The sequence below is a fragment of the Leucopleurus acutus genome (assembly GCF_964270905.1).
Source record: "Leucopleurus acutus genome assembly, chromosome: 11".
NCBI classification, from domain to species: domain Eukaryota; kingdom Metazoa; phylum Chordata; class Mammalia; order Artiodactyla; family Delphinidae; genus Leucopleurus; species Leucopleurus acutus.
In genome coordinates this window covers 77,490,317-77,733,194 of record NC_139152.1, presented here as the reverse complement: position 1 = coordinate 77,733,194, position 242,878 = coordinate 77,490,317, and the positions used below count along the sequence as shown (strand labels likewise).

The following is a 242,878-nucleotide window of genomic DNA, read 5'->3' as shown; positions in this document are numbered from 1 at the left end:
GGCAAAGCTCAAGTCTGCCGGACTAAGTGGAATGTTCATTATCCAGTAGTCCTCACATTCAAAAGTCAAAGTTAATTGATAGTGGAGGCCAGGAGTGAAATTGCACAGCCTTAACATCATTTAGAAGAAACTAGATTTACTTACTATATATATAGCTGCTAATTTACAGAGCGTATCCAGTGACACCTTGTTTTTGAAAAATAATTAATTTCCATGGAGCCACTCAGAATTTAAAAATCTATTATAACTAGACATTTTGAAGGAGGAAAAAGACAAAAACAGTCCACATTTACATCAAAATGTTTATTTTTGGATATAGACATTTAAAACATTCATCTCCAAGAACGGCTTCAATCAGGTATACAATAAGAAATAGACTTTAAATCCCTAATACAGAAAAAGGTAACAGAATTAATTTTTAAATGCTGCTGTAGACACTAGTGTTAGAAAAAGAAAGTTGTTTATAAATGGTTTTGCACCAAAAAAATACGCAAAGAAACTTGAAAATAGACAATGTTTGCCATTTGTTTCTCTGGTTGCTGTTTAATATAGACCCAGTGACTGATTGTCTTCAGCACACATCTAATTTGGCCATTTACTGCATTTGGCTAATGTGATCCAGATAGTGCTTTCACTGGAGGATTGACAAACACGCTACATACATTAGTGAATCTTCACACCACCTCAGTGAGGTAGGTTAGAAATATTATACAGAAATTGAGGCACAAAGAGGTAAGTGACTTGCCCAAAGTTCCCAGCAGCACAGTCCCTGGAAAAGAAGGTAAGTCTCCACACAGGACTCATGTGCCAGAGAGCTGGACAGGGACACCCTCATGTAGCATTTACTGAATACTTAGATAGATAAAGCTGTAACTGATCCTTTGAGATTTCTTAGCATTTCTGTACCCTAAAGAAGGGAAGTCTTCTGGGCAACTCTCCTACCCTTGGCTCTCAACTCTCCTACTATTGTGAACCCCTTCACATCAAGACTATAGCAGCCTTAGATGGGGACCAGACCTCTCACCTTTATAAGTAACCTATTTGGTAGTATTTTTGAGGTGTGTCCATTGGACAGATAATAGTCGAAAGCGACAGGATTGGGAAGGTGCCTATCAATCAGGGCAATAAATGCTTATTTTCTCTGATCAGTTTGTGAGGTGTCACCTCTCACTCTTTACCGGAGAGTGAGGAGCAAAAAGAACTGCATTCATTTAAGACAAACTCACATTTAAATCCTGATATCCCATACAGTGTTGGTAAATGATTTTAAGGAATGTGTGATCAATGTTTTATTTGCTACTTGAAAAAATTTCTTTCCTCAATCTGGGATTTCGAGCACCAAGGGTAAAGGTGCCACAAGGAAAGTTTGAGAGTTGCCAATTACACTTTTTACTTCTGGTTTAATAGAAGGAAAACACAGTGGTATTAAAGTTGGTCATGAGCAGCAAAAATTCAGGAATAAAAAATCAGCAATAAAAAGACTACAGTATAACTAGATAGGGAATTCTTTTAAAAAAAGGCATGAATAAAACAGGTTTTTTTAAACTCTCTCTTGTGAGGAATACTCTCAAAAAGTACATCGTAAGACTAAGATACCAAGTTGTATACTAATATTTTTCAGGCCATGGGCCTCAAATATATATATTCATATATAATACTCCAGTGTGAACAGCAGTTTCATGAAATGTAAAATGTATTTTTTTTTTAATCACACACAAGTATTTATAACCACAGGGTTCACCAGAAATCTAAAGCAAGGAGATAGTAATATAGAGATGTAGGATTAGGGGAGTGAGTTACTCTTCCACAGACAGTTCTGATCGAAGCGTTTAGACAGAAAGAAGCTACTGATTTTTTTTTTTTTTTTTTACAATAGCCAACATGTCCACTATCAAATACATTTAATATGAAAAAAATAAAATGAAGAAAACGTACATACTTTAAAGTGTCTGGGTAAAATGCTGTCGCATTTAAAGAAGCCTACTCCCTCTCCTTGCTTTAGAGTTCCGTAGTGAAATGGAGGTGAGTTTGATGGAGTACAGTCGGTGACCACTGAAAAAACACGAGCCCTTTCAAAATGTTGCAACACTGTTTGTTAGTTTTTGGTTTAAAAACACACACACACTCACAAATGCTAAGTGTACACACTACCAAATTCTGCGGTCAGCTTTTCCAAGAACTACCGGGGAAAGTTTCAATGCTGCAAGTCCTCAAGGTTGCCCTAACACCCCTACCTTGTTTCCAGATGACTCATTTCACATTTTGTTTTGATCACTGGCAATGTCCCTTGTCTGCAGAGGTGCAGTGTAGTCACAAGTGCTACACAGCTGTAGTTTTCAAACAAAACCACGTATATCATTGTGCTTAAGTGGAGACTGTAGTTACAATACTGACCCTTGCTTACTGGCCCTGTATTCTCTGTGAACAAGGAGGCTGTTTGTGACAACCACTCCAACTCTATGTACAGAAGCACTTCCACAGTACACACACAGGCACAGTGCTTGGTATGCTTTCTAAAAGCTGTGCATGTGCCTTGCTCTCTTAAAAAAGACAGTGCTCAAAGTGGAACCTATGTGCAAACTTAAAAAATTAACGACACAGCGTAGCTTAAGCAGCCATTTTGCTCCCAAGTCGTCTGAAGAACTTTACCAGATTAAGCCAGGCCCCAGAGTGCTTACATCCACTTGCATTTCTTCTTTTCATCAAATAAGACTTTTACATGCAAGAGTTGTTTCTGAGCTTCTTCCAGCCCTCGTTCTCTTTCTAGTTTATTTAGAATCTGTTGACAATTAGAACAGTTATTTTAGATATTGTGGTTTTAGCATTACAATTCTGTTTTTTTTTTTTTTTTTGCATTCCTGATGCTGTGAGTGGTAAAATCTGTATGAAACAGATGCCAACATTTTCTTCAATCATTTAATACTCACTTTGCAAGTTGTTTTGCTAAGTCATTATCACAGGATCAACAACGCTTAGGTTTAAAATAGCAGCTCACAAGAAATACCAAACTATTTGCTTATAAATATAGGGCCAGAATTTCAAGGCCCTGTTTTATGCATTATGTTACAGCCATTCCAAGCACAGCAAGCATTCCTGGGCAGCCAACATGCAGGCAAGTATTTCTTCTTAAATGCAGCAGGCAGGGGCATCCTGGTCAGAGACGTCTACTTCCCTTCCCTTCCCTTCCCTTCCCTCCCCTCCCCTCCCCAGCAGTGTAGTCCCTCCTCTCCCCTCCCTTCCCCAGTGCTTCCCTTCTAACCCCTGACCCCTGGAAAGAGGGATGCTTATCATGTTCAAGGAACTCATTGCCTCTACCCTACCTTAGTGCTTCACTTGATCTTCAAGTAGCAAATGGAATTGGTGAGCTATTCTCACCATTGACATGGATAGCCTGTCCCAGCATGACTGAGTGGGGGGAATCAGGGAAGGGGGAATTAACATATTTGGAAACAGCGCATCTGATGACTGTGTCTGTGTGAATTCCCAAAGAAAAAAATCCAGATTAAGGAGGATTAATCATAAAGGAGAATGGTTTATTGAAATAGTTGCTTAAGTTAGAAAATATGTCATACTTTAACTACTGAATACAGAATCTAGGCGATTTAACAAGCTTAGCTTTCATTTTAGCAGATTACAACCAAGCATAAGCAGGCCCCTTTTATTAGGACCACTACTTACTCATCAAAGTTAAGTATGCCAGTATGGCTATAGGCCCCATTAACTCAAATGTAAATGGTTGGTCCAAAGGCGAGCAGCATAATAAAACTATGAGGGGCAGCAGCCACGCGCAGGGTCTGGCTTGGTGCCAGGATCCCCCATCTCACACAGGCTTCCTGGCCTCCCTTTCTGGCCATTTGGGATGCCAGAGCTGTCCTGAGACCTACAGAATGCTTTATAACCAAATTCTGGTGACTGATTCATATCTGTTTTTTTAAATGTTATTTAAAATCTTACCTCATCAAAATATTTTACGATGTATTTGTAGATTTCTGTCAAGGCCACTTCTTCATTAAATTCATTTTCATGTTTCTTAAAGAAATAAAGCCTTGTTGAGAGATTCTGCAGTGGCTTTTTTTTTTTTTTTTTTTAAGAAATATCCAAATACAGTCTTTTTACTTTGTAACAATACCTTAGATTCCTGAGTTAAGAATTCTTCCATCTCTGAAGATGACAATGGAGGCAAATCCCTGATTGCTTTGTAATAAGACTTGACTTCCTCTTTGTAGGTTGGGATATCCTTGGCATAGAGAAGTTTATTAGTTGGTGCTTCCTGAAAAACAACCACCGCCAAAAGAGTTTTTAAAAAACCATAGGGGATTTATAAGAGTACCAGTGTAGCTGAACCTCCACCACGATTATCTCATGGTAACAAGGACTCTTCACACAGCAGGCCTTCATAAACGTTGTTGACTGCCTGACTGACTGCTATCCAGATAGTTCTGGTGAGTCACCGTTATTTTCAGGCAGATTAAATGCTAATATATTCTGCCTTCCTCTTATAAAAGAACTGAAATTATTATTTTTGCATGATTTTGAGTTACTGTAACAATGGAACTTACTGCAATCATAGTTCATTACTAATAGTTGTAAAAAGCCTGAATTAAAACGTTTGCTCTCATCCTCACCCACCAGTGAATTCTGGCATTTATAAAAGGTTTGAGTGTGGGTCTGATTGAGCCCTTTATATAACCATGAACGTGGTAGGTAACTGGCAGTGGCAGATTTTCCTGCTTGTCCCTTCTATTTTATTAGATTATAAAGCTCTTCCAGTGTCCTCAGGAAAGAGCATGGTCATTAGTATTGGTGGCTCTGATGTCTCATTTTGTAAAAATTCCCTGGCAGTTTGAATGTTTTTAATTAATTTTAACAGTGATATTAAAATTTAAATGAAGATTTGTTTTTAAAAGTTATAATTTTGACAAAATTAACATCTACTGTCAAAGAAAAATTAATAAATAGTCAATCTAAGAAAGAAATGGAAAAATGTATTCAGGCCAACCTGAGGATTATGACCCAGGAGATAGCCTCTCAGAAAGCTGTGAGCACTGTTTGGAAGAGGTAAGGGGGGGAGGCCTGTATATGTGATCTGAGGGAAGGGGGATGTGCAGTCAAATGTGCACATCTTGGTTGAAGTTTACTGCTATTTGTGAGGAACAGATATCTTAGAAATGCACTAAAACCATTAACTAAGTATGGGAAGATTCAAGAAACTGAGTTCATAAAATTTTCTCTTGAAAATATCTAACTGAGGGCCAGTTCTGCCAGTTTCCCCAGAGCACAGAATGCCTCATCCTGATCTTTGCCTTGAATTCCTTTCAGGGTGTTATTACTTATTACAATATTGATTTGATTGTAAACTGACAAACTAGAGGTATTAGAAATCTCAGGCAAGATTTTCTTCCCCATCAGAAATTTGTTGTTTTCAAATAGACGCTTTTAGGTGTATTCAGATGGAATTAATTTAGGCAAATTTCAGTAGTTTCATACTTCGGGTTCATAGTTTATTAGTGCCTGTAGATGATTTTTCTAGGAAACAAAAACAAAAGGTTTTCACAGGCGGAGTCTGCAGTAGGGTGGAGATGATCTATTTTGGTTTTCACTTAAACTAGGTTAAAAATAGAAATAAATGAGATTTTTTGAAGAAAAGCAAATTTTCAGTGACTATCACTGACTTTCTTTTTAGCTGGTATGGTTTATTATTTGAATGTTTACGAGAAAGACAGAAATACATACAGGAAATCCTAAAGCTGGGCCTTACCTTTCCAAGTTGCTGCTCTGTGAGGGAGAACGCATCCATGAACGCCTGGGCGATCACTGACAAACAGCCATCTATGTGTGGTGTCTTCTTAATGTCAAAGACAAACTGAGGGTTCTTCAGGATATTTACCCAGAAGCGAAGAGGGAGGCTGTTCCAAAAGAGAGAAATCTCTCTTCAAATACAGCCATTCATATGAGGCAGATGCTCTGTTTATCACAGTTTGTAAACGGGTGTTTTTGTCCTTGTCATTGAAGTATGCAAGTCTGCTTTGCCAAATATACCAAGCAACAGATGGCAGCGTCACTCAGCACAAGAAAGGGTTAAACTGTCAGAGCTACTGAAAGGGAGGACTGGAGAAGTCTGAAAGTGGCCCTTGACAAGACAGGAGTTTTCTCCACAAAAAGTTCCAGATTATATTAGCTAATGGTTACCAATGATGGTTACCAATGAGAACGTCTCATCAGATCTCTAGAACCTGACCTCTTCTCACCCCCTCTAAGTGCTACACCCTGGCCTTAGCCACTGTCATCTCTCACCTAGATTATTACCCCCCCAGTTCCCAAAAGTTAATTCTCCCACAGGTACTAGCAGAATCAGGTCCTGTGTCTCCTCTGTTCCAAACCCTCTGTGGCTCTCCACCCCTCTCTGGAGAAAACCCCTGCATGATCTAGGCCTGGGCCCTCATCTACCACTCTTCACCTTACTCGCCCCAACTCCACTGGCCTCCTCACTCCTCTTCTTCATGCATACCAGGCAGGCTTGTGCCTCAGGACTTCACTTTTGTCCGTCGTTCTGAAACGGTCTTGCCCCAGACGGCCTTATGGTTTGTGCCCTCTTTGAAGACCTGATCCAGATGTCATCTCCTGAGGCCTCTGACCACCTATCCTGTCTCTGTCCTTTTTTCCCCACTCTGTGCACTGCACTAATCGACTTCTAACATACCACAATTTACCTGTTAAAATGCAGGCACTGTAAGAACACGGATTTCTGTCTGTTTATTACTTTATCTCCAACACCTAACAAACAGTACTTGGTATACAGTCGGTACTCAGATATTTGCATATGAACTTGGAAGTCATTCAGGGTCCTGTGGCCTAGCTAATTCCCTCCATCATATGGGCTGCTGGGCCTCTCAGTAGCTCTCCTGTCCTGACTAGTGCCCCTGCTCGTGTGCTGCTGTCTTCACAGTGAAATTGTCGCCTGCAGCACCGGAGCCTGGTGTGGGAGAAGCAGGGCCTGGGAAGGAGGGGCTAGAACAAAGGGAGGGAGGGAGCCAGAGTAGAGACTTAGGATAGACCTGGAGCTTTTAACACTTATTTAAAATGGTCTGGCTTCACCCCAATGCTTAGAAGGGCTTGAGGCTGCACTGAGAAGTTCTGTTACATCATAACTAACTCTCATTCACCTCATGCACAGAGTACTTCAATTAGAGGTAATGAGCCATGTTTCTTTACTGAGGAGAAATTTTAACTTGGATGCCTTGCCTCAGCTTAAAGTATTAAAAAACAAAACAAAATACACCCCTTTGACTAATTCTCATGGCATTTGATCAGATAAAAGGAGAAATTTCTATACAAAATAGACAGCTTGGAAACCGCAAAGAGTAATTCTCTGAGGGACAAATTTAAGAGTCTTCTCTAATGGAAAATTGTATGATAAAACCACAAAATATTAATTTCTCATCTTTTACTGGTCAAGCTAAACTTGTTTAAAGATAATTATTTTCTTTGTCCTAAAGACTAGGAGTCTCAGCACAGGAATGGTTTTGTTTATTGTTTAAAAATAGTAACAACAAGAAACTGCTTTGACATGATAGCTTACCAAGCCAAAAAACTCTAAGATAGGGATAAATGAATCCCTCTGTAACCATCCATGCCCTTCTTTTAGTTAAGATTCTGACCCAGGTTCTTGAAAACAGTAATCACCTACTGTTTGTTCCCACCTGTTTGTTTTCCAAATATGTACAACATCAGGATCTGTGATTTTTTTGCTTTCAGCCTGGGCATCCAAAAAGTCAAAAAAGTATTTTATAGCAAACGGGGCTCTGCTGTTGGGTAAACTCCAAATGCTTCTAAAAAGTTTTTCGAGCACAGAGTGAATTGCCACCTGAAAGACAGAGCACATCAGACTTGGAAGATTTAAAAAAATAGGGTGGTGGTTTTGAAAACACGATGAAAAATGAAATCTAAGTTACAAAACAGAGAAAAACAAGCTGAAGAGAAAGTATGTAAAATCGTCAAATGAGGCCAACACTCACAGTATTAGACAAAGGTCCTGAAAATCCATGCCCAGGTTTAGATCTGCTTCATAAGCTGCTTGCTGATAACACTGTTTAGTCAACAGGGAGGCTATCTTAGACATCTCTAGCAGTTGAAATGTAAGTTGGAGGTCTGTATACATAAACCAAGAAGCCCCAGACTTTTGGCTTTTATTATGTTCAGCCTAGAAAAACTCAAGTGGTATTGCTCGGTTCCCAGAACTTTTCCTGTTGCATGTATTTCCATCATAGGGTTTTACTGTGTACTTTCCAAAGCATTTGAGTGTTTTACTAAAACAAAATAGGCAGAGCTCTGTGGGACAGATGAGAAACTCAAGAGGCTCTGGCTGTCCTCTACCCACTAGATAATAGCATTTACATTGCGAGTCATTTCAGAAAAAAAAAAAAAAAAAGGATCACCACAGACTTCCATTAATCCCACTAAAAGCCAGATAAAGTAAAATTTGCTCCCAATTTGGTATTCCATGGGCTTTCATATCTGACACTTCTATATGTGAACAGAATTCTTAGTTTTAAAATGACCTCCCCCCTCTTCATTTTATTTGCAACTCAAAGAGGGAGTTTTATTGCTCACCTATAATAACAAGTAAACAAAAAGGAATAATTATGCTGTCCACCTAAAAATATAACAATAGTGCAATGGTGGGTAAAGGGACTGGGAACAATATTAAATCCCTGACTGAAGATGTTATGGTGGAAATTTGTAAAGTGCTTTATCTTTGCAGTTTGTAAAAACAGAAGAAGAAGGGGGTAGGAAGTGTTTACAATTCAAACTTTCATTTTGCTTTGCTAGAAGGCACAAGGGATTTGTAGCATTTTCACGCTTCAGTGGAAATTAAGTCAAACACATCATACACCCCCAAGGTAGCCGTAAAAGCGCTCCCAGAACAGTAAGTTTACCTTGGTCGACAGCAGCTTCGTCAGATACATTTCTTTAACTTTGAACTTGTGCTTCCCTCGATGTCTCTTTCCCTGCACATCTTGGAATGCTTCCGAATCTGGTAAAATCTAAAGGGAAGACAGAGTAGAAGAAGCATTACCCAAGGAGACCATTCGTGCTGCAGAAGGCATCCGCTTCAGCAGGAGCACAAGAAAGCCTGAACTCACCAAATGGCAGTGGTCTTCTGAGTATTCCACATCTGAACGCCACAGAAAGAGGGAGAGAAACAGTCCATTAAAACAACAGCCACGGTAACTGGCCTTCTCATAAGATGCCCCATTTGTGCTATAAACAGAAGAGGTTACTTGAGCCCTCCTACTTGAGCTCTTCATAGCTACACTCTCCCCCCCCCCCCACCTCCTTGCTGTGTCTTAAGACCTTAAGAACATTACTGAAGACAGGATGGGCCAGGGACTGGAGTGGGAAGCAGGTTCCCTGTCCCTGGAACAGGCTGACCGATCACTTGAGGGTGGGGTAGGAGAGGTTCAGGTCAGCTCGAGCTGGGGCACCTACTGTGTGCCAGGGGCCACTAGGCAAAGAGCAATGAATAAGACAGACCTAGCTCTCACCTAATGGAACTCACATCCTAGCCAATGAGAGAGACTTACTAATTACACAATTAATTATTTAATTCATATCCTTGTGATAAGAACTGTGGAGAAGAATTATATGCTAGGAAAGTATGTAACAAGAGACGAACCTAGCCTGGGAGGTTCTCTGAGGAAGGGATGTCGGGACTGAACCTAAATGAATGGATAATGAGCCAGGCCAATGGGGGAGGAGAACGGGTACAAAGGCCCTGTGGTGGGAGGGAAGGCGACCCCTTCTCGGATCTGAGAGAAGGGCAGCAAGGCGGAGGTCATAGAGCAGGTGGGAGAGCAGCGCAGAGTGAGGACAGTCTGGGAAGAAACGAGGTTGTGAAGGGAGTGTGGCAAATGCAGGGAAGGGAAGGATTAAAGCACTTGGCTTTTTGTTTTGAAGATTAGAGACTAGAATACCTCGAAATGCTTGTGGAAAAATACAGTAGCGGGCGAGGGAAAGCAAGTGCAGGTGAGAGGAGAGATCACCGGTGGTGGCTGGTGGCGTACGAATGCTCAGAAGGTCGGAAAGGAGGGTGGGATCCAAAGCCCAGGTGAGAGACAGGCCTTGCTGGGAGGAAGGGCAGCCCTGGAATGTCAGGGGAGCAAGGAGGAGGGAATGGCAGAGGCAGGGAGGCAGGATTAGTGCACATTGTTGAGGGAATTCTGATTTCTGTTTTCTCTGTGAAGCACTGGGTGAAGTCATCTGCTGATAGTCAGGGGAGCAGTGGGGGTCAGAGCTTCGAGGAGAGAAGGTGGGATTATGGAGAACACAGTCGGTTGCCTCGAGAAGCAGAAGCACGGGGGGGAACAGGCTATGTGGAGGGTCCTGGTCAAGACGGGAATTTACTGTGACTCCAACTGTGCTGTCGTGGGCCTTTCCCCTGTGGCTGCCCAGCTGTAGGGTCAGGAAAGGTGAGAAGTTGGGTTCATCCAGGGCTGGGTTGGGACTGTCACGCAGTGGGTGATGAAAGGACAGAGGGGCAAGGGTTTGGAGGGTGATCCAGTGTCCACTGGATTGGACAGGGAGGAAGCAGAGGTGTTTTTGACTGCCTTGAAGTCCCATTAAGTGATCCAAATGCAAGATCTCCAAATAACAAGCTCTCAAACAACCAGTCATTAAAGCCTAAAATACACAGCTCTTGCACTTATTAACAGCACAAGGACACCAATCCCCCTAGACCAGAAAGATAGCCGCCTTCTGCAAGGTGGTTTCTCACTATATAGCCTGACGTAATGATGGATGGGGGAATGTGGGGTGGGCAGGGTTCCCCACAGGGTGTCCTACAACCTACCAAGTTATCCTATTTAATTGGGAGCCCTGCATTCTTCATTTGCACTCACCAGATGTTGGGACCTACCAGGCTGCTCCTAGCACTGAATCCGGGAATCAGAAAGTCCCACCTCCAGCTGTGTGCGCGAACAGGTCCTGCTGGTGAGACCCAGAACCTTTCTGGGGGCTGAGGACTGACTGTCTTGCGTGGATATAATTTCTCTGGAGACAAACCTGGAACCTGGACCTAGGGATTTCCTCAAGGCACTGTCACAGTGTTTTCCTGCCCCAAGGCTGGCGGGGAGGTAGAAGAGAGTTCAGAGACTGGCCTAGTAATTTTTCCACAAAGCTCCCTCTGTAGTTGGTCTGTCACTAGGAGATTTGGGCTAAGTGAATTATCCTGTGTGTTCAGAGCTTCCAGGGCTGTGTGATAATCTGCGGGCTTCGCTCAGCTTGCCAGGGGGGTCCCCTCGGTTAGCCCCCATCCTACTGAGGAGTTGGAAGAGAGTTAACAATGGCTAAGATTCTGCCCTGAGCTTAGGGTGGTTAATGACAGCAACTTCCTCAGTGTCGGGCAGCCGGGGCAACCACTGTTTACAGTTTCCTGTCCCCCTCTTTGCAGGTTTCACATTCTTAGGACCAGAAACAGATCTAAACGCTTTCCTCCACTCTCTCAGAGAATTACCTGGCAACCACTCAATCTCATCTTTGTGACAGTACATCCGAGAGAGGCAAAAAGTGATGCTTTATAAAGTGGGGTGAGAACAAAAGGTTAACAGCATTATGTCTGTTACCTGAAGTAAAATTTGCTATCTTCTTAAAAACTTTTATAGAGGATCCATTTGATATCTGAAAGCAAAGATAAAAAATAGATGAGTTTTCAAAATTTGATGTATTTCTCAACTTTACCCAGGAATTAGATGGCTGGGTGGATCTTATATTCTCTCACTTATTCTATCAAATATTTATTAAGAATTCCTATGTTTTGGGCACTGGGGGCTGGGGCTATAATGATAAGCAAGACACTGTCTCTGCCCTCAAAGAGCCTGCGGTCCTGTGAAGGTGGCAGACCGAGGCCATGAGATGCAGGGGAGGCAAGTGCTCAAAGGATGCTGTGGGGCCAATAGGAGGTGGGCCAGCCCTGGACCAGGGGAGGACCCAGCTGTGCTGGGAGGCACCTCAGCTTCTAGGGGACAGGAGATGTTTGGGCCGTTTTCATTTTGGGGGTTACTACTATATTAAGAAATGCTGAAACAAGTTTTCAAAAACCTATAAACTGGTAACAGAGCAGTCTCACATCTAGGTCTACACCTGTACATATCCTGAGATAAACTCTGTAAACACCCCGTACTGGAAATAACCATCAACAGTAGAATGAATAAATAATTTGGGGTATATTCATAAAACAGGCTATGATAAAACAATGAAAGTGAGCAAATTACTGCTACATGCCACATGCATGAACCTCACAGTGATTAACGGTGAGCCAAAGAAGCCTGACAAAATGGAACGCATACCGTGGGATTCCATTCTCATTTAGCTAAAACAGTCGAAACTATGATTTAACTGTTTGGAGAAGAGAAGGGGGGTGGTGATTAGGAACGTCCAGGAGGGAGCTTCTGTGGTGCCCACAGTGCTCTGTTTCTTGATCTGAGTGGAAGTTATAAATAAGATAGGCTCACTTTATGATAATTCATCCAGTAGTACACTGACAATTTGTTTTCTTTTCTGCAGGTATTTCTTATTTTTTAAAAGAATCTTGTAAAAATCATAAAAATGCATGTACTTTTAAATAAAAACTTTAAAATTGAAACACGACTTACAGGAAAGTGCTAATATTAAGTGTACAGCTCAAGAACGTTCACTTAAGTACATACTGTGTAACCACCGCCCACATCAAGATATAAAATTATATTTCAAGGTCCCAAGAAGTACCCCTATTATGCTTCTCAATCAGTAAGCACCCCATCTTCATCCAGGGGTCATCACTTTTCTGCCTTCCATTGCCATTGATTAGTTTTATCTGTTCTTGAACTGCATGTAAATGGAATCATTCAGCATGGGGTCCATATAAGGTCTACAGTGTTCATCTGTGGTGTTGCAGCGACCAGTAGTTCATCCTTTTTAAATTACTATTATTCTGCTGAATGAATACACTACAAAAAAACTGCTATGCAATAAAAGGAAAGAAGTATTGACACATGCTACATGAATGGACCTCAAAAACATTGCTAAGGGAAAGAAACCAGGCACAAAAGATCCAATTCTGTACAGAACAGGCAAATGTATACAAACAGAAGCTAGGTTACTAGTTGCCTAAAACAGGAGTTGGAAGAATGAGGAATGACGCTTAATGAGTTCAGGGTTTCTATTTGAGTTGATGAAAATGTTCTAAAATTAGACTGTGGTGATGATTGCACAACTCCACAAATGTTCCAAGAACCACTGAATTGTACACTTTGAAGAGGTGACCTTTGTGGTATATAAATTATATCTCAACACAGCTGTTAAAAAACTGTCACAGATTTTAAATGTACGCATTTGACAAATAAATGCTTTTACCACACTGACACACAATTTCAACACCAATGTGTAGCCTCTTTTGGAGATAAGGTCAAGAGTTCTCATCCGAGGCCTTTTGGGACCGTGGAAGCCGGGGCCCAATGGCCTTTTGTGCACCCCTTCCCCACACCCAACCAGGGGAAGAAGGCCTCTTCAGGCCAAGGGGGACTAGATGCTGAGAGACAAGAGAGCAGGCCTTGCTTCCTGGGAGGAGTAAACTCTTTTGAGGGGCTGGTCCACAAAAATGTAAGACAAATGGGCCATAAGAAGAGGCAGGTCAGGGATACACAAATCTTCACCTTCATTCTGGGATGTGGCTGAAAGATTAACCCTGTCATTTCTGAACATCGCACTTGAAAGTGCGAAGGCTGCTCTGAATTCTAATATTAATTTGGACCTGGCCTCCCTCCGCTTGGAAAAAAGTAGAACCTTAGAATTTCTCTTCTGGCCTGCAGCACACCGGTTATCAGAACGTACAAACCTGTTCAGCAAACACCAAAGGATTAAAGCCTAATCTCTTGCAGGTTGTCCCCACAGAGGAAGGAACACGCACGAGAGCCAGCCCTAGAGGGGGCCCCTGAGCACAGGGTCCAGCCAGCCGTGTCCAGCCAGCCACTAAGTATAGGCCAGAGGCCTCCAGCTCCTGGTGTTCAGGACATCTTGTAGGGAGGGGGCTCTGGGCAGGGGCTGGCAGGGGCCCTCTGGCCTCTGCAAAGTGTCTCGAGCACGGATTCTAAACTCTTATTGAGCTCCTGGACTCTGCCATTATTACCAAACGTCCTCTCTTCTCCCCTTGAGCTATTCACTGAGCGACCCTGTTGGCTGATTTGTCAGCTCTCCTCCATATTTGATGCAATTAAAGTAAACGCTCTGTGCAGGCACCCCCCCTGGCAATACTCAGACGCCGAGTTTATGAGAATGTTTGAACATAGTTACAGAACTCCTCCCCATGAAGAGCGGGATATGCTCTGTTTCTAAGCCAATAAATACCTTTTTAAAAAAGGAAGCTGGTGATTCATTCTGGGTAATTGTCAAAGAATGAATCCCAAATGGACCCTGATGAGCGTTACGCCAATACTCTGCTACTGTCAGATGCTTTGTTTCTCCAAAAGCAAGCACCCTTGCTTTATAGTCCCAGACACCACGGACGGACCTTCCAAGGAGGAGCACAGCCAAGAGTTCAAACGTCTTTTCAAGAGCTGGCAACGACTCGCTGCTGACACAGCGCTCGGGCATGAAGACCGCGCACACGCAGCCTGTACCGGGGAAATTTTACTCTGAAATCATCTCCTGAGAGCAAGTGTAAAAGCATTTTATTAGCGGCTGAGTTGTGTGTGTGTTTGAGCATGTGTGTGTGCAAGTGTATTGCTGACTTTCACAGCTGCTCTAGGGCTGGAACATTTTTCCCCCGCGTGACACTTTAACATTGTTGTAAAGACAGAAAACTAGTTTGTTTACAGATGTTTGTGGGGGGGAGAGGTTTCCATTTTCTATTTGGCACAAAAGTCAGCGGCTGCTCAGTTAAGGACAGAAGTGCCTTTTTGAAAAGTGCCACAGAATCCGAAGTGTTAAAACTATGATGCTGTTTGTTCCATTTGAGGAGCTCCAAATGCTTTCCTAAGAGTGGACCATTAATCCTCCTGTACTCCCGTGAGGCAGGGAGCATCCTCTTGGCCCCTACTTTAAGAATGAAAACCAAATTAAATCAACGAAAGATTAATGTCACTAGATGGATCTGTGGCAGGAATGTTTCTCCAGCCCAGAGCAGAACTGGTACACAGGCAATTTCAAATTAAATTCCTTCCAGTCTCGTGATGGTCCAAGATTCAAAACGACGACGAGGCCATACCCCTCCAGTGATGGCTGGCCCGTGTTGGAAAGAGGTGGAGAGGACTGCAGACTTTTCCACCATCGGAATTATGAGTTGTGACCACAAAGGGAGAGATGGACCCATGTCATCAATTTAAAGTTGCTCCTGAAATAAACAGAAGCTATGGACTTCCCTGGGGGCACAGTGGTTAAGAATCCGCCTGCCAATGCAGGGGACACGGGTTTGATCCCTGGTCCAGGAAGATCCCACATGCCGCAAAGCGACTAAGCCCGTGCGCCACAGCTACTGAGCCTGCGCTCTAGAGCCCGTGAGCCACAACAACTGAGCCTGCGTGTCACAACTACTGAAGCCCGCGCACCTAGAGCCTGTGCTCCGCAACCAGAGAAGCCACCGCAGTGAGAAGCCTGCGCACTGCAACGAAGAGTAGCCCCCGCTCGCCGCAGCTAGAGAAAGCCCGCGTGCGGCAACAAAGTCCCAACGCAGCCAAAAATAAAAACAAATTTATTAAAAACAAACAAACAGAAGCTACATATCCTCCAAACCATTTGCAAGTAAAGGCGGGATTTCTTTGTGGTAAAATACTATCTTTATGCCACAAGTTGAAGATTATGCCATAAAAACAGATTTTCTAGAAATGCAAGGTTGAACTTATACTTAACCTGATGAAACTGCCATTTTTGTAAGTAAAAAATGGTCAGATATTGGCCATTTCAAATGACTGAGCCCAAGAGGAAAGCTGGAACTTTAGCCTAAGAGTTTTATGGAAAATTATGAATAGGGTCTGAAATACCATGATACTTTTTCCTTAAGTCTAAAAACACAATAGTCAATACAAAGCACCATGTGGAAACCCTTACTGCTATCTCTCATTCCTAAAATGGTATTTTGTGAAAACAGAATCCTATTCAACTCGTGTTGTCCCAGCAACCACTCATCAATACTGCTCTCCCCGCCTTCCCCTTAGCTCTTCTCACTGCCACCCCAAGGCTGGAGGCAGCTGAAAAAGGAATCTATTTTCTTCTTCAGGGCCAGAGGGATAACCTTGCTCAGTTCTTCAGAAAAGGAGGCTCGGTGCTCATCGGACTGTTTGGAAGGGGCCCATCAGAACATTCTCAACAGACACATCAAATCACCCAGGATGTTCCTGACACCCAGGACAGAGCTCTGAAGGATTCTTGAAACTAGTGAAAATGACAGTACAGCTCCTGCTTCTCTCTTGTGTGCCTGGAATTAGCCTTGGGCCAGAAGCAAACACCCCTTTGAGGACTGCTGGAACCCTGAGCTAGTCTCAGGGAGGGAGCTCGGCCTCCACCAGTGTGCGGGCGATTGGGAACCTGAGCTCCCCAGGCGTTTTTTGGGCTGGAGCTGTCAGCTCTTGGATGCCTGAAAGAGGCCTCCCTTCTGAAAGAAGGTAACTACTGTCGCCTTCAAGGAATATTGGCCTTAAAGGATGTCAGAGTAGGATTAGAAGGAAGCATTTTGATAAACTCACAGACGTGAGATTCATCATAAGATTTGAAGAGAGGTTGCCCTTTTAATTTTGACATCACAGAAGGTAACTACCAGAATTTCTCATAAGCTCTCCAGCCAGGCTGCTTCAGAGGCTAGGAGCACAAGCTGCAAGGCTGGCTCTGAGCAAGGTTACCCCTGTGGCCCTGAGCAGAGCCATGGTCTCTGTGCAACTCCTTTTTCATCTGCTTCCAGCCTCGGGCCGTCACTGAGGAGAGCATGGGAGCATGGCCAAGTTTCTCAGCCTCCCTGGGCCTCAGAATGGGAATAATGACAGTGTCTACCTCACTGGGCTATACAGAGGACTAAAGGACTTACTCTTTGTAAAAGCTACTAGAACAGTGCCCAGTGTACAGGAAGCACTCCACGTGTCTAGTAAATACGAATCTGAAGTCAGTCATGCTGTAAGAGACCTTTAGAGACAGTCCAAGCCCCTTAGAGTCACAGATGAGACACCTGACCTGAAGAACCACTGACTTTACCCAAGCAGACCCTTTGGAACATTCCTATGAGCTTTAAATGTCATGTGAATGACAACTTTGGCGTTAGAAGTGACCACTTGGGCACCGGCGCGCTCCCGTTAGGAGGAACATGCTTCAGTGACACGGTGGTTAAACGTATTTTCTGCCCTCAAAACCTCACAGCTCAGAACGAGAAGTGTGATCTGTAGAGAACATTTCCTGCCGGACACAACACCTGTCCTGCACACTTGATGCTACCCCACAGCTGCGTGTGGGTGCAATAACATGGTCCAGCAAGAGGGCACACGGCGGGGCAGGTGCAGAAAGCCTGGACTGGGAGAAGCCACCCTGCTTCAGTCCCACCGGGCAAGCATCCCCACACCCTCTATACACGCACACAGACACACACAACTGATCCCGTCAGCTCCAGAGCACAGCACAGTCCCCTTCACAGGGAACACACACACACAGAGGTGGCCAGTTAAGGAAGCACCAGGGCGGAGTTCCTTATGGTGGAGAAAACGCCTCTGGCTTCACGTGTTTGTAAAGGCATCGGCTTTACCCCTTGTCTGCACGGGACAGAACGAGACTGGAGCAGAAATCTGTCCTCTTCCATGCTCATCTGATGGAGAATGAGGCTAAGAAAAGCACCTTCATCACAGGTTGTGTCAACGTGAATCACGCTTATGCACACGACAAGTGCTGGGTACCAGCTGCCACTGTCATCAGTGTGGAGAGCAACTGTGCCGACGCCCAGGGTTGGCAAGGATGCCATCCTGCTGGTGACAGGGCATTGCTGGCAATCTGGTCCATGAGATGCTATGTTTCTGCTGTGCCTTCAGATCCCCTCTAGAAACCTGTTCTTCAAATATACAGACAGTAAATCATTCAGAGGAGACCAGCTACACTCTATTTGCCCTAAGGACAGAACAAGGCAAGGAGAGAGGCTCGCACTCCAGCAGAGGGGACTTTGTTTAGATAGCAGGAGGAACTGGCCGTCACTAAAGATTAACTTTAAAACCTAACTAATTTGGGCTAATTGGAGGGAGGTGAGTCTTAATCACTTAAAACTCTGAGTTAGACCCTATTTTTAACCGAAATATAGTTTTTCACTTTCAAGCACCTACAGTGACTCAAACTAGAGCGCTTTAGTAAATGAATAAGAGTGATAATTAGCATCCTGTCTCTTTGGAGGGAAATGTGTTTGAGGAGAAGATTTTTCTTTAATGAAAAAAGGGCAAAAGCGAGCTTCGGCTCAGCCCCGTCAAATTACTCCAAATTTTGATTGTGCAGGGGTGCTGCCAAATGGAGCACAGATTTAGGCGGCCGAGGGTGGTGCTGGACGCTTTTGTTCAAGCAGTCTTTGAAAACCAGGGCATTTGAGATGGTCCAGGCACAGAGAGCACGGCGCCGATGACCTCCCCAGTTTCCTTCAAGCTCTCTGCGTTTATTTGCCTTACGGCTTAGCTTTTTCAACATAAGGAGAATCCTTTAAGCCCTTGTGTGCTAGTCTTGTCATTTATTACCACCATGTGGCAATGCCAAGGGTATGAGGCCAATAAATCATTTGGACGGGAAGTGACTACAGGCCGGATTAATTTCATTATCATCCTTAAGCAGATAGGTGTCTAGTGCAGCCGATGTCTCCAGTGAAGACTGATGTCCTACCTCCCCTGACAGTCTTCCCCTTGCCTTGCAGGCGGCGGTGGTGGTTCTTCGTTCTCCCTGCTGGAGTGTCTTGGCCTGCCTTTTCCTATTAATGCCAGTGAGTGGCCACACCCCCTTCCTTTGGGGCCCACCCCATGCCACACAGTTGCCAGGGGACGCTGAGAAGCCTGACCAGGGTGGTCCAGCCCTCCCTGCACAGCTGAGCAACGCCAGCACATTAGTCAAGACGCGAAAGGAGGGCATTTGTGGCTGTGTTTCTGCCAGGCTTGCCAAGACAAGCTCGCTCCCCAGATACAGGGAGAGGAGGAGACTGCGGCCGGGCTGCAACTCTGAACTTCAGACTGATGCCATAACAAGCCCCCTCTCCTAGGCACTTCCACCTCTGACTCCTTCCATCCATTATATTTCCTCTGGGGCACTGCTTCTCCGAATGTGGCCCGCCGACAGGAATACATACTTGCAGAAAGTTCCCTGGGGATTTTTATAAACTCCAAAGGCTAAGCTCGACAGCTCTCGGCAAGATGATCCCAAGGTTGGAAAGTCTAAGCTGCAGAAGGGGGAGCACAGGAGCAAGTTGTTAACCTGCCACGTTCTCTGCTTGGTGCCCTCCAGCAAAGGCTGCAGCGGTAATACCCACCCACGGGTCACCCAAAGCAACGATTTCCAAAGCGGCTCTGAGACCCGTTCAGCCAAGGAGCCCAAGGCTGCGGTGCCCTCTGTTCCCGGCTGCCGTCCAGGAAGCTCTGCTCAAGGAGAAGCCGCAGCTTCTTTCTGGGTGAGGGGAAAGCCGGGCAGGCCCCAAACACCTTCTTGGTGCAGACACATCTCCCTGGGACTTAGAGCCATGAAAGGCGGGGCGCCTACTCTCCGAGGGGCCTGGGAAGCCACTCCCCTGTCTTCTCCGTCTCCGCAAGAGCACCTGTGCATCTGCCCAGCCAGCCCCATGCCTTCCTGACCCCTCCCCTGCCGCAGTCTCTCTCCCAGCCACACAGCTCATGGTGTCCACCTTCTGCCCATCTGCTTGGCTCCATCTCCAGGGCCACTGTGTCATTCCTGGTCGACCTCATTTCTCACCTGAGGTTCTTCTAACGAGTCTCCCTGTTTCCAGGTTTGCACCTCTTATATCCATGTTCCACGCACAGCCACAGTCATTTTCTGAGACGCAAGTCTCCCCTGTTTAAGATCTCCCAATGGCTTTCCACTGTGCTGGGGATAAAATCCAGACTCCTGAAGAAGCTGCTGGGCCTGCACGGTCCCCTTCTCCCCTCCCTCCCCACTTCTCTGGCCTTCTTCCGTGAGAAACCACGGCAGGTACTGGTTAAACCGTGGACCCTAGAGCCCAACAATCTGGATCCCAATCTTGCCTCTGCCACGGACTAGCTATTAGTAAGCCTCCCCGAGCCTCAGTGTACCCATCTATAAAGCAGGTTAGTAATAGTCCCTGTCTCGTAGGACCGCTGTGGATAGAATGAGCTGAAATAAAGGGAAAGGCAGAGGCCAGCACCTGACACAGCGGAGGGGCTCTGTAAACATTGGCTGTTATTGGTTCTCACTGCTACCCCTGTCCCTCTCAAGTTCTAGCCAGTCTAAAAGTCTTACTGCAGAAGAAGCAGCATGCACTCCCTTCCCTGCTGGGTATGCTGGCCTGGTTAAGTTCTCCTCACTCTTCAGGTCTCAGCTGAGTCACTGCTTCCTGCAGGAAGCCTTCTCGGATGCTGCGAGTCACAGCACTATCACACCGTGTTGCAGTAACAGTGCTAGTATTAGCAGTAGTAAGGTGTTGCCTTACTCCTCGTCTCCTCTTCCCTTTCCACCCCTTCTCTCCAGGGCCATAGGCTCCGTGAGGTCAGAGACTTGGCCTTTGTTCCTCTTGCGTGCAGCCCCAGCTCTTAGTGCAGAGGAGATACTCAACAAAGATTTGATAATGTTGCTGAATGACTCCCAGTCTGCCGGAGTGTTCCGAAACCTGCCCTGCGTCCCCCCTCTGGTTCTGGGCAGGCTTCTCGGGCACTCAGCTCTCTGACAGCTCACGTACTCCCCTCACCCACCTCAACACTCACCCAGCATGTGGGTCAGAGGCCAAGGAGGCATCGCTGAATGTTTCAAACAAACAGGAAATAGAGATCCTCTTCAGAAACCAAGGACCCTACACAAAGTTCACTGGGTCAATGATGAACAGCAGTGCAACTCAGAACTTTTAGAGGCTCTGTTCAGTGTCAAGCTGAACAGCACCTCTTCCACTGAACAGGCCAGAGAATCTGGTAAGGGTGAAGTTTCCGACCTAAACCGCAGGATGGAGAGTGACTGGGTTACATGAAAATCGCAGCTCTGGGAGAGGGGGTACCGGGAAATGAGCAGACCACGAGCAACTAAGGAAAACTTCTGACCCAGAAATAAGCAACCTGCAAATGATTCCAGAAAATGGGTGAGAGTCTTGTAATAAGAACTTATGTGGTCCTGGAGATGATCTAATCCGGTTAGGGTTGGGGATGAGGAAGGAGCTGGTGGGGCGCTAAATCTTTTCCTACCTCGTAGTGGCCAATGGTATTTAGCTTGGTTATTCCATCTTCAAGAATCACAGAGGAGCTGTCGATATCCAGAAGCTCTTTGTGTCGTGTGCCCACTTGAAGCTCTGGGAATAAAAAAACAAAGAAAGAGCATGTTGTTCTCTTTTAACATGACAATGAGGAACGTAAAATGCTACCCTGTCACTTTTGCAATTATTATTTATGTTGCTAACTAGCTAAAACAAATAAAGTGCTTTGGAAGACACATCAGCCAGACTGGTCGCCTGACTTCGGTTTTGTTTTGTGTTTAGGGCTCTGACGTGTTAAGACCACTTTTCCCTGAAGCTTTTACTCTGAGGCCAAGCCTGGAAATAAAGCCAAAGGAAGACAAAATAAGGCATCCTCAGAGAGACTCAGCTCTTCAGGAAATTCCAAAAGCAAGCTTGCATGCCCACACCTGTGTGTTCACAAGCAGGTGCTCTGGGAACTATCTTCCGTCGGTCCCCGTGTGCGGTGCGCTGGTGGGCTCGTATGCCAACGCCATGGGCTTCAACTCCTTTACAGAGGTTGCCAACTTGTGCCCTAGGGTCAGAATGTGGCCCATGGATGTGGGTTTTTTTCTTGTTGTGAACCTGCACCATGTTTCATTTATTATTATTCTAATGTCAATTCAGCACAAACATTTAAAGACTGGAAGATTGCGCATAAAAATTAGGACCTGTGATTTCTCTTTTAAAAAACTGGATCATCTGGTAACACTGACCACATCGACCCCCGTGGCAATCATGGGCTGAAGCTAAGTAGCTCTACCCCCTTACGTGGCAGGTGTCTTTCCCCAGTTAAGTCGGGTCCCACCATTTCCCATTATCCCAGGTGAGCAGACACCCCTTATTTATAATACTTCCTGCCCCTCTGGGCACTGGAGTTTGTGAGCCTCTGCTATAAGAGGTCTCAAGCACAGCTGCTTCTCGTATTGGATTTTAACACAGTTTATGGCTGGTTTCTAAGGCTTTGCCTTAGTTTTCTGGGGCTAGCCGCGGAGGTAGTTTGGAAGATGAGCAGACATGCAGAAGCCATTTGCCATCAGACTAACGGGAAGCTTCTAGTGGGCTTGTCCTGCTCCCTGCCTCTGCTACATTGGAGGCCAGGAACACCTGATGGGCACAAATCCTGGATGGTGTGAGGATGATACTACGGACCAGGCAGTGGCAGGACTGAGGCCACCGGGCCGTTTTCCCATAGTCCTCGGCTCCAAGCGGCCACCTCCTTGGTAGTCAGAGCAATACTTCGAGACGCAGGCTCAGGGCAAGGAAGTTGATGGCCCTGGGTCACGTCATGGTTTCCTGGCCGGGGCTGCCCTTTGCCCCTGCGTCTACCCAAATGAGCTCACATGGTCTTGAAGTGCCCGACAGTCCAGCCAACCGAAGGAAGCAGAAGAGAGGTGGCTGAGAGGTGCTTTAGTGGCCTTGCTTTCCTTGAAGCCAGGTCTTGGGGTTGCTACACATTTGCATGGTTTCACTCAAATGTGCCGGACCCCGCCCCCAGGCTTCTCGCAATGGCCTTTCAGCAGAGAGTCTGACTTAGAGGGCCCGGTGGGATGATTTTAATTGCCTGCTTAGTGGAGGCTACAACTGTACGTGGAAGAGAGATGAACCTTGTTATGCTGTCTGTCACTGTTGGCGATTTTACTCTTTTTTCCTGTCCCATTATCGGCTATAAAATCCCACGACAGTCTCCTGGGAGGGCTGCGTGGAGCTCAACTTTAAAATGTTGATGAACATTTGAGTGAAGTGGAGCCCTGTTAGCTCGCTCACGCATATGCTCGCCTTTGCAGTATACCAATAGAGCCCGAAAAGGAATTCAGAGCAGATGCTGTTTCATGTTGGGGGAGGATGGGGACTATACTTAATGCAGGATGTGATTAGCAGAGAGGAAGATGACCTTCCTAGCCTTCACACCCAGAGTCTGAGCCACCCGCTAATGACACACTCAGTGTCACAACAAACAAATCAAATGCCAATGTGAAACACAACACATACAGAGGGCCTGAGGTTGACACCTTTCTGTACTTCTTGGTGCAAGGTGAATTCATTTGGTCTCAGGGTTAGCAATCTCATGAATCTGATTTACAAACACAATATTGAAGAAAAAACAAAAAACAAAACAGCATCTTTGAAGGATCCTGCTTCCTAGGAAAAGGAGTCATGATACCTGTGGGAGAATCACGCAGTCTCCTGGCCTCTAGACATGCCTTTTGGGAACAACCCAGGCTAGGAAGCTTCACCAAACAGAGCTTACAGGCGGGGGGCCAGGAAGGAGGGAAGGTGGAAAGGATGCTCATCAGGGGATTGGGACAAAACAGCTCCCGTATCACCTTACCAAGACCAATTTCATTCAGCTGAAGTCCGTAAGGAGAGCCGTTTTTGCTTAGGAATGCTTGGAAAATCTTCTCCTTGGCTTGACCTATGGTATCACAATCAAGAACATTGACTGAAATATTCCGACAGACATCTGCACTCTCATTTTCTGGGATTTTTTCAAAGGTGACGGTTAATGCCTGCAAGAACACAAACAGGTTTCCAAGTCTATTAGATAACTGCAATCTGAAAGGCATTCATAAAAGACACAAACCTTGGCAAGTCCTACTAATACCTCTGACAGCACATTAGCAAACACCATATCGCATTATACCACTTTAATCTTTTTCCCATAATCCATTCTTTTCAGGGATAATGGAAAGGAAAACAGAAAGGTAAAACTCTCATTACAGAACAAGCATTGAATAAATATATCTGAGAGTAAAATATATATATATATATATATGCATATATATATATACACACACACACACACATATAAATACTCTAAAAACGGTGATTTCTAATTTCATCCTCAAAAAAAGAAAAAAATTGGAAAGCTTCCACAGTAGATGAGGGCAGACTGGTGACTATCTTCTAAATTACAGGACCACAGAGTCCTAGTAGGTTATGAGGTCTCCGTATTGATCATGCCAAAGAGGTCACTTCATAATATGCAGCATTAACTACAGTAACGTGCCTCTCCCCCTCCACTTTCAACTGCTTCAGACAGGCAGTTTCTTGAGCTCTCATTAAAACACTGAGATCCCCACCCTGTACTATAATTCTTGCATTAATTACATTTCAGTGCCATTACTTATGGTTTTGTCAGTTAACATTCTCCCAGTGCAGCAAAACCTCAGAATCAGTCTAATGGGAGAAGTAAGGCCTTGGTGAATGTGTGAAAACACAGAACTAGGGAATATTTCAGAAGGAATTTAAGAGCAATTTCAGGTTTACATTGCCTAAGAATAAAGCGATCTAAAACAACAAAGTTACATACTCAGGATCCTTGGGGGAACTGATTCAGGGAAGTGCTGAGAGTATTTTGTAATTAGCACAACATACAGTTTAGATTCTAAGCCACCCTGGTAATCATGGAGCCAGAGGGACCTGGGTGTGGTGTGAAATGCACGATTATTTCGTGTGTTTGAGCCTGGCTACAGTGAGGGAATGTAAAATGATTAACTAATGGAAATGTTTAAAAAATGAAAACACAAATAATGTGGAAAATGGGGACCCTTAGGGTTAACTCAACTTTAAAATGGGTATAAGAATAGTACCTGGGGCTTCCCTGGTGGCGCGGTGGTTGGGAGTCCGCCTGCCGATGCAGGGGACACGGGTTCGTGCCCCGGTGCGGGAAGATCCCACATGCCGTGGAGCGGCTGGGCCCGTGAGCCATGGCCACTGAGCCTGTGCGTCCGGAGCCTGTGCTCCACAGCGGGAGAGGCCGCAACAGTGAGAGGCCCGCGTACCGCAAAAACAAACAAAAAAAAGAACAGTACCTGGCCTCTAGTGTTTCTATCGAGATTAAATAAGATCACGCCCGCCAAAGGCTTGGCACGGGGCAGGCTGCTGGGGAAGGCTCGATGGTGATGACGATGATAACAGTAATAATAAAAGGGATGTTATTATTTCACATAACTTATCACTATGATTATTGTTAGTATTAGTATGCCTTCATGTGGAAACACACTCAGGCGGCCTTGAGCAGCTGGGACCCTGACTCCATGGTCAGTATGTCTATCAGAGTAAAGAGCAAGCTGCCCGCAGGAGAACGGGGCAGGGCACCTGCTCCAGGGTCAGACTCCTGGGTTCAAGCCCAGCCCACCGCTAACTAGCTGGGTAATCTCTCTGTATCTCAGATTTCTCACCTGTAAAGTCAGAACAACAACAGTAACTGCCTCCCGGGGTTCCCGTGATGATGAACTGAATTAATCACGTCGCACCTAGAACAGTGTCTGACTCAGGAGATAGGGCTTAAGGACCCCAGACACGGAGAAGGGGCTTCTGAAGCTCTGGGGAGGTGCTCAGAGGCACGACTTCTTTTTACTGCCTTTACATCTTGCCCCTCCAATCCAGTCTATAATTATGCGAGCGTAAACCTTGGTGCAGTCCTCACCGAGTTTCAGATGAAACTCCGAATCAGTGGAGGCTGCAGTCTGAGGTTAAGTGGTGGTCTCGGTCTGGCCTGTGAGAGTTTCTTTTTTCTGGGACAGAGAGTGGCTCCCTTGCCTGTTCTCAGAGCACATTGGTGTTCTGGGCCAGTGGCTCACTGGGCAGGGATGCGGGACTCCTGACGGCTTAGCAAACACTGACATACTGGGTGGGCGAGAAGCAGGGTGGAGGTTGAGAACCACGGCAGAGAAGCCTCAGGCCAGAGCCCTCTCCTCACCTCCTTTTTTAGTGACATTTATTGGCACCCTGCCGAACACATTTCAAGACACGATTCTCTTAATCTGCCCAATATCCTGGGGCAGGAGGGTGTATTATTATTATACCCACTTTTTGAGTGAGGAAACAGAGGCCTGTGCCTCTAGGGACCCGGCTTGTAAATGGAGAGCCAGGGGTGGCAACTTGAACCACTCAGCTTCGGTCCCTCTCACCCCCTGGGCCCTCCCTCCTCCTCTCTGTCCCACCTACAGCCCAGGAACCCTCTGGACCGCCAGGAACCTTAGATCAGACTGTAACCAAAGTCCTAAGCTGCATTCCCAGCACAAACGGGGTTCCTGGAGGGGCAAACGTCAGTCCTGCCCTGTACGGTCTGAGTATACTTGCCCGTGTCTCCCTGTATTTCTCTAAGAGTTGGTCTCGCCAGTAGCAGTAGTGGCGGTTAAGCTATTTCACGGGGCTTCCAAAGATAAAGACAAATGAAAAGGCCCTTTGAATCAGGGCTACAGCAGCGACCCCAGCCTGTTTAATAGTTTTATAGGTATTTGCGAAATAACAGTCTGTGACTACCTAAAGGGCACTATTGTCTTCAACAAAAACACCTCTTTACAGGCAATAAATGTTCTCCTTTAAAACATAACCAAAAGGGGAAAAAACCCTTAACTGGATGTAAAATAATGTAAATCTGCCACTGCCTTCACAGCTAGCTGGGTGGGAAAAAGGTAAAATGGCCTTTTATAGAGTCCACAGGGAATTCTGAGAGTAAATTCAGACACAAATTGATTTGTGTTCATTTTTTATGCCGCTAACGCTTAGCGCCCCAACAGCAATTTCTGAATGTGTAAGAGTAGCGGGGGGGGGGGGGGTCTCAGAGCAGGCCCTGCCTCTTAACCCGACCCCCAGGCTTTTCAAGCTGGGCCTCTGTTCCCCATCAAGGAAGATCCCCCCAGAAGTGCTACCTCCCCTTCAAAACCCACTTAACCAGAGTCCTTCCTGTGCGCTACTCAGTGTTAGGGGCCGGGGTTAGGAGAGACCGTGAGACATGGTCCTCGTTCTCAGATGATTCACAATATACTTGGGAACCAAAGCACCGCCTCTGAAGCAATATTCAGCCACCAGACGCAACTCTTTCACTCTCAGTAAGTGTCCAGAGAATTTGAGCAGAGAGGACAGGAGGGTTGAGGGTCCTCAGCACTGGCACCAGGCCACCTGGATCATCCCCTTCTCCTGCTAGCTAGCTGTGGGAGCGCGGGCAAGTCCTCTAAACTCTTCTGAGCCTCAAAATTCTCATTGTTCTTATCTCGAAGGAGTGACAGGATCACTAAATCATGACATGTAATAACAGAAAATTAAGGAGTGCTTCCTGTGTGCCAAGCACCAGGACAAATGATGTGTATTAATATACATAAATTCATCTCAGGAACAACCCTATGACATAATAGATTCTATTATTATTCCCATTTTACAGATGAGAAACTGAGGTACAGAGAGATTAAGTACATTGTACAAGATCACCCAGCAAGAAAAAGGTAGAAGCAGGAACTCAAGCTCCATGTTTTTAAATATTTGCTGAGCCTGGCTTTCAAAGCCTGAAAATGTTTTGTAAACTAAGCACGGTTCAAATCTATGGAATGGTGATTAATTGTCAAGACCCACAAAAGGCTAAAGCATCCTAAAAGGCACCCTGGTCTCTTCCCCCCAATTCTGCCCCTCTGTTAAGAGGAACTGCTCTGGCTACGAAAGTGTCAGCAAAGCTGGGGCGACAGATACGGTTGATTGTACAATCAGCAGCCATCTGTCTTCCTTCTTCTGGCGGCAGCTCCCTTCTCCTCATTCACCAGGGACTGGTCATGAAACCCAGTCCTGGCCAATGAAACATAAAGGGAAAGCGTTTCTACAAAAGGGGAGAGCAGTGCCTAGAGCTGTGGCGGCTATTTTGTGACTAAGAGGAAGGGCCAAGAGGAGCAAGGAGATGGTGACCCAGAGCCCTGACACTGCTGAGTACATGGACCTACCTTCGGGCTGCCTACCTCCAGACTTCCCGCTCTAAGTGCAATTCCATGCTCTTAGGATTTCACACACCAATAGTCATATTTTCTCTTACTTACATCTGCCTGCAACCAATCTGACAGAGCTCATTTTGTTGACACTGAGGTAGATAAAGTCATTCATTGATACCCACCTACTTTCATTGATACCCACCTACTTGGCACGTACTGTGTGCAGAGCATCGCAGGTGATATACAATAGAAGCTGGCACTGATCCTGCCTGGGAAGTATTTGAAGAGTGATACAACAACTGTGGGATATACACGACAAATTCTAATACCAGGAAGAAAACAGTAGGTATAGACGGAGTGCTTTAGAGGTTCAGAGAGATATTACCTCTGTCTTGGAGGAGGGTTTTCAAAGGGAGAGAAATCAAGGAAGGCTGCATGGAGGAAGGGCCACGTGAACTGGGTCTGCAAAGGAGCAACATGTACAACAGTACAGGAGGAGGCCTCTGGACCATGGAGATACTTGGCTTCAACTCTTATTAGACTGATGTGCAGCAAGCTTCAATCTCTTACTCAGGCTATGAGGTTAGGAAGTCTAGATAAAGAATCCCATTTCCTTTGGGGAGAATAGAGGGTAGAGGACTTGAAGAACCATGCTTGCCTTTCCAAAACCACCACCTTCCATGTCAGGGAGAAGCCCTGTACTATTTACAGAAACAAAAGCTGAGGAAGATAATACAATTTGAGGTTTCTAATAATAATAGCCAACACTTACTGAACACTCACCATGTGCTGGGTGTGCTTTGCTAATTCATTTAATCCTCACAACTGCTGTCTGAAGAGGGCGCTATTATTAGTGTCATTTAACAGATGAAGAAGCTGAGACACAGAGGTTCAGAAACGTGTCCAAGATCGCAGAGCTGCTGAGGGTCATAACTAGGATACGTCCATACTCTTAACTGCAGAGCCAAAGGCCAGTCGAGGTGATAAACTTCTGAAGGGCAGTCCCAATCTGCCTGAGGTTCTCAATAAACGCCATCCAAGCAGACCGGTTGGACACAGCAGAGGAGGCTCCACCTCCTTACCTTGGCTGGCATGGGACCCCATGGAACCCACTCAATCTGGAGCACCCTGTGGTTTGGGCCCCACTGACAGGAATTTTTATGGGGCTCACGTTCACCTAGAATAAAGACGACCTTTCCCAGCCTCTGCTGCAGCTCGGTATGGCCATGTGATTAAGTTTAGGTCAATGAAATTAAGCAGATGTGTTATGTGGCAGCCCCTGGGAAACTTCCTTAAAAGACAGCTGGTGACCGTCGGTCAACTTTTCTATAGCTCAGCATATGTCCTGCTGGCTGGAATGTGGAAGGAGGCTGGCAGGGAGCAAACACCTTAGATCATGAGGTGACCTCAGGACAGCAAGAGAGGAGCTGGGGTCTGCGAGGACATCCCAGCAGAGGCGCCCACCAGTGCTGGGCTGCCCACCTCAGAACTTCATGTGGGAGAGAGAGAAACTCCGCTGTTGCTTCAGCCACAGGTATCTTGGGTCTCAAGGAACAATGGATTCAGGAACAATGCCTTCTCTATTATCAAGAAGATAATAGAAGGGCAAGGCTGTCTTGAAGGCACAGGGACCAAAGCCAGAGAAAGGACCAGACTGGAAGGACCCGGTCCTTTGCAGCAGGTCACAGTCCAGCCCTTTTAGATGTGCAGGATTGCAGTCCAAGTTAGCTGGGCAGGTGTGTCATTGTGGTCTCCTGTTCACATCTGTCCGGTGGGATACTGTCTGCTATAGGTTGTAAAAGCCCACACGTAGGGGTTATGAGTAACATTTTCAATAGTAACATAAGCTTTTAATGACACTGGATGCAGCTAATCAACTGCCCTGCATCACCCATCATCAATAACCAACCAATCAAATAAGCAACCAATGCTGAGGGGACAGTTTCTGCTTCAACCATACTGTGGATAAGAAAAACAGCTCAGACGAGAAAAGCTATTATAAATAAATAATGAGTACCTACTCCGTGGCATGATGGCTAGACATCTTACAGATATTATTTCCTGACCTCATAAAAAATGTACAAGGTTAGGGTTTAATTAAAAGAATCCACCTGTTCAAAGATGAGGAAACAGGTTTAGAGAGGTTGAGTGACTTGCCCAAGGTCACACAGCCAGTTTGTAACGCGGCTGAGCCTGGATTCACACCCAAGACGGTCAGACTCCAAACCCCACCTCTTCTGAGCTGAACAACACAGCACCCCGACATACAACCACATTCCAGCTTCACTAGCAGCTTTTCCCATGGGCCCTTCACACAACTTGGCAGTTTCAGGCATTGGGGAGGTAGAAAAAACAAGCTGCAGAGGGCTAAGAGGACACATCAAAAGCGGGGGAAGAGGCATGGCCCCACATTTTCCCCAGTTTAGTGCAGCTCCCTCACTAACTCATCAGCCACATTCTTAGCTAATAAGGGCAGGGATGTTGCTGCATCCTTTCTGTAATACCTCCTAAAACCTACAAATCCATTTTAAAAGAATTTATTACAAGCCAGCGACTTTATCGTAGACGGTCTTAGGCCAATAATTGCTTTCGTTAAATAAAACCTATAAAATACATTTCGAATTTCACTGCAGAGCCAATGAAGGTCAAGAGAAAAGTCTGGTTCTTATACGAAACTGAATTAGAGAGAAGAAAACCACTTCCAGAAGTTCAGTAGAAGCAGCAAGAGCCCAGAGTTAGAAGTCGAAGGCTCAGAAAAGCTTCCGACCTGAGCTTTTTCTCAAGCTGAGTCAGCCCTGGGACATTCTAGCAGCCGCCCCTCTAACGCTGCTCTTGCCGGCCCGACCTCCCCTCCCCCACCCGCCTTTTCCTTTCCCCACCAAAGACCGAGAGCCCCACGCTTCCTGGGTCAGGGTATTTAACCCTCTGACAGAATACTGAGGGAGAAAGGCCTTTTCCATTTTGAAGAAAAAAATTAAGTTAATGGAGAGAATTTCCTCAAATTTAAGTTTCTCTCACCAGTCTTATACACTTGCTAGCATTTACTAACACTTATTCATGCAAAAATCAAGTGAGAATCCGTCCAATTTAGCCCAAAATGATTGATTCCAGTATTTTAGGTTTAATGTATTTCACAGTTTTCTGGGTTTTTTTGGCAGAGTGCCCATAAGTTTCAGCTTTGTGGATAGTGGTGAGGCATTTCCACTGCTGTGTCCCTAGAAGGAGAGGAAACAGGCCAAGATTTTGGGGGGTGAGCAGGAGAGTGGATTCTAGGGTTTTTTTTCTCTATTATGTCAAGCTCTAGATTAAGGGATAGCAAAATTTCTGTAAAAGGCCAGATACTAAACATTTAGGACTTTGAGGTCTGTTATCATCTCTATTGCAACTCCTCAACTCTGCCACTGCAGCAGGAAAACAGCCATAGACAATAGTGAATGAATGGGTATGGCTGTGTACCAATAAAACTTTATTTATAACAACAGGCAGCAGGGCCACATTTGACCCACAGGTTGTTGTTTGCTGATTCCTGCTCTAGATAACAGTAACTTCAAATGGAATGCTGACTTTGACAATGCCATAAAAGACAAACCTAGAACAATGCCTTGGGCTTCCCTGGTGGCGCAGTGGTTAAGAATCCGCCTGCCAACGCAGGGGACATGGGTTCGAGCCCTGGTCTGGGAAGATACCACATGCCACGGAGCAACTAAGCCCGTGCGCCACAACTACTGAGCCTGTGCTCTAGAGCCCGCGAGCCACAACCACTGAGCCTGCACTCTAAAAGGCTGCAAGCCACAACTACTGAGACTGCGTGCCTAGAGACTGTGCTGTGCAACAAGAGAAGCCACCGCAATGAGAAGCCCGCGCACCACAACAAAGAGCAGCCCCCGCTCGCTGCAACTAGAGAAAAGCCCAGGCACCGCAACGAAGACCCAGTGCAGCCAAAAATAAATGAATAAAACAAATTTTATAATAAATAAATAAATTAAAAATGCCTTTATCTCCACCATGGTTTGCTATAAAAGTTACCATTCTCTGAGGGGAACAAGTATAAATAAGAATCCTTAACGATGAAGTAACAGAGTCATACTTGAGCCATAAAGAGGAAAATTAAGTACGTGTGTATTTAGGTAATGAAATTATTTTCGAATCCCAAGACTATGGGTGTGAGAAGAAAGAATATGAGGAGGAGAATCATTTAAAGCACTCATTTAAGGTTAATTTTTCATTTTCCACTGCCTGCCGTCAAGTAGGATGACTTACCTCAAATGATTATAAAAAATGGTTTCGCTTCTCTGATCAGAAGCTCAGAACAGTAACTATGGAGTTAGTAATGGTTTCAGTATTATTGCAAGTCATAATGGAAATGATCTGCACTATGGTAGAGAGAAAAAGAAAAACAAAGCTCCAGAATTGTTAATTAACTTTACTGTTTCTCCACAAATGCTAGGAGTATTAAAAACAAGATTGCTGAAGTGCAAACATCAGGGTTTAATGGACAATGGGATGTAATTGAAGTAACAGAGAATGACTTAATCGGGACAGTGGGTTGTTTAATTATGGGGATAATGGATCTTCTGAAAGGACAAACTAAGTGGAACAGAAGGAGCTGGGGAGTGGAGGGCCCAGCGGCCGCGTTGAAGGAAGCTTGCAGATGAGGAACTCTTGCTAGGGATAGCTAGGGCTGTGTCAGAGGTGAAATATTTTACAAACCAGGATTGTCCGCAACGTGGTAACTATTGGGGGAAAAGCCTAGTGTGGGCTGGTGGAAACGTTCAATAAATCATAGCTGAGGCATCAAGATTTCTTAAGCGAGTATCTGTGCTTTTCCAAGACTTTCTAATAATCTTAAAGACTTTCTCATAGATACGAGAATGAGGGCAATATTATGTTTGTCAGAACACTGTTTCCCAGGGCGCCAAGATGCTAGCTCTGATACAGCCGATTGGCAGGCTCATTTCCTGGGTTTAAGAGTTCAAAAAACCATTTCTCGCTTAACTTTGATTATAAGTCAACCTTCTCTTGCTAATTCAGCACACTTGCCATGAGTTATTGGGTTTTCTCATCGCCTCCTGAAAGTGAAGCAAATGTCCTTTCTCCCATGTGGTACACTTTCCCGGAACTGAAATCCTCAACCTTCACTCGATTCTCCGAAGTTTCAGGCGATCCGCTCCAGAACGACTCTCTAGACACAGCCCACCCTAAGGGAGAGCCCGAGATCCTTCAGCCACAAAATCGAACGTGCCTGAAAGTTTGCAAAGGAGGAAAAACCTTAGAGCAATAGGGCTTATCTCTCTTCTAGCTGTCAACTCGGAATCCCTGGATGTTAGAGGAGTCGTGTGCGCGCGCGCGCGTGCGTGCGTGCGTGCGTGCGTGCGTGCGTGCGTGTACAAACCCTCCCCTGATGCTCCTAGCCCGGAGCAGGAGAATGTAATGGCAGTTTGCCTCACTGAACACCAGCCCGCAGTGCCTTGCTGGCGGAGGATGGTTTCTTCTGGCCCTAGAGGAAGTGACTTTATGGGGCTTTGCTTACATTTAAGAAATGGCAGAGGAATTTTCCTCCCAGGGTACAGCAAACAAAGAACTACTTCTTGGAGCCCATGTGTTAGCATAATGATTTCATGTATAAGCAATTGGCATGTTGCCTTTATGTTCTAGAAAACACCCTACACCTCAGGGAGAACGCATCCTAATTTTAAAGGAGTGAAACCTGACTTTTAGGCTGTTAGATGAGGCGCTGTGGTTTTCACCATTTGGCCAAACAGGAGTTTGGGGGCCTCTTTTTAAATGTGTCCCAGCCACGGTACCAGGCTCTGTCATTTCAAGTTGTTTGGGTGGCTGTTCTTGATTTTTTTTCCCCTGGCTTTTTTTTCCTTGAAAATATTTACACACACACACACACACACACACACACACACACACACACTCGAATTTGTTCACCACACCTTGGTTTTCAAATACATAAACCATCTCAGCAAATTTAGAAAGTCAAGACTTCAGATCACTGGGTGTACGTGCGTGGGGAAGGCGGGTAAAGTGAGAAAGGGCAGGGGGAGGTGGGAGAGAGAGGAAGGAAGAAAATTTAAAAGATGATGGTTAAGGCTGAGGGGACTTGCCTGAAAGGAAATGAAAAACCTTAAATTTTTTATATCGACCTTCTGCTAACATTTTGTCACACAAGCACAGACCGGATCAAGCTTCTCTGGAGCGTCCAGTATAACCATCCACCATGAAAGAGGTTTGGGGCGGGTCCAATGAAAGGCATTAAAACTCAATTTCAAAGTCAAGGGCCCTAGAAACAAGTGGCCCACCCCTCTCCCAGTCTCAACGCTATCTACCGGCAAATCCGTGTTCGGAAAGGAAGATTTATGTGGATTTCTTAAAACATAATTTTCCGTCAACCTTTTCCCCAGGGGCTACAAAGGAAAAAAAGAATCCAAGTCGACACAAATGTCTTCAGCATCAAGAAACATTTTGATGATGAGTTGAGTGTTAACACATCAGAAACACATGGTCTTAATTGACTGTGAAATAAATAACGTTTCAAAATGAAAGGGGGAAAAGTGTTCGGACGTAAAGCATTAGAAAGGACTCAAACCTCAAAAGTTGCTCCAGGCATTTGAGTCCTCCCCACTCCCAGTTCCGTCTTCTACTCTCCTCTCCTTCCTGTGCGGGTCCGTGTTTTCATGAAAGTGAAACACTGCTGGATTCCCCTGACCTATATTCACTTGCAAATATTTCTCTTTGGGAACCTGTGGGGCTCCTAAAATGTCTCAAAGTAAAAGCATGAACACCTGCATTAGGACCAAGGCCCTGGGTTTGAAGACAAGACCCTGGATCAGTAAAAGGAGAGTCAATAGGCCCTGATGCAAGTTCATCATTTGTCCTCCAGGGTACCAGTGGGGTTCCTCCTGCAGGGTGCACATTAGAATTACCTGGAGCATTTAAAACATCTATCCATGCCTGGGCTCCACCCCCAGAGATTCTGATGTAGTCAGTCCAGACGGAAGGCCCAGGCATGGGTCTATCTGGATCTGCATTTCTAACAAGCACCCGAGGAGATTTGAATTAAATTTAATAACTCTTTACACTCATGTGCCCGGCAATGGTCTAAGTACTTTACAGAATATCAACTCTTAATTCTCACAACATCCATGAGACAGGCAGGTACCATGATCATCATCCCCATTTTACAAGTGAAGAGACAGAAGCACAGAGAGGTTTCCAAACTTGCCCAAAGTCACACAGCTAGCCAGTGGCAGAGGCTTGATTCAAACCTGCCTGGCTCCAGAGTCCACACTCAGTAACAACTATATCAGTAGTTCTCCCGGTGTGGCCCTGGACCAGCGGCAGCTGCAGAAAGCTCTTCAGAAATGCAAATTCTTGGGCCACACCCCAGACCTACGCAATTAGAAACCCTGGGGTGCTGCCTCACAACTGGCATTTAATAAGCTCTCTCGGGGACTCTGATGCATGCTAACATCGGAGAACCACCGCACTCCACTCCCCCTCAGACACAGATGGGAGTAACAGACAGGAGTCAGACCTGGTGACCTTCTGCTCCGCCTCCCACCTTGTGGATGGCGGCCAAGCATGTGCCATGTTCAGTGGAGGGTCAGCTCCATCCAGCGGTGACCGAGGACTCGAAAGAGCTGATGTAGGGACTCTTCTCCCACCAGAGGACACAACCATAACATAGCCTACAGCACCATAGTGCCTTCTCCAATTAGGGGATGAATTCTTCCAGGATGACACCGCAGTGCTTGCCATCCAGAGCAAAGCCGCAGGAACCTCGGCCCCTTTACTGAGCAACACAAAAACCCCACTGTAATTTTTTCCTCCTTCCCCACTAATGAGATTGTGAAGCAGCCCGGAATCTCTGCAAAAGCTAAAGATCAAACCAAAAAACAGCAATCCCTTTTCCAAGTCTCTGTTAACAGAAAAGCACAAAAAAATCCTAAGTAATTTTGGAGATACTTGCCATGCTTGGCTCTCTCTCTCTCTCAAATTCCTGAATGTGCAAAAAATTGGTCTCTTTTCCTTTAGGAAAGGAAGAGAGTGGGCGGGTGGAGTGGGGACGGGTGAAAAGGAAGATCTTAAATGGGTGAAACCCTCCAGCAGCCAAGCAATCATCTTCCTGTCGTGATTTACAGCATTCCTCTAAAAATATCTGTGAGATCACAGAACGATAAGTGCATGACACCAAACATTTGTAACTAATCCATGAAAATAAAGTAAGGGCGTCATGTTGCAGGGGGAACACAGTGGAATTTGTCTTGTGTTATCGTTCTAAAATAAGACGGCCTCAATTTGGTTGAAATATATCTTCACACATTGTCTTCCAGAGCAGAGCCGTTTGAGAAATTCTGATTGCAATTATAAGCGCTGAGTAGGGAGTGCTTTGCAGTTCCTTTGCCGATACTGAAAGCTATAAGCCATCCTGATATTAAAATCGTTGGAAATGGAGGAGTACCCCAGGCATCATGACAATACTTTCTCCCCCAATCCGAGTAATTAAAATCTATTATGTGAACACGTGTTAATATTTTATCAACTACGGTTTTAATAAACTGAACGTATGAGGCCTCCTGTGGTAGGAATGATCATTTCAAGCGACGCTTCCCAACTCACTCTCTACCCCACCAGCTTCATCGTAAACTCACCACAGTGCTGAATTCCGGAACCTGCCACAGCAGCCAGTCCTCATTAAGCGTGTACAGGGCTTTGCAAGTGATTACATCGACGGGGCCCTTGTTTATCTTCTGGTTCAGAGTCGTCACCAGCAAATAGAACGGTTCTCCAACAGTCTCCTTGGAAAAGACGCAAAAGTGACAGTTAGCTTTCGGCAGAATCCACTGTACTTTCCAGAGAATCAAAGTTTCAGTTTATGGCCCTACGACAGGAGACAGGAGGCAGTGTTTTCTAACAGTCAACATGCACCTCCCAAGAAAATACACTTTGCTCCACTTAGGACTAGGAGCAAAACTCAGGAAACTGCCTCTTCTCCCCCAACACACACGCGTGTTCGCACACGCACATGCACTCTCTCATGGCATTTACAGAGGTGATCATTCTTTTATGCTTAGGCTTCTCTATGGTAGCCCAGTGCTCATCAGTTGGCCTAAGAACAGTTGGTAGAGATTTAACCTTTCTTTACGTTCCTATTTAACTGCCCTTTTTTCTTTCAGCGTGCTAAAAATAAACGGCATGTAAAAAAATGCAGAACGATTAGCCTTGGTAACCAGAATAAACATAAAAACATTTTATACATTTACCTAGGAGGAAGCTTTTGGGTGTCAACAGCTTCTCACGAAGGAGGTGGCCTTCAGTTGCAGTCTGCAGCCTCCTCTCCTGACCGTGAGGCGGCCAGCCCCGGCTCCTTCCCGGACCCAGCCTGCACAGTCCCACCCGGGCACCTTTGCTGGTACAGGCCACAGTGTACCCCACCTCCTTCCCCTGGGCCAGAGCCGATTCCAGATCCTTACTCTAAGGATCTTCCCAAGCATCTGGCCCATCCTGATGACTTCCTTCTGCACCTTTTTCTGGACCGGGGTGGCCACCCCTGCTGTTATTGAAACGCCGGAAATCTGTAGCCACTTCGCGCTTGAATGGACCCTGAGGAGCCCAAGCGGGAGGCTTGTGTGTTCCTGCTTTCATGCAGCCTCTCAAAGCATGTCGCCCTGGCTTGACGATCTATCATGTAGTATTTGCTAAGTAAATAAACCCTCTTATAATCAAAAGGACATTAAACTGAATTTAAGGGGGAAGAAGAGCCAGGCCCAGAACCAGGAAGTCCAACTGCCTCAGTGATGACGAGAAGCCAGCCACGTGACAAGGGCTTGAAGCACCAGTTTACAAAGTCAAGCTTCACAGCCAATGCATCTGGCTTGGGAAGGAGGGTTCCACTGGCTCTCACCTGTTTTCCCTCGAAGAGGTAAGCTAAGACGTCTTTGAGGTCTCTTGGATCCCACCCCTACCCGCCCCGTACCATCCTCTATACTGACTGCAAAAGCACAGCCCTCCCTGGTCCCGGGCTTCCTGTCACTCCTCTGCTGCCCTCCCTGCCACTGGGGCCCTGTATCACTTTCCTCTCCCCTCCTGACATATCCTGGAGTCGCTTCCTTACCGTAGGACAGGGTTGGAATGTTCAAAAATTTCCCAGGTGGGGAGAGCGCTGGGACTAGAACATGACATTTCAATTCTTATGAGAAACTTCCTTTATTTAGAGGCTCACAACCGCACTGCTCTCGTCTCTCTCCCTCCACCCCCTTAGGTAATATCCCGACCGTAAACCTAGAACCTCACTTCTCTCTTTGCTTCCAGCCCACATCAGAGATGGGGGTAAGTGCCCTTGGGAGGGGGCTGGAGGCACCTGCAGAGGTCGGCGTTAGGGGGCCGGTGGGCTCTTCTGGGCTGTGTGGAGTGACGGCTCCAGACTCGATGGCTCTGCGGTAAGAACTCTCCACAAGCGCGCAGCGAGACTCAGATTAGTAACATCTCATCTGGCACCGTTACCCACACCCGTGGTTCTAAACCCGGATAATCATCACCAGAATCCCTTGGGACTCTTATAAAGAATTCAGATGTCTGGGCCCTACTCTAGACACGGAATCTCTGGAGATGAGGCCCGGGCATCTGTAGTTTTAACACCTGCCGGGGGATCCTGATGCGTGGCCAGCTTAGGAAACGACGGTGCCACGACGTTTCTTTGTCACCACCGAACACAAGTTCTAAGTTAGTCATACCTGCTGGCGGCTTGGGCGTCTCATCAGACCAGGGTGCACACAGCTTCCCAGGGAGCCGGCCTGGGGCAGAGCCCCGTGTATGGAACTAACCCTGCCCTTCCCATCCTGTGATGGGAATTAAGCTTGGCCCCTTCACCATCCTTTCCTTCGTGAGACCAGACTCTCCGACCACGGCGGAGCTGTAGGCTTCCGCACCTGTGACCTCATTCCAGCCCCAAATCCCTCCCCCTAAGCCTGGAAGAAGTTAGCTGCCTTCCTGGGGAGGCATTAAGCCAGGTGGCTAAGAGCTCCCTGGTGCTGTCACACGAGCTATGGGATCCTCCTCTATGGGAGGAAGTCTTGTCTATCCTGTGTGCCCCAATTCCCCAGTATGCAAAACGGTCCTAAAGGTTCTCACCTCACGGGATTCAGTGAGAAAAAAGGAAGCAAAGCTCTTAGCATGGTGGCTGGCACATTCAATAAATGGTAGTTATTATTATTACTTGACCCACAGGGCCTTGGAGGCACAGAGGAGGAAGTTACCTGGAGGTCACAGCGCTCGTGGCACCCAGGCCGATGTTTGGGAGGATGGGTAGAGCAGGAGGGCCAGGCCGTCAGAGTCCCACACCCCTTGGGCACCTGGTTGGGGAGGTCCGGCCCTGCACGCCAGAGGGAATTATTCCACTGAAAACGAAAGTATCGCCCACGGGCCGAATGCCACTTCCTCCCAGGGAGCACGCTGGCCCCTCACCACCCCAAGTGCCCAAGACACTCCTGAGTCAGCACTGCAAAACCTTGACGAGGAATCCTCTGCTCAAGGGGGCCATTTGGACTCAGAGCGCAGATTCTGGGGACGCCTCGCCTTTTTAACGCCCAAGAGCGGCAAGGGCAAGGCTCTGACTAGCCTTCGAGGGCTCAGAAAAAGAATCACAAGGTCCCAGAGAAAGAACTGGAAAGGAAGTTAAAACCAATGGCCACGCGCCTCATTTGGTGGGTAGAAAACGGATGCCCAGATGGAAAGGGCCGTACCTGGAGCCACGCAGCAAGCTGGGGCCCGAGATGAACTTACAGCCCGAACCTGCTGCTTCTAACCAAGACTCCTAGGCCAGCGCTCCTCCTACTGCCCCCAGGTTCTCAAAGGCTGGGCGGTGCAATCACCTGCAGGAATTTGGAAACCTCGACTACTGCGCCCCACCCTGAGCTTCTGACTCAGTGGCACGGTAGGTGGTGAGGCAGGAGCTGCCTTTTGAGACTGAGACCCAGGAACTGGGTGAGGGTCCTGCTGCCTCTGTTTCGGAGCAGCTGCAGCTGAAGCTAGGATGGGAGAAGCCAAAAATATTCACCCCAGAAATAAGCGCCCCACATCTCCCCGAAGTGTGTGATGATTTATACCGAGTAAACAGCAAAGAAGGCAGATTTCATTAATCTTAATAAATAGGCATTGCCTTGGGGGAGAAAAGGGTTGGTTAAAAAAACAAAGGTTGTGCATCTACTTGTAAGATTACATTAAACATTAAACGAAGCACAGTCTATTTAAGGCGCTGCTTTCTGGATCTAAACTTAAGTAGCACTGTTAAAACCTGTGGCATAGCAGTGTATCTTATTCAAACTTTAATTAGATTTCAGAACTAGCTACAAACACACAATTACGTAGTTTTGCTGGAATCTGGATGGCTGGTGAAATTGAAGAAGGATAAGAACGTCCTGCACCAGGGGCCTCGGAGGGCTGAATGAAGCCTGGGTTCAACAGAACACACTTCCTTTCCTACTAATATTTCATAATAATAGTGGGCATCATTTACGGAGTGCTTACTCAGTGCCAAGCAATTGTATACATTTTCTCATCAGTGCTTCAGAACAGCCCTAAAATATTCTTCCTCCAGTTGTACAGGTTATAAACCCAAGGCTCAGGCAGGTCAAGAAACCTGCTTGGGGCCTCTGGTAAGCGGGTGGAGTCTAGATTCAAACCGGGCAGCGGGCTCCAGGGCCTATCCTCTTAACCAATGGAATCTGTGCCAAGTTCACATTTGAAAAGATTTTAAGATTCAATTAGATTATAACCATGTTCACTTAACTGTAACGAAGTGAACTCAAGGGGCGGGCGGCTTTTTGGAGACTCGCTTTCATACGGGATAACTGGTTGGAATTGAACGTAATTAGCTTACAGAGAGCGTAGCGGTAGGTAAATGGCTATTTCCAAGATGCTTCAGAGGCCCTGAAAACAGCGTGTTTCCATCAGCATTTGAAATATGCCCTCCACTCAGCACACGTTCATTAACCACGTGAAGGTGGATGCAAAAGTCAAGGGGTATAAAGTTTCAGTTACGTAAGGTAAGTTCTAGAAATCTATCATACGACATTGTGCCAATAGATGACGCTGTTTTGTACACTGAAGAATCTGTTAAGAGGGTAGGTCTCACGTTAATTGTCCTCACTACAATAAAATTTTTAAAAAGTCTTACTCGAGGAAATTCTAAATGAATTGTACTTGCCTAGGCCAGTTACAGCAAAAACAAATTTTATTTTCCCCTCCATGTGCTCCTAGTAAGGACCAAGACTAAAAGTGGTTAAATGCTGACACCACGGAGTGCTCAGGATTTATCCTGGCAAAGACATCAGCATCTGCTAAAAACAGCTGCCTATACAGTCTTAGCTCTGACGCCACCAAGGGATGCGACACTTACCCGCAGAAAACCAGAAAGGCAGACGGACATCCAGTTTGTGAGGAGCTTTTCCACCACGGACTCTGTGCGTCTCAGCATGAGTTTAGGCTGCATGTTACTGCACTGCTCCATCAAGTCCCTGGTCAGCACCTCGAGGATGCTGGTTAGGTAGACCAGCTTAGTTTGCAGTGCAATGGTTAAGAAGGAAGCAAACAGACACCTATTTAAAAATAGAGCCTTGGTTACAACAGCCAAGACACGGAAGCAACCTAAGTGTCCATCAACAGACGGATGGATCAGAAGATGTGGTACATATATACAATGGAATACTATTCAGCCCTGAAAAGAAGGAAATCCTGCCGTTGGCAGCAACATGGATGTACCTTGAGGGCATCATGCGAAATGAAATAGAGAAAGACAAATACTGTATGATCTCACTTATATGTGGGATCTGAAAAAAAAAACAAACCTCAAACTCAGAAAAAGAGATGTTTGTGGTTATCATGCTGTACACCTTAAACCTATACAGTGCTGTATGTCAATTATATCTCAATAAAACTGAAAGAGAAAAAAAAGAAGATATACAGATGATGGAAAAAAAGCATATTGAAAAAAAACCAGAGTCTTGATTAAGCAGGTTAATCATCAGCTGTGGCCTGCCTGGTGCTGATAGCAGTTTCCAAGGAAACTTGAGGGGTCAGGCAATGGGATGCTAACGGGGTGCTGCCCTGTGGGTGCTTTTTTTTAACATCTAAGTTTCAACTACCTTTGTCCTCGATCCATAAAAACCACACAGCAATGTTAACTTCCGGTCATTTTATATGGTTTTCAGCATTTTCTAGTTGACTTTGAACTAGAGCGGTAACAAGAAGTGAATGTCTTCCCTGAATTTTCAGGGTGTTTTTAAAAATAGAAAACAGCACACTTCTGCTTTTTGACTCAGGACTCATGTGTTTTCTTGGTATTGGGTTTTTTTAGGGTGCTTTTTGAGGGGGGGTGTCACATGTGTGTGTGTCTTCAAAATAGAATTTGTGTTAGAGCGTTGTGATCTGAAATGGAAAGAAACATCAGGACTGCGTGGTGACCCAAATCAACCAGCCTCTGGAGAGATGCATGTTCTCAGATACCAAGCTCAGGTTGTAGTTCCGAAACAAAATGAGAGGCTCAGGTTTTATTCTTTCTACTTAATGGCTTTCAAAATATAAACAAATGGGCTGATACCTGTCCTTCACTGAAAAGTTCTTCTGCTTTTCAAGAGTGTGGATGACAGTAACAAGGAAACTTTTATTACAAATGAGGGCATCCAAAGCTGTGAGACTTTCATTCTTGTTGTTGGCATCTCTGTTCTGAAAAAAATATAACATAATATAGATAATATATAAACTTAAAGTTAGAAAGTAGATCCACAATGGGTTTTCCAAGACAATGAATTATTTAATATCAAATTCGTGATCCCAAGATACCCACAATAACAATTCAACGTAATAATGGAGATGATGATAACACTATGAAAGTCAGGCAGTCATGAGCGAAAAATGAAAACTTATAGACTTACATGCATATCTTCAGTGAAGATGTGTGTGAAGCCACCTGACTGAGAGGAAGGAGACACTTTTATTATTCATAACAACCAAAGGAAATGAAGAGTGTATTTTTGTCACAATACCCGAGTCCATTTCAATAGAGACACTATTTGCTAATCTGAAGAGCCCCTGGGCTTATGTTCACAGCATATCTTCTACATAATAAATAATTGTTCAGCTCTCAAGAAACACCAGTGACTTCTGAAAGCCTCTAAGAATATTTATCATTGCATCAGTTCTGGTTTTGGTAGGTGAAGGCATCTCACACGTTAAAAGAACTGACTCAAAAGTTAAAGAAGTGGTGGTGGAAGATTATGCAAATGTACAGACCACTCCTCAAGCAATTTACCTTCTAAGGATAAATACTGAGTTGTGTTGGTAAGTTTATACAAGTCTTAGCTTAGAAGCATTTACTGTCTGGATACACACTGTCATTCAAGAAGGGGTGGAGGGGGTGGGTGAAAGCTAGAAGCTGGAGTCAAACAACTTGGGTTCCAATCCTGGTTTTATCACCTACTGGTCACGTGACTTTGGACAAGTCATTTAACCTCTCTGTGCCTGACTTTCCTCATCTGCAAAATGGGAACAATAATGATTCTCACCTCACGGGTTAGGTGTGAAAATAAAATGAATGAATACACGGTAAGTTCTTCATGTCAGCTGTCATTATCGGTTTTTGCTTTCTTTTTTTAATCACTAATTTACAGCAAACTAGACCACAATGCTGTTGCCCTGCTGGTTTCTAAAAATACTTTAAAGTGTTATGCTCTGTAGCTCTTGAATATAAACTTTGGGGTTTCCTTTAATGTACAATATCATAAATCATATTGGAATTAAATGACTAAATTTTAAAAAGCATGCTAACACTTTAAATGAGTCAACAGGATGAAAATATAAATTCAAACATTCATTTATTTAAAATTTTTTTGGTAATACTTGAAACTTTGGGCTGTTTTTATATCGTATTTAAGTAAATTTCTTCTGCAGAGAATTTTTGCCTTATAGTTTCAAATTTGTTAGCCCAAGTAGAAGACCTCAAACTATTACCTCATACCCTCCCCTGGTAATAAGCAGAAAAATCAGACCCTGGGTTTGCAGTTTCTAGTTCCTCATATTTTTCTGCTGAACCAACCTTATGCCAATAGGCAATTTAAACAGATTGAGGACTTCCCTGGTGGCGCAGTGGTTAAGAATCCGCCTGCCAATGCAGGGGACACGGGTTCGAGCCTGGTCCGGGAAGATCCCACATGCCGCAGAGCAACTAAGCCTGTGCGCCACGACTACTAAGCCTGCGCTCTAGAGCCCATGAGCCACAACTACTGAAGCCCGTGCGCCTAGAGCCCGTGCTCCACAACAAGAGAAGCCACCGCAATGAGAAGCACGTGCCCTGCAATGAAGACGCAACGCAGCCAAAAATTAATTAATTAAAGAAAAAACTTAAAAAAAAACCAGACTGATTCTTGACCTTAAATAGGGAAATACCGCTCTGGCTCCCTGGGTTTCAATGTTCCTTCCTCCTTTCATTCAAATTCTTCTCCTCTAGGTGGTTAGGTGCTCTGCTTACCCTTATTTCTTCTATTTTCAGCACAACAAAGCTGCCAATATAATGAAAAGCAAGGCTTTAAAAGCCAAAAACCAACTAGCAGGGCAAAGAACTACCGGTAATGCCTTGGTCTCTGAGAAGCTACCATCTCCTCTGGGCTTTGCCTATCGTTAACCGAGTAGGTGCTGATCACCCAAGGTCTCCCTCCGAGTAGGTGTTGATCACCCAAGGTCTCCCTCCGCCACCCAACCTCCAGGCCTAGAGGATGTGGCTCCTGATCTATCAGTAAAGGGCCGCTCAACAGCAGGACCTACCTTCAGCCTAGAATGCATTTCAACTGGTGTTGTTCTAATGCAGTATCTTCCCCTGTTCTCTAGATCTTTTCTTAATTGTGACAAATTCAGTTTTAACTTAGGTCTTCTCAATAGGGTTCTGAAAAATGTATGCTTGTTTTTCCTGTGTCTTCTTCTGACATCAGGTTCTACAGCGTTCCCAGTTGTCTTTCAAGATTCTACATAACCCTGAGTTAAATCAGTTTGCCTTCTTGCACCTCTCTCTTCTGAGATAACACAGCATTGCTCCTAGGAATTCTTTTTTTTTTTTTAAACACTCGCAACAGCATTCCTTTGCATTCATCACTCTATCTTGCTCTTGATGACCGAATTTAGAAGATAGGAAAACTTTTTCTTTCAGGCCACAGATTACTCTCTTCAGCACTCAAGGGCAATCATTAACTATAAAAGCCCACAGAGTACTCCTGTAGATGGTAGAAATCTCTCCTTTTATTGCTATTAAATTCTTAATGGGGATCTCAGAGAGCTGGGAAATAGGACTCTTGGTGCAACCTTTGCGGAGGCCCTGCACAGTCATCATGATTCAGGGAATTAAACTCCCCTCCCTAGGCAGTATTCTGCCATAGAAATGAAGGAGGTGGCAAACGGCAAGTCGTGGTGCCTGCTATTATTGGAGGATAACTTAAAAAAAAATACAAGTACTAAAAGCTAAAGTCTTATTTCTAGCCTTCTTGATTTACAACACTAAGGCTTGGACAAAAAAAAGAAAATATGGTGGGTGTTTTATGGAGGTATCCCACCCTCCAGACACAGCATCACATATCATGGTGTCTGCTTCTAGAATTATAGCGAAACTGGAAATTGCTTACTGCATGTGTCTGGGTTTCTGAACTCTAGGCTTCTGGCCAAATGTAGCTGAGAAGCTGATGGTAAGGTGATACAAGCTCTCTTTTGGCCTGGAGAGATTTTCTGGCTTTGCTTAGAAGTCTAGATTTAAATGTCATATGTAATTGGTGTTGATGTGTTCCAGAGGTTGGGCCTTGCTGTGGTCACCCGTTTTGGACAAAAAAAAAAAAAGGGCAATATGGAGGAACTGGGGTACCGGGACTTGGAGGTGATGGTAGGAGGATGAGTGTACCTCGCCAAAGACTTGGGAGGGTAAATGAGGAAGGCTATGCGAGTGGGTGAGAAAATGGAGGCGTTAGAACGGGAGACCGAAAACCCAAAGGGTTAAGCAGACGACTCCTCGGATCCTAGAACAAATTAATTAATCATTTCATGCAGCTATTTCCACTAAATGAGGATGACACAAACTGATCAGCTGAAGAATAACTGCTGGAGAGAACCATAAAAACTCTACATTGCTAAAAATGGCTGTTATTAACTCAGATTCTACACGTGTCTACTTTTCTCCCTCTTGGCCAACAGTACTTTTCATTTCCAATTGAGAAGTAATAGTGAATAATCTAGTAGCTGCAATGTAAGTCATGCAGATAAACACAACAAACTGGCCAGCCCACGATTTATTGATTTTTAAATACACTAGCTCACTTCCCAGCTACAAATTCAGTTCTAAACCGGTAGTAAAATAAAGCAAAAACATCATCACTTTGAACTTGTGTCCCTCCTAGGTTTTTGTTAGTGGACAACGAGTAATTGCCAGCGACCCATCACTGCTTTATACCCTAATCAATCCAATTAATAGTTATCCTCCTCCCTGCTCTGCTGAGATTTAAGCCATTATTCTGTACCAAGCGCATTATCTACCGCTGCCTTGGAAGGAAACACGGTTTTTGACAGTAGCAACAAGCACCTTCATTATTATTCAAGACTCAACCTTAGGAATATGATCGATGCTCTTTTACCTCAGGGAAGAAAGTTCTCAGAGCAAAATGTTTGTAGTCAAGGAAGGGAACAGTTCCAAAACTATCAACCACATCCAATTTATCCATCTGCAGCTCAGCAAAGCCTGCAAAACAGAATCCCAAGAGCAATATTTTAACTCAGAAAACAATGGATAAGATCTTCTGCTGTTTTGTCTAACACGGAGTATGACCTTGGTTTTCATTAAAGAAGAAACAGTAGATAATTACTTGGTTGGCTGCAGAGAAGAGCTGAAATAAAACACAAAGCCAGGCCTAGACCCTGCTGTTCAGTTGTCTTCTATACAAACAGCTCTCATTACTGTGGCTGGTTCCGTTTAAGGGTTAAAAAAAAAAAGGGGGGGGGGGCTTGTTTTTCTACAAATAAAATTTTGGAGCCTACCGTCACGTATCTCTTTCCGGAGCTCGCTCTCCAGGAGCTCCAGCTGTTGGCTCTGTTTGCGACTCAGTTCCTTCGATTTGTGCCTGGTCACTCCCACAGCCGCTGTGGAGACAGAGATCCAGCATGAGACTGACAAAAAGGAAAACAGAACCAACCTGTACAGTCCTTTACAGAGGAGGCGGCGGAGGGAGAGCGAGAAAGCCTAGCCTGGAAGAGGTGGAATTTCTAAGAAGAAAGATTCCCAGTGAGGGGTCACTCTGCAGATGAAGATGCTCAAATGCAACAGAAAAACCCCCCAAAACCCCTACTCATCTTCAAAGTGAAAAACTAAATCCAATAACCTTCACTTGGAACCAAAGATCCCAGCTGGCTGAAAAGGAATGAAACAAGCCAAGTTTCCCTACAGCCACAGGCCACTTAATATTGTTCTGTTCTTTTTTAATGTTTCTAAACATCCCTAGAGAAATAAAGTTGAGCCTTAAATGCAGAAAAAAAACCCCACACATCCACAGTGAGTTACATGAGCCAAACTTGCATAGATCAAATGGGGTGACAGGATGAGTGGTCCCCAGTGAACCCTTGTATCTGGATATTGCTTCTTGCTCCACTTCATTTTGCTTCTAACCATGCTGCAGATGCAGTAAACCGAACAAGTGCGGCACTCGGGTTCATGTCCCCGCTCTGCCATTAACTAGCTGTGCGACCTCAGGGAAGTTCCTTGGCATCTCTGTGCCTGGCTGCCTTATCTATTCAAGTGCCTGCCTCCTCGTGACACTGACAGGATTCTAGGAGGCAACTCACAGAAAACATTTAGATCTTATTTTTAAAAAAGAATATGTAGCAATTGTCAACTCTCATTATTATTCTCGGAAGTTTTTCCTCTTCTAATAGAAATTTCATGATAAAAGGATCCTGCTAGATGTGAATGATGCTGGAGGAAACAAAATTCAATACAGCTGTGTGCTGGACCGCTTCAACAGTCAACAGTCTTAATCATAACGTGCATCATGTATCTTCAAGAGAGGGTGGAGCAGGCAGGGATTCTCACATTTGCTTGACTGTGGAGCCCTCTTTCCAGGAGCATCACTTGGGACCGCTGGCACTCAGACCACCCTTTAGGCAGCACCAGCTCACTGCCTGAAAATGGAGCTAGCAGGCCACGTCCACAAAGCAGTGAGTTTTTCCTGGCTGAAATCTCCAGGGGAAGCTACAGGGGGTGTTTTGTAGGTGGCAGCCTTAGGCCAGGTGTGTATAGTGTTTTCACTAATGATGTGATCGATGGTCTGAAGAGTACACTTACTCAAGCCGCTAAGGACACATGCCTCCATGGAATCATGGTAAGAAGGGGAGGAGAATTTTAAACAGCTTTGCAGATACCAATGAAACCAAAAGTGATGTGTCAGATGGAGCCCACTTCACCTGAAAGAGCATAAACCATCTCTACCAACAAAGTGAAGGGAGAGGAATGAAGATTCGCAGAGAGCCCAGGAAGAGATCAGAGGTTTCTGGGAAGTCAAAAGTAGATGTGACTCCAAGATGAGACTGCTCTACCTAGAGCCGCCTGACAGCAGCGGATTCTCAAAATCGAGCTCAGCGTTTAGAATTTACAAGTAATCTTATTTGAAGCCAGCACCGGCCAGGACTTTATTAAAATATCAGGCCCAATTCTGGATTCTAGATGCATTAAGAGTGGTGGATAACTTGGAGAGAGCTTTAAAAATACCTGAAATGATCATCAACAGTACAAAACAGGGTCTCTGCAAAATGAATTCATTCCATTAGGCTAGTTAACAATACACACAAATCCTTCCTTCACTGGACTGGGAACTAGCCAAGAGAAAGGACCCGGACTGAACTCATCTTCCCTAAGTCCAAAGCCTTGCACAGCTATCAGCAACATAACAGGTGCTCAATAAACGTCAGGTAAGTGCGTGCAGGGATAGATGAATGAGTGAGTGAGTGAGTGAGTGAGTATACGGAAGGAGACCTTAGCAACTATTAACCGAAAACCATTAGAGAGGCGACGCCTGCATTAAAATCAAGGAATATGATGGGCTCCACAGCTTTGGAGGAGAGTTCTCTTTTTTAAGGAGGACAAGAGGAAACAGACTTAAAATGAAAAGCAGCTCAGAAACAGAGGTCAAAAACTGAATGGCTACAGGAAGCAGGTCCTCAGATGAGGTAAGTGGCCTGGGTGGAGACAGTAGGGAGTGGTGGAGACTATGGCAAAAGCTCAGTGAACACCTGCCCTCTCTCTAGGGGTAGCTGCTCCTCAGCTCCAGCAAACTGATATTAGGGAAAAATTAGGATCCAGTGATCCAGATCTTTCAAATTTTCAAGAATCGCCTCATCTTAAAATGTTGTCAATTACTTCAAATTTTTAAAAATGCTACGTGGGCCAAACAAAACACATCGGTTGGCCAGATTTCACCCAGTGAGCGAGCACCACGGGATCACTGTGCTTGGATGAGCCTTGGAACAGTTTAATAGATGGCACAGATCACACTTCCAAAACACAGTTCTGCCGGGAAAGACAGGGCTGGGGCAGGGGTGAGGGGCGGGGTTTGCTGGGATGGGAAGGCAGGATGAGATGACCAAGTCTTGGAGCCCCACATCCCAGAGGAATGCTGAGGAAATAATGTAAACGGGACATTTGTCATCACAATTCACAGGTTCAGGGAAGCAAAGTGGATTATATTTCTCAAACACCGAGATACCAACCATCTTTGTAATCCAGCCTTTTATTAATGAAGCATCCTAAAAAATGTTTAGAAAGCCCTCAACGTGTACCTATTAGTCCTTTCCCAGAGTTTTGATCTGGGTTTTCATCCATTGATACTTAACTGAAGCGAACAGCCCCTGAAGGCTGAAAGCCTTCCTGCCTGCCGAGGCCCCAGGGAATAATTTCTCTGACAAAATTAAACAGGGCACTTACCAAAAATGACAATCACTAGCAAGACGGGCAGCCCAATCAGAAAATACCAAGTGGAAATAACCGATTCCCGCTCGACGTAGAGTTCCAGGTTTCCCAGTTTGACCTAAGGGGACAAAGAGGTGGGGTCGAGGTGGGGACCACATCTAGGTACACGATTTTTCCCCCCAAATGGTTTTCTCCAAGATACAAAAAGAGGTGGCAAGCTAGGAAGGATATCCGAGTTCAAGTCCCGTCTCTGCGCAGATTAGCTATGTGAATGTCAGCCAATCAAGAACATCCCCCGTGCCTTGGTTTCTGGATCCAGCTCCAATCAGTTGCAGGGCTAGACCCACAGATTTTACACTTGGGTCCTCTTTGCCCTGGGGGTTTGAAACCGCGGGAATGGGGGCGATAAAGAGATGGTAACCTGTGGGTAAGACACCCTCTTACCCCTGGACTAAGGAAGTAATCCAACTTTTTAACCTCTTCTACATCTTGTGTTTTCTTGATGGGCCTATTTTGAAGGAAGCATTCTGTGGGAAAAACCAGTTTGGCAATGCTGCCGGGATGATCCCTGAGGGGCTTTTCCAATTTTAGGTTTTGATTATAAAAGTTTGTAAAACTTGTAAAGGGAAAAACTCTATATTCAAGCCTTATTTTTGCATTGACATACGTATAAGTATTGAGGAACATTACCATCCTGGGAGCCACGGCTGCCCCTGTGGAAGTAGCTGTGCAAAGTGGCTAGAGTGCAGACTCCAGGCCCAGACAGCCCAGGTTCTAAGTCCCAGTCCAGAGAATGAACCTGGGCCCTCGGCAGTGAGAACACGAGTCCTAACCACTGGACCGCCAGGGAGCTCCCCCTTGCTGTCTTTCCCAGCTGTAGGAGCTTGCGTGAGTCACCTATCCGTGCAGCTCTCACTTTCCCCATCTCTAAAATGGGATGCTGTTACGCCTCTTCGGAGGGTTGTCGTGAAGATGAAACGTGCCGGCATTTGTTTGCAAGCAAGGTCCTGGCACTCCCGCTCAGAGCTCTCCAGCGGACTCCTGGAGCTCAGAGCCAAGTCCCCACAATGACCCCCAATGGGCTCTCCACGCTCCCCCTGTTAATGCTCTCACCTCCTTGGAATACTCCCCGCCTTGTTCCTTCCACTCCGCCACACTGGTCTCCTCGTTGCCCTTTAACAGCACCAGGGAGGCTCCTGACCCAGGAACTTTGCAACCTGTGGTTCCCTTTGCCTAGAACACTCTACCCCAGATGGCCCACAGCTCGTGCCCCTCGTATCCCTGAGGTCCTGATTCAAACGTCGTCTTGGCAAAAGCCCTTTTCTGGCCACCATCGTAAACCTTGCAGCACTGCCCCTCACCTCCTGCTTCATTTTTCTTCGTAACAGTTACCACCATCTAACACATCTTCAAGTTATTTTCTATACTACCTGCCTTTTTAGGTAAGATCCATAAAGGCAGATATTTTGGGGGGTGGGGGGGTAGACGGGTCTGTTTTCTTCTCTGCTATGTCCCTATGTCCCAGTGCAGGCACTCGGGAACTAGTCCTGGATAATGAAGGGTGCTACCATTTGCTCTTCTCAACTAACCAGACACGTGGGATCCCTTGTGAGTTTAGTTGCTGTTATTCATTTTATAATTATTATGACCCTCTTTACCGTACAACAGACGGACCAAGGGAGGTTCAGCTAAAGCCAACTTATCTAAGGCCACACAGCTATTAACTGGTGCAGCTGAGACACAAACACATTTTTCGTTTTGCCTTCCAGTTGATGTCCTTTTTTCTTATCCTTTACCCAATTACTTATGACTCTAGATCATAAAGCGTTTTGGAGGGGGGGATATAGACCGTGCAGAGTCTCATATGGCATGAATACTATAAACGGAGGTTTCTAATATGTTTCCCTTCACCACGGTCTCCTGTCTTTATTGTGGGACATAAATATACCAGAGATGGGACGGACCCTCAAACATGTCTGGGAAAAGATTAAATGCAGTGAGTCTGACTTCATGGTGGAGGAAGCAGCCCATGACCCCTACCTAGATTATCTGGTCCCCATTCGACTCCACTGCCACTTTCAGTGTGCCAGGGAAGCCCCCATTCTGGGTGTGTGCCAAGACATGCCACCTCTGCGTTTGGGCAAAGAATGACAGCTCACTCGTCAATGGGTCTAGCGATTCTGCTGCAGATGCTGCGGTCTAAACGTATGGCTAGAACAAAAGCTATCAAGACTCATTAGTATCGTAAACAATGGTGTGCTCAGTGCTTTGACATTCCAATGGCACAGGGATGGGTTCTGCAAGCTATTCTGGAGGAATAGCGTTTGGGCCTACAATACCAGCTTTGTTTATCTTCACTGAAAGTGAAGATCTAACGATCCATAAAAGATTCTATTCTGGCTTCTGGTTTAGCCAAGGAATCCCCCCTCCCCCCGCCCCACACCAAATAAGGTAAAACTGACGGGTAGGACTGTCAGGCAACCTACGCGAACTTTCTTGGAAGAGGTGGCGATGCTGTTTGCCGCAGTGATGCCTTTAATTTTGCAGAAGATGGTGGTGAGATCTTGATTTCTAGTAATATTTTCAAAACTGCAATTTAATTGCTCATTTTCTCCATGAAAGAGAGTAATTTCAATGTCTTTCTTGGAAATGTTGAAGTTATCATTTTCTTTCTGTGAAGAACAAGGTGAAGATGAAGAAGTCAAGGCGTGTGTGGAAACTCACAAACATAAGACACCTTCCCTGTGGAGGGGAGCACATCCTCCCACCCGAAATGAGAGAGACGTACTTGAATTTTGACTTCCAATTCTGTGTCCACCTCAGGCTCAGCCCGGTACCCTGTAAATCTGGGGTCGTCAAGGTACTGCAAACTTCCACAATCCAAGTAGGTCTCCTGGACCCTGAGCTTCACAGTGACGTTCGTACGCCCTTTTGAACTCTTTAAACTGGGGGCTAAAAATCTGCAGTGAGTCGCCATACAATATTCAGAGACCTGAGGGAGAAGGAAAGAGCATTTTGACAGCTTCATTAATGAATTTCAGCTCTGGGATTGAAGAGCTAAGTGACCTGGGCAACTGAACCTCTCTGTGCCTCTGTTTTCTCCTCTGTAAAATGGGGATAACAGCATACCCACCTCATGGGGTTGAATTAACTCTAAATTAAATGAGATGAGGTCTCACTAAATTAAATGAAACTATCCATGCAAAAATGCTTACAAATCCATGCAAAAAAGCACTCAACAAATGCTAATATGATTATTAATATTATTAGTAATAAGGAAAGAAGAAGGTGATACAATAGGAAAAAAGGGTACTCGGAAGAGAAGTCAGCTAGAGAAAGGGGAAGACTGCACCAACGGGCCTGTGTGTCCTTCAAGACGTCAAGGCTGAGTCCTGGGAAACTACAGGAAGGGAGGAGCCAGTTCTTTAGCAAGGCTGGCTGCTGGCTCAATCACTCTGTGTTGGCGAGCCCCTGTGCTTTAGCAGAAATCGCTAACCACAAGAGGAAAAGGCTTTGCAGGCCTAACAAAAAGTAGAGGAAAACAAAAGTAAAAGGGACAACACAGCTCCCGTGAAAGAAAGAGCATGAAGATGGGAAACCACGCAGAAAGGGTGGCCCACTTTACAGGCTTATTTAAAACAACCAAGCGAACGTAAATACTGTCATTTTCAGGTGTGCAGAGAGTTGGGCAGAGAAAGCTGCTGGGAGAGGGGAGGTTGACAAACGTTCTCAAGAAGAGCAGCTAAGGCTCCTAAAAGGAAATTTGCCAGATGGGGATTTTTCCTCTTTGTTATTTGCTGTCTAACTAATGTTGGAATTTTAAAAAGAGGGTAGGAAGAAGCAACAGGTGGGAAAATCCGATGCAAGGCACTGAGATGTGGACAAGCAAAACCTCCCTTCACCTTTAACGCCTTTCCAAACGACGGCCCTGAATCTCTCTTTCACATCTCTGGCGACATGAAGAAAACCACAAAACCCACTGCCCCAGCCCTCTCGAGAGCCGGAACCCCAGCAGGCTGGCTTTTTGCTGAAGACGCCTTCTAGAAAGATTCCTGGTGACAGGGTCACCCTAACCTCATTATTCTCTACTCTCTAAATTTCCGTACCAGTGTCATCCGAAATGCTCTTTTTCTCTAGTTTCTGAGCAACTTCTCGGCCACCTTCACTGGCCATCTTGTCTTCTTTCACTCCTTAAAATTAAGCTGTTCTGCAAGATTCCATCTCAGACGCTCTTTTCTTCTTCCTTTGTGCCCCCACTCCCAGGATGTCGTTCACATTCTCCTTCTAACGACCATGCTACAAAGATGACCCGTCATCTCCCCACCATCCCTAGATACCTGCAAGAGCAGCCTTCTGGGTCTCCCAGGCTTTTTTTCAGTTACTGCCTCTCCATATGATCCTGTGCACCATCGCCAAAATCATCATCATCGAGGGTACCTATCCTCACGTCACTCCCTGTTCAAAGATCTTCAATCCCTCCCCACTGCCTACAGAGTCAAGGGCAGACTTTTCAGTCTGATCCTCTCTTCCGGCCCAGCGTGGCTTTGCAGCCGTCCCTCTGGCTCATTCCCGACCCATCCTCTCGGCTCCAGCAGAGCAGGACTCACCAATATTCCCATCAGGGGCCTGTGAGTGGGTGTCTCCTCCGCCCCCCTGCTTCTACCTGCTCATACCGCTCCACTCCACAGACATGCTGAAATCTGCTCTAGTTTAATTTCTCTTTCATGTGAAAACACACAGTGGGGTGTCTGAGCTGGAAGGGAATCGGAGGACCTAGAACTTCAACACGGCCTGTGCGCTCAGCTTTCCATCCCAGTGGAGATTACCCGTCTCCCTCGGTGAAGGCAGCGTGACTCTCTTTTTTACCTTAGGTGCTCAGTGAATTCTACTTGATATAGGGACAGCACTGGGGAGGGAGAGCAAGTTCACTGACAAATGCAGGCAATGCCTCTGGTAAGAGGGTCAATCTCTACGAACCACTCAACAGGATGTGTTGACATCATGGAGATGGGGCCTGGAATCAGATACAACATGAGGCTTGGAACTGGCTCTGAAGGGTGTCAGGACTCGGACATGTGTATGACAAGGATCTAGGAGGACTTAGGAAGGCCTCCTGGACCTAGACCTGAAGCCACACTGGTTCCAAGCGGAGGCCGGGTCTGTGGCCACTAACATGCCTGCCAGCTTTGGCAGGTAGTGGTCCGGCTGGGCCTCAGAGAGGCTGTTATCTTCACATCTCTCAGGAAGGAGGGACAGAAAGGGGAAGAGAGAATGGGGAGAGCCTTCGAGAAGAGCCTGGAAGTGCACTCAGAGGCCCCGACTTGTCTCTGAAGTTCATCATTTCCCATAACGAGGCCCGTGTGTGAATCGTGTTGGGCTAAGAACTAAGTGGGGCTGAGGGCCAGACCCCTGTGCGGGGACAGGAAAGGCAAGAGGAGGTGAGGTCAGAAGGAAGGCACCAAACCAGGTCAAAGAGACAAGGACAAGAGAAGGAGAAGCACATGACAGCATCTCTGGGACTTCCACAGGTCACCTCACCTCTGAACCACAGTGTGCTCTGTGCGGTGGGACCACTACCACCTACTCTCCACAGGAATGCTCTTCCTTCCATCACACCTCAGCCACTCACAAGGCATTCTCACACGTATTCACAAACACTGTCTCATCAAGGTGACTTATTACACAGGGAGGAGATGGCAGGTCTTGTCGTATCACCTCTCTTCCCTCTGTGCCACACCTCGAAACTCTCAACTCCAAGTCTGAGGTCTTATTATTTCCATTATAGTACAGATGGTATTTATTATAGATCATGCAACAGGTAAAAGCTTATGACAGCACAAAGGCACAGGAACAAAAAATATACCCCCACATATCCGAGTGTGATGAAAACAAAATCATTCTTGAAAATAACTATTATTACAAAGCAGCTGAAGACTTACATTTATGTTTCCTTTTAGCTCGTGTGAAATGATTAAGTTGTCAATTACATCAAAATTTCGACCCATGATGGTTATATTTTGACCACCACTGCAAGGCAAAAAGCAATGAGAGGAGTTTCATAGATAAACACACAGGCATTTTGCATTTATGAATAAAACCATCAATTTATTCGTACTCAATATTAAACTCAGTTATGTTTGAGAGCAAATTAATAAATTCTAATTTCAAACGCACGACAGCTTAAAAAGTCTTTTCATGATACTGACAGTTTTTAAGATACATAAATATAAAAATTCAGGTTGGATCCTGTTTTAATTCTAAGAAAATGTCCAAATTCTTGTATAGAATTTTGAGTTTTGCTGTGTCATGTTTCCACATATAATTAGATCATCAGCTGTACCTTGAAAAGATTTCACTAAATAGAATTTTGTTTGATTACTGTTTAATCTATATGAAGACTTCAATCTAACAGCTTTCAAAATCGAACTCCCAACCTACCGATTATATTTTATGTAGGGAGACAGGGAATACTTTGGACAAGGTAAAATTATAAATGACATTATAAGTCTAAATTCCTATTTGGTAAACCACATAAGTAACATTTGTGTCCTATCTCTCTGAAACTAAGCCAAATAATTTCACATATTCTTAGCACATAATTGCATTTAAGCAAAGTGGTCATTAGATGTGAAATAAACAGCTGTCCACAGCTCTGGCCACCCTTTCCCGTTCACATAGGTCACTAAGACACTCATTCCAGGGGACAGGAGCCTGGATAGGTCAGCTCCATCGGCCAGCCGAGCCCATGATGACAAGACCAGGAGGTGGGCACGAGCAGGCCAATTTGTGTAGGGCAGAGGGACGACATTAAGCCCTGAACCTTCCAGCCACAAGGGGGAAGAGCCGAGCTGGCCTCGCGCCAGCCTGTCACCATTACTAGAAAACCAGGCCAAGTGTGCTCCACCACCGGTCAGACTGCAGAGCCATGTTCTGCCAAGAGACACGGGCTCAGAATGTCACAGGTGACTGGACATTAAGAATCCTCATATTGGGCTTCCCTGGTGGCGCAGTGGTTGAGAGTCCGCCTGCCGATGCAGGGGACGCGGGTTCGTGCCCCGGTCCGGGAGGATCCCACGTGCCGCGGAGCGGCTGGGCCCGTGAGCCATGGCCGCTGGGCCTGCGCGGCCGGAGCCTGTGCTCCGCAACGGGAGAGGCCACAACAAAGAATCCTCTTATTTTACAACAAAGGAGAACACTGGTGGCTCAGAGCACAGCACCCTGGGCCAGACTGCCCCGAGCCTGCAAGTTGTCTGAACGCTCCCCACCTCAGTTTCCTCACTGGCAAAAAGGGCTACTCATAGCGGACCCCTTAGGCTTGTGAGGATTTCTGAGTCAACAGATCCAACACACCAGGCATGTGGGGAGTGCCGCATCGATGTTTGCTTTTATTTATAGGAAGGATTGAGACCCACGGCAGAGAGTGCCATGCTGGAGCATTGGTTTGGACATTTCAGCTTTCCTCATGCCACTATTACAGGCAGAATTGAAGTCCCAACACCCAGTACCTCAGCATGTGACTATATTTGGAGATAGGACCCTGAAAGAGGTAATTAAGGTTAAATGAGGTCATTAGGGTGTGCCCTAATGCAATACGACAGGTGTCCTTATAAAAAAAGATTAGGACACAGGCAAGCACAGAGGGAGGACCATTGTGAAGGCATAGACAGAGGATGGCCCTCCACCAGCCTAGGAGAGGGGCCTCAGAATAAATCGACCCTGAAAGCGCCTTGATCTTGGACTTCTAGCTTCCAGAAATGTGATGCAATACATTTATGTGATTTAGCCATCCAGTCTGTGGCTCTGTTATGGCAGCCCTAGCAGCCTAATACGTCCACCTCTCACTTCATCTTAAATAGGAATATCAGAAGTGATTTTCTTCTTCTTTTTTTTTTTTTTTAAAACAAAGCTGCATCTGTAGTTTCACCTAGACAGTACTTTGAAAGTTAGCTTCATGCTGTGTTAGGTGGAGAAACTATCTTTAGGGTTATATTCTAAAATCTGAATGTGAATTTAAATTCAGCTAAGGGGGAGTTTTTTTTTTTTCTTAATGTAAGAGTCACCTGAAAAGAGTTTCTTTGGAATGTCCATCTCTCACTTAGGGTATATCTTTGAAATGTAGATACTGCTTTGCATTTAGATAGCTCCCAATATTACCTCAAATTATTCAAAACAGCTTGCTCTAAAGGTTATAAATTGAAAGATGTAAGAAAGAAGAAGCTTTGTGTCATGGGCAGGAATGAAATGTAATGAAGAGGGTTATGTATTTGTAACAGAAACCTAGGTTTAGTTACTACAATTGAACAAAAATTTTCAAATGCCTAAGGTTTAATACGATCTGAACATAAACCAGAGTCTGAGCAAACATTTTAGCTGTGAGTTTCCCAGCAGCCACAGCTAAGAGTAAAACAAGATGTACTCATAGTGTTTACTGTGACAACGGAAAGCAAGCTGCTTATCAGGTATACCTTTGTTTTCTAAGAATAAATCCTACAGAGGAAATTCTGTGAGGAGAATTTAGATATGACAATTATTTCTATATTTACTTGCGTGAAATCCATGATCTTTATGCATATGACCTTGTTAACCACAACAAGAGAAAAATATGCTCTAGAAAGTACCTGATCCAGGTGGTAGCAGGATATATGAGGGAACAGAGGGGCAGAGCGATATAAGACAAGTATCCCGCCGAAGAACAGCTCCCGCCGTCGAACTGGATACACACATCCTTCATTTCTTTTCGGCTTGATGGAAGAGAGAATTTCATATGGGTGTCATTTAGCACGTGGCTAACCTGTATCCTAGAAAGGGGTAGAAAAGAACTCTTCAATGACACGGACCTTAGCACAACTGATTACCCAAGGGGACAGGATATGAATTTCACTTGAACTACAACAGCTCCCAAACTATCGGAACAGCCGCAGGCAACTGCCGATTAATCAGGGTCAACTTACTCAGTATGGGTATTATCTGGGGGCTGGGTTCCTTTCTTTTGTGCATTTTTATGTTTTTATTTGCATTTCCCTTAGAAGTGGGGAAAGAAGGAAACGTAACCCTTGCCTTTAAGAAGCCCTAATAGGAAGCGGAACGTGGACTAGGTATTAAAGTATACTAAGGAACTGTCGTTAATTTTGTTGAGTATGCTAAGGCTATATGTTAGACATATATACTGAAGTATTGTACTTATGAGCGAAAGGATATGGTGAGATATCCTGGGATATGCTTTTACTTTTTTTTTTTTTAATTTTTAAAAATTTATTTATTTATTTTTGGCTGCATTGGGTCTTCATCGCTACGCATGGGGCTTTCTCTAGCTGCGGCGAGCGGGGGCTACTCTTCATTGTGGTGCGCGGACTTCTCATTGCGGTGGCTTCTCTTGTTGCGGAGCATGGGCTCTAGGCGTGCAGGCTTTAATAGCTGTGGCACACGGGCTCAGTAGTTGTGGCTCGTGGGCTGTAGAGCGTAGGCTCAGTAGTTGTGGCGCACGGGCTTAGTTGCTCCGCGGCATGTGGGATCTTCCCGGACCAGGGCTCAAACCGGTGTCCCCTGCATTGGCAGGTGGATTCTTAACCACTGCGCCACCAGGGAAGTCCTGGGACATGCTTTTAAAAACTCCAGCCGCCATCCTTCCTTCACTTCCAAAAATGCGGAGGAGACAGATGAAACAAAATTGGCAGAATGTTAAGTTTTGAAGCTGGAGGAAGGGTACAGAGAGGTTCGTTACACTCTTTTCTCTTGTGTATGATTGGAAATTTCCATGATGAAAAGCTTGAGAAAAGAGAAGTCCCAGTCAAGCACCGGGGCAGGGGTGTGGTAGAACCCAACCCCAGGCAGAGATGGGGATTCTGCTGTTCAAAGAGCAGAGGGCGCAAAACTCAAGTCCTAAAGTCCATGCCAAGAGCCCAGGGGTCTCAGAATCAATCAGCATCAGAACCAAGCTGCCTCCGGAGGAGCTCCAGACTGGAATTTAGCTGGGACTGTCCTAGGTGCTCCTGAAATCTGCAGCGTGTGCCCTCAACACCTTTCAGCAGTCAAAACAAAGCCTTCTACAACATTCCCTCTGTAACCTGCAGCTTCCTCTGTACATCCCGTCTACAATGAGCCTCTAAAGCGCAAGTCATGAAGATGGGGTTCTGTCTGAATAATGCTCAGTGTAATTACGCCACGTGAGAATCTATTATTATTACTTAAAGGCTACGTGCACGATTATCTACTTTAATGCACGTAGCCTTTAAGTAGTAATAATAGCTTCTAACAATAAGGCAAATTCAAAACAATTTGAGTCGGTTTGTACTTACACCACCTCAAATTTACATTCTAAGAGTTTATATTCAGAGCCAAGCTCTAGGAAGTCATTGTGAAATGGCTGATCATTAATATTCATACTTATTTATCAATGTTTGAAGGAGGCAGAAATATGGGTCCTTCCACTACTATCCTTATATTTTTCTCATCAGAGTAATTAGGCATTAAAAAATACCATAATAAAAGAGTTTTAGGATTATGGCATGAACTCAGATATAGGATTTAACTGGGTATTCTGTTTACTGCTCATGAACTTGGGTTCACCACACAGATGCGGTTACTGAAATGCTACATGCAGAAAGGTCTCTCTTAGTCATTTAATTTAATAGCTGCAGTATCTCAAGACACATTCGGAATTGGAATGAGAGCATAAACAGTCAGAAACACGGTAATGCTAGGAAAAACGACTTATTTTCCAGTGAATTTGATTGCCTTTCAGTGAACACACAGGTGTCTAACTTCACAGATTTTGCTACACAAAATGAAAGATTTTTGCAGGGGGGTATTTAGCCAGGATAAATGGTACAAAAATACCTGGGTCGCATAGATACAGCCACTAATGTGTGCTTGATAACTCTGGTAAATAGCAGAACAGAGCAGAGCCCCCAGTGAGCCGCTTTTTCCATCAAAATGACAGACATCCCAAATTTACTGCTAGGAGGGGAAGGGGGTGGCAGTTAAATGCAGCAAATGAATTAAAACAGAAAACTCAGTAAATAAGTGTGGCAGATTCAAACACTGTACAAATCTGTTTCAGTAGTTAAGAACCAGAACACCACGCTTCCGTGGACTGTCTTCAGCGCGTTCCCACGATGAGAACAAAGTCAGTATTACACTTCACGTAGACTGCAACATCTTTTACTTCAACTTAGCTCACAATTATAAACACTAACAAGCAGAAAACTCAAATTATCTATTATGTTATTATTCTTATTTTTTTTTTTGCGGTACGCGGGCCTCTCACTGTTGTGGCGTGTCCCGTTGCGGAGCACAGGCTCCGGACGTGCAGGCTCAGCGGCCATGGCTCACGGGCCCAGACACTCTGCGGCATGTGGGATCTGCCCGGACCGGGGCACGAACCCGTGTCCCCTGCATCGGCAGGTGGACTCTCAACCACTGCGCCACCAGGGAAGCCCTATTATGTTATTATTATTTTCTCTCTCTTTGTGGGGTAGCATTTGCACAAGAGTGTTAGTGAAATACTGAGATTTTCTTCTCTCAAAGCTTCATTGAAAGGATGTGTCAGGGGAAACAGATCATAGAAATAATGATGTTCAAATGGTACATTGACCAGATATTTGTGTTGGGGTGTTTTGTTTTCCTTCTTCTTTTTTAAATTAACGTATGTTCCACTGAGTTATTATTCGAGCCTGAAACCAATCCAATAAAGAGAAGCCCAAAAAGAATACAATGGGGGCTTCCCTGGTGGCACAGTGGTTGAGAGTCCGCCTGCCGATGCAGGAGACGCGGGTTCGTGCCCCGGTCCAGGAAGATCCCACGTGCCGCGGAGCGGCTGGGCCCGTGAGCCATGGCTGCTGAGCCTGCGTGTCCGGAGCCTGTGCTCCACAACGGGAGAGGCCACAACAGTTGTTGAGAGGCCCGCGTACCGCAAAAGAATTAAAAAGAAATAAATAAAAAGAAATAAAAAGAATACAATGGATCAGAAAATTTCCTTTTTTCAACTGTAATACATTGAAAGTGTGGTCCTATTTTCCTGTAAAATTCCAAAGTGCTCAACTATTTTTCTAAGTGGATCATCTTCAAAATGATGTTTGCTACTCAAATCACTTGATTTTGTTCATGAAAACAAAACAAGACCCCAAGAGGCAACATCCTGGAATTATTGTATACTGAGATTTTGGGGGTAACATGGGACAGATTCTCCCACAATTAACTTTAAATGTGGTGCTTAAATTATTTCACTTATTGAAATTATGTTATATCAAATATGCAGACTAATTGGCTCAAATTGGCACATGGAAATAAATTAACTATATAAAGATTCTAATCACAGTGCTATTCCTTTGATGTAAGTTTTGGCTTTTCACTACTTTACGAAGAATAAATTACTCATATTTCAACTCACACATCCTTATCACAAGTACTGGTTCCTTTCAGGATCATTGTGATATTCGATGCCTGGGTAAAGTTTGCTCCCGTGACGATCACATTACTTTTCCCTAAGGTTGATATTTTCTGTGGCTCAATGGACTTAATGTAGAAGACCTATTGGAAGGAAAAGATTCAAACACAAGATCAAAGCTAAGAAATGGCACTGTTTGAAAAAATCTGTTTATGTGCTGCAGTTCGAAGAAATCACTGGGAAATTACAACATTTTGCATACACAAGCAGACAGTGTTTAATGAAATCAGTGAATTCAAGGGAGAGGGCTGAAGACTCATGTCTCTCAACATGCGACAGCATGAGGTCAAACCAATTAGTCTTTGTCTCACGAGACAGTTGAAAATACAGTTGAAGAGTCTGACATTCTGTCTGAAGAGTGAGCTATCACTAGAGTCTCAAAAATGCTCACTGCCTTCCAGCCTCTGCAGGCTCACCACATAGCAAAATGAAGGAAAAGACGAGCAGTCCACTGACTGTAAGTCAGCACCAGACTCATCACTAAGTTGGAATAAATGTCATTCTGGATAAATTTAATTCCCAAGAAAGCAGTTCCTAGTTTTTGTTTGTTTCAGTAGGCTATTTGAATCAAGGAGTATACTGCAGCGAAAAAAAAAATCTCAAGAAATCAACTAAGTCACCTAATATCAAGTAGTTGCGTGCCTAAACCACTGGGGCCAACCATTTCCATTCTCTGGTTTGCAGATACCATCTTCTCTTTGGTACCCATTACAAGCTTTATCAGGCCTTTCTTTATCAAGAAAGTCTCCCTTGGAATCCCTCGTACCTGGGGCCCCATCTCATGTAGATTTATGCACCTTACTTCTCTATGTGCAACGTTTAATCAAATTCTCCTTTTTAAAAAAGCCCTCTATTTGATGGCAAGAATCATTTTCCCTTTCAAAGACAAAACAATCCTGATTTCTTTCACTTTTCTCTACAGATGCCACTGTCTTTCTGATCATTTAGTAGTTGTTTTGTAGACCATTTCCAGAAAGCCTATGTTCTTCTACAATATGGACCAAACAGGACAAGATTCTAAGATTCTAGCCAATAGAAAGCTCAGCAGATCTTTAGCATGAGTGAATTTTCATGCTCGCACTCTTGATATTTGAAAACGACCCCCAGGTCCAGAGATGCTTAATCATGTGAGATTTGGCTTAAATCATAAACACAGAGTGTATCCACTTAGAGGATAAAGTCTAGGAGGAAGCTACTTAAGGCACTGGGGGAGCCTTAGTCACATCCAGCACCTGCCTACCACCTGCTTCTTCAAGCAGCCCAGGGTCCTTTGCTCCTTTGTATGTATAATGCTCATCACGACGGACTTGCTGCACTGCTGGGGCTGCCCATCCTGCTGAAAGGATGTTTTATCATTCTGTTCCTTGAGAAACCCAGGTGCTAGATGGTAAAGCAGTCACCATCACTCATTATCACGATGGATCGGTTTTGCAGATTGAGGTAAATTCATTGTTTATGTCATCACAGTAATGATGTAATACGACAGAGAATTGATTTCGGTGGCAGAATTTATTTTAATCACTTTAGTAAAGGACTTGAGCCCTGTATTTATAGAATCACGAAGGGCCCGAAAGGGTCACTTTAATTATGCTGTTAGAGTTGACTGCATTTTATGGGGGAAATTATCTGCAAGAGTGGTACTTGGAATGGGGGGGATTAGCGAAGACTTCAAGATAAATCCCTTGCAAATGCCAAGTGTGTGTTGGATAGCAAAAGGCTTACTCTTTGCTCTGACATGATGACAGCTAAGTGAACAGGTATTTGTTAAACACCTACAGGATCCCTAGGACAGCGCTAGGTGTTGTGGAGGACACATAACCTCTGCGTGCACTAGATCAGGGGTGGGCAGACTCCTGGATTTGCCTGGAGCAGATCAAATTCAGTCCGTTGCTCGTTCTTGTACAGCCTATGAAAAAACTGTCAAAAGAAGAATAATATTCCATGACATGTGTAAACACATGAAATTCAAATTTCAGTGTCCATAAATAAAGTTTTTTTGGAACAGAGCCACGCCCGTCATTTATGCACTGTCTGTCACTGCTTTTGTACTACAACGGCAGAGCTGAGTCTCTGCGACAGAGATCATGTGGTTTGCAAAGCCTAAAATATTAACTGTCTGGCTCTTTGAAGAAAAAAATCTTGCCAACCCCTGTACTAGAGGATCCACTGTCTTCTTAGGGAGGCAAGAGGCTTTATGTTAAACCTCAATGCAGACTCACATTTATATCCAAGTCAGCTATGATTCTCAGGTTTCTTTGAAGATAGCCCTTCTCACTTCTTAGACTGTTGATGTCTGCTCACGCAAAATTTCAAACATGCCCAGTAAATGCTACTTCTTCGCTCTCATGAGAGGCTAAAGCGAGCCTTATAACTAACCTAAAACAGATTTTCTAAAGGGGATTATATTTTGCTCCTTAAACGGCTCTACAAATACCATCAGAGGACTCGCCACGTCATCTCATTAACTTTTTAAAAATAAATTTATGTATTTAATTTATTTATTTTTGGCTGTGTTGGGTCTTTGTTGCTGCACGTGGGCTTTCTCTAGTTGCAGCGAGCGGGGGCTACTCTTTGTTGAGGTGCGCGGGCTCCTAACTGCAGTGGCTTCTCGTTGCGGAGCACGGGCTCTAGGCTCATGGGCTTCAGTAGTTGTGGCACGTGGGCTCAGTAGTTGTGGCTCGCAGGCTCTAGAGCGCAGGCTCAGTAGTTGTGGCGCACGGGCTTAGTTGCTCTGCGGCATGTGGGATCTTCCCGGACCAGGGCTCTAACCTGTGTCCCCTGCATTGGCAGGCGGATTCCTAACCACTGCACCACCAGGGAAGCCCCACGCCTCATTAACTTTTTATTTCCTCTTGGGTAGAGACAGCTACTTCAAAAGGATTTGGTTTTAAAACCTTATTGTTTCGAGAAGTTTCCACTGGCTGTCTAGGAAGGGATCCAGCCCTGGCCTATCTCGTGAAAGCAGATGCTTCTTGTCTGCTTGCAAAGAGGGTCAGATTAGTTGTCCTTTGCTTGCTTGGAGAACCCCTTTTCATCTTAATAAGTGCAGTAAAGAGCTACCAAGGGCAACTCATTAAATAAACAGCACAGGTATACAAGAAGAAAAAAAAAAAAACAGGGTTCTTATATGGCTGTACTACCTGGCTACAACAAGTCTTAGAAATAAAACATTTTCTATTTTTACTGATAAATATCCTTTAAAAATCTATTACAGACAAAAGGCCAAGAATGATCTCTCCACACGCTCAACATTTTAGATCTATTTCTGTATTTTAATCAAAAATTAATTCACAACCCGAAATGAAGTAGCAGGTCCCATAAACTGACACAGACAAGGGGTTAATTTAAAAACATAATCCAGCTTGATGCAAAGAGATAATTCCTTACAGCCCTACAGTGAAATTCCTCCCTCATCCTATGTCCAAGGATTTCCATTTATTTATCAAATCAAAATACCATTGGCTGTAACCCTTATCGCCCTGGGTTGCCCAGCAATTAACCTCAGAATAGTCCACTTCCTGTCAGTTACATTTTAAAGACTTAAGAGTTATTTTTAAACGGCTGCACAATTTAAAATTATTTCATAAAATACTATGAGCTCTGGTTGCTCACAAGTTTAAATCACTCCCTGTTTGGTATAAAAAAGCACCTTAGAAACTGGCTAACTAGGTAATTACAGAATAGCCAGTTATTTTTATTTATTTTTAAAAAACAAAGTCATTATAAGACACTGGAAATAGCACAACCACTAAGAACTAGTTATCTTTGGAAAGGTCTAAGAGGATTACTCCTGACAGTAAGAGCACTTTTTGTTAAGTCTGACGTCAACACAATTCAAATTACCATGACATTAATGGAGAAACTACCACGATGATTGAAAAGAATGTCTCTCGGAAAGAGGTACATTAGGAAGGCTCAGTTTATTAAGACCAAACTGTACTCTCTTATTCTGTTTCTTAAAAAAAAAAATCTGAATATAGCAAAGCTCTCTATAGCCCTGGACCTGAATCAACACTCAGTAAAACATCCCTCAGATTTTCACTTGCGAAATTAGTTCAAACGGGGACCGGATAAAAAGTCACATGAATTCAAAACCAGCTGGAAATCTGAAACCAAAGGACATTAGAGAGATGAAAGGTAGCACAACTAATTAAAGGAAAGTGTCCTGTAGGGCCCTACAGGGGTATTCGGTTCAGAATTATTTAACATCTTTATTAATGACCGAAAAGGATGGAAGTAATATATTAATGAAATGTATAAATTGAGAAGAGTGGTAACCAGCAGTGGAGACGGTAAAGCGTAAAAGGAGGTGAGACGTGGAAAGAAAACAGCAAAATACAATCCCGCCGAGGAAAAATGAAAGCGGTAAATAGAACGAAAAGGTTGTGTCCATCCGCGGCTCGGCCCCCAGGTGAATGCCCCTTGGTGGGGGCTCCGGGGACAGGTCCTTGGGAGACGGGAATGTAACTTGGTCCCAGGAATTGTCAAGAGTTAGAATGCCAACTGAGATGGACCTGGAGATAAGAAGGTGACAGACCAAGGCCCTGTGCAGAGAGATTAAGGCTTGCTTCTGTGACCTGGGGGACTTGAAGGCGAGGCTGCCGAGGCCAGTTTATAAAGTAGTTACTCTTCGTCACTGAACTTCCCGAATGGGACTCCTGAGACCCGGACGGGGTGCCCAGGACTCTGTGACCAGGGAGGGTAGCGTCTCCCCTCTAGCAGAGACCCCACCACTCAAACCCCACCCCCTTGCTGAGTTGCAACTTCACCGTGAGACACTTGCCACTCCCCTCTCCTGAAGGCCTCAGTTTCCCATCTGAAGGCTCTTCTGCTCTCCCCGTCTTGGAAAAGATGCCAGCCTTGCCTGGGTCCAACTCCTTCACTCTGACTGTGCCCCAGCCCACCCACCTCGTCCCAAGGGCTTCAATGCTAATGCACCGCCCTGACAGCCTGCCCAGGCCATGGATGGGGCAGGCCGTGCCAGCCTAATGCCAAGAGAAGAAGTCCCTTCCAGACTGACTTCTATCATCAATACTACACCGAGGTCACACAGTATAGAGCAGTGATTAAAGCTGTGGGCCCTGGAGTCAGATGGCCTGGGTTCAAATCGCATGTCTGTCATTTACTACCTACTGACCCTGTGCAAGTCAACACTTGTCTATCAAATGGGGAAAACAGGTCCATTGTGAGGTTCAAATAAAGAGGCACTTTGAGCTCAGGATATAGCACAGGCTGCACAAATACGGGTCACCTACTCAGTTTAGCACATTCTGGCCTTCCTGTGCGTAACTTTTTCCGTTGTGCACACTCAGATGCTTCATGAAAATGAATCTTACTTCCTTTAAAATATTATAAGTTCTACAACGTAAACTCCAAAGGGCACACACTTTGCCTACCCGCCCAGCACACAGTAGGTGTTTAATAAACACTTTTTGAATGAATGAATGAACGAATGGGTGAATAAAGGAGCAATTGGCAGTGAACCCCACGGCACCCAGCACAGTGCTAGGCCCACAGAAGCTACTCAACAAGGTATATAATAAAAGTTGATTTCATTTTCAAGGCAAGGACCCTGAAAGAGGTGATTTGGATTGCCTGTGAGAAGTTAAAATGCAATCAAAAGTGATGGAGGAAGAAGAGAAGAGAAGTCACAAGAAGAGAAAGAATATATATTCTCCGAGAGCAGGAGAACATGATTTTGTATGGTGTATTTCTACCCGGCGGCGATAAGCGTGACAAATATTAGAACAACATCATATCACAGATCTCCACAACCTTTCCTTGACAACAGGAAAGAAGAGCAGCCACCTCTTCTCTCAGCAGGTGGAGGCACCAGATATAAGATTGTTCCGAAAAGGAAGGAAAAGAGGTTAGGGCAGGGCGACAGGGCCAACCGTCTCTGACAGAGACTGGCCCTTACAGCTGAAAATACTTCCCATCCAAAGGACAAATGTAGATTTTTGAGTTATTTTCCCTGTTCTGGTGATGCTTTTCCTAACGCAGCCCCCTGGTACATGACAATATGTGCTTTTAGGTCACGGTCAAGGGATGGGACATAGGGTCATGAAACAGTGTGAGGGCAACAGGGCATAACAGGGGTTGAGCCAGGAACCCTCTCTCATAAATGCCACATCCATGGATGAGCAAATTCATGCATTAAAAAAAAATGTCTTGAAGAGCCCTGTACTTGGTGTAGGCTCCAGGGTCATTTCAATCTTGTTTTTCTTTTTTTTTTTTTTTTTTTTTTTTTGCGGTACGCGGGCCTCTCACTGTTGTGGCCTCTCCCATTGCGAAGCACAGGCTCCGGACGCACAGGCTCAGCGGCCATGGCTCACGGGCCCAGCCACTCCGCTGCATGTGGGATCTTCCTGGACCGGGGCACGAACCCGTGTCCCCTGCATCGGCAGGCGGACTCTCAACCACTGCGCCACCAGGGAAGCCCTCAATCTTGTTTTGTCCCATAATTTCCTGCATCCTTCTGCTCCAGCCAAATCGAATCACTTAGGGTCTCCCGTAATGGGTGCCCTGGAATTTTCTGGTGACCCACTATGCTTCTGCAGTGCTAGCCCCTCTGCTTAGAAGACCCACTCCTCTGTCTCCACGTGTCCCTTCCCTCAACTACTGGCTGAAATGCCATCTTGTGTCAATCCATCCATCCATCCATCAAAGACTTATCCAACCACACTGATTAAGCGCTTGTACCCGCCAGGCACTGGGTTTAAATAATCAGGAATGACTAAGCCAAGGCCCCAGGCACAAGAGAGGTTCTCTGGGTTTGTATACGGCCTGGTACCTTCCCTAGGTTAATATTTTTTTATCTTGTATTCTTATCTATGTGCTCATGTACATATAAGATTCTTGAGACTGAGGACAAGACATGTGCCCCACCCCCCGTGGTATCCACGGAGCTCAGTGTAATGGTATCTACTAGGTGCTTGATAAACAAACCTGCAGAAAGAATCAACCCTAGCTCAGCATCAGGAAGCCCAAGACTATGTCTGTACCATTCACATTTCGCGTCCCCATGCCCGGCACAGAGGAAGCACTCGGTATGTATGTGATGTGGACGATGCACTGAATGAAAGCCCTCGAAGCTTCTCTGCTAGGAATAGAGTGTTCAGTGCTTCATTCAAGGCCAGCATGAGAATCAAACTGGAAACCTGGATTTACACATTCCGCATGACGATGAGAAGACAGCAGTGCCTCACAAAGCATGAGAAATCCCTCCGGAGACAAATACTACTCCACTCCCTATTAACCAAAACTGAGTTTCTCAACTGAGTCACGTATTTAAAGAAAACATTTCAGCATCAACACGATGTCTTTCTCCAATATGATATTGCTTATATGTGGAATCTTAAAAAATGGTACAAATGAACCTATTTCCGAAACAGAAATAGAGTCACGGATGTAGAAAACAAGCCTATGGTTACCAATGGGGAAAGCGGGGGGGGGGGGGGGGGCGTGAATTGGGAGATTGGGATTGACATGTACACACCGCTATACATTGAATTGGCCAAAAAGTTCGTTCAGGTTTTGTTCTCCGTAAGATGTTAAAGAAAAACCCGAACAAACCTTTTGGCCAACCCAATATAAAATAAGGACCTTCTGTACAGCACAGGGAACTCTACTCAATACTCTGTAATGACCTATATGGGAAAAGAATTTTAAAAAGAGTGGATATAAGTATATGTATAACTGATTCATTTGTTGTACAGCAGAAACTAACACATCATTGTAAATCAACTCTACTCCAATGAAAATTAATTAAAAATAAAAGATGTCTTTCTACAAAGGTCATTCACAGAGAAGCACTGAAGACAGGTCTGGGCTTTGTTCATTACCGTCGCCTCCTGCTCCCTTGGTGGCCCCAGTTCTTTTAACCACATAGTGTCAAAAGGTTCCGTAAGACACAATACAGGAAACCAGGATGCTGTGACCTTACTTTTTCCTTTAAAATAAAAATGTAAAAAGTCATTGTCTGAACCACGACTCAGCGATAGAAAGGAAGACACTATTGATGCATAAAAGAACTGGATGGGGCTTCCCTGGTGGCGCAGTGGTTAAGAATCTGCCTGCCAATGCAGGGGACACGGGTTCGAGCCCTGGTCTGGGAAGATCCCACATACCACGGAGCAACTAAGCCCATGTACCACAGCTACTGAGCCTGCGCTCTAGAGCCCACGAGCCATAACTACTGAGCCCGCGAACCACAACTACCGAAGCCTGCGTGCCTAGAGCCCGTGCTCCGCAACAAGAGAAGCCACCGCAATGAGAAGCCGCGCACCGCAACGAAGAGTAGCCCCCGCTCGCCACAACCAGAGAAAGTCCGTGCACAGCAACGAAGACCCAACACAGCCAAAAGTAAAATAAATTTTAAAAATTAAAAAAAAAAAGAACTGGATGAATTTCCAGAGAATTATGTTGAGTTAAAAAGGCCAATCCCCAAAGGGTACCTCTGGGTGATACCATTTGTTTAAAGTCTTTGACATGATAAAATTATAGAAATGGAGAATAGATTAGTGGTAGCCAGGGGTCAGAAATAGAGAGTGGGAGGGAGGAAGTGGGTGTGACTATAGACAGGCAACGTGGGGGAGACTTGAGGTGACAGGGCTGTTCTGGATCTTGACTGTTGTCACTGTCAATATCCTGGTTGTGATACTGTGCTATTGTTTCGCAAGATGTTACTAATGGGGGAAACTGGGTAAAAGATACATGAGATCTCTCTGTATTATTTTCTCACAACTACATGTGAAGCTACAGTTACCTCAAAATAAATTACTTTTCTTCCAAAACAATCATGAAAAAGAAGAACAGAGTTGAAGGACTCACACTTTCTGATTTCAAAACTTATTACAAAACAGTGTCCTATTACAAAATAGAACAGACATACAGACCAACGGAATAGGATATATAGCATAGAAGTAAACTGTTGCATATATAGTCAAATGATTTTTGATAAGGGTGCCAAGAATATTTAATGGGGAAAAGGACAGTTTTTTTCAACAAACAGTCTTGGGAAAACTGGATACCCACACAGACATGAGGTTGGATCTTTACCTTACACCATATATGAAAATTAACTCAGAATGGATCAAAGACCTAAATATAAGGCTTAAAACTATAGAACTCTTAGAATAAGAGCTTTATGACGTCGGATTTGGCAATGATTTCTTGGATATGACACCCAAAGCACAGGCAAGAAAATAAAAAAATAAACTGCACTTCAATAAAATTAAAAACCTCTCTGCATCAAAGGATACAGTCAACAGAGTGAAAAGGCAGCTTATGGAATAAGAGAAAATATTTGCAAATCATATATCTGATATGAGGTTGATATCCAAAATATATAAAGACCTCCTACCATTCAACAGCAACAAAAAAACCTGATTATAAAATGGACAAAACACTTGAATAGACACTTCTCCATAGAAGGCACACAAATGGCCAATAAGCACATGAAAAGAGTCTCAATATCACTAATCAGTAGGGAAATGCAAATCAAAACCACAAGAGAATACCACCTTATACCCACTGAAGACGGATACTATAAAAAAACGAAAACAGCCAAGTGCTGGAAAGAACGTGGAACGCTCATACGCTGTTGGTGGTGGGAATGTAAAACGTCAGAGCGATAAGGAGAACAGAATGGTGTTCCTCAAAAAATTAAAAATAGTATTACCATATGATCCAGCAACTCCACTTCTGGGTACCTACCCAAAAGAACTGAAACAGGGTCTTGAAGAGGTGTTTGTACACACCTGTTTATAGCAGTATGAGTTACAACAGCCAAAAGCTGGATGCGACTCAAGTGTCCATCAATGGATGACTGGATAAACAAATGTAATATATACAAACAATGGAACATTATTCAGCCTTAAAGGACATCCTGACCCATGCTACAATATGGATGAACCTTGAAGACATTATGTTAAGTGAAATAAGCCAGTCACAAAAAAGACAAATCCTGTTTGATTCCACTTAACTGAGGTACCTAGAGCAGTCAAATTCATAGAGGCAGAAAGTAGAATGGTAGCTGCCAGGGCTGGGAGAAGAGAAGATGAGGAGTTATTGTTTAATGGGTACGAGGTTTCAGTTTTGCAAGATGAAACATGTTCTGAAGATGGATGGTGGTGATGGTTGCTCAACAACGTGAATGTACTTAACTCTACTGAACTTGTACACTTAAATATGGTAAATTTTATGTTATGTGTATTTTACCGAAATTTTAAAAAAACAACTGAAACAACAACAAAAGAGAAGTTTAATTTTTTTCTTTTAAAAGCCACTGCCTTTCTGATTCAAACACCTGTCACTATGCCTTAGTTTCATAAACCAATGGGAAGAGAAATGCGGCTCATCACTTAATAAAACCTCAAAGACTTTAATAAAAGTCTGAAGATACTGGCACACCAAGCTTTTCTAATGCCTTTAATTAACTTCATAATCCATTTTGATTCACATTCCCTTTGCTTGTTACTAAATTCACCTAGAGTTACTCTCAACATTTTGGTAGTGATTACAAATGTGCTACTTATTTATATTGGCACCTGACCTTAAGTAGCAGCAAATGGATACATCAAAGCCACAGATTAGCCAAGAAACAGAAAACTGAGCCTTTAAGAACAAAACATGTTACTGTTTTTAATTTGTCTGCTCCCACTAGACCCAAGGTTAATAAGAACAAGAACTTGTCCTTTTTTGTTTTTCACCACATAGTAGATGCTCAATTAACTTCCATCAAATGAATGAAGTCAGCATTTGTGTACTAAATGCATCTACCCAGAAATGTTTACATGGTCATGTTCTCTCTTTTCAAACACGTCTGTCAGTTGAGCTTGGTGATTTACTGTGAAGAAAATAAGAGGAATTTCCAAAGAAATTTCATGGAAAGTATTTTTCCATGAAAAACAGTTTTGAGAAGTGAAGAGAAATGTATATTTATTACATAGACACAACTCTTTGTTTTGACACTATTGACTACTGGTTAGATCATCTCTGCAAAGAAAAATAATCCAAAGAGATTCGTTTATATATTTTGCATAGACACGCCTAGGCCTCACATACCCCGCCCCCCCCAAATGCAATCATAACATGTGGTTAAACATTGAAATCCCCTCAGTGCTGTGTGCTCTATACTTCCTTCTAACTCTCCCTGAGAGCCACGAAGTCAGATTTAAAATTTTACTTTTACCGGGACTTCATTTTTCATAATTACAGATTTTTAATTTATTTTATGCGAGTGTGCAGCTTCTGATGTATTGAGCCAATTAAATGCAACTTGGTTAAAAACCAAAGGTAAAAAAGGGAATTTGGGTAGAAAGTAAAATAGGGAATTTTTAAAAGGAACCCAAAGTAGCAGGAGATGTTATTGCCATTCAAAGGGGGATTTTCCCATTATCGATATGAAAACAGGGTCTGACCTGCAAGCCCTGGGTGGTTCTGTTACTTGTCTTCTCCTTGGATTCTCCTCCTCCTGCTGTCTTGGGTGGGGCCCCTTTCTCAGAAGCCACTGGACAGAGGTCCTGAAATGAAGAATATCCCTTCAACACCCGAACTGGTGGAAATTCGAAGTTTGAAATAAAGGCAAAAGACAGGCTGGGGCTAGGTGGTCACAAGTATTTATTTTTGGTTAAACCCTGTAATAGTGAAAATGTCACCTTACCTGGTTCCTCTTGTAATCAGAAGGGTCGCAAGCTGCGAAGGGATGGATACATTTTCTCTCACTTTGACACCAAGCACAGCCTGTTCCAATACATACTGGGCATCTGGCAACACAGAAAACCAACTTAATTCCCGCATTTTTAGGAAAACGTTCATATCCTAGAATTTCCCTCTGTGATGCTGCATGCGAGCATTTAAAAGAAGAAAAAAAATCCCTGGATAGACTGTGATGCACCCAGGGGAGAGAGGACAGTCCTTTGGGGCTAGGGATATAGTACTGACTTTATGCCCTGCTCTGGGCAGCCCTCGGGGCTGACGGACCATCATTACACTTGCTGGGGGGTTGCCATGGAAACCTGAAGCTGGGGTCACCGGGTATGTCAGTAGATAACAGGAACCCACTGAATCTGTTTCTGAATCCAGTTCTGCTATTTGTCTACCTTCAGGTAAGTTTCCCTCTGGAGACTGATCTCCCCCAGCCCCCCCATAAACCCACCCTTACTCACTGGAGCAGAAACACTGCCAAATGCCTGGAAGACGGGAAACTAAAAGTGCTACCTGGCGAGCAGAGAAAACAGGGTGCCAGTGTTTGCTTTTTAATCAAATTAAGGAAGAACTGTGTCTACTAATCAAACAACCATGCATGGATAACAGCGGAAGACTTGAAAAGCACTTAATAGGATAATCAGTGTTAAAGCAAGAACAATAAAAATGGAAATCGAGGTGGGTTTGGAAAGGTAGCCAAAGGAGGCAAAAGGAAGGCTCAGTCCGGGGACAGTGAGAGGACTAGATCAGGGAGAGGGGACACATGTGCATTTCATGTATTGTTCCAGAAATGCCAAGGCATCCTGAGACTCTGACCTACAGAAATGGCAGTCTCGGTGGGAGAAGAAAGCACAGACTCGCCTAAGGGTTCACCCGCCACCGAAGTGCGCTAGAAGCAGGTTTGTGACGTGCGCTCTTATCGCTACCCCTCAAGTGTGATGACTTTACTAAGTGCTTTTCGAAGGGGAAGTAGGTACCCAAGGAAAGGGTGCTCCCCCTCTGGGGAGCTGTGGGTCTGAGGTCTGGTTCTTAATTACCTAGCTGCGGACCTGGGGCAGGGCGCTTCCTCTCACCAGGCCTTACAGGCGTGGGTGCAGGAGCTGTGTTCTGTTTAAACTCTCCTTGAGCTACACAGATCTATGTAACTCTCCCCCTTTTTCTTTTTTTTCCCCATTTTCATGGACTCTCTGTATCAAGTTTGGTGTTTTTCCTCCCTGAATTCGTTCTGCTTGTTAGAAATCACTGAATTCAATCCCTCTTTCAAAGTGCCGCGGTGGTAAAGGTGAAGTCCAGCGGCTCCTGTTCATATAGCTGTAGGGTGACCTCCCAACTCAGCATCGAGTTCAAATGCCTTTACCCTGAAGAAACAATGGTTCCCAGACCAGACCCAAAGAAACCCACGTTTGGTACTCACACAGTTGGTCAAGCAAACCACTGAAAGAGCTATAGAATCACTAATAATACAGCTTCCCACTGTTTCCATGGGAACATCCATCCCATCTTGCAGCTGGAAAACCAGGAATCTGGGAGACATATTTCCTCTGTCTTCCGTCTGCTTTAGAAGCAAGGAGTGAAGTGTGGTCCTAACTCAGGGGGGTACGTAGCTCAACAGGGCCAAACGCAGTACAAAAACGTGGGTCACAATTAACATGTTCTTTTGATGACAGAGACTTCCTCTTGTGCTTCTCCTTGACCGTGACTTCCCCTTATCTCATGCTCAGACTCTCTTCCTTGACTCAAATTCCCAAAGCCAGTCTGATCAGGTGAGAACCTAGCGGCACCCCTTCGCCTGTTACTTCAAGGCCACCGCTTGGCTGGAGGGATGCATTTCCCTGTGGGTAAAATACACCCAAGCACAGCTGTCGGCCTCTTCTCTGCTCCACCTCGCTTGGCAGGGCTTGAACAAGTCAGCTTATTAGCTCAGGGGCTCTCCTGTCTCCCGTTAGGCCGTGCTCCAAAAGGCACCTTGGAAAGTTCTCCTCCACAAAAGAGGTCTTTAGGAAATCGAAGAGTAAAGCAAATAAATACATTAAAACCAACGAGAGAATATTCACATGTTAAATAAAATCTTACTCTCTTAATGATGAGCAGTTGGTAAAGTTGAATCTTTTTGACACACTCCAGGAGCTGAAGGAGAACGTCACGTTGACAACTAAAACATCTGGAGCAAAGGGGAAAAAGAAGTCATTGACGGTGGAGCCCTGCTATCGTCAAGCAAAGCTGTAAATGCAAAAATTAAATATTTTTTGCCTCCTCCACAAAGAGGGTGGGGTGTGCCAGCTGTTCGCTAACATTTCAATCAGTACGTGGCTCCTTCCCGGGGGCCATTCACGTCAGGCAGCCGAAGTGCACAGCACACGCCTCCAAACAGACCCGGGCCCACCTAGCGTTCCAGGCCTCCCACGGATAATCGCTAAGAAAAAGCCATTTCACAGCCCATTTACAGCTCATACTCTCCCTGGGATCACTATCTCAGCTTGTAATTGGCCACAGCATAAGAATAAAACAAGTCACCGAGCAAGAACTGCCTAGAACATGATAACCGGAATGTTAGAGAAGAAATCCTGCACCTTCAGAAAAATCCATGCTACGGATATTTACCTAACAAACTCCAAAGTGTGGTTCCCATGGGCTGAGAGCCATGATCTTCTTGGAGTCAACCGTTGCCAAATCTATGATGAAGGTTTTCTTATTTGCTTTCGAAAACCTACCCATGGGTTCGAAAACCCCCGAAGAATAAAGTAATAAGATAAAAACTCTGCTAAATCAGCATGAGAGAAATGGCATATTTCCTGTACCTCTTTAACTTACATACTCTACCCCAGGTGATCCCTATATCTGGTTGTGTATCAGAATCACTTGAGAAATTGATGAAAACATAGATTCCAGAGCCACACTCCTAGATATGCTGACTCAGCAGGGCTGGGGGATGTCCGGAATCTGTCTGTAATCTCCCCATGTACTGACTGTGTATAGCCAGGTTTCGGTGTGGCAGCCTGGAGCGGTGCCTTTCAAATCCTATTGTGGCCAGGGACCAGTGCTACTCTGTGATATCTTCATTGTCACCCATTTTGGCATTAATATCGTCTTCCTTTTATGAATTAACGGGGAGAGCAGATGATGCTTTTAAAATGAAAAGTCTTTCCTTGACAAATTAAGAAGTTGGCCTAACTTTGTTGGCACCCCTCATTGTTCAACTGAACTATTATTAGTATATGAGTCCAAAAGTCTGAGAACCCTTACTTTAAGGGGTTCTCTTCAGCAGGAATATTCATTCTGAAAGCCAGGATGCCACACAAAATTCTGCTCACATAAAGTGGGTATATGTGAAATGATAATCCTCTGTTCCAAAGACAAGAAGGTTTGGAGGGCTGGCGTGACCTCTCAGCAAGAGCATTTGAACAGACACTTGATAACTGTTAGTAGCATGAACATATGGACAGTAAGTACTGAGGGCCTCCCAGTGAAAATACATGTCAATGGAATCAACAAGTGTCCAGTGATGGAGACTAGCAAGAGTTGTACTTTCCTGAGTATCAACTGTGCACAAAACACTACTGGGAAATATCACAAGGAAACGAATATATATGCTCTCTGCTCTGGAAGCATTCGCAGTTATTCTAGAAGAGATAAAATAACTTAGGTGAAAAAGCACAGTGACAGTATAGTCAAGGAAACACCCTCTGAGTGGTTCAAGTTCCATGCAGCACCTGGGTACCAAGATTGGGGTGCAGGTGGGGAACCCAGAGGGTACTGGAACGATCGGGATGATTAGAGCAGAATCTGTCAAGCCTATACGGAAGAGGTGACTTTTCAAAGCAGAAGGGAGACAGGATTTGGTGAAAGAGGCAAAGCCACTACAGGCCACAGACAAAGGTTTGGCAATGGCCACTGGCTGGCTGAATGCAAGAGGTGGGAAGTGGTTTTGTTTGCCTGCTCAGAATATGGAAGGCATCCAGAGAAAAGGGCAGACAAAGGGTTGGGTTCAGTTGACGGAGGCTGTAAAAACAATCAACTACACTGTAAATCAACTATATTTCAAGTTTTTTTAAAAAGATTTAAAAAAATTTTAAAAAGCAATCAACTAGCTTTCCAAGGTGATCTCAAATACTTCCGGGGCTTCCCTGGTGGCGCAGTGGTTGAGAGTCCGCCTGCCGATGCAGGGGACGCGAGTTCGTGCCCCGGTCCGGGAAGATCCCACGTGCCGCGGAGCGGCTGGGCCCGTGAGCCATGGCCGCTGAGCCTGCGCGTCCGGAGCCTGCGCTCCGCAACGGCAGAGGCCACAGCAGTGAGAGGCCCGCGTACCGCAAAAAAAAGAAGAAGAAAAAAAATCAAATACTTCCGAAGCTTACGTTACAGGTGAGCAAGACCTGTGAATCGCATATTCATATTCATGAGCCCCAGAGGGACCCATGAATCCTCAGCCTGTCCATTGTATTAACTCCTAACCATCCTTTGAATCCACCCACTTCGCTCCACCCTTACCTGTCTTCAACAGTTTCAGCTCTCAGTCCCATCACCCGGTCACTGCCACAGCTTCCCTTCCCTCCGACCTTTCAGAACTCAGCCCTTCCCTCCTCCTGTCCCATTCTCCACCTGCAGCCATTCATTCAACAGAAATTTATTGATCATCAATGGCTACTTTGTGCCAGACACTTTGTACCTTCTTTGGTATCCATTTTCTATCATTCTGCTTTCTACCTTATTTGCCTTGGCCATATAGAACCTCTTCTGGCTCCTCAGACAAAGCTTCTTCTCTCCTTTTGGCCATCACACTAGTTGTTCTCTGACTGCACTACTCTTCCCCTTCTTCTTTGTCCAGCTCAACCCTATTCATCCTCCAGAAAGTTTTCCTTGCACCCTCACCTGCCCCCCCAAGTCCAGTTAGGTGCCCTTTTCATGTGCTTCCCACGGTGTGCTATGTTCCCTGCATGCTACCCACTGCACTGTAAGGTGCTGTTTACTCATCTCTACCCCAAGAGGCTCTAAATACTGTGAACAAGGACCAGGTGAGTGTTTTTGGTCACTGACTCCCTACCATTTGGCACAGTGTCTGGCACGTAGATGCTCAATAAATACTTCCTGTATGAATGCAATGAACTTAAGATGATAAAATATTGGCCGTTCTGTTTCCTCATCTCATCAAGGGCATTCCCAGATGTTCAGATCTCTGAATTATCTGAACCATCCACGTAAGGTCAGCCCAAAGGTCTCTGGCTTGACTCCACTCACCTAACCAACTTACCATCCTCTGTCATTCTCCAGCCACATGTGACTGTGGGATCCTGCACTCCTGTGATGAGTGGAGCAGAGGTGAGCGGGACTGAGGAGAAAAGTGCGAAGCAAGGGGTAGGGGGAGAGAGAGTCTACAGCGTGGGACTATTCAGATTCTGTCATTTAACTTGTTTCCTGGGCAATCTGGACTCAGAAGTTTCTCCTGCCTGCTTCATTTTCTAACAACAACAACAACAACAAAAAACAGCAAGAGTCCACTTGCCTTTGTAGGTTGCTCTGGTCGGGATGCTGCAGGTGCAGGTCTCATTGGATACACTTTTACCCTTGCAGAGCATCCTGCCGGTGTCCACGTTCTGCACCATGCACTCCGAGTGTCTTGGAGAGAAGCTTCCCACCACAGTCACAGTCGTCTGTGTGGGGAAGAAATTTCAGGAACCAAATTATGGTCTTTTTCCATCATTTCCATCCATCCTAGAGCCTTAAATGAACTCACCTCTGACTTGCCATAGAAGGAGAATTTCTTAGATTGCCAATATAAAGAAAGAGATGTTTTGTTGGCTATTTAATTTGCTCTTTTGTGAATCGCATTTTCATATCCTTGGACCATTTTTTCTGCTTTGTGTGTATTTTTCTTATCAATTTTAAGAGCTCTCTGTATAGTACAGATATTAATCTTTATCTGTCATATTTCTGACATATTTTCTCCTGATCTGTTTGTCTTGCAATTTGTATGTGTGTTATCTTTTACCCTACACAATGTGTTTTTATGTAATCAAATGCAGGGTTTCTTGTCTTGGTTATAAAGTTCTTCCCAAAGTCTTGCTTGTGGACAAATATAATATTGTTCCACCATCTTTGTTGCTTCATTTTTTAAACTATGTCTTTAATCCATCTGGAATTTATTTTTATGTATAGTGTAAGATAAGGGTCGAACTTTATTTTTATCCAGATGGTTAATCAGCTATGTCACAACCATTTACTAAAAAAAAAATTCCTTTTCCCACTGAACTACCCCTTTTGTCATATATTAAATCACCATATACCTGCAAGCTATTTCTGAACTTCGCACTGTTCCAATTATCTATTGATCTAATTCTATTCCAATGCCATCAAATTTTTACTACTGTGGATTTAAATATATTTATGGCAACTCTGTCTTTTTTTTTTTTTTTGCGGTACGTGGGCCTCTCACTGCCGTGGCCTCTTCCACTGTGGAGCACAGGCTCCGGACGCACAGGCTCAGTGGCCATGGCTCACGGGCCCAGCTGCTCCACGGCATGTGGGATCTTCCTGGACCGGGGCACGAACCCGCGTCCCCTGCATCGGCAGGCGGACTCTCAACCACTGCACCACCAGGGAAGCCCAACTCTCTCTATTTTTATTTTCATAATTTTCTTAGCATTTCCTAAACATTATTCTTCCATATGAACTTTAAGATCATTTTAGGCAAATGGGGTGTGGGGACTGTGAGTTTAACTGGAATTGTACTAATATATGCATTCATTTTAGGGGATTTTATATCTTTATGATATTAAGTATTCTCATCCAAATACACAATTTTTTTTCATTTGTTTATGTTTAGGAGGGAGGAGGAGAAGAAGAAAGAAAGAAAGAAAGAAAGAGAGAGAGAAAGGAAGGAGGGAGGGAGGGAGGGAGGGAGGGAGGAAGGAAAGAAGGAAAAAGAAGGAAAAAGAGGAAGAAGAAGAAGAAAAGAAAAGGAAAGTTAAAAATAATACGCCAGTGGGAGACCACTTCTGCATCACGTGCATGCAGGGGATCTGGTGAGGAGGTGGGCTAAATTTTAGGAAGCTGGGACCATAGGAAGTGGTAACCTTATCACCCACGATGGAGAGTGATAGGTGTCCATCTTCTGTTATACTTCAGACCTCTGCCCAGACTCTGCACAGCCAGCTAAGACCACTGTCTCTCATCTTCTGATATGCTTGCTAAATCTCTTCTAGCCCTGGGATCTCACCCCCATCTTTCCATTTTCAAAAAATCCTGTTTCTGAGCCATAGGATCATGCTGGAACGCAAGTTCTTAGAGTCCAACTTCCACTGGACTGAAGTCTAACCCTCTCCAGGGGACCTGAACATATTACTGAACCCCAGACCATCCCCAGCAGCTCATCTTCAACACCTGGCTGAACTCTCACGCATGCTTCACCCCTGCATTCCTCCCTGTACCGCACATCTCAGCGCATGACCGTTATCACCTGTTATCCTGTACACATGTATGTCTTAAATTGAATTCATTGCTCAAACATCATAACAAAAGCACCGGAAGGCTTGTTAAAGTCCTATTTTCACTAGCTGTTTTAAAGTTTCCACATTGCCTTCCGGTTCTCATATACATAGCATTTACATAACTGTAATCATTGCATTAATTTATTCCATAAACATTTATCAAGCTGTTAGGAGGTGCCATGTGCTGCACAAGGCACTGATTACTTCAGTGAAGCAAGCAGCTACCGTCCTTGCCCTCAAGGAGCTTATAGTCTAGCAGAAGTGTGGGAAAGTCTGCTAGATGAAAACCGGAGGGTCACACGGGATGGAGATCATTAAGAGATGCTAGAAGCCTGGGCTAGGATGGTACAGTAGAAATGGAAAGAATTGACAGCTTCAATATACCCATTAGAGGTAGCATGGGGCAGGACTGGAAGTGGGGCATGTGGATGTGGTAAGCAAATGGTTGGACACAGAGGTACTGTATATTGCAGTGGGACACACGAGCAGGAGGCAGACCCTGGGTGGGAAAATCAAGACTTCAATTTTTGGATGTGTGTAGTTCAAGATGCTCGTGTGATAATTAAGAAGATATAATAAGCCTGGAGCCCAGAAGCAATCTGGGTGGCAGCTAAAGGAGACATCGACATATAGATGGTATATCAAGCCATGGGAGTGGATAAGATTGTCTGTGGACAAAGTACAGAGTCAGAAGAGAGGAAGAGCCAAACCTGGGGCTGAAATAACTCCAACATTTAGAGTCAGGGAGAGAAGGAGCCAGCAAAGGAGGTCGAGGCATAGTCAAGAAGGAAGGAAGACAGCATGGAGAAGGTGCGCCATGGAAGGTGATGGAAGACAGAGTTTCAAGAATGCAGCCAAGAGGCCAAGTAAGATGAGGGCTTATAGTGTCTGCTGGAATGGCTCCATGGAGTTCAGTTTCAGGGGAACAATGGGGCAGAAGTTGGCGTTGATCTGAAAATAGGAGACAGTAAGTGTCTTCAAGCTGTGGAAGAAGTTTTCAAGCTGTGGAAGAAGCCAGGGAGTTGAAGGTATTTTTGTGCGACTTTGGCTTCCAGGCAAGCATGGTTAAAAAGCTGATACCTTGGCTTGATGAACCCAGCGTGGGAATCCTTGCCAAGTTAATAACTCTTTCTTGAGTTAAGTTGGATAAAGAGGGAATGAAGACCCAAAGAATCAGATGAGATATGAAGTTTGAGTGTCAATTAGCTAGTAATGTCCATGGGGCCAAAGAACTTCTTGCCGCATAACATTCTATCATTCTATCGACAGACCTTACTTTACGTAAGCTTTCCTCTTATTGCCAGTTTGGTTATTTCCAAGTTTCTAAGTCTATAAATGCCGCTGCAATAACATCTGTAAGCTTATGGGTTTTCTTTCAAATTACTTCTTCAGAAGCCTAAGCCTGGAATTAGTGCTTCAAGCAGAATGAATATATTTATGACTTCTGAAACATATCGCCAAATTGCTTTCCAAAAAGGTTGTGTTAATTGGCATCGCCATCACTAGGTGTCAGCAAACCTTATTTTCACTTTAATTTGTACTTATTTGATAACTGGTGAAGCTGAACATACTTCCATATCTATATCCAACCCTCTAAACCTCCTCTTGTGAGAATATACACTTCTGCCCACTTACTTTTTGGTGTCTCTAGATTTTTCTTTTTACTTTCTCCTAGCTTTCATATCTAGCGATTAATATTTTGCCTGTCATAAATGTTTTTCCCGAAGTATGTGCTTTAGTCATCTCTTATTTTTCCTTGTATAGATTTTTTTAAAAAGTCAAGTATATGAATATTTTTCTCTTGCTATTACAGAATATATTCCTTCAGAGCCAGAAAATTATACTTCCAAATTATCTGATGCTCAGTTACTTTGTTAGGTTTTTAGATGAATTTCTTAATTAGCCTAAAATTTATTTTATATTTAAAGTAAAAAAGGTGAATTAAACTATGTTTCCACATTGTAAGCCAGTTACTTCATCAACTTTCATGAAATAATTCTTCTGTTTCCTCTTACGATAATGCTCTTTAAAATTTTTACATCTTTTCTTTTTTTTTTTTTTTTTTTTTTTTTTTTGCGGTACGCGGGCCTCTCACTGTTGTGGCCTCTCCAATTGCGGAGCACAGGCTCCAGACGCACAGGCTCAGCGGCCATGGCTCACAGGCCCAGCCGCTCCGCGGCATGTGGGATCCTCCCGGACCGGGGCACGAACCCGTGTCCCCTGCATCGGCAGGCGGACTCTCAACCACTGTGCCACCAGGGAAGCCCCAAAATTTTTACATCTATTTCTGCGCTTTCTACTCTATTCCATGGATCTATATTCCTATTTTTAAACCAGAGTCATGGGCCAAATTATTGCCACTATATATGTGTTTACAATCATATGGAAATGGTCTTGCTTAAATAATTTTATTTTTCCAAGATATATCTTGGATATTCTTGACCAGTTCATATTATTATTCCAGATGAACTTTATATTAATTTTAAGACAGTCTATTCAAATTTTCACTGGGATGGCATGAAATCTAGAAAATAGATTGAGGAAGTAGTGACATTTTTATGATCTCTTCCCACCAAGAAACATAGTATATGTCTGGATACATTTAAGATGTTTTTCATATCTTCCAAGAAAATACCTTATGTGTCTTTGTTTTTATATTTGCTTATGCTTTTAATTGATAAGGTTTTCCTATTATGAATTATAAATAGCATCAATAGACCACTGCCTCACTATCTAATTACTATTACTATTGCTTAAGACAAGCTGTCGCATAGCCAAAATCACTATTTTCGTAGCTGGCTTCAACATGTATCTCCTAGTAAAAATTATTTTAAAATACAGGGTATATACCTCATTCTTCAAGTTTGTGCCTGAGCACTTCTGTTGTTTTTAATGAATGGGATCTTTTATTAATGGATGTTAACAGTTTGTCTTACATGTAGTAAGGTTATTGTTACTTGAATGTTTACTGAACAATTAAAGTTTTAAAAGCTAATATATTTAGATTTTACAGATATACAACCACTTAAGATTAGCAAATAATGATATTTTTGTCTATTCCATTCTAATAATTATTTCTATTACTTGTTTCTTGTATTACTACACGGGACACAACTTTAGAAACAATGTTGGTTGCATCAGTGATGGAATTGATGTTTCTGTTCTGATGTGTAAAAGAACATTTCTAGTCTCTCCTTTAGGAACCATGCTGTTTGTGGGAAATACTTTTATTCCTACATTTTTTCTGTTTTTATCAGTATAAGCCATTTTTACTGACTGTTAAAAATCTCTTTATAGGTATACAAACATATAATTTTACATAATGCAAAATGAGATGTCACGCATCCCTTTTTGTGTTTGTCTGTGTGTATGAGGATTTCAGTTGTTTGTGTTTTTGTTTGTTTTTTTTTTACTTGTCTCTGACCTTTCCTCCACCACATGAATCATTCCATCAGGGGAGCCTATGTTTACAACCTAGCACGAATTCTTCCATGTTTTTCTCCATGCTCAAATGACCATATAGAGCCATACATACATGAACATACACAGGGACATTTTTTGGATCAATACAAGATCATGCTATACGTACTTTTCTGCATCTTGATGTTTTTACTCAACAAAATCTCATGAAGTCCCTCCAAGACAATTGGAATTGCTCTAATTCTTTCTTTTTAATGCCAATTTCATAACGAGGATGAGGATACACTGTCTTCTCATTGTCTTGTGTAAAGAGACAAAGCTTCTTGGAAACAGAGTCTCTGTACTATATGGGTCTTTTTTTTCCCATACCACGGAAGTTACTAGAATGTTATTAGGTATATGATGGGCAGTGAGCAAACACTCTTTGAACCAAGCTAATAGATAGAATCGGGGAAAACCATAGACTTCCATCTCTATGGGTCTGGGATAAGGAATTATTTAAATAACCAAAGATCTAAGACTTTCAGACAAGTCACAGCTAACAATCAAGATAGGAAATATTTTGAAATAATATGACCAAGAAATGGAGACTGACATCTTATCGAAATTACTAAAATAATCAGCCCAAAGTTGGGTTCAAAGAATAGCTTTACTCAAATTACTAAACTCGTATCTCCTTTACCTTGAGAGTGGTGGTTAGCTGGAGAGAGTGAGGTAATGGCTTTGTGGGAAGACTCTAGAGGGATTAGGGCAAACCACAGTGGGACTCAGGGTGGGGAAGAAAGCACCCATAGTTCTCTGGGTGGTAAACATTTTTTGTAATGTTCCAGACTAGATGTGAATGGTGATTAACTTATACTAGTGAACCCAAAGATAGGTCAGCAAATTGTGTAAGCAGCACTTTTCAGTCAATGAACAAGTTACTTTCCCTCACCTCACTGAGCCGAAGTACTACCCTTAACATTTTCAAAATGATAAAAGAAAAAAAGCTTTGTGTAATCTTAACTCATCGGAGTCCTGGGTGTATTCAATGATCATGGTATTTTCTACCAGTCTCTATCAGCACTAAAGTCGGCTATTCCGCAGACTGATAAGAGAAAGAAAAGTTTGGCCATACCTATACTTAGATGCGTAAGCATCCTTTTCACAGAATCTATTCATTCTGGTGCAGGGCTGATGGAGGCTTGGATGAAGGCTTCGACAGGTTTTTTTTGCCCCCCCCCCCCCACCCATCCTCCACACTGCCACCCACACGAGGACAACAGAAAGTGACAACAGTCAGATAACTTGAAATCCATGAGTTCTGATCAGTTATGACCTGAAAGCTTGATTCTTTTTATTATTTATCTCTCATTAAGTGCTCTGGCTCTCCTTTATTAAATGTTAAATCATCTTAAGTGGTACGGTTCTTGCTATTTGAAACGGCAAAGTGTAAGGGGAAAGAGAAAGTGACCCATCTCCTTGTTAATGTGGCATTCAAATAAAACAGAGTGAGCTCGACAGACAGGTCAAGGCTGCTGATGGTGATTCTGTACAGTTATCCATAATACAAGAGCTGTAATTAGGGAGAAAATGTCTCCTTCCAGCCACCGAGACTGCAAGGCAGGAATTCCATTCTCCCATGGGGCGCAGTTGGTATGTGAATCAGAAAATGCCTGAATATGCTCACGTTGCTACCTTTCTCTCATCCAATGACAGGGCTGCTGTGCTGCCCATGGCGGTACTGCCATAGCAAGAGCCCATGGACTTTCCAGGGAACCCCCCCCCCCTTGCGATATTCACCGCCCACATTGCTTTCTCTCCCTCTCTATCAACATCACCTGAAGCCATGCACATAAGACAGTTGTCAAGAGAAGTCTGAACACATCAGGAAAAGAAACCATAAAACAACAAAATTCGACACTTAAGACACATTTAAGGAATCTTGACCATGAATCTGAACTTATTTTTTTTCTCTTTTTTAATCAATGTGGGGTTTTTTTTTAAAGATTTTTTTTTTTTTGATGTGGACCATTTTTAAAAGTCTTTATTGAATTTGTTACAATACTGCTTCTGTTCTACATTTTGGTTTTTTGGCCACGAGGCATGTGGGATCTTAGCTCCCCAACCAGGGATTGCAACCCGCACCTCCTGCATTGGAAGGCAAAGTCTTAACCACTGGACCGCCAGGGAAGTCCCTATCAATGTATTTTTCTGCGACATTAGTAGCCCATCTTTTCCTTAATTTCAACAAATAAAGGTCATCTTTAGCTGCGTAAGATGACAAACTCCATGAGGGCAGGCCCATGATGTGTCTTATTCTCTGCTACCTCCCCATCACCTTGCAGAGTGTATGGCATCTGGTGGGCATTAAGTATCAGTTAACTAAATGAGTTTGAAAATTTGATAATGAGGATCTCATAACTAAGCTTATTTGATCACTAATGGATATTTTACACACAGAAGGAAGCTGGCGTCAGTTGTGTAAAATGAGACAGTAGAGACCAATTAAAAATCTTTCCTCTTACCTTATCTTTACTGCTTCGAAATAGGTAAATTTCAGGGCACTTTTTAGCTCCAGATGAAATATCCAGCCAGTTTTCTGAGTTCTTTAAATGCACACAATCTTCTTTAAAAGTACACCTATCAAAAAAGAAAAAAAAGGGGGGTAGCAGCACACATGCATCAGTTAAAACTTTCTCATACTTGGCTTCGGTTCAAAATGCCAGGCTTTATATAGTGGATTACTGATTTCAAGAAAGAATAAGAACACGATGCAAAAACCATGAAAAGCAACAGGAAACCAGCAGAGCATTTTTTCCATCATGTCTCAGAGCAGAGAACAAATGTGGACATGTTGAACTTAGACTCCTGAGCCATCTCTCAAGATAACACTGCCAAATACATCCAAAACACAGCTTCTCCTGCATCCTACAATTAAAGAGCCCCCTTCAGAAAAACCTGGTACAGAACAGCTCAAGAAAGGGTTTACACATTGTATACATTTTAGGTTTGTGATTCATTTCTAGAATATCAACCCATTGTGTAACTTTTTTTGTTGTTAAAGAAAAATGAAAGCGACCATTTTGTGCTTTGCAGTATGATAATCAAATAAACATATTGCAAGGGCAGAGTCTTCCCAAGAATTTGATAAGGCATTCCAGAACCATCTGCTACATAACATTTATTTCGACAGATGTCAAATTATATCAAAAGATACTGGGTAAAACATTTGCCAGGGCCGCTTTGCCAAGTCGGCCAGCTCAGAGGATGCCCCCAAATAAATGTTAAGCTGGGGTCAGGGCCAACTACTTTTTTTTTTTTTTTTCAGGGCCAACTACTTTGATAAACACCATCATAAGCTGAAAGGTGAGATCACCGCTTTGCTTGACGCCTGTCTCTGTCACTCTAGGTCACGCGAACTCGGAAACTCTTGCCTCACCAGCAGGGCCGCCAACTTAACAAGAAGAATGAACACCAAGGGCCCTGTGATTTCCGAATGGTGTTGGGCTCCACAGACGTCCCCTGAACGGTATCAAGGAAAAGAACAAAACATCTGTTACCTCTGCCTCCTCAAGGCCCAAGGTTAAAACGAAGGGGTGGAGGAGAACTAGTGACAGTAAGTTTTAAAAAAAAACGAAAATTCATGAATCATGTGAGATTGAAAAGCAACTAAATAATAACCACATTCAGCTCTGGGGAGTCCCTGAAAGGATGTGAGTGGAGTGAGGTGTGGTCCCCAACAGTGCATTTGACTTCACAAGCATTTTATTTCTTCTTCTTCCTCTTCTCTCTCTCTTTTTTTTAATTCTTAAGAATTTAGGCCCCATGGCTTCATCTTTGAGCGCTGAGCTAATTTGAATATGACAAAAATAGAACAGGAAGCCAGCGAGTTTCATTAACCATCACCCCCAAGTGCAATACTTTCAGCGTGTCATCATATTCTACCATCCTGGGGAGCCCTGCTTTCAGGGAGCACATCTGCGCCCAAACTCTCCTCCACCTGTGTCATCTCCTTCTCCTTCTCATGACCGCGGGGACTTTCATCAGCAATTCTCCAAAGCCATAAATTCACCTGACCCTTGATGACTAGTTCGTCCATCACAGACATTAAGTGCAAATTAAACCTCCTTTTCAACATCAGGGAGAGTTTGCAATGGAGGTACGCGTACGGCTGGATTGAAACACGGAATGATGAGGTTGGCTTCCTATTTTGTATTTGGAAGTGATGATGACTGTCAAAAACTACCTGCCTCTCAGAGGCATTCTGGTTTGTATAAGGCACTTCCTCTGCCTAAAAAAAGGCAAAACAAAAAAGAGAAAAAAGTCAGTTCTAGAGTGACTGGCGTACAAATATTTCTGTAGGCTCTTAATACTGCCTGGGAGTCAAGGCCTAAGGCTGCCAAAAAAACAAGTGTAAAATATTTCATACAAATAGTGCTACAATTTGCCAATTTGTAGGCAGAAAACGGTAGTGCCACTGAATTATCACTCCCTTTTCTGACCTCCTATGGCATCTCTTGTCAGCACCACACATTTGGGTATTTAATCATATGCTGCCTTGAATTACAGCCTAACTGTTTCATATGTCTATGTCATTTCCCCCCAAGTAAGCTGTAAGATCCTCAAAGGAAAGGGAAATGTCTTTAATATTTCTTCTATAAATCCTTCAGTGTCTGGCAGCATGGTATGCAAATACTAGGGTTTCAATAAATATTTTTGAATGAATGGATGAAACATGAAATCTCTACAGGTCCTTTCTGTAGGTGATTTTTCTTTCTAGAGTTTCCTTATGATTTATGTCTGACTTATACTTGCAGTCAAGAGACTATCTTTAATGTGAGCTAAAAGTTTGAATCTGGGGCCAGAGAGGCAACAAATTAGAAGTTGAGGTTTTCAGTTTGTCTTTTTGGGGGGAAAAAAAAAAAGAAGAAAAAATATATATACATAGACCTTTCAATTCCTATTTTGTATAAGGTGAAAACAAAATTTAACCATGTTAAGCAACTAAACATAAATTCCTGGTTTATAAAACACCTCTGAGATTTCTAAACTCTCATTCCTTGCTTCTCACCAGCTGAAAAATAAAAATAAAAAAATAAAAAAGCAAACTGTGACACCAAGAATGAATAACCAGATGGTCAACCAACAACAATATCTTATTACTTCTCCAGTACGGCAGATTATAAAATCTTCACGACAGCACGTTACCCACACAAATTTCTTCAGGAGGGGGAACAGATCTTACAGCTCCCACGTTTTAGTAAACAAAACCAGTTACTTTGAAATGGTCCCTTTTGAAAGCCATCACTCTTATTCCTATACATCATCCACGAAAGCAAGGGTCAAGTGCATAGACACTTAAGCCTTTGCCCAAATACAATTAAAATCTCATTGTCAGACTCGACTCTCGGTGAGGCGGATCCTCAATGAAGCCCTCTCAAATAGGCTGATTTCTTAACTGGCTTCATTACAATTTCTTCAGGCCACAGATAGGAGGAAAATGGGATTCAAATTAGAATGAGCGCATTCTGGAAAAAAAATGGCAGAGATATGTTTGCTTTTCTTATCTTATGCTATTGCCCCACTCTCTACGGAGGATCTCTCCAAAAGTCCTACGCCTCCCAACCAGTATTTTATTTTTCTAGTCCTTATTTCCAGCTAGCTCTCTTGCCTACAAAATAAGGCCAATGTGCAGACACTAGCCTACTTGCAAATTAGGAAACAGAGCCAGCTCAAATGCAAAGAAAAAAACTGCCTGAAGAAAAAAAAAAAATCCCCAAACCCAAAAGTTAATTTAAAAAAACCTTTGCTAGGTTAAAGAACCGTGGATGCAATTTAGTGAATGAAACTATTTAACAGGCTTGCTCATAAACTCTGCTGTAGAGCTTAACCTATTCAAAATAATAAGAGTTTGAGATTGTCACTCACACCATTCGAGTACGTGGACCAACCCTCCCAGACCCCTAACTCGTAACGTTCATTCGAAACCTACCCCGGCCCCGACTCATGAACAGGGAGATTCCAGACACTTGTTGCTAAGTTTGCTGTTTGGAATTCAGAAAGCATTTGCATACAATGGGTTTGCTTCCTGAGTTTGTGGAAATCTGTCTAAACCCTGATGTCCCTGAGTAACTACTCTACCACGTACCTGCCTGGAAGGAACACTGCCCCATGCCTGGCACTGTTCTGAGTGTTTACAGTTAGTCTTCCCCCATTAGTCCTCACAACCACCTCATTCTACAGGGGTGAAACGGAGGCTCAGAGAGGTGCAATAACGTGCCAAGGGGGCACAGCCCCAAGTGGCTGAAGTCTGGTGTCAGAGCCACACGCTTGGTCCCTCGGCTGCAGGGCCTCCTGTGAGCCCTAACCGCCATTTAATAAGGTGCACAAACACAATGACACGTAGAGTTCCTCCTGGCTTCCTGGGGCCCCAACAGTGGTTGGAGAGGGGGCTGTGCCAGGATGAGGCGACAGAGATGAGGACCCCAGGAACAGATGAATAGAGAAGGTGAGACAGAGCATCCAGGACGAAGAGGGGAAGCAAGGATTCGGGAGGAAAACAGGGGTGGGGTGGGGGGGAACCTGAGAGGCCTTGAATTTTCACACATCACTAGCCCTGAATACAAAACATCCAACTAGAGGTTAAAATTCCAGGAGGCCCCAACTCACAAATCTATTGTGTTCCAGAAATTTGCTTGCAAACCATCTGTTTGTAATGTGGAATACACTTTTCTCCCCACAGAAATAATGTTATAAACAGTGATTAGGTCTCCAGGTTAGCCCACAAAACCTGTTTATCTGTAATGTAACTTCAGTTCTATCTATTTGCACTATAAGAGTAGCAGAAAACAATGAGATTGAAGCCATTTGCATCGTATAGCAGTTTTTCTTCTTTACTTATTTGTGTTTCTGCTAAGCTGGTAGTCTGGGAACAGTGCCCAGCTGGATCGACTTTTAAATTTATTGTTACAGTATTGTATTTATACAGTATTTCTATTTTTTTTTAATGGGGATGGCTTAAATTATTGTTTTCATGCCAACATAAAGAACAGGGAGACCCACCTCTGGAAATGAGCTGAAGTTTCCAGGCAGGTGAAATGCCCATGGGATGGGCTGGGGGACCTTGAGAATCTGACTCTATTAGGCTAAAATCTCTCGGTAAGAATTTAGCACTTACTCAAACTTGAAATAGAAACTCTGAACTCAGACATGTAACTTCTACTTCCTGCCACTCGAATTTCATCAGCAACTTCTAATCTAATTGTTCACCAAGAGCAGACAATCCCTGAAGTAAACTGATAACTAAATATCTGGTAATTGGCTTGAATGGGAGCAGTGGTGTGACCTGTTCCAAAGATTCTCTACCGATACAATATCAGAAAACTTTTAACAAGGAAACAATCCAGCCTCTCTCTCAGGAAACAGGAGACTGTGTCCATCCTGTGGGTAGATTTCTGCCACAAGAGCAAAGGTCTTCCGCTAAGTGATTTGAAACAGCTGTCTGCATTTTTCAGAAAGGCACGGAGTCCAGAGGAAGGGCCACGTGGTCCCCAGAATCAGGGGGCTTTCATTAAAGCTGTCAGTCCACAAGATGGAGAAACCAATCGCGACTGAAAAGAAGAGAATTGGAAGTCACTGTGAAAAACTAAACTCTGAATTGCAGGCCTCCAGAGTCAGCCAAGGGGGATGCCAAAATACGAGACCAAAATAACTTGCCGGGAAAGCTGAAAAACTGAATTTCAGCTCCAGTGATGAAGATCCAATCTACATAAGAAAATGATGCTAATAACAGAGACAATTTAGAAGATTTGTTTTTTTTAAGTGAAAACACCTCACCTGCCAAGAGACGTTCTTTCACATGATTTGAGCCACTTATTCTTCACAAACCTATGAAGTAGGTACAACAAATTTCCCTGCTTTACAGCTGGGGGAAACTGAGGCACGGAAGCCTCCATATTGTTTTCCCAAGGTCACAGAGTTAGGAAGCAGAGCGGCTGAGATACCAAACCAGGCAGTGCAGCTTCCGAGTCCATGGTCTCATCTCCTACCCTGTAATGCCCCTCATAAGGGCTCTCACTCACTGAGCCCTCCCCAGGGGCCAGGCACTGTTTCTAGACTTTCCGGGACTTAACTCGTTGATCCTACAACCACCTCAGGGAGTCGGTATTATTGTTATCGGCTCCATTTCAAAGATGAGGAAACTGAGGCACAGAGGGGTTAGCATGCTATGAATCTCAGCAGTCTGGCACTGGTATCTATACTCTTACTACTGTGCCAATGCCTCAAAATTTTCAAAGGTTTCCGGCATAGCAATGTCATAAATGCCAAGATAAAAGTAAATATGTCCTCCCAGAGCTTGGGCCTTATGGGAAAATATAGGTTTTATTCCACTTCTCAGCATTTCTCAAAGTGTGTTCTTCGGGTTGTTTTAGGTGTTAGTGTTAAAGGAGGGTCAAGAAATTTGGGAAACACTAAATAAAATTAATGGTCTTCTCTATTGCAGGACTTCTCAGAACCTTGAATATGCCTGTGCACTTTGTAACTTTCCAAGACAGAAACGGATGATGCACCATCTTCCAACGTTTTTGTTGAGGGATTAGAAGTTCTAGCCATGCACATTGGGAAACACTGCCTGATCTCAGTTAATGAGTAATAATCCAAACGGAAGATCAAATTAGAAAACTTCGGGCCTTTTTTTACTCTTTTTTTCTCATCTCTCATACCAGTTGATTGTGACCTATTAATTCCAAGCATTTCTCTATACTATCTCCTGCAGTCCGCCTCACCCATCACTTCTCACCTAGGCTCCTGCAGCAGTCTTCTGATGGGCCTCCCTCCTCCCTGCCCAGTCAGCCTCCACAACAACATCTAGGTATGCTCAAGGACAGAACTGATCACACCACTTTCTACTTAGGAACCCTCAGTGGCACCCTTTCACTTACACCAAACGCCTCTACCTACATCACTTTCATGGCCGGTGGCCTAGAACACACATTTCCACACTCATCTCAGTACCCAATACCATGATCGAGCTCCTGCTTTCCTCTCCAAACTCATCCCCAGGCAATCCTGGGTTGATAAGTCTGTCTCTCTATTTAGCCTACAAGCTCCTAAATACATCGGTCGCTAATATCTAGTACGTGGTGCCTCACAGAGAGCAGTTACTTAATAAACACATGCAGTGAAAACTGCCCAGCTCTTCCTGGCATGTGCAGAATGCCCCAGGGCCTGCAATACTGGTGAAATGGTGTTCCTAGTTCAATGTCACCTCCTCCACATCTACCCAGCCTCCAGGCAAAGCAGTCGTGCCCTCCTCTGTGTCCCCATGGGCACCTTACAAATGTTACAAAGCACAATGCATTGGTTGCTAATTGCCTGTCTCTCTGACCAGACTATAAGATCCCCAAGGAAAAGGCTAACCTTATTCACCTTGGCACCCCCAGGGCCTAGTGCCATACCTAGTATTCCTTCTACAAATATTGCCTGAGTGCCCACAAGACATCAAACACTGGGCACTGGGGACACATGAATGACTAAGCCAGTTAAAGCTCCCCTCTTAATGAGCTTATATTCTGTTGAGGCACACAGACAAAAACCAAACAAGCAGACAATAATTTAAATAGTTTCAAACTGAGGTAAGTCTTCTGCAGAAATCAAAAATATAGCAGGAAGGAACTACTTTAGATAGGCTGGTCAAGAAAGATGGCATTTCAGCTCAGATTTCAAGGATGAAAACAATCCAGCCACATCAAGAGTAGTGGGAACAGCATTCCAGGCAGAAGGAACAGCATGTGCCAAGACCCTGAGTTCACTGAAAGCTTGGTCTCTGCAAGGAACTGATTAAAGACCAGACTGGCTAGACTTCAGTGAAGGAGGGGGAGAGTAGAGTGGGTCTGCCAGTTACAAGCCAGTGACCTTGGGCAAATCACATGCCCCCACACTTGTGTCTCCGGCTTTCCAACTGTAGAAACGCAGATAATAATTGTTTCTCTCTCATGGAGCTGTTTCAAAAATGTACATCTATTTAACTGAGGCTTCCAATAATGCCTCAGTAAATATTAGTATAATTGTTGTTATTATATTTATTACACAGGCAAGTGAAACAGAATTTAGGTAAAAGGTTTGGATGACATAAGCCAAACACACACACAAAATCATAGAGATGCAAGAGGGATCTGGGCAATAGGGGTAACAAGACTGCCTTCTGCGTTGCTCACGTACACCAGGTCAACAATCAGCCTGCCTTTTCCATGTAAGGAGGCAGACACAGCTCACGGCTTCTTGGAAGTTCCTTTTTTTAAAAAATAAATTTATTTATTTTATTTTTATTTATTTTTGGCTGTGTTGGGTCTTTGTTGCTGCACACAGGCTTTCTCTAGTTGAGGCGAGCAGGGGCTACTCTTCGTTGCAGTGTGCAGTCTCCTCATTGCGGTGGCTTCTCTTGTCACAGAGCATGGGCTACGTGTACAGGCTTCAGTAGTTGTGGCTCGCGGGCTCAGTAGCTGTGGCTCATGGGTTCAGTAGTTGTGGCTCGCAGGCTCAGTAGTTGTGGTGCACAGGCTTATCTGCTCTGTGGCATGTGGGATCTTCCTGGACCAGGGCTTGAACCCATGTACCCTGCATTGGCAGGCGGATTCTTAACCACTGCGCCAACAGGGAAGCCCCTTGGAAGTTTCTTAATCACAACCCTCCTCCTCCCAAGGGTTCTTGGGGTCTCCCTATGCCTTGAGCACCAGCTATGAGAGCACTTCCATGGCGTATTGAAATTATTTGGTCAGTGCCTGCTTCGCACACTAACCTGTGAGCTTCTCCAAGGCAGAGCCTCATTCATTTTTGTTTCCCCAGGGCCTAGTATGGCCTGGTATTCAACAAGCGTTAGCTAAATTGGATTAAGAATTAAATTTTCAAGTGACTAAATTCTTGTCTATGTCTCCATGATACCAGCATTAAGTTGTTTCATTGATTTTTGTTCACTGGGCTGGCCAGTTAACTGGTGTGGTGGAAAACCAACCTTTGTCTTGAAACTTGGAGCTATTTAGCACACGTAAAACACATCTGCAGACTGAAACACTCACACAAAAGGGAGCTGTGGCCTTCACCCCCTGTGGTTCTTTGGTGGGTGATGAGTGCACTAAAAGTTGGTGATTTAATTTCCAAATGCAAACCCTGAACTGAAGAATTTAAGGGAGGCATTCGTAAAAAATAGGTAGCAAGGAAATAAAGATGGGAAAATGATGTCTCTTGAGTCAGGAAGATCTGGGTTCCAAACTGCTCTCCCACACATTTGTTCTGTAACAGGGAACACATTCCTTAGCCTCTTAGGACCTCAGTTTCCCCACCAGTAAACAGCTGGCAGCGGTAACAACCCCATCTTCCAGAGAGCAATACTGAATCCCACATGGGGCATTTCAGAAATGGTCCATTCTCCATAGAGCGGGATACAAGTGCCCAAATGTTACAAAACATCACAAGAGCAAAAACACAAAAGACTGGCAGGAAGGCTTCCAATGAAGATATGAACATCTGTTTGAATGTGGAGGAGTTGCTGGGAACAGGACAAGTACTAGGTCACCAAGACAAGTGAAAACATTTGAAGAATTTTTAAAAGCCAATCGATACATACTTACAAAATTGCTTGCTGCCTGAGATAAGGTCATTTCAAAACAAAAAATCTATTCCATTAAAACATATATTTACTAAAAGGCGTGTTCCTAACGGTACCTGCTTGAGTCAGGCTACATCAATTAAAGAGATGCGAAGATAAGTAGTTTGGAGGCTGAGGTTGGACCAAAAACAAAACTGGCTTCTGAGTACGGTAAGCGTTCTCCCTGTGCCAGCCACTGTCAGCTGTCCAGGCGCAAAGAGCTGGGCGCTTTCATAGTTGCAGCCCCTCTTCACCTTCTGCTTTGAAATACTCCCAGCTCTTCTAACAGCTGGCAAAGATGATGAAGAAGCCAGGGGATTCATGTCCACCCACGACCCGCCCCTCCCAGCGTGAGAAGGCCCCCAAATCCCTTTCAGCATCTTCGGTAACCCAGATGCCCGGGTTTGGCCTCTGCCAGGGTAATTCAGTGATGCCCCCAGGCCCGAATAACATATTCCTCTCTGCTCCCCACTGCTTCCACCCCACAGACAGCTGTCCTACTTGCTTCTACACAATTAGTTGGCACAATGGGGTCCTCACACAAGGAGGTGGGGCCACCCCAAAACCCCATTATTATGATGATCGCTGCCATCAGAGCTGCACTGGACCATAAAGGAGTGTCACTGCACAGACTTCAGGCACGAGGACACATCCCGGATTGGAAGGAAAGGAGGGACAGATGCAGAATTAGAACCATCTTTCACCTCAAACTGTCTTCCCAGCCACTCGGCTAGATGAGGTCATAGCCTACGAAGGGGGCCATCCCCAAAGTGGAGTGTGCTCCTTTGGGTCTTTGCTCAGCTGTCCCCCTGCCCCCCCTGAGGCTTTCCAGGATCCTCTGGTTGAAACTAACCTCCCCTGCCTCCAGTCAGCATGCCCTACCCCCTCCTTACTTTATTTTTCTTCCTAACAGTGATTGCATCTGACATGCTATTTTCTTCTTTATTTTCACAGTGTCCATCCCCCCTCACGTAGCGGGTCGAATAATGTGGTCCCCACAATTCACATCCACCCGGAACCTCAGAATGTGACCTTATTTGGAAACAGGGCCTTTGCAGATGTAACGAGTTAAGGATCTCAAGATGAAATCGTCCTGGATTTAAGGTGTTCAATGACTAGTGTTCTGCCAAGAGAGAGGAGAAGGACATTTAAGGCCACATAAAGATGGAGGCAGAGGTTGGAGATATGCTGCCAGAGGCAAGAAACACCAGGAGCCACCAGGAGCTGGAAGAGGAGAGGAAGGTTTCAGCCCTCGAGCCTTCAGGGGGAAAGTGGCCCTGCTAACAGCTTGATTTTGGATTTCCAGCCTCCAGAACTGTGAGAGAATAAATCTGCATTGTTTGAAACCACTGAGTTGGTGACCACTTGCTATGGCAGCTCTAGGAAACTAACACAGCTCACTAGAAGGACCCCCATGAGGGCAAAGATTTGGGGCTGAGCTGTTCACTGCTAGAGAATCCTGGTGCTTAGAACAGTGTCTGACACACACTAGGTACTCAAAAAAGATCTGTTAAGTGAATGCACGGATGCTTAAACTTTCAAGCTGGAAGGGTTTCTATAACTCAGGTTGGCCCGGAGTTCCATATTTAAACCAGTCATCCTTGGTGGGTCCATTTGGACCGGGCTCTGCCCTCTCCTCCCACCACCATGAGGGATAACGTCTCCTTTGTTTCTCCTCCCTTTCACTATAGTGGTAGGGAAAGGTACTGGCTTGGGAGTTAGAGCTGAGCCTAGATTTGAAATCTGGTTCCACTACTTACACAACCTGTAGTAAGCAGATTAATGGCCCCAACGATGTCTATGTCCTAATCTCTGGGACTTGTTACCTTACATGGCAAAAAGGACTTCAAAGATGTGATTAAGGATCTCAAAATGGGGAGATTATCTTGGATTATCCGAGTGGGCTCAAAGTAATCACAAGAGGCTGCATGAGAGGAGGCAGGAGGGTCAGAGTCAGCAAAAGAGACGTGATGACGGAAACAGAATTCAGAGCCAGAAAGATCTGAAGAGGCTAGACTGCTGGCTTTGAAGATGCAAGAAGAGGCCACAAGCCAAGGAACATAGGCTGCCTCCAGATACTAGAAAAGACAAGGAAGCGGATTCTCCCTAACAGCCTCCAGAAGGAATGAAGACCTTTCTACACCTTGGTTTTAGCCCAAGGTGAAACCCACCGCGGACTTCTGACCTCCAGAACTGCAAGATAATAAATGTATGTTGTTTTAGGCCAGCAAGGTTGTGGTGATTTGCTACCGCAGCAGTAGGAAATGAATATAGAAACCTAAGGCTGTTTCCTCTTCTCAAAAGTGGGAATTGTAATAGTACTTTCTTCACAAGGTACCAGGAGGACTAAACGGAACATGCATGGAACATTCAGGGCACAGCATCTGATGTGTGATAAGCATATTCTCCTCCATGCATGGTGACCCTGCCTCCTGGCTGGGCCTGGACTCAAGGCAGGCTTCCTGGAGAAGGGGCCCTGTGATAGCTTTCTGAAGGATAAGTGGCCACATTCTGATGGATTCCTCTACTGAAAAGCCCTCAGGGGCCTTCTCTGCTACATAATGCCCACGTCTCACGATGGCAGACTGAACCAGAGTAACTCAGGTTTCAGAAGAATGTGGCGATGGGTTACCATGCACCAGGCGTTGTCTTGGTCAAGTTTTCAGGCAATAGCAGCTCATAGGCCTTAGGGTGGTTGATTGGCCCTGGGGAGGCTTGAGGAAGGAATGTCTCTTGGGAGAGAGAGGGAAGACAGACCTCAAGACAGGAGAGCAATGCAAGGAACTGGATTTGTCCACAAGCAAATCATTGAATTCTTTTTGCTTATTACTCTGGGGTATTGAGGATGAATATGTTCAGCAGGCAGATTTTAGCTTTTCTCTCCAGTGTTCAAATCCCCTTCTGCTACCCCAACGCTTTCAGAAAGTCTGTTGTCAGACCAGGTTGAGAAATGACCTCATTCACAGTGTCACGTGTTGAACAGCCAGCCAGCAGATGGAAACCTAAGAACTGCTACCAGGGGCTGCTTGGAAGTCTTCTAACTGTAAACATGGAAGAAGCATGCAGAAGGATATGAGTAAATGTTAAATTTATACAAACAAGTGAGGGAAGCGCACAGATACCTTATAATTCGCACACCTGGGGGCTTTGTCCCCGCCCTGAACACATCCTGGGCAGGGTGGGGCATTCTGGGATGGACAATAAAGATGAGTGTGGCCTCTCCTATGTGGCCCATTTTCTGAAGAGGACCCAGCCCTGGTTCCATTACGTGATTGGGACCGCAAGTGGAGCCCATGGTGGTGGTGGGAGAAGTGGAGAGGTACGTGAAATTTGGAGAAACAGCCACTAAGTAGATGACTCAGGAAGAGACGTGAGATCAACTCACTCTTTATAAAATATACTAGAAGACAGTGACCCCAGAGGGCGTAGGAGTGGCAAGTGTGGTACAATTAATGCTTGGGTTAACGCACTTCGTGTTCTATATACAATGCCGTCAGGATCATCTTTTAAAAACACAAATATTATTGTGCCAGTCCTCTGTTGAAAACCCTTTAATAAGTTCCCAGCACCAACTAATAGAGTCCAAACTCAGAGCCCTTCCCATCGTGGTTCCTCCCATCTACTTCCTTGCTTCCAGAGCCAGCGCTGGGGTAACATGATTCAATTTGCCATCCCCTAAAAGATCTCTTATTGTAGTGCCTTCCCTGGTGGTCCAGTGGTTAAGACTCTGTGCTTCCACTACAGGGGGTGCGGGTTCGATCCCTGGTCGGGGAGCTAAGATCCCACAGGTCGCATGGCCAAAACAATAGAATAAAATGATCTCTTTATTGTGCTGGTTCCGCTCCCTGAACTACCTCTCACCCGCTCCTTCCCTCAGGGAACGTCTACTCAGGCCTCAAGACCCATTTTTTTCCTCTTCCCCAAGACCCAATTTTAATGCCACCTCGTCTCTGAAGCCTTTCCCAACCTAGGTTACAACCAACGGCTCCTTCCTCTGGGCTTCCGCCATAGTAGTAGTTAACATGACTTGAGCGCTTCCTATGAACAGGCACTGTGCCTAGGACTTTATGCACATCATCCGGTTTAATTCTCTCAGCAACCCTGCAAGGGAGGCACCGTTACTAGCCCTGCTTTACAGAAGAGGAGATCTGGCACAGGGAAGATAAGAAATTGCAGGTCACAAAGAAGCCTGGATTCGACACCACACACTGGCTCCAGGTCTGCATTTCTTCCTGCTGCCAGTGTGGAAGTCATCCCCCTGCATCACTGGGCACCCCAAACTGGCTAGTTCTCCGACATTCCGGCTCGGTCAATGACACCTCTGTCCCTCTGGTACACAAGGCAGACACCCATACTCTCTGCCCTATCATCTCAACAGCAAAGCCCCTGCACCTATGAGACTCAGCTCCACATCTCTTGGGAGTCCTTCTCCATCTGACTTGGGTACCCATGCTTTGGGCTCCAACCTAGTGCCTCGTACAAGGCCTGGAACACAGTAGGAATCCAGTGTATGTTTGGTATCACTTCCTTACTTTCTTTGTGAGGACTTAGATCGAGGGAGAAAGAATACATCTTCCAGAAAGACGGTGGCCACTTTGGTATTGTATTTTTCATTTCATGGCCCTATTTTTAGTGTGTCAGACTCAAGGGGGGATCCAATTAATCCCTAAGTCCTGTCAATTCTATCTTCCAAATAGCTCTTAAATCCACCTACTTCTTTCCATACCCACTACCGTCTCTCTTATTCAGTCCCCAATCTCTTGCTGGTTTACAACCACCCTCTAAGGGACCTGCTGGCTTCCAGTGGTGTCATCTCTAGTCTACCTTGCACCAGAATGCTTGTTCTGAAACACACAAATGATCTAGTCTGTCTTCTGACTGAAACCTTGGGATGGCTTCCCAAAGTCTTTCCAACGAAATTCAAATGCTTTAACGTGGGTTTTAAGACCCCTCCTCCCCTGCCCCTGCCTACCAGGCCGCCCTCATTAACCAACGCCCTTTAGACTGCACGCTTCCCCTACTGTCCATTAGGCCAGGCGCTCCTCCAGCTTCCAGCCTTGGCACCGTCTGTTCCCTCAGCTTCCCCCGCTTCCTCTTTACCTGGATGATATCTGCTCACACTTCAGGCTCAGCTTAGACATCCCTTCCTCCAGGAAGCCTTCTCTGACCTTAAGTTTAGGTTACTTTTCTTTGATTGATTCATTTTCACTGTACCTGTTGTTGTCTTTGTAACTGAAGTATAACTGACCTATAACACTATGTTAGCTCCACGCGCATTTGGTATTTCTATACGTTACAAAATAATCACCACGGCAAGTCTAGTTACCATCCATTGCCATACAAAGTTATTACCATACTATTGACTATATTCTCCATGCTGTACATTTCATTCCCATGACTAATTTTTTTGTACTGGAAGTTTGTACCTCTTAATCTCCCTCACCAAGTTCACTCATCCCCCTAACCCCTTCCTCCTGGGCAACCACCTGTTTCTGTACCTACGACTCTGTTTCTGTTTTGTTATTTTTGTTCATCTGTTTTGTTTTTTAGATTCCACATATAAGTGAAATCATAAAATATTTGTCTTTCTTTGACTTATTTCACTTAGCATAATGCCCTCTAGGTCCATGCATGTTGCTGCAAATGGCAAGATTTCATTTTTTTAACGGCTGAGTAGTATTCCACTGTGCATATATACACCACATCTTCTTTATCCATTCGTCTATCGACGGACACTTAGGCTGCTTCCATATCTTGTCTATTGTGAATACTGCTGCAGTGAACATAGGGATGAATGTTATCTTTTTTGAACTAGTGTTTCATCTTCTTCAGAAAAATACTTATAAGTGGAATTGCTGGATCACCTGGTGGTTCTATTTTTAATTTTTTGAGGAACCTCCAAAGTGTTCTCCATAGCGGCTGCACCAATGTCCATTCCCACCAACAGTGCACTAGGTTCCCTTTTCTCCACGCCCTCACCAATACTTGCTATTTGGTGGTTAGATGTTTGTTTGTTTTTTTTTTTATGTGTCCCCGTGGAATCCTCCATGTCCTCTGTGCTAACCCTATTATTCTCTGTTTACTTATTAGTAGATTGGTAGCTCCTTAACTTATTAGGGTAGACCAGATTATTGTTCCCAGTTCTGCAATCTCTCCTGTACTGGAATAACACACCCATACCCTTGGCCACTACAGCAGGCAGCGTATGTTCCGCTACCCCGCTGATGCTGGGCTTGGCTGTGTGGCTTGCTTGCCAATGGAATATCAGCAAACACGACATGAGCGGAGGCTCTGAATGTGCTGCAGAGTTTAGCTTGGGCTCTTGTGCTTCTGCTGCCTGCCTTGAGGAGAGTATGTGCAGGATGAGAAACATGTGAAGGAGACCTGAATCAAACCCTCCACCTGCAGCCACTGCTGAAGCTGACCTACGATCAAGAAAAACAAATTTTTGTTCTTCTAAGTCACTAACAGTCTGTTTGTTAACACAGTATTACTGGAGCAGAAACCTGACTACCAACACTGTCTCTATCCCTCACTAGACTGCAAGCTCCATGCGGGCAAGAAAGAACAGTATCCCAAGCACATAGTAGACGCTCAGTAAATATCTGTCGATGGGATGTATGACTGAATGAATGAACGTTGGCCATGGACGTCTCCGTCTCCCTAGCTGGCATGTGAATTCCTTAAGGCCGAGAACGGCATCTGATTTCCCTCAGTATCACCTAGTTATCTCACTTCCCACGTTGGGTTCTTGGGTTCTTGGTAGAGATTCAATAAATATTTGTTGAAATTAGATAAACTGAATTTTGTGGGCTGACTTGGGAATCAGTCCTTAATTTATGACATTGTTTCTACGGGAAAATGCATTCCGAGTGCCAAACAAACTTGCAAATGAACTTTTGGAACCTCACCCGCTCATTGGTTCCGGATTGCCAGTTTTGTGGAAATCCATAACTAAACACATGTGCTGTGCTTTGCAATATGGGAGAAACTGAGAAGCTGCTTCCAAACCCAAGATATTCAGCCTGCAAAAATTCACTTTCCACCCACACAGACAAATTCAGCATAGGTTGGATTTGAGGTTCCAACAATAAAATACTAGACTTTTTAGAGCTCATTGTTTATCTAATTGCTTTTTGTCTGCTTATACTGGATGCCTATTCTTAACATCCGATCAAAAGAAAGTTAAGATCATTTTCTTGCACCCCCCCCCACCTCAACAAATCCACTTTCTAGACGTGTATGAAATAAAGCCCAACCTTCTCAACAGAGAACGTAAATTATTTTTCTAAATAAATCTGTGACACTTACAATAAACACAGTGGGATGCTCTACAGTTATAAGAAAACAACTCCCTTTAGAATTCCTAATTTTGAATGGTACTAACAGCTTAACATGAGTCACGGATCTGAGGCTTAGTTTTATTTCATCTCAGGTCAGAACCAAGCCAGTTTGAAACCAAGTGATCTGACGTGGCTGGGAAGGGCCATCAGTCCACAAATCCGGAATGTTTTATCATACTTAATGCACACGTCTCAGCCTGCCATTGGTAGAGATTCCCAATCACTCAGTGTACTCCATTCATTTAACATGTATTTTTTAAGCACGTACTATGCACCACGTACCATTCTAGATTCTGGGGATACAGTCACGAACAAGACGAGGTTCCCACGCAACTTACATTTTAATAAAGGAAGAGGCAGAGAAAGAAGATCATTTCAAATAGTGATGGGGCCAGGAAGCCTATAAACAGTGATGTCACTGTGACTGAGGTGAGGCTACTTCAGACTGGGTCATTGCAGGGAGACATGTATGCTGGGACCTGATGAGCAAGAAAGAGCCAGCATGGAAGCATTTGGGGAAGAATTTTCTAGACTGAGGAAACAGCAGGTGAAAAGTCCCTGAGGCAGGAACAAGCCTGGCATATTCTTAAGTCAGAAAGAAAGCTCGTGTGGCTGGGGTCGAGTGAACGAAGGAGAGGGAGGCATGAGAGGTCTGAGAATAACCAAGGACCCGATTCTGGGAAGCCCTGTATTCAGGCCCTGGGAGCAAGGGAGTCATACTGAATTCTGCGACGGAGGCCAGTGGAGGTTTTTAAGCTGGGGAGTAAAATGATCCGGTTTAGATTTTTACAAGACCACTCCTCTTGGGGCGGGGGTGAGGGGACAAGAGCAGAAGCAGCGGAAGCCGTGAGCAGGCTTTTCCAGAAGGCTGGATCCCTTTATCACAGCCCATCATCAATAAAAGTCCTGATGTCTTCAGTTTCTCCAGTTGTTCTCTTCACCATCTTGCTGGACTTGCTTACCACGCTCTCTCCCCGAGGACCCTGCTTCCCTGCAGCCCACCAAGGGCTGGCTGTTTCCTCTCCCTCATCACAGTGGTCCTACTTGTCTCTTGCTGCCTCTTCGGGATGAATCTTCTTCCCTTCTTTCCAAGTTTGGCCCCATCCCCTGCACTCCCCAGCTCGGAAGCTCACGCCATCGGGCCACCTGCCAGACCCCCCAGCCTCTCCTCGTCAAGAGCATCCATGGGCCACCCCGCCCATGGGCAATTCCTTTCTTTTCTGGACTGTTTGCCTCCTTGGTCTCTCCAAGATTGCTCCCATAGTCCTTCTTGGTGACTGGTCCACCGAACACTCTGACCCCTCGTCAGTTCCCTGACCCTCTCTGCCAATGATCTTGTCCTTCATCCTATTTCAGCTACACAATCACACCCCAGACCTTGTCAGTACCAATAACTCCGCCCCCACCATGACCTTAATTTCAAGTTCCCCATAGTCTGACCACTACCGCTTCTCCAGTTCCCCAGGTCCAACAAGTTGTTTTTGTTTTTGTTTTTGTTTTTGTTTTGCGGTACGCGGGCCTCTCACTGCCGTGGCCTCTCCCGTTGCGGAGCACAGGCTCCGGACGCGCAGGCTCAGCGGCCATGGCTCACGGGCCCAGCCGCTCCGCGGCATGTGGGATCTGCCCAGACCGGGGCACGAACCCGCGTCCCCTGCATCGGCAGGCGGACTCTCAACCACTGCGCCACCAGGGAAGCCCTCCAACAAGTTTTAAACCCCAAAACAACCTCCCCTGCACAGAGCTGGCTACCTTTCCACAACTCTCACTCCTCTCGTGTCCTCACGTCCCTCCCTAGAGCTCACTTCTGGCTTGGAGCCCAGGGTCCACTATTGTAAGTACCCAAATCCGTATCACTGTCCACCCCTCGTAGGCACCCTCAGCTCTGGGCCCCGCTTTCCCCGCTTGAATGTATTTCCTGGCAAAGCCCCACCTCTGGCTAAATGTAACTCTCCACTACCCTACCTCTATGCCCACGGAGCCAAACATGGCTTGTGGAAGCAAACCCATGCTTACTGCTCTCACTTCAAAAGCAAGACCACTAACTTCAAGTGAGCCCTGATGTCGTCTGGCAACTGTTCTCCCTTTCCCAGCTCTGTTCTCTCTTCCACTCTGTCCCATACCTTCTCTCTCTTCTCCCTTCCAACTCCAGGGCTTCCTCCCTCACCTCACCCATCTTACATTACTGAAAATGACGTAAAGCCACATGCAAAGACACTGTGCGTGCTTCCATCACCGACCTGCTCCTGAGCCCATATTCTTCACCTTCCCTCCCATGACCAAGGATGAAGGGTCCCATGCTCCTGGCTGAGGCTGGGTCCCCCGCGGGCACACAAGATCACATTTTCTTTCATCTGCTGAAAGACAACACCCCACAATTCTCCCTTCTCTCTCCTGTATCGTCAGTTTCTCTCTCTCTACTGGAACTTTCCCGACAGCACAAAAACACACTGCTATTTCATGAATCCTAAAGAAAACCCCAAAGCTCTCTGGACTCCACCTTTTCCTCCAACGTCTACTCCATTTTTCTGCTTTCTCAGCGGAGGAAATTTTCTAATTTTCTAATTTTTTCTTACAGCTTTAGCACCACTTCCTGTCCTTGCCACCGTACCAGTCATCGCCTGCTAAGCCCAGTGGCTCAATTCTCTTCCTCTCTTGCCTGACCTCTCTGCACCATCTGGCACATGGACCACTCCCATCCTCCTTTCCTCCCTGGGCTTCTAGCAGGCCACCTTCTTTAGTCTCTCCGCTTCCCCTCTGGTTGTTCTCTCCCCATCTGTTACTTCTTCATCTCCTTGACCCCTAAACACTGTACCGCCTCAATGCTCAGCCTTCCAACTAATCCTCCTCTCAATCTACACTCCCTCCCTCATCTGGTCTGAAGACTTCACGACGTACCATCAGAATACCACTAACCCCCAAAGTCCTATCACCAGCTCGGACATCTCCTATGAACGCCGGACCTGTGTTTGCCAAAAGAGTAGCCACTAGCTGCTACGCGTGGCTATTTAATCACCATCACCACTGTGACCATCACCACCATCTCCACTGCTGTCACTGAATTAACTCCTGCACAGAGCTCTACAAATATAGACAGAGAAGCTACATAAATGGAACAGATCAGAAAGATTATGGCAGACCTGCTTGGTGGGTGTGTGGCGATGCAGTGCTGCTCACGATCGGTTAATTTCTTAAACTCTAGTCTTAGGCAAGCGACAAGAAGAAAACGTTCCCACCCAATTACAATTATTCATGAGAATCTTTCTGGCCTTGCCTCTTTTGTCTGCCGAAGATTCTGAAGCAAACAGCCCGGCAAGGAGGCCCAGCAAAAGGAAGGGCAATTATGTGTCTTGCCGCATCTCAGCTTCAGACTTCCTCCATGAACTCTTAATTAATTCCAGCCCCATATTTTTAGTTTGTTTCCCGAACCTCTTGCTTATATTGTATTTTCCCCCTCTCCCTTCATTGCTCTTGCCTTCCTCCCCCAAAGGCTCCCCAATTCTACCCCCAGTCTTCTTCTCTTTCCCTAAATTGCCCCTTGTTTAGCCTTCAGCTTCTCTGCACCTGTTCTACTCTTTCTTATCCTTTTTCACCTTTAAAAACTGAAAGCGCCAAACTGACAGACACTGTTATGTGTTTTTTTTTTTTTCCCCCTGCCTGAGCTGCAGCTCAGGCTCTCTCTTCCTTGCTTCTATAGCAAAAGCCCGAGTACTGGGTTGCCATGGCAACAGCGAATCCAACCAGGCCGGTCCCAGCGACGTTGGGAGCTGCCATGGCGAGGAAGCCGCTACAAGTCGCCCTGGGCCTAGATGGGTCGTGAACATCGTAATTCAAGACCAGGCTGGGCAGATTCTGCCCGGAGACTGAGACTGCACATCAGGCCTGTGCACAGCTGTACAGCGCACCCAGAGACAACATCATCAATAATCAGGCTTCCACGGAGCCAACCAAACACGTGACATCACGAGGATTCATCTGAAAATTTTCAAACACGCCTATTCTTTTATCTCCTCTGACAGAGAACATTTTGCATCTCTCTCCAGTCTTGGAGAACTCTGTAGAAAGTAAAAGCTACAGTGACAGCTCCAACTTACGCCGGTATCCTTCCCCCAACCCCCCTCAACCTCTGCCCTCCACGTTGGGGACCCTCTCAGTGGTTCAGGTCAAATGATTCAGTGGCACCGACACAACTGGGAACATCACTGAGAATTAATTCAGATTACACACTGGTATTTTAGTTGGTGCAGAGATCAGTTCCCCCAGGTCACTGGCACGGATCCTTAAAGTAGGGCAACAAGTGTGCAGCCGCATGACACTGTTTCGAAATCGTGAGTTGGTGAGAAAGAACTCAGGAAATACCTCTGCAGCAAACGGCACCAACCGCAGTGAGGGTCTGTCGCTGCTACACACTCCGAACAGGACTTATGTTTACTGCAGTTCGCGACACGAATTCTCCTCACCTAAAAATAAAGGTGACAGCAGTTCAGATGGAATTATGAGCAACACCAGAAAAACTACAACACCTTATCTGATGAAGGGCCACAAAGAGACATTTATCCACTCAGACGCCGAACATCCGAGTAATGACATGGGGCAGCGGTTCTCAAGTTCTAGGGTATGAAGCAGTTTATCAGCGTCTCCTGGGGAGCTTTGGAAAGGGCAGATTCCCAGAACCCCTGCCGCTGAGGCTCTAGCTGAGTAGGTCTGGGGTGGGGCCTAGGAATCTGCCTTTTCAAGAGTTCTCCCAGGTGAGCCTGATCCACAGTCAGGTTTCTGATCTGCCAGTAGTGATTTTCAAGGATCGTGGAATCAGGTCACCTGGTTTTCAGTGACAGTCAATGGCACCTTGAAGATGAGCGTCTGGGGAAAGCAACAGGCTCTGCCCTGGAGTGTCAGCACGAGGTTGGCACTTGACATGGAAATGAGGACCACCCTCCCACACCCCTCCTAGGGGTGACCCATCACCTCCACTCCTGGCTCCCCGCTCACACTCCCTCCACTGGAGGTGAAAATCAAAGAAACGGGGAGTTTTCCAATCATTCCTGGGCCCTAGAGCTGCCTCTTCCAGTTGTCAGAAAACAGCAGCCCCTGAGGTGGGCACTGGTGCTGGGCAGACCCACGCCCTGGAGGCCGGCAGAGCCTCCAAACAGGGTTGCGGGGGAGGCAGGGAGGACCTGAGCCTCACATCGTGCATTTTCTGCAGGCAAAATCCCACAGCGTAGTCAGGAAACCTGTGGAATTCATTAAGCCAGGAAGTTGTACCTGCTAGAAAGTATAAGTAACTTCTTAAAACATATAGAGAAATAGAGAGTTCTAGAAGGGGTTTGTGAGAAAAGCAGGGGCTATCCCGAGGAATACCCTTCCATTCCAAGCTGACTTCGTGGAGGATAACCACCGCCCATCATCTCACAGTCCCCGGTGCCGCTGACAGATGTGGCGGGCGGACCACCAGCCTGAGCCAGAATTAACCAGAATGTGGACACTTCCCTGTAGCTCACAGCACATCTTTGTAATTCTGGGGGATTTTCACAAATGTCACGGAATCTCTCCAACCTTGTTTTCTCACGTGTGAAACGGTGATAGTGCTGCTGACTTTGCGGGGTTATTACCAACATTGCCCGGCACATAATAAACGCTCAATAAATGCTGGCTATTGCTACCACATGAGAAAGTTTCCACGGTCCAACGAACATGTGAAACCTCACAGGGAAAAAGCAAACGTTTCCTTAGCACAAGGCTTCTGAGAGCCTTTGAATGCTCTATTATGATACTCTAGGAGTGGTACAGTAAGTATCATCTGCTCCTGGGACCGCTTTTGCTCAGAACATTGAGTGGAAAATGAGTCTCTAGAACATTCTATGAGAACGACTCTACATGTACTTAAACACACAAACAAATAACTATGTGAAAGAAAGGCCACCATAAATACTACATTGGACCTGCTTCTCTAACTGAACACATTTACAGGGCCTATTCCACAGCAATGCATCTATTTCCATATGGTTGTTTTAATGACCAAGTATTCTATGGATGTAGCAGGGCATTTTAGTTTGGCTGTTACTATCTCCCCAAGAGTCTAGGAAAGGACCTTCCTTAGGTTTTGTCTCTCTAGGGCTTATACTGGCTCAACCAGAGAACCAAAGTCTTACTGATAGGATCTCTAGCAGTGAATCTAAGTGAAGATGGTAAGAATAACCCGCTTTGATGCCCAGCGGAAAACTCTTCTCGGGACTTCAGGCTTTGAACGGCCAGACTAGAACTCTTCACCTTCAGAAAGTGAGGACCTATCAACTACTGGTGGTTCTCACTGTGGTTCTCAGCCTACAGTTTGGGGGTCTGGGAAAGGATTTATGAGCTATTTGCAATGTTTCAAAAAGCGGATTGGAAAAACATGCACAGACCAAGCAAGGCTGCAAGTGTCTTTGCTTTGAGCTGGAATTTTATCAGCTCCGTGTGGTAGCACAGTCAGCGCTCTGAGTGGCCGTTTTGAGATGCCCTTGATAAATAACGCCTGAGAATGGGAATTGTTACTTAATAAGTGCAGTTTGTTGAGCAGACAAAATTCTTTCAAATACGAGAACCCTGGGGAAGAAATATAATAGACAGTGTTTAAATGTTGAAGCAAGCTCGTCAAAAAGGTTCTGTATGGTGAAGAACAAAGGTATATGAGATCCACTGGCCATCTCAATGTGGTCATTTTGAATAACTGGCATTTCAACATGCAAAAGGCAATATAGCCTTTTTAGGAGTGTCAGAAGCGAAAAAGTGCTGCGACTTGGCCAGCACATGGAGATGGATGTCATTGCTCTTCTCCATAGGATGACTGAGAGGAAAAGAATGGAAAATGAGGGTGGGCCAAGGGCATCTGTTATATCCATTATGTGATTATGTAAGTCTCACTTATCTTCTTTGCACTTGTATGTTCAAATGGTCATGGGTCAAAACAACCATGCCAGAATTGCCTGTTCGGTTTTCACAAATTTGGGGTTTGATCCTATTTATCATGGGCTTTAACATCAGGTAGAATTTAAGTCCTGGCCCTGACAAGGCTCCATCTATATCCTTGAGAAGATATTTAACCTCTCTTAGTCCTAGCTCTTCATATATAAAACAAGGGTAATTTTTATCTCACTAGATTATTGATAGATTTCATTAACATTGTTTATTATACTTTGCGGGGTGTGTGTGTGTGTGTGTGTGTGTGTGTGTGTGTGTGTGTGTGTGTACAATTCTATGCATCTAGAGAGACCCTCTTTGGAAGAGTAACTAGCACAGCATCAGTAGGGACTCAGTAACAATTAGTTCCCCTCCTCCTTCCCTTGGTGAAAGCACTTTGTAAAAATGAATAAAATGTAAAAAGGTTTCCTTTTTATTTCAGTAAGCTGAAGCAAGAAGCAAAACTAACACAGCCAGATAAATTAAGAGAGGGAGGGTGAGTGCCATATATTTCCCGGTTCATGAATGTGTATGAGACTATGGCCTGATATTAACCCTGAATTCCAAAGCCAATCCCATCGGGTATATTCATAAATGCGTCTAGCCATTCAATGCCCACACGATCAATGTGTAAATTCAGTTACCTCGCTGATTACACTGCCATTTGCCAGCATACCTTTCTCTGAAAACTTTGCACTGTAAATATAGCCAATAATAAAATTGTCTACATAGGTAATAATTCTTGCTTACTTACTGACAGTAAGGTTTTTAATTCCATGTCTGTGAACCACTGCGTGTCTCCTTGAAGCCTGCAGCCGTGTTTAAACTCAGTAGCTCAAAGTAAAAGCTTCATCACTCGATAATGGCACCAATTAAACAATTTGTATTCATAAGACAGAAACAGTAACTAGTATTTCTGCCTACCTCTTTTCCAGCTGTTAGATAGATGTAGATATTCTTCTTAGGGTGAGGAACGAGTTTGTAGAAAACAGGTGTTTCTTCTTTAATTTCATAGATAACCTCCGGACAATTAGAAGTCAAATTCTCACCAAGAATAACCTATTTTTTAAAAAACAGAAATATGACTTCTATTAAATAATTTGAATTTCAGGGTGGCAAAACTTATGGCTTAATCCTAAGATTACATCCTTTCTTCCTCACTACCTACACTGGCTAAGGTACCACGTTCCTTAATCATCGGCTCATATCTCAGCCTTCAACAAGGCTGGTGATAGCAAGCTTGGATTTCTGCTTTTGTAGGGGACAGAGTCACGGTGCACGCACACACACACACACAAAGCCACTCTTCGGCGCTGAGGCAGTATCCTCATATGTGGAAGCTCTTTGTGCAAAACTGGCCTTATGAGAAGCCACAAGTGACAGCGTCATTAGTGCCATGCCAAGCGATCTTAAAACTAAAGGCAGGCAGCCTGACAGGTACCTGCATGGGTTACTCTGATTCTCCTCTATGGGTCTACACAGTTCTGTGTTTTCAAGTACCCAGGACAACTTAACAGGCCTAAACGAGTAGGTACATATTTATATATAAAATACGAGTAAGTGTGGCTTTGAAGTTGGACATACCTGAGTTTCACTCATCTTTAGTCAATAAACATCCCTTGAACATCCACTATATGTAGCTGCCACATTGTAGGTGTTTGCAAAAATGCAGTGAACAAATGGTGGGGAAATCCTGCCCTTATAGAACTTACATTCATGTGCATGCTGGGGTGGGGGGAGTGTAATGATAGACAATTAACAACAAATCAGTAAATTATAAAATATGTCAGCAGGCACCGCAATGCAATGAGAAGCCTGCGCACCGCAACCAAGAGTAGCCCCCGCTCGCCACGACTACAGAAAGCCTGTGCGCAGCAACAAAGACCCAATGCAGCCAAAAAAAAAAAAAAAAACACGTTAGCAGGACCGACAGTATAGCACAGGGAACTATATTCAATATCCTGTAATAACCTATAATGGAAAAGAATCTGAAAAAGAATAGATTACATACATGTACAACTGAATCACTTTGCTGTACACCAGAAACTAACACAACACTGTAAATCAACTATACGCCAATATATAAAAAAAAATACGTTAGCAGGTGATATAGGTCAAAATTAAGTGGGGTAAAAAGATGGAAAATGTGTGTTCAGCATTACGTTTCATTAGAAGGTGACGTTTTATTTAGAGACTAACAGGAGATGCTGGAGTGAGTCATTTAGATATATGTGGATAAAGCATACTCTTAGAAGAGTGACCAACTGGTGCAAAAGCCCTGAAGTGAGAGCAGACCAGTATGGCCTGAGCAGAACAAGTGAGGTAGAGAGGAGTGGACAGCGAGGTAACAGGGTGGATCATATAGGTTCTTGTTGGCCTGTGTAAAGATTTTGCCTCTTACTCTAGGTGAGAGATGCGGAGCCACTGCAGGGCTTTGAGCAGACGAAACACATGGTGAGAAGGTGGGGTTTGAAGCATGGATAGGAAGACTCCTCGGAAGATGATTACCCTAATCCTGGAGAAATATAATGGTAGCTTGGTCTCAGATTTGCATCCTGGCTCTACCCTTCAAGTAGATGGGCTCCTCTGAGCTAGTAACTTACTTAACCTCCCTGGGACTCAATTTCCTCACCTCTAAAATGGAACTAACAATGCCTTCCTTATACACAGTGTTGTAGGATCAAATGAGAATTACGAATAATGCTTAGCACATCAACAATACTCAATGGATAATAACCTATTACTAGATTACAAGCGCCTCTTGGGTAGGGACCATGTCTTAATCATCTTGGTACCTACCCCTCTGCCCCAGACAATACAATGCTTTTGAAAGTGAAGATGTTCAATATTTTGTCAGTTTGAAAACATCCAGATATGATATCTATATTCATATCTCTACCACTGTGGACATCAGTTACATTGGGCATATGATTCGAAAAGAAAAAAAACTGGCACCTGGGATTCTTTTCAAAGTCTACTTTCACACATCTACTGAGCAATAACGTGCCTGTACCACACATCCTGATGGCAAGCACACTTTTGCTATTTAATCAAAAATTAGGGCTTCCCAGGTGGCGCAGTGGTTGAGAGTCCGCCTGCCGATGCAGGGGACACGGGTTCGTGCCCCGGTCCGGGAAGATCCCACATGCCGCAGAGCGGCTGGGCCCGTGAGCCATGGCCGCTGAGCCTGCGCGTCCGGAGCCTGTGCTCCGCAACGGGAGAGGCCACAACAGTGGGAGGCCCGCGTACCGCAAAAAAAAAAAAAAAAAAAAAAAAAAAAATTAATTTGGCTCATGGAGAGCATCCCGCATGCGCTCGGGATGTGGCCTGAGTCTGGCTTTGTCCTGCGATGGTGATTTCCCTCCATCATCTGCTCTGAGTCAAACCCAGGTGGATTTGGTGCAACTAGTAGCTCACTAGGAGCCCATGAACCACTAAGTTCAGTGGCAGCTCTGTAAAATCAATGTAACTAAATAGATTAAATATGACTTTTTTCAAAAGGAAAAGCAGCATTTAGGTCCAAAGGGAGGTGGAAAGGTCTGTGCCTCAAGTCATTTATAAATGACTCTACAGCTGCACCATCCAATATGGTAGCCATTAGCCACACATGGCTATTTAAATTTAAATTAAATTAAAAATTCACTTCCTTAGTCACACTAGTCACATTTCAAGTACTCACTAGCCACATACGGCTATCATATTGTATGTGCGGATACAGAACATTTCCATCATCATGGAAAGTTCTATTACAGACCCTGGCCTACAGAAACCTATGAGCCCAGGGAGACATCAGGCAGGCACTGACCAAGTGCGGGCTTGCCAGGCTCCTGTCTTCCCATCTCTAATTCACATTCTTTATTAATCAGCTCAGATTCAAACAGCTGATCAGGTTCTTGGAAAGTGCTTGTATAGAGGGGGAGAGATAGGAAGCCAGATTTAAAGATCGATAGAAACATTCTCAAGTGAGGCTCAGGAGAAGGCTGCTGCCCAGATCTCGCTTGATGAATTCATCACGTTAAAACCATCATCTGGCAGAAACACCTATGAAGCATTCTTGCCAATAAAGCTGAAGCCGAATCTGATCAAGCCTTAGTGCTAACTTCCATCTAGCATTAGGAGACAGAAGGGGCAGAGGAACGAGCTAAACGGCGCCACAAGAAAGCGAACAGCCAAATCCACGGTGGGAGACAGGCCACAGGACAACAGACTTCCTTTCCTCAAAACGTCAACAGAGGTGAATCACAGGATAGGAGGAGGCCACTCAGATTAAGAGAAACAGAACAACCTCCATGTCATTTGAGGACCTTGTTCAGATACCAATTTGGACCAAACAATTTTAAAAAGACATTCTTGAGTCAATCAGGAAAATTTAGTTACATGGACTTGATATTAGATAATTCTGAAGAATTACTGATGATTTTGTTACTTGCAATCATAGCTTTATGATTATGGTGATTTAAAGAAATGATCATAGTTTTTTAGAGATGCATAATGGAATATGTAGGGGGTGAAATGACACAGTGTCTGGGATTTGCTTTAAAATTTAGAAGTAAATAAAAACAATTTACAAAACACCACCACTCATCCATTTTAAGTGAGTTAGGAGCTGCACTGCGGTTGTTCTTAGAGCTTATTTTATTTTAGTTATTTTTGGAGCATGGTGGATACAGATGGGTAAGGGGCTAGAAAGATCTTATTTGGGTCAATACAGATTTATTTACTTGATACCTTAGAGATGAAGCATCAGTATTCTCTCTAGAACTTGGACTTATGGCAGGGAAGCCCTTCTTGCTTGTTTTTTCTCTTTAAATTACCACAGTGTACATGTACCAGGATTTGCCAACCAGTTTCCTGAACAAGCTACCTCGAGAGGCCAGCAGTGAAGCTTGTCCTGATAACTGCAGGTGCTGGGTTTAAAGGGGTATGCTTCACTGTGGTGGGAGTGAGACTTCTCTGGAAGGTAATTTGGCGTTATCTCTCAACATTATAAAGCACATACCCTTAGATCCCACACTCCCTCATATATACATATATAACGATATATGTAATAGGTATTTATTGCAGCATCATGTGTTCTAGCAAAAGACTGAAACAACCGAAACGTCCAACAATAGGGACCTGGTTAACTAAACTATGGTGCAAGCAATGGAATACTATTTAGCAATGAAAAGAATCAGAAAGCTCTTTATGTATTATATGTTATGTTTACCATGCTATATTAAATATGTATATATACATGTATATACACATACATAACATATATGTTTAATAAAAGGGGAGAAAGACTATCTTCCCCCTTTTGCTCGCAGACATATATAAAATATCTCTAAACCATTATCACTGGTTGCCCCAGAAGTCAAGAATGGGTGACCTTCTTGGTTCTTTTGAGTTTTGAACACTGTTAATGTATTGTCTTTAAAAATAAATACATGCAATTTAAATTTTACAAGTGTTTGAGGATGAGTGGGTCCAATGGTTTTCCTTTTTGCTAGATTATGCAGAGAAGGATCTCCGCACCCCCAAGGAAGTTTCCATTTTCATCACATCTTTAATTTTACTAAAGCAACGTGCTGCACAGAGGGACTGGGGTCTCTGCTTCAGCACGGCCCTCGTCTCTCTCAGATGACTACAGGAAGGATCTCCTCCTCCTCTGGATTTCTGTTAATATCACCTCCAACCCCACCCCCACCCACAGAGCCCAGCCCAGCACAGGGGCATCGGTGGAACACTTAGATCTTCTAACTGCAAAAGTCACATCAACATCAACACAGAAAAGAAAGACAGCAAGACTGGAGCTGGGCCGCCTCGGAAAAGAATACGATAAGTGAAGCGATTCAGGAAGTAACGGTGAGTCACAGAAACCCAAAATGGGTTGAATTTTGCATAAGAGAAAATGCATTCAATACACACACACTCCTCGGGCATGATGTGGATTTTCATCTATTGCTTCCAGCATACGACCTTAATATGGATCTAATCTGAAGTCAACCTGAGCCTCTGCCATGTATATTCTTACATACCCCTTCATCCATCTCAAATGCCACCTCCTCTGAGAAGCCTTCCCTGGTCACCTTTCTACCGTACCCCACTGTCCCTCTCTACACATCACTCTGTTTCCTCCACAGCACTTATCACCATGTGAAATGACTTCATTACTGGTTAATCCATTTAGTTGTTTTCTGCCTTTTTCTTCCCACCATGAGAGCAGGGGCACTGTTGGTTTTGTTCGCTTTTATATCCTTGGCACCCAGAACAGTGCCTGGCGCATAAAAGGTGCCCAATAAATATTTATTAAATGAAAAAACATACTCTAGTAGCGTTCAAGATTTTATAGGGCTCTTCAGATTTTTCCAGCTGCAGCCCATGTGGAAAACAAATTTTCCCCAATGGAGAACTTCAGTGAGTGTCAACATATTGTTTCTGTTGACATCTTCCTGAAGCCTCATGGCAGGCGATTAACTAGCCTTGGGATTTTCACTGCATACAAAAAAGCCAACCAACAAACAAAACAAAAAAACCAACAACAACCCTCCCAGCTACAGTCCTGAAATGTATGGTGTGTGAGACTTCCACACCATACAATTAGCTGCATTACAAGTACAACACCGTCCACGGAAAAGACAGCCTGGTGAGGAAAATGAGGGGGAGAAAAATTAAACAAAAGACTATTTCTTTTTTTTCTTTACTATTAACATGACATGGGAAAGCCATGGGTGTTCAAAATGCTAAAATATTTTACACCAAATTTCTTTTCTTATACCTCACTCTGTGAGGCTGACCAGGTAAAGCGTAAACCAAACATTCTTCTCACTTATTTTTTTTTTCCATCAACAGTTTCTAAGAAATGCTGCAAAGGAGACTTAAACCACACACACACACACACACACACACACACACACACACACACATATGAGGAAAGCAAGGTAATTATCCAATAGCATTTACTGTGCTTCAGTAAGTAGGAGTAATAATAAAAATGAAATATAAAGATTAAAGCAAATTACTCTCTGGTTTCCAATCTACTGATTTTGATGTAAGTAGTAAGAGAAGCATACAGCCTGAACCATGAGTTCTAGATTTGTGGATTACACGGGCGAATTTGTTCCGAATCGGGGAGTCCCTGCACACTCACACACTGGAAGGAATGAGATGGGGGTAAACTTGAACGTGACTTTCTCAACAGCCAACCACGGAGCCCACTTTCAAGTTCTGACAGTTCCCACTGCCTTTACTTTTTGGTCTGTTCCCTCAGCTCAGCGTCCATGCCCCCCCCCCCCCACTTCCAGCCCCAGGTCCTGTCCTGGGCTTCTCATGGCCTCGTCTTCCTTATTTGAACATTCTATGGGAGTATAAATAGAGCTTGGCTTTAGAAAAGACCTGTTTTTGTTTTCTCTTATTTTTCACTCGAAAACTTTAAAAAACAGCGTCAAAGGCAGACTCTTCAAAGGTTACACAGTTTGGAGGCAGGAAGAACTTTCTGGAAATGGGCTGAATCTCACTCCATGGTTTGGATAAATGACATCCACTAGTAGGAGCAGAGTTTGGAGAGCTACATAGGTAGCCAGTCCGGACTCAGCGTGGGCGTGGTGCTTCTCTGCTGGATATGGGGAAAGGGCATGATATGGCTTCCTGAATCCTGAACCCTGCTTTAGGCCTAAGGATGTTGGAGAAAACCAACCCTAGCCTCCTGTTGCTGGAGCCATTCTAAAAATCAACTTGAACACAGATTTCCTACCATTGCTCTAAAGGAGTTCACTGGGGAAAAGCAGGGGTTCCTAAGGGGGTTCAGAGGCTCCCAGGAGCTACTTGTAGCCCCGAGAGGAGAGGGCTCTGCCTTCCTCTAACACAGAAGTCTGCACTCAGCTGGGTTGTCAGCAAGCTGTCCCTAAAACCACAGAAGCCATAGAACCTTCTCAAGAAACCTCAAATACTTGCATCTTGATGTTAACCCAGATATTCCAACATTAGAAAATACAAAATAAAAACCAGTTCCACAAACTCTCCCAAACTCTAGAGAACACATCTGAATCATCAGTGCAGTTTGTTTGGGAGACTGGTTGCTACCATCCAAATCACCTTGAGCAAGTTACCTAACCTCTCAGAGCCTCAGGTTTTTTCATTTATAAAGTGGGAACGCTAATAGTATTGAACTAGTGAACCCATGCAGACACTGGTTCTAATGCCCGGCACATAGTAAGAGCTCAGAAATGTTAGCTGTTATTATTCCTCGCCTACTGCCTTCTTTTCTTCTTTGCTTACAAGAAAGGTTAATGGGCATGGGTGAAGTTATTTCAAATTGCATTACTTATTTTACCACCTGGAAAAGTTCAAAATATTCAATTCTGCCCTTGAAATAAGGACCATTTTCTACATGCAACAGAGTCAGCTCAAAGGAATCCAATCTGCACCGTAGTCTGTACCACAAGCTGGAGAAAGAGCACGTGTTTACAAGAATCCTGGCCACACAACACGTGGGATGTGAATTCCCAAAAACGGAGTTCAGTGTGGCCCTACTTTTTCAGCTGATCTCAGTGAGGATGCTGACGACTGAAAAATTATAGCATGCAATCATGCTCAGAAAGGAAGTAAAATGAGGAAATATCCAGAGGAAAAAGTGACTGGACATCATCTGTCTCACAACCGCTAGGATGGCAAGTCGATAATAGGGGGGCAGATGAGATATTCGCAAAGGACGCTTTCAGTTCCAAATTCCTTCAGGTTTTCTAAAACCTTACAAAGGGATTTAGAAATAAAAGTAGAAGAGGGCAGTAAAGGTATTAGCATATTGTGAAACCTTTAATTTTTCCGCTCATCATCAATGAAATCTTACCTTCAGAGGTAGTGCCAGATGACTCGGAAGAGTACATGTCTTTAAAGTCACTTTAAAAGTGATTCAATATCTCGGCTTAAGCTCAAAATAATGTTTCCATATAATAGAATATGATACAGCTATTTTAGAAGACTTTACAGTTTGCCGTAACTTTTTAATATAAGCGTTTTCCCTCATTAACTGAAGGAAAAAAGGATGCAAAACTGAATAGAGTCTGACCTCAACTATGTAAAAAAAAGAATCTAAAATGCCTCTACATAAGAAAACTAGGGGTATTTTTTCTTTGCTTTCCCCTCATCCCCCGCTACTTTGCAACTTTCTCCAAGAGCATGTATTGCTTTTACAATCAGAAAAAAATCATTTCAGTAATATGATATTTAAAATTGCACCAAACTCTATGAAAACTCTGGGAGGTTTTCAGAGATTTAGGAAATCAGAGGGTCCGTGTATGTGTTGGTCAAAAAGAGCAACTGGCCCCCAAATGCTATTTCCTGCCTCTCCTCCAGCCGGGCATATAGTACAGTGCCTGGCGTCTGTCGAAAGGCCGTCAACTCTTGATCGCCAGGGAGACTGAAGAGTCAGGCTGTGGGTGGTCCAAGCCCCTTCTTCTCCTGCTCCTGCAGGCTGCCTTGGGTTGGCTGTTTTTCTCTGCTCATTAGTACCTCCACTCTGCGGCTGAAGAAGCCAAGCTTGTGTCTATCAATGTTCGTCTTTTCTAACAGTTCTGGTGACGAGTCTGGCAAGGGACAAGCTTGAAGTGTTTGAATACAGGGATCTGGAGATCCTCTGTGCCTTCCAAATCGTCTACACAATCCTGGGGCTTCAGGACTCCGGGTGATTTCAGGGGCTGCACCCAAGCATCTGTACACAGGATACATAGGGGAGTCTTGGGAATGGCTGCGCTGTCCTCGGGAGCCTGGCGGGGCCCAGTCAGCTCACACTCTCCCCTCCCAACCTCTTCCTGAGGGGTAGAACCTTCCTGAGGGAAGCTGGGGGTGGGGTTTGACTCCCAAGAAGTTATCATACCAGTGAGGTGTTCCCTCAGCCAGACGGTCTGCCTTCTTCTCAAGCTGGGATTCTTCCCTGAGCTTCTAAGAACCCTGAACCCGCTCCACTCCCACTGCCATGTGACTCCCTAGCAACATGCTTCCCACTCCCCCCAGAGAACCCTCACAGAGTGGTTGCCCGTGCCTGGGGCAGAAGCTACCGAGTCAGTGTAGCCTGAGACATAACAGTGTGGTCTCTGAAGTGCTTCCTGGTTCAAACCCCTGCTCTGCCACGGGTGACCTTGGACAAATCGTGCAGCTTCTCTGGGCCCCGGTTCCCTTATCTGTAAAATGAGAAGAGTGTGTCTACCTCACTGAGTGGTGGAGGGGACTGAATGAGAACAGGTAGAGTGATGAGCGCTGTATAAATGTTAGCAGTCACAAAACAAACAGAAAACCAACCTGCCCTTGTTACAGGAACCCTAAGAACACAGCCACAGATGTGGCTTTTGAAGGTGTAGCCCGTACAGATGCCGAGGAAAGTGAGACTTGGGTCAGCCGTCTCTTCCTCAGCAGCCTTGAAGCTGCAGCTCAGTTCCACCCCTTGGTAGCACAGCATCGCTAAACACCGGCCAGCTGCACACGAACCGCTGGGGTGAACAAACAGGACAGGCGAAACCAGGCCGTCCCATGGGAAACTATTTATAGCCAGTGTTCCTTCACCTCCAATTTACCATCTAACAGTTTGGTTGGCTCTGCTTTGGGGAAACAGTGTTCTTGTCAAAACACTCGTCAAAAATATCCCAAATCTGAAGAGATAACTGGCAAGGAGACCCAGTTAGGGATTGATGGAAACTTCTTCCGCCAGGCGAATGGGTCCAATGAGTCTGACCAGCTTGGTGTAGGTCCAGAGGTTGCCTCACGGCCCTGAGCAACTTGTATATGGGGACTGCTGGGTATTTACCTTCCCCCAGGAAATAAAGCTAACACAAAAGGAAAGATGACCAATGTATATTTTAAAAGCATGTGTATACAAACAAACCCCCTCCCATATGTTACTGGGTTTCCTCCAAAGAAAACAGATTAAATCAAGTATCTACCAGGCACTCAGCACTGTATCAGGCTGTGGGAATTCCCGGCCCCCTTCTCCAGAAGCTTAAAATCAAGCTGGGAAGGCAAGACAAACACAAGTGCAAAGGTTAGGCATCAAAGCAAGACATTTGTAATGAGCCAAAAGAATGATACAGACAATGAGTATTTCAGGAGATGAGGGAGAAACGTGATCACTCCAGGCTTCCGAGTCCTCAGAGAGGAGGTGGAGTTTGAGTTGAGCCAAAGCATAGATATGCAGGATTCAGTAAAGCAGAGGAAAGAAGAGAGCAAGCCAGGAAAGGGGTACAGTGTGAGCAAAGGTGTGGGAGCAGCACACAAGGCACATTGGGAGAAAGCAAGCAAGCAAGCAGGTCTGGCTAATTGGAGACGCCCAGAAGAGAAAGGGGTTTCTTAGGTCATCTAGTACAATCTCATTTTACAGATGAGGAAATGGAGGCTCAGAGAGGTTAACAGATTTACCTCAAGTCACACAGCTAGTTATCAGTGGGAGATCAGCTGAGAAAACAAATCTGTTAATATTCAGTTTAGAATCCCAGCTGACAGTAAATTGACTGGCTATAGAGAGGCAAAGGAGAATCCGCCCAGGGTGAAAGAAACAGTGCAATTCTCAACCACGAATGCTGGTGGAGGTCACAGAAGGTGCTCCGTAAACGCTTGCTGAAGAAATTGATAACTGCTATATAATTTCAGACGAGTCATGTGTTATCTCTGAGTTTATTTTCTTCTCATTCCCCCTGCACCTTTCCCCCAGTGAATAAAAATCTCAGCTCGGCCAGTGGTGTATCCGCACAGTGGAAATAAACAGTTCTCAGAGATAAAAGGCAGGGGAGCCTCAGAGGGTTTGAGATTTCTAACCTCTCTGTGGTGGGTGTGGGTAGGAAGGTTAGAAAATGAACCACCCCCTCTGCGGGCGGCAGGTGGGCTGGGGAGAAGGAACATCTGTTTATTTCTTCTTTTTAGCCCTATAATCTTTTACCTCTTTGAAGTTGTGAGAAATCAGGTGCTTTGTACATTTCCATTATAAAGGAGATAGAACTGAAAAGTTAAAAGTCTTAGGAGGGTGAGCCTGGATGCGGTAAGGGCCAGGTCCCCATGTGCCTCACCCAGGCAGCCTGTGAGTAAGGAAGGGAACCTTCTTGGCAAGTTCCCAGGAATCAAGGGGTCTGTCACTTCCATACATGAGTAGGAGGTTATTACAAATAGATTTCCAGAAATTTCTTTCAGGCCATTTCCGTGAGGGGAGGTGTCTCCGAGCAGTTCACAAAGCAGTTGGTATGGTCTTGTGTATAACCCAGAAGCAATAAAAAATACAAAATACAAAAGCACAAAATGGATCAATACTAAAATCGACATGGAAGAAGGCACAGAAAACTAACCTTAAGTAACTGGCCATTTCCAGTCCCCAAGAATAAAACAGTCCTGTTCATTACCACGGTGCCATAAACGGACGTCAGGTCGGAATGGATCAAGGTAGATGACGCGATTGGCTGGACTCTTTCAGGTTGATCCTTCTCATTCTGAACATGCACACAAACGCACAAATAAAAAAAAGATAATTTTTAACAGTGATAATTCTCATGATGATAAAACGTCACTCATGCCCACCTGGGAAGGATCCTTACTGGAGCCCCAAATACATTTTCTTAGACAAGATCCCCAGGAACAACCTTTTATCCCCTTTATCGGCAGAATCACCACGCTTGCCCAACCCGTGGAAAGCCATTTGTTTACTGTGTATTAACATGTACTGATTGCCAGCAGTGAGCCAGCCATCCATTTAACACTCCCCCAGCTGATATATGAAACTGAGTTCCCCTTTATTGCCAAAAAAGAGCCCACCGCTGAAGTGGGAGGGAGACAGTCTTATACATGGCTGTTTGCAGGATCAGGCTGAAATTTATTTTAACAAGGGTTTGGCTTCTGTGAGGTTAAACAAGCCACTTCCAGAGATATGAGACGGACCATCCTATTGGGTGTGACGGCAGAGAGGAGGGACTCTGGATTTACAAGAAGAGTGCAGTGTGTGAGCCCAAAGACAGGGTAGGTCATTCAGAGGGCGAAGAGGGAAAGACAGAGTCATGGATGGTAGGTAAGACAGAGCCGCAGGGCTAAAGAGGAACCAAGCACAAGGGCTGGACCCGGTGCTGATGTTCTCGAAGAAGAAATGGAAAGCCTAACTCTCAACCTGAAGGCATTTAAACGGTCTGAGGTTCTGAGCACATGGAATCACATGCTCACTCCTGATCATTAAATAAAGCCCCTCTTTAAATCCAGAGCAGACAGTGTGTCGACCAAAATGTCTTTTTCTTCCTTGTTTAAAGGCATGAAGTGCTTCCTGCTGCTTCCTGCTTTCAACGACAGGAAACCGAGTTTGTTACACAAATCTCTGGAAGATAGGAGCTAGAAAGAGTCGTTGCCTTCTGCAGCTACTGAACACAGTGCGATAGCATACTTTATCTGCCAGAGTTTGGTTCCCAACTGTACTAAGGTTGGCGAAGGCACATCTACGCTTCAACCAATAGGAGAGCCAGCAAACTTCTGTAAGCATCACCGCAACTCCTAAAACTGCCCCGTTTGGAGAGGGGAGAGGTAGGAAGGGGGAGGCTAAGACTTATTAACCTCATTATATTACTGCCGACAGTGTTTATGTCTTTCAATTTATGTCTTATTAAATATTCATTATTTTTAAACCCACCAAGTTTCATTAACATCTACACTAAATGGATTCATGGACTAAATTGATTTCTGAAGCCTTTAAAGTGCCGTCTACATTTCTTTGTTGAAGTTACGCTGGGAGGAAAAGACATGCTGGCAAGGATTTCGCCAATGTCGTGATCTCTGCTCAAGGAAAAGATGTCATAACCTAAGAGAACGTGGCTTATTTGCATACAGTATTCCATAGTGAACTCAGTTTAAGAAGATTTTTAGAAAACCCATTGGAGATTTTTTTTTTCCTGTTAAAAATATACTTTTCATACAGTCGGGGAAGATGAGGAACTGTCCTGTTGAAATGAAGCTGAGAAAAAAAATCTCTGTGGGTCTAAGAATCAGAACAATAGATCACTGTTTAGGTAAGGATGCCTCGTGACCATGAGCAGAAAAAAAGAAAAGTCGGTGACCTTTAGATGTAAAAAAAAAAAACCCACACCACACATCTTGCTTTAAAATAAAACCAGAATTGTTCAAACTTAAAATCGGCTGACCACGCCTCTTCTTTTTATTAAATATTTGAGCATCTCAGAAGTGCTTAACTCAGAGAACTGGACGTCATCTCTGCCCGGGCATCTGGAATGTTCTAACACCACTATCCTTGGCTGGAGGACTCCATTTTCCCTCATCCCACGACCCAGACAGAGTAATGACTGTGGACTGTTGATTATCCATCCACAAGGACCAAATGGGATAGTGTCCTCCCACGTCTGGTATACAGTAGGTGCTTAATAACTGTAGCTATTTAGATTAGCTAAGAACTGTGACATCACAGTTAGCCTTGGCTAAGGTGGGATGAGATATTCTGTTTGTGAAAGACTGACTCCAAAAAATCCCAGAAGTGGCTCAAAAGCCGAAAAAGAACAAGGAGAAAATTGCTTCTAAATTACTGTCCCATCCTCTCTAGCATCCTTCCCTGGCTTCTGACTGTTTCTCAGTAATTGAAGTTTTCCAAATTAAGTCCTGGATCAATAGCATGGGTTAGTAGTAGGGCCATTAAATCAATGTTCCCGAATTTGAGAGCTGGTGGCACAGAACAAACCACCTGGGACTAGGGGTCAGAGAAGTTAGGTTTGCATTCAAGCTTGGTTCTCATCCCCTGGGTGATGTGGGCAATTTATCGAACCCTGCTGGGATTGGCCTTCTCAGCTGTGAATAAGGCCAATGGTGTCTGATCCGTAGGGTCGTTATGAGGGAGAGATAATAATGATGGCAGTAATAACATGTTGATACATGCTAGCTGCTATTATCAGTAGTAACTTGCACTTACTGTGTGCTGCTTGGAATGTTTTATAATACTCCGACTCAATAAGGATAGCATAGGGTAGTGAGCTGGACCTCCAGGCTTTCGCTCCTGGCTCTGTCACGTTCTAACTAATTTTGTGCACATTATTTAGCTTCTCTGTGACTCAGTTTCCTCCTCTATGCACTGGAAGTGACGACAGCAGCATTTATGTCATAGACTCATCATGAGGACTGAATGAGTTAAGACACAAGCCCAGGTAAAGCTTAGAAGAACAGCGTCTGGCACAGAGTAACACACAGTCCATGTGTGCGATCATGACCTTATTTAAAAACACAAACGGTTGGTGCCACACCTGTGGCAGTTATGCCCACCTCCTCCTTTGCCACAAAACCCTAATTTTGTTCAGGTAGCAATAAACCCAAGCCCGGGAAACCATGATTAGTCTAAGCCACACAGTAATCCCATCCCCCGTTGCCTGGTACTTGCTTTCCTACACCTTAGAGCTAGGGGTGGCCATGTGGCCCAGTTTGGGTCTGTGAGATGCAAGAAATCCACTGGAGGAGCTTCTGGGAATAAGCTTCCTCCTTGATAAGAGGAGGCTCTTGAGGAGAACTCATTTGCCCCTCTTCCCTCACTTCCTCCCTTCGGAATCTGTGATGTGAGGCTACCCGTGCAGAGTGGTGACAGCCATTTTTGCTTCCATGACATTCAAGATGGAGGATGAAAACCAACAGATTGGTGCAAGGGAAGGACAAAAGACCCTCAGCTCCTGAGGACACCACGGAGCTCAGACTTCCAAGCTTTAAACTTTTTACTAACAATGATGTTATGGTTTAGGCCGCTGCTAATTGCCTGCAACGCAAAGCAAGTCCCTGTGTAAGAAATGAGAGTCATGGCTGGGGACATGGCACTAGACTCTAGCTTTTCCTCAGCTACAAAGGACCAGGAACCGGCCAAGCGCATGTTCCTCTCACCCTGGAGGATCCTGGCCGCAGTCAGGATTGTGTAGCCAATTACAACAGCGAGCCTGGAAGAAAAGAGGAAAGAGCGGGCTTGGACCTCAAGTAAACTCGAAGGGCTGCTCTGGCTGAATGGAAATGGCTTCTTTTGTGCTGGAAACACACAGAAATGGACAGGTCCCTGTGAATGGAAAAAGGAACCCTCTGAATGGCTTCCTTTTGCTCATTTCAGCAAATGCAAACAAAAGAAAGACAGGCTCCAGAGAAACCTGCTCACAAAAGTGAAATTAATACCTGGGGAGCCAAGGAGAAAAAGGGAGAAAATAGTGCAGTCGGCCCCCTGTGTCCACAGATTATTTTCACTCTTTTTTTTTTGGCCTATTTTCTATCGTGCCCTTCTCTCCCTTTAAGGCATAATCACTAATGTTGCTCTCAGCCTATTCTGTCTAGTTTATTACGTGTAATTTATTTCTGAATTCTGGCCTCTGCTTGTTCTTCTGTGTGTAACAAGGTTAATGCCTTGTAATGATGCCTTTGCCAGTTCTGCATTTCGCGACAAAATCCGATCTTGATTTAGCTCTAAACCTTGTCTCCCCTTTGGGCTTTCTTGGTTCCCTCAGAGTTGTCACTCTGTGTCTCCTGCCTGCCGTGTCTAACCACACGTCCCGCCTACACTTGAGCCCGCTCTCAGAGGGAAACTTCTTTCAGTTTGAGGAAAAAGCTACCTTGTCTCAAATGATGTTTGGGCTAAAAAAAGAGAGAGCCTTGGGCTTGACACACCAAAGCGGAACCAAGGCTACTGGGAAGAGGTGAGTGCTGGGTGTGTGTGTGTGTGTGTGTGTGTGTGTGTGTGTGTGTGTGTGTGTGTGTGTGTGTGTGTGTGTGTGTGTGTGTGTGTGTGTGTGTGTGTGTGTGTGTGTGTGTGAGAGAGAGAGAGAGAGAGAGAGAGAGAGAGTATTCAGGGAATACTGGGCACATCACAAGGGAAACAGCTTGACCTCCTTGTAGCTCCTTCATAAATCTTTCATTGACCATAAACACCCCCCAGCGTGCACGGCCCAATTCCAGGGGGCACCAGCCATGAACTCTAGGGTGTGAATGGCACGCTCTGGATTTGAGTACCACGTGGCCCCGCCCCTACCACGTGGAAGATGGCCTGACTCAGCAAGGATCACACAGCCGCTCACAGCCACGCTGCAGCTATTATGGGAACAGCTGGAGGAAATGTGCACAAAAGTGGCCCCTCAAGTGTTGGGGAGACAGCAAAAGTCAAGTCTTTGATCGCCCAAGGTGATGAAAGGACTCCCTCATTTTGGTTTTTCTTTATGGGGCCAGGGCAAATACCAACTGGAACTTCTTACACATCGATAAAAAGCCTCTCGGGCAGTTAATTTTGTAGTCTATTCCTCTTTGGCATACACTTAAGGGAAGCAGTTTCTTCATCATTACTTACCCAGGGGCCTACTTGCAGTTAGGAAACCTCAGCAGGAGTCCTATGCCCAAGATCTGGCCCTGCTCCGTCCCTGACAGGCTGCTTGATTTGGGCAAGTCCCTGAACATCAATAACCGAATCTGTAAAATGGACCCAATAATACACACGCCCTGTCTATTAGCATTGTTGTGAGGCCCAAATGAAATCATGTGTGTGGAAATAATTGGAAAATTATCTGTATCAAGCTAGAGAATGGAAAGAACAACTATTCACCCAAGGTAGATAGTGATTTTCTTGGCCGTTAAGGCGCCTGTCGCTTTTCCTTATTCTTCTAGAGTATACCGCACTGATCGGGTTCTAACTTTACGGCATCTGACGATCTGAAGGAAGAATTAACCTTGGGGACTCAAACGATCCAAAGGAAAAGTCCAAAGTGTGCAGGAGGAATAAAGAAGGGAAGTTTAGGGACATACCTGGGCAGCCTCTATACCAGGCAAGCATGGGGGGCGTGCAACTGAGCCACGGGGAACATGCAAAGTGGTGAGGTCTGTATTTCACATCCTCCCACGGGCTCTTCCACCTGCTTCCCTCCTTCCAAGGCCCCAGTGTCCTCCAACCTCCCAGGCCTTCCTACTGCCAAAGTCCCACTCTCCAAGATCTATCCTTCCTTTTTCCTGCTTTACACTCCATCCCCAATCTAAATCTCCATCCCTTCCATGTGGCTACTTTCAGTCAATTACCTACAAAAAGACAACCTGACTCGAACAAGTCACAAAAATATATGAATTGCTGATAGTGTAAAAAAATGCATTCTCCTAGATTCTTAGAGTTGGAAGAGACACAGTTCAACCATGTTCTTCCATGAGGAAGCTACTGGCATTCTAGATGGCATATTTCTTCACTGTGGGGGCTGTCCTCCATGATGCAGGACTTTTAGCATCCCTGACACCTGCCCAGGAATACCAGTAGTGCCCCCCCACCATCATTTTGACTTCTGCAAAACCTCCCTCTCTCGCACTGCTAAATACCCTCTAAATAAATGGCATCCTCTTCTTTGAGAACCTGTGGAATCGCTCCCAAGATTTCAGAGTTGCTAGAAAATGATTATCTAGACATTTCTTCCCCCCAATTCTCTCCCTCCCGATCTTCCCCATCATGGTGAATGGTACCAACATTCACCCTCAGCTCCTCTCTTTCCATCAGTCCCCACACCCAATACCTGAAAAATCTCGGCTGAATTTCCCAGCAATCTTACATCTATCTTCTCCATCTCCATGGTTTCCACCCAGTCCAAGCCCCCATCATCTCACTCCTGATCTACAGCAAGAGCCTCCTGGTTTCTCTCTTTCAACCTACAATCTATTCTCCATCCAGTAGCCAGAGTGATTCTTTAACGTATAAAGTAGGCCACGTTACTTCTTTGACTAAAAGTCTTCAACGGCTTTCTATCACACTTAGAATTAAACCCAAATACTTCCCCAGGTCCCATCTGCTCTGGTCCCTGCCTACTTCTTCAAACTCATCCCTTGTCACTCTTTTCCTTCACTCTGCTTCAGCTCCCACAGCTCCCACAGTGTCTTTCTTTCAGACTCTTTAACATGTTCCCATCTTTCTGCCTCAGGGCCTTTGCATATGCTATTTCTGCTACCTCCCCTCTCTTCACACCTTGTAGGTTGGTTTTTTTTTTTTTAAGTCTTTCAGGTTTCAAGTTCAATGTCACCTCCTCATGGACACATGACTATAGATCATCCTATCCCTAGGCCGGTAGTTATTCTGAATCATAATATTCCATTTGTTTCCTTGAAAATAATTATAATTACATTGCTTTAAATTTTTTTATTTAATGTCTGTCTCCCGGTAGACTCTAAGCTCTACAATAGTTTATCTTACTCTACCCTCTGCAGCATATACCTCAGCATCTGGCATGTTGTTAGCTGTCAATAAACATTTATTGAATGAATGAACGAATACACGGATCAGTATTTGAATGCTTTCAGTCAATATCTCACCAGGCAACCCTGGTACATTGCTAAGTAGGTCTAATCATTACAAAGTTCTACAAAAGTTCATTACAAAATTTGTCCCTTGCAAGCACTGGGCCTTGGTTCTGCCTTGGGGAACAATACTAAACTACCCCACATCTGCTGCCATGTAGCTTGGCCTTCTCTAAATTTCACATCCATGGTTCACTGACAGTTTGCAAAAGACAGTTCCTAGGTCTTTTGCCATCTGCATCTATAGACAGTCTATAGACTCAGTGTACTTAAAATGAGGCTCTAAGTAAACAAAATACTTTAGGTATTTTCGTATCCTCTAACCAAAGTGAAGAATAATAGCACTGTTCTTGTCCCATGATCAGAACAGCATAACCTGTGAACTGTTGCATTTGGCTAACTCTTTAAAATAGAAATACTGAATAACAAAGTGGTAGCATGGAAGAGTAGAAAGAACAAGAGATTTAGGGTAAAGAAAAATGTGAGTTCAAGTTCAAGCTCTATTACTTATGAGCTGTCTCTAAGCAGTCACTTAACCTTTCTGAGGCTTCTCCACCCACCCACCTGCTCCATCCAGTCCATTTATGGAGCACTTGGCTCTTGGCCAAGTGCCTGACCTGTAAAAATCCAGGTGGGACTGAACTCCCTATTGTCAAACTAAGCCAATCAAATGAGTTTTGAAACAAAATGCAGCATCTTGTCATTGGTTTTCTGACACACACAGTAACGGAATGAGTGCTTCGAGTGGGGACCGCACTGACATCCACAGTTCCTGCAAAGAATTCCGGGAATCCATGAAACCAGATGAGAAAAAAAATCCTATTTTAGCAAACTCTGACTGAAATTCAGCATTTCATTTAATTATGAATGCAGACCAGAGTCATATTAACTGAACCTGTGACTTTGTCATCAAAAGAAATCAGATATTTTCATATCATTTTATAGTTGTTGCAGGTATCTCAAAATATCATTTGTGCTTATCACTACTTTGAAATGATGGTAGTTACCGCTGCTAGGTCTTGCTATTTAAATGTGCTAAGATATATTACTCTATTTCAAATTGGAAAAAACATTTTGATATATCTGTAGATCAATATAATTGGTTCATTTTGCAACTCTCTCTTTTTATTTTATGTGTTTAAAACCACTGCTCTGAGGAGGGATCTACAGGCTTCCCCAGAGGTCCACAGCACAAGGGCTCCACGGGAGGGAGGGGCACAGAGACGTTGCTAAGCCCAGGAGACTGAGACTGGGTGACACCTGTAACTACCAGCTGCTCTGGGCCACCTAGCCCTCCTGATGCCTCAGAGGAGCAAGGACCAGCACGTGGAATCCAATTTCTAAGACTACTCGCTGATGGCAAAGGAACCTCAGAAGGACGTCCGTGCAGAATAATTAGGAACAGTTGATGTGTTAGAGAATATCCTTCTCAAGTAGACTCTTCCAAGACCAGGCTGGAGGGGCAGGAGGGAAAGACCAGGAATCCGGCCTCATTGGTGAGGGAGTCACAGGGAAACTCCCCTCTCTTTAGACTACCTGGCTTTTATTCCTCCTATAAACACAGCTCCAGGGGCTTGGGCTCCTCTTGGAAGCTCTTATCTCGCCTAGCCGTAACCACATCTTCTCCACTAGATGGAGAGCACCTTCCTTCCAGTTCAACAAATGCTTACTGTGGGCCCACTGTGCAATAGACGGCATTCTGGATGCCTGGGAAACACTGATGAGACGCCCCTGGCCACTCCCCTCAAGGCAGTTACAGCCCCAATGGCACCGTGTTGAGCCCAACACAGAGCCTGGCCCACAGCTGGCACTCCATAGAGGCTGACAGAGTGGATCCCCAATTCCTCACTTCCTGGCCAACCGCGTGCTTAACGGCCCTTTCTGCAGGTCCCAAAGATATCTAAAACTCGATGAAAATTAAACTAATTGGTCACCAACACCTCTCAGTTCTACACCTTAAGAAGCTATTTCATTGAACCCCTCCTCTCCACCTGCACTGCCACCACCTCAGTTCAGGTCTCCAACACGCTCACTTGGATTACTGCAGCCACGCAATCCATCTCTCTCTCTCCACGTTCCTTGCGGCCACTGCTCTAGACCAAGGCAACGTTATTTCTCACCTGGACTACTTCGACAGCCTCCTGCCTCTGCTGGGGCCAATCTCTCATTCATGCCCCAAAGGGCAGCCATTTATTTAGGAATTCAAATCCAGTGGCGTCGCTTCCCTTCAAAGGCCCTTCTAAGCTTTCAGAAAAAAATACAAGCTCCTTCCCACTGCCCACCAGGACTACAGGATCCGCTGCCGCTTCCTTCCCCAACCTCTTTCCCCGACACTCTCCCCTCTCCACCTCCCTAACTCGACCACACTAGCCTTTGCTTCTTCAGAATGACCAAGTCATTTCCCCTTTCGAGGCCTTGCACTGCTCCTCAGTCCCCCTTGGGGACGTGTAGCTATCCCCTCTCATCTTCCTGGTGGCAGCACAACCTCCTTAAAGAGAACTTTCCCCAACACCTCAACTAACACAGCTCTCTTACGTCCTGTTATTTCTCTCAGGGCCCCCATCTCAGCCTGGGCCTTAATTCTCTCATCTGTAAAGTGGAAATAATGACATTACCCATCTCATAAAGTCGTGGTGAGGATTAAACGAGTTCATATTGGTAAAGGGCTGACTTAGGACAATACCTGGTGAGAAGTGAGTGCTAGCTATCATTTTAATATAAAAATAACCTCTTTATCTGCTGCATGTTTACTGTCTACTCTGTTGATCGTTGGTACAAATATTTCCTCACAGTGCTTGGCACATAGTAGGAACTCAAGAAGTATTTGTTGGTCCTTCTAATCAGCGGTTTTGCCTCTCATCTTGCCTCATCCATTCTTCTGAGTGATCTCTCTAGAACACAATCAGATCATGTCTGCCTAGAGCCCTGCTGCTGTCCTCCATCAGCCATGGGCCATGGCTTTCACACCCTGCTCAGCAGAGTCCCAGAAGTTCCTCTGAGATGCCACAGGGACAGGCAGGGGGTGGGGGGAGGGCGAGTTGCAGGATTCTGGGAACCTCCCCACCCCTGCTTCACCGTGAGCCCCGGCACTTGGCAACGGCCTCACCCAGAACAGCAGGTCAATGATGATTTATTAGCCTTTTTCTCATACTGAGCCTCTGGTTTAAGATTTAAAGCCCAGGTTTAGAAAGTCTGAAAACAACTGACCATCAGGATAAAATCCAGCCATCTTGGCCAGTCTTATTAAGCCCTTTGCCATCTGGCCCTGCATGCTCATTTCTGGACACTCCCCAGCCAGGGCGAGCTACCTGCGGTTCACAAGCTTATTCAACTTCCCTCTTGTGCACAAGCTGTGCCCTGTCTCTGGAACTCCCTTTCTTGCCTCTTCTACTTGGCTTTAAGCCACAGCTCCAGCATCACCTCTCTGAAGCCTCCCAGGTCCTCCCACGCTGAGTGGGACACTCCTTCTTGGGGTTTCTGCACCACCTTTTTGCTAAATCTCTCACGATGTCTTAGGGCAACGTGAAGGTTTGCTTTACTCTCAGCCCTTCTGTTACAGCAGGCGTCGGTAAACCGCCCGCTGTGGACCAAATCTAGCCTGCTGCCTGTTTTTCTGAATGACCCCCTGCCAGGCTAATCGTTTTTACATTTTTAGATGGCTGGAAAAAATCAAAAGAATAATATTTTATGACAAGTGAAAACTATACATGAAATTCAGATTTCTGTGTCCATAAAGTTCTACTGGAACATCCCCGTGCTTGTTCATTTATATGTTGCCTAGGGTTGCTTTCACACTTCAGTGGCAGAGTTGAGCAATGGCAACCGAGACTGTATGCGGTCTGCAAAGCCCACGATATTGACGATCTGACCTTTACAGAAAAAGTTTGCCGACTTCTGCGATAAGAACATTGGCCAGAGAGGTGGGGTGGGGATTGCTGGGGTCAAATCCCCCTCGTAACTCCTCTGAGGAGACACTACGTGTAACTCTTGATTAGACAGTCAAACCCATCAACTACAGAAACAGTAAAACTTAAGTCACAATTCTATTTGGTTTTGTGATAGTATATAAACTAGTATTAATTTTCTATCTGGATGAAAATGCTAAGAAAAACTATGCGTGCAATTGATAAAAAAAAATCTTCCCACTACCATGCCCCAAGTTAGACCCAGGATGCCTACAAACTGTGCCCCAGCGGACTTCGGTTGTTCTCTGAGCAGGCCTCAGTGATCATCAGCTATGTGCTACCACACATTCAAGGAAGACAGAGGTACGCCATGGAGAAGCCTGAAGGGAGCTAGAGATGATTCCATGCTGCTGTAGTCAACATGGTGATCACGGTGTGGCTCTTCCACCTTCCCATTCCTAGGCAGCCCGCCCACACACCTACCGGGGACCACTGCGTGATGGGCTTCCTTCTGCTGACTGCACCTGGGGTCAGTACCTGCCCCAAGGGCAATGAACCCCTACCCTGAACGAGGGCTCATAGTCTGGAGTGAAAGGATGGGTTGGACCCCATTCTCTCCCTTTCCTGGTCATTTGAACTAAATAACATAGAAAGCTGTTGCCAGTTGGTAGCCGATGCAGAAGGTTAAATGCTATTGAAAGGCAGAGTGGGGGGATCAGGTCAGGCTGAGGCACGTTCAGGGGGAGGGGGTGAGGGGCAGATGTGTGAGGAAGCCGAGGTGGTCACTACGTAGCAGGACTGAGGGAAGCGGCCACGCTAAGTCACGTTGACGATGAAACCTTAGAATGAGCACCCATCCCACTTCCTGCTGTTACACCCCTTTCCGCCGCCGGGAGTCCAGACCCCCTTCCCACTCCGTATCAGCCCCATCCTAGCACTCCTAAACAGTCATGAGAGTAATGACAGTAAATACACACACAGCATTTACTACAGGTCAGGTAGCGTTCAGACATATTAACTCATCAATCCAGACACAAATCCTATGAAACAAATAGGACCCCTACTTCTAGATGAAGAAACAAGCACAGAAAGGTTAAATAATTTGCCCAAGTTCACCCAACTGGGAAGTGGCAGCTGTGGTCCCAGTCGACCTGGCTCCAGAGTCTGTGCAGGCAACCACTGCACAGTACTGCTTCTCCTCCTAGATCTCCATGTAATCCCACCTGTTTCTATCCACTAAATGCCCCATCCCCTTGTTTGAACTTGCTCATGTAGATCTTTGTTTCACGCAACCAGCCGTGCCTAATTAGGATTGAAACTGGTATCAGGATTGATCTTTGTAAAGACCAGATCCTTCAAGAGAATTTTGGTGTGGTGTACAGCACAGTAGAAGGCTCTAGACATCTTCCCCCGCACCCCACATCCTGGAATGAAACGCAAATAGACTGCTGTCCGAAAGGGTGAAGGAGCTAATTTAACTATGACCTATAGATTCTTGAGACTCCGACTCTAAACTCAAACACAGTTAAGACTTCAGAAGTTTTTCTAGGTATTTCCTTTGGGCAATTAGAAGAGGATAAGGAATATAAGGGTAGTGGAATTAGCTGGTTACTTTAGATGACCCTAAGTAAAGCTGCAATGAAAACAGTGGCACAAATTCTTATCCCAGGTGCCTCAGGTGGACGACAAGGGAAACTGATACCTTACAGCTGTGGTTCTAAAAGCTGAATGTATATTAGAATCACCTGGAGAGCTTGTTAAACCACAGATTGCCAGTCCCACACCCTACTCTGCGTTTCTGATTGGGGCCCAAGAGTTTGTATTTCTAGTAAGTTCCCAGGTGATGCTGAATGCTGCTGGTCCAGAGACTACACTTGAGAACCCTACAAGTTCTTGAGGGGCTTTGTGCCCTACAGCACAGAGCCCTCTCCCCTTGTCCGCTGAAAAGCACGATCACGCAATTAAATTATACCACAGAAGTGCCAACCATGCTGGGTTTCTATGGTCAAAGGTAACTCCCAGATTGGCAAGACCAGAAGCCTGGTGAGCCCCATGAATGGGGATTTCAGAGGAGTGGAGGATGCCAGTTAGGCTCAGACTAGGGAAGAAAGAGGCCCCAACACATCAGACACCAAGAAAAAGACAATGGTTAAGGGAGTATGAGGTGGCCAGGTTCAGGAAAGTGTGGCTGCCAACCACAGATAGCATCCCCAACATGATCCCCCGTTTACTAATTCAGCAAGTATTTCCTAAGGTGCTATGCTAGGTACTCTGGGTTCACCAGAGAACAAAATGTTACAAGGTTCCTGACCTTCTGGGGCTTGTATTTTAACTGTGGCTGCTAATAAAGACAAGAGCACCTGTAACCCAGACTTAACAGGTTGAGATTTCTGGATTTAGTTTACGAGCTAGTTCTTCTGTCTGAGAACAAAAGCTGGGAGCCCTCCTTTAAGGTCCTGTAAGTCTCTCTGAGGTCGTTTATAAGCCTGAATACAAAACGTGCCGGCACGACCTAGAAATTGACCACTGAGGAACTACAACCCTCCCAAAGTCTGAATTTCAAGTGCTCAAACATGCAGACCCAGAAACCCCGTTGGCACTCAAGGATTCTCTGTTCTATTGTCTTACGCCCAGCAAACAGCTGATCCCAGAGCAGTTGCAAGGGCCTAGCAGGCTCCATGTAGGACAGGATTGACACCAGAACCCGATGTCTGTGAGGCTGGACTGTCCACGGCTGTGTGTTACAGGCCCAGGTCCTCAATCCTCTACCATGTATCAGTTGTGGAAACCAACCAAAGCTCTCCAGGCCTCAATTCCTCATCATAAAATCATAAACATAAACTACAATCCTTGCCCCATAGGGTGATTATGAGAATCAACCAAAAATAAGGCATGTGAAGTGCTTAGCACAAAGCCTGGCCATAAGAGTCACCCAGCAGTAGGAGCTATGATGGCTTTTCCCTCTTCCTAAGTGGGTGTTGGGCTTTTTAAATCTCCCTTGCATATCACATGTGTGTATGGGGGTAAAATTCACCATCTAGTCCGTAGACTGCAAAGTGGCTAGACAGGATCATAACAGAAACTAAAGAAGAAATAAACATTGCAGGAAGACTGTGGATTTTGAGGTCAATAAGGGTCACTGCCAAGTGGCCCTGGGACATCACTTCTGCATGCAGTAGCTAGAAGTGTCTTGGGGTACTGTCTGCTGGAGAGCATGTGAGTGTTTTGTGGTTGTCTGCATGACAGTTAAATTATGTCAGGCTTTGGAATTATGTGAGTGTGGAGGAAGCAGGTGCGTCTCTCCACAAGTGGTAGAATGAACTAGAAGAGTCAGTCCTGTTGGCCAACACAGTAGGAAACATGCCACCCTCAGTAACTATAGAGGGGGTAGCCACCACGTTTAAACCACAAGCAACCCCAGGCCCCAACTATGGCGGCCAAACAATCTGGAACAATCAGACTTCAAAACGCAGGTGTACACACTTTTCTACCATATGCCAAGGGTAACAGGAGTTCAGAAACAAGAGGAAGTTAACTTGTACATCATTTGAAACATTCACTTTTTATGTTAACCCAAGCACATAGATATGTTATGGAATAGAATGAAAAAAAAATCACCTTAAGTTTTAAAACACACTTCAAGGGGCACCCTCCAGCCTCAACCCCATATCCTAGGGGAGGTTGGTTACTGCCTCTAATTAGGGGACTTTGAAGGGAAAGTCTGAAGCACCAAAGTGGTGGAAAGAATACAGAAGTAGATATTGTGAGACCTGGGTTTACGCTGGAGGCTCTGACGCTTCCTTTGCTCTCTTGAGCAAGTTGCTTAAGTGATCAGCTCCCTCATCAGGTAAATGAGAATGTTCCTCAGAGAATCAACCTTACGCTTGATGAGGGCCTCAAAAGAAGTAATGTATGAGGAAGTGCCGGATTATTAGAGAGTGTCTACAGAATTCGGCTGCCTGGGCACGCTCACAGGCTGAAGCTCTCCCGCGATAGTTGTGAAAGGAGATTCAAAGTTGGAGGCAAGACAGAAAAAGTCACGGCCCAGCGTGTGAACGGCTGAGGACACACTCATTGCACAAGCATCTTGTAAATTAATCTTTAGCGGGAGAAGCTGAGGGCCAGCAAATCAGCCGACAAGAGATAAGGAGAGAACCAAGAAATGAGAAAACACAACCCAGTCACTCCTGTCACTTTCCTACCCATGGTTGACTGAAGATGGAAAATAAGAGCGAGTCATCCAGGGGTAGCGGGAGGAGGCAAGCAAATCTAGCCCCTGGTGCTTTGCTGCCTGTGGATTACCGTTAAAATGACTGTGTCTGCTCTGGAGGAATCACTGTTAGAATCTACCGAGGCTCCCTCTGGAGTGTTTCAAGTTTTGTCTATCTCAGGCACCTGTAATTCAGCATGCCTTTTCCCAAACACACTGAAAACCTGAAAATAAAACACAGAACAAATGCAACCCAATGACATCATCGTTCTGAGTGACAACCAGGGGGGCACACTGATCCCATAGCCCCATTAAACGGGGCTGCCACCTGCTACTGTCCTTTCAATGGCAGGATCAGTGGCACCCAGCACAGAGCACAAATATTTGTGGAAGTCTCTTACCTGCCTATTCAATAGATTAGAAAATTGTCAGCGTTTTCATCAAAACGACCGCCTTTTTTTTTTCATTCAAAACCTCTCCTGAAATTCAATCCCACTAAGGCTTTTTAATTCATAAGAGCAGCAAGGAATTTACTTAAAGAATCATTGCAAAACTCCAAGCTCCTACCTGTGCAGCTGTGACAAGCTATTGTTTGAACCGGAGTATATTATTTAACTCGGATGACAAGCTCAGGGGGTAGAGACCCCGTCTTTCAGAATCCGCAGCTCTGAGCACGCTGGGAGCTCTCCATAAACAGCAGCAGCAAGGCGTGCTGTGGAGGGACCTACCTTAATTATTTCTTTTTCCAATTCCAGATTTTTGGCCACAAGTGTTTATCCCTTGCTTGATTTCCAAGGGGCAGCTACCTCCCAGAAGCTCCCCGCGAAGATGGATCAACAGCTCTCTGACTTTCCCTTCCCCTCATCCCAGCGCAAGCAGGAACACCTGATCAAGCCAAAATGTGGCTTCTGAGTGAGTGCATTCAGGGTGCCTACTGGGTTTGGAAGGGAACTAAGTCCTCCAGGCCCCAGTGGGTAGAGAAAGGCGGTAAAGAGAAATGTTTTGGCTCCACACATCTACACAGCTGTCAGATGGCAAAGCTTGGACTTCCACTGTTATCACCTGCTGCGGGCCTCCGAGCTGTCTTGTCATTAACCCCGGAGACCAAGTGTGCCTAAAGCTCGACACTAAGTAATATGTAGGGGTTACTTTCAAGTCTTTCAACGGAGAGGTCGAAGGTGATGATTTTTGCCAAACTTGAACTGTTACATAATAAGGCTCTCACAAAGACAGATATTAAATGTTAAATTATACTTGTATAGCAAGACGGAGTCATTTAGGGAGCATTATGTGTTATTTATGCTTTAAAATAATTATAGCAGTAACTAAATGAAGGCATTATGCGTGTGCCCCAGTACACAAGTAGTGGGCAAGGAGGAAGAAGCAAATGACCATTCTAAGGGGCCTTGCAAGAGACCTGTTTTTTCCTTCTGGGTAATAGGGCTAATATTTGGTAAGATGTGCTCTGCGTGGCTGGGGATGGGAGTGTCTTTCCATACACTTATTAATATACCTTACAGCCAACGTCCCCTCTATGCTTACACAACAAATGTACCAACACAACACGTTTTTCCAAGTGGAGACTTCTCGCCTTCCTCTCTGACGCATTTCATACCAAAACAATGGCAACACCTGTAGCTGTTCATTTCTGCTCTCTGATTTCCGTCCAGTTATAAAGGAGGCGCTCAGCAGGCTCCCCTCTCAGGAGCCATATGCGGACTTGACGTGCCAGCAGCCTTGGAAGGAAGACGGCCACGGAGAACTGCACAATGGCTCCATAATCCCCATCAACTGAATCCTCTTGAACCGCCGCTTTATTTTCCAGTCAAAGAAATGCCAATCTCAAGAGGCAAGCTGTGGCTGCCCTGGGAACCCAGGGGAAACCTCTGCCGTTTGCCTGGGAGGGTGGTGCCTCCGAGCCGCGCGATCTAGTCAGGCAATCTGGAGCCCAGAAACTGCCTGAAGTACCCTAACACTTTCTCTTGCTCTCCCCTCTAGGGCGAGGCTTTTTACCCACAAAGCCACCTCCAGCCTGCTCAGCTTCTCCCCCCAGCTGGAGATCACAGCTCACGCTCAGCGGAGCCACAGCCCCGCCCCCTTGCACGGGGTCACGCTGAGGGTTCTGTTCCCGCAAGCCTGAGCCTCTGTTCCAGGCTAGCGCTGACCCATGTCGAACAGGCTACCAACTCCTCAGACCACATCACACGTGTTACGGGGTTGGTGGGGGGAAGATGGGGGGCACAAAGACTGGGGTGTGGCAAGTCCTTTAGGTTCTGGGGCTTCTCTGCCTAGGGCACTGTGTTTGGTAACGCCGTTGAGGGCAAGGCTCAAAGCCACACGCCCGCTAAGACCACACACCTGGGGAAGAGATTAGGGAAGGGCGGGGGAGCGGCGCGGCGAGGCTCAGACCCAAACAAGCGCCCATGTTTGGACAGAGAAGGATGGCAATGGGATGCAGCCACCAGAGTTTTGAGCCTAACTCCTACCCTCGCCACCTCCCTTCTTACACTCCCTCGGGGACCTCTGGCCGAGCTTTAGAGTAGCCCGAGGTCTCGGAGACCGTAAGACAACGGCCGTCGGGCGGCCGCCGCCGGGCTGTGTAAATCCGGGACCTGGTAAAGGTCAACCCTCTCCCTCCGGCTCTGCCTCGCCGGCGGCTCCGCAGCAGGAGCGCTCCCCGCAGCGTCACGGGGTTAGGACTTACGCAGTGGTACTCAGCCTCGAAGTCCCAGCTGCAGGTCTTGGTGCGCGCCTGTATCTCCCTCATCCTGAAGAGGCAGAGTGCCGTGGTGGCGGGGGAGCGCCTCTCCTGGTCCCCTCCGGTGGCCGCGCTGAACACGCCCGCCCAAACGTCCAGGGCCTCCACCAGGCTGGAGGAGAGCAGCAGGCGGCGGCCGTCGGGGTGGCCGTGGCCGCAGTCGAGGGCTGCCTGGCCCTGGAACAGGACCTCGGAGCTCTTCGCGATGCGCGCCATACTGGGCCAGCCGGTGGCGGCGCCGCTCGTGTAGTTGTAGGGGTAGTAGGGGAAGTAGACGCTGCCGTTCCAGAGAAAGGCGTCCACGAAGTGCAGGCTACCCCCGCCCTCGCGCAGCTTGAGGCGTCCCGTCTCCTTCGTGGCCAGGCTGCGCCCCTCCGTGTCCTTGAGCGCGATGGCCGTTTCGCGGTCGGACGCCGCAGGGTTGCAGCGGCTTGCCGTCTCGGGCTCGGGCAGCACGTAGGTGGCGGCCACCGCCAGGTACCAGCTGTTCGTGTCGCCCGCGAGGTACACCACGCCGGCCGTCGAGCCCTGCGGGTGACACGACACCACCTCGGTGCCGTTGCGCAGGGAGCTGCGGCTCAGATTACCCAGGGGTCGCACCTCGCAGGCGCCCCGGTCGAAGGTCCAGCCGGTGAGCAGCAGCCCCCCGAGGCCGGCCGCCCCCTCGCGGTAGGGCAGCAGCAGCTTACTGAAGCTGCTCCCCGGCCGGGGCCGCGCGGGGGGCGTCAGCGAGACGGGCTCCGTGCAGTTGCCCGCTTGGTCCCGGTATAGGCGCGAGAGCCTGTGCTCCAGGCTGTAGTCCAGCTGGTCCAGGCAGCTGCCGCTCGCCACGAACACGCCGTCCTCCCGGCTCACGGCGATGGCTCCGATGGCTTGCTCCGACCGCCACACGGGCTCGTCCGCGCCCCGGCCGGGCGCCGCGAACGCCAGCAGATAGGCAAGCAAGGGCAGAGGCGCGGCGGGGCGCTGGGGGCGCGGCGGTGCCTTCCTCCGGGAGACCTCCATGGGGTTGGGGGGGCCGCCCCCGGGCAGGGCGCGCGGCGGCGACGGCGGCTCAGGCGCGCGGCGACTGAGACGCGGGCGGCGGCGGCTCCTGCGCGCGCTCGGGCTCCTGCGGCCGCCCCATCCCAGCAGCTCGCCCGGGAAGGAGAGCGGGGAGGGCGGCGCGCGGCGGGCTCGTTCCGGCAGCCTGTGCAGCAGCGGCGGCGGCGGCGGCGGCGGCGGCGGCGGCAAGCCCTGCGCGCTCCGGTGCCGCTTCCTCCTCGCCCTCCTTCTCCGGAGAGTTCCTCTCTGTGCAGCGCTGGCGCTCGAGGGGAGGCGCGGAGGGGAAGGGAGGGGACGGGCGGAGGGGAGCGAGGAAAGCGGGGAGGGCTGGAGAGGTTCGGTGCGCTTGTGCGTTTCACTTTCCCATTGTGAAAGTGGGATGCAACTAGCCCCCTTCCTCATCCTCTTCCTCCTCCGCCCTCCGCCCTCCGCCTCCTAGCCGCCCGCCCTCCCTCCCTCCCTCCCTCCCTCCACGCCCATCTCCCTCCCCTCTTGATTCGGTGAGATAGGGAGGAGGGAGGTCTCGTAATTTGGGTTACTGTGTAGGTGGCCTCTTTCATCTATTCATAACAAAGCTGAGCCGCCTGCCGCTGCCGCCGCGGCCGCCACCATCGCCCTTTGGCTCGCCCGGGGTTCCCGGGGCGCGCTAACAGTGCACCGAGCTGGCTCCTGCGCCTGTCCGCCTGCGGGGCTGTTCCAACGTTCGGGTTTTGTTTACGAGAGCAGCGGGGCGGGGGGCGGGGGGATACGCAAGGCTCGGGGAACTGGGACCCAGGACCCCGAAGGGTTGCAGCTGAGGCCCGGATCTCGGGCCACTGGAAGGCTGCGAGGGCGGCTGACAGGTGTGGAGCGGCGGGAGGGAGGCCCTGGGGAGGAGCGCGGGAGACGGTGGCGAGCCGGAGGCTCAAGGGACCAAGGCGCCCCTGTGACAGGGGATGGGTTTCCCCGGGTCAGAGGAATGGGGTGGAGGAAAGGCAGGCGCCAAGATTCTGGTCTGGACAATCCCTGGGGCCAGAGCTCCCATATTTGAAAAGGTTCTCCAATCTCCCTTGGCAACGGAGTCCCAGGCTTTCAAGCCTAGCACTTTGAAAGTTCTACTCATCATCTAACCTGAATGATCATGGCTAATATTCATTGAGCACTTACTGCTTGCCGGGCCCTGCTCTAAATTCACTACGTGGATTAAGACTCGTTTAATACCCGTAACAACCCTATTAATTACTGACTGTTATTATCACCTCCATTTAATAGAGAGGAGAATGATCACGGAAAGGTTACAGAACTTACCGGGGTCCTACTGATGGCAAACAACGGAACTGAGATTCGAATTCCATCTAGCTCCAGGAGGGCTTACACCACCCCCTCTAGCCACAGTTCCACCTGTGATCTTAACAGTACTACCTGGAGATCATTCTTAGCAGGTGAGACAGAAAAGTTCCCCAAGTTAAATATTCCAACCTACCTCGCCAGCCCAGCCTTCTAATCTCAGAGCCAAGTACCCTTATTTCCCTAGAGGCTCTCCCTCTGTCTCCTCCTTTCCCACCTCTTTCCTTTGGACACTCTGAGGTCTCACCAACTCACCCAGGGGGCAAATGCCAGCTGGGTTGCCCCCCAAACCACCAAGAATTTCTGCAGCACAGTGAATATCTGAATCATTGCACACCTGGGTGTAGGTTCATGATTTCTCAGAAAGGGGCCCCAGAGGATGCACAATACCTCCCAGCGTCCTGAGGCAGCTGACAGCACCACCAGCACCCTTACCGTCTAGCGGGTGATCCAGGGGGTGCAGCAGGGGGACCCCGAGGACCCTATGCACCCCTGAGAAAGGATCTCTGTCCCATCTCAGGCTATTTCCAGGCCACAGCCCCCAGGGAGGTTAATTGGTCGCCACCCCTTTCTTCCTTCCCCTCCCAGTTTCCCAGCTCTAGGTAGAATCTGTTTGGGGGTGGGGCGGGTGCGTGGGCTTCCTCCACATGCTCCTGAAGGAGCAGCTGTTGCAGGTTTGAAACTTCTACAGCAGGGCTCCAAGTTCTCCCCAGTGCTGAGGGATAGGGCAGGAGGAGGAGGTCTGGAAGGCTTGAGGAGAGGAGGGTGAGGTGAAGCAAGGAGCAGAAGAGGAACTGGGGCTTCGGCCCTAGACGTGCAGTTAAAGGCTCCCATCATTCCAGCAGTAGCGCTCATATTCTGAATTCAGAGTGGTCATCTTTCCATTCATCATTTCCTTGTTTGAAGTTGGATAACATTATCTTTGCCTGCCGGGAGGCAGCAAATGCTTTCCCACGAGTGTCAGGTGGCTCCTTCTGCTGCAGTGAGAGCGGGTGGGGTACCCGTGAGGAGAGAGGAAGGGGAAGGCCTAGAGCTACCAGGTGGATGTGAATCAGGAGATCTTAGGCAAGGCTAATCAGATGCTCTCTGCTCCAGAATAATCAGGCCTTACTCCCCCCATTCCCTACCCACCTGAAATGTTTTAAGAATTTCTGCACTGCCGGAAATCTCAGAAGCATCTGCAGAAGCTCACAGAACCCTTCACAGCATAGTAGGGGATGTACGTGCCAGTATTTTGACAATGTTCCCTGTGAATGATGAAGAAACACAATGAGCTTCACTGCTGTCATGAGCCGGCTGTGGCAGTGTTGTTATGTGCTGAGAAGCAACAGTTCAATTCCATTCTGGAGATAGTTTGACTTCACTGGTAACCAAGTCATTTCTCTAAGTCCCGTAGAGTTGGTACAATCAGGAGCCGACCATCTTGGGAGCTATTTGGATTAAACATACTCTGTGGTGCGGCATTTTGATCACTACTCAATTCATTCCTGCCTCGTTTTGAAAAAGAAACAACATCTCAAAAAATACTACCAGCAAGAAGCATAAGTGGCTTTGGTGGCTACAGCTTCTTGCCATTCTACTGGGCATAAGCCCCGCTCCTGAGAGCAGGCTTCTTTTCTCTCCCATTTAATTGTATGCAGGCTCCTATGGTGAAAGAAATCAGAATCTGTGCCTACTTTTTGGCATGAAAAATATAGAAGACTAGGAAGCATATTATTGTGTTCTTTGCTGATTCTACCCTGTTTTGTACAAACATGTTTGCCCCATTCCAATTTTCCTGTGTACTAAAGCTCCACCTTCAGGACACAAGTTCACATTTGAAAACGGTGGGAAACATGAACAACCAAAATAAATATTTAGGCATGTGGATTCCGTATGTTTTTGATCCCTTTCTCTTGGACACCGCTGTCTGGCCAAGGGTGCAAATCCCATCGGTGACAACACTCCCCTCTCCAACTGATGGAGCCCATCCTGTTGGGTGTCACGTATCGTACATTCAGAACTCCTTGTAACACAACTGGCTGAAACCCAAAAAAAGGAAGATGGTGCAGATTTATCCTCCAGACAGAGGCCTGCTACCACGGAAACAGGCAGTTCAGACTGATTCGGAGCAGTTTTTATTTGTAGCGTTCACTAGATGGGAAAGTCTTCATGATGAGACAATATCAACTCCCTTAGGCACCAAAGGCAATCCGGGTTAACCAAACCATCCACATCCAGACTCATTTCTGCCGGACAGGACTTTATAGATTCCGTGGTTTCCTGCTGAGGCTCAGGACATTAAGAACCGGTCGGCAGGCAGTTGGTCACAGTCGCAAGATGGCTATCATTGGTGCTTCAGTTTACTTTCTGACGTAAAAAATTCTGACAGTGGTCTGTAGGGATGACTGGGCCAGCAGAGATGAAAAGTCACCAAGAATATTAGTTCTGGCGGCCAATGAATTCTCTTTATACCTTATTTATGTAGCTACAACCCCCTGGGAGGCATCTGGGAAACACCACCCAGTGGGTTGAATAGTTCCAGTGTTGTCCGTCTAGGACTTAAGACAGGCCACTCCCTTCTCCACAGCTTTGCTAAGTCTATGTGGTCTTCCACATCGAGGACTTTATCAGAGCCTCTAGCCCCCTTTGTGACTGACAGGAAAAAGAAATGAGCCAGGCTCCTTTCTAGTCTGCTGATGAGTAGATGGCTGAAAGCAGATAAGATGAAGAGCCGTTTAATAAGTTTGAATTGTTGCTGAGAGACGAGGTGAATACACTTCAGTCGACATGGAAAGTCAGTCAAAGGCACAGTTAAGATGTGGCTGAAGGAACATGGTGCCTCGTCTTCCCTGCCCACCCAACATGGCCCCAGACAATTGCTGATCACCCTTAACCTCAGTGATGGTGCCCGTGCCTTTGGTTAAAGAGATGAAGGCTCAGTGGTGTTCCTTCAGTAGGTGGAATTTGGGTTCACTCCCAACATTACAGTTGCCCTTTGGACATCATGTTGTCCTCATGGTCATTCACCAGCAGACATACAATTGTGCAAAGTAACAATTCTTTACTCAAGATCCAATGACTCCCTTTAAGCTAAAAAAGGGCCTTCACTCAGCTTTAGGGATAGATGAACTATTGCCTATGGAAAGGATGTAAAAGGTCAGATGTTTTTAAGAGACAGTGGTGTCCAGGACATCACCCTGCCACCTAGTACCCCCCTTCTCATGTAATATACTCAGTGCCATGAAGTTTCTCTTGATCCCTTTCTCCAAAACATTCACCAAAACCATCAGTGGTTAAGAGTCTGAGACCATTAACAGCTGAAAGCAAAATACGCTAGATCATCAGCCATCACCGTGTTTTTTCCAGACCGACTGGAGTTCACCCTGCATGGAGCGCACAAAGTCATCTGTAAATTATTACTCCGGGTTTGGGGGACCTCTGTAACTTGCTGAGCAGTCTCTTGGTCACCAGCTTGTCTCTGATTTTCACAAGGTTCAGGTCTATCCCTGCTCATGTTTTTCTTGCTGCTCTTTTGAAATACGGAGCCAAAAGGGCATCATGGACTAGACACGAAACGCCGATCCCTCTTTAATACAGTGTCTTTTCCCATGTCTCTGTTCTGCCATCACAGCTCTGAGGCTCCCCATCAGCGTAATTCTAGGCCCTGAATCCTTTGATAACTGGCAGCTTGGCATAAACCCATTCAAAGAGGAGAGCTGCCAGAAACCAGGCTCTCATATTAAAAAGAACTTGAATTCTTGAAACAAATAGCAGAAGATAAGATAAACAGGCGGATAACATCACAGTCACCCATATTTCTGTTTCTTTGAGATTCTGACAGGGAGATGCTTGAGCTGACAATAAAGTCGCTGGACTTGGCCGTGAGTGGCCTGCTGCTGGCCACCAAGCTGGCGCCCCCTTCTCATTTTTATGGCCTTGCCGCTCCCTAGAAAATATTTCCACCAATGTGGACAAGAAGCGACTGGCATCAGCTCTGGGCCTGGGTTGTTGCTGTTGGGAAGCTCAGCACGTGGTGCCCGTGATGAGGGCGACCCCACTTGTCATGCACCGTGGGGAAGGCGTTGGGAGTATGGACATCCAAACAGCATCATGCACAGATCCCGAGCGCAAACCCAGTGGCAGGCTGAGCCTTTACCTCGCCCTCTGCCCCTTCTCTAGTCCTCCCTATTTGTTTGTTCTTCCCCATTTGTGCTGGATATTCTCCATTTACCTCTACAGACCCCACGCTTCTCCATCCTGCTCTATACCCACAAGTTTGACATTTCTGGACATCTCCCTCGCTTTCTGGCTGCCGGTTGGGTTCAGCCAATGCGAGGCCCCAGCAGGAAATGCAGGGGTGGGTGGCTAGGGTAACATCCAGATATTTATTCTCCCAGTGATCTGTCCATTGGCCTTGGCTGTGTCCCTCTCAAAGGCCACAGATCCTCTGGGCAGCCCTATCCTACAGCCACAGCTACAGTCCCAGCCTTCTCTGGGTTATCACCATCCCTCACCCTACTCCTCAGGCCTGTGGGAACCAACACCTCCCCTGTTGCCAGCCCTTGGAGGTTTCTCTTCATCCCATCCATACCTCTGCCACCATCCCTTCATTAACGAACTCATTTGCCTGTGTCACCTGTTTTCTGCCAGAACCTTAACCGATGCACCAACCTCCCTCCAAGCGTGGATGGAGAAGTGACCTAGAAGGCTATTTAGATCTGTGCTTTCTGTCTGTCCACTGATAGAATGCATGAAACACTGCTAGGCACAATAGAACTCCTAGTCTTTCTTTCCAAGTGTTGGCTCCCCCAAATCTGGATTTGGAAAAACTCCATTTTTCTTCCTTTTGCACAGGCTGTCCTATGCTAGTTCAACCTGGTAATACAAACAAATGGCAACCTGACTGAGTGGGATTATATAATTTTTCCAGCTAAATCATAAAACTAAAAGCTTTACCTTAAAAGTAAACCGAGAACTCCTGAGGGCTAAGGGTTCAAGAGGTGGTGGGGGGCAGCGGTGGTTCTGATCTCTAAAACACTGCTGAACACTTGAAGTCTATTTTCAAATAAGACACGAAACTGAACATACTGCTTTTTCCTTTTTAGACATTTCTCCTTAAGTCTGAACTTCAGCAGTCCCTTCCATACAGTCTAGAAATTCCATTTTTATTCATGATTCCCAAAACAGGATTATTAAGAGACTGCCATCCTTCCTCATCTGCAGACCTCACCCCACCCCACCCCCACTAATATTTAAAGATAAATCAGATATTCTTGGTTCCTTCATGGCTCAAGGACAGGTGACCCACACAGTGTTCTATGGAGTAGAAATAGAAACCATCTTGAGTTCTAAGGCCAGTACTTTTTTTTTTTTTTTTTTTTTTTTTTTTTTTTTGCGGTACGCGGGCCTCTCACTGTTGTGGCCTCTCCCGTTGCGGAGCACAGGCTCCGGACGCGCAGGCTCAGCGGCCGTGGCTCACGGGCGCAGCCGCTCCGCGGCATGTAGGATCCTCCCGGACCAGGGCGTGAACCCATGTCGCCTGCATCGGCAGGAGGACTCTCAACCACTGCGCCACCAGGGAAGCCCAGGCCGGTACTTTTTTAGAGGGTACTTTATTTTTACCCTGCTATGACTTCTGTGCTTTAATCGTCTGAACCAGCCAATCTGAAACCAGACTCCCCTCCTTTATTGGACATTCTTAATGGTGATTAAATATTTACACTGTCAGAGGCCTTTTCTTTCCCCACCACAAAAACTGCAATTTGGAACATTCAGCTTTAATTGTGAGGAGAGGCACACTTACATTCATTGTCAAAATAGTCAAAGATGCTTTTCTCAGTCTCTTTGATTGGGGGTTGGGGGTTGGGTATTGGCGATAGGATAGGTATGTGATCCCAGCAAATTGGATTTCTTGCTTACTGAGAACTGCAGACGGAGCTGTTCTGAGGCCACTTAGCAGAAGTGGGCTGAATCAAGGCCCCCTTGTGGATGCAGGACCACTGGAAGCCCACCTACTGGAACCCAGAACTCACGGACCTGAGTCCTCGCATGCCCAACCGTGGAGTAGGTGAGGTTTGCAATCCCAGCTCTCAGAATCACTTTATGTGCCCACCTCTTCCTTCCTTGGTGGTATTACCTCTAGCCACCCCAGCCCCTTGGGAAGCCCAGTATAATGACTCAGTGCTTGGGCTGCAGAGTGGGCCACCGCAAAGGGTGAGACCTGTACAAGGGCTTCCGGCCCAGGGGACAAGAGGAACTGAAATCTGGCCTGCTTTCTGCTCATCAAGCCCTGGACCCTGGCGTGGGGTTGGGTGTGCCCCAAGGAAGAGACGCCTTTTCTCTGCACAAAGACTTTGTAAGGCTAGTGGTAGCCTTAGTCAGGCCTAGGTTCCAGACCCAGTGACCCTACCACCCCAAGACCATGTAGCCTTGGGCTCTCTGAGCCTCAGCCCCCTCACTGTAGCCTGGAAATAGTAGCATCTAACCTCATGGGGTTTTCAAGCATATTAAATGACAACATCATCATCATCATTATTATTGCCATTACTAGATACCAGGGCTCTAATGCTATGTTAACCCAGTATTAGTCTGCTAGGGCTGCCATAACAAAGTACCACTGACTGGGTGGCTTAAACAACGGAAATCTATTTATTTCCTCACAGTTCTGGAGCCTACAAGTCTGAGATCGAGGTGTGGCAGTTGGTTTCTTCTGAGGCCTCTCTCCTTGGCTTGTAGATGGCCATCTCCTCCCTGTGTCTTCACGAAGTCTTCTCTCTGTACCTAACAATGTCCAGATTTCCTTGTCTTATAAGGATGCCAGTCATACTGGATTAGGGTCCGCCCTGATGCCTTCATTTTACTTCTTTAAAGACCCCATATCCAAATACAGTCACATTTTGAGATACTGGGGGTTAAGATTTCAGCAGATGAATTTGGGGGTGGTTTGGGTGGGAGGAACACAACTCAGCCCATAACACTCATTTCAAGTCTCATCCTTAGGAAAGAATTTTAACAGCATTTCTTGGGCATATACCCAGTACTGAGCACATTTACTTAGGTTTGACAAGTACTTAAGACTTATGCTCATCCCCTGGCTCTTACCATCATTATTGTCAAAAACAACCTGTATTTACTAAGGAACTTCCCTATACAGGGCTTTTTTGCTAAGAGCTAGGGATATATTTGGTACTATCTTCCATTTTTAGCAATGAGATATTCTTTAAACAAGCCAGGCCCTTACATGCCTCCATGCCCTTGCAAATGCTGTACTTTTCATCTAAAACATCCTTTCCCTCTTCTCCACCTTGCAAACTCCTATTCATCCTTCAAGACCCAGTTTAAAAGCCACTTTCTCCTGGAAGTCATTCTTGAAAGTGTACTAGAAGCTCTGTACTAGACTATGAGCTTTTTTTGGTTTGTTTTGGTTTTTTAAATGAAATTAAAATAGAAATCAAGTTCTAATTCACCTTTGTGCCCCCAGGAACTAGCACAGGGCCTGGTGTATAGTAAACGTTCGTTCATTTATTCCAAAATGGTAACGAGTATCTCTTCCTTGCCAGGCTCCCTTCTACCAGTGTACTTAAATCTACCTGTTGCATTTGTTTAACCGAACTGATTTCTCCACTTGGTTGTGAATTCCCTCCCCCAAACTTGAATAGCATTTTGCCAGTCTATGAAAATATCTAAATCTTGCAGTTTACATTCTACACTATACATAGTTGTGTATATAGTTCTTCTATTCGACTGTAGATTTCTTGAGGTCAGGGATGGTGTCTTATTCAGTTTATTGCCATAATTCCCCTTATGCCTCAAACTCTTCCTTCATTTACTTGCTCATTCCTTTAACAAATACTTTCTGAGAACCTACCATGTGCTAAGCCTGTGTTCATGGCTGTGGCTGTGGCAGTGAGCCAGACCGATGGTTCCCTCCCTGTGGAGCTTCCTGGGCCTTGCACAGTGGTCAACACATATCGGTTGAATTGCATTCTAAACACTGTAAACTCTAGGGTCAGGGAGTCATTCTTTGGGGAACTCACAGCCCCAGACACAACGACTTAATCTAGCTTATGTACAATACATATTTACCAGTTTGTGAATTTATTATCTCTGTAGAGGCAGAGAACAGAAAAGGAAAAAAGCAATATCCAGCCACACACACACACAAATATTATTGACACTATGGGGGAGCAACCACTGAATTCAAGTCCAAGCGTTGTATTTGGATTATTTGTTAATTTACAGAATCTTTCAAACTTTGTTTGAAAATGGCTCTGTGTTAAAAAGGGAAGAGTCTTATACTGTACTTATGTTAGACATGCTTATAAGAAGTATAATAATTATCAACGGAGTGCCAATAATACTTAAAAAACTCCGCTGAGCCTTAAGGTCACACTAGTGCCTAACAGGTATTTAAAATTAAGCTCTTTAAAATCGAAAGGGCACAGATTCAGCATTCTCTATTTTTTAATAAGCCAAGATTCTAACAAATAAAGACCCTCCTTTTCAGGGTAGAAACTTCTGTTTATAATACAAATTTTCATCTAAAGTTGTTAGTGGATGCCTTCTAAATCCAGTGAGAATTTAAATAGTTGCCACCCTTTAACATACCTTGAATGATATTCTCTAATTTGTTTGAAAAATATGACAACATGCCAGATCTCTGAGCCCTTACAGCGTGGAGGTCACACCCACCAACAGACAAGTAAGTTTTCAAGGGTACATCATTCCATTATGCTTAGAAAAAGCCAAGTTTTGATACACCCTAGGCTTCCCCCTAGTGGTTATAAAAGGTACTTGATAAGAAAAAACTAGATCCATATTCACTACCTGAGGGGAGGTGGTGGGTGCTGTGGATTACAAGCTTTCTTTCATCCCTTCCTAGCATCTGTTCCCCGAAGTTGGAAGTATGTCACCAATTAATAAAGATTTGACTGGCACTCCTCTTTCTGTCTAGTGTCCATAGTAATTAAGGTGTCTGCCTGCAGGCTTGCAAGTGCAGCATGAAATTACAGTCAGCCTTAGAACAGAGCAATAAACTGAACATGCTTTACGATACCACCACCTGATTTCCATTAGACAATCAAATTCTCAACTGTAACTATTTTGGTCCAAATTGATATGGTGCCTTCAACCGAATCATGAGAAAGATTGGTTCTTTTCAGAGAATCTATTAATAACTATGTCGGTGGTGGTCAGCTACTTAAAAAAAAAAAAAAGCGCTTTTGTATATTGTCCAAATCAGATTTTCTGGGTGTCAGTCTTTGTTATGTCTTTTGAAAAATACCCACTACTTGCCATGTAGAACGTTTATGAATTCATTCCATACACACTTGTTGATTATAGGCATAACACTAGATATCAGAGGGGGGAAGGAGGAAACAGATATGAATAAGACACATTTCTCAGCCTCTGCAAAGCTGATCATCTACTCTGACATGTCAATTTTCTGTCTCCTTCACTGGTCCCCTTCTTCTACCTACCTCTTTAAGTGTTGCTGTGTGGGCAACCATGGTAACTATATTTATCTGCCCTGAAAGCTTCACTGTCACTGTTCTTCTGGTAATAGAACCCGTCCCTGTACCCCCAGCCAGATGAGGGCACATGACCTAGGTCTGGCAAATGCTAGTGCCCCACAGCTGGTCTAAGGATAGGTCATGTGACCCAAGCAAAGCCAATCAGAGTTCTTTCCAGGGACTATTCTATGAACAGTGGGAGAGAAAAAGGTCTTTTACTGGGATAGCTTAATCTGGGGCTACCAGTGACTTTGTTCTCCACCTAGTAGAAAAGTCCAGTCTGAAATAGGAGGCAACGAGGCAAACATTCAAAGAGAAGCAGAGATGAGACAGACAGACACAGACACACACACACATACACAGGTTGATTGAGGCCCACCAGGCTGAGTCCTCAGTCTTGGTCCTTTGACTTGAGCTGGTTTGGGTTGAGCTTCTCTCCCTTGCTCTGTCTCTGGTCCTCTCTTATGCCGGCTCTGTCCTCCCTCTCAATATCACCAATTTCAATGGGCTTCCACCATCACTAACCTGCTGAAGACTCTAAACCTCTACACCAGAGTGACCTCTCGAGCATTAGATCTGTACGTCTAAATGCCTAGTGGCCACCTTCCTTGAACGTTACACATGCATCTCAAACCAGCTTTCTTCTACTTTCCCCCACAAATTCCTAGTTTTAATGGATGACACCACTGTCCAGTCAGGTTCTCAATCCAAAAACCGGAAGTCATCCTGGATACGTCCCTCAATGTATCTAATCAGCTTGTAAGTCCAAGTCTGTTGATTTTTTATCTCCTTACAATTTCTCGTATCCCAGATCCCTTCTGTTCTCTCATTCCTACTCCTTAGTGCAGCCCCTCATCGCTTCACATCCGGGCCTTTGTAGGTGAGACTGGTATTCCTGCTCTCAGGCTCCTTGTCTACCCCCTCCTGTCCAGCTTTCGCATTGCTTTCTCATTCTCTTCCAAGATGGAGAGTTGATTAGGTTTCTTACCGTTAAAAACTCCTTCAATGCCTCTGCATTGTTTTCCAGTCTTTTTATGTCACGGCCCCATCAGGCTCCACGCTGCTTGGATCCACCATCCTAGATCCACACAAGGCTACTTGCCGCTAGAAGTGATCAGCCTAAGGGTGCTGGCTTCCAGGCTCTGCCCAGCAGTCCCAAGGGCTGAGAGGGCAGGGTAGTATCTCAGCATACCATATGCCATATTTTTGGGGAAGCTCTGGCTTAGAAATTACTGCTTACACTTCTTAGCTTGACGTATAAGGTCCCCGACTGCCCGTCTTTGCAACACTCTGTTCCCGTGCCTTGATGCGCACCTGTAACTGTGCTCTGGGCTGAGCTAATTGGCGAGTAACTGTGCAGGGCCAGTAAACCTGAACTCTGAGGCATCTGTTGGCACTGGCTGATATGCCTGGGGGCTTTTGTTTTGTTCTGTTCTGCCTAAAGGAAGAGGCTGACGCTAGGCTTTTGTGGAAAGACACAAAGAAAAGTAGATGAAAACAGTATGCCTCCTGTTCCTCAGACAATCCCCTGTAGAGCGCAGGGGTAGGCAGGAGCTAGGAGGTATACTTTTTTTTTGCGGTACGCAGGCCTCTCACTGTTGTGGCCTCTCCCGTTGCGGAGCACAGGCTCCGGACTCGCAGGCTCAGCGGCCATGGCTCACGGGCCCAGCCGCTCCGCGGCATGTGGGATCTTCCCGGACCGGGGCACGAACCCGTGTCCCCTGCATCGGCAGGTGGACTCTCAACCACTGCGCCACCAGGGAAGCCCTAGGAGGTATACTTTGACCGAAGGCCTATGACATTCAAGGCGTCCCCACCATCTTGGGAGTCTAGTGATAGAGTAAAACACAAAATCAGAGAGAAGGGCTTTCTTGCTAGCTTTGCAGAGAATACTGTTTCAGTGTCAGGGGAGACACAGAGTAGCAGGGAGGAAGCCACGTTCAAATATGTTTCCTCGGGTCTTCCTAAAGTGATTGGAGAGATTGAAGAAGAAAGGAGTTGAATCTAGAATTATGCAGGTCGAGGATAATCAGACAATAAAACTCAGGGGTATTAGTCATGTGACCTCATCGGCATCCACTGGGGAGACCTGTGAAAAATAGTTTACAAAAGCTATGTATATGTTATGATGTGTTTAGTTATAAGGGGGGAAAATCTAAATACCTGTAGCACAGACAAGTAGGTGTTAATTTTTTTTCCCCACACAAGGAGTCCAGTTGCCAGGATTGGTTGCTATTCAGTGTTACTATCAAAGAGCCCCCCCCCCCCCCCCCCCCCGCCGGGCTCTTATTATCTTTCTGCTGTCACAAGATAGCTGCCACAGCTGCAGGTATCATAACAGTTTTCTAGACAAGAAGGAGAAAGCTAGTTTTCTCCTAGCCAGACTCTGTCTGTCTTTCTATGTACAAATGCAAGGCCCTGAGCCGACTTCCCCTTATAACTCATTGACTAGAATGTGGTTATGTGCCCCCTCTGGACCAATCGCTGGCAAAGAGAAAAGGGATGACCGTGTTTGGTGCTTGGTTGGCTCATGAGCCTGGGTCTGGGGGAGGAGCTTACCTTCCTTGAGATCATCCCAGATTGGAAACTAAGGTTCTATTAGCAGGGAAGTAGGAGGGAAGGGGAGGAAATGGGTGTTGGGTAGGTAAAGAATGCTGCTCCAATACTGATGGATTTATGGTTCCTCATTCCCTATTCCCATTGGCTAAATTCCAACTCATCCTTTGGGTTCTCACTCTAGCATCTTCTCTTTTTTTTTTTTCCAGAGTTGACCATCCTCTCCTTGGTTTCACCAACACACCTGGTTCATAACCCTATCTTTTCTCTCATTACCTTCCATTGCAATATGTATTGGTCTGGTGTCCCTATGGCTCTAGACTCCTTGGGGGAATTAGTTATATTCGTCTTTGTCTCTAATGTCTAGCATGATGCCTGGCACATAGTAAGTGTTCAGTATTTGTGGAATAGATGTTGCATAAACAAATCCGAGATAGAAAATAATCATGTTAGCACTGGCACCTTCAAGCATGAAGGCCCAATAATATGCACAGTCGACAGCTATTCAATTCAGCCACATATATTTATGGCAGGTCTATTGTCTGCCAAGCACCAGAGGCAACCCAAGAGAAGGATAACACAGGATCCGTGAACTCAAAGAGCTATGCACTGCAAAGATAACAGAGATGCAAAATAGCATCTGATAAGTGTCTCATTAGAGCTACAGGAGTTCAGTGGTGGGGGAGACAGAGCACACTGGGACAGGGAAGGCATGGTAATTAAAATCCACAGGTAATCCAAGAATCTTAATTTAATCAATGCTTTCAACCTCTGCCCATTCACAACTTCTTAGTGATGTAGGAAAACTGTCAGATTTGAATGTCATTTCCCCTCGGGTGCCCTGCCTATCTGTCAGTGCACCTGTGACCTATAGTAAAAGAACCACATGGTAAACAGCCAAAGAGGAAACCAGGGAGAAAAGGGGACCTTGGTAATTCACAGCTCAGATAGTCAGCTCTTGAACAGCTGAGAGCTGGTGCAGTTTTAACCAGCGGTTTGAAGATCAAATGATTCCGTATTTCACAATTGTACTGCATTTGAGGTTTTTGTTAAGGGGTGTTATTGGGAAAGAGGTAACTAAACCAAGTGAAAGGCACAATGAAATGCACTAAATGATTCATTTTATAGGCCCCTCTCTGCATGGAAGCTCTGCTTTTGCAATGGGGCAATACTGAAATCACCTAAAGCTAGGGGAACGATGCAGAGAGTCTAAGGGGCCCTTAACATTTTGTGTGTGTGTGGGAGGGGGAAGGGCACGGACTTCTCTGACAATCTAGTGAAGTGTATTGCCTCTTCTCACAATATTTTTAAATCTTAAAACTTTTTTTCCCCAAAATTAAAAAAATACATAGGATTACAAAGGAAGCCAACTATGTTGAAATACAGTTACAAAATAATAAAATCATGACACGGTACAGATGTGCTTTTTTAGTAACATTATAAATAACAAGATCTAGCAGCACCTCTCATATTTAATCATGAGGTAAAGCAGAGATAAGTAGGAATCAAGGTATTGGCAACAATTGTCATGTGATTTGAAAAGATCTGTGATCTCTCTCGTGTTGACAAAGTCACAGGTGCTGCTATTGCTATTCCAATTTGTTGCCGACAGTCGTGATGGAAGGAGATGCTAAATTTCAGTTCGAGAAAATAAAGATGTCATTTTGCTTTACCATCCAAGTTCACAGACCCCAGTTAAAAACTGCTGTTCTGAGGTCCCTTGAACACCTGGTGATGGAGTTAAGAGCCAGAGTCAGTGTGTGTTTTCCTGCTGTCGATGGACACAGGTCTAGAATGGCATTTCCCTCATCAAGTAATTATATTACAATTTATATTCTGCTCCTTAAAAAAATTAGGTTCTCAGGGAGATAGATTCAATAACAGGAAGAGAGAAAGGGCCCTTCGAGGATGCTAGTTGGGAAAGACCTTTATTAAATTCATTCCCATTAACTCTTCTTGGAATGTGTTTCTCTTCCACTGGTGTTCTTGTGTTTTCTGCTGATTTAGTAGTTGCTGGATCCTTGACAGTCCCTTGTGGTATCCTTGCCTCATCAGATGTGGACATCTCCGACATAGGCAATGATTCAGGAAGCAGAAATTCATGCTCTTAGCCTAGAGAAGCTAGGCTTCTTTGAAAATGGATGAGCGGCAAGGCCAGGTCCCTCTGGAAGGGGAATTTTGTGTGCATTAAAATACAAATGAGGAACTCCTGTAATTTTTCATCTTTTTGTTTTTCAAATACAAAGCCGTAATCATAGTTGACCAGGCTGGTTGCCATGGGGCTGGTGCACGGTTCCCCTTTCCTGTTTATTTTAAGTCCTTACCTAAATGAGAAGAGGAGAAGAGAGTGCAAAGGGAAGTGTCCTAACACAGTTGGGAAGGGTGGATCGCTATTTCATGGATTTGCAAAAATGAAGTTCCTTCTCCACTTAGAAATGAGCACGCCAGGCACCAATTCTCCTTCAACAATTACTGTTTCGTTTAGAAGGTATGTCTTCAGAGATTAGCTTCCACACCTGCAAATTTTGTTTAAAAAGGTAAAAATCTATTCGATGGTAAATCTATATCTAAACGGTAGGTAATTCAGAAAAACTAGGTGATTGGAGGGGCAATTCTCAGACAAATCAGATTTATGAGGGCAACACATTCCAAAATATGGTGTTGTTACAGCGTCACGTTGGAAAGTCTTTTGACCAGTGACACACTTATTATTTTTTTTAAAAGTAGCCTAAAGTAAAGAACACATCTGCTGGGTGGTCATCTCCTTGAATGTAGGACATTTTTTTCCCAGTCAGCAGTCTTCACTTGTATTGGTATTTAAATTATAAGACAAGCGGAGCGTACATCCTATCCTATTACAGCTGTTCGTGTGTGTTTCTTTCTTTTTGATTTTGAATTTCTGGATCCGGTCTTGGCAATCTCTAGGGTCTTCCTGGACAATTATTAGGTTCTCAATAAACATTTACTGAACTGAATGTAATTAAAGAAGGTGTTGCTTGCTAGACAAATCAGCAAATGGTTTTTCTGTAAAACCTGATCAGCAGTGTTAAAAGATTTTCCACCACCAGTAACTTGAAGAATGGATTTTCAAAAGGGTCTAAATGGGCAGTGAACAGATTAGCAATGAACAAAATGCAGTCCACCAGGAACCTGACAATGCTTAATATGCCACTGTTGAATAAATTACTAGTTTTAATATTAATAGTGACCATGATTGCATACTGCCTCGTGCAGTTTCCTCCTCTGTAAAATGGAGACGTGAACAGAATGTCCATCACAGGGTTGTTACGAGGATTAAATGAGTGAATGCACGTAACACAATTAGACTAACACCTGCATATAGTGTTAGTTATTGTACGTGCCAGGAATGGTGCTCAGTGTTTCTTGTACTTTACTAGTAGAAATAACGAAGAGCCAGGATGAAGAGAAACCTGAGGAGTTGGGGAGAAAGAAGGGTAGAAACTTATATCCTAGAGGTTTTCAATTCAGTCCTTGTATTACTGTCCTTGTTGCTTGGAACAAGTGTCACCAACTCTTCACGCGGCAGGCTCCGGGTCTCAGCATCTGCTCAGACATGCCTCCTCTCACTCATATTAGGTTCCCTCATATTATTCCCTCTTTCCCTTTAGAGCATTTAATATGGTGTGTAATTGCAATGGGTCATTCTTTGTTTACCCAGCTCTGAGCATATCTACCACTAGACTGTTCACTCCCTAAATGCAGAATTGGTTGTGTTACCCATTATCCTCAACTCCTAGCAAAGTGCTCAGCACATACTAGATGCTCGGTGAATGAGTGAATGTATCAGTGTACCTGTAGTGCACAAATGGAACAAACGAATGTATCATTTATTCACACATGAATGAATGAATGGAATAAATGAATGAATGGAATAAATGACTGAATAAATAAATGAATGCTGTAGGAGGTTACCACCAGCCAGCATGGCATCCACTTGGTCTACAAGATACTTGTCTCTCAAAAGCACACCAGCCCTTAGAAGAGTGACTCCCCCCCCCCCACACACACAATTACAAAACAGACACTGTATTCTCTTACAGCTTCTTCCAGGATCCTAGGATTTGTGTCTTCCACCTCCAGAGAATTTTAAACCAGCCCTACCTCACCATATACTTCCTTATTTTGATCAGGTTTACAAAGAGAAGGGGTGGAGATGAAAGGGGAGGTTACCCTGACAGCAGCTGGGGTGTAAAAGTGGAGGGAAAGATAGAATTTGAGGGTAAAAAAACAATTCCTTTTTGAAACTTCCTGAGGAGGCAGGAAGTACATGCCGAAACCTCAAAGTTTTGGGTTATCAACAGCACCCTAAAATCCCCAGACAGGTTCAGACACCCAGGGTGAGACACAGGAATGGACTGGATGTCTTGAAGTTAAAGGCCAGATGCGGAGGAAAGGAAAAATGAAAAAGGGAATCCTAGAGCGAATCTCCTTGGATTACTGGGAAGCACAAACAGAACTTAGGGAAGGACGGCAAAGAGAAAGAGGAAGTGAAGTTTTCTGATCTTGCCGTGTAAACCAGAATAAAATGGTCCCACCTGGAAACGGACAGACAGGAAGCCAGACTGCCTGGTCCACTTCTATGTTATAGCCCAGAGTGCACATGGAGCCTGCCCTGGAGGGGATGGAGGGGCTCCTGTATCTTCATCTTTTGCAAAATTATGATCCTTAATTCATTTCTTTTTCCTGCTATGCCCAATTGGTGATGCACTGAATGCGCAAAATGTAATTTACAGAAATGAAACAGATCTGTTTGTCAGTGAGGTAAAATTATGAAGTTTCAAAAGAAAAGAAAGTATTGCGAACATCTTTGAGTATTTGTGTAAGTCTATAATATGTATATAGCTAGGGTTCAATAGCAGCCCGATTCTGGGTAGTGTGTGTGTGTGTGTGTGTGTGTGTGTGTGTGTGTGAGACAGAGAGAGAGAGAGAGAGAGTGTGTGTGTGTGTGTGAGAGTGTGAGACAGAGAGAGAGAGAGAGAGTGTGTGTGTGTGTGTGTGTGTGTGTGTGTGTGTGATGCTTGAAATGAAAAGTAAGGGGGGTAGTATCTTTCCTGCATTTGATTTCTCCAATTAAAACATTCCCACATCAAATGGCTGTGGGTTTACCCTGAGTATTACCTCTGAGGTTGGCAATAAACAACTTGTGTACTTCTCTCTCCTGATTCATGCCTGGAGCTTTCTAATCCCCGTGGCCTAAAGGTCTCAAAACAGATAAAACTGAAATGAATGTCTAAAATTCCTACGGGCTCTCACCAGCTATTTGGGAAATAAATATAGCTGCTTGCAGGCTAGCTTCTATTTGTCCAGAACTACCTAGCCAAAGTGGAAGCTGCCCACACAATTACACTCTAGTCAAAGTATTTTGAGCTCCACCCACTCTCTGCCCAGTTTTAGCATGGTGTGACGGAGCAAGCTGGCAGTGGGAAGCCATGTGAAAATGTCTCCAAGTGACTGAACCCCAGGCCTGTTTGCAGGTGGGGCTTGACCACTGGCTGCTAACTCCCTCCTACCATAAATACACAGATTACTTTTGAAAGTTCTTTCACACAAGCTCTCATGCTTAAAACTAATAAAAGAAGGGCAGACCTCATATCTCTCCTTTACAGAATAGGAAACAGGATCAGGGAGGTGGTCGTGGGGGAAAATCAGAACGTGAGTGTCCTGATTCCTGGTCCATTGTTCCGTGAGTCTCAGCTCTCAGCACTGGAATCATCTAGGGAACTTAGAGAAAACCCAGATGTTTTTCAGGCTCAAGACCAGCTTCTCAAGGGATGGAACATGGAACGTGTATTTTGTAAAAAGCACTATAATTTCAGATGAATAGCCAAGGTTGCAAACCCCTTCGTTTAACACATGCTTTATCAGAGCACCCAAGATAGTATGAAAATGAATTTAACTGAAGCATAAGGAAAGAAACCTGGTTTGTTCAATTTAGAAGTAAATTCTATTAGAGCGATACTACTGCGTTGCATATTGTATTGTGTATAAAGGCGCCCTCTGGAGTTGTGCAAAGGGCAGGATATCCTGTTGGAAGGATATTTGTTAATAAGATGCCAGAGAATACAGTAAGAATCCAAGAGGGATCGAGGTGACCCATTAGAGGCTCTGGAAGGCAGATACACACCTAAATTCCCCTAACTCCACTGGGTTTCTACAATGCCAGAGAATGAAATAATATGCAGTATATCCAAACTGGCTCCCTGCAGGTCCCAAAGCAGAGCCTCATTAAAGACACTGTCAATCTGTTGGGCTGATACGGTCTTCTCTCTTCTTCCATGCATGTTTCCTCTCTAATCACAGCTGATACAACTATTCCAATGGTGAGGAGTTAGGAGCCCGAACACCGGTTCTGGTCCCATCCCTGTCATTACCTGCTATGTGATCCTGGCAGCTGAACTGACTTTTAGTTTTCTTATCCTTGACATGGGGAGTCTAATTCTTTCTCTGCTTGCCTTATATGCAGGATGCATTGTGATGGCATATTTCTACAAAAATACCAGTATTAGGCATTATTACTATTACTATGAATAACACCTTTGGATTCCTTAGTGCCAAGTGGGGCGTGTTCATTCTATGAGTCCCATATGTCATTAACATCCCATTTGTTAGAGGCCTAACCTCTTGCCTGTCTCTGTTGTGAGAATGTTTATGAAGCACTGGTCTCTTTCCTTTAACCGCCCAAGCCAGAACACTCCAGAGAGTTGAAGAGAGAAGACAGAGCTAGGTGACTCAGGTCACAACAAGAGGTTGGGAGACAGAGTCTGGTGGCAGATCAAACTGATTCAGGATTGAGAGAAGGTCCTGAGGGATGGGGACAGTGGCCAGGCTCTAGGCTTGGTCCCCAGTACAGTAGCCATTAGCTACATGTGGCTATTCGATTTAAATTAATTACAATGAAATAAAACTTAAAGTTCAGTTCCTCAGTCACACTAGTCACATTTCTAATGCTTGATCGCCTCGTGTGAGAGTGCCTACCATATTGGACAGCGCTGATGGAGAACTTGTTCATCATGGTGGAAATTTCTGTTAGACGGTGATGCTGGACCTTCTGAGGGGTGGACTGAGGTTAATCTTTCCCATAGTGTGGCCAGATTTCAGTTAGAGAACAGCATTCTAACGTTGGTGCACTGGGAGGCCTGGGCAAGCTGGGATAAGTCACTGTTATTTCTGGCCTGTCCCACCCCCTCTCTGATTCAGCCTGGAGATGGACTGAGAAGCACTGATGTGGGCCCCTCACTGGGTAAAGCCGGAGCATGCAAGCCCTGGAGGGGACTTTCTGGTCTCAACGAGGACAGCATGGACCTTCCTTGAACCCTTGGGAACAGCCAGGGGCAAATGGAAAACCTCTGAAGACCAAATTATGATCACAGAAAGCTTTCCTTCACATACCAGCACTCGAAAGACACCAGCCAACCTCTGCCAGGTGCTGTCACATCTCTGAGCCTTTCAGGACCCACACAGTAGGGCTGGGTGGAAAGAGAAGCCCGAGAAGAATCAAAGAAGGTCATCTGGGCAGGGCCCTGGAGCCTGCATCGTCCCACCCCTTCTTGGGAACCGACATTAGATCTTCTTTAGACGGTAACAGCGGCCACTGAAGAAGCCGAGATGGTGAGAATTCTCTCTTACCCCCAGACCTCACGCCCTGGCTGAACCGAAGGCAAAGTTCAAGCCAAGTTCTGCCACACTTCGACTTTCAGACCAAAATTCTTCAGCCACACAGGCCTAAAACCTTGATGAAGTCATTGTGAGGTTCCAGCTCTCTGTCCCTTTTGGTTACTGAGGCCGGATGCTGTGCCCCCGGCAGGCATCATGCCATCAGAAATGCCCGACGCCAATGGTCAGAAGCTGATTAGGGATCAAGCCTCAGGTGCTGTCCCAGTGGTGAGGGTTTTAGGGCTTGGCTGGATTCTTATTCCCTATTCATTCCAGGTGTGTGCGGGTGGGGAGTGGGGAGGTGGAGGGGGGCTGTCTTTGAACCATTTAAACCTAATCAGATGTCTTTGATGAGAATTATTTCTCACATGAATCATGCAAATTAACAAGTCCCTAATTTCAGCAGTAGAAAACAAATGCTGATATTCAACATGCAAACAATGCGCAAATCATTGATTGTTGATTGAGGTACCGATCGCAGAAGAACTTCTAGCTGCCTCTGAAGTTGGCTGTCTCCGATGCAACACTAGCTGACCTCCCTCAGACTGTGCATTCCTGGTAGTGACCACCTGACAGATGCATCATATCACCCTGATTATTCCAAGGTACTTATAAACAAGAAACATGTTCCATTGCTACAAATAAACAAGAAACATGTTCCAATGGAAGCATGTGTAACATGCTTCCATTGCTATTGGAAAACTTAGGTAGAGGAAATTCAATTGACTTTAAGTCACACAAAGAAATAGAACTGAAGAGATCCCAGCTGTTCTGAACCTTGGATCCATTCCCCCCAATCCCTAACCCAGCCTGTGTTCCCTCAAACATGGTGTGTGTGTGTGCGTGTGTGTGTGTGTGTGTCTGTCTGTCTGTCTGTCTGTCTCACATACCCTTGGTCATCCTCTCATGATAGCCCCCACCAGCTTCCTCTGGCTCCCATTCTTCTGGTCATAAGTTCAAAACGCTAATTTGCCTCTAACTCTTTGGGAGACTGATTCTTGTAGACTGAATCTAGAATAAGTCAATTCTTTGTTCTCTGGAAGACTCCTACTTATTTAAACAATTGTCATATGACGTTTGCTTAATTTAAACTTATATTTATTTAAACTCATCATATAATGTTAGTTTAACTTAATCTTAAATTCCAAATCCACTAGGGATAGGAAGCTCCTTGAAGGGCAAGGACACTATCTTAATTTTTGGTATTTTCAATGTTCAAGGTAATGCCTGACACTTACATGACAGCAATAAAGCACTGCTGGATAGAAGAAATATGACTAATATTATTGTATCTAGGGCACAGAGTTAAAGCTTATCCTGGTGATAGTTCATAGCATGGAAGATTATTACTCATATAATAGGTAACATTTTTATAACCTTTACTGTGAGCCAGACTTTTTTCTAAGTATTTTATATATATTCACTCATAAATCTTTATAAAAATCCTAGGCAATAGATACTATTATCCCCTTTTACAGATGAGGAAACTGAGGTGCCAGAGTGTTAAATAATTTGCCCAAGATCACATAGCCAGGAAATGAGAGAATCAGGATTTGAACTCAGACCCTCTGGCTCCAAATCATGTGTCCTTTCTCTTATGATGTAACAAGTAGGAGGAAAATTAAATTTTTACTTCTGCCCCACATCCTATACCAAAGTAACATATAAAGTGGTTTCAAATGATCTTCTGCGAGTCAAATGGCTAAGAGATAATAAATAATCAGCCTAGAAACTGTCAGGGAATTTGGGCCACCACTCAGGCAAGTATAGCCATGGGAACCAGTGGAAGAAGATGGAAGTTTGACTCTCATATCCATTTCCTGGAGATGCATTTATGAGTGCATGTATATGGGTGGGACGGACTGCTAGGGAAGAAAGAAAGAGAAAGTTGAGAAGCAGGGGAAGAGGAAACTTACAGAGGAGGAACCCTCTTTCTACCCTTGCTCTTCGGGCAGCCCCGGTCGCACAAGTGAACCTATAGTGCCTTGCATCAGAGAGTAGCGGCACCCAGGGCCTGTGGTCACCTGATTATTGCCGTGCAGGGATGGAGACCCAGCATGCTAGACCTTCCAGCTTGTTTTTTTTTTTTTTTTTTTTTGCTGTACGTGGGCCTCTCACTTGTTGTGGCCTCTCCCGTTACGGAGCACAGGCTCCGGACACGCAGGCTCAGCGGCCATGGCTCACGGGCCCAGCCGCTCCGCGGCATGTGGGGTCTTCCCGGACCGGGGCACGAACCCGCGTCCCCTGCATCGGCAGGCGGACTCTCAACCACTGCGCCACCAGGGAAGCCCGACCTTCCAGTTTTTAAAGAGAACAGGAAACCTGAATTTTATGTGAGATGCCCTGAGTTTTAAAACAATACACTCCTCCCTGCTTGAGACACACTCTACCAGCTTGAGAACTCAGATCTTAGACTTCAGGATGTCCCGGGATTCATAATTGTAAAGACTCACTTAGGATCCAAAAGGAAATGCAAATGTCTGCATCTAAGTTACTGCAACGAACCATGGGCTTTTCTGGCCGTTCCCCAAGAACCGCCTTGGATGTGCAGAAGAATTCCCACTCATGTTTTCCAACCGTCATACACGTATGCACCACTTTACAGTTTTTACCACGCTTGTATACCACTCGTATCATGATTTATTTAATACTTTTCTCTTTATTGGCTCTATATTAATGCGCTTTTTAAAACGGAGCCTCCACAGCCTATAATAAAATCATGGATTTGATGTGCTAGACACAGTGTTTCCTAAGTATGTTAAAAATAAACAACTAGTAGAATTAATATTGCTCATTCTGCCTACAACTTCAAATCATTCTCTCGTGATACACTTTTCATTATTAGAAAGCACTAACATTCTGAAACAGACTGTTTCAGACAAGGCTAAGACGGACTGTCGGGGAAGCAGCAAGAGACATGATGGTGCTGGGCTGGGAGGGGAGGAAGGGGAGGCAGAGTTAGAGAGGAGAAATTCTCTTCCACTTGATAAGAAACGTGGGAGCTGGATGTTTCACTGTGGTTTTATTAAAGAACTCCCCGCCCCTTCCATTGGTTTAGAAAAAAAATCTCTGCCTATCTCCCATATTTCATTTGCCTGTTATCTCCCTCCTACTAAAAACAATTTGCATGAAAACAATCAGACTCTTTGTTCACAGGAGGCCTCGGGCTCCTGCTGCTTTCTTGCTCACGCTGGCTGGCGCTTTTTCTGTGGTTTAATCAGAAGCCCCTGTTTTGGGTACGAAGCAGCAGGTAGCGGAGCCAGGCTTCAGACCCGCGGTTCTGGAGGAGGTGGCATTTTCAGTTAGAATGCTTGAGGGCTGAGTCCAGGGGAAGAAACTCCTTGGAAGTGGACCCACAGGAGGGCTGGGATGAAGTGACTGTGAACGAGCGGGCGGGGGGAGGCGACGGGGGTGGGGGGTGGGACTAGCTTCTATAAAGTGAACGGTACAAAGAGTGTTCCACTCCAGAGTAATAGACGTGGACAAGAAGGAGCCGTTGTTCCCAGCACCTTGCCTCGGGTGCAAATGACACACAGACTTTCCTCAAGGTTCAGTCCTTGGCACCCTTAGCAGGTAACGTCACGAAGCTGCCGGTCGGAGCTCCCCTCCTGACACGGGCAGAGAAGGCGTCCTTGTTTTCCTGGAGTGATGATGGCTGCTCCGTTCTTCCATCTTGTTTTAGAAAACTTTCTTAAAAATTTATAAAAGCAGTTCCTCAGGATGGAGACCACGCTCGTGTTCTCAGTCAGAACTCAGCAGTTCTCAGACTCCAAGGGTGGGGAGAGTGTCGGGAAGGTGAAGGTAGACCAGGATCAAAGGGGCAGAGAAGCCCCAGCAGCCGTCCGCAAACTGTGCCCTCGGGCCGCATCTTCTTCTAGTTCCTGTAACGAGGCCCTGCCCCTCCCGCGGCAGGCCCTTTGCACACGCTACCGCCTAGCCACCCCTAACCCGCATCCACTGCCGTATGGGCCCTTGTCTCACATCCTTTACTGCCTTCCCTGACTCGGCTACTTCCCTCTGTTACACACTCTCACAATCGATGCTCTTCTTTGTACATTTTCTAGTCATTTCTGTAATCTACGGTCACTGCAAGCCTTGCAGGTTATAAAAATATGTTGAATGAACGAGTGGGTGAAGGGATGGGGCTGAAAGATGGTTCTCTTCTTTGTGAAGATATGACAGATGCGAGCACATAGAGACATGGATGAAAACACACAGGTAGAGGTTCTCTTGCAGCTGCCCCTGTGCCCAAGGAGAAGCATTTTCTTGGCAGGCTTCTGAGTACAGAGCAAGGCTGGCTTGGCCCACACAGGGCAGGGCCAGGAATGAAACCGCATGAGCTTGGCATCAGTAGCTCCGGCACTACTCCTCTGACACGGAGCAACAATGAAAAGGAAGGAAGGTGGTGGGCACCGCTTCCTGCGCCCCCCAATTTTCTTACTATCCAGGGAGAAGCAGGGATGGGGTGTCTTTGGAAGGGTCTCCGTGCCTAGCAAGCAGCCAGAGGTAGCCAGGAGGAGAGGAAGGAGGTCTGCTGCTGCTGCAGATGAAATGACTGAGAATTCAGGGACCTGTCTGGTGGCAAGACCGTCAGCCGTGGAAGAATCCACTTCCGATAGCTCCTTGTTATACATTATTCATGAAAACAGGAAGACAGCGATAATATCAGAATGATGCCGCTGTCCAGCAGATCTAATGACTGTAGCTTGAGGGCATTTTAACTAGCATGGAAAAAAAAAATGATTTTTGCCAATGTGAGGTCTGGGAAGCTTAGAAAGGTCACGCAAACTTGAAGAGCTGGTGTGAGTTTTGTTAATATTTGGAAAAAGGCGTGGCCTTCTACTAGCGTCATCCGTTTCTTTGTGGTGACTGCCCGCCCCCCCCCCAGGCAATTTCTTTGTTTCTAACAGAGAAATTAATGCTGCTCTAGTTAAATAGCCCTAGGTTTTCAAATCAGTTTCTATTTTCATATCTGTCAGTCAAAAGGCAGGGACAAGCACTAGGACTTTGTGGAGGGCTTCGCCAGATTTCAACATAAATTATCCGTTTCTCATCTTCTCCAGCCTCCGGGGCGAAGGCTTTTTAAACAGTGAGAGTATTCTGCTATTGCTGAAATCTGATTTCTCCTCCCATTTTTGATTCATTACAACTGCAAGATTCATTCCATCCTACACCCCCCTCCAACTTGCTGTCAAATAAGCCAGGAGGTTAGTTTGTCCTAAGAGGAGAGAGAAAATGGGAGGGCAGGTCATTTCAGTCTTCCCGGGGCTGGTGGTGCCGAGAGGGAGAGGGTGCCTCACTGCGCTTCTTGATTTGCCTGTTACTTTCTGTCCTTTGTGTAGAATGTTCTGGCTTCTTGAACATCGGTTGATGCATTTAATCACATTCATTCATTTATCCCGCAAACAGTTATTGAGGGTGGATGAATTGTCACGTGTACTTGCAAACTATTTGCAAACTAAAAAATGAACCAAGCTTTGGTGCCGGTCCCCACGCAGCGTACCATCTCTGCAGGCAGATGGACATGTGATCGAACTGCTGCATAGAATAGTGTTTCTCCAGGTGTGCTGGGAGTGGAAATGATTGTGGAAGGTCTTCAGATGATCAGGTTTTATTTCAATAATTATGTATTTTATTTTCTTGTGTATTATATAACATAACTAGCCTTTCCAACCTGCAACTTCAGACACTTGCTCAGGAGGCTGGTGAATTTGTTTTTCCCTTTTATTTATTTTTTTAAACATCTTTTTTGGAGTATAATTGCTTTACAATGGTGTGTTAGTTGCTGCTGTATAACAAAGTGAATCAGCTATACATATACATATATCCTCATATCCCCTCCCTCTTGTGTCTCCCTCTCACCCTCCCTATCCCACCCCTCTAGGTGGTCACAAAGCACTGGGCTGAACTCCCTGTGCTACCATTCTCTACGTCTGCGTCTTTATTCCTGTCCTGCCCCTACGTTCTTCAGAATCATGTTTTTTGGACTCCATATATATGTGTTGAGGCTGGTGAATTTGATTTAAAGAAAATATTAATGATAGACCAAGTGCTATTAGGATATGGCAAAATCACAAAGTTGGATGATGATGATGATGATAATAATAATACCCAATACTTAAAAGTGCTTAGTATGGGCCAGGTACTTTTGGTGTTTCACAGTTGTTTTGGTTTTTTTTGTTTTTTTTTTTTTGTTTTTTTGTGGTATAATCTCCTCTACTGATTCTTGGAGAAACACTGCAATAATTTGAATGAATGAATGAAATTGAATGCACCAATGGATATTCAAGAAGACGGAACATTCTACAGGAAGGACAGAAAAATAACAGGCTCACCCTCTCACTGGCTGCTCTCTTTCCTGCTCCCCACAAGGGGTGAGACAGCCTAGCACTCTCCCTGCGGCTGCCTGGATGTCATGCCGCAGACCCACTCTCCCCACAGCCAGGTCCCAGGACTGGATGGGTGGGTGGGCAGCTGGTGTGGGAGGGGGAGGGTGGATTCAGGAAGTCCAGTTTCAGCCTGGTTACCATCTCATTCAGCAATCAAGCTGTACTGATAACAAGCCAGTTCCTACATTTCAATCTCCATCTGGTTCCTGGTCTGGTTTGGTTAAGAATCTGGAAGGGAGGAGGCATGTGATTAATTCACAATAACAATCGTTCACCTTCATCACAACCTCATGCATCTCTATCATCCTCATTTGAATAGGGAAACAGGCTCGAAGAGCTCAGAGAATTTGCTGGAGGTCACAGCTAGTGAATGGCGAAAGCCAGGATTCAAACTGATGTCTTCTCTCACCTCTTTAAAAAAGTTCCTATTTCAGGTAGCTAAGCTGGTCTTCTTCAAAAATCTCTAACATGGTAGTATATCTGTTAGAAATCACAAAGTTTAAAGAAATATTCTCCCTGCATAATTAAAAAAAATTATATTTATTTACTTTTGGCTGTGTTGGGTCTTCGTTGCTGCCCGCGGGCTTTCTCTAGTTGCAGCGAGCGGGGGCTACTCTTCGTTGCGGTGCGCAGGCTTCTCATTGCGGTGGCTTCTCTTGTTGCGGAGCATGGGCTCTAGGCGCACGGGCTTCAGTAGTTGTGGCTTGTGGGCTCTAGAGCACGGGCTCAGTAGTTGTGGCGCACGGGCTTAGTTGCTCCGTGGCATGTGGGATCTTCCCGGACCAGGGCTCGAATCCGTGTCCCCTGCATTGGCAGGCGATTCTTAACCACTGTGCCACCAGGGAAGTCCCTCTCTGCGTAATTTTTGATATGCAAAATGAAATAATCATATGAATGATTAAATTATGACAGAGGAGTAGCTGCCTATTTGAATAGACTTAAACATTTCTTGAACTCAGTATTAACACTGGCCAATTTATCCCCTTCATTCTTCTCTGAATTCCAATGAATTTTTCATCAGCTTATTAATTATCACAAATCTTGAATTGCGCTTTGTAATTAAGGTCTATGTGTTCCTCCAGATCTTATATTTGAGTTAAATGTTCACTTTTCAAAGAGAAAAATTGGAATTTGACGACTGCCTTCCTTTCTGGCAATAGAATATACATGCTGCCTGTCAAAAAAGATTGAGTGAGTGCCTGAGTTTTTAAGATAGGGAGTGATAGATTATTCAGCATGAAATTGCAGACTTATTTGCCCAATATCATAATCAACTACTGACAGCAGTTTTTTCCCCCCACAGAAACCCATTTGTGAAATGCATCTGGTAGTCTAGCCGCTGAACCTTAACTCGAACGCCATGACTTGTCATTACTCTTTGTAACTTCTCTTTAGTCCATGTCTTGCTTTGTAATAATTTCAGAGTCACCAAAAGAAGTGAAGTTATGTAGTATGGGTACATTTTCCCATAGTATTATTACTATTAATAATAATAATAGTTCTCACCACGTGCTCTTGGGAAACAATTCTCCATGGATCTCTTGTATTTCTGCGTATCTCCTAAGCAGGGGCACTGACTCCCTTTGTTCTGACCTATCTTTTCAAAGATATTTGTTAGTGAACAGCCTTGGGAGTTAGAGGTTGTGTCTCCTTCTGGAGCAAAGAGCAGGCATGGTTCCTGCCTGTTACAAAATATCTGGGTTCCCTAAGCCCAGGGTTCCACTCCTGTAATGCATCCCACTGTATGTGCAGTTACTGTCTTTGCATTCCTCTGTGGGAATCAAAGTCAGGGAACTGGCACAAGGGCTGATGCTCTGTCTATTGCTATTGTTGTTAAGTAATAAAGTCCTTCATTCTTTGCCTCTGACCAGGAGTCTTGAGTCATCAGTTAGCATTTACAAAAGAGTAGCAGGCAATTCTGTTAGCTTACGAGTAGGGTAAATCCTCACGGCTTTCATAGTTCTTGGCATATACCAGGAACTGTTTTTAAAAAATCAGTATACAAATATTTATATATAACATATTTGTTAACATCCTCATGAGGTAGGTATTGCTATTATCCTCATTTTACAGATGAGGAAGCTGAGACACAGAGACATTATCCAGGTAGGCAGTGGATCTAGTGTTTGAACAAGGCAGGGGTTCTCGTATCTGTTCTCTGCGTCCTTGCTCTCCTCTCTTGAGTGGGGGACCCCAGGGCTTGCCTTAGCTACTGAATTTCACTCTGAAAATGAAGTGCTGCTTGGTACCTGTCCAAGAGAAGACCGACTGGATGTTGGTGTTCGTGCTACTCCTTCTAAAAAATTCCAGGGAGTTGCTGTGTATTCAATGCACGAACATCTATAGAGCACGAGTGTGTGCCGTTCCAGGATTCCCAGGAGAAGGAGAAGAGAAAAGAAACCCCTCTGGCTGCTGCTGCCTGTGGTGTCGTCCGTGCCTTTTGTACCCAGGGTGCTGGGTGTGGGGATTTAGCCAGGCTGGGGACGGGGGTGAGGATCCTCGTTCCCTCTCGTAGTTTCCACCAGACAATGCATTTAGGATGTCCTGCACGAAGGCTGCCTTCCTCCCTCTGCCCTGGTCCACTCTTCACAGGGCAGCCGCTCCTTACCTTCTGCTTTCCAACGATACAGTAACTTATTATTACTAATAATAGTAAAACTATTACTATTATTATTAATAGTAAACCCCCCCCCCCAATGATAACACTGTCATTCAACAAATACATGTCACGTGCTTACTTTGTAGCCGGTGCTATGATGGGCACTTGGGATATACAGTGAACTAAACTAAATCCTTGCCCTCTGGGAGCTGACTCAGCTGAGGAGATGATGAGCAAACAGACAAATATAAAATAATACCAGGCGTGGAGAAGTTTGAGGAAGAAAAGCAAAGTAAAGTGAGGGTACAGAGAGTGACAGCAGGGGGTGCTATTTAAATGGAGTGGGAGGGCCCTCTGAAGAGGTGACATTTGAGCCAAGACCTTAGAGAAGGGATCACTCTTTCCTGCCCGACAGATATTTGCTGAGTGCCAACTAGATGCTGGGCACTGCTGTAGGCTCTGGGGATACTGCAGTGAACAGAAGATGCGCGTCCCTTTGAGGAGAGACCGATGAAAAAAACCTGGAGCGTGGCGATGGCGGAAAGCACTCTGGTGCACAATATAGCAGGGGAGGGGGAGGGGCACGGAGAAGGGTGTTGCGAGCCAAACTGGGGAGATCAAGGAAGGTGTCGCTGAGAAGGTGACATCTGAGCAAAGTCCTGAAGGAGGGGAGGGAGTGAACCAAGGGGATGACCGGGACAAGAGTGTTGCAGGGAGAAGGAACAGTGAGGGCAAAGGCTCTGACGTGCTTGGTGGACGGTACCCAGACCTACGTGGCTGGAGCAGAGAGAACTGACCAGAGACAGTAGGATCCGGTCAGAGTTAAGGACACTGGCTTTCACTCTGTGTGGGATGGGAAGCGATCAGAGGGTCCTGAACAGACGGCCATTCTCTGACTTATGAAATGACAACTGTTAGAATCCTCAGGACAGCTGCCGTTTATTAGCGCTGCTGTGCCAGTCACCACGGGTGCCAGCAGGGAACTCTTGCAGCAACGCTCCAAGGTAAGTGGTACCCTTGTTCCCACAGTACCGCTGAGCTACTCGAGGCAAAGCATAATCGAGGCACTTTCCCCCAAATCGCACAGTTACTCCCCACAGGATTCTTTTTCTCTTAGCCCAGCTGGGCCCTTGACGCAGCTCAGCCATCCTCGGGCCTGTTGATTCTCATCTTTTCCACGTCTCGTTCTCCAAAGAGTCAAGGATGTCTCCACCTCACTCCTCTTTCTGCCTCGTGGGTCCCACTCTTATAAATGTATCTGCATCCTCGACCTTGGCATCTAGCCACCCCTTCTTTCTGCGAGACCCTCCCCTGCCCGCTTCCCTGCACAGTCTGGCAGGCACAGGCCCAGCTGCAGCCACGTATGTGGGTTCTGTGTCGGGTTCACAGCGTGGAATGTGAGGGGAAGGGCTGCGAGCCCTCTAGGTCCCATCCTCTCCTTTTCTTCACAGCCACGTTTCTGAAGCACAGTACCCCCTGCCTCGCTTCCCATGGGTCTGGCCTCCCCCCTCCTCACCCCACTGAAGCAGGCCTCACTGATCCTGCCCTGGAGCTGCTAGTAGCTGGGGCTCAGGGACGCATTCACACTTTCTCCATCTGGACTGCTCCAAGGTGGGGACACTGGGGACAGCCACCTTCTCGGACCCCTCCCCACAGAGCACCCCGTCAGCCTTTCTGATGGCCCTGTCTCGGGATCCTAGACCCCTGCCCCCAACACCGGTACACTGTAAGGTCTGTTCTTGACCATCTTCTCATTCTGTGGGCATCAGCCCATGGTTCTTGTACTCATGGACATTCCAAATTGTATTATCTCCTCCATTTTAGACTCTCCAACTGTCTACCTGACTTTCCACCTGGATGCCCCACAGTTGCCTGGACTCTTGTGACACCATCTGAGTCAACATAACCGCCTCCACCTACCTTCTCATCCTCTGCCCTCCCTCTTTCTCGCCATCCCTTCCCAATCGTTTTCCAGCCCCGTTGATTCTACCCACCTCAAAGTCTGCCGCCCCGCCCTTCCCATTCTCACCGCCAATGCCCTGGCTGCTTCCGTCTGTCACTCACTCTCCCCTAGATTATTACAATGGCCTGGTTACAAGTCTTCTTATCTCCTGCTCAGTGATTCTCAGAAAGATCACCTGGGATGCTTCTTGAAAGTGCAGATTCTCAGTCCCCAGCCCCAGAGAGTCTAGTTCAGCCTGGACTCAGGATTCAGGCGTCTGCATGTTTAATAAGCCCCCCTGGGTGATCGCAATATGGGTGTCCCCGACGACTGTGTAAGAAACGACATCACTTAGCCTCTTCTTGTTCTCATCCATTCTCCACATGATTAATTACTGCAACTATTACTACCCAACATTTCTTAAACACTCACCATATCTGAAGACTGTGTTGAATCCTCCATGTGCATTTGGCCCACTAAACAACTCTTTATTTTAACTACTATCATTAGCCCCATTTTACCTTTAAGGAGACTGAGGCGCAGAGAGCTAAGTTAACTAGCCCGAGGGCACAGTCTCTCTGTGACAAAGCCAGGTTCTTGATATTACATTTCACCATCTCCTTTGCTCCCCATGGTCCGGCCGTACCGGATGACTTCAGTTCTCCAAATACACCTTGTTGCTCTCTGCCTCTGAACCTTTGTCCAGGCAGTCGCTCTCTTTCTAATGACCATCTGTATTCGTTTTCTATGGCTGTGTAACAAATTACCACAAAGTCAGCAGCTGGGCACAGTGTGGCTGGTTCTCTGTTTAGGTTCCCACAAAGCTACAGGCAAGGTGTTAGCCGGGGCTGTGTTCTCACATGGAGCTCAGGGCTCTTTTCCAAGCTCACCGGTTGTTGGCAGAATTTTTCTCCTCTTTCCTTGCTGGCTGTCAGCCAGGGGTTGCTCTCAGCTCCTAAAGGCTGCCCAGTTTCCTTGCCACTGGCCCCCTTCATCTCTAAAGCTAGCAAAGGAGAATCTTGCCCGTGATAAATCCTTTCCGTGCTTCAAATCTCTTTTGCCAGGAAAAGCCTACTTGCTTTTCAAGGCTCACCTGATTAGGTCAGGTCCACCAAGGATAATTTCCAGATTTTAAGATCAGTTGATTTGGGACCTTAATTGCATCTGCAAAATCTCTTACCACAGCACCTAAATTGGTATTTGATTGAATAACTGGGGGAATGTGGGGGTGGGGCTCAGGGGGAGCTGAGAACTTTGGGGGCCATCTTAGAATTCTGCCTACCATACCACCTGATCTTCAAAATTTAGCTCAAGGATTTCTGCCTTCCTCAATGCCTCTGGGCACTTAGGTCCACCTCTGGTTCCCCCACAGCATCCAACACACTTAAAATTTGTCCACTGTTCTAACCTCTCCATTTCCCCCCAGCTGGGCTGTGAATTTCTTGAGGGCTGGAACTAAGCCCTGGTCATCTTTGTATCCCCAGCATCTACAACAGCATCCAGCTCAATACATGCTGTATTTGCTGCCTGAGAGTGAGCCAGCTGCCCAAGCCAGGTCTCCAGGTAAGAAGAGCATTTTAATTAGAGTTGCCTAAGTTGCACGAAAAGTGCTGTTGATGGGGGCCAGAAAACGGGAAACATCAATGGTACCCGGTGCTCCCAAGGCTTTTAGCGATCAGTGGGCAAGTGCCGCCTCGGAAATCCCGCGGAGAACCAGCCACTAGGTGTCACTCCCGATTCAGTAAAGAGAGCCCCGGATCTTGGAAAGCAGTTTAGGCTTTTCTAGTGAAGGGAGCTGGTTAGATGACCCCCACCCATTGTTTTCTTCTGGTTCACACTCCAAGGCATCCCCTGTTCCTCAACTCCCTCCACTGACACAGTCTGGGTCTAAAAAAAGGACAACAGAATCGAGAACTTCTAGGGTTCGGGCCACCTGACCATCTAATTCAGTCTCCAGATTTTGCAACCAGAGCGGAGGGCGGGGAGCAGAGCCGGCTTCGGCGCCCACGTGGGTGCGAGCGCCCCTCCCAGCTTTGGGCTGCTGCCAGGAGGCACAGGTGGGCCCCGCCTCCTGGCCTAGAGGGTGTCCCGGCTGGTCCCGGGGCCTGCACCGCGGTGTGCCCCCAGGACCAGTTCCAGGGGCTTGGGGCGTTCTTAGCCTCTTTTCCGGCGCGGAAAAGGCACCTGCGTCTGCGCCCCAGACCCCAGAAAGGGGAAGATGACGCGGTCACAAGAGGGTCCTAAGGGCCCGATAAGACCTGCCATTTCTGATCGTCTCAAGCAGTCTCTTTTTTCTTTGCACTTCAAAGATGAGAAGCGGGGGGAGCACTCCGGCTTCCCGGGACCTGGGCCGTCAGTACCTGCAATTAACCTCAGTCAGTCCCCCTTGAGCCTGGAAAAGTTCGGGGCTGTAAGGGCGGGGGTCGGAAAACACTTGTGAAGAACACTTCCTGGGCGAGAGTTTGAGACGCTTTTTCTTCCCCTCCACTCTTCCCCCTGGAATAAGTTAATATTTACTCTCGAGACGTTCGGGACAGACAGGACGGACACAACGCCTGTGCGGACGCATTTTCCTTCACCCCCGGCAGAGGGCGCACCCCCCTCCGCGCCCACTCCCCGCTGGGCAAACCCACTCCCCGGTCACCCGCCCCAGGCCCGGCTTGGTCCAGGCTGGACCTCCAACCCCAGGTGCCTGCAGCCCTAACCTGGGGATAATTTCAAAGTCACTTCCGTCAGACCTTGCTTATAGCCTTTGAATATCTTGTTTCCTTTGCTCCCAGCAGACTTAACTGTTCATCTTGTGAACATTAAGTGAATATTAAAATTCCTTTGCACTTCCTACAGCGCTGGGTAATCGAGAGCTTACCTGACTGGATGGAAGTGGAGCTAAGGAAGCTGGCTCAGGGTCCAGACTTCTGCTAGGGCTCATCCACAGAGTGAAAAATCTTTTCTATCAATACAATACTTTCCTCTAAAATTTGCAAAGGAGATTTCCCATGTAAACCTTTTGTTTGTTAAGCTCTTTCCTCTTTGCGTGAAAAGGTGGACTGATTCATTTATTTCTCAACAAGTATTGTATTGAGTGCCTTCTGTGCTCCAGATACCGGGGTGAAGAATGCGGGCTTGGTTCCTGATTTTGGTGGAGCTAATGCTCTAGTAGGGGAGATATACTGAACAAATAATTGCAGGAAACATTAATTTGTTTTGAGAGATATGCTACAAAGGAGAAGCAGAGGCTGCTGGGAGAGGGCGCCAGCAGGGAACCAGCTGAAGCCCTCACCTGAATCTTAGACACAACTTTCCTCCTTATTCACCCTGATGCTGTCTTCCCTGCCAACTGATACAAATCATGTCTCCCACCCCTGCCCCAGAAAAGATGAGTCAGTGCCTTCAAGGCTGCACATCTCCAGGTGAGGTAATAGAGTCAGACTCTTGCTGGACTCTCCTCTTTTCTCCTTCACACTCCTGGGCTGAGGGCCACTAGGCAAGGCATTAACTAGTTTGCATGATGAAATTTACATTACAAATTTCTCCTGAGGCCTGATGACTAACAAGGTCTGAAAACAACAATTCTGGGTACTGCCTCCTCCTTCTCCTCAGTATTTATTAAGCACCTACTAGGAATAGGGCTGGATGGTCAGCCAAGGATGCAAAAAAGCACTGGAGACAAAAGGAATATGCTAAAGGCTGAGCAGTGGTACAGACTAACAGCTCCCAGGGTTAGAGACTCTGCGAACAGCTAAAAGTGAGAGCTTTATTAGTTAGGATCAGGGCCAGTTAATTCGGTAAAAGGCTAAAAGAAGTTCAACATAACAGTGGCTTAAACAAGGTAGAAAAAAGCTGATCTGTACTGTGAAAGTCTGGAGCTAGGTACTCTCGGATTGATGGGGCAGCTCTGCTCCAAGAAGCTCTCAGGGACCCGGGGACTCCTTCTGTCTAATTTCCCTGCTATGCTGAACCTCCATTCCTAAGGTCATGGTCTTCTCAAGGTCCAAGACGGTTGCTCCAGTTCCAGCCATCACATCCAGCAGGAGGGGGAAAAGGATAACGAAGAGGGGCAAAGGGTGGATGGTAGATAACTTATAAAGAAGGTTCCCAGAATAAGACTCATCCACTTATAAGTTATTGGACAGAACTTAGATACATGGCCCTTATAATTGCAAGGAAGATGGGATATACAGGTTTTATCCGGGGGAGTCAAAACTACAGATTCTGTTACTAGCAGTCTTTGCCATTCAGCCTGACTTAAGGGGTCAAATTTTAATTTTTGCCACTACGTATAAAATACCCTGCCAATTCTTCTTCCTTAATATATCACAAATCCATCCTCAATGCCACAGCCCTTCGTAATTTCTCACCTTGCATTAACTCAACGGCCTCTGTCTGTTGCCAGGGTGATCAGTCCAAGATGCAAATGTGCTCATATCAGCCCTCTGCATAAAATGCCTTGGGGATCCCTATTGCCTTGAAAGAAAATGCAAACTCCTTAGCAAGACTAAAAGCCCTGTTGTCATCTCACCCCAGTATCTTCTCTAGCCTCATCTCTCATGCCTTTTCCACATGCACCCAACAATCCAGGCGCATTAGACTACTGGCAGTTCCCAGGATGTTTCCTTACCACCCTCTCAGTCTGGAATATTTTCTCCTCCATTCTTGGCAGCTGGCCAATTCCTACAGTCCTTTACTAACTTCGCTGAGGTTAACCTTCATCAGAATCTTCACCAATTTTATGTCCTACACCTCTGGTATCTTCCTGTTCTCCCTGCTACCTCAGTACACAAAGCCAGACCTATTCAAAGAACAGGATGTCGTTGCCTGGGCAACAGTGAGTACCAGCCAATGGTTGGATCACCAGCTGGATTCACAGTGCAGCTTCTGGCGGTGGACTTCTAGTTGGCACTGTTGGCCATGCCCTTTTTCTTGATAGACTCTCCCCCCTCCTTGGTCATGCCTCTCCCCTGGCCCTCTCTACCCTGCCCCCTGTTTCTTCTTATCCCGCTCACCCTGAAATGTTGATGTTTCCTAGAGATCAGTTTTTGCTCTTCTATTGTCATTTCACATACATTCCCCAAGACTTTTGATTCCATTTCAAGACTTCAGGTGCCGCCTACACCTATGCTTCTAAATCTGTATTTCCAGATACATTTTCTCTTCTGAGCTTTGGATGTGACCATCCAACTATATACTGAACACATGGAATAGGGAGGAGCAATTCCCCATGAAGGAGGCGATGCAGCTTCACCCGCTCACCCCCACCCCCACCCCTCCCCCACCCCAGAGTATTGCCCATGCAGGGCAGCAATCTGCAGAACGACCCTCTGCTTTGCTTGCTTCTTGGTGCAGGGTGCACATCCCACCTAGACAGAGGCACCAGCCAAGTCTGGATGCCGGGAATGTTGCCTGTAAGCAGCAGGTGCTTACGGATATGTGATGAATGGGACTGAGTGGAGGAGAAGGAGAAGAACTATCACCAAACTCCATCAAAGACACTATTCAATGTTCGGGTGGGTGGTTGGCCTGTTGAGGTCTCGCCCTGACTTGGCTGTGGTCACAGCTGGCACATTCCAGGACAGAGAAGCCATTGACATGGGTATTTACTTCAACTATTGCCACCCACTCCCATCTCACATGCATCCCAAGCTCCAGGTATGAAAAACGACTCTCCTGCCTGAGAGAGGGGCTCCATATCCCACTTGCCCGAGTCAGCTTCTTTGCAAACCTGATGCCATGGTTTGGGGTCCATTTGGGTTGTGCGGAAATGATCTCTAGGGAGTGTAAGGCCATTGATGAAAGCATCTGGGTCTATTTCATAAGGCTTGTGTTCCTGCTGGGTAGGGGCTCGGTGGATATTTCTGTTTTTTTTAATTGGAGTATAGTGGATTTACAATGTTGTGTTAGTTTTTGGTGTACAGCAAAATGATTCAGTTATATATATATATACACACACACACATATATACATATATATGTGTGTGTATATATATACTTTCTCATATTCTTTTTCATTATAGATTATTACAAGATATTGAATATAGTTCCCTGTAAATGGACATTTCTGAGACACCGCTAATAAGCTCAGGTTTGACCAAAGATCTCCCTCTGGAGAGGTGTTCTTTTCTCCTTTCTTCATTATCACAGAAGACCTCTGAGGCTGTGAGGGGGAAAGAAGGGCTGTCTGGCTCACTGGCGCTGAGAGAAATGGGACACATCATCAGAAAGATTTGCATATTGTAAAATTTAAAGGCTCTAAGGGAATACTGTGGCATGCATATATATATATATATATATATATATATGAAACAACCTAAATTTCCACTGACAGATGAATGGATAAACAAAATGTGGTATGTACCTATAGTAAAATATTATTCAGCCTTAAAAAGGAAAATTCTGATACATACTCCAACATGGATAAACTTTGAAGACATCACGCTAAGTAAAACTAGACAGACCCCAAAGCACAAGTATTGTACAATTCCACTTATGTGAGATATGCAGAATAGTCAAATTCATAGAGACAGAAAGTAGAATAGTGGTCACCGGGGGCTGGAGGGAGAGAGGAATGGGGGACTATTGTACAAGGTTTCAGCTGGGGATGATGGAAAAGTTCCGGAGATGCATGGCAGTGCTGATAGCATAATGATGTGAATGTACTTAATGCTACTGAGTTGTATACTTTTAAATGGTTAAAATGGTAAAGTTTATGTTATGTGTATTTTACCACAAATGTATATATCCACAAATGTAAAAAATGTATATCTGAATCGCTTTTCAGATGTATCTTTTACTTGTCTAGCAGCTGTCAGAAATTGTAGTTGAATTGCTTTTAAAATGTCTGCTATAAAGTTGATTACATCAGAGCGCCAGTTGGTCCCAAAACAATTTCAAGGAAAGGAGAGTGTGTGTGAATGTGTGTCTGTGCTGGAGTGGGAGAGAACCTAGGTTACAATCCAGTGAATAAAAAGAACAGGTAATGATCCTTTAAGTTGGAATTAACTACTACTTACATGTTCCTATAAATTTTGTTTACACACTTTCCTAATGGCAGGAGAAAGCTGAATCACTTTGTATGAAAAAATAGTCCATGAAATTCAACTTTTCTTTCCAAATAAACTTTAGAAAGAATGTATATGAGGAAATAAGGAGACGCCAGTCCAGCCGGCCAGGTCAATGGAGTCAGTTCAGTGGATTCATGTGGTAACCAATGCTGCAGTCAGACTCACATCCTCTCAGGGATGTGCAACATCATTTACGTTAGCATCTTCCCGGTGCCTTATCCATCTAGCAAGCAATAAGCACTTGCTGAATTGAAGGTTTAGCGGGCTAACTTTCCCTAGAGTCAAAGCTTTAAATTAAAAAAAGAAATGCATCTAATAATAGAATTTCAGCCATGTGCCATGACAGGAAACTACCCATCTAGTCCAAAAATATGTCTTAAAAAAAAAACAGTAAAAGAGAAATAAAGTTGGAGGTCTTATAAAAAAAAAAAAAAAGGTAAAACTGAGATGTTTAAAACAGGTGGAGAAGTCCCCCACATTCTAGCTGTTCTCTTTCTTCTGTATGGAGATTTTGCAGAAAATTGCAAATGTCCTATTTCACCAAATTCAAAGTCTGAGGCACAAACATACCTCACTTTGTCAGTTTTAAATGTTAAACTTTAGGTAAAAGCAGGTGTGTGAGCAGCTGTCACCCAGATGGCTGTGGAAGTGAAATTCATTCATTCCATGTATGAGCACATGATGTGTCAGGCAGTAGGGGCAGAAAATGAATTAAGTATAACCCCTCAAATTCCTGTAAGCAGGACTGGCTACAGAATTTGGGGCCTGGTGCAAAATGCAAATGCAGAGCCCATTAGAAAATGAGGGAGAATTTCAAGTTGATGACAGCAGAGCATTGAGCCAAGCCTGGGGTACTTCTAAGTGCGGGAGTGGAGGGCGGCCAGGCTGGGTCACCTGCAGGGGCTTGGCCTGTGAAGCCAGGCGCCTTCAGAGTCAGATGCTGACGTAAGGCTCCAGTCAGTCTGTGGACGACCCCGGGAGAGCAGCGTCCCAGCAACAGGGTGTCTCATTGCCACGATTATACTGCATCTCACTTTGACTTCAGCAAATCTCTTGTACCTTTTAACACACGTTTGAACACCTGCCTGTGGCACAGTTCAATGAGTGTTCTTGCACTAATATCCTCCAATTCAATCAGGTTATCATCTTGTCATATTCCGTTTTTGCATCTCCATCTCTACCCCGACTCCCCTACAACAGTCAGCAGCAGGCCAGGTGAATAGTAGGTACACGATATGCTCATTGAAATGCTCAACATTTGATTCTGGAATAAAATATGGGTAGGACAGGACGATTATGAAAACTAATTTACACCTAGGATTAGGAGGATGATGGGAATGATTTACACTTACTACATACTAGGCACTGGGTTAGAGCTTAACAGAAACTTTCGAATTTAATTCTCATAAATAAACTTATAAAATAGGTACTTTTGTCTCCATTTCAGAGAAGAGAAACTGAGGTTCAGAGAGATTAAGGAACTTGCTCAACGTCACACAGGTGGTCAGGGATGGAGCAGGGATTCAAACCTAACTTCAAAGCTCTTGAAATTCCCACGAAGTTGCTAGCCCCCTACCCCACCCCCTGCCTCTCCGCTTCCTAAAATCTGATGAAAAGAACAGAAATTATTCTCAAAACTAAAGAGTACAAGTTTTCTATCTTGATGCCATTTGTAAATGGGTCTTATAATTTCTGAACCCAGGATAGAAAATACTCAGGGAGATAGTACTTCAGTGCACATGATAAGAAAAGTATCGACGTTAAGTCCAAATCGATTCAATTACTACTTATTGAGCAACAATTAAGTGTAAGAAGCTGTGCTGGATGCTGCGGAGGACACGAGATGAACAGATGGAGAAAATGCCCTGAGAGAGAAGGTTAAGACATGCACACAGATGGACAGAGAATGGAAATAGAATATAGTGCATCCACACGGACACCCGAAGAAATTGTCTGCCTAGAAGAACAGGCTAGGCTTTTGGAAGAGGGTGGTGCTTTTGGCTTAGAACAATGGGCAGGATTCTGGGAGGAGGAGGGACCGGGGGCTGTCCAGGCAGGATGGGGGGTGCACGGTGCGTGTCTGGAGGACAGATGGAGTCTTACCCCTGAGCAGGGCTGAGTGCTGGTGGGGCGGGCACAGTGGAGGAAGCTCTCAGGGCGACTTCATGGCAGGCCTTGGACCAACACTGGGGCACCTGTACTCCCTTTAGGAAGGTGAGCCTCTGACAAGTGTTAACCGGGAGACAGCTATGATTAACACCGGGCACTAGGAGATTGAAGCTGGCCTCCGTGAGAGGGAGGGAGGGCGGGGGGCAAGAGCTGAGGCGGGGACCTGAGGCTAATCCAGGTGAGAAACAGCCCAGGCCTGAACTTGGGTGGGCCGAGGGGATGTTTTAAAGACTCTTTAGAAGATACCTTCTCATTAAAAAAAAAAAAAAAAAAAAAAATCTGTGGAGGGGAGATCACAGGTAGGTAAAACAGCCCTTTGTTCTTATGAAGTTTCTGGAAGCGAGACAAACTCAAGATACTATCGCTATTGTTCAGCCTAAGGATATTTGTCTACAATTCTTGTTGGCTCCTGTGGGATCTGGCTCCCCTGGACTCCCCAGCAGCAGCCTGGCCTCTCAGGAATATGGCCATCGCACAAGGAGGAACCCATTGCGTAAAACCTCTGCACGTATGTGGCGTCTTCTGTAACATTCCACCCTGCTTGGGCAACAGGACGGTTTAAAATGCACAGTATTTTAAGTAAGAGATCATTTATGGTGGGTGGAAGATCAGATCAACCAAACCTGCAAGTCAAGCCTGCTTTAGAAATCTTTCATTCTCTGGGTATCAAAACAAGCTCAACAGGGCAACCCTTGGCCAGGAGCCAGGACCAGTTTCTTAAGATCCCAAAGTCCTGGGAGAAGGCATGGGAAGGGGCCTTTCCTTGGCCTCCCACGGCCCGCCTTATAACCGGAGGTCTGTCATTACGGGAGACAGCACAGGGATGCCACACGGAGCAGAAAGGAAAAAAAGCAGAGAAAAATCTGACCCATCAGTATAGCTCAAAGTAATTAAAATAATGTTTTGTTTGTGAAGTGCTAGCAGATTGGAAAATGACACGCCAATCAGGGAAGCATGTGGAGCCCAGGATGCTGTAATTCTCACCCTGCCTAATCTGCTCACACATTCTGGAGCTGTGGCGACCACAGAGCAGTGTCTGCATCGAAGGAAAGCCAAGCAGCCCATCTATTACCTCCAAGAAGGGAAAATGCAGTAAATTCAGGAAAAACACTACTTCAAAATGTCAGTGCTGCGCAATGCTTTCAGGAGAGGGGACGTGGAAAAACAGCCAGCAGGCGCTGGCTGGAGGAGCCTGACAGAGGTGACTTGGATCAATCGATGCTGATGTGTCCCAGCTAGTCAGCCAAGAGTTGCAAAGCTGGTCAGCTTCTTGGTGCAGAAAAGGAGACCTGGGGCGGCTGGCAGATGGAGATGGTGTGGCTAATTCCGAGGTCCAGATGGGCTTTCTTGCTCTGGGCGTCCAGCAGGGCTTCTAAACTGCCTCCGGAACTAAAGGATCCTTTCTCCTCGTCTTCAGCAGTCTGTTGGAAGGAAAGCTTATTTGCCCCACTCCCTACAAAAGAGCGGACCCTTCCTCCACTCCTCCCTGGCGAATATAACTGGAGGAACAGTCCCAGCCCTTCTTTCTAGCCTTCCTGGGGAAGATGGGGAGGCGGCATGGTGCCTACCCACCTTGCTCAGCACTTCTGCCTGCCCCCAGGTCCCCAGTTTTCCTCCACTCTGCCGCGGGTCCTGTATGCGACGCCCCATGGCAGTTTATCCTGTGACCAGTGCGTGCTTTCCTCTTAGTGGGAGGAGAAGATGCTTCTTTGGGCCTTGGATCCCAGCCAGGTCTTCAAACCAGCCTTCTCGGCAAGAAGGTCATCCATGTGATCTTTGATTCTTGTGTATTACTTCCCCATTGGTTCAGAATCCAGAGGGGAGGAGAAACAGGATTCATTTACACCCTCAAACCCCCAATGCTGTGGAGAAACTCAGGAAGTGAAATGCCAAGTATAAGTGTCAGTGACACTTTCCTTTTTTCCCTTGCCTTGAGTTGCTATTAAAGACCAAGGTCAGAATTTAGCACTGAGAGCACACCTATTCTCTACAAAAGCAATGTTGTGAAGGTTTAAAGGTACAAACGATTGGAATAGGAAAGCTCGGTGGACTCAAGCCAGGTTCTCTGCAGAGAACACTGCCCCCTGTGTTCTTCAGGAGGAGACAGTGCTTTGGCCCCCTGCCCCCTCCACCCATCTTCTCTTGTCTGTCACACTGGGCCACCCGTGATAGATACACTCATGGTCTGAGAAGGTCTTTACCTTTCCCAGTGTGACATAGAGCATCTGGGCCTTCTGTTTTCCTCTGATTTACTGAGCTGGCCCAAGGGCCTGTCTAGGTCACCCTCCTGTGCAGAGACGTCTGGCAGAGTCCAAACCTTTTCAGCTCTCAGCGGTGATGCGGAAAATAACAGATGCCAAGAGCTCACTTGGGAAGCCAGAGGGGACTTCTGAGGACAGTGTCTTTAATGTGGGGGTCAGAAATCACTAACCTCTCCAAGCTTTCCCCTTGTAAGTTTTCTCGTGGCGGGGAGGGTGATTAAAATTAAGATTGAAAATGTTGCCGTGAGGTGACCTATATAAATCATGACTTTAAAAAAACTTTCTGGGACTGGCGGCTGACTTTAAGGGGATAAAAACAAAAAATCTCTCACGGGACAGGGATCTGGCTATGGCTTTGTGGTGATTAAATTACCCCCAGGGACTAGAGTCCTTACACTCTGAGGGGCAGCCCTGGAACCAGGTACATCATAGTAGAGAGGAAAGAACACAGCTTTGGGAATGAACAGACCTGGATTCAAAGCCAGTTCTGCTACTTACTAACTCAGCAAGTTACTTAACTTTTTTGAATCTCAGTTTTCTTATCTGTAAAATGGGGATAAAGTGTCTCTCCCTCAATCACTTTATGGCTAGAATTAAATAAATAACATACACAACTTCTTAGTATGGTATCTAATATATAGTAACCATTCAGTAGCTATTGATTTTTCTTATTGTTTGCATAAAAATTCTATCCCTTCTCTGTTAATACTCATAACTAACAATTATAAGTGCTGATTATCTGCCAGGTTGCTAAGCAGTGCTCAGTGCTCCAGAATTTCTATATATCAGATTTTAAGAGGGGCTAGGGAATTTGTCTTGTGGCCGCATTTGCATATTCTTCAACAAAATATTGAGAAACACCCACCTATCACCTTTCAATAGACTCAGTTCATTTGGGGGTACTTTGTGAGGAAAGATGATAGACATTATCAAGGGGCCTGAAATTCTTTACAGATGTCATCTCAATCCACGACAAACTTAAAGTAGGAATTTACAATTGTTTTAGTTTGGGTTAACACTAGTTTTAACAAATCCCCAAATCTCTGAGCTCTCACAGGATTAAAAGCTGATTTCTTACTCACTTCAGTCTATTCTGAGTAACCCTGGGTACGCAGCCTTCTGTGTGATGTAGGAATCTAGGCTCCTTCCACCTATGCCTATGCCCTCCTCTAAGTTTTCAGAATTCTCTCCTTTCAGTAGTTGGTTGGGGAAAGAATTGGTAGGGGAATCACCCACTTCTTAACCACTCTGGTCAGGGACAGTCACTTCTGCTCACACCCCACTGGTGAGAATCGGTCACATGTGGCCACAAGGGGGACTTGGAAATGTAGGTGCTGACTGGGCAGCCACACACCTGCACTGTGGATGGGTGGCCAGCCAGCCGCCTCTGCCACAAGAACTGTCCTTATTACAGCTGGGAGAGCAAGGCTTAGGGGGCTGAGCTAACTAGTCTAAGGGCAGAACAAACAGGGGGTTGACTGTAGACTTTGCCTTTTTAATGATTACTCCAAACTGCCTCTGACGGTGGCCACTGACCATCGGGGAAAGAAGAATAAGGCATAAGGAGAAAAGGCTTCCCTGATTCATCTCTCTTCTCTATCGGGGGGCACTCTCAGGATGGAGCTCTCGAGTCCCACACGTTCTCATTTCTGCCAGGTTTGCAATTGAATTCCCAGGATGCCGGAAAACAGAACTGCAGAGCCCCACGGTCTATTGTGAAAGTGTCTCATCCACCCATCTCTTCGTGGCAAGCCCATTTATTTTGACTCTGCCACACAGGTGAGTTGGTTCTACTTTTCAGGGTCTCTAGAGAAGTAGACAGATGCTTCCTCCATAACCCACTCCAGTGTTTCAGTGTTCTGTTCCTATAGTAGACGCCGGGGGACACAACCCAGCTCCCCCGTCATGGGCCAGTGCATGCATCCCACAGCTGCTATAAGTGTTGGCTATGGGATCTTAGCTGCACCCTCCTCAAGAATTGTCCTCAGCCCACGGGGACCTCCTCACTCAGAGACACTTGGGAGATTATTGTGCCCTCACCCTCTCAGGGGTGGTCTGCCCCAGTGCCTGATTGATACTGAGGTCTAAAATTCTGGTCCTCTTGCCTTGAGGTGACACAATTCCTTGATGTTATATAAGCTCCAGAGTTCCCTCTGGGATCAGGCTGAGGCTAGACTTGAGGGGAACCCACATCTTTATCTTCTTCTCCTGCTCTAACCCACTTCCCTAAGTGCCTTACTTTCTCCTCCCGAAATCTCTCCCAGAAGACCACCAATCTCTGCTTTTAGGGAACCAGGTCGAAGACAGTGCCCAAGCAGGGAACACTTACACTTCTAACCAGAAGCCTGCATCCTTGGAGGTCATAGCAAACAGCTGATCACTCTTTACAACTACCTTATAATTTGAAGACTTTTAAAATGCCCGCTTTTCTCCCACCTTCTTTCCTTTAGAAAGAATTCTAGCTTTGTTAACCACTGTTCAGTTCTTCTTTTTTAATATCTGTGCCTCCAGGGATCACTATCTTCCCACTGGTCTTGAGGGTCTTCACTCCTCCAGGGGTAATCAGACTGTCTCCAATTTGCTTTATTAAGCCATCTTCCATGTAAATGTCAGCATAAAAGGATTGATCATCGTTGATGATTCTGCCTCCCTTGATGAGAAGACGGTCACTCCCCAGTGAAGAGAAAGGTCCTTGCAAAACTGTCTGTGCTCTATCAAAATGACTTGTGATTTCTTAAGCTCTACGGTTTCAGTTTTAATGTCAACATCACTGCCCAGAACATGGGAGTCTAGAATTGACCCATTTAACAGGAAATGGGCTAATGGAAGGATTATTCTGTAGAGCATCATTACTACAACCAACCGTAACAATGGTGAATGGGTTTACCATCTCAAAAGACTTTCCAGAGACTTCCCTGGTGGCGCAGTGGTTAAGAACCCGCCTGCCGATGCAGGGGACACGGGTTCGAGCCCTGGTCCGGGGAGATCCCACTTGCCGCGGAGCAACTAAGCCCATGCTCCACAGCTACTGAGCCTGCGCTCTAGAGCCCGTGAGCCACAACTATAGAGACTGTGTACCACAACTACTGAGCCTGAGCTCTAGAGCCCACGAGCCACAACTACTGAAGCCCGTGCGCCTAGAGCCCGTGCTCCACAACAAGAGAAGCCACCACGATGAGAAGCCCATGCACCACAACGAAGAGTAGCCCCCGCTCGCCGCAACTAGAGAAAGCCCACGCACAGCAATGAAGACCCAACATGGCCAAAAATAAATAAATAAACTTATTTAAAAAACCCCAACTTTCCCATCTTTATGTCATTTAGCCATCATAACTCTGTGGGAGGAAGTTTTATTTATTTATTTTTAAAGAGAAGATTTGAGTAAATAGAGGTGAAGTGTGTTGCTTAAGTTCATGGAGCTAAAGGCATAATTAGCATAGCAAAGACCGGAAAGAGGGGTTCCAACCTCCAGGCCTGGGCTCGTTTTATGACTTTCATCCCTTCCCTGATCTATAACCTTCCTATAGGGATCATTTTATGTTGCTGTATCAGTGAGGAACTGTGTTCGGCTGACTATAAGAGAGCCCTAAGAATAAAGACCCCCAGGCTTTCTCTTCTCACACACAAGGAAGTCTGGGAGGGAAGCAGCTTGGGGCTGTAGGCAGCTTCACAAAGTCATCAGAGACTTGAAATCCTTCGACTTTCTGTCCTACCATTTGGGCTCTTGAGGGTCCTTTGACCCATCTTTCTTGGTCCAAGATGGTTGCTGGAGCCCCAGCCGTCACAGGTGAGTTCCAGGCAGTGAGGTGGAGGAAGGAAAGAAGAAAGGCGTGCTCCTTCCCTTTAAGGAGATTTCTGGGAAGTCTCACATGGCACTTCTGTTCACTTCTCATTGGCCAGATGATACGCTTACACCTAGAGGGTAATGAAGCTCAAACTCCAGAGTTGTTCATTGCCAGGGTCCCTTCCAGATGTTTATGCCTAATTTTGTATTATTCTCAGTCATCTCCGGGAACAATTTATTGAGCCTTACTGTGTGCAGGTCGCTCTCCTGGGCATAGATAGGAGACCAAAGCAGGACTGGATGTAGGTCAGAATCACTAGCAGCTCTTGGCACAGCCCTGAGGATTCTGATGTGCTCCTGTAGGCAGACTGTCACGTGTCATCTTCTCTCCACCCTCACCTTGATTTATGGAGGGGGGGGTGATGGGTGGTACCGTCAGGAGGGTGCTGTGCGTGTTTAGAGGAAAGATCAAGGATCACGGATCTAGGAGGGCATCTCATCCGTAGCTGGCGTATTTTAGGAAACATGCATAGTCTATTTGTTTAGTTGTGCCCCACTTACTTCTGAAAAGGAAAAAAAACACCTTCTTCACCATGATTAAAATGAAGGTAGGGTTTCCCTGGTGGCGCAGTGGTTGAGAGTCCACCTGCCAATACAGGGGACACGGGTTCGTGCCCCGGTCCGGGCAGATCCCACATGCCGCGGAGCGGCTGGGCCCATGAGCCATGGCCGCTGAGCCTGCGCGTCCGGAGCCTGTGCTCCGCAACGGGAGAGGCCACAGCAGTGAGAGGCCGGCGTACCGCAAAAAAAAAAAAAAAAAAAAAAATGAAGGTAAAGATGGTAAATGGAAGATCAGAGGGAGAAGCTAGGTTGGAGCTTTTTAGCTGTCTTGGTTAAAACAGAGAGTTGCAAGAATCCGTTATTATGACTATCCAGCAAGAGGGGCAGGCCGTTCAGTGGGAGACAGAGTGCTTTCCTTAGCATTGAACTCTATGAGATTTATTGTGACAGATTTGTTTTCGAGGCATTAAACATACATTGTATGATGTGTAATAATAACTTTGCAGAAAGCGGGGAGGTAGTCTTCAGGGAGTTATTTCTTATATCAAGCCTGGAAAAGACTGGAGTTAAATTTTTAAATACCATGTTTTGTTGGATCTAAGACACCACTGATAACAGATACACTACTATTTTGTGTGTCACTAAGAAAGGGAAAACATTGCCAAATAAATTATGACTTCCCATAGCCGGTGATGCATTCTAATTTAAAAGGCGTTAAAATGTGAAAAAGCTCCCCTTAATATCAGTGGTATGTGGTACTCACTTAATGAATACATGTCTGCAGAGAGATACAGTAGCGTAATATAGAATGTAAGCTTTTTCATGACATGAGTTAACACAGAGGTAGAATTTAAAGAACGTTCATCTGGGATGTTCTGCTAACTGGGAAGAGATGTTTACAACCATGGAAGAAAAAACCCTAAGAATCGCATACCTAGTTCAGTGACCAAACTGTCTGAAGTAGCCTTCTGGAGGTCTGAGTTGACATGGGCACCTATGACACACAGGTTGGCCACAGAACCAGGTTTGGGGCTCTAAAGCTTTGTCCTGGGGGATGTTGACATTCGCCCTTAATTTGTATGGGACCTTGGGTTACTTAACCTATTTCTCTGAAACAATGCCTACTGTATCGAGAAGATCAAATAAATTAGTCACTTATTTTTGCAGTATGCTGGCCTCTCACTGTTGTGGCCTCTCCCGTTGCGGAGCACAGGCTCTGGACGCGCTGGCTCAGCGGCCATGGCTCACGGGCCCAGCCGCTCCGCGGCACGTGGGATCCTCCCGGACCGGGGCACGAACCCGTGTCCCCTGCATCGGCAGGCGGACTCTCAACCACTGCGCCACCAGGGAAGCCCCAATGACTGATGTCTTTATGAGAGAGAGGACACAGAGACAGACACAAGGAAGAGGGCCATGTGACAACAGAGGCAGAGATTGGAGGGATGTAGCTACGAGCCCAGAAAGGCAAGGAAGCCACCAGAAGCTAGGAAGAGGCAAGGAAGGAGTCACCCTGAGAGACTTCAAAGGGGGCGTGGCCCCGCTGACATGTTCATTTCATAATTCTAACCCCTAGAGGAACTGTGGGAGAACAGGTTTCTGCTGTTTTGAGCTGCCTGGTTTGTGGCATTTGGCTATGGTAGCCCTGGGAAATGAATACAGGGTTCAAAGGAGAGTGTTCATGGTATTTAAGGTTAGGAAAATCAGCTGTCTGAGAATCTAAAGCCTAGAACAAGAGAAAAAACACTTACTGCTCTTGAGTCCAAGCTTAATGTGTTTTTCATAAAGAAAAGTAAGCAGCTGTTTTCTATGCCTACCCTGGAAAGAGCGAGAAATGGCCACCTGGAAAGCTTTCCACTGGGAGTCTAGTTGTGGCTTTAGTTCTGCATCTGTTGGGCTACTGGGCTTTAAGCAAGCATCTTCACTATCTAGTACTTTAGTCTTCTCAACTGTTATATAAAGGGATTGGACCAGATGAGCTAGAAGATGTCATCTAGCTCTAAACTTGTATTATTCTTGTTGGTTTATTTATGGTGATGAAAAATTTCTGGATAGAAGGGAGACGTTCCAATGTCCCAATGGATTACCAAATAATATTATAGATTTTCTTCTTTGGAACTATTTGTGAATAGGATCAATCTGATAGCTGCAACTTGGGCAGTCAACTATGTGCTGTGTAATATCCCTTTAAAACAGGAAACTTCCAAATTCAAATGCCTTCAGAACCAGACAGCAAAAGAAGTGAGTTGAGCAACTGGATGCAGTAAAACAGGGAGTGGTGGGGGCTGTGGCCAAGACTAGGTGTTGTAGACTAGGGAGTGGTGGGGGTTGTGGCCAAGACTAGGTGTTGTAGACTAGGGAGTTGTGGGGACTGTGGGCAAGACTAGGTGTTGTAGACTAGGGAGTGGTGGGGGCTGTGGCCAAGACTACGTGTTGTAGACTAGGGAGTGGTGGGGGCTGTGGCCAAGACTAGGTGTTGTAGACTAGGGAGTGGTGGGGGTTGTGGCCAAGACTAGGTGTTGTAGACTAGGGAGTGGTGGGGACTGTGGCCAAGACTAGGTGTTGTAGACTACGGAGTGGTGGGGGCTGTGGCCAAGACTAGGTGTTGTAGACTATGGAGCGGTGGGGGCTGTGGCCAAGACTAGGTGTTGTAGACTACGGAGTGGTGGGGGCTGTGGCAAATTACAGGGCTCCTATGCCTTTACAAGGAAGCAATCATTGCTTAGCTCCAGCAAGTTGTTGCCAAGCAGCAATGCGGACTGAGGGTACCAAATCTTCAGATTTTTCAAAGGAAGCCGGAATATAAATGTGAAGGCTCTCAAATCTTAAACCTTCAGTAACTGACTTAAATTTAAAAATTAGCACTACTGGACCAACAAAACACTTCTATTGACTCAGTGTGGTCCCTCAAGTTACCAGTTTGTAACCTTTGCTTTAGCGCCTTGGAGTCAGTGTTTACTAAAACTAATAAACAGTTTAATGAAATACCCAAAGCATTTTAACATCCCTTTTTGAACATTTATATGGGAAAAATAGTTTTAGGGGGTATCCTAAGAACGCATGATATTATCTTTATTTTGTGGTTAAGGAAACCAAAGGGAAACAAGTTTCCATTACTTAAGAGAGCTGTAAGTACAACTTAGATTTAGAACATAGATTTGCTGACTCTGTACAGGGTACTTCTTCCATCAGCTCCTTCTGCCATTCATAGTAACGAGAGGGCACCAGGCAAAAGTTATTTGCATTGACGTGCCCACATGCACATGGATTTTGGTACTGGAAGCAGCTCAAAGGTATAAATATTATCTTAAGAGAAATGGTAGCTTGTGTCTGAACCTTGTTATATAGCAAGGAAAGAAAATGACTGGGAAATTTGGTGTTGGTTCAAGTTATCTTGCAATTATAGGATGTGGTTGAAATTGTAAGGACCAAAATATCATAAGAAGTAGAAAAGGTCATTTGAAATAGTAATTGGAAAACAATCAGAAAAGCAAAAGGGGAACTATCAGAAAGGGATCCCAGGGGCAATTACATATGGCCATTATCACTTACAGATGACAGTATTCATCTGTGATGGTTAATCTTACGTGTCAGTTTGACTGGGCTAAGGGATACCCAGAGACTTGGTAAAACATTATTTCTGGGTGTGTCTGTGAGGCTGTCTCTGGAAGAGATTAGCATTTGAATTAGGAGACTGAGTAAAGAAGGTGGCCCTCACGGATCCGGGTGGGCATTTTTCAATACACTGAGGGTCTGAATAGAACAAAAAGGCCGAGGAAGGGTGAATTTGCTGTCTGCCTGAGCTGAGACATCCACCTTCTCCTGCCCTCACACATTGGTGCTTCTGGTTCTTGGGCCTTGGGACTCAGACCGGGACTGACTCCATTGGTTCCCCTGGTTCTCTGGCCTTCAGCTTTGAGTGGGAGCTACACCATCAGCTTTCCTGGGCCTCTAGCTTGCAGATGGCAGATCACGGGATTTCTCAGCCTCTGTAATCAGGTGAGCCAATCCTTCATAATAAATCAATCTCTCTTTCTTTCTCTCTGTACACACACACACACACACACTATGGGTTCCACTTCTCTGGAAAACCCTGATTAATATACATGCTTCATTCATCCTTCCATTCATTTGCTTAATAACTGCTGTTTGCGTACTATTATATTCCAAGTAGTATGCAAGCAAAAAGGAGACAACAGTAAACAAGATAGACCTGGTTCCTTTTCTCCTAAAGTGTCCTGTGGAGAGGAGGAAACAGACACATAAATTGGCAGCAAGTATGGACCCTAAATACTCAAGCCCAAAAGACGGATTAACACTTGTGTCCCCTCACCTGCCAAGCCTGTGACCAAGTGTCATCTTGTTCACCTTGTCACAGTGGTTTCTCAGTGGAAACACTAGCAGTGCACCTTAATCCTCTGCTTAGAAATGTAAACCTGAATTTAAGGAAGACGTGGGGTTAAGACTGGTATCTTAAATATTCGCACCAGCATAACTGGAGACGAAGTAAGAAGACCTGGGTTCTTATCTTGTCTCTCCTACTAAACAGCTGTGTGCAGGTCACTGGCTTCTCTGAACTTCAGCTCCCTTTAAGTGACAGTGCATTGCGACCTAGAGGTGCCTCTATAAATGGTTAGCTTTATAATTCTGACTTCTATGATTCTAAAACACATTAAAAATATATTTTGTACACAAAGAGTGAATCCTAATGTAAACTACGGACCCTGGTTTATTAATAATAAAAATGTATCAATATCAGTTTGTCAATTGTAACAAATGTACCACATTTGGACATGCAAGATGTTCATAGTAGGGGAAATTGTCTCTGAGGGCCGGGAGAAGGGGAATACGGGAACTCTCTGTACTTTCTGTTCAATTTTTCTATAAACCTAAAACTGCTCTAAAAAATAAAGTCTGTTAATTAAAAAAGATCAAAAAGCTTCCTCAGTATTACCAGTCTATTAAATTTATGATCTTCCCCCAAAAGGTATATTTTGTTAAATAAATTGAACTTGTTTACACTGTTAATCTGCTAAGAAAAGATTTTATACAGTAGAACAAAAGTGAGCTTTGGCCCATCCCCTCTGAATAATCATAAATCACAATTTATGATTGTGTGGTTTAAGTGTGATTAAGTGTGGTTTCCTATACTTCTCAACAGAAGGAATCCGCCTTTCGTGACCTGACATGGAAATACATCAGGTGTCCGTTTCCCCCAGTATTGAAACTTCACTGTAACTTCACCTAGCCTAGCAAGGATGATCAATATTTGAGAACTCGTTTTCTTCCTGTCTGACGTCCTGTTCCTATCTTCAAAATGTGCACGACACCATTTAACACAAAGTAGTTTTTTCCCTTGATTTTGACCTCACTTTGGGAGTAGTTAGAGAAGACTTGCTCTTGTAATATAGGATAAGGGTGGCGGGAAGGGAAAGGCTCTTAGCGTTTCCCACAGGATATGTGCTTGGTTGCGAAGTATTTTGTTTTTGTTTTTGTTTCCAGTGTTTTAATAGTATTTTTCCAATGCTTTCAACTGCTGGGATGAGTTAATAAAAAAGAGATTACTGTGTAACACCAAGTCTCAACGTCTGCAGTTAACTTCCTCCTTAATCCGGGTGTGGGCAAAGACAAGACTGAACAACACTGTTTTAGAGGAGGGGTCAAAACAAATATGGTGTCACCAGAAGGGCAGGAAGGTAAAACCTGAGACTCCCTGGGAAATCCTCAGAAAAGGATTTTTAACTTGATAAACTTTAGCTTGATAAATTGTACAATGTAGAGAGAGAACAACAAAAGGAGACCTCCCCTCTCTCCCCACGTCTTAGTTTCAATGTCCTTTTATTGATATCACTTCCCTCCTTTCCTCATCCTCTTGCTCTTCATATACCAGGACCGCTTGTTCAGAGTAAGCCCAGTTGACAACTATCTCCCTGTGTTTTTTTTTGTTTGTTTTGTGTTTAAAAATTTTTCTTGGAGTATGGTTGCCTTACAATGTTGTGTTAGCCTCCACCGCACAACAAAGTGAATCAGCCATGCACATACAGATACTCCCTCCCTTTTGGGCTTCCCTCCCATTTAGGTTACCACAGTGCATTAGGTAGGGTTCCCTGTGCTATACAGTATGTTCCCATCAGTTGTCTGTTTTATACCTAGTATCAATAATGTATATGTGTCAATCCCAGTCTCCCAATTCCTCTCTCCCCACCCCTTTCCCCCTTGGTATCCATACATTTGTTCTACATCTATGTCTCTATTCCTGCTTTGCAAACGGGTCATCTGTACCATTTTTCTAGATTCCACATACATGCGTTATTATACGATATTTGCTTTTCTCTCTCTGACTTACTTTACTCTGTATGACAGTCTCTAGGTCCATCCATGTCTCTACAAATGACCTAATTCCGTTCCTTTTTATGGCTGAGGAATATTCCATTGTATATATGTGCCACATCTTCTTTATCCATGTGTTTTTATTGCCTGTGTTTTTATTGGAAAGGAATGTTTCGGTCTAGTAAACTTATTGGATGACAAGATCGGGGACTCCAGATGACCATTCCATTACCCAAAAGCATGCCCACCCCAAGTCCACTTCTGAGACCTCTTCCCGACTCTCCTTTTCTCTTACACAGTCAACTTTCATTATTCACAATATTTATGTTCTATAAGGTCACCGTGAACACTGAATTCGTGAATCCTGCACCACTGCTCCTAGAGGGAATACAGGGTTAGGTTCCTGTGAGCCTCTGGTCACAACATTTTTATCAACCATTCAACATATAACCTAGTTCTATGTGTGTTTCTGTTCAGAGACACCTTACTTAATATATACTGTTGAATCATTAACATTGAACTCATAACCAAAAGCTCTATAACTGAGGCCTGAAAGAAGCTTATCTCACACATGTATCTTTTCCATAAGGCACATCATGGCCCTCCCGCACTAAGGAACACTCGATAATACTTTAGCGCCACACTTGAGGCAACTTTAAAGAGTGACATCACCAACAAAAAGCACCAAAATGTGAAAAACACAGCACTATATATACTGTGAAAAGGATGTTCGTTTACAGCATGAGAGCTGAAGCAAGAAGGCAGAACATCAGTTGTTCAACCTCAGCTGGAAAGAAGCGTATTGGGAGACTCATACTTTTTGCTGTTCTGAGCATGTACATGTCCAGGAATGACCATGAGGGTGCTGCAAGTATTGCTTTTGGGGTTACAAGTGAATTTTAGCAAGTAGGAGAATTTGCAAACACAGAATCTGATAATAATGAAGATCCATGGTACTATCAACCCTTCCTTTCTTCCCTTTTTCCTCATCAGCAGCATTTCAATATTCTCAAGTTTTTCATATGTTAAAAAAAACCCTCTACCTCCTGCTTCCCTCCAATTACTACCTTATCTCTCTGCTGTCCTTCTCAGACAAAGCTCTTGCAAGAGAATGTCATGTCTTCGTCTTGAGAGGTCCCCATTTGTCCTCTCCACGTGCTTGTCTTCTACTTCTCGCCCACATCCATCAGGCTTTTTCACCCCAATCCCTCTACTGGAACCACTCTTGCCAAAGTTGGTAATGGCCTTGAATTAGTCAAGTCCATATCCTTGTTTCCTTTGGCCTCAATGAAGCACTCAGCACTGTGAACCACTCCTTCCTTTAAAGCACTCACTTCCTGGACTTCCTGGCTGCCCCGATCTCTTGGGGTGTTTAGGCTTAGTCTCCCTTTTCTGACTGTCCTTTCTTCCTTTGCCCGACCTTAGATCATTGACCATCTTCTCTACCTGCTCTTCACTCTCCCTGTGTGGTCTCATTACTTCTGTAGTTTCAAGTAGATCACCTATGGACTGATGATTCTCAGACCTAGGTCTTCATCCTAGATCTCTCTCTTGAACTCCAGACTCATGTCTTACTGCCAACTACATAAAACCACTTGAAGGTCCTCCAGGCCTTCACTGTGTTCAGATCAACATGTCTAAATTGGAGCTTATCACTCGACACTCAAACTGCTGGTTCCTGCATTTCCTGACTTAGTGGATATCAGGGGGTTTTCTCCTCCCTTTCTCTTATCTCACCACACACTCTGCAGCACTATTGCCCTAATATGTCTAAATCTATCCACCTCTGATCACCCCCACTGCCAGTACTTCGGCTCCATTGTCCGATCTCTTCCACCAGGATTATTGCAGTCACCTCCCATTATCTTTTGACTTTCTTCTTGTCCCTCTTCCACTGTTCCTCTGAGAGTGATCTTTCTGAAGTTCGTGTCTTATTACAGAATCTCAGCAACTCCTCAATGTCCTCAAGCTAAAATCCAAACTTCTTATCATGGTTCTTAAGTCGCTCTGTGCTCTGAATGGCACTTAGATCTCCAGCCAAATCTCTCAATACCCCACCTTCACCCCAGTTTTTCTGGCCGTGGCCCCATGCATCATGCTCATATTGACTCTTTGCTGTTTCCTGAAAACACTGCTTGCTCTTGACCTCAAGTCTTCAGAAGAGCTGGTTCCTTCTAAAACTCTTCACATAGTACCTCACTCCACCAGCTTAGATGTCCTTTCTCCAGGAAGCCTCCCTAATGCCCCCTCCTCCACATGAAGGTTTAGGTCTCTCCTAAGCACATCTTCATCACACCCTACCTACCCCAATTCTAGCATGTATCTTGCTGTCTTGTGATGGAAATTCACTGTGCCTCTTCCCACCACTAGACTGGACATTCCTTGAGAATAGGAAATGGATCTTGTTTATCTTTAGGTTCCCAGGTCCTAGAAGAATTCCTGGTACATGATAGGCACTCAATAAGTGACTGTATATGGCTCTGATTTTAGACTACTTTCTCTTGTAGCTCCTTAAAAGACACTGAGTAAAACAATCAAAGGGTGTTGCAAATTACTGTTTTTCATGTCAGGTCTTCTAAGTGGGTGGTTCCCTTCACCTGTCCTCACTTCTTTGCCCCAAATAAAAATAACCCTGATAGGAAAGTTAATAGCTAACTTGCTGAGCGCTCGAAAGTGTGCCAGGCACTTCACAATGCCCTCTGCATGGAGAAAGCATTTAATGCTTGTAACAACGCTGCACGTGGGTGTTATCCTTGGCCCCATTTTACAGATGACGAAGCTGAGGAACAGAGTCATTTGTCCAAGATCACGAGTCTAGTGAGTGGTACAGTACACATTACTGGTTATAATTCCACCAAAACTAAATAGGTAGAAAACATATTTTATTCTTGAGAGGGTTTAAGAACCCCAAATTGTCTATAAGCTCAGAAATTGACCTGCTGGCTGGATATGGACTGTGAATGAAATACTGGGGAACCTGTATCGTAGAGTCTTTTTGGTGTCTTGATGATTCCTATCCCTTTTCTCTCTTGCTGTGTGTATTTTACAGTGAAGGAGATGAGGTCCGGGGGGTAGACCCAATAGCTCTGGGAATATGGTCAGATGTTCAGAATAGGCAGGTGCAAACATCTCCCAAAGGCCAACGGGCTGAGAAATCCCGCTGCCGCTGCTCTTCTGCACCAGTCCTTGCTAATTTTGTTCCATTTGCCTCAATCCCTTGTCCTGTAGAAATGTACTTGGGCGCAGCTGGAAGTCTCTCTTCTCACATCACTTTCTGCCTCATGAGACCTCTATCCATGATCATCACAGTAAGCCCTGTTTATAAGCCATCGTACCAAGCATTTTGTTTCTAATCAATGTATTTAACCCTCAAAACTACCCCACCGCAGTCAGATGATCCCATTTTAGAGATGGGGAAACAGAACCTCTGAGAAGTGGAGTAAGTTACACAGGGTCTGCATTTTTTCCTATAGACCAATGGTCAACAAATGACCATAAACCTAGTGGCTTAAAACAATACAAATTTATTTATTCTTACAGATCTGGAGGCCACAAGCCCAAAAGCAGTCTTACTGGGCTAAAGTCAAGGTGTTGGCAAGGCTATTCCTTCTGGAGCCTCTCCAGCTTCTAGAGGCTGCCACATCCGGGGATCCCTTCCTCACACCTTCCAACCTCTGCTTCTGTCATCACATCTCCTTCTCTAACTCTGATTCCCCTGCCTCCCTATTAGGACCCTGTGATTACATCAGGGCCGCCCAGATAATTCAGGCTAATCTCCCCCTCTCAGGATCTTTAAGTTAACCACATTGGTAAAGTCCCTTTTTCCGTGAAAGGTAACATGTTTATAGGCTCCAGGGAATAGGACGTGGAGCTCTCTGGGGATCTATTTTTCACCTACCACAACATCACAAAGCATAACTGTGACATTCCACTATTGAGCTCGCATCCTTCAAAAGTGATTTTTCTTTAAAGAAGCCCTCCAAACCTGCTCTCTATTAACTACTATGTCCTAGGTTTGAGAGGGCCATCTATTTCTGTCTCCATCCCTTCTGCAGCTAGAGCAGACATTCTTAGTACCGGCTACATATCAGAATCACCTGGAGAACTCTTACAACTCACTTAAGCCAGGATCCACCCCAGATCCATTAAAGTCAGACTTTCGGGCTGTGGGGCTTGAGTACCCCGCAGGTTAGTGCTGCATTTCCAGATGATTCTAATACGCAGCTACCTTTGAGAACCACCATGCCAGAGAGAACCGCTGGCAGACTCTCAGAGCATGAGCTATCTGAGTCCAAGATGGAAAGATTATCTAGAAAGATAAATGGCAAGAAAACGAAACTTGAAGTCCTTTATCCCTGGTTTAGCATCCTTGCTTGTGCTGCATCTTAGTGACGTGACCTTGGGCAAGTTGCTTGATGTCTATGGTCTCAGTTGTTTTTTTGTTTTTGTTTGTCTGTTTCAGATAATAATCGTTCCCAAGGGTTGTGCAATGGCTAATCAATCAGTCGAGACCATGAATGAAAAGCCCTTAGCTGCGTGCCTATAGGCCCCCAGTAGAGGGCAGTGTAGTCTTCTTTGCAACCTTCCCCCACCCAGACTTGAGAACAGAGGTCACTGAGCTTCCCCTAATAATAGAATTCCCTTGGCTCTAATTTTCCAGTTCAGAGAAGACTGAATTTGCCTACTTCCCGGTTATATCTGACTTTCATTTCCTCCTTGGTGTTTTCATCCAACTTCAGTTCTGGGGCCTCTGTGTGCCTTTTGATGGTGGTGAGTCCTGGGGGCAGCAAGGAAAGCCTTCTCTGATCTTCCACTCTGCTTTCAGAAGGTCAGGATGTTACTGGGTTTCTTGGTTGATGTCAAGTCATCCAGCGGTACCCTGAGAAGAGTGATTTTACGCCCTTAGAAGGAAATCGCTCACAGTATGTGGTCGGGGGTGGAGAGAATTTTCCTTTGGGCTGAGGATACAATGGTAATTCTAAAACACGGCTGTGGTAGAGAAATGTTTTTAATGGAAAGAGTTCCCAGGGATGGAAGGAACCGGCCAAACTGCTTCCAATTAAGGATTTGCTAAAGTTGATAGTCCTCCGTGCTTCTCTCCCCCTCCTTTGCTTCTTCTAATTCTTGAAGGTATTAGGAAGGGCAAACGAGATGGAGATGATTCAGCAACTGGAACAGAGCACATTTGGCCTGGCCGGCTCTGCCCCTGACCGCTGTGCAGGGTTAACAGCGTTAATGGAAAGCGTTCCCAGATTGAATGAGGGAGCAGGGCCCTGGCAGGGTCACTTTCCATTAGGGACTGCCAAGGCTGATGTCACTGGGACTTGCATTTTGCTCTCTGCCTCTCATTCTTTTAGGTGCAGAATGATGGAATAATCCTACTGGGTTGGTTTTGCCAAGGTTTGTTTCTTGTCTTTCATTCAGGTAGTATCTTATGTTCACAGAGCCTATTGCCTTACTCCATTCGGTTGTTAAAGATTGTTTCCATGTCCCAGCTCGTGCTCATGAGTCAGCAGGCATTGAGAAAGCAGCCGCTGGGGCTGAATGTCGTGCTGGGGGCGGGAGGGAACAAAGGACACCGGGCGCCGTGCCTGCCACACAACCTAGTTGGGAATGGAAGGGTCACATGCACAGAATAATATGAGGAAGATGACCCGTAGGACCTCTTGGATGTGGGAGGTCAGTGGGGCCTCCGGTGGCCTGGGAAGAGAGCATGGAGGAGGCGAGCCCTGAGGAGGATGGAGAAGGCTCAGATAGGGGGCAATGTGCGTGGGGGGGCCCACAGTGGATCCATGGGGGCTGTGAAAATAATAATAAAACAATAATGTAAAGCAGCTGTGTGTTGGGTGATCCTGGCCCCCAGATATCGAGATAACCTCAACACAAGCATACGTTCACACCTTTTCTAAGGTTTCTGTGTGTCCTGAGTGAAGGGGTGTTATCTTCCTCAGGTCACCCCAGGCTCTGGGCTCTGTTTCAGCAGGCAGCATGTCTGTTTCTCCTCATTCCTAGGGACCAATGAGATGGCCCATGATCAGGCAGCCAAGGGCTGCCTCTTTGCATCTATAGCGCTTGGCAGTGTGTGTGTGCATGCGTGTGTGTGCGTGTGGTATCTGCGGAGAGAAGTCCCTGGGCATTTCACATGGGCCCACAGGCTCAGAGAAGCAAAGGACCTGTGCCTACCGTACAAGGAACAAATCTCTAAGTGCTGCAAGCCATTCTTACAACCCCCCCGCCCTCTTCCTCTGCCACACGCTCCCCCCCTGCCCTCTTCCTCTGCCACATGTATTCCAGGTGGATTCTGGAGTATCTGTGTGTCCACAAAGCTTCTTGTCTCCTGAGTAGATGGAGAAATGCCCAGCTGAAAACTTTGGGATTGGCCACTGAACTGATGGGCCTGTTGTCTGGTTAAGAGATTGCAGGTGGAGGGTTTAGAAACCCCCAGGGCCCACCCATCTGGCTTTTGGAGGCGTCTGGGTCCTGCCGAGTCAGAGTGCAGCAAAAACTTCAGGGCCTGCTTTCAACCAGGACAGGCTGTCCTCTGGGCACCTGCCCAGATCAATAGGCAGGTGTGATCGCTAATTTGGCCACAGCGATGGAATGGCTGTGGGAGAAGAGCCCAGTTCTGAAACGCTGGCATAAAAGCAGCAAGTCCTTGATTTTGTGGCACTTGGCAAAGTACCAAGAAAAGCCAGGCCTGAGTGTTCTGGGGGCATAAGAAGGAACACATGGAAAGAACATTGGAAATTCATCTTTAGAAAAAAGGCTCTACATTCCCTTTTGTCCCTTCAGAAGGGAAGCGTGTAACAATTCACATTGCCTCTTTAAAATTCTGACAAGTGGCCTTACCCAGCTATTTTAAATGGAACTCTATGTACCACCCACTGGGAAGATTCAAATGTGATGAATAAAATCCATCATTTATATTATAGGTATGTGAATGCCAAGAATCTCCGGGCACTTAATTATACCTTATCCCTTTTTCTATTCCATCAAAGTTAGCTCCTGGACCAGTAGATCTAAGCTTTAACGTGTTTAAGAATTGCTTCGTGCCGGGTGGCGGTGGGGAATGGGGTGGGAGGAGAGGACAGGAGACTTGGGCCAGACTGGGCCCTAGAATTCAGCACTTTATTAAGCAACCCCAGGTAACCCTAATGAAGGAGATTTGAGATACAGCAGAAGATGCTTGGGATTATGACCTATGCATTTGAATTTAATCAATATTATTATTCATGACCTATGACAGCTTTCATTCACCTACTTTCTCTAATTTGATCCTCCATGAGGTTCAGGGGCAGATACTGTAATTCTCATTTTACGGTCAAAGACTCGGAAAGGCTGCAATTTGTGACTGACAGCTAGCGTGCACCAGGGGCCAAGACTCCCAGTGCAGTGCTCGTTCTGCTTACCCACCCCCACACCCCTCCTTCAAGCCCCACATGGTCCACCGTGTGATGGTGTCAATATTTCTTCTCATCTCCTTGTCTGTGCACTCAATTATGGGAGGAGGGAGAGGCAAGTGTTCTCTGGTCTGTTATTCTGGAACTCAGTCTTTGGTCAGAGTGAGGCAGTGCTTGATAAATGTTAAAATGTCCGGTCAATTCAGCCCAACGCCCTAAGCCAGGGGAGAAGAGGCTGGAGCATGTTGTTTCTGCTTGAAAAGGGGTGAAACCAAGTAAACATCATTCAAAGAGCTGCCCCCTCACCCCCAAGCACACACATAACCATGCCCCAACTCCAGAACTGTCCTGGACTCCCAGAAAAGAGTCTATTGGTTAAGAAAACATTTCTTCAATGAGATCGAGTATAATTAAAATGTTGAAAATGGAATGTTATTCCCAGGAATGATCAATTGAGAAAAGAGAAATGGAGAAAAGAGAACTCGGGGAAAGAACACTGGACTGGGGGCAAAGGGCCATGTTCTAATTCCAGTTGTGTGGAAAAAATAATAACAGCTCCACAAGTGACCAATTCCTGGGTCCCAGGGGCTGCAGGCCTCACAATAACAAATCAGTTAAATGTCAGCATCTCCGTTTTACAGGTGGGGAAACTGAGCCTCAAAGATGTTAAGGGTCTTGGCCTAGGCCACCCTGCTAGTGAGTACCAGAAACAGGGTTCTAACCCAGGCCTGGCAGCTCCCAAGCCTGAGCCCTGGAATTGCAACCTCTATGAGGCCTTGACTGTGAGATGCAAATGAGATAATGAATATGAATGTGTCATGTAAACCATGGAAATTTGGGCTGAGGTCCCAAACTTGGGAGAAATCCTTGACTCCTCTCTTTCTCTCACCCATCACATCCAATCCTTCAGCACATCCTGTTGACTCTGTCTCAAAATATACCCCTAATCCCACCAAGTCTCTCCTTCACTCTCACCCTGTTCACTCCTCCATCATCCCTGGCTTCGATAATTGCTATAATCTCCTGGCTGGTCTCCCAGCCTCACCTTTGGTCCCCGGGTCTTCTCTCAACATTGTGGCCAGAGAGATTCTGTTAAAACATAGGTCAGCACCCATTTAGAAATGCATACAGATATTGAAGCACTATGATGTACACCCGAAACTAATGTAATATTGTACGTCAATTATGCCTCAATAAAAAAAAATATAGGTCGGCTCTCGTTACTCCTCTGCTCAAAACCTGCAATACCTGACCATTTCACTGACAGGAAGAGTCAGGTGCCTCTAGTGGCCCAAATCCTGTGCAACTGTCCCCTCAGTCTCCCACCTTGATACTCCTCTTCCTTCTTGAATCTCATCTTCCTTTCACTTGCTCTGCTCCAGCCCACCAATCCCCCAGGCACACTCCTACCTCAGGGCCTTTGCACTTACTATACCCACTACCTAGAACACCCTTCTGCTCGCCAAACCCATATGGTTTCTCCCCTCCGTCCTTCAAGTCTTTTCTCAAATATCTCCTCAGGGAAGCCTCCCTCAATCACCCTGTTTAAAACTTCACACCCTTATAACACTCCCTACTCCCCTATTTTATTTTTCCATATATGAGATATATATCTCCTATGTGTTTTTCAAATTGTGATAAAATAAACATAACATCTTAACCATTTTTAAGTGTACAGCTAAGTGGCATTAAGTACATTCACACTGCTGTGCAACCAACACTGCCATCCATCTCCAGAACTCTTTTCATCTTGCAAAACTGAAACTCTGTCGCATTAAACAATAACTCCCCATCCCCCCTCCCCCACAGCCTCTGGCAACCACCATTCTATTTTCTGTCTCTATGAACTGGACTACTCTAGGCACCTCCTATAAGTGGAATAATATTAGATTTGCCTTTTTGTGACTAGCTTATTTCACTTAGCATAATGTCCTCAAAGTTCATCCATGTTGTAGCATGGGTCAGAATCTCCTTCCTTTTTAAGGCTGTATAATATTCCATTGTGTGGATTTACCACATGAAAACCAGACTCTGTGGCAAATCAGGAAATAGCAACACCAGCCACTCTTCATGGACTGAATGCCACTAGGTGCTGGGCACTGTGATAGAGCCCCCCAGTCAAAAGCCTGTGATACTCTCATTTTACAGGTGATGACACTGAGTCTTGGAAAGCTTACATACATACAGCCAGTGGTGGCGAGTCCAGGACTCACATCTCAGTGCTCCAACATGAGTCAGCAAACTACAGCCTGTGGGCAGAATCTGGCCTGTTTCGGTACATCCCATGAGCTAATCATTTTTACAGTTTAAAGCGTTGTTTAAAAAAAACCAAAACACCAAAAAAAGAGGAATAAGAGTAAGAAGAATATGCAACCAAGACTGTGTATAGAATGCAAGGCCTAAAACATATTTACTATCTGGCTCTTTAGTAAACACAATTTCTCCATCACTACCCACCCTTTCTCAGGGAGAGAGGACCACTCTATAAACATTTACTATTTCACCTCCTTTGACTCATTCTAACCCTCAGATCGCTATTTCTAAATATCCCCCAAGAGATCTGATGCTCATTCTGACCTTGTTGACAGCACACGAGTGTGGGCTTTCTCCAGAGAGCCCTGAGGGGAGGACCTCCAAGCCCTACTGAGGATGAAGAGTATATATTAAATCTTCAGCAGGCATCTGTCTGTCTCTCTTCCAATTGGCTGTCCGGGTTCATGGAAAACTTTCAGGGGCCAAAGATTTCTGGAAGCCTAATCGCTTAAGAAGAGAGTCTTATGACTTGCACGTCGTATTTTTGCTAAATAGGTAAACAGGCAGGCATTTCAATGATGCCCTGCTTCTCTGGGATCACATTTCTAGGAATGCCGGCCACCAAGCACCTAGAACTTAACTTTGAAGTCAATGGAAAGGGTCTCTGGGGGCATAGTTGTACTTTACTCGAAGGGAGGGCAGACAAGGACACATTCTTGGACCTTGTTCTAAGCAACTGAGCATTTGTTAGGGAGGAGATTAGCAGCAGCGAGAAGTGACAGCAGGCTGGCCGAGGGAATGGGTAGCGCTGCTAGAGACACAAACCCGACTTCAGAGCACTGCGATCTGAGACCACGTGGAGCGGGGAACAACATCGCCTGCATCCCAGGGGCACCGGAGGGAGTGAGCCACACAGAAGGACTGATGCCCTCCATGCGCTGGGGGCACAAAGAAAACCCAACAATTCACGCAGGTTCTGCATACGCAGCAATAAGAAGGCAACATTAAAATAAAAATACATTTGCAGTTCTCAGCTGAGCTCCACCTTAAAAATGGAGGCATGATGAATGAAAGATGCATTATTATGCAGGTGGACATTGGAAAGGACACAACAGAATAATAAAGGCTGATGAGGGTATTGAAACAAATAGAAAACTGGTATCAGCAGATCTCGGTGGATCTCAGATATCAAGTAATTTGTTCAAGGCCAAATTTAGTCACTGACAAAGCCCCAGTTCTCTTGTGGCCACCCGGACTCACTCGTTTTCAAATTCTGTCTCTCTGTCTCCTCCTCTGACTCTCTCCCTCTGTCTCTGTCTCTCCTCCTCTCTGCCTGTTTTCATTTTGCAGACACCTTGACCTCATCGCAGAGAACATGGCTACAAAAGTCCAAATTCAGATCTCCTCTGCCCACCCCACCCCCAAAGGTTCTCTTTTTCTCCTAGCTTTCCAATATCAATCCCACAGGCGTCCTCTGATTGGTTGTTTGGGTCACGTCATGGGTCTACCCTTTAACCGATTTCTGATGGCTAACAGTCCACCAAAATTTATGCCCACTTTCCCAAATTATAGAACTCTGTCTGGGAAGAGCAGCCCCGACAAGAATTACATTTCCCAGCCCCACCTGCATCCAGATGAGGCCACACAACTAGTTCTTATCAGAGAAACGTGAACAAAATTGATTACGTGTAACTCCCAGGCCACGGAGGTTATGAAACAGACACACCTTTCCCACTGATAGAAGGGGCTCAGAGCCCCAACCTTCTAATCACATGGTTGATCTTTCTGATCTTCCAGCTCCCAGCCTCAATCATTTCAGCATTTAGGTTAACCTTAGTTGTGATCCAAAATGCTCATGAATAACAAAGACAATCCTATTACATGGGGAATTCCCCATCAGAGTCTCCCTCCCAGGAACCAGGGACAAAGGCAAGTCAAATTCTTTGCCGTACAACAGATGGGTTATCTATACAAAAGCGTGTACGTGTGTGTGTGTGTGTGTGTGTGTGTGTGTGTGTGTGTGTGTGTGTGTTTAATTAGACTTGGGTAAATTACAGTCTCTTTGCTTTCTATTTAATCAAGTAAATTAATGCCAAGAAAAGAAACTAGGGGCTTTAATGAGGGCATTACTGTTGGAAAGTTGTCAATGGAGTGAACACCCTGTTTTCTATCAGAGAATGAGGTGTTCTGGTGAAAGGAGAACAGATTCTGCAGTACCCTTCCTTTACATAACCATGAAGACTTCCATCCAAGCAGGAAGCCCACTGGAGCACTTTGATTTTCATAAGGGAATGTGAACTCTACCACTCACCCATGTGGTTTCCAAAGTATATTTATGTACCTGTGATCCAAGAATAGACTGCTATTAATAACCACTAACATTATTGAGTTCTCACCGTGTGCCAGGTATTGTATTACGAGCTTCATGTACGTTATCTAATTTAATCCTCACCAGAAACCTATAAAATAAGCATTATAATCATCCTCATTTTATACGTAAGTAACTTACCTAAAGTCACTCAGCTCAGATGTGGTGGAGCATGGATTCAAATCCAGATGTCTGATTCCCTTAAGCACTGCACTTGAGCCCATTCCTGCAAAGAGCCCGGTTGAATGGAAATGAGATTTAGGAGAGAGAATTTAAGGGATGTGGTATGTAGCTACTCTTTTTTTTTTTTTTTGCAGTACACAGGCCTCTCACTGTTGTGACCTCTCCAGTCGCGGAGCACAGGCTCCGGACGCCCAGGCTCAGCGGCCATGGCTCACGGGCCCAGCCGCTCCGCGGCATGTGGGATCTTCCCGGACCGGGGCACGAACCCGCGCCCCCTGCATCGGCAGGCGGACTCTCAACCACTGCGCCACCAGGGAAGCCCTGTAGCTACTCTTTTGTGTATTCTAAGTGCTACTCTTGGGTGGAAGGCCTCATACTTGCACTATGCACCTTCCCTAAATTACGTTTTAATGTAGTTGCTTGACTTTTATGACATTGGGTACAAGAAACAGCTTAAATTCCTCTTCTGAATTCTGAATGAAACTGGTGTAGAAGATACTGAATGATGCAGGGGACAGCTATGCCCTCTAGACTGGCCCCTGTGGAAACTTCTCTGAGTTCTCTATGAGGTAAAAATCTTCTGTCTCCTGAAGTACTGCTATAAATCTTCCTCTCAGGTATTGTTTGTATCTGCTGCTGTGTTGCCCAAATGTTGAATATAATTTTATGCTCTAGTAGAGCAATTTTTATTTATTTATTGAAGTATAGTTGATTTACAATGTTGTGTTAATTTCTGCTATACAGCAAAGTGATTCAGTTATATGTATATACACATTCCTTTTAAAAAGTATTCTTTTCGGGCTTCCCTGGTGGCGCAGTGGTTGAGAGTCTGCCTGCTGATCGCTGAGCCTGCACGTCTGGAGCCTGTGCTCCGCAACGGGAGAGGCCACAACAGTGAGAGGCCCGCGTACCACAAAAAAAAAAAAGGTGTTCTTTTCCATTATGGTTTATCATAGGACATTGAATACAGTTCTCTGTGCTATACAGCAGGACCTTGTTGTTTATTCATTCTGTATATAAAAGCTCACATCTGCTGACCCCAACTTCCACTCCACCCTCCCCCAACCCCCTCCCCCTTGGCAACCACCAGTCTGTTCTCTATGTCCATGATTCCGTTGCTGTTTCATAGATAGGTTCATTTGCGTCATATTTTAGATTCCACATATTAGTAGAGCAATTATAATGACTCTGACGGTCAGAACGTTTGCTCTTTTTTTCTTTCTTTTTGCTTAATCCAACTTTATCTGTTTTTATTCTCATTTTATTGAAATCCTGTTTTTGGTATGTTACTTAAACCCTCAAGTTCTTTTAGACTAGAGTAAAAACAAACATTCTTGATATTTGGTGGTTATTATAAAACCATCCACGAATGACCAAATTTTATATTAATAAAATACAATCAACATTAAAATTATACTGAGCTTAGTGTAATCCCTGTCCAATTATTCAAATTGCATTTTGGGATCTTTCCATAATTCCAGGATATTATTATTCATATTAATTATTATGTGTCAAGTAAATATCAATTAATATCAACTACAGAAGTATAGAAATGCCAGTTAAAGACATCTAATTGAAAATGATCATGATGTTGATATAATAAAAATGATGAATATTTATATATTGATTTATTCTGTAAAAATTAATGACTACCTTCTCTGTACCAGTGAATGAAGTTCATGTTAAAGGAAGGGCTGTTATGGTCTGAGTTGTATCTCCCCCACATTCATATGTTAAAGTCCTAACCTCCAGTACCTCAGAATGTGACCTTATTTGGAGAGAGAGTCTTTACAGAGGTAATTATGTAAAAATAAGGTCAGTAGGGTGGGGCCTAACCCAATACGACTGGTGTCCTTATAAATGGGGGAAACGTGAACACAGGCAGACGTAGAGAGAAGACAATATGAAGAGACACAGGGAGAAGATGGCATCTACAAGCCAAGGAGAGAGCTCTGGAGCAGACACTTCCCTCACAGACCTCAGAAGGAACCCACCTTGCTGACACCTTGACTTTGGCCTTGCAGACTCCAGAACTGTGAGACAAGAGATTTCTGTTATTTAAGCCACCCAGTCTGTGGTACTGCAGCCCTAGCAAACGAATGCAGAGGGCAAGGGCTCTGAGATGGGAAAGAAATGAGTTCAAGGAACAGAAGAGCAGGCAGTTCAGGGGAGCTGGGTGGGTGAGGGAGCGAGAGGAGAGTAGGATAAAGGTGATGTGTGTAAACTATTAACCCCCTACGAATGTAAGTCTTGGCTCTCTTCCTTGAGTTCAGAGCCAGGCCTGGGAATGCGGTGTGAGATAAGCTCTCATAAGAAAGAGACCACAAAATACAGTGGCTTAAGTAGGGCATAAGTTTGTTTTTCTTCCATCTGATGGAGCAGAGGAGGGTGAGAGGGTGGGAGCTGGGAGGACCGGATGCTGAGAGGACAGAGCTGCCATCTTTGACTGTGGGTTCCTTCTCTGGGTCTGAGGCAGTAGCCCCAGGTGGTACCATCCCCCAGCCGGTGACAGCAGGGGCGGGGGAAAAAACGGAGGCCTGGAGCTCCCGTATAAAAAAGCCGTGATTTGCAAGGCACAGGCATGACTTCTGTTCTCAACCCATTGGTCGGAGGTCAGCGTCTAGGACAGGTGGTCTCTAGCTATCACTTGAGGAGTCCAATTTCCAAGAGTTCCCTGCTAACTCAGAGAGTTGTGTTTCTAAAAGTTAGAAAGAGTCTAGCCTCTGGGGAACGGTTAGCAGTCTCTGTCCCAGCCTAACCTCAGTTAGCTAGAGGGCTGGACTCAACTTTTTTTTTTAATTAATTAATTTATTTTTGGCTGCTTTGGGTCTTCATTGCTGTGCGCAGGCTTTCCTTTAGTTGCGGCGAGCAGGGGCCACTCTTCTTTGCGGTGCGTGGGCTTCAGTAGTTGTGGCACGTGGGCCCAGCAGTTGTGGCTCGCTGGCTCTAGAGCGCAGGCTCAGCAGTTCTGGAGCACGGGTTTAGTTGCTCTGTGGCATGTGGGATCTTCCTAGACCAGGGCTTGAACCCGCAATGCCTGCCTTGGCAGGTGGATTCCCAACCACTGCGCCACCAGGGAAGCCCTGGACTCATCTTTAGCTCTTCCCTCAAGGCTCCAAGGTGGTAGAGGTGACGTTCAAAGTGGACTGTCACTTGTCTGCTGTCATCTCTCCAATGGTTTCCCAAGAAGAGCTCCTCTAGTGAGATGGCCAGCCAGCTAGCCGGCGCTAGAGCCTCTCTCGCTCCCAGCACAGCTCTGAAAGAATCTCCCTGCTTCACCCGCAAGAACTGCTCCCTGGTCATTGCGTTTTCTGACATCTGGGCCTTGCCTTGTATCTTTCATGATCGTGAGCCGCCTGGGGCAGGCGGTTTATGTGTCTGGCACACTCTGCGACTCTCCAGCACTCTGAACCTTTACTGCCTGTCAGAAGCATTTATTAATATTGCTGCTAATAATAGTACCTAGCAGGGGTGGACGGGCTCAAACATGTCAGAAGGCAGTGTTTCTCATTACTGCGCTTTCATTGTTCACTGGAACATAACAGGCGGGATAGATTCAGACTTGCCTTTTCAGTTCTCTTCCTCAGGTTACTGATCCCATTACTAGAAGTCCTGCTTTACTGGCATCCGCAGAAACACGCAGCAAATACAGGCTGTAGGGCGTTCTCGTGTTCCGTTTATGCAGGCTGAGATGGAAAATTTGGTGTCTGTGAAAGATAAGAGCTCCGTAGCCAGAGGTTGTCTTGAAGTGGGGTGGGCACAAAGGCTGAGTGTAGGCTGAATCTTGCCTGCCTTCTTGGTTGTAAAATGGAGAAGGACAGGCAGAGAAAGCAAAATTACCTGCCTTTAGATCTATACTCCTATCTCTCATTCTTTAAAAAATTTCTCTGTCCAGGACTATATAAATTGATATAAATGGCCAACCTTATTGAATCGACGTTTATGTCAAAAAATATGCAGGGAGCTTTCTATGAATTATCCCCTTTGAACCTCCCAGCAACTCACTGCTGTAGACACTGTCAGTTGCTCAAACTTTCTTCAAGCCAGCAGAATCCATTGCCTATTACAGAGGCAGAAAATGTAGGTTCTTACTTTTATAGCTGCCCTTGCAGCTCTGGCAATACTCACTTGACCCAATATCGGCCAATTAAACTGATAACAGAGGGGAACTCTGCTGGGGGAATTCTGGGCAAGATAAAATCTGTCTGATAAAAGAGATATGAGGAAAAGCCGCATCTCCTTCGTCTTACCTTTGAATATGCTTTTGTTAAGACGTGATGTTTGGAGCCTTGGCAGCCATGTTGCAATAATGAGGGAGAGTGGCAAGAGATCCTCAGAGAAGCCCTGACAAGGTTGAGGCACTGATCTTGCTTGGAATCATCTCCCTCTAGATCAGCTGTTATGTGAAAAAATTAAATCCTTTTAATTTAAGCCCACAGTAGCTGAATACTCTGTTATGTGCAATTGGGAGCATCCTAATACACCTCTGCTCCCTTCCACTTCCTTTCATTACCCTCTCCTTGGGAAAGAATCAAAGACCTCTTTCCACATGCTCAGTGATGCCCACAATTCCTTAAACAGGAGACAAGGCCTTGCATTTCTAGGATGACCTTAGGTTTGGTTTGCCCAGGACCCTTCTGGGACAGTTCTGGTTTATACCTACTGTTCTGGTGTAATTTTAAAGGATGCTAAAAATAGCCCTGGAGGGATGATAAATTCTATGGCCACTTGAATGCTTTTTCAGAGAGAAAAACCTGAAGGGTGAGTACTACTGCAAGAGGAGAACACACAGCTTTCAATTCACAGTGAAGGGGCAAATGGCTAGGGTTTTGGGAGAGGGCATAGGAAGGAGCACACAGGGTGCAAGGGGTTCCCTAGGGTAGGGAAAGGCCCAGAATGAGAAACTGGGTGCTCTAATGGCAAACCTCACCCACTCCCTAGATTTTGAGTTATCTATCTACTCTGCTCCTAAGAAATACAGGCCTTTGTTCCTGTGTTTTTGTTCTTTCTCTGCTTTCTCTCCTTTCGCATGGTCCCAATCTACCTTCTACCAGTGCCCGTGGGCTTATTGGAACCTACCCTTTGGCAAAAAGTCTCAAACTCTTGCCCAGATAACTCCCTGCTTTCCTGACATCTTTCCAATTTCTCCACAAGATTGACAAAGGTGTTATGTAAGGTGATAGTCACCCTCACTTACGCTGTTTTGAGTCTGTTTTTTTTCCAGACTGACCCCTCAAAACTTAAAGTTATTTGGAGCATACCCCACCCCTACTCCCTCCTTTTTCTGGACACTCCTGACCCTGAATAACTGAAAATCAGGCCTGCCTCTGCCCCTCCTCCCATCAGCTGATGATGTTTTATCTGCCTCCTGTGCTAATAAAAACAAGTCACAAATAGGGCGGTTTACCTATCCTGGCAACAAGTATTTGAAATGCATAAATTAGTCTTGATTTAAATTGTACAGGCTCATTATCTGCGAGAAAACCTGGCTGCCCCATATGCCTATTAGAATGATGAGTGGTGCCTGCAGCCCCAATAGCTGTCCCTGGGGAGGTGAATCCAGGAATAGCACGAGCCCTTGTGCTCCCAGCAGCGGCACAAAGATGTGAGGCAGCCAGCTTGGGAGGGCTGAGCTTTCTAGCCTTCCTGCTGGGACTGTGGATGGGCAGGGGGCTTGACAGGGAAGGACCCCATTTTTCCTGATTCTTAAATGGAGACACAGTACAGGAGATGAGCTTCTTTTAGTTTGCTTTCCACGTCTGACCATCAGGGCAACAATTTGGGCTCGTGCAGCTGTGGGAAGCTGGAGAAATGCTTAAGGGGCTTCGGGCCACACTCAGCTGGGTTTGGAGAGGTATGGGGGCTGCTATCACTGCACAGATTTCTATCGCTCGCAGCCTGGTCTGTGGGAGACTCCTAAGAGGGGGTTACTTTAATCCTCCAAGAAGAAATCTTTTAACTCATCCAACAATAATCTGAACGCCTACTACAGACTCAGCTAAGATCAGAGGCTACAAGAGTGACCCAAAACACAACCTCGTCCCTAAGAAGCTTTTCAGTTTGCTGGGAATTTCAGACAAGGTAACAGGTCATTATAATACAGAGTCTGAATGCTACTGGTAATAAAAAGAAAATTTCCAGAAAGATGACAGCGTATCCTTTCAATGTCATACTAAAGTATTGTCTAATAGGCCAGCCCGTAGGTCTTCTGACAGCCTTGATTTGGCTAACTATTACTACATAAGTTAGGATCTAGTCCTTGAAAGGTTAGATCTTAATTGGTAGGAAATTGATACATTGCAAATCATTTTTGTCTGGTAAAGATGTAGATGATTTCTGTCCATTGGAAAAGACAGCTCCTAAGGGTTATGATTTTATTGCCTATGGGACATTATATTACATCCAATTTTGGATCTAAGATAGCAGTCTTACATCAGCATTGTTTCTTTCACTGACCCCATATAAATCAGTTTCTCTTATGTTCCTTTGATCCAGCTTTATTACCCTGCTGGCACCCTCATTCATGAATTAAATGAATCTTTGACATAGGCTCATGATGTATTTGTGTGAGAGTTGTGTCTTTAGCCTTCTGGAAATTATAATGTGAAACTACCTTAGAGGTAAGGTGCTAAGGGGTCACAGATGAGGGATACCAAACCCAGTCTTAGGGGTTTAGGGAAGATTTCTCAGACAGATCATCTAAAGCTAAACATGAAGGATGAAGGAGTTAGTTTGGCAAAGATGGAAGGGGGCTGGTGTGCTAGGGAGAAGGAAGAAGCTTATGCAAAGGCTGGAGATGAGACACCTGCATTAACAGGTCATGAAACCCAAGAACGTGAGTAGTGAGAGGCAAGGCTGGAGAGGAAAGCAACAGCCAGATCATGGAGGACCTCAATGCTATGACAAGGAACTTGGTCTTTATACAGAGGGCATAGGGATGTCACTAAGGAGTTTTTAAACAGGGACAAGGCATGGTTGGATTTGGCTCCTGGGTTCACTGTTTTATAACCCAGGTGGAAATCTCATTCACCTGTAGAATTGCTTGCGGAGGCTGCTTATAAAATGCCTATACAATTATGCTTCACTCCATTTTGCTCTACAACTACAATGAAAAGATATACTGGTGAATAAATTCATGGATATATATATATATATATATATATGACGAATGCCCAAGAATGGATATTTACCATTTATAATGCTTTCTTTCTCTATTCTGGTCAAAAGTAAAAATAGAAAAAGCAGATGTGCAAACAAGCAAGGCTGACATATTTCAAAATACAACTCAAAGTAATGGGCAAATCAGAGCTGAAGGAGGAGACTCCAGGGACCAGCTATTATATGCAATTGCTTTGGTCAGAAAGGTTTCTGCTTCTTTCAAGTTTCCTTGGCCAGATGTTTCCATTTCAGCAATAAATTTTAAAGCAATTTTGCATTTTTAGCACAAGGAAACATTTATCTTGTTATGATACAGCTTGCTGAGGACTTTTCAGCAATCATAGCACTTTTGTTTCTTGTCTCTTTTCATCTTCACAAGAGCCTATGAGGCAGAGAGGATGACTGCTACTGTGCCCATTTCACAGATGGAGAAACCAAGGTCCAGAAAGGTGATTTGCCAGTAATCACTGCAAGTTAAGAGTCAGAGACTGGAAAAGGATGATCTTGTTACCAATGCCCTGAAGTTTTTACTTATTAGGTGTTTAATAAATGCAATGAAGGAACAGTTCCATTCTGTTCTTCCCCCCTTACTATGTATTAAATGTATAAGTATACATCTATGTGTTTTTTTATTTGTTAAGGTTACTAAATTATAAGGTCCATTAGGGCAGTTTTCTATTGCTCTATGAAAAACAGCCCTAAAACTCAATGGCTTGAAACCAGTAATTTACTGTTTCTCATGATTCTGTGAGTCAGGGATTTGGGCAGGGCTCAGCTGGTTGGGTCTTTCCTTCCACACGGTGTCAGGCAGGGCTCACTCAACTGCATTATGCCGGTGGTTGGGTTGGACTATGTAGTGATTCATTTTGTGTGTCAACTTGGCTGGACTGTGGTGCCCAGATATTTGGTCAAACATTATTCTGATGTTTCTACAAAGGTTTCTTGGATGAGATTAACATTTAAATCAGTGGATTTTGAGTAAAGCAGACTGCCCTCTATAATGTGGGTGGGCCTCATCCAATCAGCTGACAGTCTGAATAGAACAAAACAATGACCTCCCCTAAGCAAGAAGGAATTCTCTACTAGATGACATTTGAACTTGAACTGAAACATATATACTACCCTGGTCTCCAGCCTGATGGTCTTCAGACTTGAACCACAACACTGGCTCTTCCCTGGGTCTCCCCTGCTGGCTTACCTTGCAGATTTTGGGCTTGCCAGCCTCCATAATCATGTGAACCCATTCCTTAGATTAGTCTGCCTGTCTATCTATCTACCTACCTACCTGCCTACCTACCTACGTACCTACCTACCTACCTACCTACGTACGTACCTACCTACCTTCTGTTGGTTCTGTTTCTCTGGAGAACTCTGACTATAGATTGAAAGGTCCATGAAGTCCACCCAGATATCTGGTGCCTTGGTTCTCTTCCATGTGGCCACCCTCTCTTCACATGGCTAGCTTGGGCTTCCTCACAGCATGGCAGTCTCAGGGTAGTCAGATTACATGGCAGCTGAGATGTAAGAAAAGTGAAAGCTGCCAGTGCTCTTAAACTTTGTACTTTAGTGTCTCAGAATATCTCTTCTACTGTATTCTATTGAGCAAAGCAAGTCACACCACCAAGCCAGATTCAAGGTGAGAGTAAATAGACTCCACCTACTGATGAGAGGATTGACGGAGTCTCATTGCAAAAGACATGAGTGATGAAAGACACGATTGCAGCCATGTCTAGAAACAATTTGTCATAGGCAGGGACCATGTTTTCTTCCTAACAACCTAGAGTTGTTGGCAATATTAAACACATCAAAGGGCAGAACACAATAAATATTTCTTGAAAAGATATATGTGTTTATGTGTGTTTGTATGTATGTATAAAATGCACAGTGTGTAGGATAGTGGCTTCAAAGACCCATTTTGGCTTCATATACCCATAGGTGAGACCTCATATATACCAATAGATAGTCCTTTGCAAAGCAAAATAAGGATGCAGTTAAGAGCTTGGGTTTTAGAGTGAGACTGCAGGGCCCCATATCCAGGCTCTACTACTTATAAGCTGTATGATCTTGGTTAACTTTTTACCCTCTCTGTGCTTCAGTTTCCTCACTTATAAGAAGCTTACAAATAATACTCACTTCTTAGGACTGTTATGTGCCTTAAAATACAGGTGAGATAATATGAATAAAGGGCATAGCACCGCTTTAGCAAATTATTAGTAATTTTATTATTTATTATAAATATTCTTGTTATTAGATTTGGGTCTGTTTGTGTACTGCCCACTACAACATATAGCTCTTCCTCTCTGTCCATGTGGAATCTGCCCGTCTTTCTCTTTCTCCCTCTGAACGCTGCTATTCCATCTGTGACCACAGTCCCTCGGCAAGCCACAACTACGCCATGTCATTTGGAGTTGTGTGTCAGTGGGCTTGGGCGTTTGGAGAGACACAAATAAGAGTGGATGTTGCTGCATGTCATCATTTCCTCTGACAGACGCTTGAGCACCTCGCACAGCCTCTCACCCACTCCCATTCCCCCTGGCCTGCTTCCTGGAGTTGCTTCCAGGCAGGCATACATGGTGTTGGGCGCGGCCACCTCGCAAAGCCTGTGTCATAGATGGCTCTGTCAATTGCCCAAGAAGCAAGATGTGTTCTGGAAGTTGGTCTGGCTCCATGGCAAGCAGGTTGCCTGCAGTCCTGAGCTCCAAATCTTCAGTTCTTCGTTGGTGTTGTATTCTATCTTTCAGGGCTCCAAGGGCACCCTGGCTTTCTGGATTAGGTACTGAAGTCAAGATGAATGAGTTGGCTTTGAGTTATGGCTTTGGCTTGGATTCTGTCTGCATGGGTTTAGTTGGCTTCTGTACCCCATTGTGTCAAAGGCTCTATCAATCATTTGTTGCTGGCTCCTATAGTTGTTTCTTTCACCTGGATTATAAAGAGCTAGGAGGTTTTGATCCATCCATTATTTGATTTATGGTTAGTGGCCCCCTAATTGCCAAGATTCCCGCATTCATCAGGGCTAGACTCTTTACTATACAGAGAGTTACAGACCACTTATGGTTGATCAGGTTGGGCACTGCACAAAGGTGCCCGGCCAAGTGGGCTGGTGTGGGCTGAAATCCAGCCCATGCTCAGTTTACTAACCCATGCACCTTGGCTTGGAATGAAGGAGCACCTTTTTCTAATTTGCCCTTGGTAGGATGTGTTGAAGGATTTACCCTGTACAGGATGCGGAAAATCATGTTGGTTATTCGGAGCTGATCTTTAGCATGCCTACTCTCAAAAGGAGACATTTGATACGAAATAGCTCAATTCAAAGCTATAAAGACGTCTTCCTACCTTTCAACCTCACTGCCAACGCATCCCTAGAATCCAAGTCTGCACCAGAATGCGTCTCTGTTTCCATTCTCCACCACGGATACCTCCTGATGGGCTTGGGACTCAGGATTAGCATATACCTGGCTTAAAAAAATCCAAGCCTGTGCCCCTTTATATGTCCTTCATTAGGAATTGGGGTTTTGCGAAGTGTAATGATGTCACTTAGAGGAAAAGGCACCTCAAATTCCTAGTGCTGTTCTTCTGGAAAGAAGGCTGTTCAGGCGAATGGACAGCGGAGTGAGCCTGCCTCTCAGTCTGCTGTCTCCTCCTTCTTTCAGAGTTTGGAATTCATTCTTTTATTCAAGAGATATTTACTGCAGGAGGCAATTCAGTCTGGCATCATGCAACAAGAATTCAAATACAGGCAAGTTATTGAACTTTTCTGTGCCCCCATTTTTTCATCTGTAAAATGGCAGTAATGCTAGATCCTACCGCAAAGGGTTGTTGTTGTGATTAAATGAATTAATTTGTGTAACCTACGCCTGACACAGTGCAGGCCCTCAACAGATGTTAGCTCTTACTTATGGAGCATCTATAATGGGCCAGGCACTGGGGAAACACTGAAGGGGACCCAGGTAGCCATGTAATGCACTCCAGGCCTTCTGCAAGTTTACTGTCTAGTAAGGACCATAAAGCAGGTAACTCCATCACATACTACGGGGCAGTATATCAAAGGTTCTCAAACTTCAGTGAGTATAAGAAGAACCTGCGTTAGCCGTTAGGGAAATGTAAATCAGAACAAAAATGAGATACCATTTCGCACCCGCTAGGATGATTAGAATTTAGAAAGGCAGGTAAGGATGTGGAGAAATCTGAACCCTTGTTCTCTGCTAGTGAGAATGTAAAATGGTGCGGCTACTGAGGAAAACAATCTGACGGTTCCTCAGAAAGTTAGACATAGGATTACCCCCATGACCTAGCAATTACATCCCCAGACATATAACCAGGAGAAATGAAGACATATGTCCCCACAAAAACCTGTACCCAAGTCTTCATAGTAGTATTATTTATAATAGGCAATATTATACGTGGTAGAACAACGCAAATATCCATTAACTGATGAATGGGAAAATAAAATATGGAATATTGTTCAGGCATGAAAAGAAATGAAGCACTGATGCATGCTTCAACGTGGAAGAACACTGAAAACATTATGTTAAGTGAAAAAAGGCAGTCACAAAGGACCACGTATTGCAGGATTTCATTTATATGAAATGTCCAGCATGGGTAAATCTATAGAGACAGAAATAGATCAGTGATCGCCTACGGCAGAGACAGAGGAGTGGGAATTGAGGAGTGATAACCAAAGCATCTGGAGTTTTCTGGGGGGGATAATAAAAGTTTTTAAAATTGATTGTGGTAACGGTTGCATATACTAAAAGCCATTGAATTGTATACTTTGAATGGGTGAATTGGATGGGATGTGACCTATATAGCAGTAAATTTATTTTTAAAGAAGTATCTGGAGTGTTTGTTAAAAATGCATATTTTCTGCACCTTACAGGTTAAAGTTAATGGAGGGAGAGAGACTTTCCAGGAACAGAGAAGAGCACAGGTCACATTCATGGGTCAGAGTGTCTGATAGAACTTAAGTCTCCTCAGGTCTGAATCTTGCTGAGGGAAGGAAGTGGGTGAAAGAAGAACATTCACGGTCTTACTGAATGACTCCTTTTCCTTCTTCAACCCTCTGAGCTTCTGCTATCAAGGTATTTTTAGACAGTTCACACAAACTAATAAGCCAGGGCAGGAAAATGTCAGAGAGAGGATGGAGAGGGACAAGGCGAGTGACAGCAGTTCATGGCAGTCTCTTCTCTTAGACCTGAGCTCTGTAATAGCTTCTGTGTTTGAAACTGTCACTATGTGAGTTAGAAATGGGCCAAAAGGTAGCTATTAACAATCCACTGAAGGTCTTACTTTAATGCCCAAAGGGGTTCTTTGGAGCTGGCTCTGTCTGCCTTATAGAAGTCTTTTATGTGGCTCACTCCTTCCTATGACCCCAGGATCAATAGATTTCCAGAAAGGGCAAACTATCAGATATTCAAACAGTTACCCTAGGGAGGTGGGCAAGGGGAAAGGTGATCTGAAGACGTACATCTAATAAATACCAGGTGGAAGCAATGAAATCCGTGCAAGTGACAGGGCTAGGGAGGGAAAGAGGCAGGAAAGCTTGTAGAAAGAGAAGAAGAAATATAATATCCAAATCTAACTTTGAAGGGTAAAGTGAAATCCTCATCAGATTAATATTAGCTACAGAGCTGAAGTAACTGTGAGTTATAAAGACTGGTATTTTTTTCCGCATTCCTTGGTAACTTGTGGTTCTTTGTAACCGAGGTGACCAACTTGTCCTGGATCGTCTGGGACTTTCCTGGTTTTCAAACCAAAAGTCTCATGTCCCAGGAATCCCCTCAGTCCCGGCAAACTGCACCAGTTGCTCACTCTGTTGGTAATATAGGCATCCCATCCTCTGTGCCTCAGGGAAGAGATGACGCAGTAGAACACAGAGAACAAAAGAGTCAGTTCTTGGCTTCTGAGTTTCAAAGCCTAGACCTAGATATGAAACAGGATGGTGCGAGATTGTACAATCATGTAAGAGCAAGGCTTCCACCCCAGGCCAGATACAGATTCTGAGATGGTGGGGGATGGCGGTAGGACCAGACAAGGAAGAGGTCCTAGAGCAGTGTTGTCAACAGAACTTTCCGGGACGATGGAGGTGTTCTATAAGAAACATTGTGGTAGCCACCAGCCACGTACGGCTACGGAGCACTTGATTAGCAACAAATTGTTGCTAATTTAGCATATTTTACCCAATTTAAATTTGAATGATCACTGCACTGGGCAGCTCAGTCTTAGATTCTGCTAGGACATTTCCCCAGGAAGTTGGTTGACGCTGAATGACGGACTCTGCAGATAAGATTGGGGAACCAAGAGCAGAATGGATGTGAGCCTCATTGCTGGGGGATGGGAAGACTCCAGAAGTCCCTAAGCCAATAAGGCATGAAAGCAGACGGTATATTTGTTCAGTGAGTCAAGACAGGTCCAAGGCAAACTTACAGAGGTTTCTGGGGTCCCAGGATGTTGTTGGCAATGCTGTGTATCCTGTGCACTGTGGAGTAACCCAGACATGACACAAGGGAGTTGGCAGATCTGCAGATGCTTGGTGGCTAGGAAGAAGGGAGGGCCCAGCTCTGACTCACACAGAACAAAGACTAAGTGACATGCAAAGTCATCTCAGTGGATGCCACCACAGACAAGCAACAACATAGAAGGATGGCTGCCCTCTCACCCTGCCATCCTGAATCCACATTAGCTCCCTGCAACTTACACAGAACCCAGGGAGAAGCTGTGAATCGACTGAGATGAAGTTTCCATCATCAGAAGGAAAGGGGGATTTAAGATAGACATTAGGTTCAGATACAGGAAAATAAAGTTATATTTCTTAACACAACTGAATACATAGACTGAGGCTTGTACCCTCCTCTACTCTCTCATATACTGATGTTTCCTCTTGCATCGTGTTGTGCCAAGTACGTGACAAACATTATCTAAGTTTACAACAGTCTATGAAGAAAGTACTGTTATTACCCCCATTCTACAGATGAGGCAACTGAGGCCCAGAAAGTTCTTGTAACTCTCTTATAGACCTCCAAGCCTCATAAATATTGAAGTCAAGATTCCATGCTTGGTCTTTCTGCCCTTCAAAATATTTAAGCTCTATCCAGGTTGGAATCTGTTTATCTACTTCAAATCCTATTTTCTTCTAGAAACAATACCGCTCTTCTCTCAGAGAAGGCTTACCTCACTCCAAATATGTGCTTTGAATAGAGGCTACCAATCAGGATAACTTACCTCCCAGGCCAGATGAGGAAGAAGTAATGATATGGATTCAAACCCCATTTCTGTTTCCTTTTGGACTCATAGTGACACCCTATTTTCCCGGCTCTGTTGCAATTAAATGGAACGGGTGAATTCTGGCCAATGGAATGTGGGAATGTGGGAAGATGTGATGTGTGCCTTTTACTAAAAGAGAGGGAGAGACAGACAGACAGACTGGGAGGTATAAGGAAGCAAAGACATAAATCAGGTTAGAGAAGTACGTCTAGGAAGGACGTGGATGTGGTCCCTGACATGTAACACTGACTAAATACAAATAGAAGAGCTACTACATTTGTCAGAGAAACCACAAGCCTGAATTTAAAAGAAAAGAAGAAAAACTCTTTGATTGTCGAGGTTGTAAAACAATCTCAGGCCTCTAAACTCACTCCAGGAAGAATCAGGGTCCCAAAGCTGGGGAGCCTCCAAGGAGACCGTGCTTGTCAGCATCTAGTTCAGACATGCCAGGGAGGATGACAGACAAGGCAGTGTTTCCCAGAGACCAGAATTAGATCAAGTCAAGAAACTTCAGAATTGCTGTGGTCAAGGACTCCTTCTTCCATCCTTCCCTTTACTGAATGGGAGTTTTAACTTCCTGTCCCTACTCCTCCAGCGTGTGGGGAGTGGTGCAGGCAGATGACTTGCCTTCCAGTTCCCTGGTCACCGGATTGCAGGAGCCACATCTGGACCTGGTGAAGAGGACTGCACAGCGTCACCAAGATCGGCCCCTGGAGCTGGTTGCATCACTGGATGGCCTTTGGGGTGCTTTACTCAGGATGAGGGCTGTACTTTCTGCGTGAGGGTCATAATGGAAATGGATGAACAGAGAGTGAAAAGATGGGTGGACGGTGGCAGAGCCAATGCTCTGTGGCCAAGAAACCCCGTTTCCTTGTCCTCCCGGTCACCCAGCAAGACTGCAATTCCCAGCTTCCTCTGTGACTTGGCGGAGCCACCTGACGGAGTCCTGGCCAATGGACTGTGTGTGGGTAGAGAAGAGCGGGACAATAGAGGGGCCCCAAAGGTGGGGTTGAGCTGCCACTGGGTAAACCGAAGGGACAAGTTGGGAGGTAGTGTGGGGCAGGGTCTTCTGTTCCTATAAACTCAGGCCAGCTCTCGGTGGGAGTCGCTCCATCCGAGTTTTCTAGACAGGGCTGCCTCTGCGGTTGTGTGGATTATGTGCTGTACAAAGGAGCCTGGCTGGCAGGGTAAGGAAAGCCTAAACTCTAGCCCACTCTCTGCTCACCTAGCCGTGTGTCCTGGCACTACTAGGCTTCATCTACCTGGGGCAAGGTCACTTAACGTCTCTCCGTAAAGCACCGTCTCCTCACTAAGCCATGCACCTGGAGGGCTTTGCCTGCTAGAGGGAGGCATGGGTTTCCCATTGGTTTTCCTCCTCTCCTTTCTAATTTGCACAGAGAAGCCACCTGAGCTAGTGTGAGGGCTTCATCTCTGCAGGTTTTGCATCAGCTGGGGGCTGCCACGTCAAGCCTCTGACCATGCCCCCGCAGTGACACTGCTTTTACAGGTGGTGAAAACATGAGACTCTGGCTCCTCAAACAGCTTTTATTCAGGAAAAAAGAAGTACAGCCTTATTTTCAAAGAAGTGTTGACTGACGTTATCTACTTCTTTCCCAGGTTCTTCCTCCCATGTATGGTGGGCAGATAGGAAATGTGAGGTGCCGAGTGTTCTGATGGCCCTCAGGACTACCAGGAACTGATGAAACTTGTGCTCCTCTTCGTTAGCATCATTTCTCTTCTTGCCTCCTTGATTTGGTACTTCTAGTAAACCTCCTCATTAAAGCAATATTAAGCCAACTCATAAATATGTATGTAGTCCCTTAATTATCTGTTGATGGACATGGACTCTGAGACATTTACATAATGAGCTTTAAAACATGCAGATGCATTTTACAATTAGACCCAGGTTGGGGCTGGGTGAGGCAGAGTTTGGAAGGAAAAACAAGCTTACACTCGACAATACCAAAGGCGCCTGCTAGAGAACGCTTGAAGTTTGAAGACGCAAATGTGTACTGTTGGGGAGCTCAGTCCCCACAGATTTCAGATAATACCAGGGCTGTTGTCAAGTCAGAAGCAAGGCCAAGTGAAACGAAATTACATCCTGTGCCAAATGCTGAGAGTGAAGCAAATAAATCCGGACAAGAGCGGTAAGGCAGTCAAGGCTTAGGAGCCATAGCTGGTGTGGTAAACATTACCACGTCCGTCAAAGTCTAATATCCCGTTCCCCTCCATTCTGAGCACATGGGAGAGGCACACTGGCCCACACTTGAAATTAGGCATGGCCGTGAAAGGTGGGCAGAGGTGATCTTGGTCACTTTGGGACAAAAATATGTAAAAGCCATTCTTCGATTTTCCAAGTTCTCTTCATTGTGCTGGGAGTCTGGAGAATCCCCAAATGGTAGCACTTCTGTCAGCCCGGGTCCTGGATTGGGGGGATGCCATAGAGCAAGACCACTATCGATACCTGCTGGACATGTAGCATCAGCTAGAAATAAACCTTTGTTGTTCAAGGCACTGAGATTGGGTTTTTTTTTTTTTTGTTACAGTAACAAAGCCAAGCCCATCCTGAGTGATAAAACTGGGACCGGAGACTTGGAATACTATTCCAGGAACAGCCTTTGCTGGAGACTTGAATCTAAGAGCTCAATTCTGGAGGAGTTCCGTAGCTCAGAAACAGATTAAGGAAGCTAAAACAAACTCCTTTTCCTTGTTCCCCCAACAGGACAATTCAGGTGGGTTCCCTAATCTTACACCTAAAAGACAGCAGTGTTTTTCCACTTTTACTAGGGTGACTGATGTTCCTGCCCAGGTGAGTGCAGGCTCCTGGCAGCTGCTACAATGGGATGTTCAGAATAAGTAAAGGTAGTAAAGGCATCTGATCCATCTGAAGGGCTATTATAAGGGTGAGTAGTGATTTGATAAATTCATTCTGTTAAAAAAAAAGATTGAGTTCCCTCAGATAAAAACTGTGATATAAATCCTTACTTGATATTAATACCCTGACAGAGGAGAAAATTAGAAAGTAGTGATACCAAAAGGGTCCTCAATTAGAAATTGGTCTTCATTCACAGAAAAAACAGAGGAGCTGGCCATGGTTTTAGGACCCATAAGAAGCAGCAGGTCCAGAGTGAGAGACAAATTCTCTTTCTCCTTGCAGCCTGAAGGAGAAAAAAGTAACAGGCTTTCTTTTCTATGTTCCACACACCTTTTCTAAATACTTTACTTACGTAACTCATTTATTCATCACAAAACCTTGTGAGGAAACTGAGGCACAGAGAGGTCAAGTAATTTGACTAAGGTTCTGGATTTTGAGCTCAGGCAGCCCAGTTCCAGCTGATAATACTAGGGAACCATTGACTGAAACCACCTGCCCTGGCCAAGCAGTATAATGACTGCTTGCATTAGTTATCTCACAACAGGAGGTCCCGATAAGGAACAAAGAACTGACAAGCTACAGCCAGCTGGAAGAATTCGGGAGGGGCCCAAAGGAGGGGGGCGTTGCCAGCCCATAATATGTCCTGCCAACCTCCCAGAAACCCTCGCACTGGAAACCATCTTGACTGAGAGATGTGCGTGCCTCCAGGAATTGGACCAAACGTGTGCACAAGCAAGATTTTTTCTTTCTTTCTTTCTTTTTTTTTTTTTTTTTGCGGTACGCGGGCCTCTCGCTTCTGTGGCCTCTCCCGTTGCGGAGCACAGGCTCCGGACGCGCAGGCTCAGCGACCATGGCTTATGCGCCCAGCCGCTCCGCGGCATGTGGGATCTTCCCGGACCGGGGCACGAACCCGTGTCCCCTGCATCAGCAGGCCGACTCCCAACCACTGCGCCACCAGGGAAGCCCCACAAGCAAGATTATTGGCCAGAGACAACCCAGAAAGCTAGCCTCATTACCATAAAACTTGAGGCTGCGAGCCACGTGACAGAGCAGGGCTCCTGGGTTCCCTTATTCTCCTGTTCTCCGCCCAGCGCCCCTTCCCAATAAAGTCTGTTGCTTTGTCAGTACGTGTGTCTCCTCAGATAACTGATTTCTGAGTTTTAGACGACAGCCCACTCTTGGGCCCTGGAAGTGGTCCCCTTTCAATAACAATAATAGTATTGGAATTTTAGGTACTTCTGTATCTACAAAGTGTGAGCAATTAAAAAGCCAAAAGGTGGACGGAGATGAGTGATTATAAGGAAAACCATTGCTAAAGGATAGTTTTCAAAATAAGGCACAGTTGTGGCTTTCATCCAAATAAAAAATAAACAAGTGTCTAGGATTTATTTAACTCATTAATCAATGAAGGAACCAGGAAGGTATTATAACCTCTTTTGCAAATATACCACATATATATGGACTGCTAAGGAATTTGGGAAACGAATTTATAATGTAAAGAGCAGAATGGGGCAATATGCAGAGAGACCAACATCAGTTGCATTCCAGTGGACAAAACTAGCATTTCTATGACAAGAATTATTTGCATTACTGTCTATTCTCTACAAGTTAACTTCTGTCTCTGCAGGGCTGTATACAGCCTAGTCAAAGACAAACAAAGGCATGCACATTTAAGGAATCTGATGGTCATTGACGCTCCACATAAAAGATAGCCAGTAATGCCTTCTTCCCATTTCAAAATCTCCCACATTTTTTTTTTTTTTTTTTTGGTGGTACGCGGGGCTCTCACTGTTGTCGCCTCTCCCGTTGGGGAGCACAGGCTCCGGACGTGCAGGCTCAGTGGCCATGGCTCACGGGCCCAGCCGCTCCGCGGCATGTGGGATCTTCCCGGACTGGGGCACGAACCCGTGTCCCCTGCATCGGCAGGCAGACTCTCAACCACTGCGCCACCAGGGAAGCCCCCAAAATCTCCCACATTTTTCTCTCCAATATTTCTCATCTTTGTAGGTATGTAGCTGAGTAAGTCTTAGATTTTTTTTTGCCTCTGTGAGCAGGGATCTGGGAAAAAAGAGTTGGGATCCTTATCCCTTCTGTCATCTAACTAAGAAGGTCATTTCTAACATATGGTCCTTTTTGATAAACATTTAAAAAATACCTTGGGACTTCCCTTGTGGCGCAGTGGTTAAGAATCCGCCCGCCAATGCAGGGGACATGGGTTCAATCCCTGGTCCGGGAAGATCCCACATGCTGCGGAGCGGCTGGGCCCGTGAGCCATGGCCGCTGAGCCTGCACGTCCGGAGCCTGTGCTCCGCAGCGGGAGAGGCCAAAACAGTGAGAGGCCCGTGTACCGCAAAAAAAAAAAAAAAAAAAGAAGAGGGACATTTAGATACAGACACATACAGAGAGGAGGATGCTGCATGAAGACACAGAGACGCAGGGAGAACAGCAGGTGATGACAGAGGCAGAGCTTGGAGGGATGCAGCTGGAATGCAGAGGACCGATGGCATGGCCAAGGAATGCAGAGGACTGATGTCCATCACCAGAAGCTGGAAGAGGCAAGGGAGGAGTCTCCCCTAGAGCCTTCGGAGGGTGCTAAGTTGACACTGCTGGCTCTGCTGACACTTTGATTTTGGAATTCCAGCCTCCAGAACTGTGAGACAATAAGTTTCTGTTGTTTTCAAGCCACCTGGTTGGGTACTTAGGTACAGCAGACACCGGAAACGAATACAGGGATTCTGGCTCCACAGGGCAGTTTCTCTGAAAAGCAGAGCTGGTTGGCTACAGAGCAGACCCCCTTTAGGAGGGGACAAGGGAGGGAGTGAGGAAGGGTTGTTTCACTCTCCAAAATGTGATGAATGAGAAGACAGAGACTAGAAGAAGTGAGTGAGAACTGTGGTTGAGAGGAGTTTGGATTTGCCTTGAGGTGGAGGAGAAATGCAGGTTACAAGTGGATGAGAAGGTCAGGGAAAAAAAGGAAATCAGGTCCATGACAGGAGGAAACAGAAACAGCAGCTAGTTATCCTGTACTGAGGCTGACATTGCCGTTAGGTTTCCTTAGTTAATGGGGATGACACATACATGCCCACACATGCACACGTGCACACACACATGCACACACCAACGACAGCACACCTTCTCCACTGTTTCCTTTATGGTCCCAGGTTTATAATCACACAAGCATCTAAATACTTGTTAGGACCAGACAAAAAGACCAAGCATCAGATGTCTCACTGAAACTGTGCTTGTTGATTATGTTGTACAGGATCCATCATTCTCTCCCATGGAAAGGTCATTGGATGGAGTGGTTAGGAGCATCAGGAATTAACTTCTAACTGAATAGTTATCTGGCTTGTTTTTTTCCTATTTTCTAATAGCCCATAAACCCTTCTGTCTCTGTGCTCTGGACATGTCATCACAGAAACAGTGATAGACACAACTCCCCAGGGGCTGCGATTCCAACTTCCTTTCAAATCCAGAAAATTCCACTCTGGGCTCCTTAGGCCCCTAGATTCTTACAAAAGTCCAGTGGGAGCCAAGGAGTTGGGGTTGCTTACAAGGAAATGTCTGGCTTGCTAGTCATAGTTTGGGCAATAGAGAGTTTTGTGGTAAAGGGTAAAAAAAGAAATAGAAGGAGCCTGAGTGTCCTCTTCCCTGCCTGTTTCTTGCACCAAATAGAAGAGACAAGTGGAGTGTGACCTTAAGTGGTTTTCATGGATGTGATTCTTTCCAGGACTCTACAGATGGATGGAGTAGAATTCATGGGGAAAGTCCCTGGGGCCAAATGAGGAGCAGGCAGGGAAGGGGTGTGGCAGAGACAATTCTTAGGGAAGCGCTGGAGGAGGCAGGATGTCTGGGGCTGAGTCTTGGGGCGATTCTTTTTCTTGAGTCTTCTCACATCACCCTACAAGTCTCAAGAATAAAATTCCTACCCAAAGCACCAACCTTTTAGGATGACACTTGGCTTCTCAAATGCTTTCTCTCCAAGTAGGGGGAGAAACAGAAAGAGTTTTAGAAAACTCTTGGTGAGAGGGTGAAACCTATATTTCAAAGCTCTCTCCTGCCCAGGAGTGGATGCTAAATCTCCATTAATTGGGGACCCTTCCCCATTCCCTAGGTTGTGTCTGAGTTTGGAGGGCAGAGAGACTGGGAGTGGCCTTTACATGTGGAAAGGGAGGCTGTCCTTCCTCTCCATCTGTCTATACTGGCATCCACTAATATTCCCTCCTTTCCATGTGGCCTCCTATCAAGAGTCTACTTAGATGGCCACCTGTCTGTCTTTCTAGGCACCATACTCAGCTGTGTCTCTCGTGCTCATAGGCAAGGCTTGGTGCTAGGGAACTCTGCCAGGCTTGCCCTCTGTTTGCCCCCTCCTCCCAGTCCTGGAATCCAGGTGTAGGTCTCTCTGTTCTCTGATCCCCCAAACCCACCTGTGGTTTCTATTATTCTTCTCTCCAGGACTGAGATGGGGACAGTGAGTCAGGAAGTGGAGCCCCTTCTCAGCAACACAGATATCTTAGGTCTCACACTTTCCCTGCATCCTTCCTGTGCCTCAGTCTACAGAAGCTTTATCTAGACTAGGGTGGGGAAAACGGATTGGGACCTAGCATATATCCTTTAAAAACTACATGGTATTAAATATATGCTCTGAGTCCTTCAAGATTTTGGTCCAAATTCTTAAAGCCAGGATTTTGATGACTTTGTTTTCCTGTTTCAGTCTCACAATCCTTCCCTGAAGCAGTATATAGAACATTTTTTTCTGGGGCCTGGATGGGAGGAAGGTTCTGGAGGTAACAGGAAGTCTGTAGCACAATACATCATCGAATTACAATGTCATACTAGGATGCCATAAAGTGTAGACTTGTCCTAGAAGTAGTGTGGGAGGCAGTGATACGTCTGAGGATGGATTCGAGGGGAGCAAGTCTGGGTGCAGGTGTCTCCATTCAGGACCATGGAAAAAGTCTAGGCGAGAGAGATGATTATGCCCTGACTTAAACTGTGGGATTGAAGAGGAAACAGGATTTTAGATGTGCAGGACCTAGTGTCTACAAGATTTGGTGACTCTTTATATGCGGAAAGGGAGGCCGTGGGTGAAATCTAGGGTAACTCTCAAGTTGATGACTTAGAAGACCAGCTATAAAGATCACCAACCAAAACAAGGAATGTAAGAAGGAGAAGTCTTGGGTGGGATGCTCTGGCAAAAAGAGGCGAATTCATGCAGTGGAAACAGCATGGTCTCTCTGTTGCTGCGTGACACGTCGCCACAGACTTAGTGGCTTAAAGCAACACATACTTATTATTTCAAAGTTTTGTGGGTCAGGAATCTGCATATGGCTTAGCTGGATTCTCTAATTTAGGGTCTCTCACAAGGCTGCAATGAAGGTATTGAACAGGACTGAGGTCTCATTTGAAGGCTCAACTGGGGAAGGATCACGTTCCAATCCCACTTACATAGCTGTTGGAAGGATTCAGCTCCTTTAGGGCTCTCGGACAGAGGTTTCCCTTAGTTTTTGCCACGTGGGTTTACCCAATCTGGCCACTTGCTTTGTCAAAGCTAGCAAGAGAAAGCCAAGAGGGTCTGCTAGTAGGGTGAAAGTGACCATCTCTCATAACCTAAACTGGCAGCAACATTCTATCACAACAGAAACATTGCCATATGCTATTCATTGCAAGCAAGGGACTAGGTCCAGTCCATGTTCAAGGGGAGGGAATTACACAAGGATGTGAATCCCAGGGTGTGGGGATTATTGAGGGCCATCCTAGAGCCTGCCTGCCACGTTCAGACAGACCTAGAATTGAATTTTCCCTTTGCCACTCATTAGGTGGTAACCTTGAATAAGTTCTTTGATTGCTCTAAACTTATTTCCTCATCTACAAAATAGGGATATTACTACCTATCTCACTGGATGGCTGGTAGGTTAAACAAGACAATGTATGTAAAACACCTAGGACACTCCCTTTCCCTCTGCCGTGCTGCTTAACAACTTTCCAGATAATTCCTTCTTTGTCAGCCTGGGGCTCAGAGTAATGACTTGGCAGTGAGTTGCACTTGCCCCTACGCTGACGGAAAGCATGAGTGAGAAGTAAACCCTAGTAATCATGTCGCTGGGATTTGGGGATGGGTGTTACTACAGCAAAATCTAGCCTAACTTGCCAATACATCCTCCCAAATGAGTCTACATATTATTGACGTATTGTCCGTTCCTTTACCTTGAATGGTGTACTGCATTTCAAGCTGGTTTTCACATTGGCTTCATTTCTTAATACTGTCATTTGGTGCCACAGAAACAAAGCAGACCTCTTTCTGTGTTATTGTTTGCCTAAAGGCCCAATTTTAGTTGTGGCAAGAGAGGATGTCTCAGACAAGGGCTGTCATTCCCCAGCCTTTGAGGGATCCTGCTCCAGCAGGCTGAGTAATTTGTTAGAGACTGAAGGGATGGGCAGGAGATGAAGTGTCACCAGCAACAGGAAAACACGCTCACATGCTTTCTTCCTGTGTGTCTGGCAAGATTTTTAATGGTTTCTAAAGAAATCAGCCAACTGATATTAACCATATGGAACTGTTAAAACACGGGGTCACAGAATAATAGAGTGGGATCGTGTTTCTTTAGCTGTCTGTAAAATGGCATGTAATTTGTAAACCAAAAATGGTGCCTAAGGCAACAATCACAGCAAGGTTCTTCATCTGAAATTCCTCTCAAATTTTTCCCAAAATGATTCCGAATGGATGGCACTCTTTAAAATACTTCATTTTAATGGCATTCCTTAAAGGACCATTGCACTTGCAATTTTTTTTTTTTATAAACCTAATCATCTGTCTAATCCTATTGATTATGGGTCCGTCCTCTCCTCCCACACTTCATATAATATGCAGCATTTTCTTTCCTACTAGGGCCCCAGGGGTCCCTATTTGGTCACCATTTCAGGAGATGTACCTGCTCTGGGCAGCATTACAGGGATTCTGGGTGTTGCTATATAAATTTTCCAGAAGGTATGCTTTTAGCTTAGGTTTTATAAACACCTAATTTAGGGATAAGGATTAAAATCACATAATGGGAGGAAATACATGTTGTTAAGTAATGGTTAAACAAAATATGCTGTATGAAACAGACAGTAAATGACAGATGGCTTTAGAGGCAGGATGATTTTGGCACTAATGGCCAATCCCCTTCTGAATTACAGTGCGGACAGATTCTCTGCAGGAGGGCCTGGAGTGAGGTTTCAGTGTTGTTCTTACTCCAGAAGCTCTTCTTTTATGGTCCTGGGTATATTTCTCTGACTCTTGTTAGGCATTTTTCATCCTCCAGTGGTCCAAGTCTGATGTCATGAGAATCCAGATGGGCACGTGTTTGGATCAAGGCTGTTGAACTTACTACAGTGGGCTTTCTGTCTGTCTGTCTGGCTCTGTTTCTCTCTGTAATGGCTCAGAGTTTAGGTGTTAATACAGCAGAGACTTAGAGACTTTAAACCTCAAGAACTAACCCAGATCTTCTATTGTTTGGCCCTTTCTATTCCTACTGCATGAATCAGCGGGGATTCTGAAATTATGGCAACATACTCTTTCAAATGCAAACATACTCTGCGCTAGGGCTTCTCCCACTTCACTGTACTTAATAGTCACCAGAGGGAGGTGCTTGTTAAAAAACACAGATTTCCAGATTCCACTTCTGACTACTGAATCAGAATATGGGAGAGTGGAGTTCAGAATTCTACTTTTTTTTTTTTTTTTGCGGTACGCGGGCCTCTCACTGTTGTGGCCTCTCCCGTTGCGGAGCACAGGCTCCCGACGCGCAGGCTCAGTGGCCACGGCTCACGCGCCCAGCCGCTCCGCAGCATGTGGGATCTTCCTGGACCGGGGCACGAACCTGTGTCCCCTACATCAGCAGGCGGACTCTCAATCGCTGCGCCACCAGGGAAGCCCCAGAACTCTACTTTTTAAAGCAGACTTCTGAGATGATTCTGACATCTATAGGTCAGATAACTCCCTCCACGAAAAACACTACTTATAAGATGCGCTCCCCTGCGATATGAAGATTCTAGAGGATTTTGCAGCTTTGGTTGGGAAATGAATATATCCTGGTCTGAGTGACATCTGAACATCTCTCCTTCATTACTTAAAAGGCTTTTTTTCTTAGATGACTTTCTTGCTCTAACTTTCAAATGTATTTCACTAAGTTCTTGCTGCTTAATTGGGTGATGTGTCCCCTTAACCCAAGCAACAGTGCCAACACTCGTGCTTGCAAGGCTGGGATATGCAAGAGCAAGTTATGTTTGTCATAACTGACAAGTGTCTGGGAGAGTCTACTTTTTAAAGATATTTCTTTCTAAAGATATTTCCAAATAAATGCCCAACAAGATCATAACCTCATTGAAGGCAGCAATAAAAAAAAAAAAACCTCCTGTACTTCCGTTATAGAATTATTAACCTCCATTATCTGTAATATGGTGGTACTTTGAAACTCCTTCCACTACAACACACTTGGAAAAGTTGAATAAAATATAATCAATGTATTCTCAAATGCAAAGGTGAGGATGAAAAGAAGTAAGAGAAATCCTTGGGGGCCTGGAACAAAGAAGTTGAAAGGCCAAGCTCAGAAAGTATTTGCCATTTTCAGGACCAAGAAACATGGTTTCAATGGCTCTGTGGGGACAAAAACAAGATCCTAGCCTTGCAAAAGTCAGGGGTGGTTCTGAGAATGCTGTATAAATCTGGGACCCTTACAGGCACACATTCCATGAAAGAGTGGGCTAGAAAACATTTGCTCCACAAGGGAGATGAGAAATAAACGTGTCTGTCTTGGCCAAGGTTCTGAGTGAGTAAAAACATCCCCTCAAAAGTAGTGACCATATATACCTGTTAGCACATGGGTTTGGATTCACATTTATACCACATTGTCCTGGAAGTTCTAAAGCAGGAAATTAATATAAAGTGACCACAGCTTTATAATATTCCCAGGCTTTTAGCAGAGGAGAAAAACATTTTTCCTGGAGGGATAAACTTTCAGTCCAAGATTCAGAGGATTCCTACAGATAAAACTCAGTTAACTTGTGCTCACGATCTAAAGTTGCAAACATGTACAAGTAAGCTACTACTGGCAGAAACAACAAGTAATAGGAGGACCACACACCTTCTCCAAGAACTTCAGGAAATGAAATTATCCAACACAGGATATAAAAATTAGTTATATTTAAAATATTTCAAGCAAAATAAAAAGGAATTGAAAGCACAAGAAAGCAACTAACACTATAAAAAAAGACTAGGAGGATTTAGAAATAAAACAAATAGAATTTCTAGAAGAGAAAAACAAAATGGCTAGAATTAAACTCTCAATGGGTGAGTTAATAAATTAGATACAGCTGGGATGAGAATGAGTAATATAGAATATAGGTCCTTTTAAAGATATATAAAAGCACCAAGTAAGGAATATGAATGGAGTAATATTTTGTTGTTGTTGTTCTCTGCTGAATCCCAGTACCTAAAACAATGGCTGGCAAATAATATTTGCTCACATCATGAATGAATCGTATTTAGGCCAAGGATCTAGGAGTGCTTGTCCTACTAACTCTACTTCCACCCACAAATTCTTGATGAAACTATATCAACAAGGAGAAATGTGCTAATTAGGCAAATGATAATTAAAGTACTACTTCACTTTTGGCAGGAACAGTTGCTGATACTCCAGCTAGAGAGCCCTGATCAAAGCTGGTCTGAGCAACCATTTTAGTATGAAACCTAATATTTCTTTTCTATTTCCTTAAACCCGAGCCCTAATTTTGGGTTATGATGTAGGAAACGCAGTACATATGCAATGAAATAGAAAGAATAAAAGACAGTGACCAAGATCAGTCTGCTTATGACATGGGATAATAACAACAGCAACTAGCATTTATAAGACACGTACTATGGGCCAGGTGCTAGACTAAGCACCTTACATGAATAATGTCTTAGCATATTAACAATACCAGTTAACATTTATTGAGCACTTACTATGTACCCGGCGCTGTGTGTTAGATGCTGCATATATATCATGTTTAACCTTCCCCACGATCCTATGAGGTAGATACAGAGAGCTGTTAACTCTCCAGATGAATTAACTAAGTTTAGAGAGTTAACTTTAAGTACCTTCTCTAAAACCCCAGCAACGGAGCAATTAAACCTAGATTTATCACTGGTCTGTATGATACCAAAGCCCATGCAGTTAATCATTAGATCATTAGTGATTTATTTTGGATTCTTACATATGAGCCTTTGTAACTCTGATATTCTGGAATCCATGGTGATGGGTATTATTGTGACCTGTGACACATTTTTTCCCCTTTAGATTTCTGTGTAGCCACTTGTTTTAGCTTCATGAGCCCTGGGCTTTGAGTTAGAAGATGCTATGTCTAGATTTGTATTGGACCTTAGGATTTTTTAGCCAGCTACCTTTTCCTAGAATATGTCAAAAACACCTGATTTTATTTAATGCAAAAAATAGGTATTTTCTAGGAAATTTCTTAGGCAAACTTTAACTGTTAACTGCCCTTTCTCTCCTACCTTCCAACTGTTCTCCATCCCACAGCTAGAGCTTCTGTTTATTTCCTTAGCTTCTTTGTGATATTCTATACACCCTTCCTGTTTGGGTTCTATGTAAATAAAGTAAATTTACATCACACCAGGACACAAGGTATTTGTGATAGTATTAGAGCTTTTAAATAGTTAAGTATTTCAGAAATACAAGAAAACAGAAAGTCATATAATAAACACATGTGTACTCCATAAATGGCTTAATAATTTATATTGTGTTAGATCTGATGAAATATGGTAGCAAGAGTGCAATAAATACTTGTTGAATATTTACCAGCTGGTGGCATCTTTAGGATGATGCCTATCTACTTTTGTCTTTTGCGGCTCCATGACAGCCTTTAACCAATCATTTGTTTGGCTCTGTAAGACAATCTTCAAATCTATCCTTATAAAAGTTCCTTGCATGCTTAGGTCATCTAACAGTCGGCAAATGTGTCTCCAGGGACGACTGCCCCTTTCTCATTCTTGGCTGTTTTGTTTCATCCAAGCTGGGTGGCATCTACATACACACATACACACACACACACACACACACACACACACACACACACACGGTCCTTGTGTCCCACTGCTCCTGACTAATGTGATAAATAAATATATGTATATATATATATTTTTTAAAATTGTGGTAAAATATACATTTTAACCACTTTAAGTGTATAGTTCCGTGGTATCAAGTACATTCACATTATTGTACAACCATTACCGTCTCCAGAGCTTGGTCTGATCTATATTTTACAATTAGTTAGTTAGCAGCAGGGGCCTTTACCACACAGAAGACAACATTTTATCAACAGCTTTAGCTGAGGCTTAGAAGTGAGTGTATATTTGGCTTTCTTAGAGGCTGCTACAAATTTGTGACCCTGGCAGAAGAGGCTTTTGCACCAAATCTTAAAATTATTGAGAGAAAGCAAATTATAGGAATTAACAGCTGGTACATAGCTTAAAAGATTTTGTAAGTGAAACCCCATAATGTTCAGCAGTTTTGTTAATCTTGCAAATGATAGAGATGGACAGGGCAAAATGACCTAGATCGAAATGTAAAGAACTAGAGAAGAGGTCTATGATGATAGGTGATGGGGCAGCACTCTCAAATTTTGCACACTCAGTATAAGACCAGGTACATGAGCCCAGAAAAGAAATTTAGGATATATGTCAAATATGAGAACTGCCAACACTTTTAAAAGAGAAGACAATTCGGGTTGTACTCAAGTGTTTCCTTGCTTTTGGCTCTGTTCCAAGAGGCTAGCTGTTAACGCCCTGGTGCTCGGTGTGGCATCACACGTGACCATGCTGACCATCCTCAAAGAGGACGATGTCATCTGTCACTTTTTAAGGGCAGCCATCTAGGTTTTGGAGCTCAGGTGATGGTCACAAAGTATATTTCTTTTTTTAAATAAATATGCTTTTTGCAATGGTTACACTCTTTGGTTGCAAAAGAAATATAGTTGAAATTGATGAAAGTTGCAAAACCATTAACTCACGTGGAATGAATGAATAATCACAGCCCTGAAAATCCTGATTTGTTTTTCAAAATCACTTTTTTTCCGAGGAACTCACTCTGCCGAAGTTCTAGGAGCAAGAGGCCCAGCTGTCACCGATATATTGCAAGAGCAGTTGGCATGGTCTCTAGAGTTTTTAGCTGGGGAGTGACAGATTATCTCTGTGTTACAGATATGGTGGCTCTGTAAGTTATCATTCAAACTTGGACACTTTTGAAAGCTAAAGAGGGCACTGTTGATAATTATGTGGGGCTAACAGTCATAAGATGGATTGTCCTGGGGAAACCACGATGCCCAAGCATACAGGAAAAGTATTTGGTCACGTGTTCAATTACAGCTCATATCTATTTAATGACATGTGCAGTGAATGCTGTGAGAACCGTCAGTTAGGCATCAAGGTAAGACATCCATGTACACATTTGTCATTAGTATCACTCCTAAGCCCTTGCACTGAAGAGTAACCCTCCATCGGGATGCTGAACTGCTGAATGCTGTAGCCAAGGAGGTCGGATCTGAGGATCCAGGTCTTCAGGGGTTAGATCTGAGAACACCCAAAATAAGTGACTGCCATTAAACAGAACCTCACCATCCAGCCTCACAGCAGGGCAATTCTGGTCAATGTTTCAGTGATATCATAAATTGGTATATGTCACAGACTTTTAGTGACCTGTCTCCATAGCCAAACCCCAGAACTCTAAATCTTCTGTTGCTGAGGATCAACTGGGTCTGCCAAAGGTAGTCTGGGAATTTTAGTGCTCAAAACCAGTGATTCACACCTGAAACGTAACATGTGACAACAGAAAATCATTTCATTCTGCCAGCAATTATTGGGAGTCTGCTGCTGGTGGTACACAGTATGGTACTCTCAAGTCAAACTGCCTGAGTTCAAATCCTGACTCTGCCATTTACCAGCTGTTTCCTTGGGTAAGCTACTTAACTTCTCTATACCACGGTGGCCCTCACATGTACACTAAGGTTAATACCTGTGTGAGACGATGTACCTAAAGCACTTAGTGCAGTGTCAGGTCCATAGTGGATACCTGATGAATGCCAGTGCTCATGTTGATGGTTTTGTGCTGGACTGGAGGCACAGAGATGGAGAACACTTGGTTCTCATCCTTACCTGCGTCTAGTCTACCTCAGCCAGACCAGGTCCCCAGTGGGGCTTGGTGCCTCACATCCTCCCAGAGACCCACTTTGGTCCCAAATTCAATGACAGCAAACACTAAGCTTTGTATACCTTGTTAGCTACCCATACTCCCCAGCCTTTCCCATCTCTCCCTTATTTTTGTTAATAGAATGTATTTATAGAACAGTTTTAGATTGACAGAAAATTGAGCAGAGAGTACAGAGTTGCCAGCAGGCACACAGTTTCCCCCTTATTAACATCTTACATCAGTGTGGTACATTTGTTACAATGGATGAATGAATATCAGTAAATTATTACTGACTGAAGTCTACAGTTCCCTCAGATTTCCTTGTTACCTAATGTACTTTTTCAGTCCCAGGATGCCGCATTACATTTAGTCATTATGTCCTCTTAGGCTCCTCATGGCTGTGACAGTTTTTCAGACTTTCCCTGTTTTTGGTGACCTTGATGGTTTTGAGGAGTACTGGTTAGTCATATTATGGGATACCCCACTACTGGAGTTTTTCTGATGTTTTCCTCACGATTAGCCTAGCGTTATAAGTTTTGGGGGAATAAGATCAGAGGTTAGAGCCATTTTCATCATATCATATCAATGGTACATACTGTTAATGTGATTTATGACTGTTGATGCTGACCTTGATTACCTGCCTTGAAGTAGAGTTTATCCAGTTTCTCCACTATAAGATCACTCTTTTGCCCCCCCCCCCAACTCCTTTCCATACTGTACTTTTTGGAAGGAAGTCACTATATACAACCCACACTTCAGGAATGGGGCTCCCCCCTTTTTTCAAGGGCACAAAACACAATACCTTCTACTGTATGTATATATGTTTATTAAAATTTGGATATTCTGTGATTGTGAGCAAGAGGTGGCAAGGAAAGAAGTTATTATCTCAGTGGAAGGCTGAGCTCCCAGCCTGAGGACAAATGCTCAGATGGAGATGGGCTGGTTTTCTCCAGTAGTGGTCAAAGCAGTCAAATGAGGTAAAACAATAGGATGAGAGGAAGTTAGAGAAGTGAGTGGTGTCTGTGGTGGGAAATATCTGACAGAGGGACTTTAAATAAATAGAGTATTCCTCTTCTATATGATTTTAAATCCCTTCTTAAACTAAGGCCAGTGGTAATTCTTTGAGTTCCAATGTAATTGTTATGCATTCACTATTTAAGGGGATTTTTTAAAAGCTGATTGAAGAGGATTAGAAAAGAAGAAGCAGGAACACTTTTAGACATTTTAAAAGAACTCATTTAGCTGCTTCCTAATTAATCAGTCTGTTTTCTGAGATCAAACTGCTGTTTAATTACTAGAGGAAAATTACTCTTAAAGAAAGCCCCTGAATTATAGGAAAACTTGATTTTCTCACTGGTACTCAGAAGACTTAACCTGCTTAACAGGGATGAACAATTGCATTAACAGAGTGATTTCCCATCACCCAGTTATTAAGGATTAATCCTATATTAGAGCTACTTCTTTATAGGGAGTGTTGATGAGGGAAGAGGAAAAACCATCAGGCTGACAGGCACTGAATCCAAAATCCTGAGACATCTACCAGACTAGACATTCTCATTACATAAATATTTTTCTCCCCATTGTGAGCACTGCATTCAAGGTCCCAGGTAGTTTTCATAGTATGTTTCAAGATAAAATCTTCTACATGATAAATGCCAAATTTTATTTAACAAGCAAGGAAGACAGCATCTGGAAGCAAGTATGCAGGCAGAACTTTAACTTCCAGGAATACTGTTGAAGATTTAATGTTCCTATAGCAACATTTTGTTGTGGCATAAACTAAGTTTGAAGAATGCTGCAGGGTTTGCTTCTGTAATGTGTTTCTTTTATCTCTGTACCATCTATTACAGAGAGTCTCAAGATTTTATATATTATATATATGCCTGTTTTAATTGTATTTTCTAACATTATTCTCACAAGAAAACTCACATAACAATAGAAACTCAATTCTTTCAAATGATTTTGTGAAAAAGAACTGCGTAAAGAAATAACTATTCCCCATTCAAAGCTGTAAATTTCTATGCGAGGCATTTTATTTCTTCAATAGTAATATGTTTCCATCATAGGAAAATTGACTAAGTTTGAAAGAAAAATGAGGACATCATTAAAACTATTAGTAAGGCTGGAAACAATGCACTAATTTTTAACCTAATGGTGCTCAGACAGTGGCACGAAGGTTCTTGATTATCCAGTCTTTGATGATGAATGCAGGTCTCTTTAGTCCATTTTAATGGCTGAGATTGGTTTGCTTCAGAAGAAAAAAGATTTGAGATATGAAAAAATTTCCCATCTACAAGTTCCTGAGACCTTTTTTGTAACCCTGACTGTTAAGTTGCCTGCAGTTTCATTTTTATTTAAAATTAGTTTTCGGCAGGTGGAACTGAAAATTACTGTCAGGAAAGAATGATTTCCAGGGGAGTTAGAATTAGCACACATTTTATGTTTTTACTGTACACATACACTTCTTCCACTTCTTAGGAGCTGAAGTCATAATCTTTCCATTGTGATGTCACAATCATTGCACAATAACTAATAAAAGGTTTAAATCCTAGTGATTCAGAAGCCAAAAATTGGACTATTGCCCTGTGGATTCTCATTTTATGAAAGCAAGAATGAAAGAAACATAAGATATAAATTTTCATATGCAGATTTTCCCTCCTTAGAAATTATATGTTGAAATGAACCTGCCCCTAAGGTGAGTATTAAAATTTTTTTTCTTTGATATAGTAGAGGAGGTTTAACTATCATTGCTAAATAAGTTACAGGCTATTCATTAGGCTAAGTGAATTGTCCAAAGGTCAGGATGACTATGGCCCAAACCTTACTCACAACTAAATGATGAATTTTGGCAAGGATTCTCAGTTGGGGATCATGAAGGTTAGAGAATGCATGCTTTACGGGTTTAAGTACTTTGAATGTAATTTCTTTTTAAGTATTATAATTCAATGCCAATCTAATACAGGCTTAATGTAGTCCCTAATGTTTCCATTTACAAAAGGAACACAGTTTACATGTGGCTTCATCAAAGAGGCAGGACGGTGCTTCATCTTTGGAACATTCTAGGTGATTCCATCCAATGCCTGAGAATATGTTGTGGTGTGATTTTGGGGAAATAGCAGGTGCCAAGAAATGTCACTTAATCATGTGTAAATATCGGAAATTCTACTCTTAGAGTATATGGAGAGACTGCAGTAGTATAAAGAAGACAGTACAAACTTTGGAAACAAAACTCAATTCATAATCCAGAACCTATCACTCACCAGCAGTAGAACTTTGGGCAACCTTGACCTCATCTATAAACTGGAGATAATGATACCTGTGGAATCACTAACCTGGGTCTACTTTCTGGACACTCCCACTCCCCCTGTCTCTTATTGCAATTCACTATAGAGGCTGGAAGACCCGAAGTTCTTGCTCTCTCCTCTCCTTTGCAGACAGGGGTAGCCGTTGACCCTGTTCTGGCCAATTAGAAGTAAATGGAAACCTGGTGGGGGCTTCTGAGAGAACTCTTGCTTCCTTGTAAAGGGGCCAGGCCTGAAAAGAGAGTTCACTGGTATTACCTCTTTTCTTTCTTCTCTCTGAAACTTGCGGCTTCATTAGCCATCTTGTATTATGAAGAAACATGAATAAGGTTGAAAAGCCAATTTGCTAGGTATAGCAGAATGGAAAAGTAGAAAGACTCTGGGAGTCTTTGATGGCATCATAGAACTGACGAAATGCCAACTTCTACATTTATTGTAATGTGAGGGAATTAACTGTCTTTGAGGTTTAAACT

The 242,878-nt window shown here is 45.1% G+C and overlaps 1 protein-coding gene across 1 annotated transcript; it reads right to left on the bottom strand.

Moving 5' to 3' along the window:
* Window positions 1–2,525: 2,525 nt before the first annotated feature.
* On the bottom strand, window positions 2,526–142,220 carry PLXNC1 (plexin C1). Its single transcript, XM_082850161.1, has 31 exons — window positions 141,147–142,220; window positions 123,364–123,504; window positions 111,983–112,117; window positions 108,482–108,582; window positions 87,664–87,778; window positions 79,753–79,900; window positions 76,329–76,416; window positions 74,212–74,314; window positions 73,970–74,071; window positions 62,490–62,629; window positions 58,720–58,899; window positions 56,041–56,128; window positions 52,890–53,093; window positions 52,588–52,773; window positions 50,117–50,219; window positions 47,182–47,283; window positions 46,782–46,885; window positions 43,053–43,091; window positions 42,719–42,843; window positions 41,519–41,717; window positions 36,774–36,920; window positions 23,745–23,922; window positions 21,387–21,490; window positions 11,622–11,676; window positions 9,144–9,175; window positions 8,937–9,044; window positions 7,701–7,864; window positions 5,759–5,906; window positions 4,130–4,270; window positions 3,955–4,029; window positions 2,526–2,779 (listed from the first exon to the last, which is right to left on the bottom strand). Exons 1-31 carry the CDS (start codon window positions 142,203–142,205, stop codon window positions 2,675–2,677), a joined length of 4,719 nt encoding a protein of 1,572 aa, XP_082706287.1. The 5' UTR covers window positions 142,206–142,220; the 3' UTR covers window positions 2,526–2,674.
* Window positions 142,221–242,878: the final 100,658 nt, after the last annotated feature.

What these genes read in the sequence shown, in the direction of transcription:
- PLXNC1 (XM_082850161.1), bottom strand. Translation starts at nt 142,205, where the DNA reads ATGGAGGTCTCCCGGAGGAAGGCACCGCCGCGCCCCCAGCGCCCCGCC. An exon ending in TCGAGGCTGAGTACCACTGC is followed by an intron (nt 123,505 to 141,146) that starts GTAAGTCCTAAC and finishes GTGCATGTTCAG; the next exon opens with AATGAGAAGGATCAACCTGA. An exon ending in TTCCGGAATTCAGCACTGTG is followed by an intron (nt 23,923 to 36,773) that starts GTGAGTTTACGA and finishes GTGTTCTTGCAG; the next exon opens with GCATTAACCGTCACCTTTGA.